This window comes from Canis lupus, chromosome 8 (genome assembly GCF_011100685.1).
Source record: "Canis lupus familiaris isolate Mischka breed German Shepherd chromosome 8, alternate assembly UU_Cfam_GSD_1.0, whole genome shotgun sequence".
NCBI classification, from domain to species: domain Eukaryota; kingdom Metazoa; phylum Chordata; class Mammalia; order Carnivora; family Canidae; genus Canis; species Canis lupus.
This window is the reverse complement of record NC_049229.1, coordinates 19513863-19792983: the sequence shown is the minus strand read 5'-3', so window position 1 is coordinate 19792983 and position 279121 is coordinate 19513863. Positions and strand designations below refer to the sequence as shown.

General features: G+C 34.8%; 1 protein-coding gene across 5 annotated transcripts; it reads right to left on the bottom strand.

The window, feature by feature from the left end:
* Positions 1-39245: 39245 nt before the first annotated feature.
* On the bottom strand, positions 39246-275624 carry LRFN5 (leucine rich repeat and fibronectin type III domain containing 5). Of its 5 annotated transcripts, none has more exons than XM_038544585.1 (7): positions 275504-275624; positions 273600-274506; positions 169213-169382; positions 55293-56697; positions 51893-52605; positions 45519-45562; positions 39246-39667 (listed from the first exon to the last, which is right to left on the bottom strand). In XM_038544585.1, the coding sequence occupies exons 4-7, from the start codon at positions 56675-56677 to the stop codon at positions 39650-39652; spliced, it is 2160 nt and encodes a 719-aa protein (XP_038400513.1). In that variant the 5' UTR covers positions 56678-56697; positions 169213-169382; positions 273600-274506; positions 275504-275624; the 3' UTR covers positions 39246-39649. The 5 variants fall into 5 exon arrangements, 4 of the variants coding, with proteins under 4 accessions (XP_038400513.1, XP_038400514.1, XP_038400516.1 ...); XM_038544586.1 differs by lacking the exon at positions 275504-275624 and having other exon boundaries at positions 273600-273747; positions 274224-275066; XM_038544588.1 differs by lacking the exon at positions 275504-275624 and having other exon boundaries at positions 274224-275066.
* Between the last annotated feature and the right edge of the window lie 3497 nt (positions 275625-279121).

Here is a 279121-nt window from a genome sequence, read left to right as displayed (position 1 = left end):
ACATGGCTCCTAAGTACACTGTTGGGAGAAAAGTGTCTTACCCGCGTGAAATGTTTTGCACCATTATTTTCTAGGTTGGGTTGTAGAAACAAGACTGTTCTAATTTATTCTCTCTTGTTTTCAGTTTAAAGGTAATATATGCTGCTTTCCTAATGTTTGATATTCAGTTGATAATATGTCAGTATTCTTTCCAAAAGATACTGTCTTCATTTGAGAAATTCCATTTTCATAAAAGGATTGAGTGTATCTAATACTAAGCATTGAGTGAGCTTAGCTGAGGAATCGTTCATCTAAAATTCATCTTCTTATAGAGAATGACTGTTTCAAATGCACAGTATTAAGCAGGCATGTATCCAGTCAAAGAATCAAACAAGTGAAAAATGAGTAAGATGAAAATGAATTTTATCTGAAATTGGTCCCAATTATTACATTTTGGATTTCATAACTACATTCTTTTTTAAAATAATAAATTCTCCTGTAATTGCATTAAAATCATTGCAACATGAAAACATGGGAGGGAAGCTGAAAGCCCAATAAAATCAGCAGAGAGATGATTTATCTCTCCTCCACTCAAAGCCATGATTGAGCCAAAAAGAATGTTAAAAAACTGTTCCATCCACTGAAACAGAGAGCTCTATATAGAATCCCAGGGAATTGAAGGGGCCAAGGCTCTTGGATAAGCAAAGTGCACTCCAACAACTTAACACAAAGCTTAGGACAGTAAATGGAGAATAGAAAGGGTAAGAATGATAGACATAATTTTCAGAGTAGTAGAAATATCTTCTGTACAAACATCTCTGGTATTTCAGGTCAATAAGTAACACAGTACTATTTTCTCAATTGTAACACATTATAATGACAAAGTGAATAACCATTAGGATAAAATCACAAAAGTATCTCATTTCTCTGCTGGGTGGGGTATTTCTACATTGTTGATAAGGAGGTAAGTTAAAGGAAGGGCTGATTTTATGGATGTTCTTCAATTATTTTACAAAAACTTGGGGCAGCTTGATCTTTAAGAATAATACAGTCATTGCTACTAGATTTTCTGGCCTTGGAGACAGCTCTACTTAAGGAAGCTAAATTAGTAGCTCTGCCTCTTGATTTACAACTCAGGTAAAATACTTCAGAGGGGATCCCAAACCCAGGATCATTCTTTTTTTTTCTGAGCTTTACAACCAGACTTTATGTAATTCCATTTAAATTATTCAAAAATCAGCAATAAAATTCCAGTAAGGCAGCAAGCAGGTACTATATACTTCTCTTAAATACCAGAACATTAGACATCAGGTTAATCTATGTGGTTTCAGAATAATGGAGTAGTCTGTTCCTGGTAACAATCCAATCAAAGATAATCTTAGTGTGCATAAAACTAAGAAGGTTAATACATCCTCTCCATCCACAGTCATAAGAAATATGTAACTATATAATATATATCATACATGTCATACATAGTATATGTATCAGGTGCCTCCATTTTGACCTCAAACTTTCTAGTTGGTTGAAAGCTTGTCTCTTGGCTAAGGTAAAAGACCCTAAGGGGAAAGCATCCCATGATGGAAACTGAAACTACCCCCTCAAGCAATAAGGACCACCCTGAGCCAACAAGACTCCATCCATAAGTGGCGGCAAGATGATGATCTCCTTAACTTTCATTGCCTATCTGCATTTACCCACTCACTTTTGCCCCCACATTTTCCTGTGTAAAACTGGACGGATTTTTAGCATTTTGGAGATAATCTTTGAGATGCTAGTTCCTGGACTTCCTGGTGTCAGTCTCACTGAAATAAATTCCTTTCTTGTTTGACCACCACTCATTTATCTGCCTTTGCATTTTGTCATCAGCAAGTGGCTGAACCTGGTCTGTTTGAGATGACCAGAGCCAGGAGCTCTTGTATTCTTGTGCCCTGCCTATAGTAAGTGGATTCCATAGAAATATTTCAGAATCATTTTGAGGCATTGGAATCAGAAAAACATGCATGAGCTTAACTGTATTGGAATTAGTTTCACAGCTAGCATTTTGGTATCCACCCAGAGTTGAACAGTAACAAAAATTAGATCAGAAATATCAATTACAATATCTCTGAAGTACTTTAAAGGCTAAACATTCAGTCCCAGGGGGAAACCAAACCCTTTAGGATACATCTTCTTTGGATGGCAAAAGGAGAATGAGGAGCAGCAGGAGGGAGATAGGTAATGATATAACACTGATGTAATAATTATTAGCATTTATTACTTATAATAATCCAGGTACTATTTTAATCACATCACATGTATTAACTCATTTTTAAATTTTTTTATAAGATTTTATTTATTTATTTGAGAGAATGTGAGCACGAGCCAGGGTAGGGGCACAGCAAGAGGAAGAAGCAGACTCCCTGCCAAGCAGGGAACCTGATGCTTAGTTGCACTTAATCCCAGGACTCGATCCCAAGACCCTGGGATCAGAACCTGAGCCAAAGGCAGACACTTAACTGACTGAGCCACCCAGGCGCCCCTGTATTAGCTTCTTTAATTCTCTGTCTGGACTGTAGGAACTACTATTGCATTTTCCAAATAAAAAAAACTTGGGCAATGAGAATAAGTACCTTGCTCAATATGACACAGTCATGTAGTATCAGAGTTGGAATCTGAACACTAGCATTCTGATAACAGTGCCTACATGAAAATGAATAATCTGACTCAGATGTGTCTAGATGAACATAGAATGAGGATTTCAAGGGAAGTAGAGATAGATCCCAAGATTTTGCATAACTGGCTGATAACCCAGTTATTAACAACAGTAAAGATAAACTAAAAGTTAACAGTAGATTCTTCTATAGTGATAGTTGTCAATGACTTCATGTTGCCACAAATAAGATGCCTATTTCTAAACTCTATAAACAGTTTATAGTTCACCCTTTGCTTAATCAAACCATGTTTTTCCCGCCATAACATTTAAAAATTTAAAAACCACATCGGGCAACAGATTAGATGATGTATGTGAATTTTTTTTGTTTAAGCCACATCTGTAATTTCTATTTTTATAATCAAAATTAGAAGTCAGAAAAGACACTTTTACACAATGATTTTGACCATGGCTTCTTAGTATAACCTGTATATACCTACCATTGTATTTGTTTACTATTCATTGCCACCATTCGCTCAACTTCTGAGCTTAAAAAAAAAAAAAAAAAAAAAAAACTAAAGGTTTACCAGATGTGATGTCACATGATGCTTTCATTTATATTATCACAAAAGGCTTATTGTATCCACTTAAAATATACTCTGTAAAGTATACTTTTAAACCATATTCTGAAATTCCAGCATTATAAATTTCATTGTCACTAATGGAAACTGCCCTGCTGAAACCCTACATGAAAGCTGCATAATGTACGCTGTAGTCTCCAGTGACTAATACGGCCTGTAACATATTGATTCACTCAGAAACAACTAATGCACTATTTTACCTAGTTTTATTATTATACTCCTTCAAAGTAAAAATATTTCTTCTGTTAAAATTAAAACTTATAGCTTAGGAAATAAAAATAAAAGCAGTTGCATTCCAACTAGTGTTTAAAGCCAATGTTGAATTTTTAAAAATGAATTATAATTTTATTTGTTAATTATACCTCAATAAATCTGGAGAAAATTATTTGAGACATATAAAGAAAAAAATGTAATAGCTATAGATTACCATCCAAGATAATTTTTCAAGATATGGAGAACTCTGCTCTGGTTTATGGGATGTCTTATGTAGTATTCCTCAAATAGCTTCTAGATTAGAAGACATTATATTTTGTTTGACACAGAACAGTCCAGGCTATACCTGATATCCCACCATTTATAGTAATCCTTTACCTACTCAAAGGTGCCCTTGTGTGGACCAAAACTATGTGGTTACTTAAAAACAACTAAATATCCACTCACCTTCCTGTTCATCAAGTTAGCGAATATTGAATTTGATCTTATTGAACAAAGTGCTGCAGCAACAAGGTTGAGGGTACCATGTATTAGCCACAATTCCATGGACATAGAGTAAATATTGTATTACTGCAGAAGAGAATTCTGAAATATAAAGCTACTGACTTGAAATGTTTCTTTGCAGTACAGATCTAAGAAGCATTCCTTAAGTAATTCTACCTTGCTGAATAATTGCTCAGATTTCTGCACTGTTTTTTTTTCTGTTTTTAATATTTGTAAAGTTGTATTCAATATAACACAAAATGACTTGCAATATGTGAACAATAATTCAAGAAATATATTTTACTGTGTTTTCTAGTCTATTCCACTTTTTAAAAAGTGATGTAATTAATTCTCTCTGAGGAATGTTAAATCAAATCTAAATACATATATGCAATTATCAAGAAACTCCTATTGCTGGTCTGGAACACCAAAAAGCGTGTAAGTAAAATTTCTTAATTGAGAGAATTAAATGTGTTGGAGAGAGTTGGGTTAGGCATTTCATTAAATATAGTTCTAGAAAAAAAATATATAGTTCTAGAGAGAAAATTATTTTAATGTAAATACAATCTATATGAACCTTTAGGAGTTCTGTGAATATTAAGGGTGCTCAATCTATCTTGAGAAGAGATGCACAGAAGATACAAGAAGAGATGGAATTCAAACTGAGATGGATTCAAAATGCCAAACTTGAAAACACTAATTATTATATAATTTTAAATAATAAATCCAATAGTTGCCCATTGCATTGTTTTCAGAAATTCATTTACTTGTATTTGCATTAACCAAAAGATTCTTAGATGTACCCCCAAAAGAGGGAGTTTTCTAATGTTTTGGGGCTGGGACCATGGTGTTAAAAATGTATACTCTTATTCAATGAAAGATTTCAACCCTAAGGTAGCCCTGTTGTAGATCTGAAATGATTGGCTGAACTGACACATCATTCTGCTAATTGGATATGATTTGGATATCCACATAATGCAAAGAAGAAGGTAAAAGAGAAGGTAATATTTGCATAGTTCTTCCTTGGAGAGTCATAACTCCATAAGATTTGTTACCTCCTCCCATGTTTCTAGGAACTACTGCTAGTCTCAAAGGAAAAAAAAAAAGTGTCTTCTCTCTGGAACACAAAGTATCACAGACAAATCCAAATCACATCCAATTAAGAGAGTGATGTGTCAGTTTTGACCAATTATTTCACTGTCTGTTTATTCCTCAGGTTAGCAAACCTGGTACCTGAATCTCTTTCTTCCTAACTCTACTTCTATGCCTCTTTAGCTGTGTCTCTATGCTCATTGGTTCATATATCATATTAAATTATTTTCTCATGTATAGTAGAGCAATAATTACTTTTAAATAAAAGAAAACAAATGTTATGGATATAAACAGCTGCACAAAATTAATTTCTTAATCTTTAGGCTCTAAGTTATATTGTCTGAGAGTAATACCATCACATTTGGCTCCCAGAGTGGATCAATTTAATCAATTTACAATAACTATTTGAAGATATTTGGTGCATAGTAAGTGATTTTAGTAAGATAAGAAAAATGCCATAGAGTACCCAATCAGTGGTGTATGTCTGTAATCAGAGGGAAGATTGAGAGGGTTTGGGAAATAGGTAACACCTGGAAAGGAGAAGTTGCCTTAACTTTAATATTGTTAGGTCATATACAGATGTTTCCTGGGTCATATGCAAACACTTGTCTTCCTTAACAGGGTTTTGCAAACATTTGACTTGGAGGAAGAATAGAGATTATTGGAAGTTAAAAGAAAACGCGTATTAAGTAAATTTGTGCGTCATGCTATATGGTGACTGAAATATACAATGCACTCTCATTTTAATCCAGTGAACTAATGAGGCAAATACTACTCACAATTGAAAATCTGATTTCTGGAAACTTTAATTGGCAGTCCTACACTCCTTTGCCAACCTCTCACTACTTAGAGGTCAGATCCCCCCCGCCCAACTCTTCAATTCAACGTTTTAAAAAATAAAGTGATTTCTGAGTTTTCAACACAAAAGGTTCAAATGAAAGACATTTTATGATCCTGATGAGAGTGACCTAAGACTGAGGGAAGCTGATTTTCCCTGCGAATCACAGAAGTTCTTTTGGTACATAATAGCCACATTTGACAGTCTCAACATTTATTAATGATCTTTCACTCACAACTAAGAAATCATATATTTTCTAGCCCTTGTTTCTGGGATGCTCTTTTAACTAAAAATAAATAAATAAATAATAAAAGTACTGTTTCCACCTTTATAGTTTTTATGCTAAAAATCCTCTAAATCTTGTGGTTGAGGCTATTGCTTATTGGGTTTGAAAGGGAGGGATACTTTACCCAGTCCCCAAATTACGAGTTTGCAACCTTTCCTCAGTAGGCTCAAGTGGAAGTCACCATGTGAGTATAAGCTAAAGAATCTGGAGGCTTCCATGAGTTATAATCAGGAAACAACAAGTTGCTCTGCACTGATACAGTAGGAATTTGATGAAACTTCAAGCTTTCTCACAGAGAATTTCAGAGAGGTAAGATTCTGGAGTTGATAACCATAAAAGCTAGAGAATAACATAAAAGAAAAGAATGTGTCTTTCTGTTATCATAGTTTTCTAAATAGGAAACAAATGATGATAAATAAAATGTAAGGCAATCAATAGCAGGTTTATCCTGAAATATATTTTTTGACTGCTATACTTGGTTCTCCTATTACCCAGCACCACTGTTACTCAAGAATCTCCTGGAGTTTACCATTCCCAACATGGAATTCACATTCAGGTTCATGAATCACTCATACTTTACTCTTTGTGACCATTCTGGCCTGGGAATCTCACCACCAAGAAGACCTTACTTTTGCATCTACTTAATCATCGCTTCAGGCAAATACTCAGCATCAACCAGAATAAAGGAAAATAGAAAAAAGTACAGAAAAAAGATGTACAGACTTATTTTTAAAGCATTTAATTTCATCTACAACACCTCAAAAGAATTTCCCTTTGAAGAGTCATGATTGGGACACCTGGGTGGCTCAGTGGTTGGGCACCTGCCTTCAGCTCAGGTTGTGATCCTGGGATGCGGGATGGAGTCCTAAATCGGGTTCCCTGCGAGGAGCCTGCTTCTCCCTCTGCCTGTCTCTGCCTCTCTCTCTCTCTCTCTCTCAGTCTATGTCTCTCATGAATAAATAAAAAAATCTTAAAAAAAAGAAGAGTCATGATTTACATCCCAAAGTATAAATTACCTAAAGCTTTAAACACTGCTTATAATATATGTTCTATTCGTGGGTCTTATTATTATGTTATTATTCTGAGACCTATAGCTGAAGTAACAAAATTAGTATGCTTCCCTGTGCACCTTGTGGCTCAGTAAGTTAAGCATCCAATTCTTGATTTTGGTACAGGCACTATCTTATGGGTCATGTGATAGAGCCTGGCATCACCCAACACCTATGCTGGAATCCGGACAGAGCTGGAATCCAGAGGCTGTTTAAAGATTCTTTCCCTTTGCCCCTCCCCCAACTCTCTCTCTCTCTAGAATAAATAAACAAATCTTTTTAAAAAAATGCTTCTCTTTCTGATGATGAAAGATACTTGTGAAAAGATATAATCTGTATATGACATCTTCAACTTCACAGTTTGAATTATTAACATAATTGATTTTGTTATTATAATAAACAAGGAAGGTTGTTCAGCAAAATGAAAAAAAACTTAAATGTTCTGCTTATATACTTGAGGATGTATAGATCTAGAGATTTCTTAGATATATGTGCATTCAGATGTATGAATGCAAATAGAAAGTCTCATAGAAAGAAAATATTTGTTTGAAAGCCTAAAAGGCAATAATCATGGAATTTCTATCATTATCACAGAAAGGAGCTGTAGGTAAGTTATGATTATCATAAGAAGCAACATTTTTGCATTTCTTGACTATAATGGTATTCCAATCTCCATCTGCCACACTGTAGACAACCTCAGCCCCTGTTGCCTTCCACAATAAATCATGCCTGATTGCTCAGCACCAAGCTTTATAATTTGAATCTCTGGTCCAAAATATTTACTAATGATCACTGTTCCAAACAGGACTAATCAATAGAGCCTAAAATTGCAGCACTGGTCTTTCTGTTTAAAAAAAAAAAAAAAATACTGCTTTTCTGCAGCTAATTATGTTCCACTGTAAGCAAATACAATATTTTCCTTTAAAAATTAATTTGTGCCCCTATTACGCAGTCACAATTAATTTATTTTTTAGAAAGACATGTTCCTGAAAGATACAAAGTGAACTGAAATACCACAGACAAGATGTTAATACTAAAAAGCTCAAAAGTAAAATCTTGAATACCACAAAAAGACAGGAGACTAGATTCTTTTGTGTATTGTTTCCATTCAATTAAATAATTTTCATCCTTTTATGTTTTCTCACTTTTTTGCTATTTTCTTGTATAAATTTTATCATATTTTCTTTAATAAAAATATCAGCTTTTTTGTATATACAATAAAACACCATCTAAAAGACTCTAAGATATATCTAAATTGAGGATTCTGTTCTATTTTAAAAGTCTTTTTATTTTATATTCAGTTAACTAAAATATAGTGTATTATTAGTTTCAGAGGTAGAGTTTAGTGATTCATCAGTTGCATATAACATTCAATGCTCATTACATCACATACCTATCTTAGTGCCCATCACCCAGTTACCCTATCCCTCCACCCCTTCCCCTCCAGCAACCTTCAGTTTGTTCCCTAGAGTTAAGTCTCTTATGGTTTGTCTCCCTCTCTGCTTTAGTCTTGTTTTATTGATCTGTCCTATTTTTAAGGGTCCATTCAATTAAAAGATACCTGCTATCACTAAAATGTTTTAAAGCTTGTCAAATGCGTGTTGATCTTGAAAAGATCAAAGTAGTTATGTCCTTCCTCTTTGTTCCCTGACTTGACCAAGGCTGCCACTAAATGTGCCTGTTGATTAGGGACTTGTCATTATAGGGACAATATACTAATCAGCTGATTGTTAATGGACATCATTAGATAATTCACTGACACATTTAACAGGAAAGTTCTATTCTCATCATTTCCTCTGGAAATTTACTTAATTCACCTCTATTTTTATGTGCTTTACAGCCTGAATATTGCCATACAAATACTAATTTGCTCACTTATGCCAATTTTCTTTCAATAAGAAATTTCAAAGGCATGAAGAGAGCAGTTAATGCTGTAGGCAACATTTTTGAGAAGCATACCATACCAGAATACCACTTAAAGGTAAATAAATCCATTTCAAACCAAAATGTGGTCCCATCTTCCAAAAAAAAAAAATGGAGTGAAGATATGAAACCATGAAAATTTCTTTTACTCAGGGAATTTCTGGTTTTCAAATTATAACTTGCCATTTAATTCACAAGAAGAACTATACTAGAACAATTAAAAGAAAAAAAATTAAAAGACATTTTATACAATCATACAATTTTTTTCTCTAACCATGTATTTCCATCACAATCCCCTATTTTGTTCTCAAACCATTTCTACATTAATATTATAGATAATTCACAGTGAGATGTAAAAGTACAAATGAGTTAATGTACAAACAGACATCGTTTATACACATGAGATGCTTATATTTGAGCTGTTTAAAAGTTAGAACTAGTGGAAGGTTTTTCTCTTTTCTTTTTTTTTTTTTTCTTTTCCTTTCTTTTCTTTATTAGTGAGTGAAAGAGAGAGAGCATAAGGGCTGGGGGCAGATGGAGAGGGAGAGAATCTTAAGTAGACTCCCTGTTGAGCAGAGCCTCACAGGAAGCTGGATCAGATGACCTGAGCTGAAATCAAGAGTAGGCTGCTTAACTGACCAAGCCACCCAGGCACCCCAAGAAAGGTTTATTTTAATTAGAGATTATCTCTCCCAACTATTAACTTGGTTTGTCTAATTTTTGGTGAGTGTAACAAGAATCATGCTTGAAAACTAAGATATTACATCTATGAATATTTTATATAACTAAGATAAAGGGAATATGCATTCTATTTTACATCCTTCTGAATGTTTCTCTCAGTCTACTTTGGAGACCAAGTAGTGAACAGTTTGGATTTCGTACAAGCATTCCCCCCACTTCAAAAATACATGTTAGCTTTACACATTGTCTTAGTTAATCCATATAATAATCTTTGAAATTAGTCATTCTTATGCACAGTTTACTTAATAAAAATAGGGTTCAGAGTTTAAATTACCTGTCAAAAGACACAGAATCAAAATACCAAATACTAGTCTTAAAGTTTGAACCCAGTGCTCTCCACAGTCCAGTATCTGCTCATTTCTAGGCCAGGCAGCATTTCCAATGTGAATAGTTGGACTGCATGGTATATGAAGTGATTACCCATTATAATAGCAAAGAGCAACCCAGTGAGAGGAGATAATAGCACTACATAAGCACATTTCCACCATCTACTACCTTCACCACAAACTAGCTCAGCAGGGCCCAGATACGAAGGTTAGTTTAATCAGCTTAGTGATGGTAGAGGGAAGTGCATTGCTTTCATCCTCAGTGTTAGAATTACCTGCAAGAACTAGTGTAGCACCACTTGCCACTCTTCCTGCAGGTCTGAGTTGACTAGAGCTGTCTTAAAAATATCAAAATTCAGAGACTATTTTAGATTTTGTTTTTCATATCTGTAAGTACATGTATCTGTAGCCAAAAGGACAAAGACTTTTTAGAATCGCCTAGAATAGAGGGTTTGGAAAGGATTTTATATGACAAACAATATAAGGAAGGCTTGTTTTTGCAGACTATCATAGTCACTCTTACAGCAACAAATAAACATCAAACAGCCTGGCCAGAAAAATTCTAATACTTATTTTTAGGTTTTACTGCTGATGTAAAAGTGTAAATATTAATATAAACCTATATTTGGAAGACAAACAATATTCTCCCTAACCTAACATTATATCATTATATTTTGTAACTTGTACATTTGATACAACCTTATTTCTGAGGTAATATTTTTCATTTTTATTTATTGATGACATGATATGATATATTTCTTTATGTAGAGTTGTTGAGTCTATGAATATATTTAGATGAGATATTTTAAATAATATGTTATTCACATATATAATTTGCTGTTTGCCCATTTTACTGGAAAAAATGTAATCAAAGTAGTCTTCAAATCTAATGGAGGAGACTTTTTTTTTTTAATGACATAAGCAAAGAAACATATTCAAAGAGGAACAGTAAGATGATTTCAGGATAGTCATAAATATATAAACTTAATGAAGAAAAAAATAGACTCTAAGACTATAAAACTGATGAGATTTCATTACAAACAATGTGCCTATAGTTAATACTACTCTTCTGTAGATAAGAAGATAAATTTTATATTATGTGGGGTTTTTTTTCACTTTAAAGAAACTGATGAGATTTTAATGTTTTCAATTTATTTTAATGATGGAAAGAATGTAAGAATTTAAGGTTAACCCAGTTAAGAAATAAATGTTAGCTGAAGATTATTGGCATGCTTAATAAACAAAATTGTGACATTATCATGGAAAAATTTACAAGTATAAATATATTTGATAAAGAATCAATAACAAATGCTGCCAGTTTTCATGGTTTACTTAAAAAAATATACACTCTAGAGGGGTGGGGCAAGATGGTGGAGGAGTAGGGACCCAAGTCACCTGTCCCTACCAACTTACCTAGATAACTTTCAAATTATCCTGAAAACCTATGAATTCAGCCTGAGATTTAAAGAGAGAACAGCTGGAAAGCTACAGAGAGAAGAGCTTGCACTTCTAACAAGGTAGGAAGATGGGAGAAAGAAAGAAAGAAAGAAAGAGAGAGAGAGAGAGAGAGAAAGGAAGGAAGGAAGGAAGGAAGGAAGGAAGGAAGGAAGGAAGGAAGGAAGGAAAGAAGGAAAAGAGAGAAAGAAAAGAAGAAAAAAAGAAGAAAAAGAAAGAAAGAAAGAAAGAAAGAAAGAAAGAAAGAAAGAAAGAAAGAAAGAAAGAAAGAAAGAATCAAGTAGGGGAGGGGCCCCCGCAAGAAGATGGGCTAAGGCCAGTCAGTGAAAGCCTCCAGGACAGGAAAGCCTAGCTCTGAAGAAGCAGAAACTCTAAAAATCTGCACCAGATTCTTCCCAGATGGAAAGGCACTCAGCAGGGAACTCGGGCAGAACCGCAGGAGGGACAGGTTCCCAGGGTCACTAATAGAAGAGGTGTGCCCCGGGGAGATGGCACAGCACACCATGGCCAGGCACAGTAAAGGGCTGGAGCATGCCAGATGGGGCCCTGAGAGCAGCTCAGGCGGTGGCTCAGGCAGCGGCTCCCTGCAGAGGGGGCTGCCTGGCCCCGGGAGAGCGATTCCAGCAGCGCAGGCCCCAGATCCAAGGGCACCTGAGGACACAGCCCAGGATCCTGTGCTCCCCCTGAGACAGAAGGAGGCAAGGGAGGGCACAGGATGGCGAGGACTCTCCTGCCACTGGGTGCCCCTGAACTGTGCAGATCAGCACCTCCCACCCCAGAGCATCCAGGCCAGTGTGGACTGGGAGCTGCCGTAGTTACTGTGGGAGCTGACTACAGAGCTGTAGAGCTGGCCGCCGCCAGTGGGGTTGTTCCTCCTGGTGTCACCCTGTGCCTGGGACAGAGCAGCCGCCAGGGAACAGGGGCCTCACTGGGTATACAGCTCCCGCTGAGCCGTGCACCTAGCAGGAGGTGGGGCAGCTCTCCCAAGTACACACCCTGAGAATCAGCAAAGCAGGCCCCTTCCCCAGAAGACCAGCTGAAAGGACAGGGGAAGAGCAAGTCCTTGACCAGCACTGGAAAGCTCCAGGGGAAGTCAAGGGATTTATAGTATATAGAAACAGAGGATACCCCTCCTTGTTTGTTTTGTTGTTGTTGTCCGTTTTTTTTCCTTTTTTTTTTCTTCCTTTTCTTTCCTTTATCCAGTACAATCGTTTTTAGCCACTCTGCACTGAGCAAAGTGACTAGAAAAAAGAACTTACCACAAAAAAATCAGAAACTACTCTCACAGAGTTACAGAATTTGGAATACAATTCGATGTCAGAAAGCCAATTCAGAAGCACAAGTATAAAGCTACGCGTGGCTCTGGAAAAAAAAGCATAAAGGATTCAAGAGACCTCATGACTGCAGAATTTAGATCTAATCAGGCCGAAGTTAAAAATCAATTACTTGAGATGCAATCCAAACTGGAGGTCTAACGACGAGGGTTAATGAGGTAGAAGAAAAAGTGTGTGACATAGAAGACAAGTTGATGGCAAGGAAGGAAGCTGAGGAAAAAAGAGAAAAATAATTAAAAGCTCATGAGGATAGGTTAAAGGAAATAAATGACAGCCTCAGAAGGAAAAATCTACATTTCATTGGGGTTCTAGAGGGCACAGAAATGGACAGAGGACCAGAAAGCATATTCGAACAAATCATAGCTGAGAACTTCCCTAACTTGGGGAGGGAAACAGGCATTCAGATCCAGGAGATAGAGAGAGCCCCCACCCCCCTAAAATCAATAAAAACCATTCAGCACCTTGACATTTAATAGTGAAACTTGCAAATTCCAAAGATAAAGAGAAAATCCTGAAAGCAGCAAGAGACAAGAGATCCCTAACTTATATGGGGAGAAATATTAGATTAACAGCAAACCTCTCCACAGAGATCTGGCAGGCCAGAAAGGGCTGGCAGGATATATTCAGGGTCCTAAATGAGAAGAACCTGAAGCCAAGAATACTTTACCCAGCAAGGCTCTCATTCAGAAGAGGAGAGAGAAAGACCTTCCAAGATAGGCAGATCCTGAAAGAATATGTGACCACCAAACCAGCTCTGCAAGAAATATTAAGGGGGACTCTGCAAAAGAAAGAGGAAGTCCAAAGAAATAACCCACAAAAACAGGGACTGAATAGGTATTATGATGACACTAAGTTCATATCTTTCAATAGTAACTCTGAACATGAATGGGCTTAATGATCCCATCAAAAGGTGCAGAGTTTCAGACTGGATAAAAAAGCAAGACCCATCTATTTGCTGTCTACAAGAGACTCATTTTATTTTATTTTATTTTTTAAGAGACTCATTTTAGATGTAAGGACACCTACAGCCTGAAAATAAAAGGTTGGAGAACAATTTACCATTCAGATGGTCCTCCAAAGAAAGCAGGGGTAGCTATCCTTATATCAGATAAATTAACATTTATCCAAAAGACTGTAGTAAGAGATGAAGAGAGACACTATATCATATTTAAAGGATCTATCCAACAAGAGGACCTAACGATCATGAATATTTATGCCTCTAATGTGGGAGCTGCCAAGTATATCAATCAATTAATAACCAAAGTTAAGACATACTTAGATAATAATACACCTATACTGGGAGATTTCAACATGGCACTTTCTGAAAATGACAGGTATTTTAAGCACAACATCTCCAAAGAAACAAGAGCTTTAAATGATACACTGGACCAGATGGACTTCACTGATACTTGGAGAAGTTAAAAATTCGAACGCAACTGAATACACACTCTTCTCAAGTGCACATGGAACTTTCTCCAGAACAGACCACATACTTGGTCACAAATCAGGTCTTAACTGATACCAAGAGATTGGGATTGTCTCTTGCATATTTTCAGACCACAATGCTTTGAAACTAGAACCAATCACGAGAAGAGATTTGGAAGAAATTCAAACACGTGGAGGTTAAAGACTATCCTGCTAAAAGATGAAAGGGTCAACCAGGAAATTAGAGAAGAATTAAAGAGATTCATGGAAACTAGTAGAATGAAGATACAACCATTCAAAATCTTTGGCATACAGCAAAAGCAACCCTGAGAGGGAAATACATCCCAATACAAGCATCCCTCAAAAAACTGGAAAAAACTCAAATACACAAACTAACCTTGCACCTAAAGGAACTGGAGAAAGAACAGCAAATAAAACCTACACCCAGCAGAAGAAGAGAGTTAATAAAGATTCGAGCAGAACTCAATGAAATAGATGCCAGAAGAACTGTAAACATATCAACAAAACCAAGAGTTTGTTCTTCAAAAGAATTAATAAGATAGATAAACTATCAGCCAGCCTCTTAAAAAGAAAAAAAAAGATTCAAATTAATAAAATCATGTATGAAAAAGGAGAGATCACCACCAATACCGAGGAAATACAAACGATTTTAAAAACATATTATGAGCAGCTATACACCAATAAATTAGGCAATCTAGAAGAAATGGACACATTTCTGGAAAACCACAAACTACCATAACTGGAACTGGAAGAAATAGAAAACCTGAATAGGCCGATAACCAGGGAGGAAATGGAAGCAGTCATAAAAAACCTCCCAAGACACAAAAGTCCAAGGCCAGATGGCTTCCCTGGGAAATTCTATCAAACATTTAAGAAGAAACAATACCTATTCTACTAAAGGTGTTCAGAAAGATAGAAAGAGATGGAATACTTCCAAACTCGTTTTATGAGGCCAGCATCACCTAATTCCAAAACCAGACAAAGACCTAACCAAAAAGGAGAATTATAGACCAATATCCCTGATGAACACAGATACAAAAATTCTCAACAAGATACTAGCCAATAGGATCCAACAGTACATTAAGAAGATTATTCATCATGATCACGTGAAATTTATCCCCAGGATGCAAGGCCGGTTCAATGCTCATAAAGCAATCAACGTAATAGATCATATCAACAAGAGAAAAAATGGAACCCTATGATCCTCTCAATAGATGCAGAGAAAGCATTTGACAAAATACAGCATTCATTCCTGATCAAAACTCTTCAGAGTGTAGGGATAGAGAGAACATTCCTGAGCATCTTAAAAGTCGTTTACGAAAAGCCCACAGCAAATATAATTCTCAATGGGGAAATACTAGGAGCCTTTCCCTAAGTTCAGGAGCACGACAGGGATGTCCACTCTCACCACTGCTATTCAATGTAGTACTGGAAGTCCTAGCCTCAGCAATCAGGCAACTAAGAGAAATAAAATTTATTCAAATTGGCAAAGAAGAAGCCAAACTCTCCCTCTTTGCAGATGGCATGATACTGTACATAGAAAACCCAAAAGACTCCACCCCAAGATTGCTAGAACTCATACAGCAGTTCAGCAATGTGGCAGGGTACAAAATCAATGCCCATAAATTAGTGGCATTTCTATACACTAACAATGAGACTAAAGAAACGGAAATTAAGGAATCAACCCTTTACAATTGCACCCAACAGCAAAAGATACCTAGGAATAAACCTAACCAAAGAGGTAAAGGATGTATCCCCTAAAAACTACAGAACACTTCTGAAAGAAATTGAGGAAGACACAAAGAGATGGAAAAATATTCCATGCTCATGGCTTGGAATAATTAATATTGTGAAATGTTAGTGCTACCCAGGGCAATTTACACATCTAATGCAATCCTTATTAGAATACCACGAACTTTCTTCAGAGAGTTGGAACAAATCATCTTAAGACTTGTGTGTAATCAGAAAAGACCCCGAATAGCCAGGGGAATATTAAAAAAGAAAACTGGAGCTGGGGGCATCACAATGCCAGATTTCAGGTTGTACTACAAAGCTGTGGTCATCAAGACAGTGTGGTACTGGCACAAAAACAGACACATAGATCAATGGAACAGAATAGAGAACCCATAAATGGAGCCTCAACTTTATGGTCAAGTAATATTTGACGAAGCAGGAAAGACTATCCAGTGGAAAAAGGACAGTCTCTTCAATAAATGGTGCTGGGAAAATTGGACAGCCACATGCAGAAGAATGAAACTAGACCATTCTCTTACACCATACACAAAGATAAACCCAAAATGGATGAAAGATCTAAATGTGAGACAAGAATCCATCAAAATCCTAAAGGAGAACACAGGCAACACCCTTTTTGAACTTGGCCACAGCAACTTCTTGCAAGATACATCCATGAAGGCAAGAGAAACCAAAGCAAAAATGAACTATTGGGACTTCATCAAGATAAGAAGCTTCTGCACAGCTAAAGAAACAGTCAACAAAACTAAAAGACAATCTAAGAATGGGAGAAGATATTTGCAAATGACCTATTAGATAAAGGGCTAGTTTCCAAGATCTATAAAGAACTTATTAAACTCAACACCCAAGAAACAATCCAATCATGAAATGGGCAAAAGACATGAACAGAGATCTCACAGAGGAAGACATAGACATGGCCAATAAGGACATGAGAAAATGCTCCACATCACTTACCATCAGGGAAATACAAATCAAAACTACCATGAGATACCACCTCACACAGTGAGGATGGTTAAAATTAACAAGGCAGGAAACCACAAACGTTGGAGAGGATGTGGAGAAAGGGGAACCCTCTTGCACTGTTGGTGGGAATGTCAACTGGTGCAGCCACTTGGAAAACTGTGTGGAATTTCCTCAAAGAGTTAAAAATAGACCTGCCCTACGACCCAGCAATTGCACTACTGAGGATTTACCCCAAAGATACAGATGCAGTGAAACACCAGGACACCTACACCCCGATGTTTATAGCAGCAATGTCCACAATAGCCAAACTGTGGAAGGAGCCTCGGTGTCCATCGAAAGATGAATGGGAAAGAAGATGTAGTCTATGTATACAATGGAATATTACTCAGCCATTAGAAACGACTAATACCCACCATTTGCTACCCACCATTTGCTTCAACGTGGATGGAACTGGAGGGTATTATGCTGAGTGAAATAAGTCAATCAGAGAAGGACAAACATTATATGGTCTCATTAATTTGGGGAATATAAAAAATAGTGAAAGGAATAAAGGGAAAAGGAGAGAAAATGAGTGGGAAATAATCAGTGAGGGTGACAGAACATGAGAGACCCCTAATTCTAGAAATGGAACAAGGCGTAGTAGAAGGGGAGGTGGGTTGGGGGTGGGGATGGGGTGAGTGGGTGACGGGCACTGAGGGGGACACTTGACAGGATGAGCACTGGGTGTTATGGTATATGTTGGTAAATTGCATTCCAATAAAAAAATACACACTTTAAGTTTTATTTTTCATGGCATTAAACAGAATATTTTGTTCGAAAAATGAGTGCATTACAATCTAAACAGAACAAGTAATGTCATAAATATTAATATGAAAATATAAAGAAAGATATTAACATAAATCACTGTTTACTTAACAACAACAGAATCCTTTCTTGGGATTTCCTTGCGACCCAATTACAGCATGGAACTTACCTTTTGAATGTATTTGATCACTTTCGCTTTGTTCAATTGTTCTTATAAGCAACAAACTTCCTGAGCATTATTATTAGTTGAAATACTGTGCCTATAGAATATGTTGAGTTTTCTAGATGGACATGTATGTTCATAAGTGTTTTTTTAATCGCTTTATTTTCCTTGACTTGGTGCTACTGACTGCCATGTCCAGCATATTGTTTAATACAAAAGGTAGGGCTGGGCAACTGTGTGTTTGCGTATGAGGTTTTATTTTAAGATGACATCTGTTTAGGTTTTTGTGATATTCATAGTTGAAATTGGCCTATAGTTTTCTTCCTGTACAGTTTTATTTTCCTTGTCTTTGTTATTAATATTATTCTTAACATAAAAGAAATGAATGAATTCCTTCTTGTCCTACCATTTGGAACTATTTGTATTGTATGGATTATCTGTTTCTGAGAAGTTTGGCAGAATTCTTGTAAAACATCATGTGTAGTTCATGTGTGTGAATACTTACTGGTCTGTTTTGTTTTTCTTTTCTTATCAAGTCAATTTAGTTAAATGCCTCTTTTTTTGTAACAATTGTCTTTCCTTTAGGATTTTAACTTTCTTTTCTTTTTTTAAATGAGATATAAGTGACATATAACATATTATGTAACTAACATAACATGTAACTTAATATCTTACAATTGGCTTATAATATTACTTCATATTTTAAATTTCTAATATTCTATGTACTATTTGTAACTTCCTTTATCTTTCTTAATTAATCATCCCAGATGAGATTTTTCTAGTTAATTCCACTTATGAAGAAATGGTTTTGGCTTTCTTGTCACCTATATTTTCTTTAATTTTTACTTTAAGTTCAACAATCATATATATTAAATTGCCTCCATATCTATCAATTTATTATACTTTGCAGCTTTTTGAGTTGCTATACATTAGTATTTAATCTTTCTCCTTTTCTAATGTATGAATCTATATTTATAAGTTACCTTCTAAATGCCATTTTAGCTACATCCTAGAAGTACTGTGATGCTATGTTCATGTACTTATGTCTAATTTTTCATATGAATTTTTTCTTCATAAATTATTCTGGGATATGTTTTTAAATTCCTTAAGTAAGATATTAAGTCCTACCTCTTCATTATTGATTTTTAATAATCCATTGAGAGAGATATCCTATGTAGTGTAAACTCATTTAGTCTGTGATGAGATTTCTTTTACAGTTCAATACAAGGCCAGTGTTTATGAATATTTCATGCATGATTAAAGTGTTTGCTTGATTTTTTAAACCAAAATTCTATACTGTACTTTAGATCAGATTTTTAAATTATATTATTAAAATATCTTGTATTTGGTCTCTTGGGTGGTTCAGGTGGTTAAGCACCCACCACTTGATGTTGGCTCAGGTCATGATCTCAGAGTTGTGAGATTGTGCCCCACACCAGGCTCTGTGCTCAGTGGGGAGTCTGCTCTGCTCTACTCTCCCTCTGCCTCTCCCCCTGCTTTCTATCTCTCTCTCAAAATTAATGTACATAATTCTTTTTTAAAAAGTACACAGGACGCCTGGGTGGCTTAGTGGTTGATCATGCCCAGGGAGTGGCATGATCCCTGGGTCCCAGGATGGAGTCCTGCATCGAGCTCCCTTAGGAGAGCCTGCTTCTCCCTCTGCCTATGTCTCTGCCTCTCTCTCTGTGTCCCTCATGAATAAATAAAATCTTTAAAAAATTTTTTTTACATCATTGTTTAATTTTTGTCTATTTTATCCATTGTTGTAGACAGTTTCTATTATTTGTTTATTTATTTTTTAAGTAAGCTCCTTAGGCAGCATGGAGCCCAACACAAGGCTTGAACTCACAACCCTTAGATCAAGACCTGAGCTGAGATCAAGAGTCAGATGCTTAACTGACTGAGCCTCCTAGGCACAATGTAGATAGTTTCTATCAAAATTTCCAAATCTGACTTTCAATTTCCATTTGTCAATGCTTTGCTTTATGACATCAACATTTTATTTGTAGGGATATACAGTTTCAGTATAGTTTTTCTATGAAATCACAGAAATAATCTAAGTAATTTTCTTTGTCACCAATTTGCACACATATAAATATATACTGGTTTGTGTATACATGCACAAATTCACACACATAAATATAATTTTATGCATTGGTATTTTTGTTCTCTGTTCTATCCTTTATTTCTGAATATATGAACAATATACACTGATATATATTATGATTATGTAAGTAATGTGTATTACTATATGTATTTATTTGCCTGTTATTTTATTTATTATATTTGCTTTATTTTTTTTATTATTTCCTCTCCTGCTTTGGCAATTTAACTTTGTGTTTATATTTGTAACAATATGTTTACATTTTCACAATTATTTTTTATTTTGGAAATTTCATAATTTAATTACTATCTCTTCTATTCTCTTTCCGAATAATGTAGAGTTTGAATGCTTTAATTTTAATCAACGCAATCCTATCTTATCTGTTACTATATTTATTTACTCCCAAATAGGAATTATTATCTTTAGTGTTTGCCACACTTTGTGTTTGCTCAGATTTACTCATAGATTTAGAAATTTATTCGGGCAATATCATTTCAAGCATTTCTCTTAATCATCTGGATTCAATCTCACTTTTCTATGGACATACAACTGTCAAAATTTTTTTCCTGAATAAAAGGTTTTTACTCTTATATTGAGTTTACAATGTTAACTCAATGAGATGTAGAAATATCGTTGGACATTTATTTTTACTGACTTTTTATTTTATTGCTATTTGATTCAACAAGTTTAGGCATTTTTCACTGAAAATTTATAAATTTTCTTACTCTATTATTTTCCCAGAATCAGGAATGATTATTTGTATCATTAATTTATGAATAAAATAATAAGTACCAGTTCACTTACTTTGAAGTTTAGCTGTTTGGTCACTATTCAAAAAATATTTCAATAGAATAAGATCTATGAAGGTAATTTAAAACACTGGTTTTACTAAATTGATGTATTACCAAGAACTCATATAATTTGTATTAAATAATAACATAGAATAGTCAGAGTCATTATAATATTAATGAACAAACTTTTTTACCTGTACTAAAGTAATTGTAGCTAGAATTTGTGCTCCTTCATCTGTCATAGATCCTGGAAATCCAGGATTACGGATGTCTCCAGAATTAAATGACGCTCTTGCTTGTTTTGACAGGAGTGATACACTTCTGGATGGCTCATTGTATTTGATGTCTAGATGATTCAATTAATTAACTTGACTCAGCACATTGACAGCTTCTTTTTTTCATCATACTAATTTGCCAATCATATCAATATCCTCATTATATTTTAGTGGTAAAATATAATATTACAAATATTATCTAACATCTTAAACTTGAGTACTAAAAAAAGAGAGAGATCTGTAATTGAGTACTTCCAATTACTTGGCACTGTTATAAGTATCCTATTGTTATTAATTTATTTATATTTCACAAGAAGCCTAAAGAAATTTTTCTAATAAATATATGTGATAAGTAAGAAAACAGAAGTAAAAAGAGCTTAAGTGTCTTGCTCAAGGCCACACAGATAACAAGTGATAAAATGTGCTTACAAACATGCTGGATTTCTGAGATATCTGAAAAGCTCTGTGATACTGCTACACCATTCAGTGTCATGCAACTGAAAGGGACACTTGCAGAAATTACCTTGCAATTCAGATTGAGCTATCAAATTACAGAGAATACAGAAAAAAGAACAAAAATAATATCCTCTTCACTTTTGAAGGTTACTCTTAAATTCAATAAGAAATGTACAGAAACACAGGCCAAAAATTATAAATCTAACTCAAGGACAGAAGAGAAGACTTGAAAAAATCACATTATATTCTTGGTTTGGAAGGCTCACATGTATAAAAATGTTATTTCTCCCTTAATTTTTTTTGATTCATTAAGAAAAATTCAAGATACTTTTAGCAAATAAATGCATAAAATAGAGTTCTAGAAAAACTTGCATTTAAACAAGTTAAAGTTAAATAATTTGCCCCCAAATAGGAAAATGGGCATGACAGTCAAATTGATACAACAGAATTAAATGTGTAAAAGCACAGTGTGTGTGTGTGTGTCAGTGTGTATATACAGTATTTGGTTTCTGAAACCTAATGGGAAAAAAAAAGCACTAAAGAATGGAGGAAATACTAAACAAATGGTGCAAATGAGAAAAATTTAAAATTTGAAAAATTAAAAATACACTTCTCTAGCATATACCATACAACAAATACATATTTCAGACAGAAGTGAAAGTTGAAAAGTAAATTTCTAAAAATACAGCAATTTAAAAGAAATATTGATGAATATTTATTATCAAGATAGTGAAGAACTAAACATAAAAACAAAGAACTACCTAGAAATTAATTAATATATATAACTACATATAAATTTAAATTCTAATATTTGCAAATTATCATATGAAAGTATAAGGCAAATGATAAGCTCAAGAAATACATCAATATACATGATAAGGAACTACTATGTTTAAAGCCCTTAAAATCAATGCAAAAAATATCATCCCAGTAAAATTGTGGGAATGTATATAGACTAATAAACATGTAAAAATAACCAAATTCATTATAACTTAAAGATTTGCCCAAATAATTACAATATTTTTTTCAAAGCTAGAATTCAAAGATTTTCTTTTCTTAAACCGTAATTCCTCATTTTAATGAGGGTTTAGTAAGAAACATGATTCCAGGCACTATTGGTGGATTAATAACTTAGTCCAACTCTTCTCAATGCCATTTTGTCATATGCATAAAGAATCTTCAAAGTAGCAATAACCTCTGACTGCTAGAAGTATTTGTAAGAATTTCTTACAGTTGTATTTATACTATACAAAAAAAGAAAGCACCTTAATACAAAAGATAAGGGTATAGTGTAATTAATTATGATCCATTTATTTTTAAAAGATAATTCTGCAGTATTTTATATCATTTTTTGAAGAGCATTCTAACAGAGAAAACAAAGAAATATCTGTGATTCACTGATCTATGAAGTAAAGTGAACAGGGTTTTACATTATATACAATAAAAGGAAAATGTGCTTTGTTGATATATATTAGTAGTAGTACATATAATATACATATGTATTATAGATATAGGTTTATCAAGGTGATAAAAATTATTTATGCTTCTCACAGCACCAGGAAAGGAGGAGATAATACTGAAGAGTGGGCCTGGTTTGGAACTATAGGAGCTGACATGAACTTCTTTCCAGTGGTGGAAAGGGTACTTGGTGGTGCTTAGGCTACTACCCTGCAGGTTCTGAAGGGTGAAAGTGGCTCTCAGGTGCAATATGTTAGCAAGGGCCCCAGAGAGACAGGTAGGATAGGATGCTTCCTTCATCCAGAATATTAATACTGTCTTATTTGGATAATATAGTGTTCACCTTTGGATACCTTTTTTCCCCTGCTGTAGGTTACTTTTTATTTTTCAGAGTAATTCTGGTTTTCTCATGTAGAATAGTGTTAATATAAGAATAAAATTGCAGGAAGAAAGAATGCTGGTGCTCGGAAAACAGATTTGATACATTCTTCTGTTTGCACTTGGTTTTAATATAAGAATGTGAAATTATAACCAAGTATATGGGTTCACATTTATAAATACAATGATGAAGATTTTCATTGCATAGATTAACTAATTCCACCAAGAATCTGATCAATTTACTTAAATAAAATCAGATTATCCCATTATATCCTGTAAGTTATAAAAAGCAACCCAGTAGTTGATTTGTTTTTCAAATTGTCCTTTAGGTAAACATCCAGTTAAGGTAAATTAGGTATTTAGGGAGAAAAATTATTTTAATGGTTAAAAAAACTACTGCAAACAAATGATATTATTCTAAAAAATGATATTATTCTCATATGATTTTGATGGTTTACATTAGAATATTGGAAAAATATTTTTCTGAATATTATTTTATTTATTCATTCAATAAATTTTTGTTGACTTTCTACTTCACGCCATCCACACAATTATATGGATTCTTATTCACATTTAATATAGTAAATCATCTGCACTCTTTTGAAAATGTAGTGATCACAAGCCCTCCAGATGGGAGAAAATACATGCTTTTTTTTAAAGAGAGTAAATTAATTAATTAAGCATTAAGATTTTCCTTTCCTCTTAGCTTTTAACTTAGCAACTTTGAACTTTCAAACACTTTCAGATACCTTTGCAATGTGATTTTCGGTTTGGATTTTTATTTGAAGTTTATTCAGTCTGAAAAATATTCTCTTAGAGGGTCCAGTAAGAGTACTGTACATGGGGGTCTACTTACCTCCATGTATTCTATATGTGGCTAATTAGTAGTTTAATACTTCTAAATTCACATAACAGTAGTTTACCTGAGCTGACTGCTTAATATATGGAGACTAATGAATATGTTCAGCTCAGTTCAGCCTACCACTGAGATCTAATCTATATACAAGTTGCGTTAGAGCTAATTGAAAGCAATTTCTATAATGCCATGGAAGTTTACCTTTTACTGAATTTGCCAGGGATTTTCATATCTCAAAGGCAAAATTCATTCTTGTTGGTACATGCACTATCTCCAATTCCTGAGTGGATTTAGTCTTCAGCAGTGGTGAGAAAAGATGGCTTGATCTCCATTAGATCCATCTCCATTCTTGGAGATAGACAAAACAGTCTCAATCTCAGGTAAAGTGTTATGAAAAACACAGCTTCAATCTGTGCAGTTCCAACTGCATACTTTAAATAGAGTGTGACCATACTTTAAAGAATTTTTTGAGCTGCCACCAAGTATTGGCAAGAACCTTACAGATGTGCCACCTAGTCACATTGGAGGGATTATCCAAAGATGATGAAAAGACATTTAAAATAAACTTGCTTTCTCACCATTCCTATCAAGACCTGTGAGTACCAATGAGAATAAGGCTCACCACACTGTATCAGAAAGTATATAAATATATTATTGTGCCACATGAAGCAAATAAAGTATTAAAAAATTATGGCTGTAAGACTTTAAATATTTGTCCTCTAAAAAATGTTAGCTTCCTCATGCTAAATAAAGTTTTACAGCCAAACTAGGAAAAATAATGCTGTGTCAACTTCTCATTATGAACCTAGGCTTCCATCTTCTATACAATGATACATTCTATTTTTGAAGACAAAGGTTTCAACTGTAATTTAGTACTGAATACATTTATAAGTGATGCTTAAATAATTTAAGCTAAGTGAATTAGACCACACTTTAAACTAAAATCAATTTATATTTGTTGGATGAAATAGCTACCTCTCTAATATACTTGCATCCTGGCTCTAAAACCCAAATACTAGACTATGGTTTTTAAAACTTTATAAATTATTTCTATGGAGCCATTAAAAGGTCATCAGCATGTGCTCTAGTGGTTGCATTCAAGAGCCATAAGTCTTGAGTTATATTCTCACTATGTAAGTGATTTTTTTTAATACTCTGGAAAAAATCAATCAAATAACCAGTAGTTAAATATAATTAATTTTGAATAGATCCTGATGATACTACACTGGGGCTTCTAAATTAGGGGAATTTGATGCAGCCTAACTTTAATCTTCCTTATTCTAGGGCACCAGGCTTTGGCAGGTTAAGAAAGGAAATGTGAGTAAGATTTAACAAAATTAAAAAAAAAAAAAAAGATTTAACAAAATTTGCAAGTAGAAAACATCTATTGTAATTGACTAAGCATGAGAAAAAACTCTAGAAGACACAAAGTTGCATGTAAAGTCCATGGCTATTTCAATTTTAGCATGTTCTCTGCTTATTGTCTCCACATCAAGGTATCCTGTACTATTATTTTGTTCCACTTTGGAAATTAAACCTATTTCTTTGTGTTCTTTCATACCTGATTTAGTCTCTAAACAATTCAAAAAGTGATTATGCTAAATACTCATGCACTGTTGATGGGAGTGCAAACTGGTGCAGCCACCATGGAAAACAGTAGGGAGGTTCCTTGAAAAGTTGAAAATGGAACTAGCTTATGATCCAGCAATTATAGCACTGGGTACCCAAAGAATGAGAAAGTACACTAATTCAAAGGGATACTTGCACTCCTCTGTTTATAGCAGCATTATTTACAATTGTCAAGATATGGAAGCAGCCTAAGTCTCCATGAATTGATGGATGAATAAAGATGTGGTATATATATATATATACACACACCACACACACATACACACACACACACACACACACACACATATATATATACTCAGTCATAAAAAGGAATGAAATCTTGCCATTTGCAACAACGTGGATGGAGCTAGAGAGTATAATGTTAAGCAAAACAAGTCAGAGAAAGACAAATATCATTATTTCACTCAGATGTGGAATTTAAGAAAAACAAACAAGCAAAGGGGAAAAAATGAGAGAGAGAGAGAGAGAAAGAGAGAGAGAGAGAGAGAGAAATCAAGAACAGACTCTTAATTATGAAGAATAAATTGATGGTTCCCAGAGGGGAAGGGATGTGGGGATAGATTGAATGGGTGATGAGGATTAAGATTAAGAGTGCGCTTGTTATTAGCACAGGGGGATGTATGGAAGTTCAAAGTCACTGTGTTGTACACCTGAAACTAATGTAGCACTGTATGTTGACTAACAGAAATTGAAGTAAAAACTTTAAAAAAAAAATAAAAAGAAACAAAAAACTGACTGTCTTATGGAAACTTAAGTGTATGTGTCTCATTTATTGAATGTGTCTTGGGTCTAGGAGAACTTTCCTAAGTTTATTATCATGCTCTTTTTCTTATTCTCTAATTTCCCCATTAAGAACTTTTGACAGTTTTCTACTCCACACCTGCCCTTAGATTCCATATAAGATCAGCAAATTCAGGACACCTGGGTGGTTCCGCGGTTGAGCATCTGCCTTCGGCTCGGCTGTGATCCCGGGGTCCGGGATTGAGTCCCACATCAGGCTTCTTGTGGGGAGCCTGCTTCTCTCTCTGACTGTGTCTCTGCCTCCCTCTGTGTGGCTCTCTTGAATGAATGAATGAATGAATGAATGAATGAATGAATGAATGAAATCTTTAAAAAAAATCAGCAAATCCATCCTATAGACCCAATCTTCTATTATTTTAATTTACCCCCTCTTCCTGTCCATACCTACTTCCTTGGTCTCTATATTTATATATTGTGCTTAACTTCATAGATCCAATTCCCTACCTGTTATCCCCACCTAGGGCTTCTCTTCTAATCCTATAAATAAGAAATTCTACTTTCATTTGCTATTTCTACATGACTTTTGCATATCTTTGTAAATAGTATTTTTTCATATACTATATATAATTTATGTTATCTTTCTCTTATGCATACAGTTTGTTTATTCTTAAATTGAATTATTATTACCAATAGTAAAATAATTTTAAAGACTGTAACAATTACAGAGTTATAGTCAACACCAAGAAAGAATCATGTAGCCAACTAAGAGAAGAAACAATCATGCGACTAGGTCATTGTAAAATATTTTGAGGTAAAAATGTAAGAATTAGTTGGATATGTAAATTATAACTCACAAATGAAGTAAATAGTAAAATTTAAAGATAATTTCATAGACTTTAGGGTAAAAACTTAATATGCTGAATATCACATTAAAATCTATACACTATAGAAAAGAGGCAGAAAATAAGTAAAAACAATGAAAAAACAAAAAATAATGATGGTAGAAATAAAATATTACTTAGAATTTAAATATCCAGAACTCTAGGGAAAGATAAAAATTTATCTTATTTACTTACCTGAAACAACTAGACATTGATTAATTATCCAGTATTTTATCTTGCTTCTAACTTTAAAGACTGTCTAGAGAGAACTCTCTTGTGTAGATTTCCCTGGATACTAATTAAATATATAAATACAATATACTGAGTGATTTAACATCTAGATGTTTCTTTTCAAACACAAGCATCTGGGACAGCTTTTATGGTTGTAAAAATAAAGAGCATTAAATGTTACATAATAAATAGAATTACTATTGATAATAGAGGCATCATATATCTTCACTGATTTGAAAGGAACTGAGAATAATTTGACCACTTTAATGAAGTAAATGTCATTATCGTCATTGAAATATCTTCTGAATTACTAATGTTGATTTGTTCTCTTCCTTTGTGTCAAAGACTCACATTTATCACCATTTTGACCACATTTTGAGAGCTGAGGAAATTTGAAATTCTGAGTGCAATAATGGTGACTAACTTGGTATTTTTTTCCTTTGGAAAATTTTAATGCTACCTACCTCCATATTCCTCTCTTGTGAGCCTATGCTCAAAATAATGCTGGAGGCGTTGCAATGAACATCTTTAGAGATAAAATAATTTATTTTTTTTGCATTTGGATTTTGTTTAGTCTATTAAAATACGACCTTTATATAATTAAAATTGCAACCAATTTTTCAATAATTTACCATGAAAGAGTAAACTGTGGTGTAAGTGATGGGTAGACAATACAAACTATTGATATACTCTTCCCCCTCCCATTTCCTAAAGCAGGAGTAAAATCTCAAAATAGATTTATTTCTGATATAATTCTGATTTCCACTAAGCTTGAGAAATGTTGTAGAGACCAGTGTCATTTAAAAAAATGTTGAAAATACTCTTGAAAATAGGATTTATTTACACTGTGTTATTCATTCTTAAATAAAAGAGAGTAGGCAAAGTAATGGGGCAATTGGACCATAGAACCAGAATTTAGAATGATCAAATTGTACTGTTTCAAATAACCTGCCCAAAGCAAGAATACAGTGTTGGTATTTAGTTATTATGGATTTCATTTATCATATAAACAAGTAAAATAGTTTTTGGATCACAATATCAGAGATCTAAATGATAGATCTATTTGCATCCAAATAAGAATCATTGCAAATTTTTAATTTCCCATATTTAAAAATAAAAATAAACAAAATAAAATTATCATTCTAGTTCTTGACTGCTATTTATTCAAGCATTTGTCAGTGAGTTAATAGAAAAAAACAGCGGAGCACTGAAAGGACACCAGCATAAAAATATTGGCAAAAATTCCTATTCTTGAGGCATTTAACGTAAAAGGATTTTAGATTTATTTACCTTTTACAATGGCAATTTATTTATTTCCTAATTTAATAAGGTGAAACACAAATTAATACTAACAAAAGCAATAAGTAAAAAGCATGATGAAAAAAACCCACAAAACATTGAAATATATAGAAATTATATACAGACAATTTTATCTATTCACAACTGCGAAGGATGCATGGTTTAATTTACTTGACTCAAACCATTTAGTTCAGTCAGGGTAGCCACCATTGAGAAGGGAGCATTAAGCAGTTTTTGAAAGGAGGATCTAGGAAGTAATTTGAGCAAATTAATCATAGAAAGGATAACAGAAATATTGTGTGAAGACTGCAGTGACTTTGGGAGAGAAAATAAGTTTCTTTTCCTAGAGAAGAGCAAGAGAAGGGTAATTTAGCACCCTAGAATGTGAGTTTAAATTTTATTTTATATTGTTTAGTTACATACATATCTTCAGTATCAAAACTAAATTTGTATTGCTACTATTATCAATCAAAATTTTACATGCTAAAATAGTTTCCAGTTACCAATTCCAATGCGGGTAGTTTCCCATACCAACAAGCAATTCTCTGGACACCCACTCTATATCACTACAACTCGACTCAATCTTAAACCAATCTACTTGAAGATAGCATCAGATTTCACGGGTTAAAGGTTCAGTCCTAGAAGACTGCCTCTCCCTGTGGACGTCAGGCACAATCCCTGAATGTCCCCTGTGTTTCTGACCTATAAATTGGAGGTTCCAAAAATTCCCTCAAACTCAAGATGCCAATCCCAAACCCAGGTTATAATCTGTACTTCTGGCCAAATTGCTATAGATCAAAGGTTTCCATCATCTCCTCCTTGGGTTTTATTAATTTGCTAGAGGAGCTCACAGAACTGAGGAAATCATTTTACTCATTAGACTACTGGTTTACAATGAAAGGATAGAACTCAACAACAGCCCGATAGAAGAGATGCGTAGGGCAAGATGGAGAAAGGACAAAGTTTCCATGCCTTTCTCAGCATATCACTCTCCCCCAAATCTTCATGTGTTCATCAACCTAGACATTCTCTGAATCCAATCCTTTTGGGTTTTTTATGAAGGCTTTATCACAGAGGCATGATTGATTAAATCATTGTTCATTGGCAATTGATTAACCTCCAGCCCCACTTCACTGCCCAAAGGTTGGGGAGCAAGGGGTGAGATGGGTAGGTGAGATCAAAAATTCCAACCCTCTATATCACATGGTTTGTTCTCCTAGCAATCAGCCACCTATGTCAGGTATTGAGGGGAAGTCACCTCATTAACATAACAAAAACACCTTGATAACTCTCATCATGTAGGAAATGCCAAAAATTTTAGGAGCTGTGTACCAGAAATAAGACAAAGGACAAATAGATTTTTCTTATTATAGATCACAATATCATGCATGTCTAGAAAGTGGAAAAAAACATTTTATATCACTCTTTTCCATCATTCTCAGTGTTAATCATACTATACTTTGAGATACCAAATTCAGGAACACATAGTCTTTGTAATCATGTATTCCCTTTGTTTTTCACAGTGTGTCTATTACGCTTATAGTGCATACAGTATGTCTTGTTTTACAACTTGCTGTTGCTGCATCTGTCAACTATAAAAATGAACCATCTTAGCCCAGGAACAAATTTTGCTATATTTATTAAATTGATTTGATATAAGCACATAGATGTTCAAAGGTCACTTATTCTCCATCTTGATCACTTAAATAAGCACAAATTCTAACAGAAATGTGTTAAATAAAAGTAAATATGCTTATTTAATAAATAAGTGCAGATTCTATTGGTAATTTTTGTATCTTGTTTCAATTATTCTTTGTTAGGTATTATCCTAATCTCATCACAGACTTTTCCTCAGCCTCATAACTGACTCCAAATTTGCCATTTCTGTAGATAGCTACTATTGGAATATATTATACAGAAAATATAAAGTACTTGACTTTTGTATTCAAAACACTATTTTGAGCATCATAGAAGATTCAAAAATGAATAGGGCATAGTACTTGAACTCAAGAGAATTTCAAGTCTAAAGAGGAAGGTACACATTTCAAGGGGACATTAAGCTCAAGGCTTGGTGAAGGTGGTTTAAGTTGATGTGGCAAACAAAGTACTGAAGGTAGTTTCAAAATAGGATAATAAAATCTTGTGGTTCCATAAGTAGAGTTATGATTTGGGGACATGATTCAATCCTCTTTATTTTAGGGTGATGAATTCTTTAGTTTTTGTTCATCTGGGGAACTTTATCTCTGTTTCTGTTCTGAATGATAGCCTTGCTGGATAGAGTATTCTTGGCTACAGATTTTTCCCATTCAGCACTTTGAATATATAATGCCACTGTCTCCTGACCTGCAAAGCTTCTTTGAGAATAGTTTTACTAATTTTAAGTAGCATCATTGTGATGAACTACTTTTTTATTTTTTTACTTCTCTTTCTCAGGTGGTCATTGGGTTGCTTGTACTGTGCTTCTATACCACTGTGGATCTAAATCTAATGATGTGATTTCTTATGTAAACATATGTGTGCTATGGTCTTACATTTTGTGTTTATCCTCATATCCAATTAATATGTTGCAATCTCAATACTCAAGATAATACTATTAGGAATTGGTGGGCCTTTGGGTAGTTCTTAGATCATGTGGATGGAGACCTCTTGAATTGGATTAGTGCCTTATAAAAGAGGCTCTGGAGATATCTCTAATCCCTTCCACCATGTGGGAGTGGAGTGACAAGGCACCAGCTATGAATCAGGAAGAAGGCCTTCACCTGAATGCAACTGTATTCAAGACTTTGAACAATAAATTTCTGTTATATATAAGCTACCCAGTTTGTGGTATTTTGTTAGAGCAGCTTAAACAGACTAACACAAGATGTCTTCACATTTACCTAACACCTAACTATGAACATTTGTATCATTTGTTTTTTATCCCTAGTGGATAGTATTAGACCAAGGACAAACTAAATGTTTAGCAAACTCTTGTGCAATTGAACAAGTTTGCTAAAGGTGGTTGGAGATTTTGAAATCTTCCCTTTGAAATAAAAGTCTTTCTAGGGATTGGAGATTCCCTATTAACATTGTCTAAGTCACTCCCCTCAGAAATTTTTTCAAATAGTTTCCAATCACATTCAACTAAATTTTCATATCTAAATTGTTAAATATGATAACATATGACTCAAAGGACCAATTTTATTTTCTTAATTCAAGTTGGAAATTTGGGCCCACTTTATTATTTTCTTATTCTAGATATTTGCACATCTCATACTTCCTAGGGGTCATGCAATGATATCTTATGCCCTATCATAATAGGCATTTCTGATTTCCTTTTCCTTATAAAGACACAACAACAAAAAGAAAGCTTAAAACCACTCTTTCAAAAAGACTTCATGAACTTCAATTGATTGGCATTTATACTACAATCATATACTTAGCGTACTTATTGTTGACCTTTATAGGTAGGTATTCACAAGTTATGCTACTAAAGATTGTAAATGATTTATGCACAGAGATAAACTATGCATTCTTTTGGAAAGCGTTATAGTGTTTTTGCCATCTCTTTTAATTTTTATGTCAGTATTCAAATAATAAGGGCAAATAAAATTGTTTAGGACCCACTTTACTAATGTATATATATAGAAAAAAAAACTTTGCTGGTGATTTGATGAGGTAGCATTTGAGAATGCTGCTTTTTGAGAGCAGTTTCCAAGAGGTTGGTAGATGTTATTGACAAAGAGACTAGCATATTGGTTAGTTGATAAGACTCAAGTCTTATCAACTTGAGTATTAAGCCTTAAAACTGAATTTCAATTTGGAGGACAGAGATGAAAGACTAGGGTTAGTATATGATATAAGAAAGAAACCAGTGGTTATAAGCCAGTGAAATAAATGTGATAATGAACCTAGTGAACTCAAAATAAATTCATTCAGTTAATAATTAGGATAATCATATTTGTGACATTGAAAAAATTCTAAAACCAATCATATCATCAAGAGACTATTACAACTTTAACTTATATATACTAGCAAATTGTGGCCCAAAACATATGAAACAATACTGGATAGGACTGAAAAGATAGACAGTACTACAGTAACACTAGGAGACTTCAATAAGCCACTTTCAAAAATGGATAATAGTGACCTTACATAAAGAAAAAGAATTATAGGAGAATATGAAGCACAATTGTACATCAACAAATTAGATAGCTTAGATGAAATTGACAAGCTCCTAGAAACACATAAGTTACCTAGCCTGACTCAAGAGTAAAGAGAAAATCTCAACAGATCCATAAAAATAAAAAAATTAAATCAATAATTCAAAATCTCCCAACAAAGATACTCCAGGACCAGATGGCTTCGCTAGCAAATTCTATCAAACACTGAAAGAATTCACACCAATTCTTCTCAAACTCTTCCAAAAAATAGAAGAGGAGGAAACACTTCCTAACTCATTCTGAAGGGCCAGCATTATCTGATACCAACATCAGATAAAGACTTCACAAAAAAGAATAAAAGTGCACAAAATATCCATTGTGTATAGAGATGCAAAAATCCTTAACAAAATACTAGCAAAACAAATACAATAGCATATTAAAAGGTTTATATACCTTGACCATGTGCAGTTTATCCTAGAGATGTTAGTTATTAAAAATAAGAAAATCAATATAATATATAACATTAACAGAATGAAGTTAATAAAACAAGGCACAAAATAATCTCAATGATACCAAAATCATTTGAAAAAAATTTAACACACTTTTATAATAAAAACACCAGAAACTAGGAATAGAAGGGTAACTCTACACAATAAATTCAGTTTTAAAAAATCCACCACCTACATCATACTCATCTTGAAAGACTGAAAGCTTTCCTTTAAGCTAAAAAATAAGACAAGGATGTCTATTTTCCCCACTGCCCTTCAATATTGTACTGTATTTCTAGCAAGAGCAATTAGACAAGAAAATAAAAAGCACCGAAAATAGGAAAGGAAGAAGTAAATTATCTCTATTCACATATGGTATGATTCTATATGTAGATATCCCTAAAAAGTCATAAGAAAGCTACTAGAGCTAATAAATAAATTCAAACAAGTTTCAGGGTACAAGATTAACACTCAGAAATGATTTGTTTTTTAATACTTGCAATGAAGAATCCACAAAGGAAATTAAGAAAGTAATTCCATTTGTAAGAGCATCAAAGGAATCAAGTACCTAGGAATAAATTTATTTAAGGTGGTGAAAGATTTATGCATTGGACACTACAAAACATTGTTAAAGGAAATTAAAAAAGACATAAACAAAAGAAAAGACATTTCGTGGTCATGGATTGAAAGACTTAATATTGTTATGATCAGTACTACCCAATAGATCTATAGGTTCAATGCAATTCCTATCAAAATTCCAATTGCTGTTTTGCAAAAGTGGAAAAGCCAATCTCACAATTCATTTGGAATTAGAAGGAGCCCAGAGTAGCCAAACCATCTCAAAAAAGAACAAAAAGAACTCATACTTCTGGTTTCAAAACTTACAAAGAAAGCTACAGTGATCAAAACATTGTGGGTACTGACATAAAGATATACATATAGACCAATAGAATAGAAATAAACACATCTTTTTTCAATTGATTATTGACAAGGTTGTCAAATCCATTCAACAGGGAAAAAATAGTTTTTCTATAGATGGTGCGGGGACAAATGGATTTCTACATCTGTAGGAATAAAGTTGCAGTTTTACCTCAAAAAACATACAAAAATTTACTCAAAATGGATGAATACCCTAAATGTAAGAGGTAAAGCCATAAAGCTCTTAGGGAAATACATAGAGATAAATTTTGGTGACCTTGGATTGGGCAACGAATTCTTAGATAGGACACTAAAAGCACACACATAGAAAAATACATAATAGGACTTCATAAATATTAAATATTTTTGTTCATCAAAGGATATAAGATCAAGAAACTGGAAAGACCTACAGAATGGAAGACATTAATAACAATATTGTATATCTGAGAAGGGTTTAATATCCAGAGATATTAAGAATGTCTTCAACTCAATATCAACAGGCAATCCAGTTTAAAAATGTGCAAAGAAGGGGGGCCTGGGTGGCTCAATCAGTTAATCATCTGACTCTTTATTTCAGTTCAGGTCACAAATCAGGGTACTGGAATCAAGTTCACAATGGGCTCCATACTCAGCAGGAAGTCCACTTAAGGATTCTTTCTCTTTCTCTCCCTCTGCCCCTCCCTCTACTCTCTCTCTAAGGGAAAAAAAAAAAAAAAAAGGACAAAAAACTTGAGTTGATATTTCTCCAAAGAGGATATGCAAAAGGCTGATAAGCACATGAAAAGCTCTAGGGAAATGTAAATCAATATCAATGAGATAATCCACTCCTACTAAAATGACTCTTAAAAATTTGAGAATTATAAATATGGAGAAATTGGGACCCTTGCACACTTGTGCATTACTGGAATAAATGTAAACTGTCATGGCCACAATAGAAAATAGTCTGCAGTTCTTCAAAAGATTCAACATAAAATTACCCTATGACCCGCCTAGCAATTCCACTCCTAAGAATATAGTTTAAAGAATTGAAAACTGGGAACACCTGAGGGGCTTAGTGGTTGAGCAACTGCCTTTGGCTCAAGGCATGATTCCATGGTCCCAAGGATCGAGTTCCACATCAGGCTCCCTCCATGGAGCCTGCTTCTCCTTCTGCCTCTGTCTCTGCCTCTCTCTCTCTCTCTCTCTCTCTCTGTGTGTGTCTCTCATGAATAAGTAATAAAATCTTAAAAAAAAAGAAAAGAATTGAAGACTGAAACTCAAATATTTACTTAAATACAATGTTCATTGTCGCAGTAATCACAGTGCCCAAAAGGTGGAAACAACACAAGTGTCTATCAAAAAATGAATTGATAAACAAAATGTGCTACATAAATTCCTGGAATATTATTCAGCCATAAAAATTTCTGATATACGCTTCAACATTGATAAACCTTGGAAACATGACAGTAAATGGAATAAGTCAGACACAAAAGGACAAATATTGTATGATCCCACTGGTATGAAATATCTAGAAAAAGCAAATTCATAGAGAAAGTTGATTATAGTTTACCAGGGACTGAGAGAAAGGAAATGGGTATTATTGCTTAATAGCTACAGATCCTGTATATGGGTAATAAGAATGTTTTTTAAATAGTGGGGATGATTACACGTAATTAATGTCATTGAATTCTACACTTAAAATGGTTAAAACGTCAAATTTCATGTCATATATATTTTCCACAATTAAAAAATGCTTTTATAAAAAATCTAACATGGTTAGTTTCCTTATATATTATATTTGTATGTTAAATAAAACAATCATGTGCTAGGGCCTTTTACTTTGGTTGTACATACTACATTCTGCATCACTTGCATTTTTAAGTAATTAAAAATTATGTACATATGCCTTGATAGACACATGTACACACACACGCACACACACTATTCATAAACAGATCTATGAGATGTCAGTATAAGTACATTTTGGAAATAAAAAAGGAATAAGTTTTAATGTATGGAAAGCAGAATAAAAGTAGAAATAATCTGAATATATTTTGGACAAAACCAAGAATTTGTTAGAAAATATTCTATAAATATGAAATGGGGAATTATACAATTGAGCAAAAAACAAAAACTTGTAATACTAATCTTAGAGCTATTAAATTATAAAGAGGAAAATTTAAATTATTTGAGTTTTCCTTTTCATGTGTAAGTTACTCTTTTCAAAACCAACAATAGTGCTTTATTACTAATCTTATGTTCTACAGATCATGGGTTTCAAAAATCATGACTGTAGATTTTCAAAATATAAACTACCGTTTTTAAGCCATTTTCATGTCTCACAAACTATCTGTGCTGCATTCAAACCTCTTTTGATTTTCTTGTGTGTTTGATGTAATTTATATCCTGTATAATTTACATCACAAGTTGAACTGTAAATATTCATACTTATTACAATACATATTTTTAGCAGCTGGGTTACTTCTGATATTACTCAAGATAGTAGAATAACCGGAAAATGGAAGTGGTTTCCAGTTCATATTAATAACTTTATATTTGAGACATTTTACATCCATTAAATCACTGTACTGTGACAACATAAGCTCAGCTCAAGAAATCATTCTTATCTTCAAAATATTTCATTGCTTTTTTTGCAAAACATATTTTATGATAAGCATTCCTATTTAGTTATAGGCACACACTTGTGTTCTTTCAATCTCATAGTATAAGAAATACAGATATTTATCTGTTCATAAACAACTGAGTAGTGCACACTTACAGAATCAGAGACTGCGCCTCAGTCTTCCTGATGAACAACATTTCAACAAGAGAAACTATGTACAATGTGAGTGCCTGATTAATGTTGTTTGAATGTGTGTATAAGGGGAAGTTTTAGATTTAGGGGATGCACAGTGAAGATTTGAATGATTAGGAGTGAAGATTTGAAATGATTAGGTGTAATCTTAATTCTAACACACTAGAATTACATGAAAAATTATGCTCCTTGTAACACAATAGTGTGAACATCCTAAAGAGGTGAAGATGTCAGGCCACATTATCATCAAGAAAAATTTCAAAACAGAAAAGAATCAGGCCCAAGGGAGTGGAAGAAATAAAACAGGAGAATGTTCTTAATGAAAAGTTAGCAGGTTTTCCCAAGACCTTAAAAAGTTACACTCTGCACTGAGATCCAGGAAAGTCGTTTGTGCTCCTGACACTTTATATTTGAGGAGAAAAGTTGTATACAACAAGAATAGATCTGCAGATGCACTGCTTAAGTTGTATCTTTGTCACCATAAACATTTATCCATGCATATATACATGTACACACACACACACACACACACACACACACACACACACACAGATTGCTCTAGGACATTAGAGTTGTCAGGAAACAGAGAATGAAGCCATTTGCTCATAGTCACAAATTAACTACATTTCAACTCAAAATTGTTTCTTCTGTTTCAAGCATGCATTGTGTGATTGTGTGTCTGGAAGTTGAGTGTGTGTGTGTGTGATACTCTTTAAATTGTTGTTTAGTTAGGCTCTGAGCAGATTCCAAGTGCCATCTAAAGGCTTAACATTCTATAAACTCTCTTTAGGATGGTTGGATATTTATAATAGTCTAAAAGACATGGAATGGCTAACATATAAGCTGAATTTCTTAAAAGACAGTTTCCTAGCTTTAAAAAAAATTAAACTACATACTGCTTTTAACGATCTAACAGAATTGTAAAGGAACAGAAATAAAATCTCTAATGTTTTACAGAATCTGAATTCAATTGCCAATGGCAATGCTGATACTATTTTTAACTTAAACTTATTGTTTACACCAAGTACAGAGGTAAGTTTACATACATTTTCAAATTGTATAATATTTCTCCTGTGAAAATATGGAAGAGTGGGTAACTGGCCAAATATGTTCAGATCTAGAACTCAGGCCTGCTTGTTACCAGGGCCAGCCTTAAATGTGAAGCTTGGATACTGTCTAACTATGGTTGTATTAACATTTATTAGCCACAAAAGATTTCTTACTCCTATTTATGCTGGTATTAAATCAGATGTCTGTTCTTCCTTATTTATCCTGGAATTGTGCAAAATTAGTAAAATGGGCACTTACAATAAAATAGAAGGCCTAAAATTATTAAAACCTCTTCATTCTGGCTCTCCAGAAAAGCAATGGATTTGGACTAATTACCATATATACCTACTTTGATGCTTTCTGAAGTTCTGAAGTGATGAGATCCCTCATCACTTTCTGTCTTACACTGAGCCACAAAATTGCTATAAAGCTTTTAAAATAGCTGCACTGCTGTCCCACAGATGTGGGTGCACTTCGGTAATGGCAGAAATAGTTCCAGCATTATAAAGCAAAGTTGATTCTTTAAGGTTTTGCATTACATAAATGTAAAATAGTATTATTAGTTCTTATAGTCATTATTTCACCATTCATACTTGAAGTAATTGATATTTCCACAAATCAGGCACTGTACAAATTCTGTCATAGTAAAACATTTATTTGTTAAAGTGATATAGATTATTCAAGATTCTACAGTCTTAAATCATGGATGGCAATGTAACATGGATTGATACAGAACTCGATGCCAATGTCGGCTTTTCTGTTTCCTTCTTTAAAAACAAACAAACAAACAAACAAAAAAAACCAAAAAACTTGTAGGCCAGACGGAAAAAAAAATTTTGGCTTTAAAAGGAGATGAACCATGGTCTGGTCTGAAAGAGCCAGTTCCACCAGCATCAGAGACTTCTGCTTCAGCTCCAGTGGACAATTTCTTCTAGGACACCAGTTCAACAATTAGCCTTTGTGAATTGAAACATTTTTTAAATTTTATCCAGTAAAAATATCAGTGGCAACTTTTTTCAGGAGAGAAAGTAGTGCTCTTCAGATTAACTCCAGCCTCTGAAATGGAAGGAAAAAAAAAAAAAAAAGAAAGAAAGAAAGAAAGAAAGAAAGAAAGAAAGAAAGAAAAAGAAAAAGAAAAAGAAAAAAAGAAACAAAGAGAAAATACATAGGCAATAAGATCATTGTGCTAGTAATTTAGAGTCACTGAACTATAAGCACCCAGGCAGAGGTTTATTGCTATAAAATACAAAATACACACCTAAAAACTATCTAGACATGCACATAGGCTTTTAAAATATTGCTTAGTAATTTCAAATTGTGAATGTATGAAAGGATTTCATTTTAAAAAGGAATCTAAGTGCATTAAGCCTAAATAGTTATGTGCGTCAAAGCCAAATTGTGGAATGGCATTTTCCCTTGCTTTGTTTTTCACATTTATATTCTCAAGTTAAGAAAAAAGTAATGATTTTATTCATTAATGCATGCCATTTAAATTTTAACAAATAATCATAGTGGTTTTTAAAACTTTGAACATATTAGACTAAATTTGCTCATCATATCTAAAATCTAAGTGATCTCTAACTTCTAAATATAGTCTGTTGGGAATTCGGTATCATAATGAAATTTTTAAAAATTAATTATACATTAAACATCAGGAAGACTATTATTCCTCTTCATAAATTAGCTCCTCACCCACAGAACAAATAAATGTGTAAACCGACAATAACTCACAAGAAAGGTATTCCATAGTTAATGTGATTTTGAATTAAATGATATAAAAACCATTTAAAATTTTTAAATATCAAACTGTAAAAATACTCTTCTTCTAATGTGGATTCTCAGCATCATAGACTTAAGATATGTCTATAAATTCTATCTTGAATAGAGATGAAAAATAATTTTTGACAAATATATGATTTCATAAATTTGAAGAAATCATTTTTGTCTCTTCCCATTAAAAAGGAACTGTATTTACGAGTTGGCTGGCACAGTAAGTAGACTGTGTGACACTTGATCTCAGATTCTGGGTTTGAGCCCCACATTGGGTGTAGAGGTTACCTAAAAATAAAATATTTTAAAAAGCTGAGGGGGAATATTTCATCTGAATAGTTGAAGTTATTTTTGGTACAAACAATAGTTTTTAAAAATTATTGAACAAAAGGTTTATACAATGTTTGAAAACTGTTAATAGATAATAGATGTGTAACCTATTTATAAAAAAATAATTACCTTGGAAATGACTGAACTACAGATCTCACTATCATTCTTTACCTGGAGTGTTCTAAGAAAAAGTCACAAAATCATCTTAAATGACAATGAGGTATATCTAAATTCCTATCTACTGGGTTCAAAGCATAGCTGATCTTGGTGAAATTGGATTATAATGGTTTATTTCTGTTTGCATTTCCAATAATATGTTCCTTTTGATAAAAAAAAAAAAGATAGTGTATTACACCAAACTTCAAGTTTCAGGAAACAATAATATATTGAAAAGATTAAATACACATAGAAGAAAAATATAGTGGACAGTATAACTAGTTTGATTTTAGAAATAATAAAATTTTCCTGAATAAAAAGCTATTTTAATATCGTTAACGAGGGGCACCTAGGTGGCTCAGTCAGCTGAGCATCTGCCTTCAGCTCAGGTCGGGCTCCCTCCTCAGCAGGAATCTGTTCCCTTTGCCCCTCTCTCTCTGCTCATGCTTTTTCTAGCTCTCTCATAAATTAAAAAAAAAAAAATCAAGTTAATGATTGCATAAGCTTACATATTTTAAAGAGTTTTTGATTCATTTCCACATTACATAAAAAATCATTAACAAACTATGGGATTATGGCTTTTTTTTTGTATGGCTTTTATAAAAGCTGCTAATTTCAAAGATTAGACAATTAGCAATCAGCTTTAGAAATTACGGTTTGAATTTGCCTGCCCTGAAGATACTATTATTGAAACGATGACGTAATATGAAGCTGAATAAAAACTTAGAATGTAGGATACTGAAAATAACAAATTTACTTTACTTATCAAAGGACAAACTCTTACAATGATTCCATAAAGATCTAAATATGAACACAAAATTATAAGAGCATCACAAAGGAAAAAAAAGACTATAATAATTATGCTAAAATGTTTCAAGAACTAAAAATAATGAATTTGAGATAGGCTCAGGATGTTTTGATAATGGTCCTTACTTAAAAGTGAAAGGGTATCATGCAAAATACTGTGGGCAGACAGTCTTATTAACAGTACTACAAAGAAAAGAGGAAATTAAAACTACCCCAATATTAAAAGAAGAAAAAATGTCCCGATGTTGAATGGATTGTGGGAAAATGTTAGTGCCCTACTCTGAATGCAATTAAGAACTATGAATGTTTTTTATCTTGTATAATTAGGATATCTAAAAAAGAAGAAAATGATTCTGAAAGTCATTGCTGATACTAGGATGCTAGTTTTTTAATTTACTGTGATGGTCAAATAAATGTCAAAAATGAGCTTTAGTTATTATAAAAAGAGTTAAAAGTTTTCTACATATGTGCATATGTGCCTATTCTATCACTCTTAGTTTTAACAATTTCACTTGAAGGGAATATCATAGAAAAAAAAAACCACTAAAGCTCTAGAACCAAATATTTTATGGTCATTTTTACTAGGAAATAATGTAAGAAAGATAATATTAGAAAGACACATTTGCTTTACTGTTTAGCTCTTATTTCATGTTTTTTTCCTAACCCTGTGTTAAATGCTGTTTCTTTCTAATCAGCTTACTTTTATTCATTTATACCTTAATTGTTTCTCTAAAAGAAGTTCTCTTTTTATGGTTATTGCACCTGTAGCAGAGATTTTATGACGAAGTTTAAATTTGTTAAATACCTTAATTGATACTAAACAGATATAATCGGAAGTCAGTTTATTAGAGTCAGGAAGCTACTATCTTAAAGGCTAGTGCAAGCAATTGCAGAATAAGGGATATTTCTTGAGCATACTTACGCACACACAGTACACATATTTTGTTGGTCTGAATATAAAAAATACTTTTTAAGAAACTTTACTTGAGGCATTTTTGGTATAAATGCAACTAGTCAGGGGCAGCTAGGTGGCTCTGTTGGTTAAGTGTCGAACTCTTAATTTTGGTTTAGATCATATTCTTAGGGTTGTGAGATTGAGGTCCTGTCAGGCTCTGTGCTCATCGTGGAGTCTGCTTAAGATTCTCTCCCTGTTCCTTTGCCCTTCTCTAATAAATAAAAAAATTCAACTAGTCAATTGTTCGTATTTTAACTTGTAAACATGGCATGTCAATTATTTTACCGGGTTTATTTTAAGTATAACAATCTTTTTGAACTTAAGATTTGCACTTATTTGTAAGTGCCCGTTTACATGTAATTACCACCAGTTTTATCAATGATTCCTCTTCTCTTTGCTCTGAATTCATCTGAGATTAGGATTTTATAATTTTATTATAAAAGGATCATATATGATATATTAAATATTTTAAGTTCACTCTATTCACATTTACAAAAGATCTTAAGGAAAAAATTGCCATATGGCATATTCTAGCTAATGGAAAATAAATAAATGTATTAATTCTTCATCCTTAGGAAAAAAATAATCTTAGTAGATACATCAGTATGAGGAACACCTACGCCACTGATCGAAGGAAACCCTCTGTCTTCTGTGTATCTTCCTATTAGAGTTTGATGTTATATTAAGGACTATGGCACAATTAATTTAATAATGTTGCCATGGAAACATTTTTTATATTAAAAACAAAAATGTGTCGTAAGGTGTTCTGTGTTTTCTGCTTACTTTTTAAAAATTGTTTTATTTATTTATTTATTTATTTATTTATTTATTTATTTATTTATTTAAGAGAGAGAGAGAGAGAGCAGGGGAAGGGCCAGAGAGGAATGGAGAGGGACAGGCAAATTCCCTGTAAGGTGGGGCTCCATCCAAAGACCCTGAGATCATGACCAGAGCCAAAACCAGGAGTAGGATGCTTAACTGACTGAGCCACCCCAGTGCCACGATTTTTTCCTTACTTTTACTGTATGTATGCATAGGTAGCATTTTAATTTCAATTTAATGCAATGGGCAGTGTTCAAAATTTTGGAAAATATGTTTTGCCTTTGGGTAATAAACAACATTTGTTACCATCGTGCAGGAAATATAAACTTAAAATAAGGGGCGCCTGGGTGGCTCAATCCGTGGAGCGTCTGCCTTCGGCTCAGGTCAGGATCCTGGGCTCCTGGGATCAAGCCCCACATAGGAACTGAGCAGGGAGCCTGCTTCTCCCTCTCCCTCTGCATCCCACTCCTCCTGCTTGTGCTCGCTCTCTGTCAAATAAATAAATATAATCTTTAAAAAAGTAAACTTAGGATAAAAAATGTATATTCCTTCTTCCTCCTAAAATAGAGCCAGGAATTTGTGAGCACAAGAAATCTCTGCCAGCTCTTCCTCACTCCATTCTCTCGCAGGCAAAGTACTAGGACCGTGGGAGAGGCCACAAGACTAGGGGGCTTCCTCTCTTGGAAGGGGCTTCACTGGTTGCATTGACAGCTGTGGAAATGACAGGCCTATGAAGGCAGAAATCATTTACCAAGCACCAATAGTAGCTACACTGAAGTCTCAGGATACTTTAATTAATAATTGAAAAATGCCTTAGATTGACTCTCCTGCTTCTAATTCTTGATAAAACATTTAGCACCGTTCTGAACTGTGCTTCTTATAGATTAACCATTTACTTTCTAATGCCTTTCTAAAGCTACTCACTTTCAGAAGAACTAGAGGCCCAGAGTTACACGATAAATGAACTTTTAGAAATTAGAGAGAGAGGGAGAGAGGAAAGAAGGCAGAAGGAGAGAGAAGGAAACAGAGAGAGAGAAGTTCAGAGTGAGAAAAGGAATCACTGGGTGGTGATGAAACAATGCAGCCTCATGCAGGTCAGTTCTGCACACAAAACAGAACACAAAGTATGTGCCAGACACTGGGCTATTGATTGTTTCTAGTGAGCCATCTGTTCATTTTTTTGCAACGTGGGATTGAGATCCTGAAGTCAAAGATATGATGCATGAAAAACTCTAGGTTTAATTTGGGAGTGGAATTCATTAGGGGAAACCCTGAATGATTGTTCAAGTTATTATCTTTTAAATACAAAATGTTAAAAAAAAAGAGACCTTATTTTTACCATTAAAAAATAAATCAGTGGCCTTTTTTAGAACTTTTAAAAGCAGAATATTTTTCTGTGCCAAACCTTAAGCAAATGGCTGATGCTTCCAGCTGTTTGAACAGATTGCTAAAGTGCTATTCTGCTCTGGAAACACACTTTCTGATCCAATTAAAATGCAGGAATCAAATACTCATTTGAAACTTCCAGAAAGGAAAAAAAAAAAAAAAAGAGTAATCAGTTGCTGACAAAAGGAATAACATGAATATTTCATGTGTAGTCTTTTGCTTCATTTTATAATGGCTTCATTCATTTTGGATAACACTGAAACACTTCTGTTCCTTTACTTCCAGGGAGGTATAATGTATCATTTCAGCTCCTATTAGGATGTGGAGGTCAAGGATAGGAGTGAATACATTATTAACAAGCTACTGTCTTCACGTTGGGAAATACTTGGAAAAATGCACATTATATTGTGCATGGGTATGAGTGACTCCAAAGTCACATTAGTATTCCCCTTATTCTTATAGTATGAGCCAGAAATGTTCAGTTAACCAGAAACATGTCTAAATTTAGTAACTGGAATGTCATTTAACTAAACTGAACTACAGTTTGTATCCCTGAGCACTGAATAAGCTTTAATAGAAAATTTTGGCAAGTTACAGAAGCTTGCAAAAAATCTAAAAATTTATTATAAAAAATATAGCCACTTAAGTGCTGAATTATGAGACGGGTAACAAAAATCTCACCTGTGTTTCCTGGACAATCTGGTCAACATTAGTCAGCAAAGCATCTGGGAATAAAATTCTCAGTGTCACAAACAAATACACAAATTCCATTTTTAAAAGAAACAGACCCTAAAACACTTCTCAGTGAAATCTTGATAAGATTTCTCTTAACAAAGAATTATCTAGACTTTTTTTTTTTTAACTTACCTGTTCTTGGGCTAATTGCAATTGACTTTCGTAAATATTTTGTAGTTGTCTATGGCTACTTCCTGATATATGATATTATAACGGTATAAAATCTTAGTTGCTAAAAGAGTAATAATTATTATTGAATGCACTTTTCCTGAAAGAGTTCGAGAAGAGAATCAGGCTTCTACTCATTTCCCCCAATTGACTATCAATGTTAATATTTCAACTACAGAGTTGTATATGATTAACATGGAACCATGGACAAGAGAATCCAAAATAGGAAATAGCTTCACCATGTTCAACAGGCAGAGTATTCAATCATCATTTACAACGATCATTATTCAATAGCCCTCCAAATAACAGCATGTTTTATGAAGTACCCATTTATCCTCATTAAAACACTATTGTTCTATATGCAACCATTTTGCCTTTAAATGTCCTTATGTATGTTCCAGTGGGCTATAAATGTTTAAAACCATTATATAACCCTGCATAGCACACATTCTATTTCTTTCTGATACATCCTCTTAAGCAAATACTCCTAGTCCTTCAGAAGTGACACGATAAGAAAAAAAATAGAAAAAAGTTATTCTCTGGTTTGCAGGTAAGTGTGATGAGAAAAGTACAAAATACTTTTTTATAGAACCTCCTGCATAAATATTCATAAAAATTTGTAATGGCCTCTGGAGATCAGGTTTTACATGAAAGCAATAATAATACATGTTCATATTATACAGAAAAAATGTTTAGGAAATTACATTATGGTAGAGCCAACATAGTATATTTCATAAGCCCTTCATATTATTTCAATAATTTATTGGACATACTCTGAGCAGAATCTCAATATCTATCTAGTTCATGTTTCAACCAAGATCAAATGTATATCCACTTCCAAACACAAAATGAAAAGGACTTCATGACTTTCCCTGAATGTATTTGAAAAAAATAATTTTTAGTTTTTAAAATTCATGAACATAACAGTCATCTATTTGAAAAGGGTGTATGAAATTAGACAAGTTGTAGAGATCACTATCATTAGGAAGTTCAGAAAAATAAATTTCTACTGGAGAGTTAATATCCCACTGTAATCTTACAAATAAGAGGTATAGTTTGTACAGTTGTTCTGGGAGAAGTTCCCTAGTAACCAGCCCATTTAAATATGATTTTGTTACATTAATTACAATCTATGTTGCAGGATACCAAATTCTAATTTTAACTGATTAATTTGATAAGCATACATATTAGTATATCTATATATTACATATATGGGTACATAAGAATATACTGTGTATGTATTTTATCAATGGTAACTTTAGATCCTGAATTTCAGCTTTGAGAAATAGCTGACAAAATCAGAAGACAGTGATACACTATTTGTTACATTGACTACTTGTAATATTTGATAAAATTGCAAATGCGTTGACATTATTTAACATGGTGATTTCATACTTAAATAGAGTCCTAGGTAAAAACTGCTACTTTCTGTGCCCCACACTTCAACAATATCACATTTTTTGGATGACTCTGATCACAGAAATACTTTTACCATTCTTTCTATATTAAGTGATCTTCTGTATTACTACAAGAATTATTGTTTTTGTTGTGGAAACCAAACAATCTCCTCCCCCAAACTTGACAAAACTAAGTGTATTTGTTTATAGCATGCATTTATCTAGCATGGGAAGAAAGGAACTGAACAATCTGGAAAGACAGAGCTCTGAAACTATTACAAAATTACAATTATTCCTTCTGGTTATTTTTCTCTTTTCTCTATGAAACTTTAAAACAAGGTATTTCTTATCCATACATTTCACCCCCAAAACACTTTACTCACAAACATTATAAGCTAAATAATGACTATATAATGATGATAATGATGATGATGATGATGATAATTATCATCATAACTGAGGAGGATAAGAGAAATCTCCATTTCCCATCCAGCCCACCTCTGTACTGAAGTCTTTTCTCCAAACACCACCAACACTCAGACAGAAGCATCCACATTCAGTGTTAAGGAAGAAGACTGGATGCTTCCTGAAACACAAGCATTGACTGAGCAAGGAAAAGAGAATAAACAGTCTTCATTCTATCTAGTATAAATGAACACTGCTTTCTTAGCATCATAAAATAGAAGTGGAATTTTGTCATACCAATAAGAAAATGCATTCAAATCTGCAGTCCTTGAAAAAAAAATGCATTTACCTTTGCAATTCTATGTACAACAAGATACTCTATGTTTTCAGCATTTTTTTAACCATTGACATTTAAAGATTGTTGTTAAGTTCTTATTGTGAATAACAGGAAAATAGGAAAATTTCAGAACTAAGACACAATTGTTGTGGATCTTGTGATAATTGCTCTAGTTTGTTACCTTTAAGAATGAAGTATTTAGTTATTTAGTTTCCATTCAATAATACAAGCAAATAAAAGAGTTAAAATTTAGTTTGGAAGTAAGTACTTTCTGAGTGCTTTAAAGTGAAGTAGAAAATACTTCTCAAGGAAAGATAAAAAGAGATCCCTGTAGATAAATGGAACACATTTAATTTTCTTTTAATTTCTCAAATTCTTATGGAAAAGTATGAATCACTCAGATAATAGACTTGTTATGTCTATAAATGGTTTATAATAGTTCTATAACCTATATTCTAAAACATTTTTAGTAAAATATATCTATAGAACAGCTAAAATCAACAGTCTGAAAGCTTAAAATAGCTTACCCCAACCTAACTACATTTAATGGTTTTTTAAAAAATTTAGGAAATAAATTAGCCACAGTGAGGGTGTTATGTATTTAATTTAAATTATTTACTTAATGTGACTCTGCTTCATTCTATTTGTAGAGTAAAAATAAATAGTATTTATCAAACCAAACTTTGTTTCCTCTTAGGATTCTAAGGCAGCTTTGGATGCTTCATTATCCCTTTATGATATTCAGATACTACATACATTAAATAAAAACTATTATTACTTTAATAATAGTTGGAACATTTTCGAATCAGGGGACAATTATCCAAAAGCAACAAAAAGTAACACAGGAAGACATATAATTAAAAAAATGTTTGGAGCAAATATCTGTAAATATATTATTTGTTAGTTGTCCTATTTAATAATTGAAACCATAGTGTAGAATGACTAAAAATAAAGGAAAAAGTAATTTAAGACATGGAAGCAAAAAACTACATATATATATATATATATATATATATATATATATATATGACCTATACATAATCAGCAACTGCAAACCATATACTTTGGATCACATGTACATAGCTGGTTAAATGAGAAATGCAAGAAAAAACAGAAAGAAAAACAATAAGAGAATTTCTTGCTGATATAATAAAACAGCTGGATCACAAATCAACTTCATATAATCAAAAGACTTATTACTGTACCTTCCTCCCTGGCCCCATTCATTTATTTATTTATCAATCCATTCATTCATTGATTTGAGTAATTGCTGTGTTTCAGATTTTATGTTTTAGGTTTTATGTTTTATACCGGGTATCTGTAATAACCCTCAGCTTCCCCACAGATTTACTTTTCAGTCACTTCACATTGAAACTGCCCTGAGCAAAAAGTTTCTCATATAGTTGTTTTTTTTTTTTTTTTAGTTTCTCATATAGTTGTAAACAAAAACAAAAACATTTGATCCTCTCTATAGGACAATCTTTTGTTGATCTCTCTAAATATAAACTTTTTAAAGACAGAAACATAAGCCTTATCACTTCTAAAAACAAGTGTTCATGCATTTGGTTAATATACCCTGAAAACAGCCTTATAAAACTAATACAAATGTAAATGGGTTTAATGACTTTAGTCAAACAGAATAAATTACAATTATTAGATATTATAGAGTTCTAAATGTTTATAAAAATAAAAGATATTCAATTAAAATTTCATTTGAAACAAGCAGAAAATTGATTTTTAAAAATACAGGCACGTGGAAAACATTAAATAAGCTGATCAGTGCAGCTTGGTGCAGATGTGCTAAATTTGTCCTTTATGCATGATTTCAGAGCCCCCTTGACCACAATCTTCATAAGGCCAGAGGTTTTTTCTCTGGGGATTCATCTATTTAAATCTCAAAAGCAGTGATACGTTTGGGACTTTTTAATACTATATAGGTAAAAACTAGGAAAGGGAAAAGCAACATGCTTTTGCCAATCAACACCTTTTGAAGAATTAAGTAATTGATGTTAACTAGAAATGTTTAATCAGGACTAGAGCATTATCACAGAAAATGTTGAAGATACACTTTACTCTGTATAATGCGTTTGATTTAACAAAACATGACCACACGTGTAATTGCATTTATTCCTCAAGAGAACTATACATTTGACCTGTGAAAAGTAAACTTCAGAAAAGGAACCAGGGCAGAGAAGGCATTTATGAATCTAAGATAACATTAGCCCATTAGATCATTTGTTTCAAGATTGGCATGGAAAATAATCTTTAACTGCTTTAATTTTACCTGCTTCTGAATGTCATCATAAAAGTGTATATAAGATGTGTCTCTGTAAAGTTAAAATTAACTGAAATGTTTATATATGCCTCTAGTAGAAAAAAATTAAACTAATGACTACCATTCCTTATCTGTGTTTTAATGATATTTCAAGTGATCTTTAAGATAATAATAAACTTACTGTGTGTTTAACTTACTCCCATGTGTCACTTTGGCAGCATATATACTAAAACTTACTCCCATGGAGTATGTTATATATATAAAGTACATACCTTATTGTATTATGGCTAAATTTTTTGTGTGTACAAGACTCTCACTGGAAGCTTATTTTCAACGTCCCTCCCCAAACACCAAAGAATGCCCTAATGTTAACCCCCATTTACCAGTCTTTAATAAAACACCATCAAGTTGCCATATAAGATTTTCAATAAGTAGATAGGAACATTTATCTATATACCTTGATTTCAGTGGATGTCCAAGAATGCCATATATCAAAGAGCAATATTATTGTCTGACTAAATTTAAAAAAATAATAGATTATCACTAAGCTGAATAATTTCTAATTAAATTTATCACAGGTTTTGGTTAAAATAAACGCATTCAGTCTAACAAAGAAACATTCCAACTGAGAATTATGGAAAGGAAAGAAGGGAAAAATGAAATCACTACCTGGTTAATGAGCGATGACTTTATATTGCTTATAAACGTAGTAAGAATCCCACTAGAAGTAATCTTTTCATTTTACTTAGTGATAAAAATAAACATCCCTTTGATAATGTCTTGTATTTCTGTCTCCCTTTTTAATTTCCATAAAGAAAAATATAACATTCATTCATTCTGCAAATGTATACTGAATGAATGAAAACACCCTCACATGCCCAGGGTAGCAGGTAGCAGCTTATAATAACTAGATTTTTTTTTGATAAATGCAAAATCACTTGAATATTCTTTTGCTTCCCATCAAAGAAGCTAAGTCATGGATGAGAAATACCATAAATCCATTAAGGCACCTGAACCAAGAATGTTCTTTAGAAGGGTACTTATTTTAACACTGTCTGGATATACTTACTGAATATTTCATTTTAAATACCATAAGAACACAGAGTTGTCCTTTTTGATATCTGCCTGAAAACAAACACTACTGTCCTTGAAAGAAAATATGCAATATACTCACTGAAAAATACTCATCAGTTTAGGTGGTCCTTTTTAAGACTGGAGGAAATAGCATGATTTATGCAAGACATTTTTACCTGGTGACAACCTTTATTTTGCATTTTGCTATTGTAGAACCTGGAAGCCAGCCCTAGAATGGGAAGAGGCACTGCTGCTATGTCATGCTTTTATCCCCAGACCATTTTATATATGTCACCTTCATATATTAAACTATACCTAGAAGGTTTATACACCTTGGCTCTATGAGGCATGTATCAGAGAAACAAAACTGGAATTTCAAATTCCAATTTCTTATATGAGTTTTCAAAGTAATTTCTTCATTAAAAAGAAATAATAGGTTACACAGTGCTTTCCAATATCCACTCAGAATCGGAAAGAGTTGCTTTTCCACTATGCCCATCAGAACTGTTGGATTGAATTAACATCGCATTCATAGACATGCTTCTTTTAGACCGTCCACATATGTTCAGTGAGTTAATATAACAATAGTATTCCTTTAATTCTCCATTCAGGGAGTACCTGTGCCTCGCTCTGGATCTCTCAGCAGGCAAAGTGAGAAACTTACTTGGCTTTGAGTGTGCTCTTTTAGATGTGGGCCCCTCTGTGACAGAATCAGGAGGTCGACTAGCTAACTGCAATGCAGTGGAGTTGTTCCTGTTAGTGTTTTGGGACTCAATATTTGTGACCGCTTCATTCTGTGGTTCAGCACTTGGCTTTGTGCCAGGCTTTCTTTTCTGCTTTTGGGACACAGAAGCATTTGAAGTCCAGGTAGGAGGCAAAGCAGAGGTAGTGGTAGAGGAGTCCTGACTTGAACAAGTTTCTGAAGATTGTATCACATTGTCATTGGCAACTTTACAACACTGGGCATTCTCTTCATGTCCCACAGCTTGTTTGGACATGGACTGGGGCAGCGTCACACTGCAGCCTTGTATCTGAGCCCCATTAGTTTGAGAGTAGACATTGCTGACCTTGGTGACCTTGTGTTGCCCATTATTGTTACAAACCTTATACCGGATCATTAGAATGATGATGAAAACGAGCACAGATGCTACAATTATTCCACCAATAATAATGATCATGGTGCCTCCCAAAAACTGGGACTGCATGAAATGGCATCGCACATAATCCTGTTCCGTCGTAAACTGGATGCAACCCACGACTCTGGTGGCAGTGAGGGAAGTGATGCCATCATCATATATTGCCAAGACACACAAGTCATACATAGTTCCAGCAGCCAGGTTATTGACAAGAAAAGTTTTGCTCGTAGGAGGTATCATTCTGAGGGACAATGGAGTTTGTGTTAATATTAAAAATAAGACATATATATACACACAGAGCCATTATGACTTCAGTTCTGTTTCATTTCAGTACTCATTAAGATAAGCACATTTATAACAGATACAAAATACGAGAAAATGATCTAATCTTATATTTACCTATGTAAAATGGCTAAAAGTCATTGTTGGATTCTACATTGTATTAATGGTGCCTGCACCAGGCCTTGACAAGCTTACTAATTACATTGCCTGGCAAAGCAGACCTCCTGATAAAAGCCATGGCTAAAAAATCATTTATGACAAATTGCTTTTGAAAGGTGTGACTGTGACATTATCTGACTACTAAACAAATCCATTTAGCACTTACAACACCTCTGTGACTAAAAGCCAATTTGAAGGAAGGGAAAACACTGACAATCACATTAGAAACCAGAATGGAAAGGCATCAGAGTATTTGTTTTCCAAGTCAGTTTTAAGCTGCTATGGAATGGTACCAGTTAACCTATCTTTAATAACTCCACTAATTACTACGATTAAAGTACTTTATTTACAGATCTCAGCCTTCTCTAATGTCTTCAACATGTGGCTTTCAGTATGTTACTATCTAAAAATGAGGTTGATGAAAATGCATGAGGAATATTATCCTAAAAACATGAACAGGGCAAGGCTGTTGACCAGAGCATAAATCCATCATCCTACCCATTGTGGGCTGATGAAATTACCTTCAGAATAGTTGCTAAAGTTTGATAAAAGTTTATAGATAACTCAGTCCATTATATCACAAAACTCTTCCACGGATGCTTTTTTTTCCATTTTTTTTTAAGTAGCAATCAAATATGACCTAAACTAAAATTTCATTTAGAAAAATAATTCTTGAAACTATATGCTTTCCCTGAAAGAATTTTTTAGGAAATTTTAAAATTTGGCAATGCTAATCCATTATACAACCTAGATGTGTTCTAAATAAACTAGGAAACAGGCTAGAGTATGTATTTGTGATTAAAATCACTATCATTTAGTGCATGATAAACAGCAGGCATTACTAAGCACATTATATATACTATAATTTTATCCTTTTTTTTGGAACACTATAATTTTATTCTTACAGTTACTGTAGGCATTACTATTTTATTGATGACAAACACTGAAGTCAGGAAATTCAAGCAATTTTCTGAAGGTCACATAGAATTTACTTATCATGGCAAGATGAGAATCGTATAATTTGGAAAGTAAAAGCTGACCTATTTACACATATATATAAAATAAAATAAAATAAAATAATAAAATAAAATAAAATAAAATAAAATAAAATAAAATAAATAAAATGTTAGTAGCTACGTGAAGGTGAGGGGTAGAAGCACATATTCTTCTTTGACAAAAGGTTAAATAATGGATAGCCCAGATAAAGAGCTGAGTATGAGAAGGACAAACTACTTTATGCTAATATGCATGCATCATAGTCTACATGATCATATGTTTAGTGATGAGAGGGATATTAGAAATAATTTACTTTAATCGCTTGCTTTTAAAGAGGAGGAAATTAAAACCCAGTCAGGTAGAACTTTGCCCAGGATGGATCATATGGCTAGCTGGGCCAGTTTTGTCTTTTCCACCAGCCCATGCTCATTTTTAAACAGTTCTCTCATTTCCATACATGAGTGAAAATCAAATTATCTTCAAGAATTCACCTGGGTATATAAAATTGAGTTAATCTTATTTCAGAAAAGCTTCAAGACAAAAAATATATATGTATATTTCAAAACCATGAGTTTGCATCATTTCCTAGGAGTAATAATAGTCTATCATGAGTGAAATTATATGGAGAGGTAAAAATGTATATTTCCAATTGAAAATTGGACAAGATGTGACTATAAATCAATGAGGCTGAACTTTAGAAAAACATACCAGAAAATCTATAATCAGAATGAAATTCTCCATCAAAGTCCTTATGAGAAGATTATGTACTTAACTCCAGTGATACTTTCACTGCTCAAAATATTTATCAACTTTCTCTTTGGAACTGTCTTAAGAACCAGTATATATGAAACAATACACATGCATATAACTCAATCACTCAAAAAAATCAGTCTCATTATTTTATAGTTACATCCTATTTTTGACCAAAAATGGCAATACCCATCTTGATCACCCACCTTATTCATAAGACTTGGCTCCATATGGCTTTTGCTTGTTTCCAAAATTCAAATTCACCCTCAAAAGACGAAGATTTGCCACCACTGAGGATATTCAAAATAGTATGACGAAGATTCTAAAGATAATTCCAAAAGTGCTTTGAGCAATGCCAGCATCATTGGGATAATGGAATAGCCTCCCAACGTGACTTCCTTGAAGGAAAGAACACTCATGTGGATGTGTAAATTCTGGTATGTTTTTGAGTTTTTAAAATAAATCAATCTTATTCTCTGATAGTCACATCTCTTAGATGAAGGGGAAAAAGGTAAGTAAGCATAATATTAAATATAAATTTGAACTCTCTAAAAATTCAAAATATTTCCCCACAGGTATTCACCTTTCACAAACCTTACATTGTACACTTTAACAAAAATGGAGTGCTGTAATTAGAACACAGAGTAGCACTGCCAATTAAAAAAAACAAGTCAGTAGTACATGAAGAAACCCTACATTAATATGCATGGTAAATATAAACATTTGGTTAATTTCTCTTACCTGTAAACAAGAGTGTCATCATAAGTACCATTGTACTGGATTTGGAACATACGTATCCCAGGAATATTCCTTTGAAAATTAAATTTAAGTAGTGCAGTAGATGATGTTGCTTCTGCTACTACAATTTTATCTTGGCTCATTTTAGTATCACCATTACTACTGCTTGCATTAGAACCTGACTTAGTAGAAGTTGAGATATCTGAAGAACCAGGATCAGGCTCATGGATATGGTTTGTACTGTTTAGTAAGTGAGGGAGCTTAATTATATGAAGATCCACTGTTTGTGTTGCTTCCCCAGCAGGATTGGAAGCAATGCAGGTAAAAGCACCTGTATCCTTTACAGTTGTTATAAGAATATCAAGTGTCCCGTTGTCATACACCAGAGATCTTGTTGCATTTGAAATCAGCTTTCCTTCCGGAGAAATCCAGTGAATTGCAGGTTCAGGGTCTCCCCTGGCTTTGCACCTCAGAGTTGCCCTTTGACCTTCCAGGACTCTCATTTCATGTGTATGACGAGTAATGAGAGGAGGCTCACATAAAAACTCTTCCTCAGGAATTGACCAAAAATAGCGGCCAGTTAAAAGTGCTGGAGAAGCGCAAGTCTCTAGGTCATCTTCTCTGGACAGACGCCTCAACCACAACAATTCACAATTGCAATGCAAAGGGTTTCCACCAAAACTTAATGCAAAAGTTGATGGGCTGATTATTCCTGAGGTTGCTAGTACCTGAGCTCGCTGAAAGAGAGGATCAGGTGGTAGCTTCTGCAATTTATTGGATGTTACATCTAGCCGAGTCATTTTGTGCAAGTGGGAGAATGTCCCCTTAGGAATGTTATCAATCATATTGTGATCCAAACTAAGGGTGTGCAAGCTAACCATCTTCTCAACAGCATCCCAGGGAATCGTTTCTAAATTATTGTAGGACAGATCCAGCTCCTCAAGGGCAAAGACATCATCAAATGCTGTAGAAGAAATTAAAGTCAGTTGATTGTTGTTCAGTATCAAATGATGGAGATTGGAAAGCCCACTGAACATATCATTTGTAATTTTAGTCAATCTGTTGCTATTCAAATGCAATGCCCTCAAATTTCGTAAGTCAGCAAAAGCATGAGGTGTAATAAAACTTATCGTATTCCTGGATAGCGTCAGGTCCACCAAGCTGGTCATATTTGCAAAATCTTTTCTTTTAATATTCGTAACAAAATTGTCTGCCAACCGCAGTTCCACAGTTCTTCTGTCAATGTTTGGTGGAACAAATAAAAGCCCTTTCTTGGCACAAAGGGTTGCGAGATTAGGAGACAAAATCTGACAGACACAACGCTTTGGACAGATCTGAGCTCTCACTGCTATGCCAATGAAAAACAGATAAAAAAGAAATTTTTCCATTGTAGATCAGATTTAAGAGCCTGTAAGAAAAGATACAAAATGTAGTGTTAGCATCCAGTCATTTCTCTAAAGTTCATATTCCTGCTGGAACAATCCTTTTTATTTTTTTATTTTATTTTTTTAATGATAAATTTATTTTTTATTGGTGTTCAATTTGCCAACATACAACTGCAATACAGAAATGATTTACTCATTTGTTTACTTAACAAACAAGTATAAAATATCCACTCTGTATTATAGGCTATAATTGACACTAGGATGAAAAATGTACCATTCATTGCCTCATGGGATTTTAAATCAAATGGAGAAAACAAAGAAGCCAATAGATTATTACAATTCTGTAAATTATGTGCTATTTTTGAAATATATCCAGGGTATTCCTTGATGTACAACAAAGTGACATTCAGCTCAGACTGGAGGGTAGGAGTTAAGAAACTTCCCCATAACCCTGAAAAACCATCTTATAAGTTTCAAAGATATATTTAAGGATTTGAAAAAAAAAAAAAAAAGGATTTGTAAGCATTTCAATTTACAGAATAGAAACAATAAAAGACAGCATTTGTTATTGTTAACTTTGTAACATATTTGAAAGTAATTAATCATTAATTAAACTTTACTCATCTTTACAAACCATCTTGAACATAGTATAACCTTCACAATCTAACTGCAAATAAAGGTTCTCAAAAATAAAAGGGCTAAAAATTTACCACAAATACTCTGAGCTCCTTAAATATTAGAATAGTTTATTCAATATAAAATTGGATTTTTGAAGATAATTTCTGAAAAGTAGTCATCAAAATTCTTGACAGTGAGTCCCAAAAGATGCTATAATTCCACTTTTTCTTTTAAAATCTTAATGTACGTAAATTTACCCAAATATAATTTTTAAAATATCTTGATACTCTCATTTCCCAGTTTGATCTGAAATATTTATTCTTGAAATTAATCATCAAAAATTAAAATACTGGGATCCCTGGGTGGCACAGCGGTTTGGCGCCTGCCTTTGGCCCAGGGCGCGATCCTGGAGACCCGGGATCGAATCCCACGTAGGGCTCCCAGTGCGTGGAGCCTGCTTCTCCCTCTGCCTATGTCTCTGCCTCTCTCTCTCTCTCTGTGACTATCATAAATAAATAAAAATTTAAAAAAAGAAAAATTAAAATACTAATACATATGCAATTAAAAGTTCTTATAAGTTACATGCGGTTTTAAATGCCAAGGAAAATAGCTAGAAAAAAATCAAATTTTTAACTGATGAAGACATAAAATATGGAATTATTCTGGAAATAATGTACCAACTTTTCTAAATAAAACATATTCATATAGGTTTGATTTATCTTATGCCTATTTTATGTCACATTCAATGTGGTTGTAATGTATAAGAACTGTCAAGCTCAACAAATGAAGTAGTCTTACTCTTCTCTTTATGATGGAATAACTGGCACTGAACTAGCCTGTCCGCAATAAGCAGCAATGTTAAGTACAAATATATATATATATATATATATATATATATATATATATATATAGACATATATGTATTTAGACATATATATATATATATATATATGAAAGAACTATATATATAGTTTTCACATACTGGAAAAAAAAAGAAGCGCAGAATGGTGATCTTTGAGAAAAGCAAATAAAAAAATTAATGAACCCTATCATTGCTCCTGGAGACCCTTTTCAAAGCATAGCACAGGAAGGAAGACAAGGAGACTTGTGGGTGGGCAAGAGGATGGGCAAGTGCAGAGAGTCTTCAGTGGCTTGAATTTATGAGACAGAACAGCAGAAAGAAGAGCGTTATCTGAAGAAAGAACTTCAGTAATCCTATAGGTAGAAACAGGGCAATACTGAAACACTGGGGAGGTAGGGGGAAGATGGAGGGATAAAATGAACAAAAACTCGGTGATCTGTGAAAGAATATTAAGAAGTCAAAAATATTAATAAGCATATAATTGGAACATCAGAAGAAGGCTTTAAAGTAGACATAAAGGCAAATATTTTTCACATTTCTAATAAAAAGCAATCAATAAATCCAAGTTCAAAACAAGGAAAATCATACCAGGACACATTATAATCAAATTGCAGATAACCAAAGAAAAAAGCAATGATCTTAAAAGCAGCACAGAAATAAGGCACATTACAAGAAAATAAACTGAACAAAATAAAAATAATGGCTGACTCTTCATTGATTTCTTTTTGGAAATTGCAAGCACTTCAAGAAAAGAGTCAGTCTGGGTGGGAACTTACATATTCACAAGAAACGAAGGTAAAATAAAAACATTTTGAGACAAACAAACTGAAAATTCCATTACCATAAGAACTGCACTATAAGAAAATATAAAGGAAATCTCTTCAGGTTGATGGAAAATCGTATCAGTTGGAAACTTGAATCTTTACAAAACGATGAAAAACAACAGAAATGGTATATCTGTGGGTAGATATTTTTATAAAACATGGATACTAAAAGCTACAAAAGAATCAAACAAAAACCAACCCTACATCATTTGCACCCTAGCAATCAAATAAGCTAGATGAGCTGGACACTCACTACTTGCTTTTTTTTTTTTTAATAACAACATCAAAATGAGGATATAAACTTTCAGTAACTATATTCCAGAAAGTAATAGTCTTTGATGAAAGGGAAGAGCTCCATAGATGTCCTCTAACGTCCCCACCCAAACAGAAAAGTAAATAAGAGGACCTATCTGGCATAAATTGGGGTAGAGAGAAACCAGTCTATCTTTGAAAAGTTTAACAAACTTTTCAGTGCTTCATTTTTTAGAACTGTTTCAGGTTTACAACAAAAATGAGAGGGAAGTAAAGAGATTTCCTCTAAACCAAATCCTCCCACACATACACAGGCTTCTCCATTAACAACATTCCCACAAGAATGGAACATTTGCTGCAATCAGTGCATCAACTTTGACACATCATAATCGCCCAAAGTTCATAGTCTACATCGGGTTCACTCTTGGTGTCGTACATTCATTCTACAGGTTTGGACAAACGTACAATGACAAATGTCCACAATTGCAGTATATACAGAGCATTTTCACTGCCCTGAAAGGCGTCTGCACTCTGGCTATTCATCTTCCCCTGGCTCATCCCTGGCAGCCACTGACTTTCTTTTTTCTTTTTTTTACTGTCTCCATAATTCTGCCTTTTCTTGAATTCATATAGTTGGAATTATATAGTATGTAGCTTTTTCAGATTGACTTCTTTCACTTAATAATAAGCTTCAGTAATACGTTCCTCCATATCTTTTCATGGCTTACTAGTTCACTTAATTTTAGCAGTGAATATTATACCATTTTCTGTATGTACTAAAGTTCATTTATCCATCCATCTACTAAAGGACACCTGGTTGCTTCCAAGTTTTGGTAATTCTGAATTAAGCTGCTCTTCAAAACTGTGTATAGCCTCTCGTGTGGATATATGTTTTTAACTCCTTTGGGTAAATACCAGAGAGTATGGTTGCTGCACTGTATGGTAAGAATATATTTGGTTTTGTAAGGAAGTGCCAAACTGTCTTCCAAAGTGGCTCCACCATAATTCCCAGCAGCAATGTGAGACTTTCTGTTGCACCATAGCCTTCCCAGCACGTGATGTCAGTGTTCCAGATTTTGGTCATTCTAATAGGTGTGTACTAGCATCTCTTTTAATTTGCATTTCCTGAATGACTTACAATGTAGAGTATCTTTCAATATTTGATTTGCCCTCTGTATATCTTCTTTGTTGAAGTGTCTATCAAGGTCTTTAGCCTGTTTTTAAATTATGTTTTTTTTTTTTTTTTTTTATCATTGAGTTTTAAGACTTCTTTGTATATTTTGGATAACAGTCTTTTATCAGATGTGTCTTGTGCAAATACTTTTCCCTGTCTCTGGCTTGTCTTTGCATTCACTTGACATTGTCCTTTGTGGAGGTGAAGTTTTGAATATCAATGAAATCCAGCTTATCAATCATTTCTTTCATGGATCATATCTTAGATGTTGTATATTAAAAAAGCACCACCATACCTGAGATCATTTAGGGTTTCTCTTATGTTATCTTTTCAGAGTTTTACAGTCTTGCTTTCTATGCTGTGCAGTTAACTCTGTCATTTGTTATGGTATTATCATAATTCAGTTCACTACAGTCTCAACTGTTTTGAGACCAAGCTTGGGAATTTGCTATTCAAGAAGACATGGGATCTTAGTACTAGGATGGTTTTGGAGATCTGTTCTATAGATGGACTATGTGATTTCCAAATATTTGGAGACCTCAGCCAAGTTTACATCTCTGCTTCCAGCTTTTTTTTTTTTTTTTTTTTTTTTTTTGGTGGCCAATGAGAGCTCTTTGATCTTTGATCTCATCCCTGCATTTCATTGTTTTTGGCTGCAGTTGAACTGCCTTAGATTCTATGAAGGTAGAGGTTTCATCTAAGAAGTTTCTTGTATCCTACCAATTCAACCCTAGACACTCTGTGGTTTAAAATCAGACACACCTGTCTAGGAAGAAAAGGACTGAGCTCTCCATCCCCTCTCTAAGTCCTTTTATAGCTGAAACCCCTAAGCGACTTATTTTTCCTTGTGCTCTTCTACTTCTTACCCATCATTCTTCTAAAACTGAAAGTCTGGATTTCCTGGAAGATTCATTTCAATTTTCTTTTCCTCCCCAATTCTTCCCCATTCTTATCTGAAAATACAGAGTACCTAAGGAAATTATCTCAAAGACAAAATGTACAATGGTAGTAACCAGGGGGCTGGGAGGTTGGGGCATTGGGGAGATGTCGAATAAAGGTACATACATACTTACAACCAATAGATAAATGAGTCCTGGAAATCTAGTGCATGGTGTAGTAATTACAGAAAACAACATTGCATTATAGACATCAAAGTTGCTAAGAGACTAGATCTTCAATGTTCCCACCACACAAAAAGAAATACGTATGTGACATGATAAGGGTGTTAGCTAATGCTACAGCAGCAGTCTTATTGCAATATATAAATGTATCAAATCAACATGTTTTAAACATTGAATTTATACAATGTTATATCCCAGTTATATCTCCATTAAAAAGAAAAAGCTGCAGTCCTAATCTCCAGTACCATTGAATGTGAGTCTAATTGGAAATAGGGTCTTTGCAGATTATCAAGTTAAGGTGAGGTGATTAGTGCAAGCCCTAATCCAATATAATTGATTGTGCGCTTATAAACAAAGGAAATCTGGACGCAAAGGTAGACATGTGTAAAGGGAAGACAGCATGAAGCACAATAAGAATAATATCTATAAGCCAAGGAATGCCTAAGGCTACCAGAATCTAGAGGGTAGGAAGAGAATAGATTCTTTTTCACTGCTTTCAATAGGAACCAGGTATGCCAGACACCTTGATTTTGGACTTCTGGCTTTCAGAACTGTGGGACAATAAACTTCAGTGTAAACTGCCCTGTTTGTGGTACTTTGTTATGACCGCCTGATCAATTCAAGTTTCAAAAAGATTTTCTCTAACAGAAGAATTTCAGAAGTAAAACAATACATGTTGTACGCTTCCAAGTATATGTGCATTTAGAACAGGCAAAACTAGCCTACAAAGAAATCAAACCAGTGGTTGCCTAGTTGGAGGGTGGTTGATTGGAAAAGAACACAAGGAAATATTGGGGTGGTGGTGGGGAGGTCCCGGAAACAGCCTGTATCTTATTTGCAAGAGTGGGATACATACTGGTGTATACATCACAATTCACTGACTCTACACCTAATGTCGGTGCATTCTATGTCAAGTGTGCTTCAATATAGTTGATTAAGTTTAAAAAAAGGCAACCTGGGTCTCTATTTTGTTTCCAAATTCCAGTTCCAAAGGAAGAACTTATAAAGTGACACATTATTGGTAGCTGAGTAGAACTTAGTCATATTTTAGAAATGCGTATTTTCTTAATTCTGCCATATATCTTCAAAGATGTGATTCCTTTCCAACTCAAATTATACATCCTGTTTCATAATCTGATTTACTTCACCAATATATACACTGCTTGATATGATTTCACTGCCCATATGGTGATTTAGAAAGTAAGATTAAGTTTGGAATAAAATGTGGATCACTTTCTTAATCCTATGTTTATTTTTTGCTTAGGTGAGACCTGTTTAATGAAAGACTCACGATTGTGATTAATGACCTATCCCATGTTATCTTAGGTCAGAGTAGAGATTTCAAAATTTGTAGAAGATGGAAGATAGGGATCATGTAAAGGAACATTTTTTACTTCCCACAAACTCACAAACTAATCATTGACATATTTATTTATTGAAGTAATATATTATCACTTGAAGAAAATGAGTGTGAATGGAGGAGAAGAGTAGTTGTTGTGTTTTGTTGGAATTCATGATTTAAAAATATGAAGATCATCAAACACACTAACCCCATTCTCATCTAGTTAAGTTAAACTCTTTTAAAACATTTGTCTATTGCCTTCTGTAACCAGTTAAATGCAAACAACACAGATCTGTTTTTAATAATAACATTTGAGTGGGGATAAAACTCAGTAAATAGTCATACAGCTGTAGCTCTCTAGATAATATTTACACATCTCTACATTATATGTTCTTTCAAGCTAATTCTTTTCAGACACAAAGTGACACATTTATAAACAAAGAAGAGTCTATCACACAAAACTGGAAAATGATTTTCCAGTACTGCATCCCTCTTTCAGCCCATGGTTATTACACAACATATGCTCAAGAGAATCAGTATTTATTTGGCAACTAGAACAGGATATACAAGCAAATTTAGATTTTACAACCAACTGAGAGTATAATCTATTCTCTGCAGAAACCACTATGGTACCAATTTATATGTTGAGTTAAAGAAAAGCTATTGGACTCCTCAGAAGCCACCTCACCATCATTCGACAGAACTCTATCAATTCAATTAGTGTCCCTTTGCCCAGGCTAATACCTGGGAACAGATGCTGATGCCTATTGATGTTGATGAGTTGCTTTAGGAGGTGTCAAAATGGTTATAGTACTGTAAAGGATATTTTGTAATACAGTTTAGATAATGAAACACATTTGATAATCATTTCTAATATTTTAGGTTTTCTGTTTATTTTTTCCAAGTACTATAAATGGACATTATCCCTCTATTCTCTACTAAACCATATACAGAGAATATTACTATTGAACCTGCTAAATTCGAATGTCAAAACAAGGCAACTATAACCTTGAACAAGTATTCTTTGATCTTTGATTTTAAAAATCTCCAGCAAAATTCCCAAGTACACTGAAAATTAAATCTTTAAAAAATTCACTTGTGCATCAATTCACTCATTCTTTTACTAATTTCTTCAGCAATATTTATTTAGCATCTGCAGTACATGCAAGGTGCTTTCCTAGAACCTACCAAGTTTAGAAGGCTGAGATTGGATGAGGATAAGCACATTCACAATAATAATAGGAGGCAGACTGTGAAAAGCATTTTGATATTTAAATTTATACAAATAAAATGAGTCTTTGAGGAATGTGTAATTTTTGTTATCCCTGTGTGTATACATATATATATTTTTACTCAACATGGCATAAGTATACCTAAATCCATATTACTTACACTAAAATAGTACAGATAAGAGCTCAGTTACTAAAATAAGCAATTATTTTAAAAATTAATACTTACCATTGAGCATAGGTAACGTGAAGGAAGTATTGATCTCTTTATTTTATAGATGAGGAAATGAGACTGAGAAACTGATAACACAAACAAGTTTAATAAATAGAATATTTGTCATGTTCTATCTACCTCATAGATGTATAGTGTTTTGGTACTTCTTTGTTTTTTAGAATTAAAGTGAAAGCTATACAAAGAGATATCATTTCTTTTAAAAAAAGTTGTTTTTTTTAAGATTTTATTTATTTATTCATAAGAGACACAGAGAGAGAGGCAGAGACACAGGCAGAGAGAGAAGCAGGCTCCACGTAGGGAGCCCAATGTGGGACTCGATCCTTGGACCCTGGGATCACGCCCTGGCCTGAAGGCAGGTGCTCAACTGCTGAGCCACCCAGGCATCACTAAAAAATGTTTGTTTTTTTTTTTAAGATTTTATTTATTTATTCATGAGAGACACAGAGAGAGAGAGGCAAAGACACAGGCAGAGAGAGAAGCAGGCTCCATGCAGGGAGCCCAACATGGGACTCGATTCGGGGTCTCCAGGATCATCCTCTGGGCAAAGGTGGCACTAAACCACTGAGCCACCCGGGCAGCCCCAAAAATGTTTTTAATATTAATTTTTTAGCTTAGATCAGAAAACTAAGATTGACCTGTTATACAATGTACTTATCGTACCAAATCCTATTTAATCTTTATAGAACTCCATATAAAATGGTTCTTTTTTTCTCATTTTATATACTGAAATAAAATTTAAGAAATATTAAGGAATCCCCTCAAGGCCACCAGAAAGAAAAGAAAAAAATGTAAGTCTAAGATGGAGATCTATCTATTTCCAAACCCAAGCTTTTCCTAAGATAAGATGATGCCATATATATATATATATATATATATATATATATATATATATGTATGTAATTTGTGTTTTTTCTGATTATGTAGCACTCAGACATAAGGTGTTTATTCTAACAATAATGACTCCTTTAGTTCATCAAGTGTTTTCCTCATTTATGTTCCTGATCTCTGTTTGTAAAAAAACTACATTTAAAAAGTGCTAGTAGATTACTACAGTGAAGACATACACAGTAGAGATATAAAAGCACCTTGACAGAGACTTAATGACAACCCAAATGACACACTTAACTACCATCATTCATTTATTTTTGTTATGTCAAGACATGACTGAAGTTACCCAAAAACTTAAGGCCATAATAATAACTATTCTTTTAAGATTCCACTTCATAAAAGGGAGAGTGATTTCTGTGTATAAAGAGGTCTCAGAATTTTCCCACTGATATGGGCCCCCTTTTCTGGCCCACTTGGAAGTCTGCCTGCAGAAACTCTATAATGTCATTGAGGGTCCATGGATTCTGAGAATAAATACTACTAGTAACTCTGAAAGAGAATGTATTCTCTCCTGCAGAAAATAGCTTGGGGAGAGAAAGCAGCCTAAAACAGCCTAGTGCTAAGAGGCTGTGAAGATTCCCAACAGTGAGAACAGCAGTAGTTTGAAGCTGGGTCAACTGGCACAGGTGGCAAGTGGCTTGCTAAAATGAATTTCTGTTGATTGTAAGCACTCCTTGCGGATGTTCAGATACAAGTGGGAAATATGTGGGAAGTGGGAGGGGTGAAATGTGTATAAAAGTGTAAGATAATTTATATTTAGAACTTCAACTAATTAAGAGAGTAGTGCCTCTAAGGAATAGGTATAATTTATCTGGGGAATAGATGGTTATTTCTTTAGCATAATCATTTGACAATACATTTTGTATGGGAATAGTGAGTAGTCTGCAGCATGGATTTTAAAGGGGGCAATGAAACAAGGGTGAGCCAAATTCCAATTTGAAAAATTAAAATGAAAGGTCATTGTGTGGAAAAGGAGGCTGAAGGAAATACACCCTGGGAGAGAAGAGCCTGGGGCCTTTACATAGTCAGTCACAGGAAAGGAAACTCTGAGATACAGAGATATTTTCCAAGATACACTGTGGCTTTCCATCAACTTTAAAACTGAAGTGTGTCCCCATCGCCCCATAGCATGCCGGTGGGAAACATCAGGGTAGAAAGAGCTTGTGTTCCACTCTTGGGTTGGTATTGAATGATGAGGAAACTGAATCTCAGGCAAAGTCTGAAGACGTTATTATTCGTCTAACACTCCAACCTGGACTTCATACACCCGTTTCTCTTTATATCACATCTCTTTGCAGGCTAATCAGCTTGCAAGTTTCAACAGACATGGAGGAGAAGAAAGGTCCAGGATAGGGAACATCATCACAGATGTGAAATGCCATGAAACCACTATCCTGCCATTGCAAAGTAGCAGATGACCCTGTTTTCTTCTAATTTCCAAGAATACAGCAGCTCCTGCCTCAGAATTCACCTTGATATTATGACATTTTGAAAGGGTATAAGATGGGATATAACACAAATTTAAATGCCATTAATCAGTGTTTCAAATCTAGTAAATGATTTACCCCTTTTCTTTAGAATTCTGAAAGGTGAGTCTCTGAGCCTTTGAGATGTCATGCTATCCATTATGTTTCAGTTTTCTTTTTTTTTAAATTTTTATTCATTTATGATAGTCACAGAGAGAGAGAGAGAGAGAGGCAGAGACATAGGCAGAGGGAGAAGTAGGCTCCATGCACCGGGAGCCCGACGTGGGATTCGATCCCGAGTCTCCAGGATCACGCCCTGGGCCAAAGGCAGGCGTCAAACCGCTGCGCCACCCAGGGATCCCTGTTTCAGTTTTCTTAATGGTGTTTAACATTTCATGTAAGGAGTCTCCAGTCTCAGAGGTTATATTGGCTCTATTGTGCTGTTGCCATAGCAATTAAACAGGCACAGTTATGGAGCAATGCAGACAGGATCATCAGCACAGAGATGTTGTTTGACACAATTCAGGCATCTTCAGAAACTTGGATAATCTTTCAGGAAAAAAAAATGTGGTTTACACTTTCTCTTGATATTATTGTGGGCATTGAGGCAGCCAAGTTATCAACAATGGAAAATCTAACTGAAAATAGAAAGAATGGAGAGGAAAGAAGGACACACACACATACAGAGGAAGTGTAGTGAATTTACTGAGGATTTAAACACTAAATATGTGTGTGGGTGGAAAGTTCCGGCAGTACTCCTACAGAATGTTTTGACAAACTAAGACCATATGGAAGTTTTATATCACTGAAAGCAATGTGTGTGTGTGTGTGTGTGTGTGTTTCTTTTTCCACTCTCTCTTCCTGTTCCTCTCTTTTTCCCCCTGTTCCTTTCTCCCTTCCTCCTTCCCTCCCATCTCTCTCAAACACACCCACCCTACCAGTCTTATTAGATTCCCCTATTTTTTTTGTCAGCATTGTTTTGCTTTTTATAACAGAATGATCATTTTAATTTGATATTAAGCATATTTCACCAAGTAACATAATAGTATTATTACATGAAAAGCCCATGCCCGATTGTATAAAAAACTGTAAACTTAAGATAAACTGAATAAAGGATACAGACAGATAATTCTTAGAAGCTTGGACATTCTATTTCACTTTGATTTCTAATACTCTCAAAATTAACATGTCTGCAACTGAGTTCCTAATTTTCTCTCTCAAATCTGCTTTACTCCTACTATAGTAATTCTCTGTGATTATTTAAAACCTATTTCTTGTTTTTCAGATTTTATTTTTTAAGTAATCACAACCAACATGTGGCTTGAACTCATGACCTCAAAATCAAGAGTCACATGCTGTATCCACTGAGCTAGCCAGATGCCTCTGAAACCTGGTCCTTTTAAAAGTCCAGACCCAGAATTCTGGAATTATTCATTACTTCTCTCCCTTTGTCATATACCAAATCCAGTTCATTAATAATCCTCTACACTGTACGGGAAGAATATATACATGATGGGATCATGCCTACTGCTATGACCTTTCATAATCTTCCCCTTAGACCATAGTAGTAGCCTCCTAACTAGTTAACACTTCAGCCATTATCCTTCTTCAATCTATTTTCCACAAACCAGTCAGAGTGATCTTGTTAAAACTTAAAGCAGATCAAAAACTTTTTAATGGCTTATCGTCTTACTTATATTTTATTCACCACCGCATCCTTGACGCCTAGAGGAAGAAATGGCACAAAATAGATTTTAAGTAGGTATTTGTTAAATGAGTGAAGATGGATCCAACTACTTAGCAAATGTCCTAGAAAGTGTTAAAAGCTTTAGTAATTAAAATGTGAATAAAAACATTATTTTGGTAAAACAATTATAATTTTAAAATTACAATGTCAGTGCTAGTGAAAATACAATTGAAAGATATTCTTACACATTGCTCAAATTAGTAGACATTTAGAATTTTATGCCCTCTAAAATTTAAAAAAAAAAGGTACTAGAGGCTGGAGAAAAGCATAAAGTATAGAATGAGAGAATAAGAGGGAAAAAGAGAGAAAGAGAGGCAAACCATAAGAGATTCTTAACTTTAGAGACTTAGACGGAAGGAGTTGGGTGGGGATGGGCTAGATGGGTGATGAGTATTAAGGAGGGCACTTATGATGAGCACTGTTATACGCAAATAATGAATCACTAAATTCTACTCTTGAAACCAATATTACACTATATGTTAACTAACCAGAATTTGAATAAAAACAAATAAATAGAAAGAAAAAAGCCCAATATTTGCAGGTTCTTGACAAGGGAGATAGCTGATTGATTCAACTGCCTTGAGTTGTGTAAGAAGGAGAAATTAGGAGCATTATAAGATGTTTTTTGTATCCTGGGTAGTACATTTTCCTCTTATACTCCCTAAGAGAATCTTAAGTGAAAGTTGTATGATTTGTCAATGCCTCTGGTTTGGGGTTTGTGTGAAGCTTTTACAGCACTATGCTAACCCATGCCTACAGATAGGTGTAAAACAAAATGATCAACTCATGATAAATGCTTCCTCACTGGAAGCAGCAGCAAAGCAGATATTTAGGGAAAAATGAAACAAAACAAAACAGGATAACAATCATATATATATATATATATATATATATATAATTTATATGATGTTTTATGATATAAAATATCATATCATATATATGTATGTTCATATATATCCCAGGCTCTTTGTGTATCTGTATGTGTGCATATGTACATGAGTGTGTGTAAGTACTGGTTGCCTTTTCAATATCCATTCTTCCCTTCTTTAGTAACAGAAATCTAATTTTTACCTATTGTATCACTTCCCAGAATGAAGAGTTTATTTTCTAGCTTCTTTTGCAGGGAGATATAATCATGTGAGTCATTTTCTTACAATGAGGTGTAAGTGAAAATGGTGACAAGAACTTCAGAAGCAGCTGCTTAAAGGGAGGTGACATACCCTTCCTGTCCTTTTGTCCCTCTACCTTCTTCTCAACTATAATTTGGACATGACGTCTGGAACTCTAGCAGCCAACTTAGAAATTGAAGTGACCTTGAAGATGGGGATCAGGAGTCAGGATAATGGAGGCCTTCCTGACTATTGTGGAGTTGCTCTATCAGCCCTGGATTACCTTCCATCATGTTTAAACTACCATTCAGAAAAGTCTCTGCTACTCATGGCCAAACTAATCTCAACTGGTTCCAGTATGATGTTAAGAACAGTAAAGCACCAAACATGAATACAACGAAAATGACTAGGACAAAACATACCATGCATTGAACTATATGACTGTATTTCAAATATTTTTTTAAAGATTTTATTTATTTATTCATGAGAGACCACACAGAGAGAGAGAAAGAGGCAGAGACACAGGCTAAAGGAGAAGCAGGCTCCATGCAGGGAGCCTGATGTGGGACTCGATCCCGGGACTCCAGGATCACACCCTGGGCCGAAGGCAGGCGCCAAACCACTGAGCCACCCAGGGATCCCTTATTTCAAACATTTTTAAAACATTATATGTAGTGAGCACATATTTCCTGTAAAATAAAAAGAAGTTTAAACTGGATTCCTTTATTTTATTTTATTTTATTTTTTTAAACTGGATTCCATTAATACTAATTTATATGTGTTAAGCAATGAGTCATAGGACTATAAAAATTGTGTACTAATTGAGAGATTTTTGATAGGTATTGCCCTGGGCTATAACAAATCCTACAACATTGTTAAAAAAAAATTATGGTGATCTAAATGAGTAAACATGTTTAACATGCATTTATCATATATCAGTAGTCAATCCCTGGGACATTTTTTGATAGTAAATTAGTTCAAAAAGTTCATTAATTATTTCAAGCTAACCAAGGACAATTTTATAAAATTCAGACATTGAGTCAACTACAAATAATGTCTGTTATGTGAATGAAATGTAAAAATATTTGACTTAGATATTGATTAAATGTGTAGGTAAGTGCAAGTGTTGGCTTACTATCTCAACTTTGGCTTGGGTGGATCAGGTTACATTGAGCCTATAGCTAATATAGAGCCTATATAGGAAAGAAAAAGTTTGGAATATATATAGGGGGGAAAGGAGTTTGAATGTGATGAGAGATAAGGAGTTTGGTTTGAGATACTCCCTTTTTTGAAGCTGGATAAACTTTGAAATAAACATGATACTGGTATTAAAATCTATAAGCAAAAAATTAAAAAAAAATCTATAAGCATGCAATCCCTGAAGTATATGATGAATATAGCTGGTTTGCAGACAACTGAAATACATTATTTTAAATGTACTGATAGCATTCTATTGTCTACGTTTGGGGACATTTTTCATTGTTATTTATTCACTTACAAAATTATTATTTTTTTATTTATGAATATTTTTCAAATTTCATCTGTCAAAGCTCATGGCACAAATATTTATTAAATAAGATGAATCCAGGGACACATGGGTGGCTTAGCGGTTTAGCGGCTCCCTTCGGCCCAGGGTGTAATCCTGGAGTCCCGGAATCGAGTCCCACATGCGGCTCCCTGCATGGAGCCTGCTTCTCCCTCTGCCAGTGTCTCTGCCTCTCTCTCTGAGTCTCTCATGAATAAATAAATAGAATCTTTAAAAAAATTAAGATGAATCTAGCAGCTAGTATTTGCTTTTAGGATTTTGAAAACAGAGCTAGCTAGACATTAAGTAGTATTTTTATAATGCTGCTACTCCTCATTTTCCACAATTTTTAAGGACCACTGATCTATAGCTGAGAAAACTAAAGCTCACATATTTTTTCAGATATGACTAGAGCTTTCCAAACCTTAAAATCTAGGCACAATAGAGACATATAGATGGCCAACAGACACATGAAAAGATGCTCAATATCACTCAGCATCAGGGCAGTGCAAATCAAAACCACAATATCACCTCATACCTTTCAGATTGGCAAAAAATAAAACAGGCCAAAAAACAAGTGTTGGTGAGGGGGTGGTGAAAAAGGAACCCTTATATACTGTGGGTGGGAATGTATATTGGTGCAGCCACTGTGGAAAAAAATATGGAGGTTCTCAAAAAATTAAAAATCGAATTACCATATGATCTAGTAATTCCACCATTAAGTATTCATCCCAAGAAAATGAAAAAACTAACTCAAAAAGATATATACACCCCTATGTTTATCGCAGCATTATTTATGACAGTTAAGAAATGGAAGCAATTCAAACTTCCTTTTATAGATGAACAGATAAAGAAGATGTGGTATATACAGAGTGGAATATTATTCAGCCATAAAAAGGACAAGATTGTGCCTTTGCGACAACATAGATGGACCTGGAGGTTATGATGCTAAGTGAAAGAAAACAGAGAAAGACAAATACCATATGATTTCACTTAAATGTGGAATCTGAAAAACAAAATGAATAATGAATACGAACAAAGAAACATAAAGCAGAATGAGACCTATAAATAATGAGAATAAACTGATGGTTGCCAGAGGGGAGGAGAGTGGGTGAATGGACAAAATGGATGAAGGGGAGTGGGAGATATAGGCTTCCAGTCATGAAATGAATAAGGCACAGAAATAAAAGGTACAATAGGAGATATCATAATGATATTATAATAGCATTGCATGGTGACAGATGGTAGCTACACTGTGGTGCACACAGCATAAGGTAAAAACTTATTGAATCACTATGTTGTTCACGAAACTAATGTAACATTCCTTGTCAACTATACTCAAATTGAAGATTTTTTAAAAACTAGGCATAATATTTTATATCTATTAAAACAAAAATATATCCTGATAATTTAGTGTTTAAATGAATTATATCATACTTCATGTTTGAATGCAATACAGTCATGAAAAATCTTTGATAGTTAAAAATAATAGGAAAATACATAATGCAATGTATGGTAGGCAGAATTCTAAGATGTCCTTATTATTCCCATTTCATCATGGATACATTTTCTGCTTTAATCTTCCTCTTTAGTACAGCAAAAACTTGCAACTTGTTTTTTTTTTTTTAACTAAGAGAATATGGTAAAAGTAAAGACGTTGCATACATTATTAAGATGCTTAATTATTTGACTTTGAGTTAATAAAAATAATGATTATTTTGAGGGCAGAGACTTTCTCTCTTCATTGCGGCTTTGAAGAAGTAAATTGTAAGGATTGAACAGCAGGGAGGACGTGTATTTTACCAACAACTTGAGGAAGTTTGGAAGTGGTTCTTCCCTAGTTAAGCATCCAGGTGAAAACTCAACATAGCCAATAATTTTATTGTATCTTTATGAGACCTTGAATACAAGAACTAGTTAAGATATGCCCAGATTAATCCATGAAAACTCTGAGATCATAAATGTGTATTGTTCTAACCTGACATTTATTGTAACACCACGGCAATAGAAAATTATTACAAAATATTTAGATGAAAAGTGAGATGTAAAATTGGATGTGCACTTGATTACAATTTAAAAAAATAAACTAAAACTAAAATGCTTGATAGTATTCTTTTTCTTATAATGTGGGGGAAATAATATGGTTCCTTTCACTAACTCTAAAAAAGCTGAATGAAATATTAATGTAAAACATAAAAAAATCTCCATAAAATTAACAAGGCAGTAAAGTATACTAGATTGAATTTTAGGAAACATAAAATCACATAGAAATAAGCCTACTTCTCAGAAACAGTTCTGTCCTGAGAGCTTTTTCTGATCATAAAAACAGAGATATCCTCAAGGACCTGTGGTGTTGCACATGTGCTCAGAAGATATGCAAAGAAATGTTTTCAGTAGTATTATTTGTAATAGCCCCAAACAACTCATTTGTCCATCCATAGTAAAATGGAAATATAAACTGGAGTATATTTAAACAAAGGAATACTATAAAGCAATAAAAATGATTGATTCCAGCTACAGGGAGCATCATGTTATTTATAAACATAATGTTGACAAAAAAAGAAAGACATGAATAAACACAATGGACTCTTTATTGATATAAATTTGAAAAACTTAGGGATATATTCAAAAAGTGATGCAGCCATAAAGAAAAGCAAGTAAGTGAATAACATAAAAATCTGGATTATGCTTATTTGTGAGGCATGGAGGGGTTGGATATGGTCTCCACGTGACATAAAAGGCATCTGGAGGTACTGGCACATTCAATTTAACTGAGAAGGAAGCTCTTTGGACATTCATGTTACAATTACTCATCATACTGCACAAGTTTGTTTTATATGCTTTTCAGTATGAATGATATATTTCACAAAAAATGTTTCAAAATGCTTAGGATATTAAAATGTAGTTAAAGCGTCCTGTGATTAGTAATAGTCTTTATTGAAGTATCTTTTCTCTTTTAAGGCCAAGAAGATATCACTAAGGCAAAAGAAGTATCATAGGAGTGGGATGGGATATGCTCCAAAGATACATTCCATGCATGGCATTTTTCATTCATACTATGCTTCATTAGTTAGTGAGTCCCTGGAAAGCAGGAACTCATTTTCTGCGACCTTTGGAGAAGTCAGGGATGAAGAATTTTTTTAGGTTTTGTTACATGAATGAATGACGATTACTACTACTATCACTGCTAAAATTAGAACTATTAATACAGTAGTTACCATTGCTGCTTGCTTTCTTTATACGGGGAATGGTGCTAAGCTTGGGGAAGTATGAGGGTTTAAAATACTAGCCGATGATGCATTTGTTTTTTGTGTTGTTGTGTTTTGTCTTGCAATGGCCCAATCCCTTTGTACATTTCATTGTCAATTGTTTCCGCTGGTCACTTATTTAGAAACTTGTCCTTCACTAATTAAGGGGTAACAGAAAATAAAGAAAATACAAATAACTATAAAGAAAAGTTAAATCCTACCTTACAAGTTTTCAAAGGCCTATGTCTTGAAAAAAAAACTTTTCGTAATGTACCCTAGCGTGTACTTAGTTTGGTGTTGCCTTTTTTCTTGTTTTAAAGTCATAGCGGAGGATTTTTTTTTTTAAGATTTATTTATTTTAGAGAGAGAACCAGAGCAGGACAAGGGGAAAAGAAAGAGGGAGACAGAATCCTCAAGCAGGTTCTCCACTAAGCATAGAACCCAATGTCAGTCTCAATACCAGGACTCTGGGATCATGACTGGAGTCAAAATCCAGAGTTAGCCACTTAACCGACTGAGCCACCCAAGCACCCCCATAGTGGAAGATTTTAAGAATATTCTGGCCTAGAGAAAGAGTATAAAGGCAAATGTGTATACAAGGTGAATATAAAGAGAAGATTATAGTTAAAACATTCACAGTGTCTCACACTTACTGTTTGGATTCCTGGAAGACATTATTTCCTCAAAAAAGTTGTCTTAGCAATCATGGCATGAGATGTATAAAAAGACTATATATCAAAGACAAAAGAAATATCAAGTAATATATCCTAATAGCATAAGAGAGAACCATCAAAAAGGTTGGGGTAGGTGGGATGGACGGAAAGAAAAAGGGAGGAAAAGAGGCAGGTAAAGTGAGGAATGATAAGTATAAAGAGTCTGTATGAGAGGATTCATAAGTCAACTCATCATCAAACAAAATGGCAGAGATCAGATTGAGGATACAACATCTAAGCAAATGTTAGTATAGAGGCTTGTTATTATCTGAGATTTAGCTGAGATGATATATACAGTAAGCACCAATACCAGTGTAGACTCTTATTAAGACGTGATGCTCGTTCCGAAAAATTTAGTTGGCACTCTGAAGAAAAAAGTGGAAAGGAGTAAAAAATAATATGGAATTAGATTAAAAATAGGTTGAAATATAGAGATTTTAATTTATGTAAATGATAAATTAACTTTTCTCTTAAAGTCACAGTACCTGGAATAAAACATTTCATTGTGCACATATTCACAGGTTTGTTCATGTGTGTAATATATCAAATGCCATTCACAATGACACTATGCTGTAGGTATTGTTATAATCACTTTAAAACTAAGAAACGAAAGGTTTAAGTGAATTATCAAGAACCATAATGCTATGAAAAAGTATAGCTACAATTCTACCTACAATTGCAACAACATACACAGAAGCACTTGGCTCATATAATAAGAAGATCTAATATTGTTTATCTAATATTATGAACTAGGTAGTATTCTGGATTTATTAATTGTGATTGCTCTTTTGAGAGACAACATGGACAGTTGTCTATCTTCTATAATAATAATAATAAGAAACTCTGCATGGGGTTATCAGGATGGGTTGAAGATGAGGCAGCCACTCAATAAGAACAAAGGAATCTGACCAACATGCTCATGCAGTTTATTGGTATCTTTTGGAAATTCTTAGGCTACAGTCAGATATACTATGACTTGGGTAAAATGTCTTTCCCACCAGACAGCAAAGAGTAGAGCATTTAATAGTGGCAGTAATTGCAATTTTACAATGATAACCTGCACTTAGTCCTCATCCATATCTCCTCTGAGTTTGCAAAGACGAGGACCTCCTTCCAAGGTATTATCCTTCTGGTCTGCTAGCATATAAGAAAGCCTATTAATGCAATCTGTAATCATCAGACTTCCCATGAAGAGAGAAAGATAAAAGATTGAGAATGAATCCAGTTCCTTACACTATAAACAAAAATGAACTCATTGACCTAAATGTAAGCTCTAAAACTATCAAACTTTTATTTTTTTTTAAAGATTTTTATTTATGTATTCATGAGAGACACAGAGAGAGAGAGGCAGAGACATAGGCAGAGAGAGAAGCAGGCTCCACTTAGGGAGCCTGATGTGGGACTCGATCCCGGGACCCCAGGACCACGCCCTGGGCCGAAGGCAGGCACTAAACTGCTGAACCATCCAAGGATCCCCAAAATTTTAGATAAAAACATGACAGTAAACTTTTGTGACCTTCAATTAGAGAGAACATTTGAGATGGGTAAATTATATGACATGTGAATCTCAATAAAACTGTTCCAAAATTATGGTAAAAACTTTGAAACTCAGTAAATGGAAAAGTAAAATTCTGTCAAAACAAAGAAAATAATTTTTAAATGTTGAGTGGTTTGTTGCTTGAAAAGCGGCAAAATAACTGATTTAGATTTCTTATAATAAATTAAGAATATATGCTGTAGGGATACCTGGGAGGCTCAGTGGTTGAGCATCTGCCTTTGGCTCAGAGTGTGATCCTGGGGTTCAGGGATCGAGTCTTGCATGGGGCTCCCTGCCAGAAGCCGGCTTCTCCCTCTGCCTGTGTCTCTGTCTCTCTCTCTCTGTGTCCCTCATGAATAAACAAAAATCTTACAGAAAATATATGTTGTACAATAAAATAAGATACAACAGAAAAGTTAATAGAGAAGAAAAAATCATAAATTTAAATATCAGCACATTCAATCATATAAATAATGCAAATATTAATCTAATCATAAAATATATATTTTAATTATATAAAATCATATAAATATTTAGTATATTTAAACCAAAATCTATCAGTATTTACCTGAAGTTTAAATGGGGTATATGCTTTGTTATGCATTAAATTGTGTTGCTTATAATTCATATATTGAAATCCTAATTCTGGGCAGCCCAGGTGGCTCAGCAGTTTACCGCCACCTTCAGCCCAGGGCCTGATCCTGGAGACCCAGGATCAACTCCCATGTCAGGCTCCCTGTGTGGAGCCTGCTTCTCCCTCTGTCTGTGTCTCTGCCTCTCTCTCTCTCTCTCTCTGTGTCTCTCATGAATAAATAAATAAAATCTTAAAAAAAAAAAAGAAATCCAATCCCTGTATTTCAGAATATGATTTTATTTGGAAATAGGGTTATTGCAGATATATTTAAAATGAGGTCACAGGATGGAGTAGGATGGACTTCTAATTCAATATGACTGGTATGCATATAGAATGGGGAAATTTGGAAATAGACACATAGAGACACCACCAAGTGAAGATGAAGAAGATGAAAACGGAGGTCAGGGTGATGCTTTTACAAGCCATGGAACATCAAAGATTGCCAGCAAACCACTAGAAGGTCTCAGAAAGAAACAGCTCTGCCAACACCTTGATCTCAGACTTGTAATCTTCAGAATTGAGACCATAATTTCTCTTAAACTACCCAGTATGTGGTACATTTTGGTTGCAGAAGCCTTAGCAAACTAATGCAATTTCTAATTAAAAGAATAAGTTCATCTTGACTGAATTTAAAAGTTAAACTTTATGCTATTGACAGGAGATACACATACAATGTGAAAATATATAAATGCTGGTGCGCCTGGGTGGCTCAGTCGGTTAAGCATCGGACTCTTGATTTTGGCTCGGGTCTTGATCTCAGAGTCATGGGATGGAGCCCTGTATTGGGCTCCACACTCAGCACAGAGTCAGTTTGTCCCTCTCCCTTGACTCCCTCCCCACCAAAAATTAAATAAATAATCATTAAAAAAAAAAAAAGTTAGTGCTGAAAAGATAAAAAAAAAAAATCCTTCCATTTGAAAAAGCTAAAAGAAGAAAGTATAGCTATAGTCCTACCAGAAAATGTAAATTTTTAGTTAAAAGACATTACTAGGGAAAAGATACGCTTCAATAGAAAGATATATAAATGATCAAATTACATGATTTTTTAACAAAACCACCTCAAAATGTATAAAGCAACATAAAGTCATAATCATTAGGTATAGGTTAATACTCTACCATCTTTTGTATGAATATACAGAGAAAATAGTGAGGATACATAGTTGAATACACAGTTAGCTAGTTGCTCTAATAAACATTTCACACACACACATACACGACACTGGGTGCATCAACTGAAAAATACACATTTCTTAAACACAAAATATTTTTAAAAATCAAAATTTTTTTGACTTAAGTATACAAAAATTTCAAAGGGTTAGAATTATTGGAATAATATTTTTAGGTCACAATGCAATTAAACAAGAAATTAATAAGAAAAACATATATAACATATATGCATGTATAGAAATGAATCTACGCACTTTAAATACTCATGGACCAAAAGACAACTAAGAATGCAAATGAAAAATATTTTGAATTAAATGATAATGAGAATCTACATATTGAATCTTGGAGGACACATCTAAAAATCATAAAGAGGTAAATGTATAGCCTTAAAGACATACTTGGAAGAAAAGACATGACTGGCATCATCACTCTTAGGATGTTATAGAAGAAACTGCAAATTAAGCCCAATGAAAGTAAAACAAAGAAAATAGTGAAGGCAAGGGCAGAAATTACTGAATTGAAAATACATATACAATTAAAAAGATCACTAAATCTATGACATTTAAAATACTATTAAAAGTGATTACTTACTACCAAGACTGACTAAGGCAATGAAGTTGGAAATGAGATTATTTTTTAATGATTTTATTTTTTACATATTTAAGAGACACAGAAAGCAAGTGGGGGTTGAAGCAGAGGATGAGGGACAACCAGACTCTGTGCTGAGTACACAGCCTGACAATCTCACAACCCTGAGCCAAAACGAAAAGTCAGACATTTAACTGACTGAACCATCCAGGTGCCCTAATAAAGTTATTTTTTAAAAATATATCAAGCATTTAGAATAACTAGGGCCATTTATTTGAAAATTTACATGACATGGACAGAGTTTTATAAAAATATAATTACCAAGTTTGGCATGAGAAAAATAATAAAATTTGAATATTCCTATAATTATTAATGAAGTAGAATTCATAATTAAAATCCTCCTAACAGGGGCGCCCGAGTGGCTCAGTGGTTGAGCGTCTGCCTTCAGCTCAGGTCATGACTCCGGGGTCCCAGGATCAAGTCCCACATCGGGCTCCCCATAGGGAGCCTGCTTCTCCCTCTGCCTATGTCTCTGCCTCTCTCTCTCTGTGTGTCTCTCATGAATAAATAAGTAAAATCTTTTAAAAAAAAAATAATCCTCCTAACAGAAACCTTTAGGCATGGATGGTGTCATTGATGAACACTTCCAAACAAGTAAAAAAAAAAGCAATTTTAAGCAGTCTTTCAGAGAATAAAAACAAATAAAACACTCTCGATTTATATCATGAAGTCATAGCATTATTTCTAAATACTGGTGAGGATATTATTAAAAGAAAATTATGAACCCATCTCACTAAGTAACATAGGCACAAATATTCTTAACACATTATTATTAAAATACAACTATATAGAATGAAAATGTGGAATGATGAGTTTGGATTGACTTCAGGATTTTTTTCAACATTTCAAAATCATTCTAATTCTTCAATGCAGAAAAAGAGAAGAATATGATGATTTCAATAGATAACATAAGATTTTTAATAAAATTCAACATCCAATTTGTTTTAAAAAAATCTTTCTAGACTAGGAATATATGGAAAGTACTTAACCTGAAAAATGGTATCCTAAAAATATTATTCTTCATGATGAAACATTGAATTACTTCTGTTTGAGAAAGTAACAAGAAGAAGGTGTGTCCATTATCACCACTTCTGTTTAAAAATGTAATGGACACTTGATGGGATGAGCACTGGGTATTATTCTGTATGTTGGTAAATTGAACACCAATAAAAAATTAATTTATTAAAAAAAAAAAAAAAAAACAACAACAACAAAAAAACAAAATCCTAGAGGAGAACACAGGCAACACCCTTTTTGAACTCGGCCACAGTAACTTCTTGCAAGATACATCCACGAAGGCAAAAGAAACAAGAGCAAAAATGAACTATTGGGACTTCATCAAGATAAGAAGCTTTTGCACAGCAAAGGATACAGTCAACAAAACTAAAAGACAACCTACAGAATGGGAGAAGATATTTGCAAATGACGTATCAGATAAAGGGCTAGTTTCCAAGATCTATAAAGAACTTATTAAACTCAACACCAAAGAAACAAACAATCCAATCATGAAATGGGCAAAAGACACGAAGAGAAATCTCACAGAGGAAGACATAGACATGGCCAACAAGCACATGAGAAAATGCTCTGCATCACTTGCCATCAGGGAAATACAAATCAAAACCACAATGAGATACCACCTCACACCAGTGAGAATGGGGAAAATTAACAAGGCAGGAAGCCACAAATGTTGGAGAGGATGCGGAGAAAAGGGAACCCTCTTACACTGTTGGTGGGAATGTGAACTGGTGCAGCCACTCTGGAAAACTGTGTGGAGGTTCCTCAAAGAGTTAAAAATAGACCTGCCCTACGACCCAGCAATTGCACTGTTGGGGATTTACCCCAAAGATACAGATGCAATGAAACACCGGGACACCTGCACCCCGATGTTTCTAGCAGCAATGGCCACGATAGCCAAACTGTGGAAGGAGCCTCGGTGTCCAACGAAAGATGAATGGATAAAGAAGATGTGGTTTATGTATACAATGGAATATTACTCAGCTATTAGAAACGACAAATACCCACCATTTGCTTCAACGTGGATGGAACTGGAGGGTATTATGCTGAGTGAAGTAAGTCAATCGGAGAAGGACAAACATTGTATGTTCTCATTCATTTGGGGAATATAAATAATAGTGAAAGGGAATATAAGTGAAGGGAGAAGAAATGTGTGGGAAATATCAGAAAGGGAGACAGAACATAAAGACTCCTAATTCTGGGAAATGAACTAGGGGTGGTTGAAGGGGAGGAGGGCGGGGGGTGGGGGTGAGTGGATGACGGGCACTGAGGGGGACACTTGATGGGATGAGCACTGGGTGTTATTCTGTATGTTGGTAAATTGAACACCAATAAAAAATTATTTTATTAAAAAAATAAAAAATAATAAAATGTAATCAAAGGCAAAAAAAAAGAAAAAAATGTAATGGATGTTCTAGACAGTGAGAGAAACAAGAATACAAATAAAAGCTATAAGTAATGGAAAGAAAGAAATAAAACTATTATTATTTGAAAACTGATAATGTAGAAAGAAAAGCTAAACCTGTATATAAAAATATACTATTTGCAATAGGAGGGAAAAAGTCAAATACTTAAAATTGCATTTAGTGAGAATGATATAACACAAACACAAACAAAAATAAATAAAATATTGAAAAAATAAATTAATAAAAACACTAGAGGATTCTATATTCCAAAAAGTACCATTGATTAAAACTACAACCACAATCACAAAATGTGTGGATATGTCCTATTACATAGCATAACTTATTGTAAAGCTGTGATAATTAAAGTAGTATGATATTGGACCCCATGAAAACGTCGAAGCACATATCTGTCTAGAAGATATTTGCTACACATATAATAATAAATAATTCATACCCAAATTATGTAAATAATCCCTATAAATCTCTATAAGAAAAATAAAAACCAATAAAAAGATTTTTAAAAAGCACTTTACTAAAAGTAGCTCATTAAAGGCCAATATACATATGATCAGATAGTATACCATATTAGCCATCAAGGAAACAGAATAAAATTGCAAGGATCATGACTGCACATATACATATCTACCATCACCAACAAAAAAGTAATGCTAATTCTAAGCATGGTGAGAATACGGAGCAATAGGCACTCTTGGACCCTGTTGGCAAATTGCATAATCATGGCCTGGCACATTTTACTTAATGTGGAACATACATATGTATACTATGTCCCAGCCTTTACACACATGGCACATATCTAACACCAATGTATGCTCATAGGCACTAAGAGACATGTACTAGAATGTTCTTATCAGTATTACAAACAATAGTGAAAAAAATAGAAGGAATTCCAATGTCCATAGATAATGAGTATTCATATATTTCAACATTATACAAATGGTACAATGAATTGGACCACTTTAACATGCAAAAATGTGGATAAATCTCACAAGCATAATAATGGACAATTAAAGATTACACACAAAAAGTATAGATAATTCTTCCACATAGAATACAAAATCAGGCAAAAATAATTCATGGTGTAGAAGTCAAGATACAGGATACTTTTGAAGAGGAAGCATAGATTACTGACTGGACAGGACATGAGGGAGATTCTGGAGTGTTGGCAACAATCTTTTTCTTAAAAGGCAGTGTTTACAGAGATTTTCATTTTATAATAATTGAGCTGTATATTTACTTTTTTGCACTCCTCTGGTTGTACTTCAATAAACATTTAAAATAAAAGTATTTCACATGAGGGTTGTTGCGGCCCTTTATCTACCTGCCCAGCAAGAGTTTGTTAACCACTACTATAATTCAAGTTTTCTGTCAGACACTGGAAATACGGAGATGAATAAAACAAGTTAACTCTCCTCAGAAAGCCCCAGTAAAGATTAAAAAACATACAAATATTCATTAAAAATGCCGTATAGTATTTGTTTATTGGCTAGAATCTCACTGCTCAAAATATGTTTGAACATCAAATTATATGATAGCAACGGATTATAGTCAGTTGGATAAAATAGGAATCTAAGAATCAATGCTGCTAAGACTAATAGAAATGAATAAAGGTATGAACAAGTGGAGGAGAAGGAAATGGTATTTTTTACGGTAGTAGATCGCCACTTGATAAATGCAGAAAAAATAATAGAGCTAAAATCACCACTAAGCAAACATCATGGTAATAATTGATTCAGGCATAATCATTAACGGATGTTAAAATAGTCAATGAAAGTTTGATGAAAAATAGAAAAAATAATTTAAAAGAGACTAGAGACCTGAAATCTCAGTGCAGTGTGTATTGGACCCTGGAATAGAATTTTTTTCTATAATGGACAATATTGGGATACTTGGTTTTAAAACACTCCTTAAAAGTGCATTATTTATCTTTAAATGTATTTCAATATGTATTAACAGAGATTTCACTTTGTAGTAGATGTATGTTGCTTTTGTTTGCCAAGCATTCCTTCCTTCATATCTATAAAGAACTGCTTTTATCTCCTGGAGAACCACCTCTGTCCACACCAAATGGTCCTGGGGAAATAACTAGTCACAGTACTCTGCCTGCCTGTACTAGACATAGGGGGCAAGCATGTGAGGCAAGAGAAGCAAATTTGGGTCACTGCCTTAATTATCTAAACTTGGGTGGAAAGGGAAAGGAAACTCCCTTTCTACATTTAATTCTTAAATAGTGGTTCCTGCAACATGGTTAAATATAACATGGATCTATGAATGAGTAAAATGGTTGGGTAAAAAATGTTGTAAATTTTGGTGTATACTATAGAAAATGTCCATAATAAAATGTTAATGAAAAATGATTAGTTTCAGAATAATCTCCTTTGTGGAATCCTTTAAATTAAAAGTGTTCTCTATGTGGGTATATTAATTTGTATTTGTATAGAAACATCTAAAATATAAAAGTACAATCATATGGTTTCATTCATGAGGGAATACAAAAAATAGTGAAAGGGATTATAGGGGAAAGGAGAGAAAATGAGTGGGAAAAATCAGAGAAGGTGACAAAACATGAGAGACTCCTAACTCTGGGAAACAAACAAGGGGTAGTGGAAGGGGTGGTGGGCGGGGGGTTGGGGTGACTGGGAGACAGGCACTGAGGGGGGCACTTGACGGGATGAGCACTGGGTGTTATACTATATGCTGGCAAATCAAACTCCAATAAAAATATACAAAAAAAATAAATAAAAATATAAAAGTAGAAAACAAAACTGCTAAGATTGGGAAAGAAAAAAAATTATATCCTTTTCTAAAGCCCTTGTAGTGCTTGAAATATTATTACTTTGAAAATAAGGCAAACACAATTAAAGCAAGATTTCTGTTGGTGTTCATTACTGTATGAAGCATGCAAGAATTTTTTTTTAATGCTAGGTGTCTTATTATCCTTTTAAATTTCCTATTTTGTTTTGTTTTCTGGGTCATAGTAGAAATTCTAGGCTTCATTCTTTTTAGACAGCTGGCATTATGCTAAAGTGATGCTATCAGTAAGAACTATCTGGAGCCATAGTCGCGGAGTCAATTCTGGACTACTTGGACAAAAATCAGGCAGAAGAATGTATGATGGTTATATTATCCCCATGTGCAACTCATGTTACTTTCTGGGTCTGTAAACCACACCCATTGTAGAAAGTACAATAGAGTGACTGATGTGATAACTGTTTAGTTATAATGTAAAAGAGACCTAACATAAATAAGAGGAAAGAAGAAATCAAGATTCAGATGCTTAACTGACTGAGCCACCCAAGTGCCTTTTAATATGGTGAAATCAGTGAGGAAGTGTTAAAGTATACCAGCAATAAAATGGCATAATATTTATTAAAATATTATTGGATAGGGCACCTGGATGGCTCAGGTCATGATCCCGGGGTCCTGGGATTGAGCCCCACTTTGGGCTCCTCGCTCAGTGGGGAGCCTGCTTCTCCCTCTCCCTCTGCCTGCCATTCTCTCTGTCTCTCTCTCAAACGAGTAAATAAAATCTTCAAAAAATATATTATTAGAGATAAACTCAGACAGAAATGTCAAAACTGCTACTTTTCTCCTAAATAATTTCTGCCAGGAGGGCCTTGAATTTCTATTCAATCTCCTACTCCAATCACATGCTAGAAATAGACAGCTCTCACTGATTTGTGAGAGATCCTTATTAAATTTTCAGGAATTTTGTGAGCTAATTCACCTTACCATGGTAGCTTGAACTTGGCCCCTGTAAGAATAATTACATTATAGAAATTCAGAAATGCTACAAATCAGGCTTTCTCCCCTGCTGGCCAACTATTTATTATACACTTGCCAAAAAACTATTACTGAATAGTCCATCAGTTAAATAGTCTTTGTCTTAATTTATATCATCACTAGGACCACATGGACCATGATTCTAGGACAGATGTGTACAGGAAATTGAAGTACAACAAAACACAGGAAAAACAATGTTAGGAGAGAGCGGCAGAAAGCATTGAGAGGAGTAAATGGTGTGAAATACATAGAAAGCCCAAATGAGACTGTGATTGAGATATATCCACTGAAGTTTACAGTTAACAGTTCATTAATTTTTGTGTACTGGTGGAGAGAAAAGTTTGCAGTGAACTGAGAACCTAGCAGTACAGGAAGGATAAAAGTGAGTTTCTTTGGGATACTGAAAAGTCTGGCTTTGAAGAGGATGGAGAAAGAACAAGGCTTAGAGAAGCATGTAGATCAAAAGGGTTTTTACTTTGTTGTTTTGTTTCATTTTGTTTTTAGCATAGTTCAAGCCCATACTAGGCTGAGGAAATGAGCCAAAAGAGACAGAACAAACCTATGACAGAAAGAGTACTTGTTAGAGCAAGGCTGCTGTGAGGCCAAGAGGTGATTAAGTGGAGAACAAAATCTGATCAAGAGACAGGAAATAAAGACTGAGCTATATGTAGAATCAGATAAAGTTTGTTAGGAAGCAGGAAGTTGAGAGAGAGTGTGTGTGATGGCTTCTGTCAAAGACAAAGAGGTGACACATTCTGCTGATCATGTCCAAAGGTGGCATGGGCTGGATGATGCTAGAGAGGAAAAGCTTTGGAATAGGCCTTGAGGTTGGTGAGCAAGGACACTGCCTAGAGACCAGCTAAAGTAATGAGAAGATAGTGTTCCTGTTCTTGTCTTTACCTTTAGTTGCTTCTCTAGTTTATGCTTTAGCTGGCTCAAACAGATGATGTTTGAAATGGAAAACCCAAAATGTCATCCCCCGACATAAAAATATTTGCAAATACTATATATTTACATGATAAAGTTAAACTTTCTTCAAGTATAGCTCTAACCTGTTTTGCTGCTTTCGTCCTCTATCCTGCTTCCCCAAGCCTCCACCACTCCTTACTCTAATCACCCTGGCCAGTTTGTTCTTGGACCACTCATTCAGGTTTTTTCATTTCATTTCCAATGGAAACACACCTTTTCCTTTCTTATCTAGTGTAGTTAATTCTCAGCCTTCAGGTTTCAGATTAAATATCCTCATCTCCACAAGATCTTTACTGATACTCCTGCTGAGCATAAATTGCTCTCTCTTTTATCTTCTAATAACATTTTTAAAAGACCTTTTGTCAAGAACTTACAAGACTGAATCGTGATTTGTTTCAGTATTTGTGTTTTCCTTCTCAATTGTGAGCTGAACAGGTATGTATAGGAGATGTGTTTTATGCTTCTTTTAATTTTATTTTTATTTCTAAGGATTTTATGTATGTATGTATGTATTCAATCATGAGGGACACACAGAAAAAGGCAGAGACACAGGCAGAGGGAGCAGCAATCTCCCTATGGGGAGCCTGATGTGGGACTCAATCCTCGGACTCTGTGATCATAACCTGAGCGGAAGGCAGACACTCAACCACTGAGCCACCCAGGCGTCCCTCTTTTTTTTTTTTTTTTTTAAATCATAGTACTGAGTATAGAATCTACAGTGGTGTTTTACCATATGGAATGTATGAAATAAACACATTCAATAAATTTAAAGATGAATGAATAAATGAAAAGATTTGTTGTAACCAATAGACAGTAGGAGAATCAGAATTATAAATAGCAATACCATTAACTATAATAACATGTTATCTGATGGTGGAAAAATGAATAGTAAATATACTGCAAAAGCAAAAATATACTGCAAAAAAACTATAGAAAAATAGTTTCTGGGAGTTGTATAAATATTCCACCACTTATGTCCTCAGTGTTTTACTGCATAGCTAACAGAATTAATGACTTATTTTCTGTTCCAGGGAAATAGTGTAATTAAATTAAAAGTGTGGGCTAAATTTATTGGGCCCTTTCAAAACATGACTCTGTCACTGAACACCTATAGGGCTTTGAGCATATCACTAAAACCTCTGGTATCTTGGATTTTATGAATTAAATGAGACTAATAATGATATTACTTAATTAACTGTGAAAATAAACAGATGACGTTACTTAGATATGGGCTTTTTCACAGGTGTTCATTAAATGTACACTATTATTATTAGCTAAAAAATTGAAAAGCATTCAAGTATACCTAGAAGATTCATCAATGGAGGTGGAAAATTCAGTGCCACACACACACACACACACACACACGTGTGAATGTGTGTTCAAAATGTGTTCAATACATGGTTCAGAAACAAAAGTTTGAAATGTAAGAGAAGCATGTAAGAGAAGCACACTTCCCAACATTCCTTGTCCTATTATTGCTCCCATTGGGACATTAGCTCCTTGAAGAATAGTGCAATGTATTATTTAAATTTCTATTTCCAGGGACACCTGGGTGGCTCAACAGTTGAGCATCTGCCTTCGAACCCAGAGCGTGATCCTGGAGTCCTGGGATCAAGTCCCACATCGAGTTCCCTGCATGGAGCCTGCTTCTCCCTCTGACTGTGTCTCTGCCTCTCTCTCTTTCTCTCTCATGCATAAATATATAAAATCTTTAAAAACATAATAAATTAAAAAAAATTAATTTTTATTTCCAGTACCAAGTACAATATCTAATGGGTAATATATAATTAAGGACCACCTGTTAAATACATGAATTAATAGGTTAAAATCATATATTCAGTATATGAATTTTGGTCATGTGTTTATAGAATATGATTCTGTTTATTAACTGGGCCCCTAACTATAGTCAGTAATTTCACAAAGACAGCCTTTTTGCTATGTTGTTAAAAGAACAAGATTACTGAGTGCATTAATGCATGCATGTCACATTCTTTTCCCGAAAAATACTGAGATTTGAATCTTCATTGGTGATAAATAAAAATTTCACTTTGTGTTTTAATATAACAATCTCAAATACATTCATGGAGGGTAACTCCTCTTATGGTGCAAAATTATACGAGATTAACTGTCTCCAAATGCCTGATTATCAGGATAGTGAAGCAGGAGACAAAAGGGTAACCTGTTGATTTTTGAAGTACTTCAAAAAGAAAATGATTACTGAGGATTTTTTAAGTTGTATGATGGGGTTTCCAAATATGAAGAAAAAAACTACAATGACACATAATTTCATAAAATAAATTTTTTTTGATTATATCCTAAGAGGTAGAATAGTTTTTTGGGGAAAACATCTGTTTTACTGAACTCTTTGGGTTATTTCAGGTAAATCAAAAATTTATTTTAGCCAGTAGGTCTGATTAAACATTTATAGAAATGTTCATTTGGCTTGCTTACAGTAATCATCAAGAGCTTTCTTAGTCGACAAGGATCCCTTTGGAATTACATTTTTCAAAATGAAAATTTGCCTGGGATGCTAAGTGGTTAAAATATTTAGCTTTATTTTAACAGACAAAAATTCATTCCTATATCTAGGACATCCTTGACAACTGTAAAAAAGAGTATTGTCCTCAAGTGTTGCCCTAGGCTTAGAATAGAAAGGATAATATTAAGGAAAATTATACCAACCGAAAGTGTAGCTAGATAAGTTCAGTGGTATTAAAATATCATACATTCCAAATTACCAAACAGTAAAGCTCATTATCATACTTCCAAAAATATTGTCTCATCACTCTACGGTTTGAAAACCTCCCAAGTTTCCTGGTTTATTACAAAATAAATCTATACTCAGCATGATATTCAAGGCCCTTCACAATCTGTCCTTAACATTGTATATGAATTATACCCTACTGTATAACTTTATTCATCCTACCTTTAAGCCAAATCAGCTTTACTATTTCTGGTCACGCCTTTGTTCACCCTCGTATTTCCATCTGGAATACCTTTTCTTCAAAATTTTACCCATCAAAATTCCATTCATTCTAAGAGTGTTAGCTGAAATGTGTTTTTCTCCATGAACCTTTCAAGATCATTGGGTTTAAATGCACCCTCTTTTGAGCTTTGACAGAATTTTATTTATCTTTTACTTGGAGCATTTAATTAATTCATGTCTCGAGTCAAGGATCTTTGGAGACAGAAATTCATGCCACAGATACTTGATGAGTCTATGTTACTTGTAAAATATTATTTTATTGAATGGAGATGTGAAGATTCTCAGAGCACTGAATGGAAAGTCTACATGATGATCAGGCTCCTCTCCATAAACCTATCCTCTTTTATTATTTCCATTAAAGAACAACAAAAAGAAGCAATCAAAATGGAATTCCTTCCCATATAAAAACTGTATGCCAATAATATGGTTTTATTGTACATTTATTCTTTGTTTCTTCCCTCCAATTATACTGATTTCTTCAAAGACCGACCTCTTCTCTTGAGTTCTGGATTTTCTTCCTTTTTACCTTCTCAAGAACATGATTTTAATAGCTATATCTTTTTCTCACATTAGCAATTTTTCTGTCTACTAGGTCATAGCACACACTGTGTTCTAGTGTCTCCTTATTAAAAAACGAACAAACAAGATCTCACTTCATCCTGGAAAGCTCAATTTACTCCTCTGTGTGTTAGCTGTCCCTTATGCAAAGTGAAGATGATAATGGTGCACACACCATTTGGTTGCCATGAGGATTAAATAGGTGTTCTAGAATAGTGCAAAATGTTTAGGATACTGACAGGCTCAGAGTAAGGACACAATAAATCATAGGTGGTATTGTTAGTCTTGTCCCTACTCCCATGCTGTCTGGCCTCCTCTCTAAATTATATCTAAACATTAATGTTCTGCCAGGATTCAGAAGTTTCTCTGAGCTTCTATTCTTTATCTATTTGTTACCTAAAGTAATTTCATCATTCTCGATGGTTTTAAATGATTTCTGTAACCTTATTCCTCCCTCCCAATATATCTCTAGTCTGACTTCCATTCTGAGTCTTTGACACTTATGTCTAATTGCTTCTTGACATCTACATTTAGATGTTGAAGAAGTATCTCACATTTATCACATCCAAATGGAAGATTTAATTCAATAATCCTACTCCTCACAACATCATTTTCCCATCTTAGGTGCTAAAAAAAAAAGTTATTTTAAGAGTTATTATATTATTACCTTTCCGATGTACCAATATCCAAGTCATTGGTAAATCCTAACAATATACAGCCAAATACATTCTAAAGCCATATGCTTATCTTTGTTGTCACTTTCCTAGATCAAGATGCCATTATTTTTTGCATAAAATGATGAAATTTTCTACTAACTAGTCTTTTTTGCTATCTAAATTGGTAATCCACTTTTGTATCTAGAATAGATCTGAGCACAATTAGCTCTAAAGTAGTATTTGTTATATGAACTAATGAATAAAAGCATGCCTTCCTCCCATACACATAAAAGGTAATTTAATTGAAACCTTTCAATTGATTCTAATTTAAAAAACTATTTACTTAAAATCCTCTCCATTCTCAAATTGGGAGAATAAATTCAAGGATGCTATGACACTGGTTTTAAAAATAAATCAGTTTCTTTATCCATGTTAACTCCAGATCATTTTTCTAAGATTAGTGCTTTTTTTGCATTAAGGTACTTGCTATGGAGACATATTAATATTCCTTAATTATTCCATAAGGGGTAGCCTGGTAAAAAGGGAATGCAATAATGATTTCAGTAAAAAAAATAAAAACAGAGGGGGAGGAGCAAGATGGTGGAAGAGTAGGGTCTCCAAATCACCTGTCTCCACCAAATTACCTAGAAAACCTTCAAATTATCCTGAAAATCTATCAATTCGGCCTGAGATTTAAAGAGAGACCAGCTGGAACGCTACAGTGAGAAGAGTTCACGCTTCTATCAAGGTAGGAAGACGGGGAAAAAGAAACAAAGAAACAAAAGGCCTCCAAGGGGGAGGGGCCGCGAGGAGCCGGGCTGAGGCTGGGGCGAGTGTCCCCAGGACAGGAGAGCCCCGTCCCGGAGACGCAGGAGCTGCACCGACCTTCCCGGGGGAAAGGGGCTCGCGGGGAGGTGGAGAAGGACCCAGGGGGGCGGGGATGCCCTCGGGCTCCCGGGGACAGTAACAGACACCTGCGCCCCGGGAGAGTGCGCCGAGCTCCCTAAGGGCTGCAGCGCGCAGGCGGGACCCGGAGCAGCTGGGGGGGGGGGGGGGTCGGGGGCGGCTCCGCGGAGGGGGCTGCGGGGCGGGAGCAGCTCGGGGGGCTCGGGGGCGGCTCCGCGGAGGGGGCTGCGGGGCGGGAGCAGCTCGGGGGGCTCGGGCAGAGGAAGAGGCTCCGTGCAGAGGGGGCTGCGCGGTTCCAGGAGCAGCTCGGAGGGGCTCGGGGGCGGCTCCGCGGAGGGGGCTGCGGGGCGGGAGCGCGAATCCAACAGCGCAGGCTCCGGGGCACAGGGCGCCGGGACACAGCCCAGGATCCGGCCTCCCCCGGGACAGGCAGAGGCCGGGAGGGCCCAGGACAGCGAGGACGCTCCTGCCCCAGCTGAGCAGATCAGCGGCCCCGCCCGGAGCCTCCAGGCCCTGCAGACGGAGAGCTCGGGATTCCTGCGGGGGCTGAATCCAGGTTTCCAGAGCGGCCCCGCCACTAGGGCTGTTGCTCCTGCGGCCTCACGGGGTAAACAACCCCCACTGAGCCCTGCACCAGGCAGGGGCACAGCAGCTCCCCCAACTGCTAACACCTGAAAATCAGCACAGCAGGCCCCTCCCCCAGAAGACCAGCTAGACTGATTGACAACTTCCAGAGGAAGCCAAGGGACTTAAAGTACACAGAATCAGAAGATACTCCCCCGTGGTTCTTTTTGTTTTGTTTTGTTTTGCTTTTTGATTTGTTTCCTTCCCCCACCCCCTTTTTTTCTCCTTTCTTTTTCTTTCTCTTTTTCTTCTTTTTTTTTTTCGTTTTTTTTTCTTCCCTTTTTTTTCTCTTTCTCTTTTCTTTCCTTCTTTCTCTCCTCTCTTTTTCTCTTTCCAATACAACTTTCTTTTGGCCACTCTGCACTGAGCAAAATGACTAGAAGGAAAACCTCACCTCAAAAGAAAGAATCAGAAACAGTCCTCTCTCCCACAGAGTTACAAAATCTGGATTACAATTCAATGTCAGAAAGCCAATTCAGAAGCACTATTATACAGCTACTGGTGGCTCTAGAAAAAAGTATAAAGGACTCAAGAGACTTCATGACTGCAGAATTTAGAGCTAATCAGGCAGAAATTAAAAATCAATTGAATGAGATGCAATCCAAACTAGAAGTCCTAACGAAGAGGGTTAACGAGGTGGAAGAACGAGTGAGTGACATAGAAGACAAGTTGATAGCAAAGAGGGAAACTGAGGAAAAAAGAGACAAACGATTAAAAGACCATGAAGATAGATTAAGGGAAATAAACGACAGCCTGAGAAAGAAAAACCTATGTTTAATTGGGGTTCCCGAGGGCGCCGAAAGGGACAGAGGGCCAGAATATGTATTTGAACAAATTCTAGCTGAAAACTTTCCTAATCTGGGAAGGGAAACAGGCATTCAGATCCAGGAAATAGAGAGATCCCCCCCTAAAATCAATAAAAACCGTTCAACACCTCGACATTTAATAGTGAAGCTTGCAAATTCCAAAGATAAAGAGAAGATCCTTAAAGCAGCAAGAGACAAGAAATCCCTGACTTTTATGGGGAGGAGTATTAGGGTAACAGCAGACCTCTCCACAGAGACCTGGCAGGCCAGAAAGGGCTGGCAGGATATATTCAGGGTCCTAAATGAGAAGAACATGCAACCAAGAATACTTTATCCAGCAAGGCTCTCATTCAAAATGGAAGGAGAGATAAAGAGCTTCCAAGACAGGCAGCAACTAAAAGAATATGTGAATATGTGACCTCCAAACCAGCTCTGCAAGAAATTTTAAGGGGGACTCTTAAAATTCCCCTTTAAGAAGAAGTTCAGTGGAACAGTCCACAAACACAAGGACTGAATAGATACCATGATGACACTAAACTCATATCTCTCAATAGTAACTCTGAATGTGAACGGGCTTAATGACCCCATCAAAAGGCGCAGGGTTTCAGACTGGATAAAAAAGCAGGACCCATCTATTTGCTGTCTACAAGAGACTCATTTTAGACAGAAGGACACCTACAGCCTGAAAATAAAAGGTTGGAGAACCATTTACCATTCGAATGGTCCTCAAAAGAAAGCAGGGGTAGCCATCCTTATATCAGATAAACTAAAATTTACCCCAAAGACTGTAGTGAGAGATGAAGAGGGACACTATATCATACTTAAAGGATCTATTCAACAAGAGGACTTAACAATCCTCAATATATATGCCCCGAATGTGGGAGCTGCCAAATATATCAATCAATTATTAACCAAAGTGAAGAAATACTTAGATAATAATACACTTATACTTGGTGACTTCAATCTAGCTCTTTCTATACTCGATAGGTCTTCTAAGCACAACATCTCCAAAGAAACGAGAGCGTTAAATGATACACTGGACCAGATGGATTTCACAGATATCTACAGAATTTTACATCCAAACTCAACTGAATACACATTCTTCTCAAGCGCACATGGAACTTTCTCCAGAATAGACCACATATTGGGTCACAAATCGGGTCTGAACCGGTACCAAAAGATTGGGATCGTCCCCTGCATATTCTCAGACCATAATGCCTTGAAATTAGAACTAAATCACAACAAGAAGTTTGGAAGGACCTCAAACACGTGGAGGTTAAGGACCATCCTGCTAAAAGATGAAAGGGTCAACCAGGAAATTAAGGAAGAATTAAAAAGATTAAAAGAATTAAAAAGAATTAAAAAGATTCATGGAAACTGATGAGAATGAAGATACAACCGTTCAAAATCTTTGGGATGCAGCAAAAGCAGTCCTAAGGGGGAAATACATCGCAATACAAGCATCCATTCAAAAACTGGAAAGAACTCAAATACAAAAGCTAACCTTACACATAAAGGAGCTAGAGAAAAAACAGCAAATAGATCCTACACCCAAGAGAAGAAGGGAGTTAATAAAGATTCGAGCAGAACTCAACGAAATCGAGACCAGAAGAACTGTGGAACAGATCAACAGAACCAGGAGTTGGTTCTTTGAAAGAATTAATAAGATAGATAAACCATTAGCCAGCCTTATTAAAAAGAAGAGAGAGAAGACTCAAATTAATAAAATCATGAATGAGAAAGGAGAGATCACTACCAACACCAAGGAAATACAAACGAGTTTAAAAACATATTATGAACAGCTATACGCCAATAAATTAGGCAATGTAGAAGAAATGGACTCATTCCTGGAAAGCCACAAACTACCAAAACTGGAACAGGAAGAAATAGAAAACCGGAACAGGCCAATAACCAGGGAGGAAATTGAAGCAGTCATCAAAAACCTCCCAAGACACAAGAGTCCAGGGCCAGATGGCTTCTCAGGGGAATTTTATCAAACGTTTAAAGAAGAAACCATACCTATTCTCCTAAAGCTGTTTGGAAAGATAGAAAGAGATGGAGTACTTCCAAATTCGTTCTATGAGGCCAGCATCACCTTAATTCCAAAACCAGACAAAGACCCCACCAAAAAGGAGAATTACAGACCAATATCCCTGATGAACATGGATGCAAAAATTCTCAACAAGATACTGGCCAATAGGATCCAACAGTACATTAAGAAAATTATTCACCATGACCAAGTAGGATTTATCCCTGGGACACAAGGCTGGTTCAACACCCGTAAAACAATCAATGTGATTCATCATATCAGCAAGAGAAAAACCAAGAACCATATGATCCTCTCATTGGATGCAGAGAAAGCATTTGACAAAATACAGCATCCATTCCTGATCAAAACTCTTCAGAGTGTAGGGATAGAGAGAACATTCCTCGACATCTTAAAAGCCATCTATGAAAAGCCCACAGCAAATATCATTCTCAATGGGGAAGCACTGGGAGCCTTTCCCCTAAGATCAGGAACAAGACAGGGATGTCCACTCTCACCACTGCTGTTCAACATAGTACTGGAAGTCCTAGCCTCAGCAATCAGACAACAAAAAGACATTAAAGGCATTCAAATTGGCAAAGAAGAAGTCAAACTCTCCCTCTTCGCCGATGACATGATACTCTACATAGAAAACCCAAAAGTCTCCACCCCAAGATTGCTAGAACTCATACAGCAATTTGGTAGCGTGGCAGGATACAAAATCAATGCCCAGAAATCAGTGGCATTTCTATACACTAACAATGAGACTGAAGAAAGAGAAATTAAGGAGTCAAATCCATTTACAATTGCACCCCAAAGCATAAGATACCTAGGAATAAACCTAACCAAAGATGTAAAGGATCTATACCCTCAAAACTATAGAACACTTCTGAAAGAAATTGAGGAAGACACAAAGAGATGGAAAAATATTCCATGCTCATGGATTGGCAGAATTAATATTGTGAAAATGTCAATGTTACCCAGGGCAATATACACGTTTAATGCAATCCCTATCAAAATACCATGGACTCTTCAGAGAGTTAGAACAAATTATTTTAAGATTTGTGTGGAATCAGAAAAGACCCCGAATAGCCAGAGGAATTTTAAAAAAGAAAACCATATCTGGGGGCATCACAATGCCAGATTTCAGGTTGTACTACAAAGCTGTGGTCATCAAGACAGTGTGGTACTGGCACAAAAACAGACACATAGATCAGTGGAACAGAATAGAGAATCCAGAAGTGGACCCTGAACTTTATGGGCAACTAATATTCGATAAAGGAGGAAAGACTATCCATTGGAAGAAAGACAGTCTCTTCAATAAATGGTGCTGGGAAAATTGGACATCCACATGCAGAAGAATGAAACTAGACCACTCTCCTCTTGCACCATACGCAAAGATAAACTCAAAATGGATGAAAGATCTAAATGTGAGAGAAGATTCCATCAAAATCCTAGAGAAGAACACAGGCAACACCCTTTTTGAACCCGGCCATAGTAACTTCTTGCAAGATACATCCACGAAGGCAAAAGAAACAAAAGCAAAAATGAACTATTGGGACTTCATCAAGATAAGAAGCTTTTGCACAGCAAAGGATACAGTCAACAAAACTCAAAGACAACCTACAGAATGGGAGAAGATATTTGCAAATGACATATCAGATAAAGGGCTAGTTTCCAAGATCTATAAAGAACTTCTTAAACTCAACACCAAAGAAACAAACAATCCAATCATGAAATGGGCAAAAGACATGAACAGAAATCTCACAGAGGAAGACATAGACATGGCCAACATGCATATGAGAAAATGCTCTGCATCACTTGCCATCAGGGAAATACAAATCAAAACCACAATGAGATACCACCTCACACCAGTGAGAATGGGGAAAATTAACAAGGTAGGAAACAACAAATGTTGGAGAGGATGCGGAGAAAAGGGAACCCTCTTACACTGTTGGTGGGAATGTGAACTGGTGCAGCCACTCTGGAAAACTGTGTGGAGGTTCCTCAAACAGTTAAAAATAGACCTGCCCTACGACCCAGCAATTGCACTGTTGGGGATTTACCCCAAAGATACAAATGCAATGAAACGCCGGGACACCTGCACCCCGATGTTTATAGCAGCAATGGCCATGATAGCCAAACTGTGGAAGGAGCCTCGGTGTCCAACGAAAGATGAATGGATAAAGAAGATGTGGTTTATGTATACAATGGAATATTACTCAGCTATTAGAAATGACAAATACCCACCATTTGCTTCAACGTGGATGGAACTGGAGGGTATTATGCTGAGTGAAGTAAGCCAGTCGGAGAAGGACAAACATTATATGTTCTCATTCATTTGGGGAATATAAATAATAGTGAAAGGGAATATAAGGGAAGGGGGAAGAAATGTGTGGGAAATATCAGAAAGGGAGACAGAACGTAAAGACTGCTAACTCTGGGAAACGAACTAGGGGTGGTAGAAGGGGAGGAGGGCGGGGGGTGGGAGTGAATGGGTGACGGGCACTGGGGGTTATTCTGTATGTTAGTAAATTGAACACCAATAAAAAATAAATTTTAAAAAAATAAAAATAAAAAAAAATAAAAACAATTCTCTTTTGAAGCATCTTGCTAGAAGATGACCAGAGTAAAAGAAAAGGCAGGAGTCATGGCATTTATCCCAATATGAGAAGTTACTGGTGACAGTAAAAATATGAGATAGTTTCATGATGTGATCATCCAGAACTGTCAAAGAAGCAATAATTTCTAAAAGAATGTTAGCATAGAGGTTTCTTGAAACCTGTGAGCTTAGAAGAGTAACATTTTGTCAAGGGGCTTGGAACTTAATAGGGAAAGTTAAAGCTAAAGCTTTGTCCTTTTTGAAAGGACAAAGTATTAACTATTCAACTGAGGTAAAAGTATAGCAAAAGAAAGAGAGGTAGGGGAAATGGGAGAAACAAATTCTACATCACTGTGTAGTATCTAAAAGCGTGGATGGATGCCTTTCAACGTTCACTGCACTTATTTTTAAGTTGTTTGGGTTAAGGTGAGGATACAAATTTAATTATGAACTACCTAGGAGCTAATGAAAAAAAAAACAATATATTAAAAATTTACATGAGATGCTGAAAATTCATATGTCATAGATTATTAATAATTTCGTATTAATGCTGGTGGCAGTGATGGATTAGAATGTTGTCTTCCTTTAAATATGTATCTGTGATTCAGAATGTAAAAACATTGAAGAATATATTCATTTGATAATGTTATCATTGGAAAGCTTTTGGGAGTGAACTAACATAATTTAATCTTGCTCATAGAGAGGGGTACTTTCAAAGAGGATGTTTTAACAATAATAAGTAAGGGGAAGGTTGAAAATTGTGTTTTGATCATTATTATTCACAGCAAATGACAATTTAGGGAGTTTAGATATAGCCACAACCAGCACTAGAAAAGAGAATGTAATGTGAACAAAACAGAAAAGAAATGATGTCATGGTTTTCAGGTTCTCTTCCTTTCCCTGCATTAAGTTACAGCAGTGCTGACAAGAATTATTGCTGCCAGAGAATGGAGATCAAGTTAGGCATTGGGTTTTATGTTTGAACTGAATCATTAATAAAACATCCCAATTTCTAACTTTTCTCAAGTGCAACAGACCCATCAATTTTGGTTTATTAAGTATGTGGAAGGACTGAAACTGTCAAATGCTTGGACTTACATTTGCAATTCTAATAAACTGTCCATGTAATGTAAATTGATGTTTTTTAATCAGCTTTGCTATGGCATTTGGTACTTTAAGCCACCCAATCTGTTTAGGAAAATTAAACTAAAAATTACATGTACAGTATTTTTATTCAATAATCCTTGTTGTGAACAGCTTCAGAAAATGAAACAACTGCCATAAGATTCCATGTTAAACAGATGTACCTGTTTAATTTAAATTCACTTATGTAAAAAAGTACCTTTATACATATTTTTAATTTTTCACAAAATTATGTTTCCATATTGGGGAATCTTTGCATAAGTGTTTTATGCAAAAATTCAAACACCATATGTAACAAAATTTTAAAAATCAGCTTTTTACTCTTTGGCTCTTATATTTCAAGAGAGATTTGGCTTTAAAATCAGGATATTTATGATATATCTGTAATCATATTTAAAATCCTTTCCATATAAACTGGAGAATGGATTTTCCAGAATGTAGCTCATATGCTAGGATTCTAAACCTGCTTTGAAAAAAGTCTCTAATAAGAATTGTTCTCTAGTTTTGTTGTTTTACACAATTTATATAGCATGTGTAATCCAGTGCCATTTTCAGAGTTTAATCATAAGCAGTAGATGCACCCTGCAACTCTTTTGAATGCATTTCTTAGTTCTAATAGTTTATAGTGGTGTCTTTAAGGGTCTTCTATATATAGCATCATGTCATCTGCAAATACTGACAGTTTTAATTCTTCTTTTTTTTTTTTTTATTTATTTATGATAGCCACAGAGAGAGAGAGAGAGAGGCAGAGACATAGGCAGAGGAAGAAGCAGGCTCCATGCACCAGGAGCCCGATGTGGGACTCGATCCCGAGTCTCCAGGATCGCGTCCCGGGCCAAAGGCAGGCGCCAAACCGCTGCGCCACCCAGGGATCCCCTAATTCTTCTTTTCCTTTCTTTTTTTTAAGATTTTATTAATTTATTATTCATGAGAGACATACGCAGAGAGGCAGAGACATAGGCAGAGGGAGAAGTGGGCTCCCAATGGGGAGCCCAATGTGGGACTCAATCCCAGGACCCTAGGATAACCACTTGAGCCAAAAGCAGACGCTCAACCACAGAGCCATCCAGGCATCCCTAATTATTCTTTTCCTATCTGTATGACTTTGATTTCTTTTTCTTGCCTAATTGCTCTGGCTATGATTTCCAACCGTCTATTGAATAAAAGTGGGGGAAATGAGAATCTTTGTCTTGTTCCTAATCTTAGAGGACAAGCTTTCAGCTTTTCACCATTGAGTATGATGTAAGCTGTAGTTTCCTCATATATGGCCATTATTATATTGGGATATATTCTCTCTATAACCACTTTGTTGAAGTTTTTTTTTTTTTTTATCATAAGTAGATGTCAAATTTTGTCAAATGTTTTTTCTGCATCTTTCAAGATAATTATATGATTTTTAACTTTCCTTTTGTTAATATGGTGCATCGTGTTGATTAATTTGTGAATGCTGAACTATCTTTGGATCCCTGGAGTATATCCTACTTGATCATGATCTATGACCTTTATAATGTTTGCTGAATTTAGCTTGCTAATATTTTGTTGAAGATTTTACATTTATGCTCATTGGGATATTGGTCTGTAATTTTCTTTTTTTGTGGTGTCTTTGTCTGGTTTAGGTATCCAGGTAATGCTATCCTCATAAAATGAGTTTGAAGGCTTCCCCTTCTTTTGGAAGGGTTTTAAATCTTTGAACATTTGGTAGACCTCACCAGTGAGACCATCTGGTCCTGGACTTTTGCTTACTGAAAAGTTTTTGATTACTGGATTCAATCTCCTTACCAGTGATTGATCTATACAGATTTCCTATTTCTTCATGATTCAGTCTTGGAGGATACTACATTTTTAGGACTTTATTCATTTTTCTAGGTAGTCCTAATTGTTGGTATATGATTGTTCATAGTAGTCTCTTTTTATCCTTTGTATTTCTGTGGTATCAGTTGTAATTTCTCCTCTTTCATTTCTGATTTTATTTATTTGAGTCCCTCTCTTTATTTCTGGGTGAATTTAGATAAAGGATCATCTCTTTTGTTTATTTTTTCAAAGTATCAACTTTTAGTTTCATTGGTCTTTTCTATTGTCTTTTTAGGCTCTATTCTATTTATTTCCACTCTGGTCTTTATTATTTCCTTCCTTCCAGTAATTTTGGGCTGCATTTGCTCCTTTTCTAGTTCCTTTAGTTGTGAAGATAAATTATTTATCTGAGATTCCATTTGTGTTTTGTAGTCCTGTGTCACTATAAATTTCCCTGAGAACAGTCTGCTGCATCACATAGATTTTGGAGTGTTGTATTTCTGTTCTTTTGCATTTGTTGATTTCTTTGATTTCTTCTATGACCTGATAATTGTTCAGTAACATGTTGTTTAATCTCCATGGCTTTTTTTAGTTTTTTTTTTTTCCAGGTTTCTTCTTGTAACTGATTTCTAGTTTCACACCATAGTGTTCAGAAAAGATGCTTAATATGATTTCCATCTTTTATAATTTGTTAAGACTTGTTTTGTGGCTTAACATGTCACCTATCCTGGAAAATATATCATGTGCACTTGAGAAGGATACATATTCTGCTGCTTTTGGATGAAATATTGTGCATATATCTCTTAAACCCATCTGGTCTAATATGTCAGTTAAAACTAATGTTTTCTTATTGATTTTCTGTCTAGATAATCTACCCCTTGATGTCAGTGGGGTACTGAAGTCCACTACCATTATTATGTTGCTATCAACTCCTCCCTTTAGCTTTGCTAATATTTTCCTTATGTATTCTGGTGCTTCTATATTAGGTACATATATATTTATAAAAGTTATATCTTCTTGCAAGATTGACTCTTTTCTCATTATATAGTGTCCCCCTTTGTCTTTTATTACAGTTTTTGTTTTAAAGTCTACTTTGTCTGATAGGTATATAGATATTCCATCTTTCTTTTTGTTTCCATCTGTATGAAATATCTTTTTCCATCCCCTCACTTTTAGTCCATGTGTGTTCTTAGTTTTGAAGTGAGTTTCCTGAATTTCTTATAGACGTGTCTTGTGTTTCCAATCCGATCAGCCACTCTCTGTCTTTTGATTGGAGAATATACTCCATATATCTTTAAAGTAATTAGTAATGATATGTATTTATTACCATTTTGTTATTTCTGGCTGCTTTTATATTTCTTCTGTTTCTTTCTTATTCTCTTTCTCTTTCTTTGTGGCTTGAGGTCTTCCTCTAGTGTTACGATTAGATTTCTTTCTCCTGGTCTTTTACAGATTTACTATGTTTTTGCTTTGTGATTACCATTAGGTTCACATATATCATCCTAGGTATATGACCATCTATTTTGAGTTGATAGCAATTTAAAATATGAACATATCCCAAAACTACATTTTTACTCCCCCCTCAAGTTTTATATTATTGATATCACATTTTATATTTTTTTGTATCTCCTAAATAATTAATGTAGTTTTAGTTGATTTTTTTTATTTTTTTATTTTTTTTTTAGTTTTAGTTGATTTTTACTACTTCTATCTTTTAACCTTCTTCGTAGTTTTGCAAAGTTTCTGCTGAGGAATCTGCTGATAGCCTTATGGGCTTTTCCCTTGTATGTAGCAAGTTTCCTCTTAGGGATTTTAAGGTTCTCTCTTTAACTTTTGACATTTTAATTATACTGTGTCTTGGTGTGGCTCTCATTTTACAGGGTTCATTTTACTTGAAAATCTCTTGGCTTCCTGGACCTGCATGTCTGTTTCTTTTCCTAGGTTAGGAAAATTTTTAGCTATTAGCTCTTCAAATAAATGTTCTGCCCCTTTCTCTCTTCTCATCTGGGACCCTTATAATGCAAATGTTATTCTACTTGATGTTGCTCCAGAGGTTCTTTTATTTTCAGTTTACCAATTGACACTTCTACTTCATCTAGTCTGCTGTTCAACATTTCTAGTGCATGTTTCTGTTTAGTTATCGTAGTCTTCTGCTTGGTGACTTGCTTAATTCTTTCTGTCTTTGCTTTGTTGAAGTTCTCACTTGTTTATCCATTCATCTCCTGAGTTTGGTTGGGAATCTTCATGACCATTACTTTGAATTCTTTATCAGGTACATTATTCATCACTGTATCACTAAGGTCTTTTTCTGAGGTTTTTGTTTTGCTCTTTCACATGTAACCTGTTTCTCTTTTACTTCATTTTACCTGACTCTGTTTCTACGTATTAGGCAAAACAGCTACCTCTCTGTCCTGAAGTGCCCTTGGAAAAGTGCTGGCCCCTTCTTTTCACTCCTGCCCTCACTCTTAGTTGTCTCTTGAACCTTTGTGACAGTCTAAACTATCTGATTATTTTTGATATGCTCCTGTTATTGAGGGTATGCTAAGACCTGTCAGTGGCCCAATGGAAGAATTTCATTTAGTGCCTAGCTTCAGGTTGATTTGAAACAAAAATCTCAGACAGCAGTTTTTTAAAGTATGCAAGTACAGTCCTATCAGTTTGCAATTGTAATATCTGCTGGTCTCCAAACCAGGAGATCTGGAGGTTCCCTCTGGACAACCATTGCAATAACTGCAGCTCTAGATAAATGTATAAGCTCCTTTCTGGAAAGTCTTGCTGAGTTGTAGTGAAGCTTCAGGGCACAAGGATGGTGTTACCTTGCTTATATTTTTTGGGAGCACCTCCTTTGCTTCTAGATGTGTGGGAAACCTGAAGGCTGTTCCTTAGGCTGAATCCTCAGGCTAAGTAAATAGAGTTTTTTCACAGGAAGACAGGTTGTATTTCAGTCTGTCGTCTATGCAGTGCCCTGGAGGAGGTTTCCTGACAGGGACTGTCATTCTGATTTTTAATGTCCAATGGTACTACTGAACACCAGCCCTCTTGGCTACAAGGACCAGATAATCAAGAGGTGTCACCTGAGTGGGTTGAACATACCTGCTAGCATAAGCAAGGCAACTGGAGAATGTTGTGGGTGGTACATGCTTGCCAGCTTCAGCAATGCAGCAGGAGTGATTTGTCTGTGCACAAGTAGGGTGTTCAGGCTGGGGATAGAGAATGCCCTGACTGCTCAGACTTGCAGGCTTTAGCTAGGCAGTAGGGTAATTCCATGACCATTCACACTCAGGCACCCCAGCCAGCGATCAGAGGAATGCTATAAACAACTATCCTTCAGAGCTGCCACCACTCCCCTCCCCAATCTGTTTCAGCAAGGTAGTGTGAAGGTGCCACACCTGAGTTCACCTGCCTGTTCTAGTAGGCTGTGTGGAGAGTGGAATAACGTTGTCCACTAGCACAAGCATCTCAACTGCCCCCCCTCCCTCCAGCCAATGTCCCCAGATCAGCAAATGAATCTCCATTGCATATAATCTAGGTACTTTTCAAACTAATATATATTTTTTCTTTATTTTTTCTGGATCTCAGGGTGAACAAGATCATATACATCACCTCCAAGAGAGATAGCTCAGTTTCTTACAGCACTTTGGAACCCCCAGACTTTAGCTCCATTGGTTTTCTGAGTCACATGTTCTGGGGACTCGTATTTCTGGTCCTGATCCCAAGGGCCAGAATGCTGAATGTGGGGCACCAACCCCTTGCTTCTCCGGAAGAAGTGCCTGTCTGGTGAGAACCCTCCCTTTTATGTGTTGGTGTGGTGGGGATAGAGTTATTTGTGACAGTTTCTACCTCTTCTATCTATGAAGATATGAACCTTTTATTCTTTGTGGTGAGGAAGAGTTAAATTAGTCTTCAGATCTTTTTCAGAGGGGAATGTTCCATATGTAGGTATAATTTGGTGTGTCCATATTCAGGATTTTGCTCTGCCACCATCTTGGACCCCCATATCCAATGAGCACATATTATTTATGGGTCATAAACAGTACATGAAAAATCAAGAACTGAAGACCAAAATATAACTAAGTCATTGTTTCTGCCCTCATCCTTGAGAAGCTCATTGTCTAATTTGGGAAAGTGGTGGAGGTATCAGTTACATAACAAATAACTTCAAATTCAGTATGAGAAAGTATTTTTTAATAAAGTCTTCTTTTAACAAAGTTGACTCCACCAATAAGAAAAAATCTCAAATCTCTTAATTAAGTAACTGATTATGGTATTCACTTCTCAGTGATAAATGAAAAAGTAATTTAGAATTTAAGAAGAGAGAGGATGGTCACAGAACTGTTTTATAAATTATTGGAGTATATATACTATGCCTCTTTGAGCCAACACACAAAGAAACAAAATAAATTCACATCAGCAAACACACACTAAACAACTGGGGAGAGTATATAATTCTATCTAGGAGAGAGGTCACAGAGATGGTGTTTATTTCAGGTGGTTCTAGAAAAATGAATAGGAGTTTATCACTTATCACTATAAAGAGTGTGGAAGAACATGAAGGAAAGACAGGGAAATGTGAAGGAGCAGGTGCACAAACCAATGTTCACAAGGAGAAACAGTGGTAGTTATAGTACAGCATCTGGAGAGGTTTAAGAAGGGCCTTCTTTACCACACTAAGCACATCTGACATTATCTTATAGCTAATAAGGACTTGTTAGAAATGTTTTAAGGAAAAAAAATTGAATCAGTATTTTAGAAGGAATCTTTCATCATAAAACAGAAGATGGTATGTGAAAAGGTATAAAATGGAGACCAGGAGATGTGTTAAGATACACTGGCACTAGCTTTGGGAATTTAGGGATATTATTTCACCTTGGTTTTCTCATCTGTGAAAGGGGGTTAATAATTCTGCAGAAATAGCACATGTAAAAATTAGAGTAAAAGCACAATCAATATTTTTAATAAAGTGAGAAAGTGAGGCAATAGTAGTGGTGATATAGTGAAAAATTTCAGAGATATTAAAGTGTCATGTTCAATATCAAGATCAAAGAAAATAACTTTTTATGAGTGATGTTAAGAGCTTTCACAGGGTACTTTTTTAAGTTTCATGTTCAAGTGTATTTGGGAACAATGGGTTAACACAACTAAGGAAATTTCTTTACCACATAATACCTCAGAATCTTTCTATATTAATGCATATTATGACTCCCTATGAGGCATATAGCAGTCAGAGTTTCCCAAGTTTATTTAAATATTTTTTAAAGAAGTGCTAGGTTCACTTTTAACATAAAATCTGGTATGCTCACAGGTAGCTTATGAATCTCAGGGAGTTTGGAGGGCAAACAGTATAGGCTCTGAGGAAGACTCTAGCTCAAAGGAAGAATAAATATTCTTGAATTACTCTTGTCAGGATATGCTTTTAAAAATATTTTTGTGAAAGGTTTTAATTTGAAATTTAATATTGTAGTAGGCAGAATAATGACAGTCACAAGGATACCTAAGCCCTAGGTCCTAGAACTCAAGAGTGTGTTACTTTACATGTCAGAAAGCACTTTGCAGATAAAAGTTACAGACCTTAAAATGGATAGATTATTGTTAATTATCTGTGTGACTGCAATATAATCTGGGATATTAAAAGCAGAAGAGAAAGGCAGAGAGGAAGATCAGAGAAAGCTGTGACTACATGAGAAAAGGGTAGGAAAGATTTGAAGTAAGAGAGACTTGACCCACTGTTGCTGGCTTTGTAAGAAGGAAGAAAGAGACTATAAGCCATAGAATGTGAGGGGCCTCTGTAGTTAGGAATGGCCCTCACTGACAGCCAGCAAGGAAATGGGGACCATGGTCCTAAAATTTCAAGAAATTGAATTTTGCCAAAAATCCAAATAAACAAGGAAATGAGCTCTCTAGTCCTCCAGAAGGCAGCACAGCATAGCTGACACCTTGATTTTACCCTGTCAATCTTCTGGCCTACCAAAACGTCCATATAGAAAGTACAGAGAATTTAGTGTCCCACTTGATAAATTTCCAAGTAATAAACTTTTGTGTAATCAGAATCCAGATGAAGAAATGGACCACTCCCTCCAGTTATACCACTATCCTGACTTCTTACATAACAGTTTTGTCTGTTTTAAATTTTATGTATTTGGAATGATACAGTATGTATTCTTTTGCATGTGACCTCTTTCAATATTCTTTGTGAGACTACCATGTTATTTCATTTCATTCTCATTGCTATACAGCATTACATTATATAAATATAATGCAATATACTTATGTATTCTATTGCTACACTGGGCATTTTTTTTCTAGATTTTGGTGATTTCAAGTATTGCTATTATGGATATTCTTATATTTATCTTTTTTGAATATATGTAAACTCTTATTGAGTTTATAATGAGGAATAAAATTTCTGGGTCATAAACTATATATGTGTATGTATACACTTATCCTTAGTAAATACTATAATTAGTCCTACCCTCTCCCCAAAGAATGAAAAGAAAAAAAGAAATTATAAACCTTACACATGAAGAATACTCTTGTTTGACTACAACATATAAAATACATAAAATATATATCTATGTATACAGTGGAGAAACAAAATATAATATATACATTGTATGTGCATATATTATACATACACACATAGTATAAATACGTGATAAATGCAGATGTAAGATAAACACATAAAAGGCTTTCTAACAAAGACTGTAGAAACTATTTTATAACATTTTTCTACTCTGTAGACTGCTAGTAATGGATGCTATTAATCAATCGCATAATTGGATCACAATACTTATTACTATGTATACAGAATTTCTCCAAGGACTTGCAAATAAATGAAATACTTCTTTATCTACTTTGATAGTAGATAAAATTTCTGCACATACATTTTCATTTTCTTAGAATAAATTCCTAGAAGTAGAATTTCTTGTGCTAAAAGTGTGAAAAGATGTATCTAGACTTGATGCTTATTTCCAACTTGGCCTCCAAAGTCTTTTAATTTCACATTTTAAATGTGAAAAATAAACCATACTCAGGCCCATTTCTTCTCAAGTGTAATTAATTTTATTTAAAGGAAGGTTGTTAATTTAAAGAACAAACTGAGGGTTGGCTGATGGTAGGAGGTGAGGGGAATGGGCTAAATAGGTGATGGGTATTAGGAGGCCACCTGCTGTGATGAGCACTGGGTGTTATATATAAATGAGGAATCACTACATTCTACACCTAAAACCAATATTACCATATATATTAACCAACTAGAATTTAAATAAAACTGAAATAAAAAATAAAAACAAAAGAAGATTAATTTTATTTTTTGTGTAATGATTTACTATTTAAAAATAAAAGTAAAAATTTATATGTAGTGGAATCCTTGTGCTGGCTTGTATTAGTTTGCAATAGACAGCTGTGAAATTTTGTGAATAGATTGTTAATCTATTAGTAGCTTAAAATCAGTCATGCTAAACCTACATCGAAAATATCAGCCAGTGTTACAAATCAGAGGTTTACTTTTTTCAGAATAAGATTATCAGTGTAGCATGATTTTATATAACCACTGGCAGGGCAGTTTAAGCGATGAAAAATTTGGTATTGGTATTCCTAAATTGTATTAAAAATGTTGGTAATGATTTTAATTTAATCAGGAACTTAAAAGAATGCCCATTTTATCACAAAATCAAAACCACTATAAATTAGATCTGTGAATCTTATAATATGGTGACTATAGTTGACAACTCTAGATAGTATAATTGAAATTTGTTAAAAGAGTAAAACTTAAACATTTCTCATCAAAACAAAAAAGAAAATATGAGAGCTAACAATTAAATACCTAGAGAAGGGGGCTCCCTTCACAACGTATACATATATCAAATCATCACACTGTACGCTTTAAATATCTTACAATTTATTTGTCAGTTATACCTCAATAAAGCTAAAATAATAATGTATTGAAGCATTTAGAACCATTTTTAATAAATCATCATATTGAAGACAACACAAAAATCTCCTCTAAATGGTGAAGTGAGCAAAATGAAAACACTCTCTGAATTAATAAATCTGTATGAATTCCATTGTACCATCAGGAAAGAACAGAAAAATCCATTATGAATTATATATTGTGAAAATGTTTATTAATTTGAGAGTTGAACTGTGACATTGTGATAGCTTGCATTTCTCTAATTATTAGCATAGCCAAAGCTTTTCATGACTTTGTCATCTATTTTCCCTCTGTTATATATGAGTTATCTGTTCATCTTCTTTGCTCTTTTATCTGTTGGCTCCCTCATGTTTTTTGTTATTTTGCATAAATTATTTGCTCAACAAAGATTATTAAGAATTCATCTTCCTTTAACCACTTGTTGCAAATATTTTTCCACATTTGATCTTCTAAGTTGCTAATTAATTTTTAATGAGATATAATTGATATGTTACATGGTATTAATTTTAGGTGTACAACATAATGACTTGATACATGCACATATTATAAACTGATTACTACAATAAGTTTAGTTAGAAGGGGCAGTAGGAAAAAAAAAAAAAAAAAAAAAGAAGGGGCAGTAGGAGAGGGAGAGAGGGAATTTGAGCAGATTGCACTGAGCACAGAACCTGACATGGGGCCTGATCCAACGACCAGGAGATCATGACTTGAGCTGAAATCAAGAGTCAGACCCCTAACTGACTGAGCTACCCAGGCACCGCTAGATGTGAGATGTCCTTAAAATTTAATCTGCATGAAGGGTGCCTGGGTGGCTCAGTCAGCTGAGCCTCTGACTCTTGCTTTCAGCTGAGGTCATGATCTTATACTTGTGAGATCGAGCCCCTTGTCAAATCCCACTTTGGGTCCCACATGGGACCCTCCATTCAGTGGGGAATTGACTTCTCTCCTTCTACCTTTGCTTTTGTCCCTACACCTGCTCATAATCTCTCCCAAAAATAAATAAATAAATGTTTAAAAAATTAATAAAATAAAATTTAATCTGCGTAACATTCTCTCCATAAGTTTAAGTCTAGACCAGCAAAAAGAGAACCAAACTGAATAGAAACAAAACAAAAAATCAAGCTCTGATATGTAATAGTTACCAAATTCTGTGGTCTAAATACTCCCACCAGATCTGATTTCATATTCACTGCGACATGACCAAATGTAGAGTTGGAGAAAAAGGCATAATAGTGCACCTTAATATTGTACATGGTATTTCTGCCATGTACATATGAAAGACATAAATAAACTCAACAGCACAGATATTCCATTAAAATATAGTAGCTGGAGTGTGATGTTTGAGAATTTATTCACTTTATTTTCAATATAAGTGTAAATTAGTATAATTTAATTTATTAAATTAATATAATTATAAAATATAGTAGCTGGAGTGTGATGTTTGAGAATTTATTCACTTTATTTTCAATATAAGTGTAAATTAGTATAATTTAATTTATCAATAATATAACTTAATTTAATCTGTATTTAACAGCCAGCTCTCTGAAAAATAAATGTATGCATATAATTACATACATATTTTATAGGCAGCACTGTATTTAACAAGCAGCACTCATGAGCCAATATAAGGTTGTAGTAGCATATACATCTAACACATGATGAGAAACAATATTTAAATAGATCAGAGACTTACTTAAGTGGATATGTCAATAAAAAGATTTGTAGAAGAATGTTCAGAAAAGCTTATTCACAACAGCCCTAAAGTGGGATAAAACTATTAGGACCATGAAAAAAATATTCATCAAGAAACTGTGATATATTCATATAATAGAATAATACACAGCCACACAAATATCAATTATTAATATATGAAAAACATGAATGAATTTCATTGGGTATAAGAAATCAAACACAAAATAATGCAAAACACCCGATGTCATAGGTGGATATGCACGCATACAACATTCCTCTCTGCACCCTACCACATACATATACATACAGATGTACATAAACCAGTGAGATTTATGAACTTCTTAGAAGGGAAAAAATAAAGCAATGCATCCTCAGCGCCCTAACTTTAGAACTGGCTGTCTGCATCCAGTAAAGCTATTTTTCTCTCCTTTGTTATAAAATATACTTCCAGGAATTCTCTTTTCATATTCAGATTTTCTAAGTAGGACAATAAGAGAGAACACCCTTATGTGTTTTCTATATGGGCTTATACAAAATATCTAAATATCACAAAGGAGTTATTGATTTGATTTTAGTTCCTATATTTATTTAGTCATATATATATACATATATATGTGTGTGTGTATATATATATATAATTTACTTGTATAGTAACTCACTGCCACTTGGAGGAAAAAAATTTCATTTTCATATTGCTACATATATATGCTATAATTGATTGGAGTTTCTGGAATATATACAGTCCTCTTGAATACTAACATTTTGGAAAAGAATTTGAATTCTAACTACTAAAATAAGTAATCCACATATTGATACTGTGTATTTGTATTACAAAAAATAACAATTTTCTTATCAACACTGAGTAGATTCTTATTTTGATTCAAAAAATAATTCTATCTCAGGCTTTGTATAATAAATGAATCACACATTATTAAAACATTAATATCAACAAGAGCTAATTATGTAAAATTAAATAACAATGTTGTTCACTTAGAATTATTTCAGTTGCCTTCCAACTCCTTGAAGGAGATGATGATGTGTTTGGCTCTTTCAGCTGGCCTATAAGATAATACAATGGCAGGGTTACAATTTTGCCTACTTAAGGGATGCAGGGAAAAAAAGGGTATTCATTATTGATGCATACAGAAGATGCTTATGCCTGAAAGTGCCATACCAGAGTTCTTTAAAGGCTATTTAAAATTGCACTTCAACACCAATAAAGATTTTACATTCTACATCTGTAATTCTGATATTTTCTGCATATTATTATACTGAAATATTTAATAGGTATGATTAAATAATAACAGAAGTTATTTCATGGCACTATTGCCAGTCTTTCTGGAATAGCTTGTTTGAAAATAACCACAAAAGAACTTTCACTAATAGTATTAATATTAATTTCCTTTACAAGAGAACAAAGACATTTAGAAATATTCTGCCGTTAACCTACATATATGTCGCTTAAATTCCTTAGTGTCATAAATACTCTTACATTGGTAAGAAAAAAGTCATATAAATATTTTGTAACTTCTTTAAAGCTATGCAATCAGCCTACCATATTGATCTATTTTTGTCTGTGTCTTTCAGGACATCGTGGATCATTTAATAGGTTACTGGATATTTCTCTCCAGCAAGAGTGATCTTTCATAATTAATGCATATTTCAGAGTTGTCTTTCAAAGTTAGTGCACATGTCCAAATTAGCTTTCCAAATATTCATGAAATTAAAATTACGGATTGGGATTATATGGATAAATGAAAGAGAGAAAGAATTAGGAAGAAACAAAATGCCTAGGATAATGTGACTATTTATAGCAAGAACAGCCTGCATATCTAGATTTGGTGATTCTTTGCTTATTCCCCTCTGTATTATCAAAGCTGGGAATACGTGCACACAGCACGCTTTAGCAATACCTGCTGTTTAGGAATTGAATTAGTTGAAGCCAGGGGAGTTCAATTGAAAGACTTCAGCAAAGGTATAGAAATAGGTTTACGATGCATTCAGATCAGGAAGAAAACAGCTGAACATCATTAATGTCCCTTCATGAAAATAGCTATGGTAACATTTATCATCTTTTTCCCATAAATTTAACAGCCATTGTTATTATAAAGTAAATCCTTTGGTTAATATTTAACCTTTATGCATATGCATAAAGACCTTTATGCATATGCATAAAGACCTTTATGCATATGTCTTGAGAAAATGGTTGGACCTTGCTTAAATGGAAAACATGGTATGGCACCATCAGAGAAAAAGTGAGAAGGCTGCCACCTGGGTTGCCAGGGCTAGTAATAAATATATGGATTAATGTAAAAAGAGAGAGAGACTAGATAGACAACACAGCCATTCTATTGAAATATCTGTTTTTGTATTATCTTAGAATTACACATTACACACACACACACAAAAAATTTAAAAGATTTCACTTTTCATGAAAAAGCCCCCTTAAAAAAAAAAAATCTATTCTTAAAGGAACTGAGCTAGGACATCTTATCTACTCAAATCCTTATTCACTTTTCTTCCTACTCTGAAAATTATTTTATTTATATATAAAAGAAGGGGAGAAAGTTGTTTGTAATAGAAAAGTTTGAGAAAACAGAAATCATGAAAATATGACTTTCTGACTAATTTATGAAACTGTAACTCTTTCCTATATACTACAGAACAGACTATTTGGAACAGCCAAAGACATTTAGAGGAGACTGACATAATTCGACATGGAAACCCAAAGCTACAGAAAATAAATATAAAATTAACAACAACAAATTATGTTTTCCAATAGCCTGTCTGCCCTCGGCGGGGGGAGGAGGACAATATTTTGACAACTGCTTTCCTTTTACTCTCTTTAACAAAAAAAAGGGGTTTCTGGTCATATGTTTAGTGGTAATAAGCCAAACAAAAACAAAAAACTCATACATTCACAGTCACCAATATTTTCAACATTAGATTTTAGAAGTCATCATTTCTCACATCAGTCTAACACAGCTAATTTTACTTTCTTTACAAACATATTAAATATTCATTCCTTTGTAAAGCACTCATTACTTAATGACTTTTAAAAAACAGTGCCATGTTATGCCTAGAAATAATCTGGCTTAATATTATTTCCTTATTTTTATGTCTTTACCTCCTCTACCCTACCCATCTTAGTTTCTTTTAAAACCCTAAGGAAGAGAACACAAAGACACAGGACATATCTGCCAGGAAAAGAATAAATGTTATTGGTTCTACTCTTCTTATTCTAGCTGACATTTTATTTTAAATTCTTTTGAATTTACTTCAATTCTTTATTTTAACTTTGTTCATACCTCTCAATGCATAAATTATGAACAAATTTGCAAGTTAAGTTATATAGTGCTGTATTATAACAGGGTCCTGGAGGAAGGAATAGAAAAAGGGCCTCTCTCCTTGTGTTTATAGCTCTCGTACAATATGGTGTCATTCCATCCCAGTTCTATTTTATTGAAACACATCTCTCTTGGGTAGGTGGTACCAGGTAATTACTTATATCATAATCTATACTTTACAAAATGAAATGCATAACATTAAAAAGTCACAATAGTTTATATATCATAGGAAGGGCCATCAAGGGAGAGAAAAGGAATGCCAGAGTCGTTTTCCTTTGATTTGGTCTTAGTAATAAATAACATAACATAGATTGACACAGTTCATATTACTGTTTTATGGAATTTTACAAAATGTATTCATACAAAGTGTGCTAATGATAAGCATACATCCACTTACTTCCCTTTTGCAACATTTTGGTGTGTTTTACAATGTAAGAAACCTTTTTACTGGATTAGTAAATAAGATGATGCATGATTTTTTTTTCAAATACTAGATGCAGTTCTCTGTACATCCATGCCTACACACACACACACACACACACAACACCCTACATTTTCAACATTGAGTATATTTGTGAAAAATTGGTCTGCAAGACAGAATTAAATTAGAATTATACCAGCATTTATTTTTCATTGGTCTGCATTACAACCTTCAATGCTGAGCATTTTATAAACTCCCTGATAAATTATTTTAGCTATTTTAAAGCAGCAACTCTTTAAACACATTAATTCATCTGTATGGCTGAGAGGTTGCACATGCCGGAAATAAATCTTTAAAACATGCCTCTGGTATAATTATTGTAAAAAAAAAAAAAAAAAAAAGTCCTATTCTCTTTTTCTGGCTTCTCCCCTCCATTTTTTTCAGCAAATACCATTCACTGTTTCCCATCACAGGTAAATGTATCTGTAAAGCGGGTTGTTACTTTGGGCAGATTCTATCTATAGCTTTCAGGTAATAAAATTCAGTGCTTCCAGTGCAATACTTTAATCTCATTTTGGATTTAGCACTCGCCCGTCTACCATCTCAGGAGGTCAAGGGGACTAAAATTCAGATGGAAGTAGATTCTGTCTTTGCCTGTGTTCCACATTGTCCCCTTCTAAGCCATAGCATTTCACCCCTAGCCAGGCTAGTAGGCCAGAAAAAAAGTTCAGATTTATTTAACTGCAAGCTGTGGATGCTTCTCTAACATTAACTTTACTGCTGAGGCCACTGAGGCAACCAAAATTTTTTTTTCGCCCAAATGCTGGTCTTTTGGTGGAGTGTGTTTGAAAACCATTCAAAGTCCTTTGAGGACTCCCCCCACTTCCCAGTTCCCTGATTTGGAAAGCCAACTGGAATTAACTGCTTTCATCTTGCAACTGCCCAGAGCTTCCTGCTGTGACTTCCTTTCTTCAGAATAATCCCCATGGGTGGGGAAGTGGCAAGATCAGTCAAGGTGAGGCAGCTTCCCAGTTAACTACTAATCTCAAAGGAAATTTGCCCACACTACCCCTGTCAAATAGGGAGCTACACATTGTTCCTCTGTCATTCCCCCTCTGTGCTTGGCTGCCTCTACCTTCCTCCTTCCCTAGGATGGCACAGGCTTAACAGGAAAAAAGCACCTCGCTATGCAGATAGCCAATAAGGAGGGAAAGGGCTGTTAAAAAGAAGGGGAAACTCGCCATCATATTGAAATATATAAATGTATCAAATCAGCATGCTGTATACTTTCAATTTACCCAATGTTACTTGTCAGTTATATCTCAACTAAAAACCACTCACTCCAAAAAAAAAAAAAAAAAAAAAAAAAGGTGGGGGTGGGAAGGATTATCTGTTTTGGAGACATTCCAATCTCTATGAGTGAGTCAGCTTGAGGTGCTGTATTTGCCTCATATAACTGCTTCACAAAACAAGCATTACGAATCCCTCAAGGCCAAAGATTTTTGTCTGTTAGCAGTCTGAGAAAGATAGAATCGATCATCTTGGGATGAGTATAATCAGTTTCTCTTTTTCTTCAGCTTTGGGCTTCACTCCACAATTGAAAGGCAACCAAAAGTTTCCTTTTAATATCCTATAACAAATATTCACAAGCATGCATTATAACAAATATATGCATGCATATACACAGACACATAAACACATGCAAATGTTGTTTATGTATATGAAATAGATATAAACAAATGCATAGAAACATGAATATGCATACATATGAGCTTCCTTTTACTTTAGGTATTCAAAATGTATTGCTTTCTTGATGGACATATATAAATTTTACTTGCTGAGATCTGCAAAGGAAAAAGTGTTTCTTTGCCAATATCATATATTAGAAAATCCTGTCTGTCAATTCTACCCTCTTTGCAGTAATAATAAAAGCACAGCAATTCACAACTGAAGCTAAAATTTGAGTTCACAGAAATGTATACTAGTCCCTTGTCCCCTACTCCAAGTAAACAGGTTTTATTCATAGGGGCCTTTTATATCTTTGGTGATTTTTTTTAAGATGGAAGGTTATATAATTCCTGAACTTACTTGAGATTTATATCTTTACAGAGTGGTCAGTCATATTATCATATTTGTAATACAATGAATTCAGAGGACAACTGAAAGCTAGTTTCAAAGCTTTTTTTAGCCAAGATTAAAATTATTTTTTTACATGCTGTTTATAGATGAACCATTACTTTCATCCAGAATCATTATTTTAATATGAACTCCAAAGATTCCCATCCATGTTTCCAAGTCTTTTTCTCTCCACCTCATTTATTCACCCATTAGTTTTTAATACTCCCTTGACTACTTTTACCTCTATTTAAAGTCATGAGGTCTATTTGACTTCAAAGCACTTGACAGGTGTTCTATATCCAAACATGAGCATCTGCTTAAATTATTCAGACCAGAGGTTCATTTGAAATCCTGTTCACTGCCCAAGTATGTGTCCTAGGCAGAAGAGGAAGTATTCCGTATTTTAGCCTGTAGGTGTTGCAGAGCAAACTGGCGAAATGCAGCAACAGGTATTCATTTACAACCACCACTTCTCTCAACATGTATAACAATCCTGGCTTCAACCCATTCCTCCTTCTTGACAGGGCATTTGCAGACTGAAACTGCCACATAAGTTCCCTCTTAAATATTCATTTTGTCTCATTTTTTAAAGCACATTCAAGACATTAACAATAAGTAATGATGAAATAATTGGCTTCCATGCCCCAAGTTTCTAAGATTTTCTCCTATTTAAGACTTCATTTCAAATTTCTTCTTTGAAGTACCTCAGAGACCTACATTCAGATATCATTCCCTTTATAGTATTTATCATGATTGTCAAGTAATTAGATGAAGATGGAGACTACGATTATTAAAGGTTAGAATGAAATAAAGGTATACAATGTGTTAGGTGATTAACATGCACAAGATCTTGGCAGACTACAAGGGTAGACTGAGGTTAATAGAATTAAATATCCCAACTTTAGTTGAGCTTGAAAAGTAAACAGATATTTCATTCAATATGGTGACTTGAGCCCTTCTGTTTAACTTCTTCAGCTCTTAAATACCCGATGGAATGACAAACAGAATGCAAATCAATACATACATAATTTGATATTCAAACAAACCAACAAATATAATTAAAAGAAAATGAATTTAGGAAATAACAGAAAACTTTGCAAGTGATATTTAAGATTTTTGGTTACCAAACTGAAGCCTAACTATACTGAAGCCCCATAAAAGCAAAATAGCTTTTAGGGATAAAGTGGAGCATCCCTCCATCGGAATCCCACTGACACTTTTAAGCTCACAGTGTGGATCTGGAAAGTACACACCACGCTGAGGCACAAATATAAATGTCCTCTTGAGCTCCCCCCTGCTTTCCCTGGACAGCAGAACACAACTGTGGCAAAGTAACATACAAACATAAACACACACAAAGTATCTCCTTGCATAATATCTAGGATCTAGTTTGTTGAATAAGAATCTACCTCAGCTTTGAGATTCCTAATAATCATAAATGCTGACACAACTTCACCTTGTTAAGGTTACTCAGTCAGGAATTCAAAAGAAAGAATCCAAACAACTGTAATCTCCAAAGAGATTTATGCCAAGGAAAGGGAGAAACTAGGAGATAGTGATCACATGAGAAAACTCTACAAAGTTAAGAAAGTAGCAGAAGTCAATGACAAATTAGATACTGCTGAAAAGCCAGTAGCAAAAGTGAATGATAAATTGGAATACTGCCCAAAAGCCAGTAATTGACTATACATGGCCAAGAAGTACATCAGATTTTCTTTACTCTTGACTGAAAATCACAAATATGGACAGCAGCTGCAGCTATAACATTAAAATACCACTCAAGGTGACCTTGAAGAACAGTGGTGGCGGAGGATACTTTCTCAGTGGGCAAGACTGAGCAGTGTACCTGGTTGCAAGTTTGCTTGGAAAGAGAGGTGGATAGAGGTATGAATTTTCTCTCACTCATGGGTAGTGTCTAATATTCTGGCTGGGCAATTAAGGATTTGGAAAAAAAAGATGATTGAAAAATTGGTAATAAGAGATTCTGTGGAAGTGGCTTATAGATAGACCTCTCTGGGTCCAGGGAACAAAGAAATTTGTGTCCTTTGTGAATACTCAGCACACAGCACCTCATAAGCTTATCTTAATAATCTGGTGGATAAGATAATTTTTTCTATGGATATCAGCCTCTTTTTCCAGCTTCTTCCATCCACGGGTGTAAAAGAAAGTTGTCACAGGGGCTATAACGCTAAAATGTCTGAGCCTATCAAAGCGAATTTCTACTTACCAAGGATTGTCTAGCTAGAAAAACTACTAAATAATCAAAGTTTCAGCAGCAGAGATCAATAATGAGCCTTCTAATATGGCATGATCCCCTGAGATGGGACAGCCAACTGACTGCTAACAGGTTGATTATACTGGACCACTTCTAAAACAAAGTAGACAGCATGCTGCTCCCATGGACTAGATATTTATTCTGGACAGAGATTTGCCTTCCCTGCTTACAATGTTTCTGTTGAAACCAAACTTCACTTTATAGGAAATAATGTGGTAATGGGCTTATATTCTTGGGACTCACAGATATGACCATATCTACCATCACCCAAAAACAGCAGACTTGGTAGAAAAATGAGATGACATTCTGAAAACTTGGTTACAGTGCTCCAAGTGGTAACATTGCTAGGCAACTCTTTGAATAAGAGGGATATGGGGTATGCTTTGAATAAGTGACCTATATATTCTGCTGTTCCTCCAATATCTAAGATTAACAAGTTCAGGAGTCATGTTGTGCAAATGTAAATAGCTCTTTTCACTATTGCTGCTAATGATCCTCTAGTGAAAATTCTGCTGCTCATCACCGCAACTCTGCACTCTGCTAATTTAAGAATCTAAGTTCTAAAGGAAAGAATATTTCTCTCTAGGGTCACAACAATGGTTCCACTGAACTGGAAAATGAAAATGCCAGCCGGTCACTTTGGGCTCCTCATGCCAGTGAATTAACATGCATGGAAGAGGCTGATTATCCTGGTCTTTAAGGTAAAATTGGATTGGTACTGTACAAAAGCAAGTAAAATGGAGCATATCTGGATGGAGCAAACACTATGGAGGACTTTTTTTTTTTTTTTTTCAGTGCTTTCACATCCTTTGATAAGTCAATGGAAAAATGCAACAATCCAATATGGGCAGAACTGTCAATATCACAGATAATTCAGGAATGAAAGTTAAAATTCTGAGTCCCTAACTAGATTAGAATCTATTACTAGCTGATCATCACTTGATGAGGGCAGCTGTGGACTTAAATTGTGTCCCCCTGAAATTCAAATGTTGAAGCCCTAATTCCTAGTGTAGTGGCATTCAGATACAGGAACTAGGGGAAGTCATTAGGATTAGATGAGGTCATGAGAGTGGAGCCTTCATAATGGACTGGTGGCTTTATAAGAGGAGGAAGACAGAGAGACTGCAATCTTTCTCCACATTTAAGAAAGTAGTGGTCTGCGAGCCAGTAAAAGGGCCTCACCAGGAGCCAAACTGGCCAGCACCTTGATCCTGAACTTTCCATCCTCCAGAATGGTGAGAATAAATGTCCGTCATTTAAGCTACCCTGTGTATGGTATTTATCATGGCAGCCTGAACTGATGAAGACAAAGACAAGGGAGAAATAAAATCTATAGGGTTAGAAGGAAGACACAAATATTCCCTTGGACCATACGACTAGGTGCAGGAACAACAAATTGTTGTAGTTGTATTACATAAAATGTATGGGGAAAATATATGTATATACATTGTATACATGTATATTTATATGTTGTATACTGTGTGTGCATATATAGTATATGGATGATATATGTGTATATGCATGTATTTAGGTTCATATATACATACACACCTGCAATCGTTTTCCTTTGGTTATTGTCCCATTCATGAAATGTGTTAATAACAGTTAGCTTATTTCTCAGTATTTAAGTTATAAGCTATCAAAGGGTGAGCATGACTCAGCTAGAAAAGGAATGCACACTTCTCAGAGTTGGAAAAAGTGACTTGTATGGTCTTTGGGGGATGTTGGTATGTTCTTGGTTTATCTTGGGATAGTTGCATTTTTTTTTTTTTTAATCACTGAGTTACTCAGAAAGAGTAAGATTTAAAAAGTGAAATATAAATACCACGTTTTGAAAGGTGGTCCATGGTGGTGTTGAAATGTATAAATTTGTAAGCTGGAGCTACATTTCCCAGAATTCCTGTTACAGATAAATGGTAGAGGTTGTCTAAAGAGAAATTTGTGTGAGATGTGGAAAGAGGAAGTGAAGTAGCAGTTATTTGTCTCTGAAGATCTATCACTGTGGTGAGATGAGGGGAAAGACAAGCAGAGGTGCTGGTGGGTTCCATCTTCGTTCTGCCTTTTGATGTCTAGCACTTCTTTCCAACTGCTGACACTGCTGACCAATGGGCCCACACCAGAAGGAACATAAAGAGCCTTTCTACCCCCTTCCCTAATGGTTTCTCTCTGGCAGATTGGCATGCCCCAACTTTCCTAGAGCTCAGATTCATCTATCTCCTGCCAGTGCTGCAGGGGTGCTAATTGGTGACTTCCCAAGTGCCACTTCTGGATTTTACCTCCCAGAATCTATTCAATATCCAATGTGCTTATAGTAGTTCTATTTCTCTGACCAAATACTGACTGCTACAGAAGGTTACATATATGAGGTACCATAAAGATAAAACTTTCAAAATATTCTGTATATCAAGTAACAGTACTGAAAAAAATATAAAGCTGATGAGAAACATGAAAAAATCTTTTTAAAATCTTAAGATTCTTTCAGATTGTTAGCTTTGCTTTTTCAAGAACATGTTTATTCAAACTAAATTAGAAATGAAAGTGAATGGATAACATACACATTGATCACAGAATAGGCCTGAAAGAAAAATTTTGTCAAATCAAAACAAAATAAAAACTGTGTAGGTCACATACCTCCACTGCAATTCACAGGAGATAGATATAAATGCCAAAAATACAAATCAAATACTTGGAAGTTAATAATAACTCACTGATCTAAAAGGAAGCAAAATCCCTTTTTATAAAATATTTACCAGAAAAATATAATAAAATCATTAATCAAAAGCTAATTTATATAATCAGAGACATTATTAGCAATAAATCCAAAGCTTAACAGTTTCGTAAATAATAATGAATAAAATAAAGGTGAAGTAAGCACTGAAATATATTTTTAAATTATTCACAGAAAATAATTTCTAAAGAATTACTTTATAAATGTTAGAGGAGAAACTTAAAAAATTATTACCAAAAACTGTGGAATCAGAAAATTCAAGAAATATAAAAAAAAAAAAAGAAAATTCAAGAAATATTGTTTAGAAAAAAAAAAAAGAAAGTAACACCTCTCAAGCCCTAGTATAATCAATAAAAAATACCTAACATTTTAAATGAGCTAAGGAATATAATCACTTATAAGGAATTAAAAAAATTAATGATATATTTGAAATTGCTAATGAAATTTATTTTTCCTTAGCTAGAGAGTAATTTTCAGTTTGAGTCAGAAAAATGTAGGAAAAAATCAACAGGCAAATGATCATTAACATTAACATGATCATTTTGTTAAAAATATACTTCTTATTCTTGGTATTTTAAAAATAATTTACATACTTCTAAAAGGCAAAATTTGTAATGCCATTTAAATTGTTCTATAGAACACACAATAAAATATCCTGCAAAAATACGTTTGTTATTTACCCTGGACAAGTGGACTAAGTCAAGAAAAGAATCCCTGAGGAAGTAACTTCTAAATAACTAACAAAGTTAAGGAACCTATGTGAGTAATTCCCATGTGGCAAAAGAGAAATTAAAGGCTTGTGAGGCAGGCAGTGTTGGCGAAGGATTTGGAGTTTAACCTAAATGAAATGTCAATTAATTAAAAGGAGACTGAACAGAATAGAATCACAATTGCCTTTGAAAAAGATCACTCCAACTGCTATACAGAAAATGGACTGGAAGAGTTTAGAGTGGATGAGAAAAGATCAGTCAGGAAGGTACTGCAATCATCTATCAGAAAGATCAAAATGGCAACAGATGGAGAAAAACATTTGTACCAGAGAAATAGTTTTCAGGTAAGAATAACAAGATTTTATAGTATATTTGGTGTTACGGTGAGGAAGAAAGGTGTCAAGGTTGACCTTCTGATCTCTGATTTGTAAAAATGGATAGGAGAAGATGTGATAGATATCTCTGGGGTATAACTGAGAAATAATTCACTGAAATAGAGCACAATTGGAGAACCTCATTTGGTGGTTTGATGGTATAATAGGAATAAGGGCACCATTTAGCAGAGAGGGAAGGATAGTGAATGAATTCAATATAGGATATGAATTGGAGGGATCCCTGGGTGGCGCAGCGGTTTGGCGCCTGTCTTTGGCCCAGGGCGCGATCCTGGAGACCCGGGATCGAATCCCACGTTGGGCTCCAGCATGGAGCCTGCTTCTCCCTCTGCCTATGTCTCTGCCTCTCTCTCTCTCTCTCTGTGTGTGTGACTATCATAAATAAAAATAAAAAAATTAAAAGAATAAAAAATAGGATATGAATTGGAAATGCCTCTGAAATAGTCAAGTGAAAATATGAAGCAAGCATCTAGTAAAATGAAACTGAAACTCAGTAAATTCTAAGCCAGAGAAAATTATTTTTGAAATAACTGTCATATAGATAATTAAAATCCTGGAGGTAGAATAGACTAAAGGAAATTGCATAGATGAGTCTGAAAGCTAAGACCTGGGGCACCTGGATGGCTCAGTTGGTTAAGCATCTGTCTTCGGCTCAGGTCATGATCTCAGGGTCCTAAGATTAAGCTCCAAATTAGGCTCTCTGCTCAGCAGGAAGTCTGCTTCTCTCTCACCCTCTCTGCTCATGCTCTGTTTCAAATAAATAAATAAATACAATTTTTAAAAAGAAAAAGAAAAAAAGCTAAGACCTTTACCCAGAGGAATTTCAGTATTTAAAATCTTATCATATGAAAAGAAGGGAAAGGGACACAGGAGGGCAAGCAAGAGTCCCTGGCACCATAAACGCTGAGGTGGGGAAAGAGCTTTAAGAAGGAAGGGGTGCAAGACAATGCCAAATGTTGAAGGGCAGTTGAGAAATAAGAGAAGCAAAGTAGGTTCATTATAGAATTTCTCACAGAACTGCGGTTTCAGTAAAGTGATTAGAACACAAGCCAAATGTATTTTAGTGAGAATTGAAGAAATTAAGACAATTCTTTTAAGAATCTGAGCTATGAAAGAACAGGATAACGTGTAGGGAATAAAAAATGAAGAGGATTTTTTCTTTCAATTGTTTTTAAGTACAATATTTTGGCTACAGAAGTGTACATTTCAAAAGCATGCGTCTCTTTTAATTTAAAAATAAAAACTTTAAACTAAACCCTATGCCCAATGTAAGGCTGAACTCACAAACCTAGAGTTCAAGAATTGCATGCTCTACTGACTGAGCCAACCAGGCGCCCCTCATAAATGTATATCTTGATGAATATTTAGTCATCTAGTGAAACTAGACACATAGCCAGTACCTATATAAAGAAAGAAGAGATTAATGGTATTTTAGATGCCTCCTTCTCAACTTCTCTTAAACTTTAAAAGCATAGATTAGTTTTGCTTGTTTTTCTACTTTACAGAAATGTACTGCACAAAAGTACAGTAAATACTAGGTACTTTTTGGTGAATGTTGTGAAGAAAGCATTCTTTTTTTAAAAAAATGAGAAATATTTAATAGCTTTTAAGTCACTGTATTGAAGCAATTCTTTTGAAAAAAAGTTTTATGCACAAGAGGCAGAAGGAAAAGAATCAATCAAATTGTAGGCAAAAGGGCTGGTCCCACAAAGGGGGAAGCACTTCTCCTCTACTTCAAAGGGGGAAGGAGAAAGATCTATGCACATGTAGGCAGATTTTTATTTCTAAAAGTGGGAAGTTGAGGGAGTTCTCTTCTGGTGTTTTCTATTTTTTTCTTTTTTCCTTTTTTTTTTCTGTGAAGGAGAGAATATCTGCTAGATTTGGGGCAAGCTCAGTGGTGGGTTTGTTCTTCCACAGTTTAGAGAGAATAGAGGAGGTCTGAAATAATTTTGCTAACGAACTGGAGAGAATGTTAATCAGATAAAGATAGACCAATTTGTCAACTGTTCATCATGAATTTTACATAAAGAAAACGATAGCATTTTTATGAAATACATTTTTAAAATAAATCAATGGGAAAATACAATCTCTTCATGGAAATAAATATTCAATGATCTCAGTGGTTCTTTTGGTAATATTGAAATTTAATACAATTCTCCTTAAAAATTTATCTGTGGGTTTTGTTTTTATATTATCTTAAAAAGAATATATATGTCTGTGTGTGTGTGTATATGTATATGAATATGAATATATATGTCTGTGTGTGTATATGTATATGAATATATATATATATTCACAGAATGAGTCTGTCTTATAGTGGTATAAAGTATAGTGTTGGTAGAGATGACAGGGAGTAAACATGTAATTATGAAAATGACTAATATAAAGGAAACTTGCAGAATGTTAGGATTATAAAACTGGGAATGACTATATCAACAGAGAAGTAAGAAGAAGCTTCTCTGAGGAAGTGAAACATAAGCTGAATTTTGGTAAATGAGTAATGGCTAAGTCATAAAACATGAAAGAGAGTCGAGTGAGGTGAAAGGAAATAATATTACAATAAAAGATTATGTGTAAGGCCCTGTATCAAGAAGTACGGAGCTATTGTACAACCAAAAAAGGGTCATGAATCTAATGATTGTTGTAAGTAAATTGCATGAAATGAGTTTAGATAGTTATAAAGAGATATGGATATGGGAAAACCATAAAATGAAGTCCATGGTAAGCATTTTCAACTTTAAGAAAAATGTTCCAGTATTAAATTTGGGATTGGAGAAAGGTATGACGTTATAATACTCAAGCTGAGAAATGCTAGTGTCCTTGACTATCACAGTCTTGACAGTGAAGTTTACATTAAGTGCACAGATGTGGGAACTAATTAAGAGGGAGAATCAATAGGACTTATAGACTTATTAGATTTGAATGGGTAAGGGAATGGAAGGTTGACATGGATAAATTCTAGGTTTCCAAGTTGAGAAACTGAATGAATATACTGAGAAAAGTGAGGGAAACAATAAGTTTCAGATAAAAGATCATGAATTCAATACTGGACATTTGATTTTGGGTGTCCCTATTTTATAAATAATTATTGGTTATGGAAAAAGAAGCTATATATATATATATATATATATATATATATATATATATATATATCACCTGGAAAAGAGAGGTTGAATAGATTATTTTTATTCTCACTCTTTTACCATTCAGATAAATTTTGGTGAACATCATTTATGCCAAGCTCAAAAAAGAAATATCATGATGAAAAGACTCAATCATATGCCAAGGTATCATCATCTAAAGAAAAGGCAAAAAGAGGAGTTGAGGGTTGAAGTAAAAGAACATTTTGCTTTATTTGGTAAAGGATGACCTACGCATCCAGGGCCTAAATGTAACTTATCTTCATCCACTACCTGTTTGGTTTGCTTAGATTAGAGTTTGTGGAGAATGTAGGTAAACTGGATTCTGTTAGCACTGTTCTTAAGCTAATTTGATACCTATAAAATAGATGATCAATTCAAATTTCAAGACCTAAACTATGATAATTAAAACTATAAATTAATTAACATTATAGAACAGGAAAAAAAGGAACCAAAAGTTTTGTATTTAGGAAACATAATGGAAGAAACCATATTCTGAAATATTTTCTCCATATCTAAAATCTAAAATGTATATAGTTTGTTCTACTGACATAAAAGTTATGACTAGAAAAAGCTGACAAAATATTTCTCTTTGACTTACTTCAGTTTCATAATAAAACAATTTTCACTTATTTTTATTGTAAACTGATACAGTCCTCTTGTGACATGAACCAAATGCTCACTATGAAGCATAACCTTGAGGCAAGTGCAAGTGTGTCAGGAATAGTTGAAACTTCTGAGGGAAAAAAGCATATATTCAATAAAACTAGGAGTGAAGATCATGTCTGTTACATTTTACTGAGAAAGTAAAGTACAGTAGAGAGACATATAAACTAGAACTAGCTCCTAAACTCAGAAACAAGAAGCAATAAAACTTGTTGATACTTCAGAAAATTATCATATACAAATAAACCAGTGTCAAAACAAAGGTTCTAAATTTTAAGTTTTGGAATGATATTAAGATCTTAATCATAATCAGTGAAGTTTTATTTTGTAAAACACATAGTTGACCTGTGGTTTTGTTGTTGTCATTTTAGGAACTTAAAAATTTAAATTTCTCAAGTAAAACTTAAAATCATATGGTGCCTAGATTATCACGGAATGGCTAATGAATATGCCATTCATATTTTCATTTTTATTTCATTTTCCTTCAATATATTTTGCTCCTATATTTCTGCAATGTATCTAGTGTGATGTTTTCTCTAGGTCATGCACATATATGCTTTCCAAATATGTATGTTCCAGGTAACATAAGCAGTAATTTTTGAAGATGTTTCTATTTTTTTATGCATTTACATTCATTTTCTAGTATTGCCTACAATTTATTTCTTCATGAAAATTAGAAATAAATGCACAGATCTCTTTTTTGCACAACTGAGAAATTCAATTGCCATCATGAGTTTGTCTAAAAAGCTCTGCTTAAAAAATAAATAAATAAATAAATAAAATAAAATAAAATAAAATAAATAAAATAAAAAGCTCTGCTTTTATATGCTATGCAAAATGCTAGGATGCTAACATAAAAGAGAAAGCTTTAAAATGACACTAAGCTTCACAAGCCTGAGAGGAAACAGACTATGCATAATTCAAAATTAATAAATTCGATATTGAGCTTAATTAATTTCTATCTAGAAAGTAGAAGTAATTTTGCTTTGATTATATGTGTTTTAATTTTAGGTTGTGAATTAGGTAAAGCTAATTCATATTTCTGGAACTACTTAGTAAATTACCTTTGCTAAGTTGAATTTGATCTGTTTAACTTGGTGTTAGTCAGAACTAAGTTTTTAAAACAATACTAACAATACTTATGTAGCACATGCAACATGTCAAATATATGTACCTAATGTACATCATCTCATTTAATTCGTACAAACCCAAAGAGTTATATAGTATTATTTTCCCCATTTTATAGACAAGGAAATCAATGCACCTAGTTAAACAACATGCCCAAAGGCGTATAGCTAGTTACTAGCACAACTAAGACTTAAACCCATGTAGTCTGGCTCCCAATTTTATGTTTTCAATCATTATTCCATACTGCTTTGAAATTTATGTAACAAAAACCTACTGAAATGACATATCAAGTCAGTATCGAAACATGTCTGTCTTATCATTTGGTATATATTTCACAAAATGACAGAGTGGGCTGGGCATCCTCTATATTGTTAGGGTTGGGTGGTAAATTAAATAGACAGGACACTTACTGTGATAAGTAAGCAAGAAAAAGAAAATACTTCTTGGATAGAAGGATACTTAAATTTGGTATGGAGGAAGAAAAAGTGCATTTCTGTTTAAAAGTGAGTGGGAAAATACTTCAAACTAAAGGAACAGCATGCTAAAATGTCCCAAATGGAAAAGGCATGAATGGCATTTGAAGAATTAAAGGAAGTCCGCCAAGACTGGAACTTCACTGTAAGAGAAGTATGGTACAACATTGTTTAAAAGGCATGAGTGGCCTTTAAGGTATTTGCTTGATGTTTACAGTGCAATAAGAAGCTTTTTAAAAAAAGATTTTATTTATTTGAGAGAGAGAGAGAACGTGCACACAAGTTGGGGGGCGGGGGGGCAAAGGGAGAAGGAGAAGCAGACTCCTCACTGAGCAGGGAGCCCCATGCAGGGATCCATCCCAGGACCCTGGGATCAGGATCTGAGCTGAAGGTGGATGTTTGACTGAGCCACCCAGGCACCCAAACCTTTTTTTTTGTTTTTTTCTTTTTAAATATTTTATTTACTTATTAAGAGGAAGAGGGGAGTAGAGAGAAGGACAAGCAGACTCTGCAATGAATGCAAAGTCCCACATGGGGCTCGATCCCAGGACCCTCTGATCATGACCTGAGGCAAAGTCAGTAGGAGGTTAACTGACGAAGCCATGCAGGCGACCTTGCAGTGAGAAACTTCTTAGGGTTGCAAGCTAGGAGTTGGTTATAATTAATCTTCAAAACAATTCCTTGTCTGTATACCACCACCTCATGAACCCTTTGAAAATGATGGTAAAGGGATGAAATAAATTAATGCAAGAAGACAAGATAACTGGAGGAGCAACAATAGAAGTCAATATATTTTAGCACATTGGCAATGGTTGAAGACAAAAGAAATAGCCACAACAGATTTGAAAAATCAGAAGGAAATAGCTAATTTGCCCACACAAAACCAAAAATCTATTTAAGACTTGATAGTAAATTGGACTGGAAAGGAAGGAATGGGAGGTTAAAGAACCAAAAGGTTTGGTCAATAGTCTCCATATAAAATAGTAAGATTTCCCAATTCTTTACCCAAAGCCTACGTAATGAAGTGATGACACTTACCCACCTCCCAAAAAATGACAGCTTTGTTGTTTAAATTGATTCATAAGTCAGTATTTGAAATCTATATAAAAAATGAACCAGGGGTGCCTGGGTGGCTCAGGCAGTTGAGCACCTGACCCTTGGCTGGGCTCAGGTCATGATCTTATTGGTCATGGGATCTGCACAGCATGGGGCCTCCCTGCTCAGTGGGGAGTCTGCTTGAGGGTTCCCTCCTTCTATCCCTCCCACTGCTTACATACACTCTCTCTCTCTCTAAAATGAATAAATTTAAAAAAAGTAAACTGGACACAAAAACAATTTTGTTAGAAATTAAAATTACAATAGATGAAATTAAAAGTCTTTAAAAAGCTGAATATACAGTTGTATATTGCATCCAGGAGTTAAAATGAAATATCATTAAATAATAATAGGAAGAGAAAGGTAAATATGCTTTTGTAAAGAACAGTGGAAACAGAGGGGAAGAAATAATTGTATACAAAACAATAAAACAGTCCCAGAACTAAAGAAAATAAACCAAATTCAAGTTAAGATCCCCAAGTGTACAGAAGACTATCAAGTCCTGCCAAAATGATTTAAGAGCAAAATGGCATTAGGTATCATAACATCAAAACTGGAAGCTAGAAAAAAACAAACCAATACATTTAAAATGCTTATGCGAAGTAGATTTTATCCTAGAAAATTTTTCTCTACCCAGCAAAATGAGCTGTCAAAAGTGAGAACAAAAGAAAACTTTTTTAGACATGCTAGTAGGATGCTAGCATGAAGTCAATAAATGCTGTAACTCAGAAAAACATGGAAATAAAACAAGGGAATAAAAGGTATGATATCCAGAAAAAATTAGTCCAACATAGGAAAACTACAAAAGGAAGTTCTAGCATCAAAATAAATGGAAGACAAAATTAGTAATAACATATTTAGGAGGCAAAGAACTGAAGGCATTGAAAGCAATATCTCTCATTCACAAATTAATTAATTTACTAAAATAAAGTAATTGCCAGAACATAGTTAAATCACTGATGCACATATACGTGTGGTAGATGTATTAGATCTTTTGGAAAAAATAAAGATGTAATCAAAGAAAACCAGGAAAAAGAATAAAAGTAAATATATTACTGCAGCCAGGAAAAAAGCATGATTATAGAGACAAGGAAGTATGGTCTTTGTGAAGAATGCTTACTTGCAAATTCAAAAGAATATTAATGATTATCACAGGTTTAATGATGATTTTAATATTTAAAAAGTAAGGACTAGATGGAAAAGAAGTGAGAAAAAATGTAGAAGAGCCAACCTATAATAAATTTTAGTGAGAAATTAATTTAAAATGGATAAATTTGAAATATAAAGTATAGTAATATAAAAATATCATTCACAAATGTGGAGAAATAACAGGTAAAACAGCACCTTTGGCTCAGTAGGACTATGGCTTATGAATGGTAAACTAGGGAAATGTTAGATTTCTCTTCTGTAACAATCTGCATTTTGAACTACTTACCTATATTACTTTTTTTTTAATTTTTATTTATTTATGATAGAGAGGGGGTGGGCAGAGACACAGGCAGAGGGAGAAGCAGGCTCCATGCACCGGGAGCGATGTGGGATTCGATCCTGGGTCTCCAGGATCGCTCCCTGGGCCAAAGGCAGGCGCTAAACCGCTGCGCCACCCAGGGATCCCCCTATATTACTTTAATAAAAATTAAATATTGACATGATTTCTCTGATTTCTATGTGAAGAATTAAACATAGAAAGAAAAAAAATAGTTATGATAATATTTATTGGGTCCTTATTATATACTTGAACAGGGTTTTGTATATATTAACTCATGTGATTCTCACAAAACACTGTTAATACCAGAAAGATTAATTAGGAGGTTATTGCAATTACCTATGTGACAGATAACAGATGTCTGAATTAATTAGGAGTGAAGAGGGAGATTAATTTTTGACATCTATATATCTTTTGGAGACATATTTTATAATGTTTGGTAACAGATTAAACACAGTAACAAAAAAGAGGACGTATAAAAGATACCTCATAGTTTTAAAGTTTGACCAACAACTCAAACATCATGCTTCAATTCTTTAGCTTAGTTTTTCAGATTCTCTACAATCTGCTTCCTTAATAACTTGCAAATATCACCTGACAAACTTTCATATTTTCAAACTGAACTCCTATTCAATATAAGCATAAACATCCTGTCTCTTGTTAAGCTCTGAGAAGCTCTGTTACCAAGAGCAACACTTGTGAACTCAGACTTAGGTATATTTAGCTACCGAGTTGTGAAGACAGACCTAGGAGGAAAATAAATTTTCTCTGAAGATAACAAAGCCTGGACTAATACCCAAGGTACAGGGACAACAGTACATTAGCAGGATGAATCAATGTTCCCTTCTCTAAGTACAACTAGAATATGTAGGGCTTTTTTTTTTCTTTTAAGATTTATTTATTTATTTATTCATGAGAGACACAGACTGAGAGAGGCAGAGACAGGCAGAGGGAGAAGCAGGCTTTCTCATAAGGGAGCTTGATGCGGGACTCGATCCGGATCCCGGCATCACAACCTGAGCGGAAGGCAGGCACGCAACCACAGAGCCACCCAGGCAACCCAAGAGACTATATAGTTTTAAGAAGGAAATTAACTCTCCATTGCAAGAAATTAAAGAGAAAATTGGGTACTACCAACAATGTAGATAGGGTACACTGGAGTTAAAGCACCTGCCATATTTCTGCCCACTCAGAGGACCAGCGCTCACCATTCCATATGCCAGAATTGAGGAACCATATTCGATGGCTAAGAGTTAAGAGTTAGAATATAGTTTTAGGAGACAAGAAGTATTGCATAATGACTAAGAATTCTGTATCATTTTCTCATTTGAAAATGAGATAATAATAATAAATCTCCTTTTCTAGGGTTGTTTAAAGACAAAAATATAAATCAGGTTTTCCATAGTGTTTTACTTACTTTCCTCAAGCTCACCTAAGGCAACAGCCTTTGCAAGACACAACAAGGAACCTATGTCCTGTGCATTCAGGAGTGAGATGAATACCAGATGAGGCAATACCCACATGTGGGAGCCCTGGAAAGAGCACAGCAAAGGTGAAGTAGATTAGACTCAGGTCTTCCAACTCTATACTGTCCTGTTATGTATTTATTAAATAAAAGAACTGTTTGATCCACCGTTAGAATTTAATGTGACATGATATGTTGGACTGAAAGTGGTCCAACTTCTAATCTGGAGATGGAAAGTGAGATTCTCCTCTTTTTCCTGGATTATTTGGTAGAATAAATTATAGGCTAGATAAAACAATGAAGTTAAAAAAACAGAAACCCCCAAAACAAAGACAAAAAAAGCCTCCCCAAACCCCAGAGACCATAGCACTGATTGGTTTCTCTCTTGACAAACAGAAAGGTCTAGGATTCAGATAATCACTTTCAGGTTGTCTTAATTCCCTCTTGGTGCTTTTCCTCCACAAAAATCTCATTCTTACTGTACATGCTAGATAAAAAGCAAAACAAAACAAAAATACCAAAAACATTATCACCTTCAAATAGTTTTTAAGCTATGAAGAGTCTTAAAACACAGGCAATGCAAGGCAGCTTGGAATTTAGAATCAAAAAGTCTAGATTTTGGTTTTTCTGTTGCATAGTATTTGAGTAATATTGACAGAGCTAACGATTTCAAGTGTTAATTTCATCATCTGAGAAACATGAGTAATTAGGCTCCTGAGATTGTTGAGGAATTTCATGGTTCATGGAAGAATTGTATTTCCTGATCTACTTGGATCTCTACAGATTTTTTTCCCTACTGTTGACTTTATGCTTTTCATCTGCACACAAAATTTACCATTTATTTATTTTTTAAAGATTTTATTTATCTGAGAGAGAAGCAAGAGAGCAGAAGCAGGGGAGGGGGAAAGGAAGAGGGAGGAGAAGCAGACTCCCTGCTGAGTAGGGAGCCCTATGCTGGGCTCAATCCCAGGACCCTGAGATCATGACCTGAGCCAAAGGCAGACACTTAACTGACTGAGCCACCCAGGGACCCCTAACAAACTTTCCCATTCAGATGGGTTCTATAATTATGTCCATAGGGTTCCCCCTGTGCACTTATTATCTCCCCAACAGCATTACAAGCTATTTTCAGGCAAGGATTATGTTCTCCAATCTGCTGACCATTCCATTTAATTAAAATCTTGCTGTTGTTAAATTAATGCTAATTACCAGTGAGAAAAGATTATAAATACATATATAAAGGGTTGCCCTTTATGGACCAGGCTAAAGAGATTATAATAAGAAAGGATGAGAAAACATATTCTAAAGCATTGACCCTCTGAATCATGTCCATGATCAGAGGGGTGAAATTGTTAAAATAGCTGCAAATTGTTGTCAATAGTTGTTTCTGCTGTAGATTGAAAACAGATCTGGGTAAACTATTTGACCAATTTAACCCAGTATCTTGCTTGAAATCATATCTACCTAAGTGACTAGCTCTATGAATACAGTCATTTCTATAGATGAGAGACAACTTTCCCATCTTATTTCTCATCATCCTGAACACACACCTCTATTCAGTTAGCAGCCTCCACTTGGTTCCCTTAGGTCACAGGTTTCCACATAGGTCCTTCTCTAGTCTGCAGTGTGGTTCCTCTGTTTCTCCAATTCTTCATCCCTTTCTAGATTTAGGTCAATACAACTGCCTTCATGAAACTTTCCATCACCTGTCAACTTACACGTTCTCTTTTGAAAGTATACTAGTCTTTATTCAGTGGAATACTGTTCAGAACATAATAATTGAAAGATACAATCATTTAAAATACAATAGTACAGAATAGAGAGAGAGACATTCCTTTTCTTCCCCTTTGATACATATTCACCTAAAAAAATATACTCTGATAGTTCTGGAGGTCTCTCCAAGAGGTTCAAGAAGACCAATTAAACTGTGCAGCTTGAGAAATTTGCCTCATTGGTTCTTTAAGCCCAGACATATATATTCCTGGTTCTTGAAGCGAAGCCTAATGGCAATAGAAATTTCCTTTCACTGATTTTTCCCCCTCTCTCACTCCATTTTGTGTTTTTAAATTTTACTTCTTGTACTTAGCCAATTCTGCTGGTCTCATCTGTATCCTGCTTAACTTCTGGGTTGGGCTGTTTTCCGTGCCACAAACAGGTTCAAGAATTAATGTGTCCAGTACAAGACTAGTTTGCCTATTTGACAGAGCAGTCATTGTACACTTTGAGTCTGATTTGTACACATACAAAACATTATTCTGCATTGGTATTGGTAACGGCACTCTCCGAATTATGCTTGAATATGCTTGGTTTTCTCTGTCGGGATGATCAGATCTATTCTCTATCGAGTGTAAGAGGACAGAGACTGTAGTTTGATGTTCTTTTGGTTTGCCTATCCTTCTGAAGCACGCATCATTAAAAATATGCCTTGTAGCTATTAGAAAATAGAACAGATCCTTTTGGATTTCATCTGGCTATTTTATGTATGTATTTATGTCTACTTTTGGAATGTGGCTGAAGCTAAAGAAACAAAGCTGCAAGTTTTCTGTGTACCTGTATATACATAATTGGGAACAATCAGTGTATCACTGTTTGAATATAAAATATTTTCCTACCTTGAGAGGCTATTAAGAAATTAGAAGTAAATGTCTTAAAATATAAGACCTCTGTTTCAATTAGCTTATAGAAACTAATATTCTCATAATTCCCAAGAAATAGAGAAGTTAAAATTGTAATTTTAATGTACTAGTCTTTTCAGGAAAAAAACCTTTCTCACAGAAGTTCCTAATTAAAAAGCATTAAAAAAAAGCATTTTTATATAGTAATATAAATTCTTGTAATAGAGTCTTTTACAGGTCACACTGCTTTGATAATTTAGTTTTAAATTGGGTATATTCTTTTTCTCAGACCACTGGGGAATTTAACACAAGTGCACATATCTTTGTGTAAGAATTTGATTTTTATCTCTGTAAATGACAAGTGGGTTTTGGAATACCCAGTTAGCTCATAATAAGGGTACCATCTGTGTCATCTGTCCCAGATAGTAGATATTCCAGATTCATAGAATAATTTTTTGTACTCTCCTTGCCTCTTTCATTCACTCTCTCTCTTTCTTTTGACTTCTTAACATTTTAAGGTGCAGAATTATAAAAGTTAAAGATACAAATGTCTTAAGAGCTTTTAGGGAAAGCCCACATTTTTAGGGATAGTTGAATCTTTACTAAATGTCAGTTGAAAGAGTACAACAGGTCCATTTACTACACACACTGATGTTTTTAAACAAAGTGATTTCTATTATTTAATCTGTCCCCTAAATGATGTTAACAAAGCCACAGGGCTATTTTGAGCCCCCTCAAATTATTTAACTGACTGACAAATTTAATCAGGTCATATTTATTCAATAGGCAGAAGATCAGGTCTATAGACATGTTTTCATTTCTAGATTCTGCCTGAACTATCAGCAAATTATTCTCAAAGTTTGTATCACCACTCCTCTTATCTGACATCTTATTTCTTTTACTCTTATTAAATCTTTTTTGACCTATTAGTATGAATTCACCCAATTTAGACATTGAATCTTCTCTGGGCAGTGTTGGAGGAACAACTAGTGCAAGGTGGGAGAACAGTTGCTCCTTTAAAATAGCAAATTGGTTATCAGGCTTGGACCACCTGATTTAATAGTTTAGGGAAAAGCTCTAGATTCTTAGGCTTGTGCAGTTGTGACTATCAAGAGTCTGTCCATGAAAGAAGAACTGCTTAGGCTAACAGTCCATTGAGCATCTTCATTCATGAGATTAGTGGGCTTCTCCAGGTCTGTGTACAGCAAACAAGCAAGGGTACTTTCATTTCATATGCAAAGGGCATCTGCTTGGCTTAGGCAGACCGTGGTGGTCAAAGCTTAGTCTTTAACTCAAGCTTCTCTAGACATTAAATTTCCTAGAAATAAGTTTTGTATACGTCCATCTTCTTGAATCATCCTCAGAATTCAGCTTCTCTTAAATGACTCCTATCCTAATCCATAGCTAAGTCTCAATCATATGTGCTCCAATTCCACTTTTCACCAAGTATCTCGGTTCACTTTACAATAAAAAGATATAGCTTTGGCCATGGCTTATTACTTAAAGATACCTAGAATATTGGCCATTATCATATATCATCACTGCAAAGCTTTCAGTTGCTCAGAGTCCATCTAAAATTCTACATTTCTAGGAATATCTCTGTTTATGCTAGTGGTTAATAGTGCAATAAAACAGCAATTGACTACATGGTATATTTTTCCATGTCGTGTATTTGTGTTTTCTCTAGCAAAAGAGTTTATTACTCTTTTATAACTCTGGCTAGACAGGTGACACATATGTCTATATTCCCTGAATGCCGAACATAACAGAGGCAGTCAAGTCCAGAGGTGTTCAAGCTACTTATGTTGAGCTGGGTATATGCCTATCTTACTGTGTAAGGTTATCTTACAGCTCACCTGGGGTATCACTCTGCTTACCTCTGGGGCTCCTGTAACTCTAGTCTTGAACTCTGTTCACAGTAAGGCCAACATTAGTGCTTTGTATTGTGCTGTTTAAAGTTTGACACTCTCAACTTGGCACCTCGGATTAGCTTGTCTCTATTGTTTAGGTATATACAGACCAATCAATGGTTTTATACTTACTTTACACAGTCTGGCCTGGCTGCAAGGCTAATGGTCTATCAAGGACCCCACCTCACTTTTCCTGAGCTCCCTGAAGCCAAAATTCCTCATACATATCTTGATCGTTTGTAAACTGAAGAAGAAACATGTTACCATGCTGGGTAACAAAGAAAGTACCTGAGGAACTGCAGGAGAAAGCAACTCAGCCCCTATGAGCTGCCTGCACTTTTGTCCCAGGGTCCGCTCTATCCTATCCCTGAATAAAGCATGATAGGAGTACGTCCTGAGGAGATGTGTGAGAATCTTCCAGGATTGAAACCTGTGTAATTGGCGCAGTTTACCTTCTATATTTTACTCTGTGCTTTAAAGAATTAAAATTTAAAAATCTAATATTCCTGATATGTTTTCCACTTCCACAATTATCAATCTGCCCAACATTACTTCCCATATAAAAGGCTCAGATGTTTGTTGATATCCAAAGTCTTGCTTCAGGGACAAAGCAGGCACAGAATTGTGCTGTAATCCAATTTTTATTTAAATTGAAAATACAGATGCTATTTATTGCTTTTCTTCTGTAGCTAATCTTAGTAACGCTATCCTCCATCTGCTTCTTGATTCACATTGATCTCTCTCTCTCTCTTCATTTGCAATAAAACCACTACCACTATTAATAACCTAAAGATACTTTTAATACAAGTAATAGCTAATATAATGATTATTTCTAGAATTAATGAACTGACACTTCAAAAAAGGAAATGTACATTTCTATTCTTAATGTCTATTAGTTTCAGAACATTATAAGGCAATTAAAAATTAGAAAAGAAATTAAGAGAACAAGTCACTCATTCATTTAACAAATGTTTTTGAGAACTTGCCATATTCCAGGCACCGTTCTAAGCATATCATTTTACAAATGATATTATAAAATAACATAATTAAAATATATGCATACAAACCCTCTGTTCAGTGAGCTGAATTAGCTTTTGTAACCTGATCACATTATATACATAATGTAGTTTTGGAAAATATACACATATCTTAAAAACTGTATCTTCATTAGCTGTCAAAAAAATCAATGAACAATACTAAAAGATATCTGTTCTGGTGATAATTCATATGTGCTATAATTTATTAGTTAAATAAATAGGTTTTTACATACAAAGAATGGCATGCTATTTGGAAACTCTTAATTGCTTTCTGGAACTGGTTTTTGTTGTTGTTAGTTTTTTTGGTTCAGTTGAGGGAAGGTATATAACTTAAAAGCATCACTTTGTCTTCATACCTTTACTAAGGCACACATATTAAGTAGGAGATGAAATATTCTTTATTTTTTTATTTTAAATTAATTTATTTTTAAATAGGCTCCCTGCCTAACATAGGGATTGAACTCACAACCCTAAGACCAGGAATCACATGCTCCATGGACTAAATGAGCCAGGTACCTTTAGACATGAAATACTCTTACAAAATTTATTTTCTATACCCAGAACACAAACAAGAAGGGATGATGCCACCCTTTCCAAAATCAAGGGTTGTTAAAAGTTGTCTGTAATAATATCCAATTTCCTTCCCTTCTGTTTTCTGTCCCCATCTCAAGGCAGGCATTACCATTACCATAGAAGTGTCACTGACCTCGCAGGTAGGGCACTTCTCCACCTGCCCTTCCCGTGGCAAATGCTGCTTTTCTCCTGAAGGTTTTAGAGCATTCTCTCATTCTCAGCAGAGCGATTTATGCAGTCACTACCAGTCTTTCAAAGTTGGCACGGTAAGATAAAACCTATTTACCATCTCATACACGCTCCGTATGGTGCTTCAAGTGCCCCAACAGCCAGGATGCTGAGCACATGCTGTGAGTGTTAGGCTCCTCAAGGACCCATCGTGTAGAGGAGAAAACAGGTTTGGGAGAAAACTGGAAAAATGAGAGAACACTGATGGAGCACATAAAACCTTAACTCTGAAGTGACTGTCAATAGTAAGGGAAAAAGAACATTTTGAGTGTAAGAACAAGTGTTCTTGTCTTTTAAGATGTGTGTGGCTGTAGGTGCAGCTCTAGGTGGGTGTGATGACTGATGTTCAATGTTATCAATAAATATTAATTTTGGAACAAATGATGATGAAAAAGACATAAATGTTTTTGCAAGATTTTAACTGTCACTAATTGCATCCCTATCATTAAGGAAGTATCTATTAAGTGCTTTACAAATACACATGTACTTAAATCTCACAATGATTTTCTAAGGGATTGCTCTTGCATTTTTCACATGCAGAGTTATTGAGTAATTGAAGACTTTTGGTCAACATTTACAGCTAATGCCAGCGACCATATTTAAATTGTATTAGGTTCCAAAATCAGTTCATTTTTCCTGCTCCATTACCAGTCTTCCCACATGTGTATTATTTAATATTGATATCTGATACTGAAGTCGCTTGAATATTCTAATTGTTGAACATATTCAATTATAACTACATATTTACATTGAGGAATCATGACCAGAATGTACATTTTTTTTATCAAAAAAGGATAAAACTAGATAACATATACATAGCTGCAAAACTCCTCACTCTACTAATCTTAGGTTATTTAAATTTGAGGAAGTCAGCATTATGGGGCTAAAATACTAAATTATTAACTACTTTTCATCTAGGTACAGTTCCTGAGAATTTTTGGTTGTTGCTAAGCAATGATCAGTATTTCGAGAAACAACATTAATTGCACATAAATCCCGCCCTTTAGGACCTTCCAATTTGGTGGCAGCTGGTTGGGAAGAGATGGAAGGATGCAGAAAAATAATTACAGGATGTAATATAACTTCAAATTTTAAATGAGCCACATGGCACACCATTAAGGTGTTAGAATTTGGAAATGTCTTTTAGAAACTGTAGCTGGTTACAATAATACATGATCACAGGGTTGCTGTTAGTTAAATAAAATACTGTCCAGTATCTCACAAATAATTGAAAATGAATAAATGTTTCATTTGTTCCTTTCTTGTTCATTGACTCTAATTCATAGAGGTTCTCATTTCCTTCAATTATGTTTTTTATTAAAAGAAAGATGTGTAGGCCACAAACACCACCCATCACTTAAAAACTGTAAAACACCAACAGGAAGAACAGCAAAAGGCACACTTTCCCAACTTCCAAATCCAGTAAGAGACTACCACTAATCATATGCATTTACCTCATCTGCCGCCCTGTCATAAAATTGATAGAAATTCAATTTTAAAAGAGGTGTATCCACAGTGATGAAGAAAACAGATTTGAAAGTCTGAAACCATCAGTAAAAAACATGTTTTAACAAATAGCAGGAAAATAAAGGTAGATGAAAGAGATGGAGCATCTATGAATCCAGGTATGATTCCAGAGAGGGGTTATAACTGAGGGCAGAAGCAAGCAGTCCTTCAGAACCACTCCAAAAGAAATTATACTTGGAAATGCTAAGTACACTGGAAAATGAAAGCTAGAGTAGATTGCAGACACTCAACACACACACTACTGTGCCTGGCAGCGATCTACTCTGCAACTCCCCAGGCAAGAAATCCTAAGAGTTTTCCTAAAACAAAGATAATAAACTCTGTAAGGATTAGAATAGGTTGTTTTTTTTTTTTTTTTTTTTTTTGGTTATTTGTACTGTACAGCAAAAACAGCAAAAATCTTCATATTCTGATAGTGGGCTCTTGACTCAGTCCAGCAGCCAGCAATCTATCAATCCACTCTCAAGCTAAGTTTGCTAGTCAATAAGTTTGGATCAGATCAATTCTCCCAATTTGATTTATACTTCATTTTAAAATTTGAACATATAATGAAGTTTTCCAGGTTATCCAAGGAAAATCAGACAGCAAGCTAAAATAAACACGAGAAAAAAAAAAGCAACAGATGGTAACTATAATGAAAAAAAGGCCACACCTCACAAAAATTCCTCAATTAGTAGCCTTCAGAAGATTAAAATAAATTTACTTGGGTAAAAATTAGTATGATACTATAATAATAAATGGTAAAAGACAAAAATGAATGTATACGATATTTTTAAATGAAAAAAACTCAAAAGGATTACATGATAAAATAAACAAGTTGACCCAAATGTTTGAACAAAACAAAAAAGTAGACAATATGACAACGGGTGCAAGAATCATAAAAAATTAATAAAGAAGCTTAATCTCTAACAACACCAAGTTTCAGTAAAGAAAAAAATAGTGAATGAAATACTTAAAAATTTATAGTAAGAGAATTCCTTTTGCTTAATGTTAAAACATTTCTAATTGAAGGGGCCTGCTGAATGCCAAACATGCTTATAAAAAGATATATTCCTAGAACTGTTCATTAGGAAATTGCTGGTCTTTCTCTCCTAGCTGTGTGGTAAAAACTATGTGAGAAAGGGATATTGTCTATTTTGCTCACTGTCCTGTCCTGAGAACACAAAATGAAACATAGTCAGCTCTGTCTGTTTGGTGAATATGTTTAAAGCAAGAAATAGGACAGTCAGATGGGCATAGGTGTTTCATTGCTTATGAAGTTGTTAACTAGGGCAATATAACCAGAGAGGGTCATGTGGAATTCTATGATATATAGTATTGTAGAATTAATATACAGTGATATAATAACACCTAATAAAATGGTCCCTAATAAAATGATCCCTAAAAACTTTCTAATTGGGAATCCCTGGGTGGCTCAGCAGTTTAGCGCCTGCCTTCGGCCCAGGGTGTGATCCTGGAGTCCCAGGATTGAGTTCCACATCAGGCTCCCTGCATGGAGCCTGCTTCTCCCTCTGTCTGTGTCTCTGCCTCTCTCTCTCTCTCTGTGTCTCTCATGAATAAATAAATAAAATCTTAAAAAAAAAACAACTTTCTAATTAAGTACAGATGCAAGCAAAAACTAAGGTGATATATTAAAATACTCATAAAATATAGCAAAGGTTAAATTTGCTAAGATAGGCACAAATAAAATATTACTTAGCCTTTTTAAAAACTTATTTTTGAAAACGATTAAATAATGTAGAGAGAATGCTCATGACAGGTTATGGTAAAAATTTGAAACTACATAAAATACAATTTCAATGAATTTACTTATTTATTCACATCTACAAACATAAAAACATAGAATATTGGATAGCCATTGTGGCAACATTGTAATAGTTGTAATATCTGAGTAAGGTTTATGAATTATTTATAATTTCTTCATATTTTGTGCATTTTGTACAATAATCACACTTGACTATTACAAATAGACAAAATTACATTCTTAGAAAATTCCAATATCAGTCTTTTATTGAAAAATCATATGGCAGGGATGATGAATGCTCTAGTATTTTTAAACAAGGCAAATATACATGAAATAGGAATGGTCAGAGGTAGGACATGGATGAAGTTATGAGTAAACTGCAGACCTTGGGATACAGTTTTAAATTTCCTGAAATCTTTAGGAAGTGATTATATTCTTTTCACATGGGTCATGACTTAAATAAATTGTCATGTTAAAAATAAAACTCTGGTAATGAGGTTACAGGGGTAGACCACAGAGAATACCATTCCGGGGGTAGGGGGCATATTTATAAAACATGAGACTTGATATGACAGAGTCAAAGCAGTGGAAATGAGAATGATAAGAATGAGTACAATTAATAAAGTTGGTGACAGATTAATAATAAAAGTAGATGACAAGAGGAGAGACCATAATAACTTTCTGTTTCTGGCTGTGGCAAAGGAATATAAAGGTAGTAGATTTCCAAAGATAAATTCATTCCCAGGTATAATGTACTTGAGGAGCATTTGGGACATTCAAGTGGATATTATCAATAAATGAATAAATAAATAAATACACATTTAACAGCAAAAACTCTGGCTAGAAAGTGATGAGTTACCAATCTTCTTTGTACTTGTCCACATTTTTCATTGGCAGGATGATCATTAGTTTTATTCTTTTCTTTGGAGTAGGGTGATTGCATATTATGGTTATGTTTGGATGAGTCCTAGTTGATGTTCACTGCCTCAGAATATTGGTTGGGTTAACATTTGTTCAGCTAAAAGTGTCCCAGTTTGTTCAATAAATTTTAACGTTACCCTATCAGAAGCCAGGGGTCCTGTGTCCAAACTAATAGATTTTTTGAATTAATATTCAAGCATTAGAGACAACAAAAAACATACCATTATGTGGGCAAATAGAAAATCTTTTCTAGGAAAATTATATTACAATATTTATAATGTTATGAGATTTTCTCAGAAGAAAACTATTTCAAGAATGAAATGTATATTCATTATTAAGCATGGGAATTTTGTATATCCTAGTACACAGAGAAAATTCTGACTCATCGAAACTTCTGTGCTTGTTATGCTTTACATATAATTTTGTAATGCATTTGCATTTATCGTATTTGCTGTAAACATATAATAATTTGTTGTTTCACCGTACTGGATAACCAAACTTAAGGAACTGTGTTCCTTTTTACAATGTCTCAAGTTCCAGGTACAGCATTCCAGGTACAGCAGTAATCACTCCTTAATTAAAAAGTGATATTCCGAAGGCTTATCTAGCACAAATTTTCAGGATAGCCTCACCTTTAAATAAAGAATGACCCACTCCATCATCTACTAAAGGATAGATACCTCATCTACTTTAGCAATATGACCTGAAAATTGAGACGAAATAAACCTTTTAATGGAAACACAGCATTGCCAAAGGCACTTTTATCAGTCATAAACCAGGACAGATATTCAACCACAGTGTTAACTGGAAATAGTTTTAAAATGAAATGATTGTGGCCAAAACTACCAATCTAAGTATCAATTAGTCTTGAAACCTTTACTTTCTATATCAGAACTGAGTAAATATACAGGGAAAAATTAAGTGAAACAAATGTTGATCTAAAGTGACAATTTACCATATGCAAAAAGTTCAATCATCATTACCTATTATATAACCTATTGATCTCACTTTATTATTAAAGATGACTGGTCAAAAAAAAAAAATAAAGATGACTGGTCACTCCTTATAGGCAAGTAAATCCATTATGCACGTAAGACAGGTAGATAACCACATCTGAACTCTTCTCCTGATGTTGACTAATCATCTATATTTCTAGAGAAAATGATCATGACAGACCTGCTATCATTTCAAATTATTCTTGAGGTATTTTATAAACAGTGGTCTACTGGACATCTAAACTATAATTTCAATAAAGTTAGAATGATTTCTAAAAGACACTTTAAAAAATAGGTAATCAAATTATTGCTTTAAGGCAAAAACATTATACAGATAATAAATTGGCTCATAAAGCTAAAAATTTCAATTCACATGGAGGCCAACACACTTTAAATCTATTTTCACCAAAAAGCATAGCCTCAAAATACAGAGTAAACCTTTGCCAGTTTATGTGAAGAAATAAGTAAATCCAAAATAATACCTGGAGATTTTAATATATCTTTCTCTGTTGATAGAATATAAAGGAAAATACAAAATGTGTATAATTACATAGTGAACAGGTAAATCCAGTGAATATGTAATGTACATAATACCCAACAATTGTAAAATACTTATGTCATGCATTAAAGATAATTTTAAAGTTTGATTATATAAGAGTCCATAGACAAAGTCTTAACACATTTTAATCTGGAAACAGAAAGACTATGCTTTCCTGATCAAAGTGAATGAAGTTTTAAATCAACCATAACTGTTATGAAATAAGAAACATTCCTAAATAATCAATTTACAAAAGAAAATATCAATAAGAAAATATATTGATATAGGGATGTATGTCAGCTAATTCTCAATAAAACTGGAGAATAAACAAAAATTTTATATTGTATTGAATGTTGATGAAAAAATAGTAAGAATTGCAACCAAATCAATACGTAAAACAAAAAAAAATGGTTAGGCTTATAACTACATATTACTTAGGAACCAATGTTGAAAATTAATTAGCAAAAATAAAGTAATCCAACTCCAGTAGTTAGTAAAAATACTTCAAAATAAATCATGGGGAATACCAGGAAGGAAATAATAGTGATGAAGGCTGAAATTAATTTAATGGAAAACAAACATGACAGAGAAAATAACAAGAAAACCAACGATTACACCTTTAAAAAGACAAAATACATCAACAGTTCACAAATCACAGGTAAAATTTACAAAGAAAAAAGTGCAAATAACTAAGATCAAGAGTGAAAAAGGAAATAATACTACTGAAGATGCAGACATTAAAATAACAAAAGTATACTTAGCTTAAAAGTATTAGCTCCCAGAAAAAGAAAAAAAAAACTATATATGTATCTTTCAAAACTCACTTAAATGGAATTGAAAACCTGAATAGACTTACAATCATTAAAGAAGTAGAATCCCAAATCTTCATATTGTGAGAATTCCAGGCTTAGACATTGTCATAGTTAAATTCTAAAAAGCTTTCAAAAAAGAAATAACTTCAATCCTACATCAACACTTTTAGAAAATATAAAAGGAAGGAATGTTGCCACAAAACATTTTATTTTTCCCCCAAAGCATTTGACTAAACAACATTACTGTTAAGAATATGAGAAAAGATGATTATAGGAAAAACTCATTCATAAACCCAGATGTTGATATCTTAAGAAAAATATTAACAAATCAGATTCAATAAAACATAAAAAGAATCACATATCATGGCCAACAGGGGTTTAATCCAGGAATGTAAAGTTACTTAGACACTGTAAAATCATACAGTGATCTCAGCAGATGTGGGAAAAAAGTGATAGATGATATGCCCTAGTCATTAACGTTGAATATTAAGATGATTGGCAAATCAAGATTAAGAAGAAAGCACATATAAGATTTATGGTGAAACATTTAATGTATTTTTTTTAAGATAAAGAATAATGATGCTTTCCATTATCAATTCTATTCAAAATTCTACTGGATGTTTATCAGAGTAAGACAAGAAAAAAATAATTAAGAATTGTAGAGGACAAGACAAAGCTATCATTGTTCATAAATTCTAGTATAATTGGGAATAGAAAGTACATAAAATCTACAGATACATTATTAAAATAAAGAGGAAAGTTCAAGGAATTTGTTAGATACAAAATCTAAACATAAAACTGTATTGTGAGTTCTCATTTTGGCAATGACTACTTTGATATGAACCAACCCTCCAGAAAAAAGTGGGTGTGTCTACATGTGTATCTGTTTAAACTATGTGTGTATCTGTTTAAATTTCACTCCTTTCAAGGTTGTGAAAGTTTGTGGCAAGATCCAGAAGAAATGGAAAATTCTTCACCGCACCCTCAAAGTGAGTCAGATATTTGGGTCACTATAAACCTAAAGGCAACCTCTGATTCTGTTGTGAATTAGAAGACAGTGACAGGCTAAGATGCTGAACACAGCTTTTGAGAGGTCCAGGATTTCAAGCCAAACAAACAAACAAAAGAAGGAGCTTAGGGGATCCCTGGATGGCGCAGTGGTTTAGCGCCTGCCTTTGGCCCAGGGCGCGATCCTGGAGACCCGGGATCGAGTCCCACGTCGGGCTCCCGGTGCATGGAGCCTGCTTCTCCCTCTGCCTGTGTCTCTGCCTCTCTCTCTCTCTCTGTGACTATCATAAATAAATAAAAAAATAAATAAATAAATAAAAAAAAAAGAAGGAGCTTAGGCTTTCTAAGTAGGAATAGCCTTAGTAAACATACAAGAATTTGGGCAGCCCGGATGGCTCAGCAGTTTAGCTCTGCCTTCAGCCCAGGGCATGATTCTGGAGACCCAGGATCAGTCCCATGTTGGGCTCCCTGCATGGAGCCTGCTTCTCCCTCTGCCTGTGTCTCTGCCTCTTTCTTTCTCTCTCTGTGTCGCTTGTGAATAAATAAATAAAATCTTAAAAAAAAAAAATACAAGAATTTTACATGGCCTCAAGAAGAGCTTCATCTGCAAACAAGTATTGGGCTTCATCTAAGAACAAGTCCGAACTACAAATATATCAGTCTTCAGAAGGAGTAAAGTCAAACTTTAGCTAGACTGAAGTGGAACATACCTTACTTGCATTTTCTTAGGAAAAGTATATCCTGAATGTAATTTTGTCTACTGAAATATCATCCATGTACTCAAATTATTTTCATAATTTTTCATATTTAGTATTTTAAACAAAATTTTTTAAAAAAGCAGCCAAATAGAAAGTCAATATTTGGCTGCATAGAAAAAGTATATCTTTTACAATTATAAAATATACAAAAGATATCAAACTTTCTGATTTATTAGTTGCCAGACACAAATCTTAAAATAAATTTAATTAATATGAGCTAGAAGTTAGATGACAAAATTTAGGATTTATGCAAGAAAACTAGAACTTATTAAAAATTTCAAACAGAAATTCCAGAAGAAAAATTCAGAACTCAATAGATGGACTGAGTAGGAGATGAAACATTTTTTAAAGAAAACTAGAAATGTGTAAAACTAGATTGGAAGATAATAGCTAGATTAAACATTAAGATGAATGATGACTGGGAATCCAGAAAAGAAAATTAAGAGTTATATAAAACAGGGCAGCCCAGCGGTTTAGTGCTGCCTTCAGCCCAGGGCGTGATCCTGGAGACCCAGGATTGAGTCTCATGTCAGGGTACCTGCATGGAGCCTGCTTCTCCCTCTGCCTGTGTCTCTCTGCCTCTCTCTGTCTCTCATGAATAAATAAATAAAATCTTAAAAAAAAAAGAGTTATATAAAACATGGTAACAGATATACCATACATGTAACTGGAGTCCCAGAAGAACGGACTTTCAGATAAGAGTGAAGAAGTAATATTCAAAGATACAATCAACAATATTTCTTAAAGCTGGTGAAAGGTATCAAGAGATTCAAGAAAACCTATGAACCCTACTCTTAGACCATAACATTCACTTAGTTGTAGCATAAAAAAAAAAAAAAAAACTGATATAAAACAAACACAAGGAGAACAGCTAAATAGCAGTAAAAGAAAACACATTATTCCTTCAGAGAAAAATAAAGTTAAAGGAATGATGGAAACTAGAAAATGATGAAATGAAATAAAATATCCACAAACTTAAAATACTATGCCCAGCAAATTTTACTTCAAAAATCAAGATGAAAATAGAGATTTCTGCTTCCGGCTATGATGAAGTAAATGGGATTGATACACCCTCTCACCTTTTAAACAACTAGAAAAAGTATATAAAATATGACACAATATTTTTACGATACATTGTATAATATTAGTATTGTATCATATTTTGTATATTGGACAACAGCACAGAAATGCAATTCCTCCTAGAAAAATAGCAATGAGATTGTCCCTAAAATTGTCTCTGCTTCCTGCCTGAAGAGTTTCCACATTGTACCACAGGGCGGAGTGATCCAAACAGAACCCAGTAATCTTCCTAATTAATGTAGATAGTGATCAGAGTTCATAGAGGTCAAGGGTCTATATGTATGCAGATATCAGAGAAAAGGAGTTTTAGAGAGAGCTTCAGAGATATGCATAGGAATCCCTTCAAATTCAGCAATCAACAATATAAATTTATTATGTCTGGTATCCATGTTTAAAAAATACTAGGAAACAAAGAAGCAAGAAAATATAACCCCAAACCAGAAACACTCAACTGATAGAAAAAATATATATATAGAAATGAAAAAGACGATGAAAATAGCAAAGCCATTACAGCAGTTATAAGACTACACAAGGTGATATTTATAGCAGATTAGACATTGTAGAAGTTTGTAACGATTTTGAAGACACAGCAATAAAAACTTCAAAATAGAGCCCATGGAAAAAATGCTAACAATAGAAACAATAAGACAATGACAAACTAAAATAAAAAGTATGGCTGACATATTTCCAAAGATTATTTTAAAAATCATAAATTAATAGATGGAAGATGCTCAGCAAACCCCAAGCAAAAGAAATCTGAAAAACTACACCATGGCACAATATAAACAATTTGTGGCAAAACATGACAAAATAACAGCTAAAAGATATGCATATTCCATAAGAATGAGAGTATACTTTTTCAGAAATTATGTAGAAGAGAGTGGAAAAAAAGAGAAGAGAGTGGAGAGACATCTTTAAAGCATTAAAAGAAAAAATTATGTAAAATTAAGGTTGTAAGAATAACTTTAAATACTTTTAGAACAAATAGAAGCTGACAAATTCATCACTTGTGGACTTAATACTAGAAATGTTAAAAAAATGTCTTTAGATAAAAGGAAAAATGATACTAGACAGAATGAAGTTATGTAAATGGTAAATATGTGGGTAATATGGAAGTATTTTTCTCATTTGTCTCTTTAAAATAAAATTGTTAATAACAATGTTGGTTTTATTTTACTTTACACGTGTAGAGTATATTACATATTTTACTTCTACATAGGAAGAGTTCTACAACATTGTTCTACATTTTAAACAATGACAAAAGTCATAGAAATATGGGCATAACCATTGTATATATGAAGTGGCATATGAGTAAAATGGTATAAAATAATATAAAGGTAAACTCATAAATCTTTTTAAAGGTTTTATTTATTTATTCATGAGAGACACAGAGAGAGAGAGGCAGAAACATAGGCAGAGGAAGAAGCAGGCTCCATGCAGGGAGCCTGATATGGGACTCGATTCCAGGATCCCAGAATCATGCCCTGAACCAAAGGCAGACGCTCAACCACTAAGCCACCCCAGGCGTCCCTCAAACTCTCATAAGTTTGATGCATGTTAAAAACCCTAGAACAAGCTCTGAAAAAATAAAACAAAGGGATAAAATTATATAATCTAATAAATAAAATCAAATAAAATAATAAAAATAATTATTCTAAAGGAAAGCAGGAAAAGAGGAACTTTGAGATCTCAGAGCTTTGAGATCCTGACCTGAGTCCAAATCAAGAGTCAGTCAACAGTCAGTTGCTCAACCAAATGCACCACCCCAACAACCCTAAAAGAAAGCTATTTCAAATTTGAAAACGCAAATAGATAATAGCAAAAAGCTGGAAAAGATAGACCATGTAAATACTAATCAAAGAAGAGGAGCACCTGGGTGGCTCAAGTAGGTTAATCATCTGCCTTGACTTCAGGTCATGATCCCAGGGTCCTGGGATGGAGCCCTGAATTGCATCAGGCTCCCTGCACAGCAGGGAATCTGCTTCTCCCTCTCTCTTTGCTTGTGCTCTCTCATTCTCTCTGTCAAATGGATAAAAAGATAAAATAAAATAAAGAAGCTAGGATGTCTATATTAATATCATTCTAAATAGATTTCAGAACAAATAACAGGAATTAAGAGTAATATATCACAATAATCATGATGTCAATTTCTTCCAGAGTACATAACCATACTAAATGTGCATTCAAATATTAACAGATCTTTAATAGGAAGAAAAATGAAGACATTTTCAGATAAACAAAAAGAGAAGATATATCAGCAGCCTACCCACAATAATGAAAATGCCAATGGGAGTCCTTTAGGGGAAGAAAATAAAAAATAGGATAGAAAAAATGGAGATAAAGGAAGGAATAAACAATAAGGTAAATGACTACTATGTTCACAATAAAACCTGGCTATGAAAAGCAAAGATTATTATGAAATACAATAATTTTGGAGGATTAGCACTATCAGATAACAAAACTTATGATAAAGCCTCACTAACTATGGCAGTATGGTATAAGTTGATATAACCAAATAGAGTGAGGAACATAATAAAGTATCCAGAACACTATCTACATTTCACTGCTTAGTCTGCCACATTTGCCTTAATCAACTATCCCTGCGTACATAAGTTTTAAGAAAAGTAGCAGAGCATAGCAGAGGGGTAAAGAAAAATTTACTAGTAAGTCAAACAGCTATTAATATAAGAAAATTAGGGATGCCTGGGTGGCTCAGCGGTTGAGCGTCTGCTGTCAGTTCAGGGTGTGATCCCAGAGTCCGGGGATCGAGTTCCACATCAGGCTCTTTGTGTGGAGCCTGCTTCTCCCTCTGCCTGTGTATCTGCCTCTCATTCTCTCTCTCTCTCTCTGTCTGTCATGAATAAATACATAAAATCTTTAAAAAAAAGAAAGTTAAATTTTAATCCTACCTTACACTATATATAAAAACCAATCCCAAACAGATGGTGCATGTGAATGTGAAAGGCAAAATAATTAAACTTCAAGAAAACAACATACGACAGTATATTCATGATTTGGAGACTAGAAGTTTCTTATATATAACAAAAGATCATTTAAAAAGGTTAAGAAAACACTGATAAATTATACTGAATTAAAAGTATATGTAAGGACTTCTCTTTATCAAAATCTACCCCATTACAAAATTAAAAGGGCAAAAACTCAGAATGAGACATGATATTTGTAACACATTTGATAAAGGACTTATTAAGAATACATAAGTCACTGAGAAAAGGACAAACTACTTAAAAAAAAAACAGAAAAGTCTTATACAGCAATGCATTCAAAAGAATATCTAAAAGGACAATAAGCATGAAAAAAAGTTGCTGAAGTTCATTAATCATCAGTGAAAATGCAAATTAATTCCTCTAAGCCACTAACCAGAAATGGCTACATTTCAAAAGACTGACAAAGAAAGAAAACTACTGAATGAGCTCACTAATATGTAGAACCTAAAAACACCAATTCACAGAAAACAATGGTGCCTGTCAGGGACTAACAGGTGAGGGAAATGGGGAGATTTGGGTCAAAGGGTACAAACTTTCAGTTAGAAGATATGTAAATTCTGGGAAACTAATGTACTGTACGGTGACTATAGTTAACCATAATATACTGCAAACTTGAAAATTGCTATGAAAGTAGAGCTTTAATGTTCTCATAGTAACAGCAGCAGCAGCAGCAGCAGCAGAAGCAGCAGCAAAATGGCAATTATGTGAGGTGAAGACTATATTAACTAACCTTATTGTGTGGTAAATATTTCACTATATATACGTGTATCAAATCATCACATCGTACACTTTAAATTTATACAATATGTCAATTATATCTCAATAAAGCTGGGAAAAAATAAAAAGAGTGAAAAGTTTCTTCTTTAACATGTAAAGAACTTGAAAGTTGTCATTCCAGTTCTTATAAAAGAAGCCAAACAGAAAACATCATTGACTTTTCTTGGGCCAGTTGGAGAACTGAAGTCACGAGAAAAACTGCCACCATGAAATCTAGAAAATCACGTACATCCAGAGAGACATAGCCAACATACATACACTTATCTGGAGCAGAAGTTGCTAGAACCATAAATTGTTATGACCAATTTAATAGTATTTTGATAAATTGCTGAAACATGAGAGCAAAAGTGAAGCCACTGTCTTAAGACCCTCCCCCAACATTGATGGGTTTACCACCATAAACCCACTATATAACTCAGAAGGAAAACAGAAGAATAATCTCCTTGTATTTCCAGCAGGGGGGAGGGGAAAGCATTCAGTTTTCCATACATTCAGATCATTCTCCATAACAAAGGCATACTCTTCAAAGGAAAAGATTTTACCAGAGGCTTGTTCTGCTTTTAGGCCTCTGGAAAAAGATTCCCAACTACTTCCCAATTTATCCCAATTATTCCCAATTATCCCAATTATTTCCCAATAATTGTTCATTCAGCCTTTTTGACTCATCTAATAAGATGAAAAAACTGTTAAGTTCATAGAAACATGTATTAAGATTGCAGCCAAAAGTCACCTAAAACTAATTTCCCTTTCCCCACTTATTACCACCAAAACAAAATTCCAATATATATTCAGAGTGGATTAGCTGCAAGGCAAAGACTCTTCCCAAGGAAGGGCAGAGTACTAAGAGAAGCACAAAGTTATGAGGAAAGACAAAAACAAAGACACTAGACGAATTTGAAGACCCTGGCACTTACTTATACTACAATAAATATTGAAGAAAGCCCATCGCTAGCCAGATAAATATAAATCATCAGATTGAAGACCTCTTTACTTCAATTCCTTTTATCAGTACAACATATCTGATGTTTAGTTAAAAAAAACACACACACACACACACGTAAGGTATGACAAAGGCAAGAAAAACACAGACAAGCCAAGCATCAGAACAAGACTTGAATATGACTCAGATATTGTACTTATCAGAGACAAAATTTTAAATAATTGTGATTAATTCATTAAGAGCTAGCTATAAAAGAAAAAGTAGACAACATGCAATAACAGATGGAAAATATAAGCAGAAGAATGGCAACTGTAAGAAAATAAAGAAATGGTAGAAATTAAAAGTATACTAACAAAAATAAAGAATACCTCTAATGCATTCATCAGTAGACTAGAGAAAGTCAAGGAAAAAATGAAAAAGCTCAAAAATATGTCAAAAGAAATTTTCCATACTAAAATACATGTGGGGGAAAAACGATACATCCAAGAATTGTGGGACAACTTCAAAGAGTGAAACACAAACAACTGGAATATCAAAGAGAGAAGAAACAGATAATAGGGAAGAAGAAATATTTGAAGTAATAATGGCCACAACTTTTCTAATATCAATAGCAAACAGTAAATTATAGATGTAGGAAGCTAAGAGAATATCACACAGAAAAAAAAAAAATCTGCACTTAGTCATATCATATTCAAACTGCAGTAAACCAAAAACAAAGGGGTAATCTTGCAAGAAACATTAAGGATTAGTGAAAGGGATTATAGGGGAAAGGAGAGAAAATGAGTGGGAAAAATCAGAGAAGGTGACAAAACATGAGAGACTCCTAACTCTGGGAAATGGACAAGGGGTAGTGGAAGGGAAGTGGGTGGGAGATGGGGTAACTGGGTGACAGGTACTGAGGGGGGCACTTGATGGGATGAGCACTGGGTGTTATACTATATGTTGGCAAATCGAACTCCCCAATAAAAAAATATATAAAAATTAAAAAAACAAAAAACAAAAAACAGAAGGATAAAATAACCTTACTTATTGAAGAATATGGGTGAGAATTGTATTGGGATTCTCATCAGAAACCATTAAATATGAAAGAAGATTAAAATATAAAAGTATTTAAAAAATAAAAATAAACCAGTGTATCTAGCAACATTTTTCTTCAAAAGTTAAGGAAAAATAAATATTTACTTAGACAAAATAAAACCTGATGCAATTCATCACAAACAGACTCTGCAATAAATGTTAAAAGAAGTTCTTAGGAAGAAAAAAATAACATACGTCAGGAACTTGAGTTAACATAAAGCAAAGAAAAGCATCAAAAAAGAAAAAAATGAAAGTAAAATACTTGTCTTCTTCTTAATTGATTTAAAAAATAGCTATTCATTTCAAAAGCATAATTATAATCATAACAATGTCTTATATGAATTTACCATATGGTTATGTAAAATGAATGACAACAATACTATAAGGGATAGAAAGAAGAAACTGGGAATGCTCTGTTATGTGCATACTTGTAAATGAGTATAGTGTTATTTAAAAGTGGACTTAAGAAGTAAATGTATTTCTCAAACGCTAGGGCAACCACTAAAAAAAATCTTTTTTTAAAAAAAGTGTAGTTAATACACTAAGAGAAGAAGAAAATGAAATCATATAAAATGATCAACTAAATCAGAAAATGCAGAAAAATAGAAGCAGTTAATAAGTTAAAAACAACAAATGGAATAAATAGAAAAAGTTAAAACATTGTTAAAATTAATCCAGCTATTTCAATAATTATTTTGAATATAAAAGGCATAAATATTCCAAGTAAAACACAGAGAATTGTCTGATTCAGTTTAAAAAATGCTTAACTATGTTTTCTACAAGAAACCTATTTTAAATATAAAGAAACATTGATTAAAAGGGATGAAGATAGATCACATTAACACAAATAAAAAAAACAGAAAGCTGATATAGATATATTAATTTCAGACAAAGTTGACTCAAGAACAGATTATTGTGAATAAAGAAGAATATTACATAATGACAAAAGAACAATCATTCAAGATGACATAACAGTCCTTAACATGCATGTACCTTACAACAGAGCATCAAAAGACGTGAGGCAAAAACTGCCAGAACTGCAAAGAGAAATGGAGGATCCCACTATTACAGTTCAACACTTCTATACCCCGTTTGTAGTAATTGACAGATCCAGCAGGCAGGAAATAAGAACTAAACAGAACCACCAACTAGCTTGAAATAATTGACATGTATAGAATACTTCACTTAACAGCAGAATACACAATCTTCTCAAGATCAGATGGAACAATCTCCAAGACAGAGCACAATCTGAGGCATAATATATACCTTAACAAATATGAGAAAATGGAAAACATATACATGTTGTTATTTGAATATGAAAATAAATGTTATTAAATCAATAACAAAGTTAGCTCAAAAATATAAAAATAAATGGAGATTAAGAAACACACTTCTAAGTAACTCACAGGTCAAAAGTCTCAAGAGAATTAGAAATATTTTGAACTAAATGGAAATAAAAATACTAATTATCAAAAATAGCAAAATACAGCAAAGCACTGCTTATTGAGAAATTTATACCAAGAAATCCATAAAGTAGAAAAAGAAGATATAAAATCAACAATCTAAGCTTCCACCCTGGGAGCATAGAGAAAGATGAGTAATATTTACCTAAAGTAAACAGAAGAAAACAAACGACATAAAAAAAAAAAAGAGAAAACAATTAAATGAAAAACAGAAAAATAATACTTCTTAATGATACTGAACCAACAATAAACAATTTTCTATAGGACAAAGAACTGTCTAAACAACTTTCTAAAAAGAAAGGTCTCATTGGTGAATTCTACCAAACATTTAAGGGGTAATGAATGATATTGATGCTATACAAATTCTCCCATAAAAAAAGCAGAAATAATACTTCTTAACCCATTCTATGTGACCAGCATTAGCCTAATACCAAAACCAGATAGGGAGATTGCAAGAAAAGAAAACCACAGGCCAAGAGTTCTCTTTAACATAAATGTCAAAATCTGTAAAACATTAGCATATTGAATCCAATGATACAAATAAGTTATAATAAACAAAAGGGTTATTCTGGGCATACAAGGCTATTTAAAAAACTGAAAATCAATGTTCCATAACATCAACAAGCTAATGAAGTATTAAAGTATATATCAAATTGATACATAAAAAAACATTTGGCAAGTCCAATATCCTTTCATGATAAAAATTCACAGCCAACTAGTAATAAAAGAGAACTACCTCAACTTAGTAAAAAAGTCTTAAAATGTTTACAGCTAATATCATACTTAATGATGTGAAAATTGATGTTTTCCCTCTAAGACCGGCTATAATGCAAGAGGTTTCCCTTTCACCGTTCCTATACAACAGCATACTGGAAATCCTAGCTAACACAATAAGACATGAAAAGGAAACAAGTTATACAGATTGGGAAGGAAGAAATAAAATTCTTTGCAAATGATACAATCCTTTACATAGAAAATTCCAGAGACCTGACCAAAAACACTGGGAATTAATACGTGAGTGCAAGGTAACTAAATATATATATAGGATATCTAGGTGAAAATTTATGTGCATGTGCAAAAATATTCTTTATTTGCATATCCTTACAACTTGAAATAACCTAAACATCCATCAAAAAGAGATATATAAATTGTAGTATGTTAATACAACAGATCACTAGAGAGTGATGAATATTTACAATTTGCAACTATATGCAACAACTGAAATACATTCTAACATATTAAAAGCAGAATTGTAAGCAAAATGGACAAGGTACACATGGCAAGTACAGTGTTACTCCATTCCTATAAAGTTCAAAATCTGACAAAACAATTTTGGTTGTAGAAGCATATATAGGAAGTGAAACTCTAAAAGGAAACAAAGAAATTATTATCACATAGATTACTATACAGTTGTTAGCTTAGTGGAAAAGGATAACATTTCAGATAGAAGCAGAGGACAATGTCAATGTTCTACTTCTTGAACTGAGTGGTAGTTTCAGTTATTTACAATGTGATTCATTAAAATGCACATATGTTTTATGAACCTTTCTATAAGTGTTAAAGGTTGCAATAAGAACAAATTTTCAAGTAAAATATTAAGCCATAATCATAATGATAATAATCATAATAACAATGACCACAAGCCAATGGGAGTAAATGGCAGCATAGAGAGCAATCATGATCAAAGAAATAAATGAGAACATGGAAAACCAAGAGATTTTATCTGTAAAACAGTCCCACAAGGTCTTTATTTTTTTTTTTTCCACAAGGTCTTTAAATTGTTTAAGTTATACCCTAAAAGAAAATAAGCCAGTTTCTTCCATTAATTGTCTGCGGGAGCTCAAACAAATGAAAAATTTTTTCATAGTCCCTAATCTTTCAACTGTAAGTAAAGAAAGTCAAGCTGCTTTAAAATTCTATTCAATTATGTGAATATCTGCTTGTTTATTTAAAAAATGCATTACCTACTTTCTTCTAGATTCAGACTAGGAATTAAATTGATTCTTCTATTTCCAATTATCATAAATATGCCAAAATCAAGCTTTACAAAAGTAGAGAAGAATATTATTCTGGAGTGGAGGAAATTCTAATAAAACAAATATTATAAAATTTTGAGGGATTCAAAGCATAATTCTGCCCTTCCCTCACCCCAAAATTTTTAAAAGGTAGGGCATGAATTTCCTTAATGGTATTTTAATGCCGACCTCAGTGTAAATTGGGGAAAAAGAACACATTAAAAACTGTCAGAAACTGGGTTAGGGTTTGATGAGTTCTATCATCATAATCCATGAAAACTAAAACTAGGAGATCCCTGGGTGGCTCCGCGGTTTAGCGCAGCCTTCCGCCCAGGACGTGATCCGCGATCTTGGAGTCCCGGGATCCAGTCCCACATCAGGCTCCCTGCAAGGAGCCTGCTTCTCCCTCTGACTTTGTCTCTGCCTCTCTCTCTCTCTCTCTCTCAGTCTCTCTCTCTCTGTGTCTCTCATGAATAAATAAAATCTTTAAAAAGAAAACTAAAACTGATTACTGCAATAGAAACTCCATATAATGTTCTTTATGAAGAAAATGGTAAAAAGGGTAATTGTGCTTCTGGGTAGTTTGAAAAGTGTATATATCCCAAATTAGTACTTACCATAAAATGATCTAATGCAAAACATTGTACACTATGGCAAAACGTGAGAAATAGTTCCTCTAAAGTCAAGAAAAATTCAAGAATGGCCACACTCATCATTTGTATTCACCACTGTAAGAGACCTCCTAACCTGTTCAATTAGATAATAGAAATATAATACAAAGGAAATTATAATGATGCTATTTGTATAAATAAATTATATAATTATAAGAATAACTGCAAATAACTAAATCTATTAAGAGTTTATCAAAGTTGCTTAGAAGACATAATGATGAAAAGTAACATTACTATACAGAAACAATCATTTGAAAAAATATGACATTTTAAAAACTTATTCACAAAATCATAAAAGTTTGTGTAGAAAAGAAAAAAATGTAGGATATATAAAGAGAAAGGTGTAAATCTTTATTATAGGACCTGAAAAAGTTCATTGATAAAAAAATATGAAACTTATCTAAGTAAACAATTTCTTCCCAAACCAAAATAAAAATTACTACAGTAAATGTGATGCCAGTAAAATTTAACACATGATTTTTTTCACAAAATTTGTCTATTCCCAAAATTGAAACAAGAATAAAAAAATAAAGAGCCAACATATTATCCAAGGAAATTCTGAAGGAGAAACAAAGGCAGTGGATTCATTCATTTTACAATCTACCAACATTTTGAAGTAGAATAATTAAATGACAGCATGGTTTTTGTGCAGGGATGATGAGGAGAACAATGGTATAAAATAGAAAAACCAGGAAATATATCTGTGCAAATATGAAAACTCTGTGTATGGCAGCATTATAGTTTCAATTCAATGGGGAAAGGATGGAATATTGGATGGAATAAACAATATCAGAACAACTGGCTACCAGTTTGAAAAAAATAAAATAGAACTAAACTTTACCCCAAATCCACTTTAATTTTCACACTATATAAAAAATGTGAAGAGACTTTTAAAATATTAAAAGAATACATAAGAAAATATCTTTATTTCTTTAATAGCAGAGAAGAGCTTAAATAATGTAGAAAAGAAAAGAGAAAAGAAAAAAAGAAAAGAAAAGAAAAGAAAAAAAGAAAAGAAAAGAAAATACACAAACCAAAAGAAACAACTGATACATTTTTCTTTTTTTCTTTTTTTTTTTTTTTTCTGATACATTTTTCAAATGAAAATTACATTTTATCTGGGTAAGGACTTCGTGGGACATTCTCTTTTCTGGAGCTTGGGATCCTTCTTGCAAATTCCTCTTTGTAAAAATGATTTACTTTCTTTGGTCACTGCACTGTCCCTTGAAATGAAGAACTGAAATTATTAAATATTTAAAAATGCTTATGAAAATTTGATGACAATAAATACAGTGAATTAAGGCATCTTTCCTATGTATGAAATGTTAAATATGTCAGTAGCTTTATATTTAAAAACTATCTCTGGGTTACAAGTAAAGTAAGCCCCAGATTGATCATAGAGCTATATACTAAATAAAACCTGGAGAAACTCTCAGCTGACACCGGAAAAGAGGGTGCTTAATGACCTTCTCTCCAGTATTCTGAGGCAACATAATCTTATCCATGTCACCACTATTGTATGTGCAGAATCCCTGGAGGTGCTGTTTCCCCAGACTGGATGAGAAAGGGTCAATTTCCTTGGGGATCCGCCAGCTGTAGAAACAGTGCCACAACCCCCACTCTACTTTTACTTCAATGTGTGTAAACAACTCCCAAAAGGGTAAAAAAAATAATCTATATATTACTCCCCACTCATACCCTTCTGAGTGTCAAGGGTCTGGTGCAGGCATTAAAACAAAGTTGTGTATTACCCATTATTTTAGGAGTTTGTGTCTCATTTGGGAAAAAAGAATGGAATTCCTACCTCAACTCCTATATATATAAGATCAGTCCTTTATGAATATGCTATAACATTATTAAAGTGAAAACAACTAGCCATAGATTAGGGGCAATTGTATATAACTCAAGAAATCCACAAAAGACTAAAATGTAAAGCACATTTAAAAAAAAAAAACTACTATAATCTGTTAAAAAAAACACAAGCTAATATAAAAATTAACAAAAGACTTCACTGAAAAGGAAATCTGAAAGGCCAAGTCATGCAAAGATTCTCAATCTTATTAGTAAATCAAGTAAATACAAGCTAATACAAGAATGAGAAACAATTTCATATCAAATATGGCCAACTCGTATACAGTAATATTTCACAATATATAAGGAATTTATTTAATATCTGAAACACAAGAAAGTTCAACAGTGAAACTATGAACATGTTTATACCAGTTTTTAAAATTAAGACAATTTTTTTAGAGCAATTTAAGATTCACAGAAAAACTGAAGGGAAGGCAAAGAAATTGCTCACATACTCCCTGGCTCTCACATGTAAATACACTCGGGTTATTAATAAAATCCACTATGGTAGGACATTGGCTAAAAATAATGAAAGTAAACTTGACACATCATAGTCACCCCAAAACTCATACACAGCCAATATTGCCATTTCCTCTTGGTGTTTCACATTCTATGGGTTTGGACAAATGTATAATGACATGTATTCATCATTATGGCATCAGACAGAGTATTTTCACTGCCCCAAATCCTCTGTGCTGTCTATTCATCCTTGTACCCTTAAACACTTGGCAACCACTAATCTTTTCTGTTGTTTTGGATAGCTTTGTCTTTTCCAGAATGTCATATAGTTGGAATCGTACAGGATTATAACCTTTACAAATTGGCTTCTTTTACTTTCTAACAGGCATTTAAGTTTCTTCCATGTCTTTTTGTGGCTTGAAAGCTCCTTTCTTTTTGGTGTTGAATAATTTCATTGTCTGGATGTAGTTTATTTATCCTCTCACCTACTGAAGGGCATCTTGGTTGCTTCCAAGTTTCGGAAATTATGAGTAAAGCTGCTGGACAAATCCGCGTGTATGTTTGTGTGTGGACTATGTTTTTAACTCTAGAGTAAATATCAAGAAGGATGACTGCTGGATTTTACAGTAAGAGTATAGTTTAGTTTGGTAAGGAACAGGGAAACTGGCTTCCAAAGTGCTGTACTCTTGCATTCCCACCAGCAATGTGTCAGTCCAGTCGTTCCCCATCCTCGACAACACCTGTGTTGTCAGTATTCCAGGTTTTGGCCATTCTAATAGGTGTAAAGTAGCAGCTCATTGTTATTTTACTTTACATTTCCCTGATGACACATGATATGGAGCATATTTCGTAAGGTTTTTGGGGGTTTTTTGTTTGTTTGTTTTACCATCTGTGTATCTTTGGTGAGGTATCTGTTAAGGTCCTTGGCTCATTTTTAAAACATGTTGTTTATGTTATCACTGTTGATATTTTGGATACCAGTCCTTTATCAGATATGCCTGTTGCCAACATTTTCTCCCAGGCTCTGGCTTGCCTTCTCATTCTCTTGACATTTTCTTTCATAGAGAAGTTTTTAACTTTAATGAAGTTCAGTTTATCAATTATTTTTTATTGTTTCCTAGGTGTTTTATGTAAAAAGTCATCACCATACCCAATGTCACCTAGGTTTTCTCCCATGTTATCTTCCAGGTATTTTATTGTATTATAATACACATAGGTCTCTGATCCATTTTGAGTTAACTTTTGTGAAGGTTTTAAGATTTATGTCTAGGTTCATTTTTTACGTATGTATATCCAGTTGTGAGCACCATTTGTTGAAGAGACTGTCTACTCCATTGTACGGCTTTTGTTCCTTTGTCAAAGATCAGTTAACTATATTTATGGGACTCTACTTCTGGGGTCTCTACTCTGATCTACTGATCTATTTGTCTATTCTATTGCTAATACCACATCTTTTTGATTACTGTAGTTTTATAGTAAGTAGCTTTATAGTTAAGTCTTGAAATTGGGGAGCATCAGTCCTCCGACTTTGTTATTCTTCAATATTATGTTGGATATTTTGTGTCTTTTGTCTCTCCATATGAACTTCAGAATCAATTTGTTGATTCCCACAAAATAACATTCTCGAATTTTGATTGGGATTGCATTGAATCTACATATCTAATTGGCAATTAATGATATCTCAACAATATTGGCTTCTCTCCATGAGCAAGGAATATCTCGATTTTTTTTTGCCATTTCCTCTTGGTGCATAAATGTACCTCTTGGTACATTTATGCTACTTTAATGTTTTACTTGCAATGCAATTCTTTTATAAGCCCAAGAATTAACAATCTGGGGATCATATTATATTACATATTTGGGTTTGTGATACAAGATAACTGCATAATGTTAATTAAAATTATTTTCATATTTATTCTTGTATTCAATAAGCTTCTGTTTATTAAGAATGATTATAGACTGCTGGTTAATATACAGTCAAGTGAAGTAAAAATTACTAAATAAATAAATAAATCTCTATAACTTACCATCCCTCATAAGGATTTCCAGTGCCTTGGATTTGCCATTCTTATTATTTTTAATACCTTTGATATATGTATTTTTAAAGTAAGTCCCTGATAGCTGCTGCTTCACATGAGCATTTTCTACAAAAGGTCATTGCAAAATGTGTAAATAAATGATCTTTTTAGCTTATTTGAAGTAGACTAATGAGACTTTTTCATATGATAGTATGTCTTATAGACTAAAGTTATTATTTTCTTAATGTCTGTACTTATTTCTGAGTAGGACTCAAGAAATATCCTGAGAAACAAAAGCATTAAAAAAAAAAAAAAAAAACTATTTGACCAAAACATATGTCTAGATGTAGAGGAAGGACTTGATAATTTCTGAGGTCTAAATACAGGAGAACAAAATATGTACTTGTTCACCTGGGAATCATGTGGCAAAAAAAAGATACTACTAAGCCTGGATAAAAATGAGCTGGACTTAGGCTTGATGATTGCTAGGTTCTTACTTGATGTATTCTTCAGTATCTTCCTTATTTAGCATTATGACTCATAATGGAGTATTATAGATCTTTATACATAAAAACCTTTGCACAAGAAGTCATATATATGGATTTTTGTCTTCAAATGAAATCAAGTAAACCACTGAGAAACTGCCCACAAACCACAGTAAAGCATTACCAAAGAATTTTTTAAAATCTCTCTATATCTTTAATAAAAGTTACTTTCATATTATTATGATTAGACAACAAACTCAAGAAGTGATTCAGATGTTGGATCTTTGCTGAACTCAGTATTACATGACTCATTCTTGGATACCAGTTTCCAGACTGGGGGACATTTGCATATAACTACATCAACAAAATCTATGAGTGCCACAGACCATCCTCATTATCATTATAATTGTTAAATGGAGTCATTCTTTAAATCTGACTTAAAATTTGGAGTTCCACCGTTTCATTTCAAGGCACATACAAAAAATATTGAAAAATGCTCCAAAATATAACCTTGATTAAATGAAAATACTACATAAAAATCACGTACAATTATATATAAGTTTACTTGTCAGCATTTCCTTTTCAATCCTCTCTTTTAAGTAGAGAATTCTTATTAGAAAAAGTTTACTCTACTTTTCTGTCTCTTTATAAATAATGAATGTATGTTTTCAATTGTGGATTATTTCCACATTGGAATCATTATTGTAGTAGGTATTGAAATAATCTAAAAGGCATTCATTTGCCTGTAATGGTACTCTATCTTCAAGACATAAATAAGTAAGCAGGTATTAAAAGGTTATTTGTTTTTCAGATATTAAACAGTATGTTAAAACCCCAGACTTTAGCACAGTAATCCATATCTGCACACAACTGATCAAAAAGAAAGCCAGATTCTTATTATGGATTTAGAATTGCCTTTGACTAAGAGGGCCAATCACCTTAGAAAAGTAGCTTTTACCTCACCAACAAAGCTTTCACCTCGGTTGCCAAATGTTTTGTGTTTGATTTTTTAAATAAATATATGGGGGTAAATTCATTTTTACGTTAAGTAAGTTATACCTTCACTATTCCTAATTATTGAAGGTAAGATTAATTAGACAAGAGACTGAGCTACTACCTGCCAAGTCACAGCCATCATCCAGCTTTACCTATGCAACTAAGGATGATGGAAGGGCTTGTCATTTCAGACTAACCCACACGTCACCACCTCTTGCCTGTCCCCATCCCCAAATGGTGTGTTTTACTTATCTCTCCTGGGTGATAAAATATCTTCAACATCACTGAGGCTGTCCAACATCCTAGATATTAAATACTTCTGTGTCAAAAACCATATAATCAAGTTAACTCTCTTAGATATATATCTAAGTTAGCATTTTTTGTAATCAAATTTCTAGGATTCCTAAATAGTTAATGTTTCCAGCTGGCATTGATATGGCTATAACGTCCCTGATTTTTTTTCACACAACTTTCCATGTAGTTCTATAATTTCACTGTATTGTTCCCTTCATATCATAAGTCATTAGTAATGTTAAATTAGTGTTTATGATCAATATAACCTAAGTTAATTCTTCTAGTCTGTTTCTTGCTATTGTAAACCACAGATTTTTCTCTAAATGAAATATTTGTACTCCTAATTGTTTTCCTTGCTATAAAGTCTCCCACATTATTTAATATCAATGAGAAGTGCTTCAATATACTCAGAGGATTCTAAATCTGGCATATGTTAATATACCCTCAGTGCAGCCCACAGTGATATAACGGAGGTTAACTGGACAGTGAAACAGGGTGCTCATCACAATAACTGGGATAGTTACTCAGGCTAATTCTGCATAAATCAGATTTTTTCTAAGCATTTCAGAGCTAATACTTCACAATTAAGATTGTTGTCACACATCTAATGTCAGTTGCCAGGAGTATTCTCTACATGACACCAGTCTTTCCTGGTCCTAAACAAATATAAAGTAATCATTATCTCCTAAAGCTAAAAATGTATTCAGACCTCATCTGAGGACACTTCACAGTAAGAACTATAGTATTAACAACCACAGAGCCAACACTAACAGTAGGCAGAGAGAACAGTGGCCTTTCTACATCAAGTATTGCCAGCTAAGACATTTTTAGCTTTGGTGTCAGTACTTAAGGGCTTTTGGGAGAACTATGCATAACCTCTCTAGCTTCTGGAATTTTTACCTAAGTGAGGCAACACATCAGCACATTAACAATTCTCCGATATTGAAATCTATCCCTGAGGTTCAAATTCTACTTATAATAAGTTGCATATTTGCATAATCTCAAATGGAAAAACTTATTTTCCATGTAATGACTATTTGTAGCTTTCCATCACTAGTTATCTTATGGTAGTTATTTCTGCATTGCAATACCCTTACCTTTCCTACTGATCTATAATTATTTTTAAACAAAAATTCCAATCGGATTCATTTGTACCTGCTTTATAACAGCAGGGACAGGATCTTGATCCATCACCTATCAGAAAATAAGACCCTGAGGAATATAGCCGAGACTAAGAAGGGGAGAAGGCAGCGGTATAAAGGCCCTGGAAAAATAAACACCCACTGAAAATGACAAGCCTGCAATAAAACTGGATCAAACTATGACAACAGGAAAACACAGAAAAAAAGAGGTTTCATAGTTGATGCTTAAAAATTATATTCCAGTTGATGTCCTTGAAACCCACATGATGGGGCTAGGGGCAGGGGGCAAGGGCAGAGAGGCTCTAGGCCCATGCTTATAGTGTCCAAGAAATAAAAACAGGTTTCTTTGATAAGCAAAATGCACATGGATCGTGACCTTATAGCGTTTACATTCTGAAAGGGAGGTCAACATTAAATTATTGCATAGAGAGACATTAACTTGTGATGAATTTCAGTTACACAGTGCTGTGGAACTACGTGCTGTGGAGATGATCTGGTCAGGCAGAACAAGAAAGGCTTCTTTCAGGAAGTGAGTATTTTGTTGAGATACTAGGCAAAAAGGAATTGAGAGTGATGATCTGCTGAGGGGAAAATAACCATGTGGTGGGACTTTGGTGGGAGGTCACATCATGTGGAAGAAGGGTGGAAAGGCCTCTGTGCTGGAATGTAGGAAAGGTGAGGAACACAGTGTGAAATAAGTTGGGGACATTTGGAAAAGTGCTAAACCATTCAAGCATAATAAGCTGTGATGTGGAATTTTATTCATATTCTACAAGTAACAGTCTTTAAAGAGGTATGTCACGTCAGTTCTGTACTTTATAATACTCTCTCAAGCAGCCCGGGTGGCTCAGCGGTTTAGTGCCGCCTTCAGCCCAGGGGGTGATCCTGGAGTCCCAGGATCGAGTCCCACATCAGGTTCCCTGCATGAAGCCTGCCTCTCCCCCTGCCTGTGTCTCTGCCTCTCTCTCTCTCTCTCTCTCTCATGAATAAACAAATAAAAATCTAAAAAACAAACAAACAAACAAAAAAAACCTCTCTCTGCCTACCTATGGAGAATAAACAGAATCAGTGCATTGGTGGATGTGAGCAGATAATTTAAGAAGCCTCTGGGGTAGCCCAGGGGAGAAATTATGGTCTTTGGGACCAGGGTACTAATGGTCACAAACAGAGAAAAATGGATAAATTCAAGAAAATTTTTCTAAGTAAATTTGACCATATTAGGTGATGGAATCTGTAGAATGAAGGGAAAAGGTAAGAATATGGTTCCTATTTTTTCTGGCATATGGTGATGACATTTTGTGAGCTGCAGAATATCAAAAAGAGTATCTGGCAAGATGATCAAGAGCTTAGTTAGCAACATGTTAAATTTAAGGCAGTTAGGAAATTAGATACATTAATTTGGAATTGACTGGCACTGAATACATATATTTGTGGGGGGTTTTGGTTTTTTTTTTTTTTTTTAAGGATTTTATTTATCTATTCATGAGAGACAGAGAGAGAGAGAGAGAGAGAGAGAGAGAGAGAGGCAGAGACACACGCAGAGGGAGAAGCAGGCTACATGCAGGGAGCCCGATGTGGGACTTGATCCCGGGTCTCCAGGATCACACCCTGGGCTGAAGGGAGGCGCTCAACCACTGAGCCACCCAGGCATCCCTGAATACATATATTTATGAGAGTCATTACAAAGTTTGCTTCTTTTTTTTTTCTTTTTACAGTTTCCTTCTTTTGAGAATTTTATTCTCCCTTCTTTTTATAATGAGCACTACAAAAAAATAAAATAAATAAAATAAATAAAATGAAATGAGCACTACATGATATAACAGGTTTCCTCTTGGCTATACCTTTCAGGGCTATTGAACCTAATCCATTACCCATCTTATCATTCATAGTTAGCATATTATTTGTTCTATCAATAACTTTAATTTTCTATCTGTTTTTTTTTTTTTTTCAAGTAGGATCCCCACACAGCATGGAGCCCAGTGTGGAACTTGAACTCATGACCCTGAGATCAAGACCTGAGCTGAGTTCAAAAGTTGGACACTTAACTGATTGAGCTCCTGGGGCACCCCTTCTATCAGTGTTCTTATAGCTCAAGTATCTAGGATAACTTCAAATGTATAAATATATATCTGAAGGTATTCAATGTAAAAATATATATATCTGGTTGAGAGCCTACATAATTTGTTAAACTTCCTCATAGAGGTAATATAAGAATCAAATAAGTTAATATTTATTAAAAAGTACTGGAAAGTGTCAAATGATAATATACTGATTATTATGACAAATGGTAAAACCACAGTAAATTAATATTATCAGAGTTGATAATTTATAAGTCTTAAACATAGGGAATTTTTTTTTCAGAAAAAATAAAAGTCTCTTAAATATGTATTTAATGTCAGTAGGAATACTTAATATTTACAAGGCATATTAGCTTTGTAGAGTGATTATCATTACTGCTATGTATATAGTAAATTATCTTTAGATGTTTATATACATATGTATATATTTAGACAGGCATGCCCATTTCCTGTTCAGATATTATTGTTTATTGTTTAAATTCATCACAGTGCTTTAGTTAAATAAGAAAGAACAGCAGAAACAGACAAAAGTACTATTTTACTGGCTAAGACTAATTCAAAATGCCACAGTGAGAAAAATTATCATCATAAAAACCACCACTACCTCAACTGACCTACACTAGTAACAGATAGATATTCCATTGCTTCATTATTTTACTACTTCTCCATGGTTTACTTCCTCTCAGAAAGTTCCCAGTATTCCATTTATTTTTTAAAGGGATTTTAATGGATGTGCTATGAATTTTCAATGAGCTATTTGAAATTTGAGGAACCTAATTAGGAATGTATTTACTTTCTCTTTTTTCAGAGTGATTAATTCCATGCAAGACTTTCAGCCTAATGTTACTCCAAAGAAAAAATAGAAAGGGAAAAGGAGATTCTACTTCTACAGAGTAATGGACTGGTAATTTAAAAATTGAATTAAGCATTAACTCAGAAGAGTCCTTCTCAATATATAAATTATTTCTGTTTAGCCTTCTATTGCCAAGTTAATTAAGTAAATCCTTTGGCCTTGTTTATAGCCATTAGTAAATGAAAATGTATTTGAATTCACTAAGTCCTGTGACTTACACTAGAGAATCTATGTTAGTAAATGTATTTCCTATGCTAACAGCTTTCATAAAGTCAGATGTTTTACTTAGAAAAAGTCAGCTTTATCAGTGGAAAACAAAAATTTATTAATTATTTAATTTATTGTATGGACATATAAAAATCTCTGTAGGCTCTTGTGGGTTGCCTTTAAGAAATAAATCTTACATAGCTCCATATCTTCAAAATGTGTGAAATCAACTCAAACTCGTCAGGATCCTCCATTTCTTTACAAAAAGCAACACCTAGAAAATCTGAAATGTCTCCCTCAAGTTGCTTTATTTAATGAAAAGCTCAAGAACAAAAACAACAAAAGCAATTTTTAAGATAAATGAATAAATGATGTATGAAAAGAGTACAAGGTAATAAAATATGCAGAGAAAAAAACCTACACTAAAATAATGATTTGTAATCTATCTTCTGCATACTCAGACTCATCATTTTATGCTACAGTTATAGTCATAATGAATTAACTTCAATATAAACTAATATATCCTTTTTATTTATGTCTTAAAAGAAGTCCTATATTACTCTGAGTACACTAGCAACAACATTTTGGATGCTCATTTAATCTATGTAATAGATAGCACCACAATTCAGAAATAAATTCTTAACAACAGTCCCCCTGTTCCCTTAAGGACATCACTGTTGCTGGCTCACTGAAGCTATACTATGTTGCAAAATAAAACTAATGTTATTAAATGTTTTCTACCCATTCTCTTCAAGGAAATTCTAATCGCTAAGCACTTTATTTTAAAAAATAATCTGGGCTAAATCAAACTTTTTTATCTTTAAAAATGCACTCATAATCTTTTTTCTGTGTGGTGACATTTTGAAACAAATATATCCCTAAGAGAAGCGAGGGATGCCTACATCAAGTATTTGGGAGAAGGGGAAAAAATATGTTAAATTAAAGCAAGTAAACTAGGAAAGTGGCAAAACAATAGGATTATAAGTATGAACTAGGAAAGTCTGAACATTCCCCAAGATGTTGTATTTACTTTTCATATCTTACAAACAAACAATCATATAATTGATGTGTTTACCTGATATATCCAGTAATTAAGAAGCCCAAAGATCAATATGCAGCTGGAAATTTGTTTTGGGGTGGTGTATATTACGCGTCTTGTACACTCTTCATATCCCCATTTCAATCCATTTCTCTACCTGTGATTTCCCTTTTATTTTTTCATAATGCATATTTATAATTTGCCATAAACTCTCCTTTAATGACACAGTGTCACTCAGTAAACCATCCAATCAAGAAAAATGCTGTTTCCTGCATCAGTCCCTTACCCTCCATGTATCACTGGAGATCAAAGTCATGGAAAGGGCTCTTGATATTTAAGAATCAAAAGACCAGAAATTTTGTCCCATCTTCATAATTCATTGGCCAAGCAACTTTTATAAAATATTTGGTCATTCTGAGTCCATCTGCTCATGCGTAAACTATTATTTGAATCTCTCCTCTCTCTATGCCTCAAAGCTGTGAATATAAATAAATCATGATAATCATGTGACACAATCCTGAAAAAAAATCTCAGAAAATATCATACAGGTTATCTACATAAAAGTAGTAACTATATCATCAGAAAGATAAAATCCAACAAAGAAGTGAAATAGTCAGTGATGAATAATCCTGGTTTTAATTGTATATTAATTTGCAAGATTTCCAGCTAGCCTCTTCTAAGTATTTTTAAAACCACTGGAAATGATCAAACTGAATGTTGTCAACTTACTTCTGGAGCCAGAAGAGTTCCTCACTGCTGTGAAGGATTCAGCACTCTGCCTGGCTGCTGAAGAAGACGGACAAGGTGAAAGCATCTCCAAAGCTGATTCTGAGGAGTGTCAGAAGGGTGCTCAGCTACTACATAGCTTCCCGACACCTGGCTGAATGGTTACAGGGACTCTTCAAAGGAGACAAGCACAAAAAAAGTGTATCAAAATATGTTTATAAAGTATCTTGGAAAAATATAGTTGCTGTCAACTGTGTGATCAATCTCAAAATCTATCAGGAATATCACTAAACAGAATTTAAATAGATTTGCATAAAAAATAAATAAATAGATTTGCATAACGAAGCTTTCTAGTGGAATGTGCAATATGCTCGGATTCCAACAGACCGGTCAGCATTCCGTTTTTCATCTTTAAAAGTTCTCTTATCTCAAAATTGAACATAATTTAAACAATTTAAATATAGTTCAATTTTCTTTGTATTTCAATTAATTAAACTTGCAAGCTAATGTTAAAAAATTACAAAAGTTAACAAATGTTTAACCATCATCTGCTATGTACCAGGCACATGATTGTGGCAATTCAGTAGTGAATGAAGCTCATAAATCCTGCCCTCATAGCAGCTAATTGTCTTATGTTGTGATACCTGCATTTCCCTCAAGAGAAAATCTACTTATTTAAACACATACGTCTATGGAGAAAATAGTCAGATGTGCCACTTGTATCTTAACTTCACATCAGAAGATTGCTGATTTATACCTATTTCTGAGAGTCCCATGTTAACCTAAATAATAACTGACCTAGATCTGTGAGATACAGTATCTAACTTCCCCCAACATCTATACAATAGTGCCAATTAATATTCAACCATTATCACTTTTAATGCAGAAATCTGGATTTTTAAAAATGTTTTTGAAATGAACAAAGGAATTGTAATTTTACTTAAGCCATGACTTATTTTTTTTTGCCATGACTTATTTTATCTGCAGAAGCAAAGTGAGGAATAATATAATTTCAAAAGATATTATTAAGAATCACATAAGATGATACAAAGACAATTTGGGTTTAGCTTCTTTCTGCTGTCTCCATTTGAAAAAATGTGTGAATAATCTTATAAAGTCAAAATTTAAGAGTGATTATATTATCCTGAGATACCTGATAATTAGGTCTTTAAAAAAAAGTAAAGCTACTGCTTAAAGTTTATACTGAAATTACTCAGAAATGCTAAAAAAACAGTGCATAGATTAATGGTAAAGTGGAATAAGAGTAAATTAGAGTTCATTTCAAATTATGAATCTGTCAACCAGTGCTATATTTTTAAAATTTATATTTATTACAAAAGAAAGATGTTTCTTATAGAATTAGAGAATAACTCAGATATATCACATACACACACACAGACATGAATGTATATCAATCATATGCCAACCACCCTGAGACAGCTATTGTTTGCCTTGTTATTTATTTCCTTCCATTAATATTTTAAACTAATTTTTACATTTTATATGCATGAGTAAAGTACAAGAAATACAAAAACAAATCTCCTTCTTAAAAATTTTTTTTTATTATTTATTTATGATAGTCATACAGAGAGATAGAGAGAGGCAGAGACATAGGCAGAGGGAGAAGCAGGCTCCATGCACCGGGAGCCTGATGTGGGACTCGATCCAGGGTCTCCAGGATCGCGCCCTGGGCCAAAGGCAGGTGCCAAACCGCTGCGCCACCCAGGGATCCCCCCAAAAAAAATCTCCTTCTAAAGCAAGACCCTTGCTTAGAAGAAACCAATTTCAAATTTCAGAACATTCTCCCGAAATACTTTATGCATACATGAAAGTGAGTCTGTGTATGTAGATTTTTTTTAAGATTTTTTAAAAAGATTTCATTTATTCATGAGAGACAGAGATAGAGAGAGAGAGAGAGAGAGAGAGAGAGAGGTAGAATCACAGGCAGAGGGAGAAGCAGGCTCCATGCAGAGAGCTGACGTGGGACTCGATCCCAGGCCTCCAGCATCACACCCTGGGCTGAAGGCAGCACTAAACCGCTGAGCCAAAGATTGTACCCTATTTTGCTCTATTCCTTTTATTTCATACATTGTGAAGATCACTCCTGTTTTCTATCATCAACCTTGTTCATTCCATCCAGAGTATCTACCATATGCATACAATATAATCTGCTCATAGTGTGTCACAATTGAAGATTAACAAATCTCTAGGATTTTACCGTAAGATGATATAATCAATGTCCACATACATCTATCTATGCACACATATTAGTGAATATCTCTATAATAAATTCCTAGAAGTAAAATGCTTAGGCTAAGAAGCCTGCTATTGTAACTCTGATTATGTTCCCTCTCTGCAGTAAAAAGGTAATATAAAGCAAGAGCAAAATATTAATATCTCTAATTATTATACTAGTAATAAGAAAGGACTGATCAACAGTATTTCCATGTCTTTATTTTAGCATGAAAAGCATAGTAACTGCTACAGTCCTTTCTAAATTCCAATAGCCCAAAATTCTTTTTATGTATGGTTATATCATTTTATAATGATAACATTTTTCCTTTTGTTGCAATACCTTTTATTAAGATCCTCTCCCAAGAATCAAATGAAATAAATGCATATTCTTATACACTGGTATGAACAGTAAGGATAGAGATTAAGTCCACTAGCGTTGGGTAAGGTCATATGTTAGTAACAGGCAAGGCTGAGACTATTCATCTAGGACTATCTCACTCCAAATCAATAGTCTCCTATCTCATAATATGAGTATTTCAGAAAATCACTACAGGATTCTATATTAAAGAAACACAAATAAGGTGCTAGGTTTTTGTCTTGTTTTGTTTTGCTTTTTAAGCCCATATATTTTGGTCAGTGCAATGCCAAAAATAGTAGATTTTAGACTGGTATTCTAATATTACAATTTTGTAGTACGATCTTATAAAGATGTCCTTTCCTACTTGATAATATCTTGAAATAAAACATCTTATAAGAAATTCTGATCAGTCCCTTATTTCCAAGTTGTTGCCATGTTGGCCTTCTTTCACAGTCTTAGGAAATTTGGCAACTGTTATTTTTTATGTACATGTATTCCCAAGAAATATGGTTCTTCATCCAACAGTATCTTGGATGCCGACATTAAACTCTGAAAGAACTCAGGAAACATGGGCAAAACTCAGAAAGTTATTAGGTAATATTTTTTTTCAAAATGGAGAATCATGACCCCTTCCAGCTCCTAGTGGTATCCTCTTCCCCTCTACAATGTCTTTGCTAAGTTGTCTGAAGATACACTTTGATTCAAATCTCTCTACCGATAAAGCCAGGACTTTAAAAGTCTTATGAGCCTGGATTGGAATCATAGCGATAACCATGTTGCTCAGTTTTCTCCCTTAAAATGAAAAAAATAATATTACAAAAAGTTGTAATTATATCAAGGTATCATACATTACCAATCTGGAATAAAATTCATGGTAGGCATGTGATAATTTTGTTTCCCTCAGGAAATTCTTCCTAAGGTTGCTCTAAAGTTTTACCACACTGACCACTAAAGACACCCTTGAATAATTTTAAGGTAGCAGTAATATAATCTTAAGTATGTCCTTCAAATTTAAAGATCAGAGCAATTATGAACCCACCAAATAGCACCATTCCTTGTATTTCTCCATTTTACCTCTAATAGAACAAAATAACATGAAGGAGGTGTTCTCATTGGTTTTTAATTATATTTACCATGTGTTGAAAATGATTAAAAAGTAAACATTTAGTCATCCAGATGTTTAATCCACATGATGCAGAAAGGCAGCTGTTTTGATATATATGATGAATAAACGAATTAGATGATTTCACTGTAAGTAAGTCAATCGCTTATTTGATAATCATGTAATGATATATTGTTTGGCATGATCTTGGTGGATGACTCCAAAAATGAGAGTATAAGAAACGCTATTTTATAAGACAAATAACTTAAAAAATTTTGGACCAGAAATATAGAATAAAATCAGAAATTATTTTACATTAATGGGTCTTTGAAATACATAAATATTCAGGAGGATTCATATAAATACTAAATATTACTAAAACATGCTTGCCTCATCACCAGTACTGTTAAACCTAATTTAAAAATTAAATTAGAGGCACTGATTGAATATGGGAATCCATTTGTGTTATTGAATAAAAGTGTACCATATACCTAGTAATAGGAAAATATTTACAAATTATTATACATATCCAGGATCATATGATAAATAAATTAATGTGCCACAAAAGTATTTGCTGTTTAATGTAAATGTCACATTGTAAATGAGAACGACTAATCATTCCTTTCCTCTAATAGCAAGAATTCAGCAGCTAAATAAAACATAAATCTTGGTGACCTAAAAATTTCATTACTGCATTTATTATTTCCTGTTAACAACTCAAGAAAATAATTTTAAGTGATGCTGTATTTAAGTAAGATACAACCCAAGGTGGAGGCCTCTTTGGGAGGGGCAGAGAGAAGGTAGAGGTGGAATTGGCTTTGCATCGTTTTTACGGGACTAATTTATTCATTAAATTTCATAATCGTAATTTAAAATAATGGATTTTTTTTATCATAAAAACTCTAACTTAATATCCTATTTAGTGAAGAAAATCTGACTTTAGTTATAAAAATACTATTTAGTAGATTGTGGTTACAAAATTCTTTTTTTTTTTTTAATTTTTATTTATTTATGATAGTCACAGAGAGAGAGAGAGAGAGGCAGAGACACAGGCAGAGGGAGAAGCAGGCTCCATGCACCGGGAGCCCGACGTGGGACTCGATCCCGGGTCTCCAGGATCACGCCCTGGGCCAAAGGCAGGCGCCAAACCACTGTGCCACCCAGGGATCCCAGGTTACAAAATTCTTATACAAAAAATAATAAGTATAAAATAAGGGTCAACTGAAGTTTTTTGAGCTAGCAAAGTATTTTTCCTTGTATAACTAATATTTCCTTGAATGATGGAATCTGAATCGAAAATAATAACAAAAAATTTCAACACATAAATTTTTCACAAGATAAAGTCACCCTGCTAACATTTCTTGAAATTTCTTTGAATTTCAAAGTTCTGGGAACATTTTTTCTTCTTCCAAAAGTCAACTGAGTGGCACATCTTCAACCCTTTGTGAAGTGAGAGAATTGTACCCTCCTAGCTCATGGTTGGCTGAGAATATAAATGTCAATCTTGCTCCATTTCTTTGAATACATGGAAAAATAAAATGCAACATTCTAATTACACTTAGTGGTTTGGCAAAAGTCAGCAGACAGAGATCAAAGTCATACTAATGTGCATGTCAGTGTATGACTTTGGTATATTAATTTTTTTCAACTAAAAGAAAATAACAAACTCTTATTGATATAATGTTTAACTATATGTATCTATATATACATATAGTTTCCTGTCTCCCTCTTTCATCTCTTCCTCTTTCCCTTCCTTCCATCAGTCTTCAGTGACTCTAAATGATTTAAACTTTATGTCTTTTGTTTTCAAAATGATTACAATAAAACCAACATCATAATGTAATTGTGAATGTTATCTGTCTATTACACATGTGCACACACCCGTGAATGTGAATAGTACAGGCACCCAAATACTGTAACTTGAAAAAAAAGTTTTATTATTTTAAGTAAACCAAAAATCTCTACATTTCTACCTATTTTTCAACTGATTTCCACCTAATGTTTTATTTCCTCCCACTCCTTTCTTCAAGTTTCACACCAGGACAAGGCATAAAGTCTTGAGTATTAGTCCAAACTGACATTAGTGCTTACTGTGAACATCATTGCAGCTAATTGTTACATAGTAGCAAACATACATATTAGTGTCTCCTTATCTCAATCAATATCTGACCATTTTGTTCCATGATCAATCATTTATTTAGACCCTTTATACCTGCCATCTCTGTTTCACCAATCCCTCTCGCCCTTCCTCCTGCCTCTTCTCTCTCTTCCCTGTCCCTTTTTCTTTGTCTCTCTCTTTCCTATTCTCCTCCACTCTCTCTTTCCTTTATTCTCTCCACCTCACCTCTTGCAGGTGAATTTAGAAATTATACCATAAGGAATCATAATATTATATGCTCCTTAAAAGTAAGAATTTTTCAAAACACATTTAGATAGAATTTCAGAACATGTACATTATATTAAGTACCATCTTCAGAATTCTGACTCATGCCTAAATTTGTAAAAGCCAGATCAATTTTAATCTGAAGATAATAAAATGTGTGTCCCATTTTTTATTACTATATATCATACACACAATACACGAATACACTTCTTCTTTTAACATTAAATATAATAGATTAGACTTAGAGGTGGGAAGGCCGGTGTTTGTGGGTATAAAGGGTTAACAAGAGGAATTGCCATGGTAGAACTGTTATATATTTTGACTGAGTTTATATATACCTACATATGTGATAAAATTTAGGGAACAAAATGTAAATACCCACAAATATATGTAAAACTGATAAACTGAATAACATAGGCAGATTGTCTCAATGTCAGTTCCCCGGTTGCAATATTAGGTATTGTACTACAGTTATACAAAAGGTTACCATAAGGAATAAAACTCTACAGAGGTTATATGGGATGTCTCTGAATTATTTATGCCAACTACATGTGGATCTACATAATGGTATATTATGTGCCTTAAAGTGACTCTTAAGGGCCAATAATTTCTGGCTGCAACCTCAGCATTCATTAATAGAAAAGAAATATCAAGTTTAACATTGTAATGGATTATTTGGTCCTTATCTTTTTTTTAAAAGATTTTATTTATTTATTCATGAGAAACAGAGAAAGAGGCAGAGACACAGGCAGAGGGAGAAACAAGCTCCATGCAGGGAGCCCGACATGGGATTCAATCCCCGGCCTCCAGAATCATGCCCTGGGCTGAAGGCAGCGCTAAACCCTAAACCACTGAGTCACCCAGGCTCTCCTATTTGGTCCTTATCAAATCACATCTGGGTTACAATGTGTCTCACAGAAAGACTAGAGAAAAATTAAAATCCATTAGTCAATGAAAAGGATTGGATTGCACCTTGCTTTGGGTACTAGAGTGCATGAACAGCATTACTACTCAGATGGAGATTAGACTTTATACCATGAATGTGTGGTATGGTAAATTATCTAACTGCTGAGTACTCTACTGGGTTGAGGTTGAATAAAGTCTCTACCTATTCTTAATTGATATTTTCCTTTTTTAGTTAATCATAAAAGAAAATGGAGATTCCTGGTGTTTGGGAAATGTGAGGTGGTTTAAGAATGGGAGAAAATGCTTAGTAGTGTGAACAAGAATTCTGCATTTTTCTGGTGGTGGTTGTTGTCTCTTCATTTTTAATCAATTTTAAGCCTTGATCAAAATGCTTTACAAATTATATTAAAAATACATCTGGTTAAAATGTATAAATCCAAACAAAGCTTTATGATATAAGTAAACTGAACTCATACATAGGCATACTATAGATATAGATAGATAGATGATAGATAGATAGATAGATAGATAGATAGATAGATAGATAGATGATATAGTAGAAAAAGCTATACAGTATATATATTAGAAATACATACTTTAAGCATATATGAATATATATTTTCATTAAGCACATCCACATAAGTGTATTTTAGAATACTATATAATTATATATAGTGAGATATTTTAATGTATATAAATATAAGTGGATAGAGAAAGAGGGAAAGAGACCATGCTTCATAATAATAAAAACCATAGAGTATATATATATTTCACTAGTCAGTGAGTTGAATATGAGGCTGTAAGTCTTGAGTAACTACTGAGAAGCTGTGAAGTAGATTCACAGTATACTTAAAAGATTTTGGAGCAAACTCAGACAATCCAAGGACCACACGAAGATTGGGATCTGAAAACACTGCAAATATGCTGAAAAGCAATATGGGTGTAGAAAATACCAAAAAGCATAAGCACTACGACTTTCTGGGGATGAGGACTGGCTTAAAATCAATCACACTTACAACTACAGAGAAGAACTAAGAGAATGAAAGTAAGGAAAAGCACATTTATAGTGTACAACTAATGGCATCTTATGTACCTGAGATCTCTTATTGGCCTATAAACTCTTTGAGTCCTGTAACATCATATGGATAATTGTATGCCTGATAGTGCCAACCATGCTCACCTACATACAACAGACACTCAAGAAATACAAATTAAAGAATTTTAACTGTAGACAAAGGAAATCATATACTAAAAAACAAGGAAGTTACCACTTAAGGAGAAAATTTCTAAGAAAAAAGATGACTCAAGTAGAGAAGAAAGTTCTGAAAGTAAAATTAGTATGATATGATACAACTAGAAATGATTTTTGATGACAAAGAGGTTATTGGAAAGAAAGTTAAATCACGAAGATTGCACAGGAGAAATTCTCCATAAGGTCAGATTATAAACTGGCATGTATAAAACAGAAGAAAGGACGCAGAACAAAGATGAATATAAAATAGTGTTTGCAAAGCACTTTCAGGTACATTATTTCATTAGGCAGTAACCCTGCTGTCCTTGGTCTTTCTTGTTCAGCATTTTAATACTGACTTGCAAGAGGACAGAAGAAACAGTGCTTATTAAATCTATGAATCTGTGACTGACACAAAACTGGGATTTAAAAATGTCTCCATAGGTTTAATGGATGGGCCAAGCCTGTCAAAATGAAATATAACAGAGCCAAAGGTAAAGATGCTTAGATTAAAAAACTAAACTATTATAGTGTAGGGTGAAGGATATGTCTTTAAAGGCAGTTTATATGAAATACACTTAGGGTATTAATTGTCTCCGTAGTCCTAAAGGTCAAGAGTTTGAGGGCTGCAATCTCAGCATTCATTAATAGAACAGAAATATCTAGAACAACAAGTTTAATAGACACAGGGGATTATTTCATCCTTATCAGAGCACATCTGAAATACAGTTTATCACTCTTAATTTTTGTGAAACATGTCTGGAGACAGACTCCCAAAGAAAGCAAGGCCAATCCCAACCACTACAATGAAAAACAGTTGAAAACTAAAACTGGAAATATTATCTTGGGAAAAAGCTAAGAAACAGGGAAGATATCTTACTGTACCATTTGTAAGAGGTGGGAGGAGGTGGTGTTAAAGTCGAGAGGCTTGGAATGGAGAACAAGAACTGCACTGGGATTTTGTACATCAAAGAACATGTTATTTTCATGGTACCACATCAGTATGGTCTGCCTTAGAGCTCACTGTTTGCCAACACATTCATTCTGTATAATTATCAAAGAAGACATTCTTGAGTGAGACTTAAGGTTGGAAGCGATAGCCATGAGAATATCTCCTAAAGTTATTATTTTATGAGATTGCCTCTAAAAAAAAAAGAGAGAGACAGAGAGAGAGAGAGAGAGAGATTGCCTCTAATGAGCCAGCCAGGGGTAGGCTGGTCCTTCTTCAAAGGCAAACTGACTTGCCTGTACCCTGAGAGTGTGACTTTATGGTGTGGCCTCTTCCAAAGTGGTGAGGAAAAGAGATACATGTCTAGTTCACCATTGAATTTATATTAGGATAAATATTTAAGATTATAAATGAGAAAAGTCACCTCAAAGCCTCAGACATATCTATAAGCAATGCCTTCCTACTCCAACACATCTGTGTGTGGGAGGGGGGTTTAGTGTTAATTATTTTTTCAATATGTTCTAGTTTGTGATTTTGATGTCTAACCAAGGGGATTGTAACTTCCTTTACAACTAAAAATGCATGCATTTAAATTTTACTGTAAGAGCTATTAGCTCTGTGAACTTTAAGTCTCTAAGAGCACAATTTAATTTTCTTCTTTAGGGTGATTACATGCATTAGCTAAATGATTCTGCATCGGTGTAACTAACCTAATAATAAAATAAAAGCCAATTTCAATATTTTATGTGTGTACTTTACCATTTTCAAAGCTTTTTCACACATATTATTTAGAGTGATCTTCAAAATAGTCTTACAAGGCAGGTAGCACTGTTATTTGATCTCATTTCCAAGGACCAAATAGAAAAAGACATTTGTACAGAGCCATACTGCTATTTGGTAAGAAGTCAAAGAAAAGACTACAGAAAGAATCTCTGATTCTTTTAAGTCTCTTTCCATTCAACTCCATTTTCTACAATTTTAGAAAAGTTATTCATGTACAGGAAACTTCAAGTAATGTCAAGAAAGAAGGAAATTGATAGCACTATAAAGGATGAGAGCAGTAAGAAATAAAATGGAAGTTTAATTCATAGGAACCAAATTGGTAAATCATTTATGCACACTTCTAATTTACTTTGGAGCTAAGGGTAATATATGTTGAAATTTATCTCAATATCTCAATATATCAGAAGTGATTAAATTGAATATAAAATGTATTTTAATATGGAACTAAAATTTAGAGACAGTTTCAAAATGTGCATGTAGGCCTAGGCCTATTGATGTTGGCTTGAAGTTACCACTTTTGAGATTACATTATTAAAATCTGTGGTTTCCTGGCCCACATCTGTAACTTCATTTTTTAATTACTGAAATAATTTAATGGTAATGACACTTAAAATTAGGATAAAATTTTCTCATCTAATCAATGAAGTTCTCTTGATTCAATGTCCTTAATTACTTAGTTCTGTTTGCACTTGTTCCTCATGACCATTATAATTGACTCTTTCACTATCTTTTACCTACATTAATACAATAGTATCATAAAGGTAATGTTTGTTTCTGTCTTATCACAAGACAACACGTCCTCCATATTTTCATTTTGCCACCACCATAATTATTTCTATACAATAATTGATAATTTCGTATCAAATTATATGTCATATATAAAATTCTAGTATCACATACAAGGCCCATAAGCATCTGGCTTCAACCATTCTTCATGCCTTTAGGCTCCAGGAATACTAACCCATTCCTTTTTAAAGGCAAATTTTAAAATCTCACACTATACTTGCAAATCTTCAAACCAACTTGCCTTTTGGATATATGAGGCCTCTGCACTGGCTGCTTCTTCAGCATGAAATATTCTTACCCTTCTTCTTTGCCAAGCTAACTCCTTATCTTCCAAAATTAGCTCCACTATTGAAGTGAAACAGAGAGGGAAAACAAACAAACAAAACCAAGAATGGGTCACGTGACCAAATTTATATTAACCAATTTTTTTTTCTGGCTAATACTGGCCAATGTAGAAGAAGAGAAACAAGGTAGGAGAGGATTCCCATAGCTCAGGACATAGATAAAATTTTTAGAGTAGGATGGTGGCAAGAACACAAGTAGACCTTGGTACAGATCTGTCTGATGTTGGGCTACTGCAAACACCATGTTGCAAAGAGCACACCTGAAATCACCAACTAGCTTTATGATTATAAGCCCTTTTACCTAAGCACCCATGATCTCATCTAATATATTTTAAATAAAAAAAGCTTTAAATGAGATCATGTAAGTGAATAATTAACACATAAGCTTAAAATATAGCTGGTAGTCAAAGAGGAGGTTTACCTTTTTAAAAGTATCAAATAAAGTAAGTTTGAGACAAATTTAAAAAGTAGAGGAGCAGAACGTCTGGGTAGCTCAGTGGTTGAGTGTCTGCCTTTGGCTCAGGGCATGATCCCAGGTCCAGGGATCACTCCCGTATCAGGCTCCCTTTGGGGAGCCTGCTTCTCCCTCTGACTTTGTCTCTGCCTCTCTGTGTTTATCATGAATAAAAAAATGAAATCTTAAAGAAAAATAGTAGAGAAGCATTGCAAATACCAGATGCACACTTACAGAAGAACACGACTCTCAAAATTCCTAGATCTAAAAAAGTAATGTCAACAATAACAACAAACCAACCAGAAAACCAAAAGGTTTCGATAATTTCAACAATAGGCAAAAGGAAAAGATAGAGTGAAAAAGACTTGTAGTCTCTGTGTCCTCAGATCTTAATCCTAACTCAAGGTACTCAACACTTTTTTTTTTTTTTGGTTGTTTTTGGGCAAATTAATTAATTTCTTGCATGATCAAATATTTTGACTATAAAGTAAGGCACTCGGAGTATAAAAAAAAACAAAACTTCTCACTTTTGAAACTAAACATCTAGATACCAAATGCTCATTTTATGCAGACTACTGAGCGAGCACTACCCATGTAATAACCTCACAAGGGCCTTTTATTCCATTTAAAACCAGAGTGCAAAAATAAAGAAAAAAATCATTTCAATTAAAAAAAAAAATAAACACCTCTCTCCCGGTGGTAGCTACACTTGTGGTAAGCATAGCATAACATACAGACATCAATTCACTGTGCCATATGCATGAAAATAATACATTGTGCGTCAACAATACTTCAATTAAAAAATAATCCCTTCCAAAATAGTACTGAAAACATCAAGAGCTGTTCAAGCATTATTTAACAAAGGTAAAACAATATTGAAAGTATAAAAGTATTTTCACTCAAACTAATAATCTCCTTGTAATTAAAAGGAATTAATGTAAGATAAATACATAAGGATAGGGAATAGTTTTTGATAGTCTGATTACTTGATAAATGGTGAAAAGTGAATCTGCTTTGGAAAACCTTCACTTTGGATTTTTAACTGCAACTCAGATTCATTTTTTAAAGATGCCATATGTAAATAAATACTTAATTCATGTGTTAAACTGAAGGGGAGTTTTTAAGCCAAAATGGACAAGTCTTTAGCATTATCAGTTAGTAAGTTCATTTTTCTTAAGAGGCCTCACAAAAACAACATAGTTGATCAATTTTTGATGGAGTCATTAAAATTAAAGTTGCCATTTTTGTCAAAGTGATAAAAATGTCTCCATCTTAAATGATCAGGTAAGTTAAGAACATTAGAACCAAGAGATTCATAAAATGTTTTGGCTTTAAGATAAAAGACAGCTATAAAATTGGAAACTTTCCCAATCTTATGCAGTAGATTTGATGGATTCCCTTAACGATGAGGAATTAAGAAAGTTAGAAGTCTAGAGAAAGACTCTTAGTCTTATTTGCAAAGGAAATCTGAGAGTTAATTAAAGGACTAAAAACATGTATAAGGATCATGCAATGTATTATTAAACCATGTCTTGTCTTATTAAAACACAGAGATATAGGATTTAATTTAATTTATTTCTATAGTTGATTTTTTTGACCAATTTTTGAAAGAGATGTGTTTTTCCCTCATTGAGAATCTTTGAGTTCATTAAAATGATCTATCTCTATGAGACTCAGACACTGTTAGATTTTTTTGCTGATTCTATCCAGTCTTTCATTTTCCTCTCAATTATGGATTGTTTTTTAAAAAATTGTTAGTCTGAACTCTCAAAGAGGTAGTTACAGCCATTTTATTTGTGTTTTCTTAAAAAAAAAAAAAAAAGCAACATCAACTAATTTTGTCTGCATGTACTTTAATGATTGCTGATCCTGCAAGTTTATCCAATAAATATGACTAATGGCAGACCGCCCAAAGTGAGGCACAGCCTCTTAAATTTTGTGAAAGCCACACACGGAACAGAAATATTGCCAATATCATCACTAGAATCTTTCTACTAAATTAAGACTGATCTGAAAATAAGGATGGACCATGTTATTGCAGTGTCATGAAAACAAAGCAGATACTACCTGAAATGAAAAAAGTAAAAGCTCCTTAGGGATGTTCTAATGTAATTTATGTGTGATTAAAGCTAGAAGAAATTCCTAAAGAAGAATTTAAGGAGAAACTAAAGTGGTTTTCTTAGGAAACAGATCATGAATGAAACTGCTTTAGGGGAAAATGAATTTAGAACCATTTAGATGGTTTTCCTCCAATAGACTTGTCATACTCTCAATAAATCCTCAATGTTAGAAGAAGTTTCTTCCAAAAAAACTTTGAAAAAAGGTCTAGGTTTTTCTTAATGTAGAGAGACTGAAAAGTAAAGCTTGTCTGGGTACTTCAAAAAAGCATTTAATAATCAACCCCTAAGCAAAATATAAGGAGGGTGATTTTTTTTTTTTTCTCTGATCTTTTCCTTTTTGTCTATGTGTCCCTTTTCAGTATCCATTCCTGACATCACAGGACAGTAAACACCTCCATAGTATCCTGGAATACCAGTTTAGTCCTATCTGAAACTGGCCTTTCTGGAGTGAAAGTAATTGTATTTGAGATTACTGGCTACCTCATGCTCTCTGTCCCCTAACACACATACCTCTTAAAAGCAACACAACTTTCACAGTTGAAATATTTGAGTCATATAGACAGTAAAAGGACTTTGGCTCAAAGTCCTATATGCAGCCAAAAGCATTGACAGTATGAAGATCCATACTTTTCAGGCCTCGAATCTGAATATTTTGAAATTTTTATTATTGATAGTTTGATTTCATTTTATTTTTATTATTTTTACTATTTTTATTTTTTACTATACCATGCTGCTTGACTTTTGCTACTTCACCTCAATTGGTGACTTGAGATTTATAGAGCACTCACTTCAATATTAAATGTTATTAAGGTAAAGCATTACCAATAAACAGCTCACCATTTTAACTTAAAAATGGCTTTTAAATTAATTTCTAGTATTAAGATTATATTCCTCTAGGCATGTATAAAGTCATTAGCCTCAAATAAATGATTAATAAGAAGTCTTGTCACTGTGAAAGGCCAATGGATGTTCCAATTTCAACTGGAAGTGCCTTACTACATGCAAAGGCTTCATAAAATGCCAAGATATTATAATCCTGTCATAGAACAACATTCAAATTAAGAGTAAGATACGGTGAGACGCCTGGGTGGCTCAACAGTTGAGCCTCAGCCTTCAGCTCAGGACCTGATCCCGGAGTCCCAGGATCGAGTCCCACGTCGGGGTCCCTGCATGGAGCCTGCTTCTCCTGCCTGCGTCTCTGTCTCTCTCTCTCTCATGAATAAATAACTAAAATCTTAAAAAAAAAAAAAAAAAGACTAAGAAAGGAAAAAGAACTAGAAAACAATCTGAATAGATTTGAATAATCTGACAAAGGAGAAGATGGTGCATCAAAATCTAAAGAGGCTTTAAAAAGTAAGAGACTGATTCCTGTGATGGCCATTAAAAAGTCAAAAGAGTAGGAAAAAAAAAAAAACCTGAACCTTTAGACTGTAGAAAAAGTATGACTAAGTTCATATATATATATATATATATATATATATATATATATATATGATTTTATTTATTTGAGAGAGAGAGAGAGAGAGAGAGAATGAGCAGGGAGAGGGGAAAGGGAGAGGCAAACTCCCCACTGAGCAGAGAGCTTGATGTGGGGCTTGATCCCAGGACACTGAAATCATGACCTGAGCTGAAGACAGACGCTTAACCAATTGAGTCACCAGGGCTCCCCAAAGTTCATATGTATTTTCAGGGGCACATCAGGCTTTAATTTCAACATTCTAATGTCCTTATGGAAATTGATGAATTACAGATATTCTTCTACCTATTATTTCTAAAATGTTCCTGAAAGGATCCATCCATGTGTGTTACTTGCTCTCATGCACATTAGCAAGAATTACATTTCACATGGTATATTGCTTATCTAACAAAGATTGAGTCACACCAAACTATGACTTAAGAAAGAGGAACTTTGATAGGAATTGGGAAGAAAAAAAATGAGGCAATTTATAGAAAAGGCAAGAAATAGTGAAAGCCCCATGGATTCCTTTGAATAATCAAATTTACAAAACAGGATAATTAGGAACACTGATGTTGAAAACAATAAATGAGCGAAGCAAAGTCTGTATTCTACTTCTGAGCTCCAAATAGGAACAGTCGCAAATAACAAGCCAAGCTATTTAAGTAACGTGTTCCCATTTTGCCTAATTAATCTATTATGATCATTGGTCACACTTGGTACTACCTGCTTGGGTCTGTAAAAGTAAGCTTAAAAAAAAAATAACTAGATAGAAGCATTATCAAGTAACTTATGAGAAATTTCAGCCAACTGCGTCATAATTTTCTTCTCGGGAGAGAAGAAGTTAATAATTTGAACAACGACTTTTTCCAACAATTTTTTAGCTCAACATGAGAGAAAGCAAAAAATACATAAAATTGTAGTTAAGAGTAAACAGTGATTCCTTTAGAGAAGAAGAGAGGATGTCTTTAGTATATGGGGACATAGAGATCCTATGAAGTAGATCTCTTTCTTGGGAGAGCTTCTAAGAGTTTAAAAAGTAAAGCAAGATGGTTCAGTGGAGACTGAAAAATATTACTTGGCCAGCAACTCTCTAAAATAATTACATAGCTGGGGCAATTTATTGTTATCCTAGCAAATATTAACTAACTCCCGACAAATAGATTGGGCTGAGAGTAAGAAAGGTATGCCACAGCAACTGAGGAATTAAGGAGGACTTCTGGGTTTCCATTTTGAGCCAGTAGATACGTTTCCATGTATCAGGCAAGTGGAAAATATCTGGTAAGGGTTAGAAGAGACAGGAAGGTATGTTACTAGGCCTGACCTAACTGCCACATGTTATAAAGGAATGAAATCTGTGAAGATGTAGTCAAATGTTAACTGTTTCCAAATAATGGATGAAGCCATGTAAGCAAATGGGAAGCAGAAAGCATGAGGTAAAAATCAGGTTCCAAATCTGATAAACCCCAGCTTCTTAGGCTGACCCTACTTAATAACTATCACCTGGGATGATGTAAACGTCTTTATGCCTCCAATTTTTCACCCCTAAAATGTGAATGCTAATTCTAGGCACCTTGGTAATGTGGCCATAAAACTTAATGAGAGAATGAATGTAAGGCTCTATACCTCACAAATAAGTGCTCACTAAAATTTCTTAACTACCGGTAAACTTGATTAGTCATACTAAACTACTAAGAAATAAGAAAGGAAAAAAAGACAAAGCCCCAAGGTAAAATATCCTACTGGTTTTCCACATCAATATGATGAATAAAAGTAACAATTTGGGACCATTAAAAAAAACTAATCTGAGCGGATGCAGGAAAAAATAAGGTAATTTCATGTTAGAAAATCTACAGAGCCTTTGAAAAGTAGTAACTAATCACTGAGATATGAAATAAGAAGATCAAAGAGTAGGAAAAATGATGCTTTTACTGTATTTGTGGAGAAAAGATAAATTAAGAACTGACGTGATAATCATACAGTAGGTAAAAAAGATTATGTGTATAGGTGAAAATAATTATTGCAATACAATAAATTCCTAAGTTTAGTTCATTACATTATGTTCTATATTAATGATAACATGTTCCTAAAAATATGCTTACAATTTTAAATTTCTCTACCATGTTTACTCAGATTATATCTACCCTCAACAATACAAAGTACAACAATGTTCTATAAAAATGGAATATGAATATTTATTACATTACCCAAAGATAAAAAACTGACCATATTGGTCATATTTCTGCTTAAACCATACTGTGATATGTTTTTGTACTTTTAATTAGTAGAAGTCATTCATATGAGCTCATGAACATCATTTTTAAACCTCAGATGTATATTAGAATAAATTTTAGATAAAGGTGCTAGCTAATTGATAATGAAATATAAATGTCCTCATCTGCTTCAAAAACTTTTAGTTTGTAATGCTGGCCTCCAAGACGTGCTGAAAACTTGAAAGGTTATTTCAGTCTTGCTAAGTGTGACAAGTTAGAAATGGCTTTCAATGTTTTGAAATCATTTGAATAAGATATTTAAAGGAAATATTATTTTTTTTCTTTTAACAGAGACTGTCATTACATTTTCTTTTTCTTTCTTTTTTTTTAATTGTATTGTGGTAAGAATACTTACCTGAGATCTGCCCTCTACACAGAATATTTTTTTAAAGATTTTATTCATTTATTCATGAGAGACACAGAGAGAAAGGCAGAGACATAGCCAGAGGGAGAAGCAGGCTTCCTGTGAGGAGCCTGATGCGGGACTCGATCTCAGGACCCCGGGATCACGCCGTGAGCCAAAAGCAGATACTCAACCACTGAGCCATCCAGCTGCCCCCTTCTACAAAGACTTTTAAGTTATAACAGAGCATTGTTATCTAGAGGGATAATGTTCTATAGCAGATCTCTAGAATTTATTCATCTAGAATAACCAAAATTTTATCCCCATTTCCTCCTACTGTAAGCCCCTGGCAACCACCATTCTACTCTTTGCTATTTTATAGACTCATATAAGTGAGATCACAAAGTCTTTCTTCTTCTGTGACTGGTCTATTTCACTTAGTATAATGTCTTCAGGCACAATCTGTCATTTCTTATGTTGAATTTTACTAAAAACTTTTAGCAAACATTTTTGTTTATATTTCTTTTTGGTCTGCTTTGGTTTGTCTCTTGCCTTCTCTTCCAATATTAAATTTATATACTCATTATCTTCCAATATTTTATATATATGATAAAATCTTAAAGGATGAAAAGAATAAAATTATTTAAACAATATTTGGTTTGTCAGAACAAAAGGTGTGATCAGAGAGAATGTAGGAGAATATAATGAAGTTGTATTAGGGGTAAACTGAAGGTTATGGATTACTAAGTGAGTTCTATGGTGCTATGATAAAAAACAATGGTGAAGATAAATGCTGTATGTGGGTGACCTGAAATAATAGGAAGCTCTTATAATAGGAAGATAATTTTAGCAGTGATTTCTTAAAATATGCATATGCATAATGGCTATAAAAATACTATGCAATATGACTACAAAAGAATGCTATAGTCGGGCTGTTTTCATATGTTAAAAACTCATACATTTTAAAAGCTATCAGCTTAAAAATAAAAAAGTACTCAAAATATATAAATTTGGCTGAAATGGAAAGGCTTTAGAACAAACAAGATGCTATATTTCAATAAATATGTACATAAATCCCTTTTAAATGATTTGAGTGCCCAAAGGCAGAATAAGAGTGAAACAACAAAAAGAACACAGTCCTGGATCCCTGGGTGGCGCAGTGGTTTGGCGCCTGCCTTTGGCCCAGGGCACGATCCTGGAGACCCGGGATCGAATCTCACATCGGGCTCCTGGTGCATGGAGCCTGCTTCTCCCTCAGCCTATGTCTCTGCCTCTCTCTCTCTCTCTCTGTGACTATCATAAATAAATAAAAATTAAAAAAAAAAAAAAGAACACAGTCCTACTGTGTTCTTTTTGCTTTTCATTTGATGACTAAAGACAAAAGATTCTACTTGTTCATAATTCTGGAAGGTCAGAGGAGAAGCACTTCAGAGAAGTCACAGAAGACCTTGAATCTTTCTAATCTGACACTCTGCAGTCCAGCATTCAGCTTCATCTTAAGGCTACTCCTCTTTGTGGTTGTAGGACGGCTTCTAGTGGCACTTGCTTCTTCAATTCCCCCTGCTGCAAGGGAAGTGGCAAAAACCTAACTAATCATGAAAAGTATCTTTCTACCAGTTTTAAGGGCTTAACAGAGGTCACATGTCCACTCATAAAGTAGTGGAATGTCATTCACCAATGTGCTTAAGAGCTGGGTTTCTGAAACCAGTTGTTAAGAAGACAGGTAGGATTATTTTGACTGGCTTAAGTTAAGCAAGCCTAGGCTGTGGAGTTTTGGCCAATCACCTAAGTGGCTATGCAATCAGAAGTAAGATAGATTCGAGGAAATCAATCATAATGTCTATTGCACCTGAGAAGACCATCCTTTCCATATAGACATGACGTGATAAACAACTAATATAAATAATTTTAATTCTAGAAACAAAGTATTTTATGTTATGATTTTTAAATGTAATATAGGTAAGTATGTGTAAAATATAAGCTTAAGAATGGTTGCAATAACTGGTATTTTTGCCTGTTTTTAGCAAAAGACAATTTCTCTGCCCTTTCTAATCCTTGTCAAACAAATCAAAGGACAGGTACATAACTTGACATTTAATAATATGGTTGGCTAATTCAATAAGCTCAATGGTCACTTGTACTAGTGATACTTCAAACTGCAAGACAGAAAAGTACATATTCTAGAATTACATCCCATAACCACCTTATTGTGAACCTACTTGTCAGTGTTTAGCTTTCATAAAGTAGATATGGTATTTCCTTCTAACAGATGAGGAAGTAGAGGTATAAAATGGCTAAGTAACTTCTCCAAGGTCACTGAGTTAATAAGAGATCCAATACCATAGTCAGTTCTCTTAATACAATCCAATTATCTTTCACTACATGCACTGAAAGGTGTTTACATTTTATCTGTGCCTAATAAGATGTTAAAAGTGGTATGTTCTGTCTTAGTTTTGGGAGAGATCACAGAAATCAAGAGCACAAGAGTGACAAGTATGCTTATATTTCACAGTGAATGCATTTCCTTAGGTTGCCATGCATAATTCTTGCCTCAGCCATTTGTCTTTTTTTTTTAATTTTTTTTTTTTTTTTTTTTTTTTTTTGCCATTTGTCTATTACCCATATTTGGGTAAACTAAAATAAATCTAGTCTTGTTTGCTAACATGAGTTTCACATCTGATCAGCTGGAAATAGGTACTTCTGATTCATCACTAATGGACATCATTGATGGAAATATAACCCTCTTTGCTTCCAACGTCCCTAGTCAAAATGGCAGCCATACAGCATATATACCAGGAAAGCAGGATCTAAAACCTGTTTAGTGACTTATGGCTCATTACCCTCTCATAGGATAAGTAAGAGATTTGTGGCTGAAGAAATGAGCAGGCTTCATCTTGGAGGAATTTGTAGAAATGCTGTGGCATTTTCCCTCCTTACACTTCATACAAGAAAGGAGGTATGTGATTCTCCCTCTCTCTTAAGTTCAATGAGGAACATCAGAGGGACTGTTCCTAGAGATTGACTTGTGCCCATTAGAGGTTAACAGAGAAAGTTGAGACTGATACTGGACCACAGCTTGGAAAATACTAAAGGTAAAGAGATAATATGGCATTCTAGCTTGAGTCATAGAAAGTAAAAAGAAATGGACACCTTAAAGCACTAATGTATAATCTCATGAAATACTACCACAGGGAAGTATAAGAAAATAATCACTAATATGAGATTTTTTGTCAATTGGCTTGACAAAAAAACAAAGGTTGAAAGAATGAGAGAAAAACTAGAACTCAGAAAAATAATTTCACTAGAACAAAGACTTCATTGAGAGCTAGGACTTGAAGAAAAGAAATAAGGCAGAGAGCCAGATAGGAAGCAGGGAGAATTAAAAACTCATTTGTTTCTGAAAGAACAGTCTCTATCTGCAAATTAAGACCAAATATGAGATATGATTTGAGGTCCTCTGCTAAAGGAAGAGGTTAATAAAAAACTGAAGATGCAGAGCTGGAACTTGGACCTGTGATATGGAGCCATAGAAAGCCATTCTGATTCCTACACTATAAAGCTATTTTAAAACATGAGATAAAGTCGATTAAACATTCCATATTACTGGATCAGAGGATAAAATGTTCTAATGACTCATTACAGAGGAAGAAGACAAAAAAATAAATGTCAAATATCTGGTCTTATTAGAATTCCTCTTTGATTTTTAAGTAAACAATTTTGGAATAGTAATGAGTCGTTTATTTGGGGAAGCACTAGATGTGAGGGATGTTTTCTCTCTCATTTATTTTTCATTCTTTCCATTTCATTATATTCTTTTAAAAAATATATAAAATTGCCTTCAATTCATGAGTATATTATGAATATGAGGATCCTGGAAATCCAACTGCAGCTATATGTCTTTCCCCACTAATATTTCATATAACCCATTAATAGTCTTTATTCTGGGAAGTTTGAGGAATATATGAGAATAGCATTGTTGAGATGAGAAGTTATGGAAAATCATGATGATTTAGTATATTTGGCCAAAAAAATCCATAATATCACTGTCCTCTGCATCTTAGAAAATAAGAAAAATCTGTCTGATCTAAATTGAATTCCTATTACAGTAGGAAAGTTCACCAATGGTTCACTATGGCAAGGGGAGAAATTTAATCAGAAACTGTTAAACAAGAATGGTTTCTAAATAATGAAGACTATTCAGCAACCATTCTCATATTGTAATTATGTGTTGCATATTAAGTATGTGGCTTTGCAGGTAACCCAACAGTTTGATGCTATCCTGGTAAAGCATATGACTTAATCTTAAGGAGATTCATTACCAAGTATGTGTGGATCACAAAAAGAAAAAGATACAAACACATGTACATGTTCATACTATGTCAAAAAAACGTTAATAATGACTCTCAAGTCCCTGTTCCTCTCCTATTTTATATATCATCCATATGCAGTAACCATGTTCTTGTATCTCATGTTTTCCATTTCTATTATATCATTAATTTTAGCTATTTATGCCATATAATGTTCCCCTGTAGGAGTCTACAACACTTTACATATTCAGTGCTCTGTCAGTGAACATTTGAATTATTTCTGACTTTTTGCTATTATAAGAAACAATAGCCACATCAAGAAGAGCTTCTCTGGAATTATATTCCTAAAATGAAATTATCAAGTTATAAGGCATGCACATACTCAAACTTACAAATTGTAATGACAAATTATTTCACAAATATTGTCCTAATTCACCTCTTACCAGAAGGCAAAACTACACAATTTGGTCTATATATTCTAATAACTTGATTTATGAATATTTTAGGGTTTGTCAATATGGTAGACTTGAAATGGTATATTATTTTGTTTTATATTTGTGTTTTTTTTTATTACTAGTAACAGTGAATTCATTTTCATTGGTTTATTAACCATTTTTATTTCCTCTTCTGGAAAGTATCTTTATGCCTTTTGCCCATTTAACAAGGTGACTATAGAGATTTTACTTTGTGTATAGATTCTTCACACGTTCTTTCTTTCTCTTAGATTATATTTATTTATTCATGAAAGACTCAGAGAGAGAGGCACAGACATAGGCAGAAGGAGAAGCAGGCTTGCTGTGGGGAGCCTGATGCAGGACTTGATCCCAGAACCCCGGGATCACGACTTGAGCCAAAGGCAGACAGATTCTCAACCACTGAGCCACCCAGGCACCCCAACTTTTCACAAATTCTGATATTAATCCTTTGTCAGCTATATGTGTTACATAGATCTTCAAGTTTATATTAATAAAGAGAGTTTTATGGCTTATCTGTGTTTTATGAAACATTTAGATTTAAAAAATCTAATGGGAGTGACATTTCTTAATATTATTCTGTATGGTTTGCACATGTTTGCACATGTTTATTTACTATTTATTATTGATGCATTCCTTAAGTATTTTCTCTTATAGCATATTCTTCCATTATTCACTTTAAAATTTTTTAAAGATTCATTTTTGTACGTTAAATCTTCACTCCAGCTAAAATTGATCTGACAGTACCATAGCCACAAATTTCAAGTATTTTCACGTAAATAATAAATTGTTCCCAAAGCATGATTAATAATTAATTCTTCCACCCCCCACTTAATCTGCAAAGATCCTTCTGTTTTGTACATTTTTCATATTTGTGTGGATTTTTTTGTAGACTTTCATTTGACTCTTTCTTGAGTATCTCCATGCTAATCCCACATAACTCAAGTTACATGAAACTGTTGCTCTTTGGTTTGGTCAAAACATAAAGTTGCTTTTTGTTTTTAATGTTTCTTGGTTCTTCTTGATAATTTGTGTTCTTCATTAATTTTATTAATTGTCAAATTTCGTAACAAAACCTATTATAATTTTCTTTGGAATTACAGTTAATCTATGGATCAATTTTAGAAAAAGGTATCAATAAATAACATTAACTAACTAAAAATTCAAAATATTTTTCTGAAGAAAATCCTTGGAGAAATTTTTTAATCTTGTATTGAAAGACATTAAATGATACATACGCAAACAATAGAAAGATATATACAGTTTATAGATAAGAAGACTTTTGACGCATATTAAATTCTCTAAACTTCATTTCTCTTATTGTTTTGCATATCTCCCATTTCTACTTCCACTGTTTTTTGTGTAATTTCTTCAGTTCTCCCTTCAACTCATGAATTCTTCCTTTTATCTTCTTTAATCAGCTATTAATAATCTGCTGTTACTAATTTTAACATTTTTTTTCATTTGGTTCTTTTCACAGTCTCCTATTCTTTTCTATACATCTACTACTACTACTGCTACCACACACAACACACACACACACACACACACACACACAGAGACACATTGGTTTTATATTTTGACATCATTCTAAAATCTGAACACTGAGTCTGATTTTGTTTTCTATTACTTCTGCTTGGTCTTATTGTCTCATTTATAGTGCTTTTTTCTGATGTTTTATAGTGTATTTATGTTAATAAAATCTTATCTATGAAATTATTTGAATCCTACATTTAAGGAGGGTTTCTTTTAGGGAGAAACTATGGTTGCATCTGCCAGTTGTTTGTTAGCCAAGACCAACCAGGAAATAATCTGAAAATAATTACAGCTTAAGAATGCCTGGAACCAAAAGTATGATAAATTCTCATCACAAGTCTATTCCATATATAATAGTTAGTTTGAGGTTTCGAGTTCTCAGAAGACTATTTACTTATGTCCCATAGCTCTAGTGCTAAAGTCAAGGCAGTAAAGTTTATTTTTTCCCCTCTGTGTAGAATATATTTTCTTACTTCTCTCATTCACTAAGCATGTCACTCCCCAAGATTTTGGCTGTAGAGAGGCCTCTCCTGAGTTACCTCATCTGATATATGTCCTGGCTTTTGTCTCCTGCCCAGGCACCATATGTACCCATCCAAAAAAATGGAAGTTCAAAATCTTCCTGAGAGCAACTAACAAGTTTATATGTTGCTCACCTCTCTAGGTTTCTATTTTCAACTTCATTTTTATGCTTCAGTCAGCATCCATTTATTGCTTTCAAGGTATATGTGTGTGTATATGTACGCATGTGTGTGTGTGTGTGTGTGTGTGTGTGAGAAAGACATATTTAACCACCATTTTTTTCTTATTGACACTCAGAAGGGAGGATGTGTGATCCACCCTTCTGAGAGAGAAACTCAAAATTTAAATATACATTTCCAAATGTTATTTTTTGAGTAATTTTTAGAATTAAACCATTAAATTATAATTAAATATGACAAATTTAAAAATGCATCTTATGTTATACTATTTTTCTTGATAGCTACATCAAAATGAATTCCTGTTACTTTCCTTTTTAACAGCTTGATGCTGTTACTGTAAACATATTTGCATTAATAGGAAATCCTCTATTGAGTACATATTTGGCACAATACAGCCACATTAGATATTTCAAAAAATATTAAGAAAATTCATGCTAAATGCTTTCTAAAACTTTGCCTTGAGGTAATTTTCATAACCCATGATGCAGAGGAATACGCCACAAATGAAACTTGATTAATCTTAGCTTTTTTCAAAATGACTGTGAACTAAAGAAGTCTCTTGGTCGGGATCTAGAATTACTTCATATTAATGTCAACACTAATGCATTGATACTTTCATGTAATTTCAAACTGAGGTGCAGAAATAAGTCATCTACTGTATTTCTATCATTACTTTAAAAATGTTTTGCCTCAAAACTATCTTGACTGAAAGCCCTTAAAAGTTGTGAATTATGCAATATATATTTTTTTTAAATAACAACTATGTACTCTCTCGTTGTATTTGAGTTTAGAATAGATAATTTATATGTAACACTTCAGTTAATTTATCCCCAGAGAGAGAAATCTGAACTCAGACCCTGCATTTCAATATTATAGTTTGTTTCATCTTGCTTTTTGTTTCTTTGGTTGTTGTGTGTTTCTTTAGGCATCCTTACATCTAATGATAAAGTCATTTAGGACAGAATGCCATATTTTCCTCCACATCTTTATATTAGGTAATATATACTAAATTTAGGTAAAATTGAGACAAATCTTTTTTTAAAGATTTTATTCATTTATTTATTCATGAGAGACACAGAGAGAAAGGCAGAGACACAGGCAGAGGGAGAAGCAGGCTCCATGCAGGGAATCTGATGTGGAACTCGATCCCGGGACTCCAGGATCACGCCCCGGGCCAAAGGCAGGTACTAAACCACTGAGCCACCCAGGGATCCTAAAATTGAGACAAATCTACTTAATATTCCCAAAATAAGCTTATATTTTATTTTAACAATTTTATCAATATATATTCCTAAAATAATTAAATTTCAAGCCAAGTACAGACTAAATGAAGAGAGATGGCATACAGTGACATTTCCACATACAAAAGGAAAACCCAACACAATAGTTCATGCTATATAAAGACTAGAAGGTAAGTAAGATTTTTAGTAGGCATAAAATATTTCCTTCACATATTTGAGGAACTATTCAAAGCAAAATATAGTAAGTGGAACTCATAAATGGTAAAATCAATATATGAGTATCAGCCTATCATTATGTTTATGAAACAAAGTGAAAAGTAAGAAGTGATTTCAAGTTCTAGTCTTAAGAAACCCAATGGGATTCCGGATCTAGGTTCAAAAATATACAAGATACATGAGCCTATATCATCTAACAGATAAGCAAGGAAGATCACTGAGGTCTAATCAAAGTACTTAGGAAGCAACAAAAGGGAGTTTTACTAGACAAATTTGGGGTAATTTAAGCATAGTCCTAGTGAACAAGCAATCAATCTAACCAACTTAAAAACATACCGATTATGTTTAGAAGATGTCAGGAAACCAAAATTTTGAAAACGTGTAAATAATGTAAAAGAATCAAGCATCTATCCTGCTTTTCCTCTACATGAACTATATATACCTAAGTGTAACAGATAGTTGATGAGAGTAAGTTTTACTTTAGATTTTCAGCTAATAGAACAAATAATGAATTTCAATAGTGATCAACAAATCATTAGTAAACAGCTAATGGATAACTGTGTAATAGATATATCAAGTTCACAAAACTTGAGACCTCATACTTGAGAGAAACTCAGACATCATTACTTCCTGAGTAAAAAACAATTGGACGTACAAAGAACAATCAACAAAGAATACTAGCTCCTCCTCAGAAAAATAGTGATTTAAGTCTTATCCAGCCTCTATATCTAACTACCAGTCTACAGGAATATAGTCAAAAGAAAATATGTAAAAAATAGCAGTCAGCAAATCCATAAGGTAAGGATCTATAAAATACAAAGCAACTTAGTGTCTTCTATTAGTTCATTTTAAAAAAAGGAAAAAAAAAAGAATGTGAATTCATAGATTTGAAGATAGCTAAGAAACATCAACTAATTGTACTTTTGAAAACACCTTTTTATCTTGATTATAAGAAACCAATCATGAAAAGAATATTATGAAGCAAATATGGAAATCTGAATACTGATTGACTATTTGGTGATAATTATTGAAGGTGAGTAATGTGTACTTGGGGGTCTATTATACTGTTCAATTTTTTAAAAATGTAAGTTTGAAAAAAATGTAAGTTTGAAATTTCCTATAATAAAAATAACAAAATTATTTAAAATGTAATGCATTACAATGCTTATTAGAGATGTTTATCTCCAAAACAATGGCATGATCATATTCCAATAAAATTTGATATACAAAAACAAGCAGTGGAGTGGATTTGGCCGATGAACTGTAGTTCTCCAGCCTCTGAAAAGTCTGTATGATATTCACTATATTTCAAATCAGAATAGTGTTGACGAAAGAATAGGAAAAAGACAAGAGGCAGCCTAAAAGTAGATTTCAATATATACAAAAATTGAATAAACAGCAAGGGTGGAAATTTTAGTTCGGTAAGAAAAGATTATAAATTTCATCATTTTAATCAACAATGGTAACAAATCTAATATGTTAAGAAAAAAGGTCATTTAGACCCTTAACCACATTATTTATGAAAGTATGTCCAGATTGATTAAATATTTAAACATAGGGACGCCTGGGTGGCCCAGTGGTTTAGCATCTCCCTTTGGCTCACGGTGTGATCTTGGGAGTCCCAGGTTCACGGCCCACATCAGGCTCCCTGCGTGGAGCCTGCTTCTCCCTCTGACTGTCTCTGCTTCTGTGTGTGTGTGTGTGTGTGTGTGTGTGTTTCTCATGAATAAATAAATAAAATCTTTAAAAAAATATTTAAACTTGCAGAATAAACCAACAAAAGTCTTAGAAAAACTTTATATAATCATGTGCATTCAATGATTTGGGAAGTGTTCCAGAAAACTTAGAAGTAAAAGACATACCGGACTATATGAAAATTAGAACTTTTATGCAATACAGTATTTCATAAATAAAGTTAGGATACAAACGATATATTTTGGTTAATATTTGCAATATAGGTATCAGGGAATCACCTAAAATTTAATGGAAAAGACAATCCAAAGCAATATAGGGAACAATATCGTTGGCAGAGAGTGTCAATGGCTACCTAATGTATATGCTTGCCATCTTCTGTAGTAACAGAAACCTGCTTTTAAGCCAAGTATTCTGCCAAAATCATAGAATATTATATTTCACAAACTGTATTGTAACTACATGCAGCAATATCTACCTTCTAGCCAATGAAATATAGCCAGAAAAAGTAAATATGTACATTTAAGGAAGATTTATTTTAAATGAAGGGAGCAAGCCCTTATCCCTCTTCTTTCTCCCAAGTGTCTGGAATTTAACACCCAAGGTTCCAGCTTGTGATCGTGGACAAAGTGGAATATGCCAAGCAGGACAGCACAGAGTAGACTCAGAACCCATGTCACAACAGAAAGATACCAATGCTTGCACTGTCTAATTGTAAATCTCTTTTGTAACAAAGAAAATCAACTTTCTATATGGTTCAATGTACTACTATTTTGAGTGTTTCATTTAATGTAGCTGAATGTAGTTCTAACAATAAGAGCACAATTCATATAAAAGAAAAATGAACAGCCATCAAACACATGAAAAGATGTTCAAACTCAAATTAATAGTGAGATACTAGATAATATCCATCAGTTTGACAGAAATTTAGACAATTAATAATAACAACAGATGGCCTGGATGTGGGGGTATACTCACATATTGCTAGAGAACTGTGAATTTTGATAGCCTTTTTAAAAAATTAAATGGATAATACTAATCGAATATTTGACCCAAAAAGTTTTCTCCTGGAAATCTACCTCATTCAAAGGAAGGGAAAAAAAAAGAATTTAAGGATTTATGGATAAAGGTCTTGTATTTTATGTAGCGTGGTTATAGTGATAAAAATCAACAGAAACAATGTAAGTGATATCAATGAGTATATGAATGAACCAACTATTAATATATTTATTAGGAAAGAATTAAAATAAATAAATTGGAGGTATACAAGTTTGTGTGGCAGAATTTTTATGAAGTATGCTTGAATAATGAACATACAGAATAGGAGCCCATGCTTATGAAAGCTAACAGTGATAACACACATGTATAAGTGTGGAATTTGGGTATATCTGATAGAATCAAAAAATATTTGTATTGCAAATACAGAAAAATACACATAAACTGTGTAAAGATCATTTACTATAAATACAAAAACTCTATGCACATTGCATATATGATATACAAGCAAATGAGACATATCAAATTATAAGCTTATCACCAAGGACTACCTGGGGTAGGGATAGACTCTGATGGGGATAAAAAGCAGTAGAGCTAAGAAAAGAAAAAAATAAAAAGCCTTATCTCTCTTGAAAAGGATCTATACAATGGTTTATATGATACTATCATTGGGGTTTGTGTGTGCATATGAGAGAGAGACGGGGGGGTGATATAGGAATAATCATCAAAACACTTATAGCCAATTTAGAATGATTACTAAAGTTATTTTATGGTTTAAAGTAATATGACATAAGGTCTTTAACTTCAAATTGCATGAGGTTCATTTTTAAACAATTGAAAAAATTATCTTAGTTACCTCAAGAATTTTTACAAGCTAGACGAAGATACTTTGAGAATTGGAAGCTATAATGACATCATATTTACGTGCATTAGTATCTTTGCAGTCTCCAGGAAAGCAACTGAGGCCACAGCTGCTGCTTAGAGTAGTGTGTTATACCGGTTTGGGGATTTTTATTTATTTATTTTTACATTTTAACTGAATGGATTTTGAGGCTCATTTGCAATTATATTAGTAAATATGTAAGAAAAATTGCTACTTTCTCCTTTTGAAAAATGATACATTTTAGTACTTTAAAACGTTTCTAGAAGTAAGTGAACTAGTGAAGTCACATAATAATTTATCCCTATAATTAATGGATGATGCATTCAGCTGACTGCCCTGCATACATCTTTTCATATCACATAAGATATAACAGAGAATGTCTTATATTTATCCTTCATTAAGAGCATTTAAATCATGAGCAGATAGAAGCCAGAACCTAATTACTTACAATAAGCTTATTTCTCCAGAGATGTATCATATATTCCAGCTAACATAATAGGTATCTTTTTTACTTCCTCTTCTAAAATATTTTTAGAAAGACACTTATTCCATGTTGAATACAAACCAAGTAATTGATAGGGAAGTGACATGATCTTTCATTTTTGATGATGGCTACTAGATTTGGAAATCAGCCAAGAGAGTGAGTTGTTAGAAGGAAACTGTCTTAAATATTGATAATAGATAAAAATGGAAGGGCTATTTGCAAACCTAAGAAACAGGCTTTCAAACTAACAGTTTTTGTTTTGTTTTTTAAGTGCAAAAGATAAAAGTGCCCTAGCAACTGATATAATAGGAGGCAATATATTTTGGACATGAAAATAAGGAAAAAGATTCAAGTAAATAATAAATCTAGAAAATGAAGGTTAAATTCTCATCAGATGCTATGCAAGCAATGTGGTACTGTTGTAAAGTACTAAGATGAGACATTGTGAGGGAAAAGGGGAGAAAGAGAAATTTTATGGCTACTCTAGAAGTTGGAAATAATTCCCCAAACTACAGCTGTGGTTACTGCCATCTAAAGATGGCCTCTGTATAGATAATAAGAGAACACTCCAATTAAAAAAAAAAATGCAATCCAATAGCATTTGAAAAGGTCTATTTTGGCCACTGTTGGTCCACAGATTTTTTTAAAAAACATACTGTCCTTCATCCACTTCTTGTGGAGCTATTATCTCCTTGAATCTAGAAATATAAAGGTCATATTCACAGGGTAGAAAGTTGTGGGGTAAATAAAGCAGCTAACTAGATTGGAATGATAAGCCAATCAGAGATACATTTTTGAGAACCTCTCCTTCCTTATGCTCTGCTTCACATTACGAGCATTAAGTTCCATTAAAAAAATTCCTCAAAAAAGTTCTATTAAAAAAATAAAAAGTGATTTACCCAGGTAATATTTGACAGTAGGGATTTTAGGAAACACTTCAACCTTAAAATAAGATTTGGCCCATAACAGAAAGCACTAGCTAGGTGACACTACTCTGCAGGGCTGAGGCAATTTCTCCAGAAGACTGTATATGCCCTGGATCAGCACCCAAAAGGTCCAGGAATCAAAGGGTGGAAATGGAAGTGGTGTTACTCACTGTTACCTCTAATGACTCACTAGCAAGATTTGTGATTCCTGTTCCCATGACTTTATGCTCTGCTAGCTTAGAGATCTTAGATTCAAAGAGAAATGTTTCCACACGGAGACACAAAAATAATTCCATTGAACTAGAAATTGAGACATCACCTATCCATTTTGGGCTCCTCATGCTCCAGAATCAAAGCAAGAAAGCAAGTTACAGTGTTGGTTGGGGTGACTGATCCTGAATATAAGGTGAATTTGGACTACTCTACAGTGGAGGTAAGGAACAGTATATATGGAATATAGGAGTTATTTTCAGCAAATAGGATATGCCTTAGGGTATCTCTTAGTATTGCCAAGACCTGTGATTAAGGTCAATGAAAAACTGTAACAACCACATCGAGGTAGGACTACTAATGGCCCAGACCCTTCAAAAATGAATCACCCCACCAGTGAAGTACCATAACCAACTGAGGTGCTTGCTGAAGGCAAAGGGGATATAGAATGAGAAGTATAAGAAAGCAGTTACCAAAACAAGCTTAAACCATGTGACTCGTTACAAAAAAGGGATTGCAAGTATTTTCCCTTTATTTTGTTATTAATGTTTATGTGTATATATATATATGTGTGTGTATATACATACATATATTAAGCAAATATATGTATTTTTGTTTTTTTTTTCTTTCTTGGTTCTTTCTTTCCTTGCTTATTCCCCTTTCATGTGACAAAAGTTGTATTGACTTTACATCAGTATTTAAGTATTGGTAATTTTAAATTGTAGCATGAGTTACAAGATATCATGAGAAGGGTAAACATTGATGAACTTCACACTCTCATCTGGAGAAGGGATTAGGGTTTTAATTTGCATACAATATTGTTGTATAATCTTAGGTGAAATTATGACCCTGTTGTTTTTACTTGGAGATTAACTATGGTTTAAGGACATGTGTATAGGTGTCAAATTGGTAAGTGGTGGACTTGTGATGGTTAATTTTATGTTGACTAAGTTAAGGAATGCCCAGACACTTGATACAGCATTATTTCTGAATATGTCTGTAAGGCTGTTTCTAGAAGTCATTAGCATTTGAATTGGTAAACTGAGTAAAGCCAATGGCCCTCCCCACTGTGATTAGACATCATCCAATCCATTGAGAACACACACACACACACACACACACACACAAACAAAAATGTAGAATGAAAGCAAATTCCAAGTCTCTGTTTGAACACATCCACCTTCTCCTGCTCTCAGACATTTGTGCTCCTGACTCTTGCTTGAGGTTTTAGACTGTAATCAGGACTTACATCATCAGCCCCTTAATTCTTAGGTCTTCGGATTCACTCTAAATTATACCAGCAGTTTTCCTGGTTCCACAGCTTGCAGTCAGCAGATTGTGGGATATCTTGGGTTCCTTAACTACATGAACCAATATCTATAATAAATCTTCTCATACATATTTCTCTCTATATATCCTATTGATTCTTTTTCTCTGGAGAACGCTGACCAACACACAATTGGACCTTAAAATAATTGGTCCATGACAGAATAAAATTCAGAACCTTAATGGTTTAATGTACTATGACATTCAGTAGATTGGAAATTGTTACTAATCATGAACAAGTAAGTACTTCTGAGGACTAATTTAAGAAGCACAAAAATTACCTCAGATTTAAACAGAATTTCAACAAGACTATCTAAAACACTTGGAGGCTGGCTTCCAAGAAGATTCTCCTACTGGGAAAAGGTGCTAGACCTTACATATGCCTGGATTGGAAAGGTAGAGGATTAAAAATACTTTCCATGGAGAGGAATCTTTTCATTCATAGCATTAAGGTGAAAATAAAGCCTCCTCCAACTCAGGTGATACTAATCTAGCTCTGAAGACCAGATTTCTATTACAATCTCAACCAGAAACACATTTCCTTGTGGGCCAACTTGATACCAAAATACTATCTAAAATATGTCTTTTCAGGGGCGCCTCAGTGTCTCAGTCAATTAAGCACCTGGCTTCACCTGGCTGCACCTGGCTTCAGCTCAGGTCATTGATCTCAGGGTCCTGGTTGAGCCCCGCCTTGGGCTCCCTGCTCAGTGGAGATGCTTCTCCCTCCCTCCTCTCATCTTCTGTTCTCTCTCTGTCTCAAATAAATAAGTAAAATCCTTAAAATAAAAATATCTCAGGATCCCTGGGTGGCGCAGCGGTTTGGCGCCTGCCTTTGGCCCAGGGCGCGATCCTGGAGACCCGGGATCGAGTCCCATGTCGGGCTCCCAGTGCATGGAGCCTGCTTCTCCCTCTGCCTGTGTCTCTGCCTCTCTCTCTCTCTCTCTCTCTCTCTCTCTGTGACTATCATAAATAAATAAAAATTTAAAAAAATAAAATAAAAATATCTCTTTTCAATGTGATGAATGCACCTCAGAACCCTGTGCTACAGAATCATTTATATGTTATGTAGCTTTAGAGCTGAACATGTCTGATGTTCCATTTTCACACAACTATCTGAATCATCTACTGCCCATAATTAGGGCTCCACTTAGTTCCGGGGAGAAAAGGAGAATTAAATATTAAGGCTGGTTCCTAGGAGAGTTAAACTTGCAAATACTGCACTTCCCACACATAATGAAAGATAGAAAAAGATATTAAATTCTTTACAACCCCAAAGAAGGAAGCAATGCCATCATCAACATTTAGGCTAATTCAAAGCATAGACAAAGAAGGGAGTAAAAATGAAAGTTTGTCCCTAGGAGAATCAAATTTGAAAATGCCACCAATTCTTATACTTTAAATATTATAAAACGTGGATTCCTTTCTGACCCCAGGGAATGGAACAGCATCAATCATCCACACTTAAGTAATTCAGGGGTAGGCAAAAGAAAGTTAAGTGTCTTAATTCAGGTGTCTTTCTTTTTTCCTACTTCAGAGAAAAGACCTGAAACTGAGCAGAGGAGAAAGTATTTTGATGTGAAGGACACTCCACACTGATACACCAAGTTTTAATTCAGGTAAGATTTGAGTATTCTGGAAAGTCAAAGAGGGACTTATATTTTGCTTGCAGTGTTTTTTGAAAGGTAGAGAATATGTTCTTCCCATTTTAATTAAGAAACCAAAATACATGAAGGTCAAAGGGTCCTCCAAAGAAAAAAAGCCTACACTATGAGGGTGTGATAAACAAACAAACAAAAAACAGACATAATAATGCTGATAAAACACTTTGACATCTATTGTACCACCTGGCAGTACCATTTTAGAGAAGGAAGTGTGTTGATTTCCAAGGGCTTTTACAAGGAAATGATCATCAAATCTGGGGCATTTACTCTGGGAAATGTGCACAGTATTCTAGACAAGTATTTATAAATAGTCATTCTCCCAAAGGAAGGATGACAAGGAGCAAAAACTGAAGCCCTTTTAGAAAAGACGACACTTTAGCCGAGAAAGAACACTGTCTTACTGTCATTGCTCTGAAGGCCGTTCTGTTTAATGGAAAAAAAATGTACTCAAAAATAAAACTGAGAAAACTGGTCAAGTAGAATGCAATTAATGCTATTTTTTTAAAGTAGAAAATGTGTTTATTTCATGAACCTGGAAAATAATTTTTCAGGAAAAAAGGAAAAGTTTCTTCTAAGGAGCCATTTTTGAGACATTAATTATATTAAATTTATCATCATAAGATAATCACATGATACATAAGTCAGACTCATCATCAAATATCCCTCCCCATCATCTACATTAAAAAGATTAGAAGAAATTAATTTAAGTAATTAAAATAATTGAATTATTTAATTGCTAATTAAATAACTATACTCCATTTGTGGATAAATATAGACATCATCATCAGCCTTTGATGGCTATACTGCAATCTTAAAATAGTCCTTATTTTTAAATTTGGATTTTCATTTCTTTCTTCTTGACGTCTTACAAGGAGATCCAACAGGATCTTCCAAGAATTAAATCAGACACTGGAATTTGTCAGTGGAACAAGAGTACCATGGTTTGAAGAGTTAGCTGGCTTACTTAGTCTATAAAAATATACTTTGAACTATTTCAGCTTGAAAGAAGGAGGCCGTTTCACCAAGTTCTTTCTGTGTCCCAATTGAGAGACAGAAAACGTACACATTTAAGTAGTACTGTATATCCACGGGTCTCCAGGGAGTACGGTGGAAATTAATGTGATGAGGCTTATAAAACACATTGAGCCCTTAGACAGAAGCTGGCCTTTTTATAATCAGGATTTTAGTTAAGTATTGTGCCAGTGTGTTCACATTGACTTAATTTAGATGTGTAGGCTGTCTACAAGATGTTGAATTTACTGTTAAACCATTCTCCTGCCAGCCCCCTGAACCATCTATCTTCATTTTTGTAAGTCACTTTGCCACCTTCACTTCTGGGGCCTCCAATATCTCCTCTGACTTTTTGTTATCATTCTTATGGACTATACCTGGAACTCTTACCATGTAACTCTCATTTGAATCAACTTAGTCTCTTTGATACATTTCAAACCAAAGAGTCCTTTTACCACCAAATTTTTATCACCTTCCTTTTCTGCTTTTTTGCTTTAGCAGAAACTTGGCATTTCCTATGCAGCAACGGCCACCTTGCCCAAGTACTCATTACGAAAAGGCCATATTGTCTCTCCTGGCTCCTGATTATGTGTGAGACTGTAGTGAGGGCATGCTTCTGGCTAGCCAGGTCACTTCTCATTTAAAATACTGGCAGTAGAGCAAAAAGAACAGACTCTGCATCTGAGAAGGGAGGTTATCTTCTCTGAGCTGTGATGTCTTCATTTGTAAAGTAGACAAAAACCTCAATTTTCCTAGGCATCACCGACTGTGTTTACAGATGGAGCCATGTTAATAATCATTACCAAGATTTCATTTAAATTATCCTTCATCTGTCTCGATAACATCTTTACCCATCTACCAAATCAGTATGGAATTTCCTAAGTCTCACTTCTTTCTATTCCTGGCAACTCTGCTCTTCCTGACATTGCCACATCTCTGCCTGGTTCTGTTTCAATGAACTGCATGGCCAAGGATCACCTACATGAAGGTGGAAAGCTTGTTAAAATGCCATTTCTGGGGGATCCCTAGGTGGCTCAGCAGTTTAGCGCCTGCCTTCGGCCAAGGGTGTGATCCTGGAGTCTCGGGATCAAGTCTCACATCAGGCTCCCTGCATGGAGCCTGCTTCTCCCTCTGCCTGTGTCTCTACCTCTCTCTCTCTCCCTATGTCTCTCATGAATAAATAAATAAAATCTTTAAAATAAAATAAAATGCCATTTTTGAATCAGTAGATCTGGGGTGGAGCTTGAGGTTCTGCTTTTCTATAATGCTCCCAGATGATGGTGATGCAGCTGGTCCAGGGAATAAATCTGAGAGGTCATGGACTTTCAGATTAATGTGCTAAAATCAACTTTTCCTACTGGTGTCTTTGATGCTATACCATCGCCCTGAACCTTCTCAACAATGAACTGTCTATGTCAAAAGAGTTGAAGGACTTTTTCTCTCCATCACATTACTCATTTTCCTAAGTATTACACCATTTATTGCAGCAGCCTTTCTTCCTGCAAGTAGGACACACATGGTAACACACAGCTAAACTGGGGGAAAGGTTCCATCTACCACATCAGAAACTCACCATACATTACTGGCCTGAACTTTAGTAGTAGGAAATAGTTTAAATACATTAGGTCTCTCATATTATAACTATGACTTTCAAGAGTTACATGGATTAAAAAAATGTGCATCCTATGGTTCATAATGTGTGTTCAATAAGTGTTATCTAGTTTTACTGTCCATCAATATTTAATAAGCACTTGAAGTGATTAGAATCCAATAAACATTTCTCTTAGCAGAGTTAGAGTTCTACAGTAGCAGCTAACTGATTAGCAAATCCTAAATTTAAAAATGTGTTAACTCATATATCCAGCAGATAAACATGGAATACCAAATATCTATTAGGGATATACGAGGAATAAACCAGATAAAAATCACTTCACTCATGGAAGGAACATTTTGAAGGGGGGAATTAGAATAAAAAAAAAGTCATTTTAGTTTTTTGTTCACATTAGTTATGAGCAAAGTTTGCACCTATAGTAAGCCCTTGGTAGGTATACATATACCTAAGTCCCTATTGTCAAAAGTGCTGCCATCATCTTCACTAGTACAAAGAACAAGAGAGGACATATATTATATCCTAATTCCAACTCTTTTTCTAAAAGACTCATGTTTTTGGTAATTTACTTTCTTGATTATGAGCTTCCTTGTCTATAAATTATAAGCATTGGACTGTATTAGCTCTGAATTCCTTCCTAAACATATTAATCTATAAATATTATTATTTACCCTTTATAAAAGTTTAGAACTGAAATTCGTTTTCTCCCTCCTTGACAAGTTCAAGAATTGGCTTATATGTTTTTTCTATCCCACATTTTCAGACATCTGTATTAACTTTAATAAACACATTGGGGAGCCTCACACCATGATCATTTTAAAGAAACTTCTCTCCCTCAAGCCATTCATGTTAATATTCACTCCAAATCAGCCATCTATGCCTTGTGCAACCATGTTTTGTAATTTATCATTTCATATCATATTCTAATCCCAAGGTTTCAAATATTTTTTCACCCCCAAATCTCACAAAGTAACACATTTCCCTTTTTATATTCATCAGAAACTTCACATGAAAGGGCCTTCTAATTCAATCAACACATTGGTTCATTTCTAGCTACTTGTACTTCTCCTGAAGTGTACGGTCAGCCATTTCCATGCAATCCTTACCCCTCTCCACAATTAGGTCTGTGATACTATCAACAGTAGTCACCAGTCCTCCCTGCACACACTCAGCTACTTCTCCAGAGCCTCCCCTGGGCTGCAGAGGATAGACAGAGAAAGCATTAACACCAGGCATCTATTTTGCCAAAAATGCATATGTCTCATAACAAGTACACTTTTAATACTGCTTTAAAAGTGCCTTACTCATGTCTTGCTGATTATTTTTTTTCTGATTTGTAAATCTTCTCCTTTTTTCATTGTTAACAGATATCCTTTCCTCTTATTCCCCCAATGTGAACAGCCCACCAATACACTTTCCCTCTTGAGTCTGCTTTTTATTGTTTAAACAGACAAAAATGGGTCTTTTTCCTTTCCCATGGTTACTCTCAACTTTAATGTTCTTATTTTATTTCTTTCATTGCTCTTTGCGATATTCGTCCTTTCAGTTTTACAATTTACCATATCTCCATATACAGTGCATGTTGTAGTGCCTGGGTGGCTCAGCTGGTTAAGCATCCAACTGTTGATCTCAGCTCAGATCTTGATCTCACAGTTGGGAGTTTAAGCCCCATGTTGGGCTCCACATACAGCTGGAGCCCACTTATTAATTAATTAATTAATGTCATTTTCTGATCAGTATCTGGTATTGACTCAATAACCCTGCTCTCTGTAAGGCTTTCATCAGTGCAATATTAGTGTCACATAAAAAGGTAAGGACATCCATTACGAATTCATGCATTATGAATTCTGTGGATTTTACACTATGCCCAAAAGTCAGCTGGAAATAAAACAGTCCAGTTGTACCCTAGAAGTTCTTCATCTCAGAAGTCCTATTTACTCTTATAAAGATGAACCAACTTCTGGGGCTCCTGGGTGGCTCAGTTGGTTCAGCGTCTAACTCTTGGTTTCAGCTCAGTTCATGATCTCAGGGTTATGGGATCCCCTCATAGGGCTCTGTGCTTAGTGCAGAGTCTGCTGGAGACCCTCTCTCCCTCTCTGCTCCTCCCTCTAATTCATGCTCTCTCTCTCAAATAAATAAATAAATAATTAAAAAATAATAAGATGAACCAAGTTCTTCCTGAAATAACATCACCTTTGAAAACTGCAGAATCTCTTTCTCCAAACTACTCCTTCATATTATTTTGACATGTTGCTCTATCTCTCACTGGAGTTTATATCATTTTCGTGTGTATTTTTTAAAGTGGTGCCCTTGCTTGTCAGGGGTGGGGGAGTAGTTACCAAGGAAACTAAGAAACAGGCTTGGGCAGATCAGCTTTTAGCAAGATCCTTGCTCTGCACGTATCATGTAGTAAAGCTTCCACTCCTTACTGCTGTAGGTGTGGTCCCCGTAGCAGAAGTGTTTCATCATCTAGAAGCTTATTTGAAAAGCAGAACTGCAGGCCCTACCTCTGAGACTTACTAGGTCAGAATCCTCATTTTAACAAAATCTCCCCGGTGATTCCTGTGTACATTAATATTTGAGATACACTGATCTAGTTCTTCTCACTACTCTGGTGGTAAAAATGGGAAAAAAAATCTGCAAGTCTGTCATCTACTTTTTCTCCATTTTTGTCTTTTCTCAAACTGTAGAAAATACACATACTCACATACCCCAAATTCTACAATTTCAGAAGCTTTTCTGTCCTTCTGAAGCCCATTCACAAATTGAAATCAAGAAATATCCAATAAGTATCATGTAATCAAGAAATATCCAATAAGTATCATGTAAAAATAGACATGTACTTTGCCAATATGATGAAAGGATTGAAGGTTATAACTTTTTTTCCAAGATATATACATAACATACAAGAAATTTGTTATTTTATTGATTCTGTATCTTTGTGAAAGAAGTCTGAGCATCTAGACACTAGATGGAATCAAATAATTAAAACATGATCTCTATTAAGAGATCTGATTAAGAGCTAAGTGAAATTAGCAGTCTAGTGCTGTTGCGTGTCTGGCTGAAATGCACAGAAATATCTGTATCAGAAAGAAGTCACTTAAACTGTGATCTCAAGGAAGGGTAGAATTTGAATAAATAGAAATGAGGAGTAGTAGGATCTTACACAGAGACACAGATGTACCTAAGAGAGAAGTCAAATACAACACTGACTCTTCAAGGAGGAAGAGAATAAAAATAGCTATTATTTGTGGAGCGATTACTATACGTCAAACATATTTCTAAAGCGTCTTACAGGGGATCCCTGGGTGGCTCTGCAGTTTAGCGCCTGCCTTTGGCCCAGGGTGTGATCCTGGAGTCCCAGGATCGAGTCCCACATCGGGCTCCCGGCATGGAGCCTGCTTCTCTCTCTGCCTGTGTCTCTGCCTCTCTCTCTCTCTATGTCTATCATGAATAAACAAATAAAATCTTAAAAAAAATAATAAAGCATCTTACATGCGTCAACCTCATTTAATCCTAACAGTATCTAGTAATTTAAGTATACTTTATCATCCCAATTTCACAAATAAGGAAACTTGGCATCTAGAAAAAGAGTACTTGCCCTTGCTTACTTACCAAAGCCAGTACTTGAAAATAAATTAAACCTCTGGATTCCAGAAAGATTAGTTATTAAGAGGAGAAGAAATAAGTCTCTGTAGACCTTGCAATGTGGCCAGATGCTGAATAAATAGATTTCGATTCAAGATTTGACTCTGAGGTATTTTATCTCTCCTGAACAGTATGGTGAGGTATTAGAGTTTCTTGGGCTTGGAAGTGATACAATAAGGTGATGTTTTAGAAAGATTTATTTAACAATCTTGTTTGAAGAGAGCTAGATTGTTGAAAGAGGTACTGGAGAGAAAGAAACAAGGATGAATTTCCTCAAGAGAGGGGAAAATGAACAAATACAGATAATGAGTTAAAGTGTCTGGTGTCTAAGATGTAGGAGCAGCAAGCAAGATGTTATAAGTGGGAGAAAAATACTTTAAAGAGGAAAATGCTACTTAGTTGCCCTTCATTTTTAGGATAAAATACTTATTAGTTTCCCTTTAAGAAAATTTTTATTTTATTATTTTTTAAGATTTTATTTATCCATAAGAGACAGAGAGAGAGAGAAGCACAAACACAGGCAGCAGGAGAAGCAGGCTCCATGCGGGGAGCCTGACATGGGACTCGATCCCGGGTCTCCTGGGCTGAAGGTGGCACTAAACCGCTGAGCCGCCTGGGCTGCCCCTTTAAGATAATTTTTAGACTTCAGGAAAGAAAGCCCAAATTCTCATCGTAGGCTATTATCATATTAAGAATTTGATTTCTTTTAATATATTTTTTTATTTATTTATGACAGTCACAGAGAGAGAAAGAGAGAGGCAGAGACACAGGCAGAGGGAGAAGCAGGCTCCATGCACCGGGAGCCTGACGTGGGATTCGATCCCGGGTCTCCAGGATCGCGCCCTGGGCCAAAGGCAGGCGCCAAACCGCTGCGCCACCCAGGGATCCCTGATTTCTTTTAAAATTACAAATTTTATTGATAATAGAGATCTCTTTACATAATTTTGTCAAATATTAGAGACATATTTTCAAAGTATTCTTATATTAGAAAATTAATTCCCTTTGTAGCAAAGGATGACCTTTACAGACTAATAATAAATTAAAAGAAAAATAGATATTAATATTTTTAGTTCGAAATTCTTATGTTCCATTTTCCTAACATTTTGTCCTTGCAGAGGCAGTTCAAGGTTTTTACAAAATAATAAAATAGAAGCTTTTAAAACTAAAATAGAACATATAACAAATGATAGCGCAATGTAATAGAATTCATCATCATTGAAGGAATACTAGCTAAAAGTTAGAAGATAGAAAATTTAGTCCATTTCTCCCACTACCATGCTTTCTGACACTGTGCAAATGTAATCTTCCTGGGTCTTATTTTGCTATTGGCTGAAATAAAAATGATACAAATTTCAGGACTATTCCAGTAAGGAATTAGGACTTTATAACCTAACAAAATATAACCAAAGATGAAATTTAAAACAGTGATCTTCAGAGGCCCAAAGATCCACTGTGCCAAAATAATGAAATTAATATTGTTATAGATGGCTTGAAACATGTTACAGAAATATAAATTATTTTGAGTCTCTCAAAGGGATACTTCCCATAATTAACATTCTTTATTAAATTTGAATGTATTTTTGAATAGGTAATGCATCTATGCTATTCATAAATCGAAAACATATACAGAATTATATAGTAAAAAGTTTCTAATCCCTATGTTCATACATCCAGTTCCCACATGACACCTCCAATAATATGCATTTCCTAGAGGTTTATATATATATGAATACAGAAATACATATTTTTATTGGACTGCATTTTTGCTTTATGCTATTTACTTCCCTTACCATATAGGAACCTGATTCTTTGTTGTTGTTGTTGTTGTTGTTGTTGTTGTTGTTAAGCTCTGGCCAGTTTTATTAAAGAAATTTTGCTTGATTTACTTTTCACCAGTCTTCTGGCATGGCTTCTGAAGATCATTATCATTATCACCTGGATCAATGATAGTCAGTGTGCATACTCTATAGTATTTCCCATACTGTGCCCAACTCAATATTATTGCCACTGTAGTGATGCCAGTTTTGGCCAACATGGTGTTGTATTCCATTTCGGATTTCCACAAGGCTGGGCTGTTGTTGGCGAGGATGATCAGTTTTGCTTTGCGATGTCTGATCATTTGCAGAGTCTGCTTGTACCTCAGCACATTCCTTCCACTTTTCATAACGAGTTGGAGTCTAGAACTGATTAACTCGAGACTTTTTCATCTTCTTTCCAGCAGCCATCTTCCTGCCTTAAGTATGGAATGGCCCCAACCAAGAGCAGCAACCAAAATGGCGATGAGAGAGAAAGGAAAGAGCTCCCACAAAGCCTTGATTCTCTACCAATGTAGCTTGGTTGTCTTTCACAACTATGTATAGAAAATTTCTTAATTAATTTTTTAATTATTATAATTGAAGAGCTTTCCGGTGTCTGGACATACCTTGATTCATTTAATCATCAAACACTATGGAAATTTAATTCTGCTATTGCAACAATACTACAGTATAATTTTTTTAATGCTTTCTCTTGTGTGTGTTGGGGGGTTGTGTTTTAAGTAAACTCTACCCTCAATGTAGGGCTCAAATTCATGACTCAGAGATCAAGAGTTGAATGTTCTACCAAATGAGCCAGCCAGGCGGCCAACAATATTAAGTTCTATACAAATTTTATTTCATGAATATGGAACCATACAACTAGTAATAAATTCCTGGGAGAAAAAAATGTCTGGGTCAAAATGTGCATAGTTTTAATATTTATAGATCTTGTAAAATTGTCTAACATGTGAGATGTGCTAAATATGCTCTCACAAGCAACATGTGAGGGTGTTATTTTGTTACTAGCAATTATACCAGTACTATGGGTTTAAGAAGTATACAGATGTGGGGCACCTGGGTAGCTCAGTGGTTGAGCATCTGCTTTTGGCTCAGGTCCTGATTCCAGGATCCTGGGATGGAGTCCTGCACCAGGCTCCCTGCAGGGAGCCTGCTTCTCCCTTTGCCTATGTCTCTGCCTCTCTATGTATCTCTCATGAATAAATAAATAAAAATAAAAATAAAAAGTTTACAGATGTTAATTCAAGAGATTAAATTCTATCAGTGTTGTTTTCATGTGGATTTCTATTAGGATTCTGATGGACATTAGGGTTAGGATTATGACATCATTCCCTATGTATAAGAACCATTTTATCATCTTTTTTTTTAAGATTTTATTTATTCATTCATGCAAGAGACAGACAGAGAGAGAGAGAGAGGCAGAGACACAGGCAGAGGGAGAAGCAGACTCCCCACAAGGAGCCTGATATGGGACTCGATCCCGGACCCCAGGATCACACCCTGAGCCAAAGGCAGACTCTCAACCACTGAGCCACCCAGGTGTCCTCCATTTCATCAACTCATTTTATTAAATGTCTCTCCTTTTTTGCAGTTTTATTTTTGTCTTATTCTTGATTTCTAGAACATCTTAGCAATATTAGCACATTTCTGTATTATAAATTGCAAATGGTCTTCCCTATGTTTGTATTTGGTTGTTGTACCTTTGTGATACAGATTTTATTCTAATGTAACTGATTTTTGTAATGTGATTGTGTTTCCTTCCATGGGTTCCAGATTTGGAGTTATGGCTATGAAGCACTGCACTCCATTGTACGATTATACATTTTCTCAGGTTTTCTTCTTCTATTATTAAGAGTTCATATTTTACATATAAATGTTTTATCTATTCATCTTGGAATATGGTTTTTTGTTTTTTAGTTTGTCTTGTTTTTTGCTAGTTTGCTAGCCATTTCTCACAACACCACTTACAAACTAGTCATTTGTCTCAGTAAACAAAATTACATATTTCTACTACATAGCTGCCAAAATTATTCATCGTGATTTTCCACTTTTTTCTTCTCTTCCATAGGGCACGGTTGCTTAAAAAAATAAGCAATTACTGACATATACATGCACATATACATATATATTTATATATAAATAGAATATTTAGAAGAATAAGAGCCAGAGCTAAAGTCAACAAAGTCAGTGGTACTGAAGATAATAAGTTCAGAGTGTCCTTGGCTTGGTTATTCTTCAGGAAATCAGATTCTCCTATAAACTCTGACTAGTATCTGATATAAAGACACCAATTACAAAAAAAAAAAAAAATTGAAACCTAAGGACACTAATCCTAATAATAAGTATAATTATAGGAAAAAAATATTCTTGGTGCTCCTGGGTGGCACAGTCAGTTAAGCATCTGACTCTCAGTTTTGGCTCTGGTCATGATCTCAGGATTATGAGATGAAGCCCTGACTCCAGCTCCGTGCTCAGTTCAGAGTCTGTTTGAGATTCTCTCTCTCTCTCTCTCTCTCTCTCCACCTTTCCCTCTGCCCCTCCTGCTTGTGTGTGTACTCCCACTCCCCCCCAAAAAAAGATAAATCCTTTAAGAAATCATTCTCTTACAATTATTTAAAAAGCTGTCTTGAGTTTGGGGAGGGTATTCTGCATGGAAAACATCCTACAGTTTTCTGGGGCATTGGTAAAACCCAAAATGGCATATTTAATTAATAACTAACAACTTACAAACTACTTTTTTAAAAGAATTTTACCCATCTACTTCAGAGAGGAAGTAACTGAGAGAGAGAGCAGAAGCCAGGGGAGAGGCAGAGAGAGGGAGAAGGAGACTCCCCACTGAGCAGGGAGCTCAATGCAGGGCTCAATCCCAGGACCCTAGGATCTTGACCTGAGCCCAAGGCAGATGCTTAACCAAATGAGCCACCCAGATGCCCCTTAAAGCTACCCTCTAAGAATTTCTAGTTGTTATTAAATTAGGCAATAATGGGAGATGGGAGAGAAAAAGAAAACACACACATAGTTATTGGCCCAAGGTCACATATTAGAGAACTTGGGATGAAAACTGAATGTTGGATACAAATTTCAAGTTTTTGAAGTTGAATATGTAATACAGTCTCTTTCTTAAGTCTTCTTTACAAAATTTTCAAATTACAAAAAAAAATTAAAAGAATCTATTTTGTGATACTCTGATGTTTAATAAAAATGAAGAGCTAAATGAAAATAGTTTTAATCAGAGCATCTGATATAAACTACTGAAATACTGTTACTACTGGTAATTTATATGGCAATCATTATATCCAAATACCATTCAAAGCCCCTCTCATAGTAAGTCATTTATTCCTCAAGGAACCAAATGAGCTAGATACAAGTATTGCCCATTTTTATAAATAAGGAAGCTAGAGCAAAGGATTAAATAACTTGCACAAGGTTCTACAGCCAGAAATGATTCAGCTGTGCAGCAACAAAATGAAAAATGACAGCTTCGTCACCAGATCTGGCATGCAGGGATCCAAGACAGCTGCAAAAACTAGCTGTAGAGCCCTAATGAGCGCGGCCAAGATGTCCACTGTATACCACTGAAAGGAACTTGTATGTTCAAGAATCGAAAATCACCAACTGTGAGAGGCTGTTACTGCCAAAAGTCACACTCAGTCAGTAGTTGTCAGCGTAAGTCAGAATTGGAAGGAACAGGATCCAGTCCCAATTTAAAAAGACCCAGAGAAAGCAAACAGGCCACCAGTGCTCCAAAGCTAGATGACTAGGAGATGTTAGCTAACCAAAGACTTTTATAGATAGAGACCTAGCTCTTCTTCGAGCTGGACCCACATTAGGGAAAAAGGAATGCTCAGATTTTAAATGATATAGGAGTCAATGAGCCCTAAGAAAGAATCAGCACTCCGTATAATATTCAGGACAGGAACAAGGGTATGTACATCTAGCAGCCATTTCTGGGCTTTAGAACTACACACACTGTCCAGTGTGGTAATCCCTAGCCACATGGGGCTATTTAAGTTAACTAAAATTAAACAGAATTGAAAATTCAGTTCCTCCATCACGCTTGCCACCTTTCAAATGTCAAATAGTACAAATGGCTACAATTCTCACATTGAACAGTAGTGCTAGAGGACAACAACTTTACCAAATACCCCCCTTGCTAAATATAGGGTGATTTTGTTCTTTACTATTGTTTTACATTAAATTTTAGAATGAATTGTCTCCAGTCCTAATGTGGACAGTATGTACATACAACCATGAAATTTAGGAATATAGAATCAGAAGAAAACAAAGCAAGGAGCAGTGACAATTGCATATTGAAACCATTATTCTTGTCTAAACTAACACTCAGTCATGTTTTGTTTACCTCAATCTCTACTACTTACAAGCTCCAGGAGTAAGGGCTGAAAACTCTTCCAAAGAAACTCCCACCCCACAGAAAGGTATTAACAGGAGCTAGAATTTTTCCTGGCTTTTTTGTTTCCCTTAGCTGGACACTTCCTAAGCCACAAAATTGAAATTTTATGAGAATGAAATCCAACTATAAAAACAACACTTCCATCAATTGAAAATTAATTCCTTTAGCTTGCATTTTTCCCTCACAAACATGCATGTTCCCTACTTAAAAAGAACCTTAAGAAACAATGTGAGGGGAGGAATGCAAAATCGATTGCATGATTCATTTTTCCATTCGGCAGAGGTAGTGATAATAATTTGAAATATTCATTAAGGAAACTAACTATTAAAATATATATCTTTGTTGATTAGTGTCACTGAGCACAGGATACTTTAAACAACACTCTACACATCAGTTTGCAATTTTGAAAAATGGGGATAAGATTAATATCTTCTTCTACACTTAGGGTTTTGATATTTTTAAAAATGTAGAATTCTTCTAAATGAATTTCAATGCCTTGTAACCATAATTACTACTCAGGGCTTCAACAAAATGAGAAAAAGGAGCAGCACAGATTAAACGTATCCCTGGTCAATTTTCTTTCAAAGGCATCTAGAGACATCCAGATAAATAATTTAAAAACTCTTGGAATATGAAACTTCTATGATTTCTTACCATCTTTCAATTACTGTTAATAATATGGATTTTCCTTATGTGAGCAAAACAGAATGCTGGTTAAGTTTGCAGAAATGGTCTCTGAAAAAATCTTCCTGATTAAAAGAAAATATCCATAAATATACAATCAGACATGTTTAATACTGATGCAAAATATACCTTGATAACAAAGTTGGTAACTTCAATTTTATGAAATAGTCACAATGTAATATAAAAGAGGAGTAAAAACATATTTTTTAAAGATTTTATGTATTCATTTGAGAGAGACAGACAGAGAGAGCACAAGCAGGGAGAGAGGCAGAGGAAGAGGAAGAAGCAGAGTCCCCAGTGAGCTGGGAGCCTGATGTAGGGCTCGATTCCAGAACCAGGGATTATGACCTGAGCTGAAGACAGTTGTTTAACCATCTGAGCCACCCATGCACCCCAGTAAAAGTAAATTTAACATGGCATTATAATTGGATTCATGTTTCTAACTAGAAATGGACATATATCAGTAAAGAAATGTATTTTGTAATTTAACTGAATAGTATATATTAGTTCTAGACATTAAATCTGCAGTCAGAATTTTTTAAAGAACAATTATTCTCTTGCATGAAAGGAGCTTCAGATTAATCTCATTCCTAGTTTCTAAAAAAAGAAATTGCACATTTATAATAAAAATTTCAGAGCTAAAAAAGTTAAGAAACTAAGCAGTATCCTATGATAATAAAGTTTAGCTGCCTTTGGACTGATAATCCTAAATAGATCTTCCTTGTGTGATGCTTTTCTTGCACTCTGATGTTTATCATTTTTTATCTATGTAAATGTGTTTCACTGACTGATAACTAACACTATCAAGCCAAGAACTGAGTAAGTGGTGGGAGAAAATGTCCAGGTAGTTTCCCTGCACTGGATAGAGGATAGATTAGAGACTTCTATGTCCCAGCCAATGACATGGTTTTCCAAATGGTACCTCTTACGCCTCCTTTGTTAGTCCCTTATAGAAATTCCTAACATAATTTGCTGCTCTACTTCTGTTGGTTTTCTTTAGCTTGGTATACAAAAGCATCCCTACAAAACATTTCAGTAGCGGCAGTAGCATATCATTGTCTTATGCCAGGTCACAAGCACCCTCCTGCAGATAACAATACTGGACACCAGACAGCATGAGGATTCTGAGACCACCCCTTCTCTGAAAAGTCAGAAAAGGAAGTCGAATTTAAGAATGTGCATTTTCAAGCCTTCTGATCATGCTATCTAATATATATGTATTACATATATAACATAATAATATTGATATAGTAAGCAAAATGTATATTTTGAGGAAAATAAGTATGATTTTGTAAACCAAAGAAAGGAAAATGGCTTCCTGACAAATTATCATGTGCTGACCAGCCAGCTGAAGTACAATCATCAGTACCTAGACATTTGGCAGTTACCCTGCAGATAGAATTACTGTCATCACACACAACTTGTCTTTTCATGTATTGATTTGTGTGGACCATATCTCAGTTCAATCAATACCAACACGTTAGGAGAAAGTCTTTTAAAAATTCTTTCTGATTGGATTCTGTCTCAAGGAAGAAAAACAATTCTTCTGTGATTGAAGGTACATTGTATAATTATTCCTAAGTAGTTTTGGGGTGTTTTTTGTTTTGTTTTGTTTTGTTTTGTTTTTTTGTATCATTGAAGTAAAGAAGAAATTCTAGAATGTTTGAGTGGTAAGATACCCTGAGTAAATTAAGAACTTATTTACTTAGCTCTTAAGCTAGTAAAAGTCAAACTCATTAATCTTAGTAGTAAATACCACCAAGGAAAATTGCCACTAGGAAAAAGACCATATAGGCATAAACAACTGAAAATTGCTTTAAGCAATGTTCTGGTATGCTTTTACCTTTTAAAGTTAGAGAAATGGCATACATTTTGCATTTTTGAGTACAATTTATTAGCTATTTTTGATACCATTTAAAATTAAGCTAGGTATAATGTATAAACTTGTGGAATCCCTATGCTGCACACTTGAAACTAATATAATATTGTGTGTCAACTATACTTCAGTAAAAACAAATAAATAGGGGCACTTGCCTGACTCAGATGGTTAAGCATCTTCCTTCAGCTCAGGTCAAGATCTCAGAGTCATGGGATCAAGCCCCATGTGAGGCTCCCTGCTCAGGCGGGTGTCTCTGCTTCTCTATCTCCCTCTGCTCCTCCCCCCACTCATTCTTTCTCTCTCTCTCTCTCTCTCTCTCTCTCTCTCATAAACAAATAAAATCTTAAACAAATAAATAAAACTCACTCATATAAAATTTAGCAACTGCCTGTGGGAGAGAATCTTACTGTAATTTTAATTCCCCACGTCTCCCTTACAAATGATTTACAAACACTTGTAAGGAGAGCTTAATTTTGCAGTTATGTTTCTGGGAATGATGGAAGGTGAGATGAATGTGGATATTTTTTCCAGTGTTATAACACTCAGGACTACTATGTGAGAAAAAAAGGGGAGGGAAGAAGAAACAAAACTTTTTATCATGATTGCTACTGTGAACACATTAATAATTCCAATCCAAGCCAAACCTATTTTTGGTGCTTAATGTGTATTGATCCAGTTGTATCCCTCCCGTGAGATTTTTTTTTTCATTTTTAAAGAATAACATATTTGATTTTTATACTAGTTCATCCTACTCTTTAAATATAATCCCTGGGACACCTGGGTGGCTCAGCGGTGGAGCACCTACCTTCTGCCCAGGGTGTGATCCTAGAGTCATGGGATCAAGTCCCACACTGGGCTCCCTGCATGGAGTCTGCTTCTCTCTCTCTGCCTATGTCTGCCTCTCTCTCTCTCTCTCTCTCTCTCTCTCTCTCTCTCTCTGATTTTATTTATTTATTCTCATGTATAAATAAAATCTTTAACAAATAAACAAATAAATAAATAAATACAATCCCTGTATAAACTAGACTGGACAGCTATTATTTACCCTTTTCCCCCTCTGAAATTAGCAATTTTTCCCACATTCTTGAACTCCGAGTTCATGACTCCAGGTCCTGCTTTGTGCACATGCAGAGCAGCTTAAGAGCATATAAGAACAAATTCTCTGCTGGATTCTAGACAATCAATACACAACCTGGATGGACAGCCAGGCTATGACAGAAAATGGAGATCGGACTACTCCTCTGAGTAGTTGCTTTACATATGAGTAATGTTTTCCAAAAGGAAAATTAGACTCCATTCAGTTTATCCTTCCTTATTTTTATTTTTTCCTCATAGCTAGATCTTTCTAGGTATTCTTCCCTTTTCATCCCTACACAATGTGTTCAAAGTAGGTAAGAAACTAGGAGGCTTTCCCTTATTAATACCAATGCAAACAATTGACCTCCTACTGGTTCTTTCGCCAGGACTCTGCACTCCTAGTCTTCTTTGCCTTGGAGAGCTGTGGCCTTCTGGTTGGCCTTTCTCAAACCCTGACCTCATCACATCAAGGGATGCAAATGAGTCCTATATGAGAAGGAAGAAGTGTAAAGACCTACCAGAATGTAGGACATTCTTCTTCCCATTATTCGAACTAATAATGAAATCCTGGTTTTTCTCTCAGTGGCATAGTGGTTTTACTATACTCCTTAGTCTAACAAACTACGAGTAATTTTTTTTAAGTAGAAAGACCTTATAATTTTGGCAAATTCCTTAACACCTATCAACCTCAGCTCTCTCATTTGTTGGGAGAGAATGATAAGGGAACTTACCTCTCACACCTCTAAGAAGATAAAATTAGATTAAGCTCTGTGCAAACAATTTTCACAGTTCTTGCAGATCATAAATAGTCAATAAATGCCATCTCTTTATAGTAATAAGAGAAGGAAGAATAGGAGCAATAACAGTAAACTACCTTCTGATTCACATGGCAACCATTATGTTCTTAACAAGGCACAACTTCATAACATACATGGAACCACTACAACTCCTAAATGCAAAGTAAAGAAGGCAGTTGGCAACATAAGTTACAGGGTGATTATGTCCTGGCAACTTGGTTAAGCTGGGAACTATTTTCCTGATTCTCTCCTTTGAATTGCCCAGGTTAGAGTTAACCAAAAGTTGAATTTCTATAAGGTTTATTTATTTTTTTAAGACTTATTTATTCATTTTAGAGAGAGAGGGAGAGAGAACATGTGAGTGGGGGGAGGGGCAAAGGGACTGGATCCTCAAGTAGACTTCCCGCTGAATGTGGAGCCCAGTGGAGGGCTTGGACCCAGGACCCATAAGATCATACCTGAGCAGAAACCAAGAGTCGCTTGCTCAACTGACTGAACCACCCAGCTACTGCAAATTTCCACAAGATTTAGAAAGCAGAAGTGAGGCACCTGGGTGGCTCAGTCAGTTAAGTTTCTGCCTTCAACTCAGATATGATCCCAGGGTCCTGGGATGGAACCCCACATTGGGCTCCCTGCTCAGTGGGGAGCCTGCTTCTCCTCTGCTTCTGCCCTCCCCTGCTCATTCTCTCTCTCTCTCTCTCTCAAATAAATAAATAAAATCTTTAAAGAAAGAAGGAAAGAGGGAAGGAAGGAAAGAAAAAAAAAAGAGAAGAAAAAAGAAAAGAAAAAAAATTAAGAAGTGAAGCAACTGTCATAACTTCCTAATGGTCTTTTTGCAAACAGCTGTGGTGACAAACAGATACAGAGATGCCTTGTGGGTTCCATGCAGTTCCTCTGCACCATGTACAGCTCTTTTTCCTAATTGACTGTGTGACCAAATGCAGCTCAGGCCCACAGATGCTTATCTGTGAACTCACAGAGAGGAGAAGCTACACAGAGATCTCCCCATGAGAGATCTCATCTTTCTGGTCACATTTAGGCAGCTTAATGTGTTTGGCTTCTTGGATTTTCTAGTTAGCTACTTCTCCAACTCTCTATACAGAATTTTACTACCCAACTCCTCCACAACTGTAAGGTAAGGTCTCATTCCTACAGCTCCATTATTCCATAATACATACTCATAGTATTAAGTGTGAATTGTAGGCCAGAATATCTGTTAAAATTACTTCTCCTAAAAAATAAAAAAATAAAAATAAAATAACTTCTCCTTACGTGCCTATGGCTGCTATAATGGTCATTATTTGGTATTTAGCATAGAATATAGTTAAAAAGTATAGTATTATCTGACATATTAGTATTAGAAATATAAAGCATGGGATTAAAGCTTAAGAATGACATGTGAAGGGACACCTGGCTGACTCAGTCAGAAGAACATGCTACTCTTCATCTTGGGATCATGAGTTCAACCCCCACATTGGATGTAGAGATTATTTAAATAAATAAAATGAACTAAAAAAAAAAAAAAAGAAGAAGAAAAGAATGATATGTTAAACTACCTTTCAATGAGAATCTAAAAGCTTTTCCTTAAAATGCATGATAAAACATAGTGTAAAATGTGATTCTGGGGCACCTTGGTGGCTCAGCGGTCAGGCATCTGCCTTCGGCTCAGGGCGTGATCTCGGAGTTACCGGATTGGGTCCCATACTGGGCTCCCTGCGTGGAGCCTGCTTCTCCCTCTACCTGTGTCTTAGGAATAAATAAATAACATTTTTTAAAAATGTGATTCTGCCCCTCACATCCTAGCCCTTCAATGTTCAACAAACCACTTAACCACTTTAAGATCATTTTTCTTCATCTCTTGCTTAGAAATAATACTCATCTTCAATAATAATACTTGTTTGTAAAAGTACATAGTTTATAGAAAGCATCAAGTTTGTATCAGGTCAATAATATGCTAGAGTTTAATGAATTAAGTTTTACTTCTAAATAAGCAGTTCAAAAATTCTTTTTTCAAAGTTTTTTTTTGGGGGGGAATATGCTTCAAATATTGAAGATTCCTGGGATCCCTGGGTGGCGCAGCGGTTTGGCGCCTGCCTTTGGCCCAGGGCGCAATCCTGGAGATCCGGGATCGAATCCCACATCGGGCTCCCGGTGCATGGAGCCTGCTTCTCCCTCTGCGTCTCTCTCTCTCTCTCTCTCTCTCTCTGTGACTATCATAAATAAATAAAAATTAAAAAAAAATTTTAAAAAAAAATAAAAAAAATAAAAAAAAAAAAAAAATATTGAAGATTCCTAAATATTTAACTTTTAGATAAATTAGATCACTATATTAACAAATTAATAAAACCTGCAACCTCAGAATTCAAATAAAACTTACTTGGTAAATAAGCATATGATCCAGAGTATCTTCTGAATTTTCTAATCAGAATATAACGAACTTAAGTACTCCCATGTTTCTTGTTAATTCAAACAAAATATAAAAAACAAAATCCTCCCTTGACCTAAATATGTTCCTATTTCCTGCCTTGCTTTCATAACAAATCTTGTCTATACTTGCTTTATCTCCACTTTCTCTCCTCTGTATCCTGCTTGAAGCTTTGCAGTTGGTTGTGCACCTACCACATACTGAAATATATTTCTCTACTTCACTGGTTCTCAAACTCCAGTGTGCAGAATAGTTTCCTGGATATTTTTTTAATTAAGATTCTTAAGCCACATACCCCAGATACTCTAATTTAGGAGTCCCAAATTGGAAGGCAGGGATCCCAATATTTATCAGCATTCCTAAATGATTCTGATATAGATGGTGAGGAATAATGTCATGAATAGCTAAGAGCCAGATCTGTTGGAGACTCCTCAGCTCTTACTCACATTTGACCTTTCTGCAATATTTGATACTCTTTATGATATCTCCTTGAAATTTCATCTTCCCAGATGCTCAAAGCCCAGGTCCTTGAAAACTGCTGGCTCTCCCATAAATAATTTATCAGTGAATTTGTAGGACTGAGTTATAGACATATCATCCACCCTAAGTATCTGCTTGCTGCTTCATGTAAAACTTCAGTTCCCCCAGGCTTTCCCATATGTCTTTCATGGGATTCTCTTTCCCAATCCATATAGTTTTAGCCCATTGCTAAATACAAATAATGACAAGTGTTTCCTGAATATTATGATGGGTGCTAAGCACACACCCACTTCCTGTAAAAATCCTATACGTCATGCTTTCCCTCATCACAAATTTTTATTGTTCATGGTTCTCCCCCTACCCAAGCTACATTCCTTGCCTGACAGCCCTAGGCCATATTCTACTCCCCTCACTGGGGTCACTCTGTGTGTTTTTCCTGAGGGCCTTACTGACACTCCTTTCCCTATGCTCCATATCATCTAACATGCTGTAACTGGTTCATTTGCCTGTCACTACCACCTCTAACCAGTGGGCTTCCTGAATGGTAAGGACTATATCTATTAGCCCAGGGCCTGTTGTAGAACCTAGCTGAATGGCTTTTTTCTTAACTAATTAAAGCTGGTTATCAAGTCTTATTTAACTCTTCAACCCTTCTAGCCGGATATTGTACTTCACATAATGTGGTCCTTGGACCACTTACACTCATATCTCACTGGATGATGGTTAAAAAGATAGTTTCCTGTTGATCCCTGTTTCCCAAGATTTCTGAGGTTGAGCCCAGGAATACTTATTTTGATAAGTACTTAGATGATTCTCATAAATAATAAAATTTTTAAAATATTGCTTCAGTGGGAAGAGTTCCTACTGCGACTAAAGAGACCTATCTTCTACTAGTGACAATACCAATAACTAGCTTATGTTTAATTTAGAAAATCTTTAAAAAGACTACATTCCATTTCATTTAGAAAGAGGGGATTAGAATAAATTATCTACAATGTATCTTCTGTCTCTGAAACCTTTTAATAAGTTGGAAGAAGTAGTGATATACTTGCAAATAAAATTTCTTCTAAGCCATCTGAAATTGGAGTCTATCTTTTGTACCTCACAGAAATGAGTGCATAATAATTTCAAATCATATAAGGTTGTAAGAGACAGAAGTGCAATGAATCCAAGATTGGAGCCAGAGCTATTCTTCTTGTTGCAATTAGGCAGGAAAGAGAAATGGATGCTTAGACTTAGCCAAACCTTAGACTTAGTTTCTTATTCTAAGTAGCTCATAGATGGAGAAATTTTACTTTTTTTTTTTTTTTTTTAAGAGTATCCTCCTTAGGGATCCCTGGGTGGCGCAGCGGTTTGGCGCCTGCCTTTAGCCCAGGGCGCGATCCTGGAGACCCGGGATCGAATCCCACGTCGGGCTCCCGGTGCATGGAGCCTGCTTCTCCCTCTGCCTATGTCTCTGCCTCTCTCTCTCTCTCTCTCTGTGACTATCATAAATAAATAAAAAATAAAAAAAAAATATTTAACAAAGAGTATCCTCCTTAGACCACATGTACCAGAATTACTTAGGTTTCTGCTAACACTGTAGTATCCCAGGTAACACCTACTACCTACTGAATCAGAATGTTTGACCAACAAATAAATATCTTTACAAGCACTCCAGGTGACTTACTCCCCTACTATTTGAGTACCACCAATACGCATAATCTAAGTAGTTGCATTGAGGTATACATGACAAATAAACAAATTGTTCCAATCTCTAGAACAAAAGGATAAATAAATCCTCTAAGGTCTTATGCAAGCCATCTTCTGAACATGCACAGAAAATACTTGCACAGTCATGTGGACTAAAACAGCATGTTTTCTGACTTTAGTAAGAGTGGGAGAATCAAGGCTGTGGGCCAGGATACAATTATAATCCAGCATATAACTAGTGCCTTGCAAATGTTCAAACATTTTGATCCAGCATACTTCTGGGTAGAAACAGAGACGATGAACAGAGTTTAAGACATGACCCAACAGCACCTGGGTGGCACAGTTGGTTAAGCAACCTACTCTTGGTTTCCTCTCAGGTCATGATCTCACAGTAATGGGATGGAGCCCTGTGTCTGGCTTGGTATTCAGTGCGGAGTCTGCTTGAGATTCTCTCTCCCTTTCCCTCTGCCCCCTCCTGATAGATACTAAGCTTTCTCTCATTGTCCCTCTCAAATAAATAAATAAATCTTTTAAAAAATATAGAGAGGTGACCAAAGAATGGAAAGCAGCTCAAAGGTCTGAGAAAGTAAGAAACAACTACAGTACACAGAGAGGCAGAAGTAAAAATTAAGGAACAGGATAATGAGTTAAGTAAGTGCAATCAGTTTTAGTTTTGCTGAAATAGATAAATTGGCATTGACCCTAAAATCTGTGATTAGAAATCATCTGATTGAATAAAAATTATATGCTTTAAAATGTAGTGACTATTGATATATCATATCCAAGGGCATAGGTATATTAAACTAATAGTAAATACAGATCTTCTTTTCTAAAGGGAGAAATGAACAAGGAGAAAAATTTTACATGGCATTAAGGTATTTGGGAAAATTATGCTAAAATCTCAAAATTATACATGTAATTCAATATATAATAGGATAAATACAGGCCATTGGATACATATGCAAAACTTTCATGAAGTTCATTATGTTATTTACATTTACATATGAGAAAATTTTATGTATTAGAAATGAATTCCATAACACATATTGAAAGAAAAATGGTTTGAAAGATACATTACAAGATTTTAGAGGTTATTCTCAGACAGCAAAAAGTGAATAATTACAGCAACAATGATTATTCACCACTTTTCCTGAACAAAGTTGTATGTATTAATTAAATTGTGATTAAAGGAAGATGCTACAAGTGCCAATCACACATTTATCAGAAGTGTATTAAGTAAAATTATAGGTTCTTTTTTTCCCTTTATAATTCTATGAACAAAAACACCTGTCTGTTCATTGGAAAATTACTCTGGTATTTTCTCAAGGTCAAACTTCTCTGACAAATATGTTTCCAATAATTTGTTCAAATATAAAATACTAAGAGCTATTGTCTGCATTGGGTCTAAAATGATTTATAGATGATCTCTGTGACATTACTTACCCTTTCAGCACAGAACACAAAAAATAATGATATATGTATCATATATATACACACACACATATATTTATTTAGATACAGAATTCAAGAAAAACTTTTCTTGTTCCTTTAATTATTTGGTTGAGTAATATTAAGTTGCTGTTTATTTAAACCTTTGTAAATAATTAGACTATAGATGAATTTGATAATTAAGGCCTGCGGGAGCCTAGTGAAGCCACCTTCCCTTCCAGGTCCAATTCAGTGGGAGCCCCACAGCATTGGTGGAATAGCTCCAGCTGGAGGCTGGCATGGGGAGGACCAAGGTCTCCCAGTCGCTGCAGAGTTTCAACAGTACTACATCCAGAAAGCCTGCAAGGATGCTCAGCTGGTAGGTGTCCCAGCTGGAAGCAACCTCTTCCAGGAGCCCAGATCCTATGCTTTATTCTAAAGACTGTAGGGAAGAAGTTTGCTGAGGAATGCTTTTTTTTTTTTTTTTTTTTTTTGAGGAATGCTTTTAAGTGCAAAGTGAGGAATGATTGCCTCCAAGTCTCAAGAAAACACTTTTCTCCAGCCAAATGACTTAGATATTTCAGACCTTTCCTGTGATCCATTCCTATAGCCAAAATTCTACAGAAATGAATGAGTTTCTACTCAGATAAGGAAAGTGGGTAAAGGAGGAAATGTTAAATAATATTGGCCTGATTTTTTTTTTTTTGGTAAACTGCTTTTATATTCAAGACAAACAAAAATGTTACCACCAAATATTCCAAAATACACCTCCTTCATGAGTTATGTATTAACTTTTCCAAATGAGAAGATTGTTTTATTTGTAACACTAAATATGGAAGCTGTTTCTTAGCAAACTTACTTGGAAAGATTGATATTGTGTTGTGTATTAAATTGCCCCATCCTGTGTATCAAACAGATTTGGTCTTTGTCTTAAGTTCCTCTACTTCATAGCTATGGTTGTACTTAAAACAAACTACATTATTTCATTTTTTTAGAAAAAAGTTTAAATGTGATATTCAGAATACTGCAAATGATTAAAAACAAAATAATGTGAAAACACTACAATGTAAATGAATCCTTAAGGGCACAAGTGTTTTACTTTGATGTAAAAAAGGCATACTTACTTTCGTAAGTGTACCTTTGGTTAAATGTGGGATACTTTATCTGTGTTTGTAACAATCTCTGATGAGCTTAGCAATAAAATTTCTGCTTAATTCATTAAAAAAGTAAGGAATGAAGATTGTAGATATAGGTTACAGTTTTGTTTTGTTTTTTTCAAATCTAGTTTTCAAAAGCCTCTTTCACTTTACTAAACAATTCCTATTCCTATTTGATATGGGGAACAAAGGCAAAAGAAACAGATAAAATTAGATTTCCTTATAATTTGCAGTCCCTTGACAAATACTTGAGACAGGCAGAGAATGACATTCCTCCAGGAATTCCCAACTCTCTCAACATTAATGTTTTGCTAGAGGGAAAAACAACCTTAGCTTGACAAAAGCTAGGCCTGCAGGATACTATGAGTCTTGTGTAGCATTATGAAAATTCTTTTGGAAACTTCCCGTCTTACCTCCCCCGATTCCATTGTATATAGTCAGTTGCTCCTCACAATCCTGGGGCAGCCTTTTATGCTTACTGGTCCTGCCTGTCCCCTTGCTGTCATTAAACCACCTTCTTGCACCAAAGACATCTCAAGAATCTTTTTGTGATCACTGGTTCTGAATCCCAGCATTTCCATATCACTATTCTCTATGTGAAAGAAAACGGGAATATTCATGATGACAAACAGACTTACAATTCATCAATTCCACAGGGTGCTTTTGACAGATAGTGTGGGGGGAGGGTGCCTATTAAGTTATTTCATACTTATTCAAGCCCTTTATAACGAGGCTTTCAAATTGACTATGGATATATGTGCAAATATGGCTTCATCATGAATCACAATATTGCCTAAAATGTTATAAGTACTTAAATATTTTAAATGACTCTAAGACTTATCCCATATTTTGAAGGTGCTCATAAATATCAAAGGGTTTTAAAAGCCATTTGTATCTTAGTTACAAAAGAATTTTCAAGTTACCTTATGAGCTTCCTCCCAAATGCTGTAACTATTTTTATAGAGTTATTTTATAATTTTAACTCTAAAATGCTGCATTTCTGATATGGGTCAGACAAGAAAACTAATTCCAGTGACAACCACCTGCTTACAACATTTAGGGTAAAAGTAAAACGCATAATACACATGCTTGCTGAACAGGTTGCACAGGTATCCCCAAACCTTTCCTGGAAATAGGACTGTGAAATTATTTTGTATATATCTGTCGTGTGCTTAAAATTTAATGAAACTATAAACTCACTTCTCCATAAAACTTTTATAAAGAAATGCAAAAGCTCCAATATCACTTTCTTCTGGTACTTAGGACAGTTCCAATACCTAAATGACCAAGATTTCGTAATTCATCTGTAGGTCGAGAATGTCGATGGGTGATACAGATGAGCCACTTGAAAGCAAGGTTGCATTTCCCTCCCTTAGTAAGCAAATAACCCCGTGATTTGGTTTCTCTTGGCTTCAATTCCCTTTTCTACTAATTAGGCAGAAGTATATTAGCCTAAGAAGCATAACTCAGTGGGTGAGAGAATGAGGATTTTTGGTTTAAAATAAGTCTACGAAGTCTATGAAGAAATATCTGCAAGCAGCAAATTAATATAAAATAATGAACAACGGCGGTGCCATGTATGCCTACCTAGTTTAAGAAAAATACACAGGGTTCTTTTTCATCCATCTTCAGTCTCAGTAGGCACCTAACAACTGAAATAAGGTGAACAAAAGCCACACTCAGTCCCTTGGTGTTCTTTCCTTAGTTTTTGCATAAGTAATCAAGGCTTTACAACTTCCTCCCCTTAAAGTTGTTGAAGTTCCAGTAATTATTGCACACTAGATTTGCTGAGCACTGAAAATCCTAACAGTTGTGTTCAATAGTTGTACCTTGGCAGTATCTAATATGCACAAAGGTATGGAGCCCTCTTAAGTTGAATGACTTAGACATACATATGTTCTAAACTGCCTTCTGCCTCACTCCCTTCCCAAGTCCAATATTCATCCTGAGTGAAAGATTTGGGTTCATTAAAATTTTTTAAAAGTGGTTCAATAGAGCTGCTCAGGTCTCAATAAATCCCATACTGCGAAATATAAAAAACAAATCTCACCAATAAAAACATTCAAATATTACCAAACAAGAATAAAACTCAGTGTGAATGACTAATGCATTCAAATTCATTTCTTTCATGGCTCTAAGTGGCTAGGATTAGCATAAAGAGCCTTCTCAGAGTGTAGGCAACAATAAAAACTGCAATCACTCATACTTTGTAGTGACTTTCATTTTTGAATCTGGATATTCTTTAATTTTCATAATAGCCTTGGGAGGTAAATATCATTATCCTCATTTCATAGGAGATGAAATTGAGAGATTAGTAATTTGCCCATAGCTACACAGTAAGTGAACTATATGCTGATTTCAGTGCTAGGCTGTGGCACTAAGATTACTGTATTACTAAAATTTATAGAGCTAGATGGTTAGCACTTGAGAGGAATACTGTTAAGGTGACAGCCAAGTTAAAATCCAGAAATCAAAAACATGAAAACAAACATAAAGGCATAAAGAAGAGAGTGGAAAATAACTAACAGGCATTAAATTTTTTTTTAAAAAAGCGAATACTTATTGATTGCTTATCACATCCTAGGCACTGTTTGAAAATACTATATATGAATTAACCATGTAGTCCTTATCACAGCCCAAGAAATCAATGGCCAAAATTGTGAAGCCATCTTTAATTTCTTTCATTCCCCCACATTCTACATCTAACTTATCAACAAATCCTGTGGTCTTCAGCTTCAAAATATATCTAGAATCTGACCATGTCCCACCATCTGTCTGTCCCACACTATCTTCTGGATGAGGCAGGATTCTGGCTATAGCCTCCTAACTACTCTTCCTTTTCCTAATCAAGCCCTCTTCAGTCTGTTCTCTAACCCAATGGCCAGAATAATCTCTAAACCATAACTGGATGCTATCATTGTTATTCTCAAAACATTCTAATGGTTACTCAAACCCCAGGCAGAATACAAGTCTGTACAAAGCTCTAAAAGCCTCATCCACTCAACTCTCCCTCCCACGGCTCCAGGCCCACTAATGTGGCTGCTTGTCCTAGATCTTTCTAGATATTACTCACCTTTCTAAGAGGCTCTGTGTTTGCAGTTTCTTGTCTAAAAAACTCTCCTAGGTATTAGAATGATTTAGTCCTCAACTTTCCTCAAGTCTCTGTTCAAATATTAGCAGTGAGCACTTAAGCCCCAACCAGTCTGTATAAAAGGCTTCCCCCAAAGCTCCCTCTGGGAACTTGATGCAGGACTTGATCCCAGGACCCTGAAATCGTGACCTAAGCCAAAAGTGTTCAACCACTGAGCCACCCAGGTGCCCCTAGACCTTGGTTTCTAAACATAGATCCTCTTAAGAAGAATGAGAGCTCCTAGAGACACAACTGATACCAAGACTGGTAGAAAGAGAATAAAGCAAAGTGACTTTCTTATGGCAGAAAGTAAGGAAATCCTGGAAAACTGATTAGCTATGTTGAAAGCATATATATATATAGATAGATATGTAGAAAGGGGGAGAGGAGAGAAAGAGAGTAACTACCATGTTTAGGGCATCATTCTCCCCAAATCAACTCTGCATATGGGATACAAGGATGCCTAGAATGCAGCAATGTATCTCATAGAGGCAACAATGTATGAAATGCAATAATTGCCACCATGCAGTCCTTGCCTAGTACAATTACAGAAAAGAAAACAGATCATAGTAGCTGTAAAGCATTGAATTTATGAGTCTGCAGTGAAAATCATAGAAGAAAAGAAACAGAAGAAGGAAGCAAGAAAGTGAAGGATGAAATAACAGACAGGTAGTGTGGAGGGAAGGAGTAACACAGGAACAACCAAAATAGAAAATAATCACTTTGCTAAAGCTTTTAATACTTCGTTCAAAGTTCATCAATTGGATGAAAGTTGTTGGAGAATGGGATTTTCACACATTTTTAAAATATCACCTCTCTGATTACTAATGAATGACAAAGGGGAAGGGGTAGCTTTCCAACAGAAGTCAGCACCACTAGTAACTATGTAGACATAACAACACCAATGATGAGGGAAACTAATATCACAGGTGTCCTACTGCAATACTCTCTGACAAATGTTCAACTTGAATCTTCATGAGAAAGTGATCAGACAAATCAAAACTCAGAAATATTCTGCAAAACACCTGCTTTGACTCTTTAAAAATGTCAACACTATTAAAATATTTCTTTTAAGGCAGAGAAAGTAATCCCGACAACTACATGCAGTGCATGATCCCTGTTTGCATCTCAGATTAGGCTAAAAACTAGCTATGAATGCCATTACTACACAACTGGAGAACTTTTAATATGCTATATTTTAGATAAGACTATCAACTTTGTGTTACATTTCTTGTATCACACTCTGTATTATTTTCATATAAGAGAATGTCCTGGTTCTTAGAGGAGGGACAGGTTCAAGTATTTAGAGGTCTTGCATCATGATGTCTTCAATAGCTCATCCAGATCAGCAAAAAAACGTATACCTATAGTAGCTAGATATCCATTTATCTGAGAAACAGGGAGAACAGGCTAATGTGACAAAATATTAACAACCACTAATCTAGGTAAAAAAAATTATTGGGAATTTACTGTATTTTTTTTTTTTTTTAGCATTGGTGGCAATTCTTTTCTCCCTTTCTTTCTTTCTTTTTTTTTTTTTTTTAATCGCAAATAGTTGGAGAGAAAACTATTATCTCATAGGATCCTGTACCCAGTTCTAACATGCGTGTGTGGATGCCTCCCTATACCAATCAGCAATTCTCAATCAGGAATTCTCTCAGCCGGGTGTCCTACAATTCAACTCAATTCTGATACTTTCTACCCAGGGATAGCATCAGTCCTACAAGACTATCCCCTGACCCCTCCCACTTTCCATGCCAGGCATAAGCTCAGGTTGTTACCACTGCTTCTGACCTACCTGCTATAAATCAGAGGTTCCAATGACCTTCTCTTTGGGTTCAATTAATTTGTTAGAGCAGCTCATAGAAGTCAGAGAAACATTTTACTTATTAGATTGCCAGTTTATGATAAGGATATAACTCAGCAACAGCCAGATGGGAGAAATACAAAGGGCGGGAAAGGGAAAGTAGATTGCACACCTTCCCCAGGCGTGCCACTCATCCAACAGACTGGGAAGCTCCCTGAATCCCCGCCCTTTTGGGTTTTTATGGAGGCTTCATTACTTAGTCAAGATTGATTAAATCATTAGCCACTGGCAATTGATTCAACCTCCAGTCCGTCCCCTCCACCGAGCTCAGGGGTGGGATTTAAAGTTCCAACCTTCAAATCACAGAGTTGGTTCTCTTGGCAACCAGCTGCCACCCTCAGCTGGAGTCTAACAGGCACGTCATTAACATAACAAGAGACACCTTAGCTGCTCTCTGCTGGAAATTTTAAGGCTTTTAGGAACTCAGTACCAGAAATGGGAATGAAGACTAAATATATATATGTAATATTATATATATAAGAATATATATATTCTTATTATAATTTATAAATCACACTATCACAGGCTGCTTTCTAAAACATTAAAAACATTGAAACATTTTAAAGACTTTAAAAAGTGAAACAAATTTGTTGTCCCAGGTCAATTTGTGTTATGCCCTGAGTTTTTTGGCCCCCTGCAATTCTTCCATAACAATTCAAATTCTATAGCTTTCTCCATTATTTACATTGATTTTCACATATTAGAATTTAATACAAAAAAAATCAATAACAATGGTTAAATTCGAAGATTACTCAATAACTGAAAGTAGAACCTGTGTCAAATTCACTTTTTCTCCTACCATCGGGATTCTCCTAAATATTTCAAGTTTGTAAATGGGGTCACAGGTTAAATTCTAGAAGATTACTTCCATAGAACACTAGCATGAGCTCCCAGAGCACACCATACCTAATGTTCACATTAATCTCTGACCCAGATTTAAAGGGTTAGATTTTCTATGTGCTGTATGAAAATATCTATTTAAGCCCAGCATTCCCTCAAAGGGTACTAAAGTTAATTATAGTAAGAGTTCAATTTGTAGTCATATAGTTCTCCAAGTCAGCTTTTTATGAGGCTAGTTATTGCTCAAAAATGCAAGTGTGTCTGTTCGTGCTCCTGTGGCAGAGACAACTAGCTACTAAACTAGTAAATGCTTCCTTCTTTTGCTAAGTGTCATATCAAGAGTCACTTTACAGCATTCTTAAGATACTCAGCAGTATTTTAGATACTTCTGCCAACATGCAAGCACACACACACACACACACACACACACACACACTACACATTAGTTCAAGATTATCTCTCTTCCCAATTATCCACTGAACGAAGCTGAACTTATAAAAGTAACAACCATTATCTCTCATAATTGACTTACTTATTTCTAAAACACACACACACGAGAAAATTTGATGGTCCTAATTAATAATTTTTAACTCTCCAAACCCATATATTACTAAATCAGGTGCCCAACCTCAGGCAAATTATCTACATTTGGGAGGGGTAGTTTTAGAAAAGGAAAGAATCCATCCCAGTAGTATAAGCAAAAATAAAATTTATTATAGGATATAAAATGGCCCTAATTACTAAGAGGGGTGCTTGGCTGGCTCAGTCACTAGAGCATACAATTCTTGATCTTAGGATTGTGAGCTTGAGCCCCATGATGGTTGTAGAGATTACTTTAAAAAATAAATAATCATTGAGAGGGCCCAAGAGGCAGACTCTAGAAGGCTAGGCTTCCAAAAAAAAAAAAAAAAAAAAAAAAAAAAAAACCTCTTCCTTGGGTACCAAAGCAACTGATACTCCTTCTACTATCAAGAAACCAGATGTTGGGGCTGGGAACTGCCAAATCCAGAACCATTTTGTCTCTGTCACCATCTGTAACAGCAGAATGGTGATGGCCTTCTCTGTGCCTTCCTCCCCTTAACTCAGTTCCAAATTCAAGTCTCACCCAAACCCATTTGATTGACAGAACTTAAAGCACATATAGAAACTCTACTGAAATTTGCCTGGGTCATGTAGCCTTTAGTATTCCAGCTTTTGTTGATTAGGAAGGTCCACTAGATGGTAGTTGGCATAGATACTGATTTCAGCAATTCAGAATATGATAGATACCTTGACTGACCTATATCTTACAATGCTTAAAAATCTCCAGTCACAGGAAAATCCAGAGCCTTCCTCCTCCCAGTTTCTTATCCTAGAGTCCAAACCTTCTTCAATTACCTACTTTTCCATGTATTCATTCTCTCAAGACCAACTTCCCTGAATGAAGTTGCAACTTCTTGCAAGTTTTCTTTCTTGACAAAATTTCATCAGTTCCAAGTGGTAAATTCCCTGATATCTTAAATACCATCTAGCCCTGGGATGCCTGGGTGGCTCAGTGGCTGAACATCTGCCTTTAGCTTAGGTCGTGACCTTGGGGTCCTGGGATTGAGTCCCACATTAGGTACCCCAGATGGATCCTGATTCTTCATCTGCCTCTATCTGCATCTCTCATGAGTAAATAAATAAAATCTTAAAATACCATCCAGCCCTAAAGAGTAGACATATTACCATAATGCATTACAACTATTCTCATTCATCATTAAAACATTACTTGCTGTAATTATTGTATTTAAGAACCACCCCTCTACAAGACTTATTATTCCCTTTAAAACTTCCTCTCTGATACTTTGTTTTCTCTGAAACTCACTTCAACTTAATACTCTGATACAGCGCTCTTCTTGAAGATAGGTTTCCCTTCTCCTTCTTAATAAGAGGCTTTTTTCCCCCTTCCAATACTCAGAAAAAGAAGAAGCAAATAAGTAGAGTAAGAAAGGCAAGTAAGCTCAGTAAGTCTCCTCTTTGCTTCTCCTTGATATTTTTTAACTGATTCTTCCCTTTCTCAAAACCACAGCTCCTTTGAAATGCATGTCGTCGGACTCTCCCACTCCATGTCCTTCCTACTTGCCCCCACCTTCTGACCTTCTACTTGTGATATTCCTCATTCAGTGAGATTTTTGGTTCCTGGTTTACTGTCTTCCTATCCACAAATGATATTCTCACCATGCTTAGCTACATTAAAAGTCAGGATATGCTCCATCTACCACAATGGCCTTTTATTTCTTTGCTTCCTTTGTCTCACTGGTCTTTTCTTCCACCTTACTTCAGGTACCGAAGCACACGGTTGTACAAAAGACCTGCTCTGAAAACAGCACCTCCTATCTGACTATCACATCTAAACTTTCCAAGTCACTTATTCTAAAATTATCAGTTCAACAATTTTCTGATCACCGAGGCTTCTTCTCTACCACATCAGATTTTTCACAATGCACAATCTTCTTATATCCACATCCTTCTTGCTCAGACAACATTCATTTCATTTTCTCCCATTCTGTCAGTTGCACAGCAAAGGAAACCATCAAGAAATGAAAAGGCAAGCTATAGAATGGGAGAAAACATTTGCAAGCCACATATCTGATAGCAAAACCAAACATGATGAAAAAAAAATGGGCAGAGGATCTGAATGGACATTTCTTCAAAGATGGCACACAAATGGCCAACAGGTACATGAAAAGGTGTTCAATATCACTAATCACTAGGGAAATGCAGATAAAAACCATAATGAGATAGCACTTCGCATCTGTCAGAATGGCTAGTATCAAAAGATAAAAAAAAATAACTGCTGGCAAGGAAGTAGAGACAAAGGAAACTCTGTGCATGTTTAATGGAAATATAAATTGGTGCAGCCACTATGAAAACAATATCAAGATTAGTCAAAAAAATAAAAACAGAAATACTACCGTATGATCCAGCAATTCCACTTCTGCGTATTTGTCAGAAGGAAATAAAATTAGTATCTCAAAAGGATTATGTGCACATCCATGTTCATTGCAGCATTATTTACAATAATTAAGATGTGGAAGCAATATAAGTGTTCAAGTGATAAATGGATTAAGAAAATGTAAAAAAAAAAAAAGAAAATGCGGTGTATGTATACAATGGGATATTATTCAGCCATAAAAAAGGGTAAAATCTTGCCATTGGCAAAAACATGGATAAACCTTGATGATATTATGCTAAGTGAAATAAGTTGGACAGAAACAGATAAATACTGCAAGACCTCACTTATATGTGGAATCTAAAATAAAAATTTGGAAAAAAAAAAAAAAGAAAGCAAAAAACTGAGTTCATGGATATAGATAACAGATTGGTGGTTATTACCTTAGCCAGAGATCAGGAGGTAGGTGAAATGAGTGAAAGGGATAAAAGAGTACAAATTCCAGTTGTAAAAGAATTCAGCCATGGGAAAGTAATGTACAGTATAGTGACTGTAGTTAATAATACTGTATTGCATATTTAAAACTAGTAGGAAAAAAATAAAAAATAAAAAAATAAAAGTAGTAGGAAAGTAGATCTTGAAAGTTTACATACTAAGAAAAAAAAACTGTAACTATGTATGGTGATGAGTGTTAGCCAGACTTATTGTGTTGATCATTTTATGATATATGCGAATATTCAATCATTATGTTGTATACCTGAAATTAACATAATGTTATGTCAACTATAAATCTATTTTTAAAAAAATTTAAAAAACTCAACTTTGTAGTTGAACAACACTGGTTCATTCAGCAGGACCTGCCAGTTATATTTCCAAAATATATATGAAATTGGGTAACTCCTGTAATCCTTATAAAGTCCATCTTTACCTCTTTCCTAAACCAATGCAGCAATAATTCTTTTGGCCTCTGCTCCTCTTCCTGCTTCCCTCCTGATCAAGAGTGACCTTTCTTCGGGGTTTAGGGCTATCACATTACTTTTCTGCCTCAAATCTTAAATGGAATACACTTATACTTAAAGCCCAAACGTTTTGGTACAACTCCCAAATTGTTCTTTGTATAATCTGAAGGTCTCTCTCTGAACACAATCCCTCCCTCCACTTTCTTTGTCACAATCACCTTACTTCTGCCCTTTAAATACTAGAAGATCATTCCATTTGAAGGGTCTTTTTTATAATGTTATACTTCTATTTATATCTTGAATATGTTAAATTTTTGCCTCTCATCTATACTGCAAATATCTTTTACCAACATATCATTTTTTATTAACTTTGTTTTTCTTTTCATCAAATGGAAAAATACAATGCTTACATAATGAAATCTCAGTATTTCTTAACGATAACTTGTCTTTGAGCACTGCAAAAGTCCAATGTTATTTGCCTCAATTTATTCTAGTATTTGATAGCTAAATATTTAATATTTGGGTATTTATTTTGATCTATGATGATAAGTAAATATCTTACTGTATTTTCCAATTGAAAATGATCTCAACATAATTTACTAGAGTCAGCTAAGTGATGCTGCATTATTATAGCATAACTTGAACATTTATTAAAAATTTCTATTAAAGAAGTTCAAATTGACTATGATTGTTGAGGATTCCTGACAGTGCTGTGATAGCAAATAATTTGCACAATTTGCTCCCTTTTCATGAGCTGAACATTATATTATACATGTAGCCCATAATTGTTACTTAAGAGCATGTCCTGGACATGTCAATTTAAGTATTTGATGGCCACATCATATTCTAATGTGTGTGCGTGTATGTATACAGCAACGTACACTCACTTGACGATAATTTAAGATGTTTTCCTTTTTTTAATTTATAATATTGTTTTGTAAATCCATATTTTTTCCAATTATTTCCTTTTTTAGAAAAGATTTTATTTATTTATTTGAGAAAGAGAGATTGACAGCATTAGTGGGAGGGGGTGGGAGGGAGAAAGAATCTCAAACTCCACACTGAGTGTGGAGCCTGACTTGGGGCTCGATCCCAGGACCCTAGGATCATGACCTGAGCTCAAAACAAGAGTTGGAAGCTTTACCCAACTGTGCCACCCAGGCGCCCCTTCAATTATTTTAACAGATATTTCTCAGTGTGGATTTTCTGAAATAAAAGGCTTGCTACTCTTCAAATTGTATATATACTGTCAGGTGACCCTTCAGAAAGTCCCATCAATTTATCCTGCAACAAAGAGTTCATGTAAATTTTCATTTGCTCACAGACTTGGAACATATTTGTGCACTGGGGCATATATTTGACTGCTAATGAATTTAATTATATCTTCATTGTTATTGATTGATGATTTTGCCTATCATAAATTGCCTAATTATTGTTGGTCTTGTTTATATTGTCATATTTTAATTTATATCATGGACATAATTAAAATTTTGTCTCTCATCTGCATTGCAAGTATCTTTAAACAGTATATCACTGGTTTATTAACTTTGTTTCTGTTTCTTTGTCAAAAAGAAAATAATAATGTTTACATAATGAAATCTTTTTTTCTGAGTGATTCTTGCTTTTAAGCACTACAAAAGTAAAATTTATTCACCTTTTATATTTCAGTATTTGAATAGCTAGATATTTAATACCTGGGTGTTCATTTTGATCTATGGTGATAAGTAAATATCTTACCTAAGTATTTTTCCAAATTTAAAATTACTTCAATATTATTTACAAAACAATCTATTTTTTAGTCTCCTTGAATTCCTTGTCAATATTTTTTAATTTTTTTCATTAATATTTTAATTGCATGCTAGAAGTTGACATGTTAACAGCAAGTTTCATATTATTATTCTTCTTTACCATAATTTTCCTTATTTATTCTTTTAATGTACAGGTTTATTCTTCAAATGAAATTGGAAATTATTTGGTCATATTCCAAAAAAATATACCATTCTGTAGGGAGTGAGTGGTAGGGGGATTCTAATAAATCCATAAAAATATTTTGAGAGAAATGACCTCTTTACAATATTAAGATATCTCATGCAAAGGAGTTGTTAATGCCATTTATTTACATCTTTTTAAGTTTCCCTCATGAAGTATTATATTATTATATTATAAATAGTATTATCTATTTAACAAAGTTCTTGTATATGTCTAGTAGAGCTTATTCTTGGGCATATTATGCTTCTTTAATATTTGATAACAAGATTATTTTATTTCCATCTGGTTATTGCTAAATTTTAAAAGTAAGCTCCTGAATCATACATATTTATAATCTGACCAGGTATATGAATCAACTGTTAGTATTTCTAATATCTCTATTGATTTGGGGAGATTTTTGGATTGAAATAATAATTTGCAAATAATAATAAACATAACTCTTTATTTCCAACATCTATTTTTTCCAGTATACTTCAAGAACAATGTTAAACAATAATGACAATTTCCATTCCAGAACCTTATTAATTTTATTTTATTTTTTAAAAATTTTTAAGTAATCTCTGTGCCCAACATGGAGCTCAAACTCACCTCATCAAGATCAAAAGTTGCATGCTCTCTACTAACTGAGTCAGCTAGGCACATTCCAGAAACTTGTAAATAGTATTGGTAATAATAACCACTATATTGTTTGATTGTAATAGTAATGGATTTTATGATTCCCCACTAAGCATAATGCAAATATATACTGTATATTAGCTTCAAAAGTGGACTCCAATTAAAAAAAGTGATAAAACTGTATAGAAAGCTAGAGAAAGATACAGATACAGAGAAGTTAATATAAGTTTACATAGAGATATATTTCAAATTACTTAACTGAACAGTTCTTCTTGGTCATTATTCTTATTAGCTATGATTGTATTCACTTCTATTTGCCTATGTAATTTTTACTCTTCTTGAAATTCCCTAGCTTCAGAATTTATCATTACTCTTCCCACAATCTTGGTACACTTCTCTCAAGTTGTTCCTAATTGACAGGCTCATCTATCTAATCACTTCAAAATTTCTCTGATTGACCCCAGATCTCTTGATCTAGCTTTGGTATCTCTTCTTACTTCTATTTTATATTTTGAGTCCCTGATTTTATCCTACTTCCAACTAAAAACCAACTTAAAATCAGCACGCCCAAACCTGGACTTACTCTCTTCCTTATAACCCAGAGCCTCCAGCCTTTCACTCTTCTTAAAGTCATAATTGTCCCATTAATTAATTAGACAAAAACCTATAGTATTTCCTTCAACTAATCCTTTCCTCATTTTCTCCCCACTCCTCATTTGCCAGTGTTTGTGGATTGTGCTTCTCCATGGCCTCTCCATCTTCTTCTCATACCTACTACACATCTGATGAACTTGCATCTTGTCTCCTACGTATTGCTATCCATGTGAAATTCTGCTTGACTCTACTTGACTCTGCTGTCCAATCTGCTAGGAGAATTGCACTGAATTTCTAGAGAAACATTAACACATGCTCAATACCCAGAGCAGAATAGTCCTAATGATAAATCATGACATATAAAAAGATCAAATAACTTAGAATTTTTAGATTTCAAAAGAGTTAGAGAAACGTTACCTATGCTTAAATGCTTAAACGGTTCTCATTTGAAAAAGACAGTCCTTTTGAATAGCTTCCAAAAGGCATAAACTCCTCTAACCTGTAAAAGTGCCAGGCTTGTTGTTTGGAACTTAAAATATGGGGGGGAAAAAACCTTTTTAATGAGCCTTCCAACAATAATCATATGAGAACAACTGCTAATAGGCATTAAGAGTTTTCCTCCAGACACTATGCTATACTTTAAGTACATCATCTCTTTTAATCTCCTTAACCATTCTGAAGTAAGTATTATTACTAAAAAAAAAAAGTATTATTACTAACTCTGTATTACAAAGAAACTGAAGCATAGAAAAAGCTCTCTGAGCTAGCAAAGGTAGAAGAGACAGACCCAGTTGGTCTGATCCATAGCAATAGCTATTAACCATTACTTTGCTGTGGTTGTTTTAAAGGAACCAGACAGCTGCTTTTAGAAGACTATAAAAAAGAAGCCATGCTTTAATATGAAATGGTAAAGATGATCCTTGAAATTTCTTCTCGTTTTTTTAAAGATTTTACTTATTCACGAGAGACACAGAGAAAGAAAGAGGCAGAGACACAGGCAGAGGGAGAAGCAGGCTCCATGCAGGGAGCCCAATGTGGGACTCGATCCCAGTTCTCCAGGATCAGGCCCTGGGCCGAAGTCAGTGCTAAATCGCTGAGCCACCCGGGCTGCCCTCATCTCAACTTTAACACTCTCTACTCCTGTGTTCTTTGGGAAAGATAAACCCATGTCTTTAGCCAACATTCTCCCAGGATTCCAACTTCCATCTGTTCTGGTCCTCAGTGTCTGAGAAGTAAAGTATCAAATAATAGAGTCTGAAAGTTGGAGGAAGCAGGGGAAGGACATAAAGGCATGCTGACAGAAATATACACTTTGCTTAGGATGATCATTGTTTCCCCTTTCAACATGGGGTTCAAAAACTATTCTCCACTTTAACCTCTAACTCTCTCTCTCTCTCTCTCTCTCTCTCCCTTTCTCTCTCTCTGCTTATCCCAGTCTGCCGTAGTCTGTGCTTTATCTGTACAGTTCATGATATGTAATGAAACTGATGGCATATTGTGTATAGTAGGTTATGTATTATTTTATAGATTATGCATTATATAGTTATCTATTATAAAACATAATTTATACTTTATAGATCATTATACTACATAACCATTAAAAAGCCTAGTCAAAGAAACTATATTTCTGGTTACATGATAGTATTAAAGTATGTTGAAAACAACATAAATGATTTTCATCCTTTCTATATGCTCTAAGAAAAAGCTATGTTATTTATTTATATTTATTTATTTATTTATTTATTTATTTATTTATTTATTAAAGCTATGTTATTTTAAAAAAGACTCAATGACCAATTGATAACACTTGGAATCTTCCTGCATGCTGGAAAATCTGAAATTCATACATGGAGTATGTGAAATAACAAAACTGGCTACAATAATTTTATAGGACTGTTAGGACCTTAGAATATCTGTTAGCTCTAATGCTCTCTGAGGTTTGCAAAAATAAAGCAATGAATAGAATAAAAAATGAAACATCACTTTCATTTTCAACAGTGACTTCAAGCAGGAAAAATATCCTAATTATTTCTAATTTTAATTTTCTACATTAGGAATTTATTTTTATATCACCACCTGTTATATGGGGCAATGTGCCAAAATGTGCATTGGCTATAGTGGTTCTGAGGAGTAAAAGATTAGTTTTGGAATAGGCAAGAATTCACATTGAAACTTTGACAGGCAGAGGTTAGAAGGGAAAGTGTGCCATGCCCAGGAAAAATCTGAGCACAGGCACAGAGAGAGAAATAATAGTTTCCTGTGTATGAAAAGATGAAAATACTGAAGCATCTAAAGCAGAGTGTTAAAGAATATATGGAATTAACAGTAAATAAGCTTAAGCAGGAAGTGTGTGTGTGTGTGTGTGTGTATGTTCCAGTGGGGAGGGAGAGAGTGTACCCAGGAATAATTTATAGAGGAATGTGAAACAACATTACTAAATTTACCTTTTTTTAGGGCATCCTAAGGAGCTACTGAAGATAGAACCAGGATCTTGAATCAACCCAATCATGCAAAAACAGTTGATTTTCAAATATACCAGAACACTTAGAAACTAATATGCATAATTTGTCAGTGGCTTTGGGGAAGTATTTTAGTCTCGAAAATACCCATAAAAGGAAATATTCTATAAAATATTTTCAACCTCACTGTTTTCAAAGGATATCACATAAATCAAAATATATATCTTTAATTGCAATAATACATACTCAATATTCCATTGGTTACAATTGTTTAGTTTCTGTTTGGTCATTATTTACTCACAATGTCCTGAAAAATGTAATAAGATTAAGAATGCTTTTAAATTCAGATTGGTATATTTTCCTCTTGCTTTATTTTATGGAGATATTAAAAAATTCATACTTGTGTAACCCTAAATTAGTTTACCAATAAAACATCTAGATAGTCAAAAGTATATATGATTTCCCTAAGCACTAGACTTTGCTCCTCGACTATAAATCAGTTAAAATGTGTTTTAATACTACATTTAGTGTGACTGTCTTATACCAATTACGTAAGGCTTTTAATCCATTTTCATTACTTTTTCTAAAATATATGATATAAGCTTTGACAAATAAGTATGAAGTAACAGCATACAGGCATAACAAATTATTTGTGTTAAAATGACTAGTGATTTAATCCAGCTAATTATGTTTTTCTAATCTTTACCTAGCATTCAAAAACACCTATGTCATATTATTTACAATTTTATATAAGATATCTTCCTCAGCCTTTCTCCTCAGAGTGCAAGATGCTAAGAAAAAAAAAAGGAAAAACAAAAGATAGTTAATAAGTAGCAAGGAGAGCAGTCTATGAATCACAGAACAAGTTGTCTATCAATTCATATTGGCAATCACCATTTAATCCAAGTCACCAGGAATGGAGAAGCGCAAAACAGGGATAAAGTCCTGGAATCTATTCCACTTCTTCATGATATTCCATGTCTCTTGGCAGACAGCCTGTTTTGACCCTACAATGGGAGAAACTAAATATCAATGAGGAAGCACCTGCCTTAGCCAGTAGCTTTGACCTACATATTGCCTCAATTTGTGCAGCAACTTTCTTTCAAAGCTCTGTGAACTATTCACATATGCTGTCTCATCTATTTCTGTAACACCCATTGAGCTAGATGAAGACTAATGTTATCACTATTTTCCAAATGGAAAATGTGAAGTGCAAAGGGATGATATGGTAAATCAGAAAAACTAGTATTCAGGTTATAACACAAGCAGCCTTTTGGTATTGAATCTATCTTCTTTGTAATGTTTACTAGACAGGGGTTCTTTGTAGTAACATAGATGATTCATCACACATACATATTTCAACACCTTGTTGGAGGACAAAAGTGTTATAAGAGTTATGATGGATAATCTGATAAGTCTTACATTGAGCATGATGCTTGTGATGTTTACCAAATGCTACAAAAAAATTCAAATAGTAAGACAGATCTTACATGGGTTTTTTAGACCAAAAATTTATTTTTGCATAAAACAATAAATATCAATACATGAAAGGAACCTATTGTCAGAAATAAAACATGGTTTAGGGTCAATTTCAATAACTTCAAGGTATTATAGAGATGCACTTACAGTGATCAATATACATTTTTCTTGCTCAAGAGGCTTTTATGCTGATGCACTTATTTTCAACAAGGGAAAAATATGTTCTACTATAAAAACAAAGGGAAATTGGTTGATTTATGTGACTACAGTAATGTTTCACATTTTAACTTCTGATGTTTCAGGGCAGTAGAATTATCCTTCACCTTTCACAATCTTTTAAATGTAAATCATAAAGCCATTATCAAACCACAAAGAACTACATGAATATCTGATATAGGACATTACAGACCTGATAATTATCACTTTGGTGGCATATCTGTGGAGTTTAAGAAGCAATTTGGTGTTAAATTCGGTGTTATCTTCCCAAGAAAATGAAAAATATCCATTTAAAAATGCATAGAAAAGACATGCCATGCTCAGAGTATTGATGTGTACATGAAGTGAGAAAAAAATAGTAATCTTTTTACTACAGCATGGTGTTTTGGAACATTGAAAAATATATTACCATAAAATAGCTAAAATTTGCAATTTACATTAACCAAAATATTATCCTTTCCAACCTATAGGAATGTAATAAAAAATAGTACAGGTCGTATTTTCTCAGTGATGGTGAAAAAGAGTCATTAATTTATTTCACTCATCCTTTTTTTTTTTTTTTAATTCACAATCAAATACATTCCCAATTTTCTGGAGTTCTCTAATACAATACTTGAATGCATAGCTAGTATTTCATATGACCCTTCCAATGTCCTTTTCAGACCTTCAGAATAGCATTTTCAAATGCCCACCAAAGAGATCATCCTGTATTCAGGAATGATAAAATATGTCTCAAGTTACTGTGGTGTGGTTTTACATTAGGAGAATATCAGCTGACAGTTTATATAATTTGCACTTGAGAGAGAGTGAATTTTTTTATTCTTTGTCTATTCAGCCATCCTATATCTTTGAAAAACATAAAGTTTTTTGTGCCATTTCTTCAAATACTAATCCTTGAAATTCTAACACTAGGGGATTCAGATACAGTTCTATATAGACCTGAGATCTTTCATCTTTTGCTGATATAAGCTACGAAAGATAAAAATAGGTCATTTAGATAGAGAATCCTAGAAGTATGCAAGGCAGAGGTGTAAAATCATGAAATATGAGACAAGGGGCAGAGAAATTTGAGGAAGGAACTTCCTGTATAATCTTTTAACTTGATATTGTCTGTTATACACGGTAAATGCTTTGACAATAAAGCAAGTTCAGACTTAATCTAATTACAATACCCAAATACAGGTTAATCAGTGACTGTGATATATAAATTTAATAAAGAATGAAATGACCTACTTCTGTGTGTGCTGAGGGCATTTAATTTTTCATGAGTGCTCCACATGACTCTATCTTCACAGTGTCCTAGTCTTTCCTATCTGTTGCTCCTTCAAAGATATAAACGCAAGTAAAATGTGATGTAATAAAGGTCAAGATGGAAACAGTTAGGGGGTGGAAACCTATCTTCAATTGGCTTATCCAAAAGCTGAAAAAGCTTCTCTTTGCTCACCTAGTAACATTGTAGGAAAAAAATATATATAATACTGCATGATGTCATTGGTTAAGGGAACAAAAGACAAATTATTCCCTGTGTCTGTGATTTGCATATTAGGCTATGATGTGGTCTATAAAAAATATTTAGTGGACCATCCATCCTTTGAGGGCCAAGGTAGTCTTATTTACTTTGCAATCCCAGTACCTAGCAAAATACTAATCTTAAGAGGAACATAATGATTTCCTGCTACTGAAGAACAGTTCATGAGCTCTGTCTTTAGGAAAAATATATATATATTATTTCAGCATTTCAATAGAGGCCACATAATACTAGGAGTCAGAAGAATACTAAAGTAGTAGAATATTAGGAGCCCATTTCTGTCACTTTTCAAGCATGGTTTATTGAACAAATTTCCTATCTGTACTGTAAAGACAATGTTACCAACCTTTTTTACCTCATGGCATTTCTGTCAGGTTTAAAAAATATAACATGAGAAAAATGCTTTCTAAGAGATGCAAAGAGATATACAAATATAAATTAATGTTATCTGTCCATATCTAAAATACCATATCTAGTGTATTTCCAGAAGCGTAATTCAAAGGCACTGATAAAGTATTTAATGCATTTTAATATATTTAATTGTCATGACTTTTAAGCTTTATAAAATTTGAATTTGCTTACATATTATATAATTTAGCTTATGTTATAAAAATTATATCTTATATAATTACATTAATTTTAAAACTGACTTTCAAAAAGTAACATTTCTTGTAATTATTTTTTGAGAACTAGAATCTTTCTCTCAAAAATATAAATTTTAGTGAGTACTGATACACAACACTAGGAGAACTACAAACTAGAGGTTTGTTAAGTCAGATATTTTTAATGTCTTTTTTCATTTAGCTAGAGAAAGAAATTAGAATATCATACGAAATGTTCAAAGTTTATTTTTTCTTCACTAAATGGGTCTCATCATTCAACCCATCAAAAATATATTTATCCCTAAGCAATTCTATGTATATCTAAAAACTCTAAATGAAGTGTAAAAAACTCTAAATAAATAAATAAATAAACAAATAAATAAATAAATAAAATGGAGTTATCCACACAGGCCTGGCTCTTGACTGAGATAAACCCCAAACTTGGGTAAATAGAATAATCCCAGTCCCGACGATTGTGCTGGGATAGCAGGTGGAGGGTAGCATGTGCAAATCTGGACTGGAGTTCTTTAAGAATTACACATTATTAAGGACAGATTCTGTATCTAATCAGAACACCTTGGTTTATACCTAGAAATAAAGAAATGAGATTCAGAAAAAGAAAAATCCTGTCCTCTTCTTTACCTCAATGCTGGTAGTTTTAAAGTGTCATATGATTAAATGAAAACAAAACAACATATCTGAACAAGACATGCTGAAAACCATGTAGTTCCACTATCATAAGATGATAGATGTACATGAAGAGAGAGTAACTCTCCCCAACTACAATTATAGACTTAAGGAGCCTGACTAGTGAGGGGCACCTCCTACTTAAGACACTGAGCACCTTTTATCCATCTGGCCTAAACAATGGAACTGGTTCTGAGGGGACCAAAGGCCATAGCAAATGCCCATAGTGAGGATGATTGTGGGAGATCAATGAAATAAGCCCCTTTCAGACTAAGAGTTTGGGATGAAAAGAGAGCATATTGTTAACTCTTGTGATTTTACAGCAGAGAATGTATTAAAACAAAATTCCTAAATTCTAATGAAAGTAAACTGGAGTTCCTTGAAGTCACTGAGCCAGATGCTTTTTTCCATTTTTAATACAAACTCCACAATCAAGTCCTTATTGCTTCCCATCCAGAATGCTTGCTCTTTCAACCAGTTTCTTTGTTTCCAATATTTCTCTAACTCATCAGATAAACCATTTTTTTTATAATATTCACAAAGGAAGTTCCAACGTAATTCTCCAACTCATTAAACTACAATGGCTCCCAATTTTCATCAAAATTTCATATGAATTCCCTACCTCTAAAATATTTTCGGACATTTTTTCCATTACTATCCTATTTATATCTTAAACTCCAGCAATATTTAGACTATTCACTCCTAAATATGATTTGCTCAGCCTCTTTTTGTTGTTTTCTTCATATCGTCCTTTTATTCTAAAATGTCTACTCTTGGGACACCTGGCTGGCTCAATCAGTAGAGTGAGTGACTCTTGATTTTGGAGTTCAAGCCCTATGTTGGATGTAGAGATTACTTAAAAATAAAAAGTAAAATAAAATGCCTACTTTCTTACTTTAAACCATTCAAATCCTACCAATTCTTCAAGAACTGTCTCAGGTGCATTCTTCTTTCTGATGTTTTTTGGATTCTTAACTAGATCTTATCTTTCTCTCATTAACCCTATGGTCTCCTGTTGCACCATCCACAATCTGCTTTGATGAATTCATTTGTGAGGTTGTCATAGTTCCCAAAAATATAAGTATTTTCTTTAAACAAAAATTATGTTATCTTTTAATCACAGTACAGTACATAGTATATTATAATACTCAGGAAAATCTCCTTAAATCATTAAAGTTACTTAAAGAATTAGATTTACTTACTTAAAGAATTTCAACTTAAATTTCTACAGCATTTGTTAATTTCTAATACCGGACTCAAAATCTTGACATCTGAGTAACTGCATTTTTTGGCTTATACAGTTTCAGATATATTATGTATACTAGCCAATAGATAATGCAGCGAACATACAAGTTTTGTCTGTCCTTTAAAATAATTCATAACAATGGAGATATTTTAAGGAAATATCATGGTACATCTAAATGTTCATGGTACATCTCAATGTTCAGAAGCCAATATGGCTTGCTGACCTTAACAAAATACAATTACTAGAAAGTAATGGGTTCCATTTTCATCACAAAACAAAATAATGCTTTTCTGAGTCCTAAAATCATAAAAACATTAACATGCTACCCTTTTTTACTTGCCATTTGGGAGCAATTTTTAACTATTGATGAATTGTTTCCTAAAGGAACTGCAATAATGCAATTCCTAGATTATATGCAATATTAAGAATAACCCAAAGGAGTCTTAATTCAGTATACGTTGAAAACTGAATGAAAAGATCTCACTTTCAATATATCAAAACTGAAAATGACAAAAATAAAAATGGACCAAAAAATAAAAAATAAAAATGAACCCAAATCCTACAGCTTGAAAGAAATCAGATCACTTTGGTATAATTACTCAATAGGTCTTTAATTATATACTGGGACATACAGTTCTTAGAGTCAGTCCACAAAATATATTATAGTTAATTGTGCCCTAGAAGAAGTTTCATATTTCAGTGTCTCAGGAATCATATCTATAAAGCTAATGTTTCATGAAGGATTACAAAATTCTCCTTTGGCTCCCAAATTATATTATTATACTATTTTATTTCCCCTCTTCAAGTACAGATCTCATACCTGATCAACAGCACAGTCTGTCCTTTCTCTGTATTAAGCTATTTGCCTTTATGGCTTCTAGAGCAACAGGAGACTCCATGGGGAGAAAGTGCATTAGACACAGGGATATATCTCTGGATGAGCCCATCACTGGAAGAACAATCACAATATAGTGACAATTTTTTGGTACTTTTAAAAAATGAGTATAACCTTTAGAAGAATTCTTAAAACATTTAATTTCAGAGAAGTTGGCATCACTGGCGATTCATACAGGTCTACCATTGAGTGAATGCAATGAAGCTCATTATAATGAATGTCCTGAATCCAGTTTTGCTTAGTTTTATTAAAAACCATTACACAGTAATCCTGAATTAATTTTATAACAATCACCATAATATTTTTAAAAATCTAGTAACATTTAAGAAGAGTGAAAGCCATTGGAAATAACTGAACTTAGAGGCATGGCAAACCAAGATAATGTGAAACATCACTCAACAATAATTTAGTAGGATTGATAATTTTGAAATAAGACTGCAGAAGATGGCATTAGTTTTTATTTCTTCACATTCCCATCTCTAGGAAAAAAAGTGTAATTCAGTCACTTTAAATGATATCTAAGAGCTGTTCATTCCAATTGCTAGGTATAATAAGACATGGAAAAAATTATACAGACATATTAGAAAGAAGGAGTTTCTGGGCACCTGGGTGGCTCGGTGGGTTAAGCGCCTGCCTTCGGCTCAGGTCATGATGCCAGGGTTCTGGGAATGAGCCTCTGTCAGGCTGCCTGCTGCCCTCTGCCCCCCGCCACTTGTGCTTTCTCTCTCAAATAAATAGATGAGATTCTTAAAAAAGAAAAAACAACGTGGTCTGTATCATTATTTTATGGATGCACATACCTAATTCATCTAAATATTTTTCACCTTATAATTTTAAAAAATGTCTTAACTATAGAGGGCAACATTTACAAAAACTTCAGAGAACATTTTGGCTGCTGTTTTTAAACATCTATGTGTTAACTTACACTCATGACATTGCCACACATAACGTCATAACTGCAATGTTCTTGTGGAATTGGACCTGACCCTAAAAATTGGATTTATAGTGAACTAACACTGACGTCAAGTCTGTTTGCAACAAACGTCAATGGAATTTTTCACAAAACAGCACTGGCCCGCACTAAACGAGTATCTTAATTATTTACAATTAAGTCCTTAATTATTTACAATTATCCACATCTATTTAAAAGTACTCACTAAAGCATTTTATTTATTTTTTAAAGCATTTTAAAATAAGGAAAATCAATATATGTTAAATATTTTTAAAGACTTAAAGAGAATATAAATTCCATCCTCCAAAGTAGTAGAAGGGCCTATAAATAAGACAGGACACTGGAATATTTTTTTTAATTATAAAATTAATCAAAGTTCTTAGTCGAAATTCACTTTCATAGCAATTTATTAGATATAGATTTTAGCTGTATAATTTATATATATTATACTATTGTATCTTTTCTCTTACTTATTAAGTAATTAAATCTGAAAATCTACGTAATATCAACATAGTAATAGTGACCATTTCGTTGTACTCTATTGTTTCAGGCATCGTGCCTAACCTAGTTATTTTGTTATCCACTCCAATCCTGAAAACAAGCCTGAAACCTTGGAATTATTAGCTTCAGTGTACACATAAGACACAGAAGTCCAGAAAGACTCTGTTATTTGACCAAGGTGATAGAATTTGAAAGCAAATGTGAGTAAAAATCATGATTTTTCACTTTTAACATTTATTAGATTATGAAAGCAATATCCTTATTCATCTAAATATAGGCATTTTAAAATAAGTAAAGGAAAATCAATACCCATTCTTAAAAGGGATGCAGATAAATATAAAGAAAAAAAATTATGTATTTTTTTACCACTATGAACAATGTGATGTATTTATCTCTAGCCATTTTATTTTGCCTTCCCTAAGAATACATATAATATGTTCTTAGACTTCAACTTCTCTATTCCCCAAGAACTCCTATATAAAAATGTAACCATAATATTTAATACCTACAGTTCATAGAGTTGTTGTGAGGATTAAATATAAATAATGCAAGTAAATAGTTTATTAAAGAAACTTGCACAAGATATTACTGTTAAAAATTAAAAAAAGTAATGGTAGCTTTGAAGATGAAGAGTCTACAAAACATGCTAATTTTTTGTGTGTGATTTCTTACCTCCTCTCAAACATACTTCTTTATTTCAAAAAACTAACTCTTAATCTCGTCACTTCCTACACCAAAATCCAGGTTCAATCCACCATTAAATCTTGATCGACATAGCTTTTTGTGCTCCCTCCTTTTCCCTCTGTGACCTTGCAGTCTGTTCAAAGGCTGTGACCAGGGTGATCCTTTATAATAATAAGCCAGTTCTGCTCAAAATCCTCCTTGGATTACTATGTTTCACAAGGAAAGTTAAAATCCTTGAGCTGGCCCACAGGGCTTCTCTCTAACCTCTTTGCTCACTCACTCCTTTTTAGCCACCTGTCCCTGATGGCTATTTTGTAAACACAGCAAGCTTGCTGGTGTCCCAGAGGTCTTGAACTCACACTTGCTTCAGCCTCATGTCCTCTGGATATCTCCATGACTTACTGTCCTACTCATTTTGGTGTCTCTGAAAATGCCCCCTCAAAAGACAGAACATATGACTGATCGCCCTTACTAATACACCTACCCTCCACCTTTGATTACAGACTCCTATGGCCCTTGGAATATTTTCCTTCATTGCACTTATCATCACCTGATATTTTATATATTTTTAAATATTTTATTTATTTATTTGAGAGAGAGAGCAGAGAAAGAGAGAGAGAGCACAAGTCGGGGCAGAGACAGAGGGAGAGAGAAAATTTGCTAAGCAGGTTTCCCACTGAGCAGGGAGCCCCAAGTGGGGCTCCATCCCAGAACCCTAGGATCATGCCCTGAGTGGAAGGCATACTGAGTCACCCAAGTGCCCCCAATATTTTATATTTTTATTTGGCCTAATAAATGAACTCATTATAATAAAGATTTTAATTCTTTCACTCATTGTACCCTTTACAATGCCGTTTGGATAAATATGTATTGAATAAATAAATCAGGGGAAGCTTCTTAAAGATACAGATTTCTGAAATTCTTTCTGAGGAATAACAGTTGAATTTGAACAGCCCAAAATGATACAAAACAAGTATTCCAAGAAACAGCCCAAAGAAATATACACAGTGGCTAAAAAGATAGTAGAGTCTGTGCAAAGCAAATAATTCAGTTTTATTGCTATATGTAGTGTGAACAGAGAAGAGTAGTCATAGTTGAGACTAGAAGCTGGATCTTATTGGGGTTTGGAGGGTCATGAATGTCAGAGAACAAGTTTGAATTTAATTTAATAACCAATGGGGAACCTCTGGAGGTTTTTGACCAGGGAAATCACATAACTGAAGCACTTTAGGAAAATTTATCTTGCAGGACTATAAGTATAGATTTAAAGAGGGAAGACTATAGGTAGAGAGTCCAGAATTTTACATAAGCTCTTGCAAGCTTATTCACCTTAATATTTAATAAGTCGGAAGAGACAGTTTTTAATTTGTTCTTCCATTTAAACTCAGCAAGTTAAAAATAAAGAGAATAGAGACACATGACATCTTTACATAGAAGATGGAAACAAAAATGGTAAAGAATTAACAAAAGTATCAAAGGAAAAATCCCAAGAAAATAAAATATATCTACTTGATATAAACAACTTTTTTAAATGACCAAGAAAACCTGAGTAGACAAATTTATGTCCAATGATTAAATAAATCATAGATCATATATACTAAGATATTCTACTGTAAAAGAAAATTATTTTTTCCACTTATGTCCTCTCAAAGGGATATGATGCAAATAGCAATGCTGTCAAAGAAATGAGAATCTTCTATTTTATTATCGTACAATTGAATTAGCAGCAAGTAAATGACAAACTATATTGTATGTACTATAGTGTATATTATTATACATTATACATATAGTATATAGTGTATATACTGTTCTAGTACACTAGCATACATACTATAGTGTACATTATTATACATATATCACTCTGCATTATAATGTACAACATGGAATTAGAATTTCTGGGTTCTGAGAAAATAATATAAACTCAAAAAAAGGGAAGAATGTAAAGATCTGCTCCCAAGTCATGTATTTCTCAAAAGCAGCCTTCAGAAATCCCTTAAAAGGGTCAATAATTCAAATTATAACTTTGAAACGATAAATGTTTATAGTATTTGCTAAATTTGCATAATCTAACAACCAATTCAGAATGATAATTATGTATCTGAAAGAAGTCATTGCTTTAAACTGATTCAACGCAGAGGAAATATTTTCTTTAATTTTACTTGAGATGTATGTATAGATCCTTCTTAGTTTTTCTCCAGTATTTCTTTATTGAGTAAAGGTCTTCAAATATTACTATATAGGAAATCTTTAGCTTGATATCAATGAACTTGGGAAAATTTTTGAGAAAACTATTGCCCATGTTTCGTGTCACCATTATGTCCTTACTCATAAAAGAGTGATTCGTTTCAATAATTCAACTAATTTCAAACATGATTCTAGGCATTTGGATAAAAAGAAAATTTTAAATATGTTAAATATATCATGCCCTTAAAGACATCAGTGTCTGTCTAGTGTATATGGAGAGGAAAATTTTTTAAATGACTTAAGTAGATTCTGTAAGTGCTGTGATTAAAAAAAAAAAAAAAAAAAAAGAGCCATGATACTGAATGGCCCTTTATATGACATTTGCATGGAAACACTGAAAACCACCAGAAGCCTCTCCAGAATATATGATACAAGGGAAGTATAGAAACAAAGACGTGTGACAACAACCTCCACATCAAGGCAGCAGAGAAGACTTCCCCAAAAGGACATTTTGGAAATTTTGTTGAACAAATAATCTAAGAATAATGAGAAAATAATACTTTGGGGAAAAGAAAAAGTAGAATCAAAGACAAAACCATGAAATAGCTAAGTATGTTTAGAAAACTGCAAATAGTTTAGTAATACTTGGACAAGATTTCATACCAGCTGCACTGACCACACAATTAGAAAATTCCATCCAGAGAAATAAAAAGGTATTTGTCTAATCTTAAGAGTGTACAGGAACCTTTGAATATGTGGTTATGTTGTAAACAATGAGTTGAAGTCAAACAATGGAATTATTTTACAAATAGGTAATAGAGAAGTCTTTCAAGGCTATAAAACAGGTTGGAAGAGAAACACACAAATAAGTGAACCCAAAGTTGATTGAACAGCAGATTTCAGGCTCCTGTTGTTGGATAATTTATCTGACGGTGTAATACAAGAAATAACTGTAGGGCAATATGTTTTTGATTAGCAGGAAATGCTCCTCAAACAAATTTTTAAGCCAGCACTTGAGCCAGAGCAGTCTATATTATCTGAAGTAAATGAAAAGCAGGAAAATTTTCATACCTGATAAGTAACTACAGAAATATTTTTTTCTTTTTTTGCGAATACAGAGACACATTGGATCATATATACACATATGCATGTATGCATATATAATCTGCAATTCTGTTTTTAAAAAAAAACAGCTGATGATGCCATCTAACCTAATATTTGAATTTTAATAGTTTACAGATTAAATGAGATTTTGCAGGGCATAGAACAGCAGCCCAGATAGAACAAGTTATCTCAGCATGCACTATCATTCATCCACAAAGAACATGGGCTGACAGGAGACCCAGCAGAAGGGGAGTCTGACAAATGGGATCCCACCATGCATATTCTCAAAGCACCCTGGACTTTCTGTGTCATAACAGTCTCCAAACATGCAAACCAATTCTATTTCTTTAATGCCAACACCTAACCAGACATATAACACCTAACTGGTGCTCAACAAATTGAATCCATGAATTCCAAAGTATCTTTCTCCCTGCCATTCTGTACATTCAACAAGAACAACAATCACATCAACAAGGGCAGCAATCATCTCTCTCTCTTATTTTGTTTACTGTTGGATCTTTAGATCTAACCATGATTTCTGGAACATGTAGAATGTTCTCAATAAATACTTACTGAATAAACAAGTCAGTAACTTAAAGTTACAGCACCCAAACACAGAAAAAGAGGACCAGTTTAGAACTGTTTCGTTTTATCTACTCTGATAAATGACTTCAGGGGCACGTTAGTGAGAAAGAAGTAAATATTCTTAAGGAGAAATGAGGGATAAAAGGAACTTAAAATTATAGTCAAGATTCAAGAACTCAGAATGGAGAGACTAGATAAGCTTCACTTTTGACAGAACAATCTCTGCACAGTGCTTAGACATTCTGTGCAACAAAATATCAAGTCAGCAGTGTTGAAATAAGTTATCAGTCAAATGTAACTAAAACCTAGGATGCTAAATACTGAGAAAATATTAATTTTCTTATCTAAACAGAATCAGCTCCTAATATACAACACGCACAATCATCAATTGCATAAATGGAAACTTTAAGTATATTTCATTGTTTCTCTTTTAAAAAGGGGGAAAATACATACAATTTCAACTGATACACAAAGGGGCTTTTAACCTAGTATTCTTTACTCCAGTCACTGAAATTACAAGACTGTTTATTGCAGCAAAAAGCATCACCATAACGCAATATTCACTAATGAACCATTCACTTATAGAATTAACCCCATTCAAATATTTCTTTCCACTTCACACCAGTATAGATAGATGGTCAGATAGATCAATAGGGAGAAACCTAGATCTTTGACCATGTTGTCAACTTATTTATTATTACTTTCCCATTACAAACATATCACATATCTATAGTAAAACTGCAATTTCATTTATAAAAATTAGGATTTCATGATTCTATGAATGATGTGGAATAACTGCTAGAATTAAATGCATAGACAAAGGAGGATCTCACAGAATAAACCTTGATAAATAAAAAAATATATATATCTATAAGAATGTTTTAAAAGAACAAAGATTAGGAAAGGCCTTGGGAAGATTAACTCTTTTAAAAAACCCTAGTTTGTTTTTGGTGTACTGTTTTTCTTTTCCTTTATTTTCTGCATCGCCATTCCCTACCGAGACACTCCTCCCCATCACTGCCTCTCCTCCCACCAAAAAAAAACAAAACAAAACAACCAAAAAACTTAATCTCCTGGGAGGGGGAAATAGGTAGTGATTGCTAATAAATGCAGAGTTTCTTTAGGGAGATTTTTTTTTAAAGTTCTGGAATTAGAGATGGCTGTACAACCTTGTCATTATATTAAAAAATCACTAAAATTGTACACTTCAAAAGGGTGGCATACAATATTTGAATCACATCTCAATAAAAAAGGGAAAATAAATTTTAAGAATTTAACTTCCTTAAAATTCTGCTGTGAAAGTTAAATGGAAAGTAAAAACTACCCTAAAGCTACTGATCACTACTATTTGAAAAGTGTACCTAGGAATAAGATTTGAGTGTTTTTCTTACTCTACGATTATGGATAGTTGCAGTTATTTTTTTATTAAATATGAGATAAAAATACCCTTCAAAAGTTTAGCTTCATAGTCCTGTACAAAATTTAAATAATATTTTTATCTCTGTTACTGTGGAATTCAGTAGTATTTTTTTTTCCCATTACCAATTTTCTAGACTGGTCTAAGCAGGACCTCTTATATACTTCTGTTTCATTTTGTTTTATTTAGTTTGTTAATAAATTGGAGTAAATTAGAAAACATTTTATCTGCAAGTTATATATTAAGATTCTAGGAAAAAAGTTAATTCCTTTTTTATTTAAAGATCAAATCTTTCATCTATATGGCAAATATTGTGCTGGGGCCCAATGCAAACACAAAACACTCAAAATTCCTATCTCCAGGAACTTAAGGCTGTGAACTTAAATAAAATCCAGAATGAAACATCCTTTATCGTGGAAGTGAGGTTTTCCTAATACTTTAGATTAAATTAGGTATTTAAGTTTTATATATACTTTCCCTTTTAAAAGTTGCAAAATAAAGCAGAGCAGAAACTCTAAAACCATCAAGCACTTTTTCATATCTTCTACTGTTAAGGAAATTCCCCTTAAGAGGCAGACATTTAGTTTGTTTTAAACAGTGCAAATAGTATTCTATATGAGCTTGGTTGCTAAATTTCTACAATTCATTTATAAAAAATAAATTTGTAAATATCATTGATATTTTTGTTGACTTATTTAATAGCATAATATCTAGCATACAGTATCCTTTCATTATTTAGAATATTCATTTTTAATTTTATTTGATCGATAACAATAATAGCTATTTAAACTTTATATTTAAGTTTTTATTATTATTGAATTATTACATGTACAAAGCAAAAAAGTTTAAAACTCTATAAAAGGATAAATTAAAAATCACTTGACATCCCTAACCAGCGGAAATCACCACCTACTTTTTTGCGTGTATGTATATTTCCAAGGAATAATTCATAAATACACATTTACGTGTATATATATACGTGTAAGTTTATATTTTATGCAAAGAGGATAATATTACAGCCACCACAACTTCTATTCTTATGCAATCATATATATTGGACAGCTTTCTTTATCAACAAATATAGATCTATGTTAGTTATTTAAAGAGAAGCACAATATTTCGTTAGGAAACCTGCCCATTACAAACCTGCCCGTTACTGATAAATACTTCGACTGTACAGAGTTTTATAAAATACGTTTTTGCTATTACAAATCACATTGCAATAACTTTCTTGTAATGAACATTTGACCTGCATAACTGACCCGTGAGATAAATTTCAAAGCCATACTTTGATTCTATCCTTTAACAATGCTGAAGTACTCTGTAATGAAAAGCACTCTGCATTAGTACTCTCCTCTGTGATTCATTAATGTAACTCCAAATATCCATCACTTAATCACGAAGACGATAATACAGCAACCTATATCTTAGGAAAATTTGAGTGCAAATACTAGCAAAAAGTATATCCTTAGAACTTGCTTCTTTAAAAATTAAACTAGCAACTGATTAAACTGTAATTAGAATCTTTTATCTGGAATTAGTCAATTTTTAGAACTAAGACAAAGAAAAAAAGGAAAAGAGAATCAGGAGGGACATTCTTCACTGATTCAAACAAAAGAACAAAAGAATGGAATGAAGAAAATTGTGTCTCTGTGTATGTGTGAACTGTGAGAGAACCAATATAAGAAGGTAACATGATTTCATTATTGGTGCTTTGTTTTTGCTTTGTTGTTGTACCTCTAGTTAGACTCTATACTCCAATTAAGCTTGCCAGCAGTGATGCAGGATAACAGTATTTCACAATTGAGCCACTGCTTAATCAAAATGTCACTTTAGTCTGTCGCTGGTTATACTTCAAAAAGCTCAGGGTTACCTCAATTAAAAGCGAGTCTCACAGCACTTTGCAGATTGCATGCAGAATCATACAATGAGAGCTCCACTCAGATTGAAAAAGACAGGGAAGAGAGTGCTATTTTTATATCTCTTGCTATATTCTATTTTTGCTGATAACCTTCCAGCTCAATGTTTTTCCCTCTGCAGAATCATCTGAAGAGGTTGCAAATGATATATTACATTACATCCTCCTTGCTCACAATTATGAACAATCTATTGTTGATTTTAATTAAAATAATACCAATGATACTTCCACAAAAAGATTAACTGTAGGAAAACTAACCAGTCATTCAAATTTCAGTGCACACTGACTGATTAAAGTGTAATGTCTTGGGCTATACTTAAAAGATTTACAAAATTTTTTTTGAGGTCTCCTCAAAATATGCCACTTCAGCATGTGGATTATTTTGAGCTGACATAGACTTTGAGGGCTCAAGAGAAAATTTTGTCCCTTGCTTAACTGCACAGAAGAATCTAAACTGTCTTTGCCAGAATACAGGTTATTGCCAAGGATCATTTTTATCTGAATGACCTACCTATATGGCAGGGAAAACATCTAATAACCAAATACCTGCTCTTCTTATATAGTGCTAATGTGAATCGCATTCTTTTCCTCTGGGTTCCAGACCCCTATTTCTTCTCCTTAATTCAGAATGACATATATACCTCATTTTACTCGGCTGTCTTTGGAATTTCCATATCTGTGTGCATTCCTGGTACATGCAACATTAAATCTGATTTTCTCCTGTTAATCTTGTCTTGTGCCAATTTGATTCTCAGTCCAGCTGGAAGAACCTAGAAGAGGACAGGAAATTCTTGTTCCCCAACAAAATGATTTCAAACTTGAATAGATAAAGCTAGAGGTATTTGATACTAAAATATCTCATATGTAGTGGCCAAGAGCCATTTCCTTTTTGGTAATTCAGGAACTTATTGCTGCATATGTAATTGATTAAACTAGTTACATTCCCCTAGAGGAAACAGGAACATTGGCTAACCACACTACATTATTTTCTTCACAGGCTGCCACCAACTTCTTCTCAACGAAGAATGTAGAGTTGTGATTTCACTATAATTAGTTAGTAAATTTTAGGGTACGCTAGCCAAAACTGACTATGAAAAGGATGTTTCCATCTCCACTATATTGAAATAAACTAAAATGAAGGCAAATATCCAACTTTTAAAGAATGAATTTTATCTTAAGAAGTCTGCCCAGTGCAATGAAACTGTAATAGAAATGTGAGTAGATACTGGGGTACCTGGCTGGCTGAGTGTGTGAAGCACGTGATTCTTGATCTCAGGGTTGTGAGTTTGAGCCCCATGTTGGGCATAGTTTACTTAAAACTAAAATCTTAAAAAAAAAAAGGAAATATGAGTACATATTGCCCACCATTACCAATAAGGCTAGTCAGAGCTAAATTTTTTCTTCATGAATTTTGTAACAGAGACACTGAAAATTGATTATTAAAACCATTTAATAGAGGGTCCACATACCCATAACTGCATTATGTTGGAGTTCCCTGAAAAACACAGGTATGTTTGATTACTTCTCTGATATACCACTTAATAGGAACTCAAACACATGGACATTTTTTCAAAATCCCCACAGGTATTAATTTTAGCCATTTTATTTGTCAAATGGAAGTTTCTTTATTTAATGACCATAAGAACACTGAGGTCCTGAGGGTACAGCAATGAGCCTTTAAGGAGATGGAAGGCTGAGTTTTAACAACTGAGCTGACCCTGTGCCAAAGCAGTGGCTGTCAAACTGACCCAGGTCGCCCCATGCCAGGGGTTTACTACTTCCTTCTCTCAGCTGAACGCCTACCAAAGAATTAGTACAAAATGATGGCCTGTCCCAGTTAAAACTCTGTTCATTATTATTCCCTATAACATTTGAGTTAAATTATAGTGGAAAATTAGAAAGGAAGTTGATCAGAAAATACAGACTTATTCCTATCAAAAAAGAGTATGATTTTAAGAAACGAGTAAATCATAATGAAGAATGCTACACTTCAGAGGCTGAAAACCAGACCATGAAAACAAATGCAAAGCTACAATTAATCAGGATTTGTATGATTCCTGTTTTGCAGAGAGGAAAAAGAAAAAGAAGCTACCTGAGACTTTTTAAAAATTATATTTAAATTTAGTCATTGTCATTTTCTTTCTTACAATTTTACTATACATTATTTGACAACGAATAAAAGATTATTATTTTTCCACAACCATTTATCCAAGGATTTATTCTCAATCTTCTTTTAAAGTGTGATAATTGCTAACAGTACAATACATAGCATGCATATTAATAATGATTTAGTATTTGATAAAATAAACAAGCTGTGTGTGTATACAAATAGTCTCTGTTTTATTATAGTAAAATGAAATCTGCCTTATGTATATACTACAGATGTTATTTAACTTCTCCATGATTAATAGACAAATGCAATTTTCTTTGTAGCTAAATTCTATTAGATCCATTCATTTTATTAATTTTTTTCCTTTTTATTTTTTTACAAGATCTTATTTTTAAGTAATCTCTATACCCAACTTGGGGTTGGACTTTGTACTCTCCATTGGCTGAGCCAACTAGATGCCTTTAGAGCCATTAATTTTAAAGATTTTATAGTCAGACTATGGCTTGACTACTTTCAATTTGTTGCCCCAAAATAACAAAACTTGCTAAGAAATCTGAAAGCAGGGAAGGGGAGAACTTGCCATCCCAAAATATGCCTCTTTGGCATAAGAATTAATTTAGGTTGATTACTTTTAAGAAATAGCAGATACCAGAAAGGCTCTAAAATTCACATTGAAGTTACCTTTTCGTAACAGACATTCACATTTATAAGAGAAGTCTCCATTTGTAAGGGTGTCCTCTTTTCTGAACCGAGGAGAGGAGAATTAACTAAATCTCTAAAAATTCTTCAACAGCAGAAGAGGCACAATCTGTATAACAACCATTACTGTGTTTTGTCTGATAATCTCCCACAACTGGCTTCCTCTTCTCCCCAAACCCTTTTTTTTTTAATTGGTCATTAGCTGGAGATGGTATTTAAGGTGATACCTTGGGCCATTTAGAGGAGTTACTCAGTTTTCCTGGGTATCTTCTATGTATACAGGAGGTATACATGTTGTTAAATTTCTGTTTTTCTCCTGTAATCTGTATTTTTATTGGGGGCGGGGGCTGGTGGCTTTAGCCAAGAACCTAGAAGGGTAGACAGAAAATTATTTTTCTTCCCCTGCAAGTTTGATGACCACCAAACGGACATGGTGAAACAAAACACTCACTCTGGAGTCTGCAGAAATTGGGATCTTGGAAATTGATACATATCATGCTAAGAAAATAAATTCTTATGTACATTGCAACATGCAGCAGATGGAATATGTACTTGATTATTTTAGAGTTCATTAGTAGAAATTTCAGATGATTAGTACAACATACATTACCTATCTTATATTAAATCCTAAAATCACAGAAAGATATAGCAATTAGAAAATGTAAATAAAATAACTCATATTTGGTATTTTCCAGGGAGACTTTCAAATTCATTGGACAACATCTCTATAGAAAATATTTAAGGGAACTTGACATGCATTCCCTTGCATCCCTTCACAAATGTATCTCTCTTACTAAAAGTAAAAACACTGAATTTAACTGTATTCATTTTGTAGCTATGCATTCTTTACAAATAATCATACAGTTATTAAGCCATTATAATTATACTGCCCCATGGTCTATACCCTGCACCTTATTATACCTGTAACAGTATGTCAAATGCCTACAGAATAATTTGGTATATAAATGAGAACATCATGAAATAAAATGAAGGTGTATAAAGTCCCAGGATAAAGTAATTGTGCAATCTAGATTCAATTTACAGAAGAAATGAATAGTAAACATGAGTCACTGAAACATAATTAGAAGGTAAAATCTTGGAGAAATAACAAAATGTCATTCTGAACCAAACCAAGCCCAAAATACAACATCGAGAAACAAAGACAAATTCTCCTTTGGGCTTTAGGTGAATGGCATGATCTCTAGGATAAGAGGACAGCCCTTTCAGAGAAGCTTCTCTAATGCAGTGATAAGTGGGTACAGCAGTAAATAGGTAAATCAAAATTAATTTCATGTACATTTAGCCATGTTAGGAAACATCTTAGGAAAAGGAGTTTTGAGGAAATCTGAGGCATTTGAGGAACCAGCAAATACTTCCAAAAGTTTAAGAAAAGAATATATTCTTCAATGAATCCATAGATTCACTGACCCCCCCATACATAGGGGTCAGTATGCCTAGATCTAGTAGCTATTTAACAAATATTTGTTGGAAGTGTAAGAAAGGGAGTGGGGAAGGGTGCCTGAGTGGTACAGTCAGTTAAACATTTGACTCTTGATGTTGGCTGAGGTCATGATCTCAGGGTCCTTTCAGCAGGGAGTCAGCTTCTCTCCCTCTTCGTTTCTCCTTACCCCTCCCCCACTCGTGTGCCATACTCTTTTTCTCTCTCTCTCTCTTTCAAGTAAATAAACAAATCTTAAAAAGGAAAGGGAGGTGAGACAGTTGTCTTCCAAAATAGGCATGATGGCTGGTTATATCCCATTACCCAAAGGTGTGTCTCAGTTATCTATTCCTACCCCATAACTTAGTGGCTTAAAGTAACAACCATTTTATTTGTTCATGATTTGTAGGTCATAAATTTGGGCTAGTTCTTCTGCTGGTCTCATTTATGGTCACTCATGTGACTGTAATTACCTGGAAGCTCAATTGTATCTGGGTACTGTAAGGAGGCCTCATTACATGTCTTGCCACTGGTGTTAGCTGTCAGCTGGGCCACTTGTTTCCAGCAGGGAAACCCAAGCTTCTTATATGCTGTTAATGTTTTTTTTTTCTAGGAGGGCAACAGTGATGGCTGTATGATCTCGCTTGAAAGTCATATCGTATTACTTGTCCCACATCTATTGCTCAAAGCAAGTTGCAAGGCCAGTCCAGATTCAAGGGGAAGGCAAACAGACATCTACTCTTGATGGGAATATCTGTAATGAATTTGTGTCCATACTGAATTTACCAGAGGAAGTAAGAAAGTAAATCACAGGTGAGAACACACCACAGGTCCTAATCTAGAAATGGTCTGTTCTGCCAACAAATGTATCTATACTTAAGCATCAGATTTTGGCTGACTGTCAGGCCTCTCTGCCACTGAAATAACAGCATAGAAATCTGGATTCAGATGACAAAATGAGTTTGTTATCTGACTTTTTTTTTTCTAGCCCTGTCTCAAAGAAAGAGGTAACTGGGGGTAAAGACTGAAGTGCTCATTAATGACAGCAACAGAACAAATAGCATAGTAACAGGAAAAAGAGGTAAGTGGAATGCAGAGCACAATTAGACAAGTGCAAACATTTTAATGATAAATGATCATTAATGATCTCCAAGTTCCATCTGATTCTAATATTTACAGAATTCTCTGATTCTTCTGTACTAGGAAAAATGCTACAGGGAACATTTATTAATTACTTAAGACATACCAGCTAGTTTACCCTGGCTTGTAATACCGTTTTGTAGACAGAAATGGCAAACTAAGAAGAATAAATCACCTCAAATCACAGAGTCTATTTTGGCAAAAAAAATTTCAGGATATACTTATATCCCAGATCCGGGATCAAACATTTCTCCATACAAATAGCTTCCAAATCCCCTAATCGATAGTAACCATAAAGTCTTTTAAACACTTCCAGATAAAAAATACGATAATTCATTGAGTACTGTTAAGGAAAAGAAATTAAGAATAAGGTACATATTCAGAGGATGGTCTTCATCTTTGAAGGTCACATTTATGTAACAATCAACAGAAAACAGCTTTAAGAGGCAGATGAAAATGAAAATCACCTAGGTATAGCAGATGTAGCATCTTCTTTACAATCAGAAATATTTGTCATCTATCATCCATTAGTCATATAATCATGGACAAGTAAATTAACTGCCCTCAGCCTCAACTTGCTCCTCCAAAGAAAGGAATACAATCACACCTAAGTTGTAGGGTCATTGCATGGCTTAGAAGAGAGTAAAAACCAACAGTGCCTGGCAAAGAGAATATTCTCAGAAAATGTACTTATGATGGGTGATGATCATCATCTATTGTATTTATTATCCAAGATATATTAGCATTTTTCAGGACTTTCCACATAAAGTATGTGAAGGAAAACTCATGTGCTTTCCTTAGCAGTGGAGGTCTTAGAATATTATTCATCCTCAGGCTCTTAGTTCACAAAGATATCTAACAATCTTATCATTTTGTTAATAAGTTCCTATTAGTGAGTTAAAAAAGAAAAAAACATCCACTGAAAAAGTTTGTTTTATGAGAGCATGGAAAAAATAATCAATGAAAAATCATACATAGGAAAGAAAAGAAGTTGAGGAAAATTTCATACCAGTACAAACTGTCTTAAGTATGCCATGGATCGGTCTGTAAGGGCTTTCTGCAATCACTAACAACAAAGACCTGAAGTCTTTAAGAAAAAGGTTAGCTGTATTTAGAATTGGTGTGTCAATTTTAATAACTATTAGCATTCACATTAAAAATAAAACTTTTAAAATACACATATACTAAACATGGTGCCTAGTGGAATAAAACATTTGAAGGTTGAAGGTTTTGAAGAATGTTGATAGCCAAGACCTATCCTGTGAGGGTACCAGACAGAGAGAGTTTTACTGTCATTTCCTTTTGTTTTCAGATTATTTCCCCCTTATTAGAAATCAGGTGACCTCATAAGGAGGCTGGAGAAACAGCTGGAAACCTAATTTCGATTTTATTCAATAGTGGCGGAGGTAACCCAAACGGACATAGTAAATATTCTAGAAATCAGTATCATCTAAGTTTAAGAGTAAATTAAGAGGCAAAGATATATGAGTATCATCAGGAGTGACTTAAGACTAGGGCTGTCTAAGAGAATATTTGTTTCTTACTCTACATAGCAATTTCCACAGAGTGGCTTCAATCCATTTTGACTTTTGTGTCTCAAAGGAGAAATAGTTACTTAGCAGAATAGGGAAGCATGCATTAAATGATGAATAAATGGTTTTAAAAGAATCAAAGAATGAGCGTTGAGTCATTCCTTTCTAGATCAGAGAGCCCATGATGTAGCCAGATCCTTCCGTCACTTTAGGATAAGATAAAATCTAGTCTTCTTATCTTGCTCCATTTAATTGTTTCTCACATACATTATGAATATCACTGTAATACTTATAAGTTACTTTTTCTCTCAATGTTTAGTGGAAAAGAATTAATTTGACCATGATAAGCAAATCATATGATGTGAATGATTACAAGTTGAGGTATATGATATGATTATGAAAGTGATCTCAGATGTCTGCACTAGGGTCTAGACTCAGAATGGCAAATAATTCTAGTCTCATGACAATTTGGATCAATGAAGCTGTAGCATCTGAGAGGTATATGTTAAAGACTCCAATGCCTTGTTCAGGATCAAAAGGAGAGAAGGCGTTGATCAAATAGTAAATATGACATGAGTGCTGGATGGATGGTTACAGCATAGCATGGACCTGCTTCCTTTGTTCCAAAAGCAAGGAAATAATGCTTCTGCTCAATGCTACACTAATCAACCCTTGTGGTTTGCTGGAGCTGGTATCACACTTGCATGTAAAGTGACACAAACAAACTGGAGGTGGAGATAAAGACGAATGATGGATAACATTTATTGAGTACAAAAAGTAAAGGGCTTGAAATCATGACACATAGAAAACTGTCCCAAATCAGTTTAGGTATGGTTATGTTTAGTCATAAGCAGAGCAATCACGGTTTGGTGATCTCAAGTAATTCAGTTTAAATATTTGTGGTACTTGGAATTAGATTTGTTGTGTGCCCCTCCTCCCATATTAAAACTAATTAGAAGCCAAAGATGTCAGATGTTTGGCTCAACTTCAAAAATAAATTTGAGGGACCCCTGTGTGGCTCAGCGGTTGAACGTCTGCCTTTGGCTCAGGGTGTGATCTCGGATTTTTGGTATCTAGTCCCACATCAGGTTCCTTGCATGGAAACTGTTTCTCCTTCCTCTGCCTGTGTCTCTGTCTCTCTTTCTGTGTCTCTCATGAATAAATAAATAAAATCTCTAAATATATATATATATATATATATATATATATATATATTTATATATATATAAATTTGATAATATGCCTATACAAAATGGAATAATCCAGTTTAGGTGGAGTGATTTTTAGAGTCACTGAAGGTACTCAGGCTTAGTCAAGATGACCACTTGGCAGGGATGCTTTAGAGAAAATTTAAATTTGAATAGATATCAGAATAACTCAGACATTTTATAATACCAGACCCATCAGGAAGTAAAATGAATTTAAATATGAATGTCTTGGGAAAACCATGCACTCACTAGTGTACCAGAGATGCTTCAACCTATAATTTCGTAAACCCAGCCAGATTTCCTGGGTTTAAGATTCACATATGCTTGATTTCTGAAGACAGTGGACTGTGCGGTCCTTGGTTTGGCTGAGCTTTAGCATTCCCTGGGGTCCTGAGGGTCTACAATCCCAAGCATAGGCTTTGATATCATCCAATTACTATCCTTTTTTTTTCTCCTTTACGCTCAGGATAGCTAATGATGAAATGATCATGATGATGGCAATGATGATGGTAATGATAGCAGCTAAGTGTTTTTTATTATTAGCTTCATCTTATAGGTGAAGACATTAAAGCTCAGAGAGGTTTCAAGACTTGCTCAAGGTTACATAAGCATGAGACATAGGTTTGTGAAATCCCAAAGTTCATGCTTCTAACCACTGCACAGTATCAACCTCCACAAAGTATAGTAACAGTTTCCAAATTTCCTCTTCTTACTACAAAGCAAAAAAAAAAAAAAAAAAATCAAAATAGGATTTTAAAAATATCAATTACTTTCAAACTTACGTATTTGTTTACATCCTTCCTGTTACTAGGAAAATAAGTTCCTTGAGGTCAGGATCCAATGTCTAGTTATAGGTTGTTAAAGTGCTTGACATTTGAACAATCAATACATGGCAAATATGCTACATAATTCCTATAAATAACCCCTAAAATTTCAATGCAAAGGTAGACACATTTCTATTAAATGAGGCACTTTATATTTAAATATCTGTGAATAGTACTGATAGAATAGTATCTATCCGTCTAGAAAAAAGTACAAGTACTACTCTATAGTGTTCAATATCACCGTGTAAATCATATGCATTTTAATGTTGCTATACAAATACCTTAACACTAATAAATCCACATAAGTCATTTAATAACCTCATGTTTATACCATGGAAAACATAACAAAGAGGTAATCACTAAGAAAATACCAGCCTGTATTTCCAAAGAAGAAAAAGTTTTCATAACAGAGTTGATATATTCCCACTAATAGATTACTGTAATGCAAATATTCTATAACTTCGGAAGCACCACCACTAAGACTCAGGAAAAACCTACTTGAAGACAAAAAATGCAAAGTCAACACGGGGAATGAAATGCAGGAATGAAATGCAGGAAGCAACTGACATGAATCCTTCAGTTTTCTTTAGTATTTCCTCAAAAGAGCTGCACAGGGCATAGTAAAAAGAGTAATATAAGCGACACTGTTGTGGCTTCTATCTCTGATCAAATACACTAGTTCTAATTGACTATATATTGAACTAATTAGCATTTTCATTTAGTCTTTTTTTCTAAGAATTCAGAAACAGCTTCCAGATTTGGTGGGGGGGGGGGAGGGAGGGGAGGAGAATGTACAACTTTATATGTTTATCTTATTACTTCTTTTCCAGATCCTTTCTGCTATAAAATCTAAAGTATTCAATATCCAATGGTAATTCTGCAATTGTTCTTCATCATGCCAAATTCAAAATATTTCTGTGGAAGGTTTTTTAAAGCAATAAATTGCATATATGCCCCCACAAAGAAAAGAATAGCATGAGGTCTGTGGTTAGACAGATTTCTTTTATAAAAAGATATATATTATCTAGGAAGACTCAAATCGATCAGTTTGCATTTTCTTCCCAATGTGCCCAAGTTTTGTAACTTAATAAACATAGGCCATCAAAGCCAGTTTCTGAGAAATCTTACTGATATAGCTTGTAGTTTAATAACAAAGCCCATTCATGTGGTTTACTTGGTATCAGCAAAATGATAGTGCATTTATATAACCATGTCATCTCATTATAATTTTCTATCACTTGTTAACCATCTTCATAATTACTATTAAATTATGTCATAGTTCAGTAAAAAGCATTGTCAGAACACTATCAGAATACTATGATGGAAAAGCTTTAAGATGGTATTAACTATCTCTGAATTAATTCTTATATTTATATCTCTTGTTATATAAAACTGGAGTTTTCATAAAAACATACAATTTATGTTATATTGATAGGGCATAACAAAAATGGTTCACTTCTAACCAGAAAAGCTTCAATACTGATAAACATAATTCTTCTTAATTTCACCATGCATACACCATGTAATGGATAAATTATTACTGCCTCAGGTTTTAAATAGTCCTCACTGATTGAAGGATGCCACAGGAATAAAAATGTGGGCAGTTGAAATATAGTAAGTAGTCTCACTTTCAGAGTTTATTAATGAGGCAGAGCTATACACATATGTGTCAGTAGAATGATTTAGCAAAATTGCCTGTTAGTCATGTATATTATTTATTTAAAAGCCTAAACTCATATATTTTATTCTTCAATAAAATATAAAAGTTAGAACTTTGAAAGTAATGCCAATGTTACTTTTCTAAGTAAATGAAAAATAGCAATTACTGGGATAAGTGAAATAGATTACCCAGTCAAGCCACTAGAAAGTTTTAAGTAGTCTTCTTCCTCCAACCTCAAAATTGGCATCTATTTATTAGCAATCTTGTTAATTGTAATTTTTTCTTAAAATAACTAAATACAGAGTTTGATACAGAGTTTATTACATGGTAGTTTTATGTAGAGGCAGGGACATTGTTAGATATCTGCAAGCATCTCATCCCAACCACAGAACAACACAGCAATAGTATCAGCAGAAAGCAAGATCCTAATTTCACCAGCTAGAAAACTCAGCAAAACTACCAAGCTTAAAGTGCTTCAAGCAGCAAGAGGAAACAGAACACTGGTTTAAATGAACAAAAGGGAACCAATGGTCATTCAGGAAAAGATGAAGAGCAGACATAACATATGAGGGTCACTTAAACACCAATGATATAACCAGACACTCCTTTAACACCAAGAATGCATTTAATGATGTAGGAGCCAAAAATGATGAAGAGGGGGAAAAGGTGGGACAATTTTCCTTCATGTGACCACAGCTCTTGCCATTCCCCTCATGAGAAAAAAGGAAAAAAAAAAATCACCTCTGGCTGGTAGTAGTCAAAGATTTTTCTTAATGAACCCCTCTCAAATCCAGGAATATCATATTTCAAAACCAAAGTAGATAAGCATGTGTATTCTATATTGATACATACATCACATGTTTGAAGAGGAAAAGAGGTATGTGAAGCACAGGAGACTGGTGTTGCTCAAGGTCATTCTCTTCTTGAAAAGAGAAAAGACAAAAATGACTAAAAGAAATGGTCTGGGGGACAGGAGTCAAGTGGCAAGTTCTTCCTACCTGCCTATATGCTCAAGTCGGTTCCCATGGGTGTCCCTCCGGCCCTATTGTTCTGCCCCTCTTGATGGTAAGCATAAGGGAGCCTAAAAGAAAGGAACATTTTGCTGGGAAATTTCCTAACAACACCTGACAATCTTAACCCATGAGTGAGATGAGCCAGCTCCATCTAAGTACAAGGTCAGTGGACTCAGATCCTCAAGCTAACTGGTGTGTACCTCCCTGTTCCTCCAAACAAGGGAGAAGGGGAGGGAGGCAAAAATCTCCATTTTTCAGGAACTTCTATATACAAAACTCTGTGCAAGGAGGCCTATTTGGCTTTGACATTTCACCTAACTCCAATCTGCACAAATGAATGGCGTTTTAAAACATGAATCACACCATAATCTATGTTTAGTCTTTTAAGCACTCTAAAGTCAGCAAATGCATTTGTTTTGCCTTCCCTCAGTATGAGGCTACAAAGGCAAGACCTAACCTGCAGAATGGTGAAAAGGCCAGAGAGAAGTGAAATGAGGATGGAGATGGAGAAAACCCATTATTTTCCCAGGTACTTCTATTCTGCACCAGCATTTCTTCTTTCTTGGGTACCCTCGAAAGAAGTACGCCTTATTTGCTAACAAATATTATGAGTATGATATAGTTTCTGTTGTAATAATACTCTGGAGAATTTGGGGGGACAAAGAAGTGTCTTTGTGAGATTTGTTAGTACACACAAATCAGTTTTCTGACCAGGATTTTCTGAGTGATGAGGGAAATCCAAAAAAAAAAAAAAAAAAGAAAAGAAAATTAACTTGAAAAGAAAAGAAAAAAGAAAGGAACAGCTCTCATCTAATTCCTCCCAAATCCCTACTTAGTTTTAGTTTTTCTTCAGGCAGTACCCTTTTTTTTTTTTTTTTTTGAGTCTTCAGAGAATAGAGTGTGGACCTGCTTTTCTGTTAAAAGTCAAGTTATCCTTTCTTGTTTCTCCCTACCTTACAGAGCGAATCTATCTGAAGAGTGGCCCTCGTTGCCTTGACGTTTATTGGGCACGGTGGGGGGTGGGGGTGTCTTTTCAGTGGTATTCCAACTGGAGATAAAACAGGAGTAAAAATGACCTAATTAAATCCAGGAGAGCAAAAGAGGAGAAAAGAGAGAGGGGGAAAAATGGAAATCTAGGAAAAACACACTTAGTTTCAGGTTTTGAAACCTGAGAAACCATGCAATATTTGAGTATCAAGGCATTTTTGCAGCCAGCTTTCTTCTATGTTCTTGAATATTCATTTACAAGGGGGTGGAGGGCTGCAGGCGCAGGAAGTCAAGCAGGACCTCACTGCCCTCCCCGCGTCTCTCTCCACCTCCTTCCTCTCACATCCAGGCCGCCACCCCAGCGGTGATGCGCCTCCTGTCTGCCAGGGGGCCTGCTGAGCTCTTCCGCCCCTCCCCAAAAAGTGTCGACGAGGGCCTGGCAGCTGCAGTGGCGGAGCCCAGCCCCCAAGCCGGCTGCATATACGGCCTTGTAGCACCACCAGCCTGCGAGGGCTGCAGCAGCAGCCGAGCCCAGACTCCAGAGGAGTCAGGGACAGCGAGAGCAGCTAGCTAGTGGCCAGCTTGTAGTCTGCAAATGCCATCATATGGATATCTATAGAAACGCAGCAAGCGGAGAAAAAGAGGCAGCGCCCCGACACTTTCTAAGCTGCCTTAGCAAAGACAAGCCTTCGGCGCATCTCCACTCGCTGCCTCCAGAGCAGGGCGCCTCGCGCTGGGCCGGGCCAAACCCTCTGCTGGGTGCACCCAGCAGGCAGCTACGGAAGGCAGGACGCAAACGAGCACTCCTCGGCTGAATTATTCAGACCGCCTTCACTACGGAATAAAACAGTGATGAGACTACTTTGCAAGTGCTTTATCCTGTTAATCCGAATGCTCTCGAGAAAGGAGTGAAATTTCTGCAGAGGGGACGCAGATGTGGTGGAAAAAGGAAATGAGAGAAATAAGGTGCAAGGGTAAGGGGCTTTTGGAAGTTCGCTAAATTTGTTCTGACTCAGCCAGCCAGCCATGGGAACCTCCGTTTTAACGTATCAGATCCAATATGTTAATTAGGCAGTCGCAAATCCACCCTGTTCCTTGTAAATCAATGCACTGGCAAGAATTTTCAAAATACATATTATACAGAAACGAGCAAACCAAAACCAACCAAACCAACCAGGCGCACACAAGCTCCACCACCGAGACCTTATAGCTGGGGATGGTACCGGAGTGGTGGTTATGGTTTTAGCCTTGCTCCTCTCGATATAAAAATGACTTCTTTCACGGATCTATTTTGCTATATAGAAGCAAACGCTCGCAGTTAAATACCATGTCTCAGCACACACGCCGGTGACAATGAATTCCCTTTCATGCAAAGCAAGTTCCAAGAAAACTCCGTTTCAGATTAAAGTCTCCAGATGCGTAATTTACAACTACTAAAGGATCTAGCAAGCTCGTCCACAATGAGGAAAGGAAAACAACCTGGCACCAGAGGTAGAGAAGGGTCAGAAGGATCCTTGCCTGAAATGATGGGTGGAAACCAAACACCCTCTCGCACTCCACAGTCTGGGGAGGGTTGGATACCAAATGGTCCGTGGCAACCATAGCCTGAAGGAAACATGGAATGTTAATCTCTGGCATCTTCAGGCAGGTTCAGCATAGCATGCCCGGCTTTCCAATATCAGCACTTAGGGTGGAGCGTATCCATATTCCCTTAGCTTTCTTTCACCGCTAGATTAAGTGCTCAGGTATAGATTTATATACCACCTCCTAGAAATGTTATTACAACATCACAGAGCGCCCTTGGATACCCAGCCCTTCCTAATGATTTTCGAAACATTAATAAGTAAAGTAGCCTGCAATGCAGATAAAACACTAGAAACAAGATCAGAAGGAAACTGGGTGAGGCGGGTAGTCGTTTGCTTGTTACCTGGTGCCTCTAGAGGAAAAGACGGTCGTAGGAGGACTTTCTGCCCGCAGGTACAATCCCGGCAAGGTGGCTCCAGGTGGCTTTCACAGTCGTACGCGGGTCTCGCTTGTCACTTTGCTGCCCTTTGCCATAGCTCAGCACCCGCATCCTAGGGAGTCCGAAAGGCGGCTCCTGCCACTGCCGCCGCTGCCCGCAGGTCGCGCTGGGTGGGGGATCCGCGGCGATCGCCCCATGAAACCCGCGTTTCTGCGCCCGGAGAGCGGGCAGAGGCAGGGCGGCCGCGCACGCACACACAGACACACTCAAACACACACACACACTCGCACACAGGCGCGCGCGCACTCGCATTCACTCTTGCACACGCACATCCAGCACAGCACGGGGAGGGAGAAATAAGGAGGGGACTGGTCCTTCTCACGATCGGCTTTGATGCCCACCGGACCACAGGCAGAAAAGAGAGTGGTTTGGCATCGCCTTTTGATCACGTTTTCTTCAAGTTCTCCTCCAACCCAAATCCACGTAATTCAAGAGCTGGTGACATTTTAGTGGGGAGGAGAGAGCCGGGAAAGGGCTGAGGAAGAGTCGGGGATTTTGTTAAGCAGTTTGAAAAGCAATCCTTGTTACCTTGTTTGTACAGAAACCAGCTGGAAGGGCTGAACTTTTGCCTCCAGATGATGTGGATCGAAACATAAATATCCTTCTGGCCAAGAAGGGAAGGTCTAAGATGCACGGAAACAAGACGGCTACAAGACCCTCTGGTGACCTTGTGATGTACCTGGAAGCGAGTTAATACCGGAGCTTTCTAAGCCTCTGGGTAAACTGATCCACACATGGGTCCACAGCCAGGCAGCGGTTCCGAATCCAGCCGGCAAAATGGGTCTGGGCGTCCTCCCTGTTCTTCGAGAACCTGGGCATCGAGGGGGCACCGACGAGTTAACAACATTTGCTTCTGGGCAGTTGGATAAAAGACAGTCAAATGCATCAGAGAGGCGCGCGCGCGCGCGCATACACACACACACACACACACACACAGCTAGCTGGAGAGCGGCTTACACAAAAAAAAAAAAAAAAAAAAAAAAAAATCCAAGATGACTTCAAAAGGTAGCAAAGATCCAGAGTCTTTTTGGAAAACAGAAGGGTCAGCAAGAAGGTTATGAAAATCTCATGTCTTTCATTCTTCCTCTCTCTTGTGAATGTGTGTGTATATTTCCAGAAGGTTTCGTTGGTCGGCCCCACCCCCGTCCAGTTGCGCTTTTTTTCTCCCGATCTAAACCGACCGTGCAAAATGGATTATATGGGTGGGTTGTGCTCACAGCCCAGAGCTCCACACTCAGGAATCCTAAGGGAGCAGCCAGCTGCGAAGACATTCACATCCTCTAGGGAAAAGGAAAAAACACGCGCAAACACACGCGCGCACAGACACACACACACACACACACACGCGCGCGCGAGCGCTCAGTTCGGGCCGCTCTGCACACGCGGGCCGACTCCCTGCGCGCCGCTGCACACCGCGCCCCGCCCGCTGCCCGCTGCCCGCTGCCCGCGGCGAGTCCGCAGCTCAGGCGTGCGGCTGGCGGCCCAGGTGGCCCAGGTCCCAGGCTGCGACCCGTGCGGGCCCCGCGCCCAGGCTCCCCGCGGCAGCGGGTTCGGGCGACGGCAGCCGCCCCGCGGGGAAGGACTGCGTCCGGCGCTGCAGCATGGAGGCGGCCGCGGCGGCGGTGGCGGCGGGCGCGCGGCCGTGGGCCCGGCCCTCGCCGCAATGACGGGAGCTACCGCGCCTCCCAGACTCCGGAGTCAGGCGAGACCCCCGCCGGGGCCGCCGCGCCTCCCTCTGCCGCCCCCACCCCCCCCGCCCGCGAGCCGCGAGCCGCGAGCCGCGAGCCGCGCGCCGGGGGCCGATTTACCCCGGGCCAGAGGAGAGGGTCCGCGAGGCGCCGCCGAATCCCCAGGCAGGGGAGGCGCGGGGAGGCGCGGGGAGGCGCGGGGGCGTTGCGGGAGGGGGAGGGGGAGGGGGAGGGGGAAGGCGGCCAGGCTGAAGATGAAGGCGAACTTCTAGGGGCGTCCCCAGCCTCCCGTAAGAGAGAAACTTGCGGACCACCCACTGCCCCCACGGTGACGGGACAAAGGAGTATCACCGGGTCAAGCGGCGACGACCAACAGCGGTGGGGAAAGTCATGAGCTATAATGACCTCCAGGAGAATCTAAGACGGAGGGCAGCTGGCTTGAGGTCTCTGTCGCCTGCGGCCGGCCTCATCCGGGGTCCCTTTAGTAGTAGGTAGTGGTTCTCTTACTAATCAGCTTTGGAAAAGAAGCTTAAAAAGCATTATATCTGAGAATCACCTCCGCTCAGCCTTAGACATCACCAGGGCTGCCGCCCGTCACATTTTGGTCTGTCAAGGGCAGAAAGCAAGCCCAAGAGGTGACCTCTCCGGGCCTGACCACTGAGGTCGGCTGCAAAGAGCTCAGAGTGGCGGGGATAAAGCCAGGCTGGGCTCTGCGGAGAGGGGCCGAGGGATGGGCGTTTCTCCTGATTCTGCCACAACTCGGGGGACCTTCTCTCCGAGACCCCAACCCTCGCTCCCTCCAGTCTGCAAAAGGCTTCCTTTCGGGAATCCCCCGGTGCAATCACGCTGTTTCTTTCTGCTGGAACCAGGAAACCCTTTCACGTCTCCAGCGTTTGATTTTCGGCCTTGGGGCGGGGACGGGGGTGGGACGTGGAGTGGGGGGCCTTCCCCCTCTTAGCTGGGATCTCGGGCCGGCCCCGACACCAGTCAGAACCCGCAGAGAAGGGAAGAATAATCGCAGGTTGCGGAGGGAAGCTGGCGAGTAAGGGCGTCTTCCTGGCCTAGTCGGCAAGGCCACGTGCTACTGGCCCCTCGGATGGGCGCTCTCCGATGTGCTGCCGGCATTGCTCTTGCCAGGCTTGAGCGTTGCCCTGCGGAGGCACAAACGCACTCACACTGGGGCACACCCACTGAGCTCACCCAGGCGCGTACACGTGCACCCACGCAGAAGCGGGACCACACAGCCGCCTCTTTGGGGAAGGAAGCCGAGGGGCGGAGGGGGCTTGCGGTGGAAACCGCTCTCATCTCCTCCTTCTGCTCAGTTCTCCCTTTACGCGCCCCCCCGCCCCCCCACCCCGGGCTGTCCAACTCCAATCCAGGGTGTTCGAGTCCGCGCGCCCCTGGCCGCTGCTCTGCTGCGAAGGCGCGCACGGCGGGGCTGCGGTTCCTGCGGCGCCTCCCGGGTGTCGCCGCCGCGGCGCGGGGTCCGGGGTCGGGGGTCCGGGGTCCGGAGCTGTGGCGGGGCGCGCAGTACCACCCCGGCCGCGCGGCGCCGCCCCGTCGGAGTTCCCGAGCCCGGGAGCAGCGCGGAGAGACCTCCCAGCACACACCGAAGGGGCGCCGCTGCCGTCCAGGCGAGTCTCCCCGAAAACCGTCCGGGCCTCCCTGTGGCTTTGTGTCCTCCGAAGTACAGGACTCGAGTTTCCGCAAAGTGTACGGCAAGAACCGGCGGCGAACCCAGGCCAGAGACCCCCTCCCGGAGGAGCGGGGCGAGAGCGCGGCCGTCTCCGTTCCACTTTGCACTTGGCCTCTTCTGGGACTTGGCGGAGGGCGGCGGCGCTGCACCGGGACGAGGTCGGAGCCGCCGAGGGCGAGCACTTCCAAATACTTTAGGACGCGGGGGTGACTCCTTCTTCCTTCAGGATGGTCTCGCTTGCTACCCTTTCCTGCTGAGCTGATAGGAGCCGCCCAAGTCCGAGAAGTAAAGGTTTGCAGTTCCTCGCGGGGACCAAAGTATAGGGAGATGTCGACTGAGAAATCCAAAGACCGTGCATCGCTGAACTAAATCACTTTTTTTCTTTTTCTTTCTTCTTTCTAGTGCCTGGACGGAGGTGAGGAGGGGGTATATTTAACCAGCTGTAAGGAGTCTAGCAATGAGAACAGGGCAAAGTTCAAATAGATGACTGGGTGCTTTTAAGAAAAGCTGTGTGAGTGTGTGTGTGTGTGTGTGTGTGTGTGTGTGCGCGCGCACGAGAAAGATGAGAGCAACGTTTCCTTAATGTGGAGGAGTAATAATGTGTAACTTCTCGTGTTCTCTTATGTTGCAAGCCCTACCAAGCTCATAAATACATCCTCTCTTCAGTTAGTCTAGCCTTACCGCACCGTGATGCATTATATTGGAAAGTGCTTTCCTCTACTTTCCCAGTTTTAACTGATTTCAAGAAAGCACTCACTGGAAAAGCCTTGAACTCTCCCTCTCCACATACCCTGTTCCTTCCTCCCCAGTGGAAGCTGATCACACAGTCTGCCAATAATAGAGAGGAAGAGCTTTGCTTTACCTGGTCATCAGTAGATGATGGCACGACTTTCAAGGAGAGGCTAGGATACTCTTTCCCAAAGGATCTCAAAGTTAACAAAGGGTACTTTTTATTTTTAGTTCCTTCAAAGGAAAAAAGGGGGCCTCTGAAAGGAAGAGAGCAATCTCTGGTTTGCCTGTACGCTGGTTGTTGGCGCTAACCAACTACGTAATTGGAAAAGTTTTTAAGAGTCCAAGCAGATTCTTTCTAGAACAGAGTCCATTTGTACATCAGTGTCTAAAAAGAAGTAAAGATGTATTTCAATAGATAATTTAAGTTTTACTTTTCTCAATATATCTGCCTGACTTTCTTAATTTATCCCCAAACCCAATGTTTATGCCAAATCACTTTAAAAACTATGTCAGGTTTCTCTCTCCCAGATTGTTTTTCTAATGATCATGGTTATAAATGTTGGACTGTTGTCCCAGAATAATCCAGAATTTGGAAAAGTTGCATTTTGCTAATTTCAGACAACAAATAGAAATGTGAATTTTGTCAGCGAAGTGATAATAACTAAAAGGTAACCTACGTTTCTGATGTATTATTGTTTGGCATTTGAGTTTCTTCCAAGGCAATGAGAAAGGCATGATTTATTCTTCCTCCATGAATTTTCTTACTTTTGCGGATTGACGTGTGTGATAAATTGTCTTTTCAATCCATTTTTTGTTGATGTACACTTTTAAAATGTTATTTTTTTAATGTTATTTAAGGTGAAATTATCTCCAGATTTTCTGGGTGATAAATCACTATTGTGAAGAGCTTTTGATTCGTTTATTAATATAAGGCTCTCTGTTAATTAAAGACTGGAAAATGATATGAAGAAACAACAGGAAAAGACAAGTTTCTGAACTGAAGTGATAACATTAAAAAAGTTAAGTAAAAACCAAACATAAAGATTAAAAAAAAAAACTGTCATAGTTGTGCCATGCATGGTTTTGAAATATAAAAAGAGATTTAATTATCTTAGAAATAGGTTTCTGATGTTGCTCCTGCCTATAAAGTTCTAAGGTACAAATTGTGGTGGTAAATAGACCTTACCTCCCAAAAAAAGGATTCAACTGAACTCTAACCAGACTTGAAGATCTAGCATATTTCTTTTATAAGTGAACAGAGTTCTCATTTATCCACTTTAGAGCTTCCAAAAAAATCAAATATATTTACT

Bases quoted from the DNA above. Each gene is read 5' to 3' on its own strand.
- LRFN5 (XM_038544585.1), bottom strand. From the start codon at position 56,677: ATGGAAAAATTTCTTTTTTATCTGTTTTTCATTGGCATAGCAGTGAGA. The intron at 52,606-55,292 runs GTAAGAGAAATT...ATTGTCCCTCAG, and splicing joins GATGACACTCTTGTTTACAG to AATGATACCTCCTACGAGCA. The intron at 45,563-51,892 runs GTAAGTTTCTCA...TTTTATTCCCAG, and splicing joins AAGAGCACACTCAAAGCCAA to ATGCTTTGCTGACTAATGTT.